We start from the raw sequence: 202,014 nt of genomic DNA, 5'->3' as shown, positions 1-202,014 counted from the left end.
GTTTTTATTTAGCTAACCCCCCCCCCCTCAATACTTCCCGTAAGTTTAACCTCGATACCCTTAGCCTTAGTACCAGCAGTAGTAGTTGTAGTAGTATTAAAAGTAGTCATATTATGCATACATTGCCTTTTGATTAGTTTAACATCCTCCTTGACATGCACTGAAAGTTTCAACTGATACGCCTTTCTGACAACCTTCATGCACATATTGTGTTTAGATTTAGTTTGAGATTCCTCCCGACAGCTTTAAGATCATCTCAACACTCCCTGAAAATTTCAACTAATTATCCCTAGCCTTAGTTGTAGTTATGGTGTTTGTAGTAGTAATAGTGGTAGTAGTTGTAGTAGTAGTTATAGTAGCATGAACATAGTGCTTTTTGGTTAATTCAACATCTGCCTCCAAATGCACTGAACGTTTCGACTTAATACCCTATGGTTTTCCTAAGATATTCCTGGTGCACCCTTTTGACAACCTGCCTGTAGGAAGTGCGTTTTCACTTAGTTGAACTTCCACGTCGATATTACCTGAAAGCTTTGCCTTAATACCTTAAGTGCTTTTGATGTCCAGGATCAAATATACCCTTTTCCCTATTATGTAGAGGTTTTATGAATTTAAATTATCGATCGATGAAGCCATTAATTGCGCCAAAGGCCCGAGAATTTTCATTCTGCATTGGCCCTGTGGCACTTATAGTAACCCACAATATGTTGCTTTGTTTGATTTTTTTTTGCCTTTCTTCATTTTGTTTGATTTGTATACTATGAATTGATTTTTTTAATTTTTTATTTATTGATTGATTATTGATTTTGTATTATGTATTGAATGTGTATTGATTTGCCATTTGTTTATTATGTATTATGTAAATAATGGGCAAATCGCATAATTTGCAGCCCATGCCCCAAGGGCTCTGGAGGCCCGTGTTATCCCCAGATAGTTCCGAACAAAATGGCTATCCAAAATTTTGATGGGATGTTTTTTCTATGTTTTTTTTTTGTGGGGGGGGGGGGTACCTAAAAAGGGTGTGAGAGGGTGACTGGTTACTCTCAGATCACTTTTAATTCTTGAAATGGGTACTAGTCCATACGAAATGGATCCAAGAAAAAAAAATGTAAATAAATAAAACATTAAAAGCTTGCTGCTCTTTACTACAGTCAATGCTAGGGCGTTGGCTAAGCTGATCATGGCGTTGGTCTTCTGAGGCTGTGTAGTAAAAGGTCTGAATTATCATGATATAATCCTTTTACTTGGAGGAGAATACAGATGGTAAAAGTTTCTACTTTTATGCTCATTTTTTCTGATTAACTTCAATTTTTTATTGACATTAATCCCTATTGCTGTCAGCTATATAAGGTAATCTAGACAATTTATTTCAGGGGAAAAAAGTTTGAGTCTATCAACGAAGATAAAATTAGCCATTTTAATAAATTATGGTGAAACCCTAGACAATAAATCAGGTATAGTCTTTTTTTTTGTCATGCTCTCTAAGCTAATCTTTATCGTCTTGCTAAATATATCGTTGTTGTCCAGTGTATCAGTCGACTCAATAGTTAATTTTCTTCCATTAATTGTGACGGAAATCTTGTGAACCATCAGCACATCGTATTCGCTCGTGATATTATGCTGCTTTTTGTTAATAATGATAGCCTACATTTTCTTTGAAACTTCTGTTTATTTTCGAAAATGCAAGTACTTGGTTTCTAATTAATCACTTTCCTCTTACGGTTTATGTTCCCTGTGCAAGATTCGGTATGTTTATTTTGTGTAAGTTTGTTTTTTGGCGTTGCTATTGTTCTAATGTTTCGGCGTTAGGAAAGGATTTTGCTATAATTTGATTGCTGAGATTCAGCTTTATCCATCTACCGAGTTATATTTTTAAAATTGGCTTTCCATTTCCTTGATATTGAACAATACATTGATAATACCTTAAAAACATGGGAAAAAAAGGGAATTGTACTTTTCTCATTGAAATTCAGATCATTCTGTATGAAAAGTTATTAGTAATGTCAGAATTTGGGCTCGGTGAATGGATAGATCTGAAGCTACAGATCAGTGCCATCTACAGCTGTAGGCCTGTCGCAGAATAGCGTGTTTTTAAGGGAACATGATCTGTTACGTGGCCAATTCACACTTCGTGATTATTTTTTTTTCAGAAGTGGATTAAGTTTATCTCATTAAATAGAATTCAAACATCTAATATGGAAAGCTCTAGGACATTGGAAAGGGTATGTAGATTCCTAGGTACTATACTGGATGATAATTCTACTTTCAAAATCTATATTCTAACTTCCTGCTAACAGTGCTGTGGATAAAGCTTTACCTGATACTCTGGGAACTGTGGTTCAAACCCTCCTTTTCCGTCCCCTTCTCTTTCGAACCTTGAGGCAAACATAGCAAAAAAAAACTAAAAGAATTTTGTGGTTTGTTGTCCTTAGTTGGATTTATGTTTTTGTTTATTATATTTTTATTTATCATTTATATTCAGATTATCCGCGCTAATATGTTTCGATATCTCGTAGTTTTAATGAAATTTAAATATTTCCTTCTTCGGTTAATTCAAGACACTTTAAATTTCACACTTATTCCACTTTAAGTCTCACACTTATTCCACTTGTTCTTCTTCTTTTTTTTTGCTCTGAAATTGTTAGGAGGCCGATATTCTTTTCTTTGCTGCAGGTATTGGCAGCAAAATTAAAAGCTAATAAATAAAATATATAATAATATATAATAATAAAAAATATATAATGTATATAAAATATATATATATATATATATATATATATATATATATATATATATATATATATATATATATATATATATATATATATATATATATATATATATATATATATATAATATATAAAATATAAAAATAATAAGCTAATAAAATAAAAGCAAAATTAAAAGCATTTAAAAAGCTGCCAAATTGTAAGAGCAAGCAACTCATTTTCCTTGGAAATGATTCCTTAAGATCCTTTAATGCTGCAACTTGTTCTTTATTTATATTTAAATTGAAAAATGGAAACTCCCTTCTTCTTTTGAGAATATTTAAGCTAATTGCCAAAATCGCGCTAATAAACCAAAGTGCAATCGCTTTGACTGAGTCCGAGCAGCCGTTATGTGGCTAAGCTTAACTTTCCTGGATGCAACCTGTAAAAGAGGAAAATTAATAATTATCCGGCTCCGTGCTAGCTGAAACGGTTAACGACAGTAAGACGAATAAAATCAATGATCAAGTGTACTCCTATGTTAACATAGCGCTTTTAAAGTTTTGTGTGCTTTTTTCACCATTGCTATCCCTTTTTGTTCTCTATCTTTGATTTCTTCTTTTCTATTTTTTAGATTATTGAATTGATTCTTTACCTATGATGTTACTTATCTTCGCTTATCTTGCATTTTGTGGGGTTAGCATTTGTAAATTACTCACAGTTAACCCATACTCTTTCAAGTAACGATCCTCCTAGCCTTTAACGTCATTTATGTCTCGCGAAAGCCAAAAATAAGTAATCGGGCATGTCAGATAGGTAATATTGTTATGCTTGAACGCACCCTTGGAAATCTATTTGCCGAAGACGAAACAGTCCGCTCTGATTTTCAGTGTGCAATTCAGGGTAGTTTAATATAGAATGAACTTCTATCGGGAATTTTTTTGTAAAATAAGTTTTATAGTTAAAGCATTTTTATTGTTTACATCTTATTTTTATTTTATAATGGTCATTTATTTAATGTAATAAATATTATATATGTAGGAATGGTGTGATTTCATTAGTAAGTGGATGATGATTTCATTGTAGAAGGTCTTACAGCTGGTCAACCTGAGATTTATATTTTATGGTTTTGATTTCCGCATAACGGATGACAGAGTCCTACGGGGTGTAATTACTTATTACTTACGTTTATCCGTCAAGTTAAAATTTAAAACTAAAAGAACTCTGAACTTAGAGCTATAGGTAGAAATAAAAATACAAATTTTGTAAATATTGTCTATTTTCACCCCATTTACGACTGTTATCTTTTATTTTTGACATTGGACTGTTATACTGCTTATGACACTAGTGACATAAGTTTTTTATGCCTTTCCATTTGAATTGAGCAAAGCTATGCTGTTCTCGGGGCTAGTAGATTTGATGTCTGTAATGGCGCATTCACAATGAGATCTAGCTAGCACCGAAGTTTGTTTTACTTATACTTTTTTTTTTTAATTTAGCTAAGGCCAGTCGATTCGTAGATGGTTCATTGTTCATCTTTAGTTGCATAGAGAAAGAAAATCAATGGGAAAGAAAATATTGTTATGAATGGGTATGTGAGTTAAATCTCGGCGTCAGCTAAATCACAATGTAATTAGGTCATATAGGTCATAATTTTTGCTTTAGCACCAAACATCCGATTATTATTAAGTTCCAATTTTCTTTGGGTGGTGCAACTAAACCCAATTCTGCAAGTGTAACTATCGTTGGATAAATTTGGCTAAAAAGTAAATCAAATCTATGGATTTCTTTGGCTTAGCTGTTAATTTAAAAGGATCATTGATTAGCTGAAAGCAGTTTCATAGTCAGTAATGATTTGCATTGGGAGATAACTATCTTTTTTTTTCATTTTGCAACAAAAGACATGTCATTTTATTATTTGGTTCTTATTATATTTTTATTTTGCTTTTCTTCTAGAATTGAATTCATCAGCAGCTAAGAAGTTTGTTTTGGATTTGGAATTAAGAAGGCCAGAGGATGTCACTAAATTGTCTCAATCAGTTATTGACTCCCTTAGTAATTTTCTTCTGCCTCCTAAATTTTTGAAAGTTTTAAGTACTCCAGTTCCTGGAATTCTTGTAGGTAAGGCATTTGTTCGCCATGTTTAGTAATACCTGAATCTCTTTGGCATTTTTATTCTTTAATGGCGGGCCATATGGCCTTTTCTCTAGCTATTTTCTCTTTCCTTATTTCCCAGTTTTTCTTTATGTATAACATATTTCCCCAAATGTGGCAATTGAAATCGACATCCTCTTATGATATAATTTTTTTTGTCTTTGATTTATTTACTATCAAAGCCCAAAACAAATGAAAAATTGTTGATGTTACTAATACAAAGACCGTAGTACATACTCCATGATAAATATAGACCCAAAATTTGAAAAATGGGACTCAAGTCCAGCAGCTAAGAGGTTTGTTTTGGATCTGGAATTAAGACGGTCAGAAGATGCCACTAAATTGTCTCAATCAGTTATTGCTTCGCTTGGTAATTTTCTTCTGCCTCCTAAATTAACTTCTCAAGTTTAACTTCTCAAGAATTTCAATGTGCCAAAAGCTGTCTATATTATTGCTCGTTTAATACTATTGAGATGCCGAATCTATAGTTTTGTTGTTTTGAGCAGGCTGTTAAAGGACTATTCGTCTACTAAAACAGCATCCTAATTGTTTTTGCGTGAGTTTTTATGTCTTAAATAAAGTCTTAGTTTTTCAAAATTCTGCAAATATTGGGAAATATTACGAGTCAGTCTTTTTTTAGCCTTGTTTCATAGGTGTATGTTGCATTGGCTGCGATTCAATTATTTTTGTTTGTTTTAGGTATCAAATTCGTCCTAAACATCTATAAAACGAACTTAATTGTTTTAATTAATGATAAACAGCCGCAAAATTTGAAAAAAGGGATTGTTTTTGGCGGTGAAAAATAAATTCAGACAAAACAGTATGATTATTTCAGGACCATCTTTGGAACCCTATGTCAACTGAATCTGATTCAGTTCAAAGATACGTTGTTACTAGCTAAAAACGAGGGAAAATGACAAATAACGTTTCCCCCCATCATTTTTTATTTATAAAGTTTAGTATATAACTTTGGACGGTTGGGCTTTTCCGATTATAGTTCAAATTTTATCTTCACTGTTTGGATAAAACTGTTCTGTTTTCGTATCTTTCATACCTTCCTATAGGGGCTGGTTTGATACCATATTGCACTTGGTGCTATCAATGTCGATTTAGAAAAGGTATACGGGAAATAACCTTCGCTTCATATCAGCCCTATTCATGTCGCTATGACTGTGCGTTCCTTGTTATGACCTTGGGCAAAAAAAAATGAAAAAATAACTAGTTTCGAAGTCCAAATTTATGTCTAAATTTCGAAGTTTCGACAGCATGGAATTTAGTTAGCTTAAAAGTCTGAAACTATGTTTTAGGAACTCAGGTGTAATTCGAATTTAAATCACTCAGTTTATTAGGTTTTGCTTATTGCCTCAGAGAAAAATATATCCAATACCGAAATGTAAATAGAATTGTTAATATCGTGGTAGCCAACTTTCTAAATCGGTAACATGTAAACGAGACTCGCTTAAGCTCCAGGCTAGTAAACTTCTCAATGACATGTTGAGCGTCGGTAAGTTCATGTAATCCATTCAAGAAACTTTTTTATCCCACCAAAATAGTTTGGAATCCATTCTCGATCTAAAACTTTTACTGCTGATGATGAACACTGTATAAGTGTTCGAAATATCCTGTTAAATAATTTTTGTGTATATTCACTGTCAATTAAAAGGTTTCATCCCTATTTTGAACTGTTTTACTTTCGTCATGGAAAGGCAGTGTGGTCTTCGAAGTTATCTGCACCTCATATATTAATGCATATTTCTGAAAGGTTCTATGTGTGTACCAACCTTAGTTTAAGCTGTACATTATACTGCTCATGACTCAACCAACCTAATAAAAGTGAGTGAAAGTGTGTTATTAAATTAGTCGACATTAGATCCTAGTTGAGTAATTGGCTACTGGGAAAAGAAAGAAATGGAGAAAAATTCTTAGTAGAGCTGTATTGATATTTTTTTTTAAATAAAAGCAGCGGCATAGATTTATATTTTCATTTTAGAGAAGGGAGGGGTATCAAAATCTAGGGGAGTGAGCTTGTCGTTTTTAAGTTGTTCAATGAAAATACCAATAAAAACTATTTTTCAAAGGTAACAAGCCCCCCTCCCCTCCCCCCGAAAAAAAAAGAAATATTTTCCAAGATGTAGTTGGAGGCATATGTCCCTCACCTTTAATTGTTATCACTGAATAAGGCAGTAAGTTGCAACCATACACGCACTAATCATTATAGAAAATTATTATTAATAGACTCGGTACTTTAACCTTTGAGCCATAAATCAAAACTAACGGTTTGTTTTATGGTCGTTTTTAGGCAAATTTATTAAGGTCAAATTGGTGAAATAGAGTTGAGGCAATATAGTAGTAGTTAAAGATTATGCGAGAGTTCTTTACAACTATTATCTAGATCTACTTTAGTTGAAAATAACATTAAAACAAAAGGAATTAACAAAAGAAAAATTATAATCAGAAGTCTCTTTTTGGTTGGCTAGAATATCAATTACGGGCTCATTTATTTAAAAGGCGGCGACTAGATATTACGTTTAATGCCCATTCACAGTGATACTTTACTATTAACATTATTTAGCTAGTGCTAATTTGAGCCAATTATATTTCTCATAGATTTTTTTATTGGCTAAGAAAGTTTATGAAAAGTTCTGATTGGCTCAAATTAGCGCTAGCTAAATCCTGATATTAGTAGAAAATCTCATTGTTAATCGGCCTTTTAGTAAACAAAAGAAGTGTTTCAGTGGACGTACAAATTGAAAGTGATACTTCGACAAAAACATCCATAAAAATAGCGGAAATCAACTGACTGGGCGTAGTTTCATGTACTGGAAGGCTTGTGCAAAAATAGGGTTTTACTGAAGGAATGAAAAAATAAGACTATTGTTCTTATGTAGTAGAAACATAAAGTGTTTTACCATGTGTTTTTTTTTTCGCTTAATTCAACAAGATTTCCACAAAATAATACCCACTGAATGATTTTGGTTGTAACCGAGATATTTTATGATTATTTTGTTCAGAAGCAGATAAGTTTATAGAAAGAAATATTTTATTTCTGGAGTTTAATCTTTATTTTGGAGTTCAATTCAATTTTAATGTCTATGAATATTACGGCTGGCGAGAGCAATAAATTATCTCCTAAACAGTCTGTTAATTTATATGTTGTCTAATGACTTTTCAGGTACTAAAACAATAATTTTGCTTGCTTTTTTGGGTTTTTTATTTTTAGTATGATTTAAGAAGGATTTAAGTTTTATGCTAAAATTGTCAAAACCTTGACCAGTGAAAGACCATTGACAGTATTTTAGCTTAATATGTTATTTCTTGAAGAATACTTAATGTCTTTTCGGCTCCCTGAACATTATTCTTATTCTTTTTCGTTTTTTTTTTCAGCCAAATGCTATTTTTCCATTACCCTAGAAACCTAACTTCAAAGGAGTAGCAAAACAGAAAACACATTTTCTTGTTACTTGTTTATTTTTGACATTCCCTCATTTGTATTTTTTTTTTTTTTTTTTTTTTTTTTTTTTTTTTTTTTTTTTTTTTATTTATTTATTCAGAAAACTTACAACTTATAAGAAGGAATCCAAGTGACATTTGCTCTCATTGTAGAAAATAAATTGATTTTATCCAAGTGACTTTTTGAAGCTTGTCGCTCTGTCCTGCACGATAAGAATTGTTGAAGCGTAATATATGTCAATAACTATGAAACTAGCTCTGAGCTTCTATCAGATTAACTAATCAATTTAGGAGATTAATATTAATTTTAAGGTTACTTAAGAGTAAATCAGTTTTATTTTTCCAACTATAGATTTGACAAAACAGGTCATTATTGGAGCTTATCACTACATTTTAAGTACCAAGCTACTGCCTGGCACTTAAACCGCTTGTTTGTTTCGCCACGGCAAAGTGTTTAGCTTTTGAACATTTGGATTGTTCTACCTGTTTGTTGGAATCTATAATAAACTTGTTTCTAAATCGTGTATGACAGAGAATCTGTTTTGAGTGAGTCATGGGATGTAGTACTTGTTTATTTAGAAATGGCAGCAGAACCTTGGAAAGAACGAGCTACAGCTATAAAGATGATGGGAATGGGTAGCAGCGTTTGCCTTAACCTTTCCCCCTTTACTTATCCCTTCTATTACATTCGAATCTGGTTTTTTTTTTCGTTGTAACTTTGCATTTTATCTGTTTATTTTGATATTTGTTTTACTATATGTTGTTTCTTATGAAGGATGTTCTGGTTGTAAAGTGCTATGGGAGCAAAGATCCTTACTTTTTTAACTATTCTATATTAGAAAACACATAAATAGACTTCTAACTACGCTTCACCCCACCCCTCAAGAAAAATTTGGAATTTTTCTTCAACGCGTCATATTTTGTCATTTCCCTCTCCTCAATGTGTTACTGTATACTTGTAAGATTTGAATAATGATTGTTTCTAAGATAATTTTACGACGGAACTTAAAAAGTTAATATAAAGCTATGGTAAAAGAGAGAGGTTTAATGCAAGAATTAATTTTTCCAGGTGATTAGATAATTGCGATAACGTAGATATTGATTTCAGATGCTGAATGTATACTAGATAGAAAATTTCATCCACTCCCATTAGACCGTTATGACCTGTCCAATCTGGAATGTCAACCAATACCCCGTGACGTGTCGAGGTAGGTGTATTTCTGCTTCTATATGTCCTCTATATATTTCTACTTATGTATGTCTTCTCAGTTTCTTTTTAAGTTCAAAAAAATACAGATTCCAATCATTTTAATATTTCTGCTTCCAATGATTCTCTCTCTCTCTCTCTCTCTCTCTCTCTCTCTCTCTCTCTCTCTCTCTCTCTCTCTCTCTCTCTCTCTCTCTCTCTCTCTCTCTCTCTCTCTCTCTCTCCTCTCTCTCTCTCTCTCTTATTACTTCCAGTACAGTTTTATGGAGTTTGTAATTGTTTTTGCGTTGATATGATAGAGGCACATGCCTTGTTACAGGTGGTAACTATATATTGATACATTTTATATTTTCAAAAGCTATTAAATCTTATTATGAACTACTTAATCCTTCAAGTCTTTAGTCGTTTGAAATTCGTTTTAATTAAGTGACGTCGAAATCAAATGAAACGAAAAGCTATTTTAGCTATAAATAGCATTTATTGATTGCATCAATGCAGTTTATTATTTTCAATAAACAACAAAGCTGATAAAGTAAGGAAGTTAAATTGAAAAAAGATAAGTTCATAGAAATGGAATCAGTTGAAATTCCAGATAGAATAATTTATGAATTTGATCTTACCTAAGGAGTAAAATCTTTATATCCTGTATAGTCGCATCACCTAACTAAAATTTGAGGCTTTGATGTGTAAATTTTAACCCAGCATTGGCGCACGAACGGTGATTTGACAACTCTCGTATGCGTACCCCTGTTCATGCAATGTTATCTAATTCAGGGAAAGTCTAATATATTCAAAGTGCTATGTCTGACTATAGTTGGGACCGGTTCTAAAATCGTCCATATTCTAACGTGTATTCAGAAAACCAGATTGTTGAACTTTTTTATAGAGTTCGGGAGTAATTGCTCTCGTGATTTTTCTTCTTTTTTACTGCGAAATATTACTTAACAAAATGCATATAAAAAGACTCAGTATGCTGCTAGTCCTTTTGCCATTTTGTTGTCAAAATTGTTTTAATTTTTTTGTCAAAATATGTCAATATGGGCAGTAAGTTTTTATGGCCCTTGATATTAACCAAGTGACATTTAGCAATCGCAAATTCTGTCGGTCTGTCGGTCGGTCTGTCTGTCGGTCTGTTGGTCCCGGTTTTGCTACTTTAGGCACTTCCAGGTAAGCTAGGACGATGAAATTTGGCAGGCTTATCAGGGACCGGACCAGATTAAATTAGAAATAGTCTTTTTTCCGATTTGACCATCTGTGGGAGGGGGTGGAGTGGGGGCCCATTAATTCGGAAAAAATAGAAAAAATGAAGTATTTTTAACTTACGAATGGTTGATCAGATCTTAATGAAATTTGATGTTTAGATGGATATCGTGTCTCAGAGCTGTTATTTTAAATCCCGACCGGATCCGGTGACATTGGGGGGAGTTGGGAGGGGAAACCTAAAATCTTGGAAAACACTTAGAGTGGAGGGATCGGGATGAAACTTGTTGGGAAAAATAAGCACATGTCCTAGATACATGATTGACATAACCGAAACGGACACGCTCTCTTTGGGGTAGTTTGAGGGGGGGGGGGGTTAATTCTGAAAATCCCGGTTAATTCTGAAAATTCTGAATGAGGTATTTTTAACTTACGAACGGGTGATCAGATCTCAATGAAATTTGATATTTAGAAGGATATCATGTCTTAAAGCTCTTATTTTAAATCCCAACTGGATCTGGTGACATTGGGGGGAGTTTGGGGTGGGGGAACCTAAAATGATGGAAAACGCTTAGATTGGAGGGATCGGGATGAAACTTGGTGGGAAAAATGAGCAGAAGTCTTAGATACGTGATTTACATAATTGGAATGGATTCGCTCTATTGGGGGAGGGGGGTTCATTCTGAAAAATTAGAAAAATGACGTATTTTTAACTTACGAAGGAGTGATCGGATCTTCATGAAACTTCATATTTAGAAGGACCTCGTAACTCAGATCTCTTATTTTAAATCTCAACCGGATCCAGCGTCATTAGGGGGTGGGGGTGGAAATCTTGGAAAATACTTAAAGCGGAGAGATCAAGATGAAACTGGATGGGAAGAATAAAAATCTGTCTAAGATATGTGACTGACATAACCGGACCGGATCTACTTTCTTTGGTGGAGTTGGGGGGGGGGGAATTTTGAAAAATGAGGTATTTGTAACTTACGAAAGGGTGACCAGATCTTAATGAAATTTTATATTTAGAAAGATATTGTGCTTTAAATCTCTAATTTTAAATTCAGACCAGATCCTGTGACATTGTGGGGAGTTGGAGGGGGGAAACCGGAATTCTTGGAAAACGTGAAAATTGGGGTATTTTTATCTTACGAATAGGTGATCGGATCTTAATGATATTTGATATTTAGAAGGAATTCATGTCTCAGAGCTCTTATTTCAAATCCCGACCAGATCTTTTGACATTGGGGGGGATTTGGAGGGGGAAATCTTGGAAAACACTTGGAGTGGAGGAATCGGGATGAAGCTTGGTGGATAGAATAAGCAAATGTCCTTGATACGTGATTGACGTAACCGTACTGGATTCCCTCTCTTTGGGGGAGTTAGGGGGAGGGGTTCAGTGATTTGGCGAGTTTGGTGCTTCTGGACGTGCTAGGATGATGAAAATTGGTAGGCGTGTCAAGGAGCTGCACAAATTGACTTGATAAAGTCGTTTTCTCAGATTCGACCATCTGGTGGGCTAAAGGGAGAGGAAAAATTAGAAAAAATTAGGTATTTATAACTTACGAGTGGGTGATCAGATCTTGATGAATTTTGATATTTAGAAGGACATCATGACTCAGAGCTGTTATTTTAAATCCTGACCGGCATTAAGCCTCTGATTTTCCTTTTAAATCAATCTATTGATTCTTAGAATTTTGTTAGAGCTCATTTCATATGAGCTCTTGGCTCTTAGCTCTTCTTGCCTTGTCACAAGTGCCATATGAGCTCTTAGCTCTTGTTAGTTTAACTCTCGCTTAAAGGCATCAGTAGATATGTCAAAATAAATTATAAACCTAATCAGAACCCTTAAATTTCCCCTTGTCTCCTTTAACAAAATCAGAAGTTTATATAATATATAAGACAATTACCATTTGAAGTTACAAAATGATTCAATAAATTTACAACTAGTTAGGAATAGAAACCTCAGTTACTTCAGTTTGAGCTGTTCTGTCATTTAATTGGAATGTCTAACTATTTGACCCTTAGACCTAACCCTTTTAAATGGGTGGATTAAAAAAAAAAATTATGGATCTTGTTTTCATTTAGTGCTAAATTTTCCAAATTGAAAAAAAAGAAATTGGGGAATAAGACGAAAACGCTGTCAAACACTGAAACTCTACCCTTCCCCCTCCCGTAGTGTGCCTGATTTTCAAGCTCTGGTTCTTATTGATGTGTCCTTCTCCAAATATTGTATTTTCCTTATTTTTGCTTGTAGGCACCACAAATTGGCAGTTGCTTTAGATATTTCAAAATGCAGTATTGGATTTATTTTGTGTGAAATGACTGTTATTATTTCCAGGGTTGCTGTAGTGGTACTAGGTTATAAGGATCTCTGTTTAGGATCAGTTCATCCAATTGGACTGTGTTCCTTGTATAGAAGACTCTTAGAATCTAAAGGTTACAAAGTGGTAACAGTTCCCTCGATTGATTTTCCAGTCCAGTCAACGCTCCAGTCGAAACTGAAGTATCTAGAACAAAGGCTAAAAGAAGCTTGTGATTATAAGCATGGAGATCTTTGAGTGATTTTTAGGTTCAAATAAATTTGTTTCTTTGTCCTTCTGCGGTATTATTGTCTACCTCACTTTTTTTTTGCAAATCTAGATGCATTTGGGAAACGGTGATGTACTCTGTAAAAATAGTTACCTAATTTAGAAAAATATTACTGTTGACCTTTTTAGTCAAGTACATAAAATGGAATTACAGATCTAATTTTAATTTAAAATAATCCGTTGCTATTACGCTAAATTATACTAGACAAATATTCGAGATGAGACGGCTTTCGCTTATGAAAACTGTCATACAACTAAAATAGAAAATTCCTATTTTTAAGCAGTATTTTCACTTCATTTCTCTCTTATTGAATATCCGTCAGTGCAACCCGCCTCCTGTCCAGTCCACTCAGCTAGCCAAATCTTCAGAGCTCTCAAATGGGCTTGGTGGAAGACCTTGAGGGAATCTATACCCTCTCCCACCAGCCCAAAGTCCTATGCCCTGCTTCCCTTAGCATCTCGACAGCATATCAGCATATCCCTAAGCATATCATTCCCCGTCCCTGTGCCTTCACTTCTGTCCTAATCAAATCTTAATCAATACTGGCAAGCTGCACAACTAACAGCCTCCTTTATTCAGAGTTTTACCTAAGTCTCCAGTATTTCAGTAATTGTTGTGACTAAGGATTGGGACAAATGATGAACGCTTAGAAATCACAGGCTATTATGATTTTACAAAGTTACCGCCATGTGGCCATTCTCACGCTCTTATGAAATTTTTAACTATATGAATGTTATGCACTTATGCAATTTTTATTTTCCCTGGCCAAACTCTCAAAGACAGATTTTCTTCTTCTTTTTTTTTAATTTTGGTTGAATATCGTTTTTCTTCTGGAAAGTACCTAACTATTGTTTATTATAATGGGAACGCAAATGAGTTATCATCAATCGTATTTATAAAGGCCCAAATTAGAATCAATTGTAAGAATTCTGACAGCTGGTGGGAATACACAACTTGATGTAATCTTCAAAGATCTTCTTGAATTTTGCCGAGAATCCGCCACGCCTGCTACCCTTGGGGGCCTAGTCACTTTACACTTGATTTATTATCGGAAGAAGATTTAAACATCAAGTCCACGACCACGGTTATTACCCATACGACTTATTACAACCGATGAAATTTTCAGTTTTCTATCCTGGCTAACGCCAAGATCTTCAGCTGATGTATTTGCAATCAAGAAATGTTAGATAAAACAATATTATTTCAAGATAAACTAAAGGAAAAATACTTTCGTGTTTTCTGGTGAAGAAAAGTACAATTCTTTCAAATTTTTCGAATTTTACAGTTTACCACTGATTGAAATAATGAAAGGTATAGTTGCACAAATAGGAGACTTCAGGAAGCTAAAAGAGAAGAATACAAGAGATTAAAAGCAAAATTGTGATGGAGACATGAAAAATGGCTAATGACAATTGTAATCAAACAGTTGGTATTAACGGACTGTAAATAAGGAGTGACTTGGTCCAGAAATAACTGAAACTCTAAAAAACGGAATTTTGATACCAGTGAATACTCCAAAAGAATAGGTTTTATGCTGATTGTAAATATATATAATTTAATAAGTTTTATGTTAACCACCAAAAGCCACGAGCCTGGGAAAATTGGTCGGATTTTTGAAAAAGTGGGAAACATCCCTAAAATTTAAGCAGTCTTAATTAAGATAACACCATCAGATTCAACATATCAGAAAACCATGAAGAAGTTTTAAGCTCCTATCTACAAAAATGTGAAATTTGTATTTTTTGCCAGAAGTAAGATCACGGATGTGTGTTTATTTGTTTGTTTTCCCCAGGGGTAATCGTGTGGAACCATTGATCATAGAAGACCAGGAGCACTTTTGAGTAACCAGAAAGATTGGGGGGTAACTAGCCCGCCTCCCATGCCTTTTTTCCCCAGAGACTACTTATCGAAATTTTGAAATAGCCTTTTTATTCAGCATAGTTGAAATGTCCAATAAGTGTGCCTTTGGGATGGTATGACCCATCATATTTCTTGGGTGAAGTCGTGTAAGTTACGCAATATGCCTATTGTTCACATATAGTCTTTGTTATTTGGAAATATGCGAAAAACTTAGGGTGGGATTTTTTGCTTGGGGGATTTTCTATGGAAGAGAAGTTTCCAGGGGAAATATTCAAGGGGTACTTGTAGCCTATGATATACCCCATGCATCTCAAGCTGTTCATGCATTGTAAAACTTTCTTTTCATTAGTTAGTCAACTCAGCATGAGAAAAGACAAAGAGAATTGACAGAATAGATGGAAAATGCTTGATCCTGAAAACAGAATATGTAAAAAGCCCTTATGCCTCATTAAACTATACTCACACCCCCAAGCTCCTTATTTCTTCAAGACTTTTTCTTAGAAATATGACATGCTTCAGAAATTTGAATAGTTTGCTGCTCAAAACGCACGTAAAGTGCAAGGCTTATATGAGCGGTGAAAACTGTACGGAAACACACTTTGCGAACGACTTTACGAACGCCGTCTGAGTCGTCCTTAAGACATCTGATTTTAGATGTCTTCACTTTGAACTCTCATACCAGATCCTTCTATTTTCGTAACCATGTTCTTCTTAGTACTAGGGTCAATAGAAGGTTCAGCGGTCTTGGACTATGACTAAATAGGAGGCGCAACGATATGCGGTAATCCTGTTTGTTTTTATCGCTTTACACCTGATGATTGCAAATATGAAATAAAACACCAGGGTCAACTAGTAACTTCTGATTCTTTAAAAGCTAATGTTTTGCAAATACATTCATGAAGAAACCTCTTGACATTGTTTTGCCAAATCCACCGGTTTGTGTCCTCCCTTCTGTAGCACAACATAAGAAGTCGTTAATGTTACCTTTTGCGTTACCTGAGTGAGAGACAGCTATTGAAAGATACAACTTAAATTCAGCACCAGGATATGATGAGATGCACATCAAGTGGCTGATTGAAACACCTGACAGCTTTCGAGCTAAACTCCTGGAAGTATGTAATAACGCATAAAGAGAAGGGAAATTTCCTACCACCTGGAAAATTGCACTTATTTATCCAATTCTCAAACCTAGAAAACCACCAGAAGATCCATTATCTTACAGACCAAAACAAGTTCTCCCTACAATGGGCAAAAATATTTGACCGAATGATTTTAAGGAGATTGGAATGGTTTGCACAGGTGAATCAAATAATACCCCAATCTCAGACAGGTTTTAGAAAGAGTCATAGTGCAATGGACGGCATAACCGGAATAGAAACAGACATGACAGATTCTTTACAGGAGGGCAAAGTTGGTATTGCTGTACTGTTAGATTGGACAGATGCATATGGGAATGTAAAACGCAAAAAGTTAGGGGAGATTATGTGTAATAAAAATGTAATAAAAATCCTCAATTATAAGGGATTTATTATATGATCGTTCTTTTCAAGTACAGATTAATGAAATACTGTCCGTAAGAAAACAAGTTGAAGATGGTCTCCCACAAGGAACTGTCCTAAGCCCTCTTTTATTTACATCATATATTTCTAAATTAAAACTTAAAAGCTAGTCAAAACATGGAGAATTTGCTGACGATCTTCTTGTGTGGAATAGACATAAGAATATAACTTTACTCCAAAACATCATTCAGGAAGACCTATATGATGTGTGCCTGTTTTCTAAAGCTTTTGGACTGCCCATTTCTCAACCAAACAAAAGCAATTGTGTTCCATAAACGACAAGCAATCCTTCCTAGACCCTTAAGGATAGAGAAGAGTGAGATAGTCTATGAGCTATCGATTCGACTACTGGGCTTGATTCTTGATTCTCGATTAAAATGGCCACTATATTTAACGATGTTGAGAATAACAATTTTGAAACGGCTAACCATCCTAAAACGACTTGCAAGATCTAAATGGGAATCTTCACCAAAGTTGATTATTGACTTTTACGAAACATATATTCGATCTAAATTGGAATATGGCATTCAATTTCATACAAACATTCCGGTTACTTTGTTCAATACCCTTGAGACACTCCAAAATTCAGCCATTAGAATTGCTTAGGGGTTCCACAAACATACTGCAGTAGTTAAGCTCAAAGATCTTTCTGGACTACCTGCTCTGAAAGACAGCGCTACTGTGCAAAGAAACTGCTGCTTCACTAAAATACAAACATGTGGTAAAATTCATATAGTTTTTACCTCCACTTTTGGAAATTCTGTTAAACCCCAACCCCTACTATTTTCTTTTAGCCATTATCTAAAAGATTACCGAAATTGGAAAAGTGAACATGTAGATAGTTACCCTTTTCCAAAATCTCCACCATGGGAAATGGTAGCTCCTAAATGTCATCTTCAGTCAGTTTCTAAAGACAAGTTATATTATTCAGATGATTATGTCTGTCAACTCTTTGCTAATAAGATATCCTCATTATTTCCTGAACAAATCCTAGCCTTCACGGATGGTTCAGTAAAAGGATCAAGAGCAGGAGCAGGGGTGTGCATTTCTCATGTTTCCTTGAATATATCAGCAACTTCCATCACACACTTCAATTCTGTCAGTAGAGTTATTTGCTATTCATAAAGCACTTGAAACTATGGCCAGACTAAACTTTTCATCAAAGAACGTGTTAATCCTTACAGATTCAATGTCTGCAATCCAATTAATAATACAAAAAAAATTTCGAGGCTGCTGATTCAGATTTAAAATAAATAAGAGATGATCTACAAAAATGAAATAAATGTGGCATTTTTGTTTGCTTCCAGTATATTCCTAGTCATAAAGGACTGATTCATAACGTGACTGCTGTTAGGCTAGCAAATGAAGCAGCAAATATGGGCCCCCATCTAGAATCAAAAGTGGGGAACCTACGAGATATTATAAAACGCCGTGGACAAATAATGTGTCTTTCATTTCTAGATTTCCATTTCGCTCTAGAGAAGACACAGTTTGGTACTATAGACTAAAATCAGGATATCTTTTTCTGAATTCTGTCCAATTTCAATGTAATTTGTATCATTCACCACTGTGCAGGTGGTGTTTAAAAACAGTAGAAATTCCCCAACACATATTTTTTTATTGCAATCTACTTGCACCAAAAACTAAAGATTAAGATAATTTGCAAAAACTAAAGATTGCAGAAATGTTTGACTCCATCATTAGCTTACAATTACCTCCTAATATTGAAAGGCCAATTTCTAGTGTGATGATCCAAATTATTAAAAAGACAATGGAAAATGAGCTGGTTCATTAATGAAGATCTACTGTGCAGAAGAGAGTGAGAGTGAATAGGAAGAGCCGTATTGGTACCAGCCGGCCTCTAGGCCTTAAATTCCTGAGGACAGGCAGCTCAAGTACTCGCACTTCCCTCAAACCAAAAAGAAGGGAGGAGAAGGTGACAAAGAAGGATTGCTAGTGTCATTTTGAAATCAAAGGGGTGAAAGGACTATGCAGTCTTTATACCCTCACACAAATTCTGGAACTGGAATTCTCATGTACCGATTCTTATAATTTTTAGATACTTCTGAAACTCTAAAAGTTTTTCCCTCAAAAATAAGTGTCAAAAATCAAAATGAATAAGCTTCATTGCAAGTCATGCATGGGCTATTGAAATCGGGTTTCATTGAATATAACGGCAGGTATAATGAAAACACGAACAAAATAAAACACTAACGTCTGTTAAAAAGTAAAAGATCAACAAGTCTGAAAAAAGACTCTTGATCCTACAATTTTTTTAAAGATTGTTTCCTATGGTTGTTTCCATGGGGAAGCGGAAGAGTTAAGGGGCTGACCCTCCTTCCCCCCTCCAAAAAATGTCTGACTTGGGAAAACGTAACAAAAATTCATATTAGCAAATGCTTGATATATTTTTAGTTTTTTACACCCTCCCCCCAAAAAATGGCTACGGCCTTAATCGTTACTTGTATCGGGTTTTCCTTGAATTCACATGTCATAAATAGTACGCGCCAACTGAGTTCTAAAGGGCTCTAGCAATCTCGTCTGTTTATTTGAATTTGAATAATACAGCACTCGACTTGTTTGAACAGGTTTGAAATTCCTTCTTGGCAGTCAAAATGGGTGTCAACCGGTGGCATATCAAAATTTTGTTGGCCTCCCTAATCATTAGCTGTTCGCCGCAGACATTAAAACCGGCGCGTTGCTGGAGTAATATGTGTACCACTTTCAAAAGAAAGTAGGCAACTTATAAATTTCGGGATTATTTTTCTTTTCAAGATTTTACTGTTTTATTTATGATTTGAAAACAACGCTGGACCGAATGTTTTAAAAGTCGAAAGCATGGGTCACTGAATCTATCGTAGGCCAATTAATAAAGCAGTTTTTCTAATTTTCTTTTGCTTATTTGTTCAAAGGTTGATATTAAGATACTTAAGCTATTTTTCCTACTCTTCTTTTCATCTTGTGACTGGTAGTGTGGAATTTTTTTTCCTGATTTTTCTGTAGGCTAGTGCTTGAAAAGCCACTAAAAATGTCTGACCCCCAGATTCAGGAGGAACAGTTTCATCTCCTATTTTACAGGTAAGAACAATATCAGAAGAGTCTGATTGACAAAAACTGGATAGCCTGGTCCCCTTAATCCACCACTGGGTGTAATTATGAAATCAATTATGCTGTTAAGAAAGCAAATTAAAGACTGTCCAAAGGCCTCATATTGGCAGGATCATTGGTAAAATTCTAGTTTAGTGACTTCTTGCTATCCCGGAAATGGGTTAGGTTAGGAAAATGAAACTTTCAGGGATGAGTCTACAGGCTAAAGTATGTCATGGGAAGGTATTTTTAAGTACCTACCTGTAAAATTCTAGTTAATTGACTTCTTGCTATCTCAAAAAGGGTTTAAGTTAGGAAAATGAAACTTTTAGGGATGGGTCTACAGGCTAAATTATGTCCTGAGAAGGTATTTTAAAGTACCCACATCTACTCCTTATCCCTTTAGAGAGCCCTGAAATTTGCCTATAAAATGAAATTGAGCTACCTATTGAAATTTTGACAAAACAACATTTTACCTTAATTTTCAGTTACTAGTTGCTTTTCTCTGCCTTTACTTCTGAAAATGCAATTCTTGTTATTTGAGTAGAGTTTTGAGCCTTATCAATGTGTTTTTTTCTCAAAATTAATGAAATGTATTTGCATATCTTTATAACCTTATAAAATGAAATTGAGCAAAGTTATGAAGCTGAAAACAATTTTGTTGTACTTCAATTAAGCAGATTCCCTTTCCCTCTAGAGGATCCTAACCTTTGATGGCCTTTAAAAAAAATGTGTGTTATAAAAGAGAAACCTTGCAAAATAGATCTTCTGCTTAAATGAAATATAACAAAATACTCTTATATATGTATATATATATATATATATATATATATATATATATATATATATATATATATCTATTCTCTATTTCTTCTGCAATAAACTATTTAGAAGAAAATACTCTTATTAGCAATAGACAACATGGATTTTGCAGGGGCAGGTCAATTGACACCAACTTTATTCAGTCATGTGATCATGCAACTAAAATTTTGGATGTTGGTAAGCCAGTTGACATTATCTTACTTGACCCAGCCAAAGCCTTTGACAAAGTTGAACACTCATACCTTATGCTGAAGCTTAAAGCTTACCAGGTGCATGAGGATATGATTGATTGAATTGTAGCATTCCTAACTGGAAGATCTCAACATGTCATGATCTACACTGATAATGGCGATTCAGTTTTCTCCTCCACTTCCCCAGTTATAAGTGGCATCCCAGAGGGAACCATCCTTGGGCCAACATTGTTCAGCATATATATTAACAACTGTACAACCTATCTGCAACCTTTCAACATTATATGCTGATGACTGTAAGCTTATTGGGCCTGCTGAAACTGAAGAAGAAAGAGCCTGCATTCAGTTGGACCTTGACAGGCTATCCTCCTGGTCATCAACTTGGGCCCTACAATTCAATGCAACTAAATGCAAGGTACTGAACTTAGTGCACAAAAACCTCCACCATCCCTACCATATAGGGTATGATCAGTTGGAAGCAGTTGCTGAGGAGAGAGACTTTGGTGTCATTGTGGACAAAGATTTAAAATTCCACAGCCACACTCAGGCTCAGGTTGCAAAAGCTAATTGTGCTCTTGAACTCATTAAGTGCTCTTTTGTAACCAGAAAGTCATGTGTGGTTAAAAAACTTTATAAATCCCTTGTCTGTCCCCACCTTGAGTTTGGCTTGACTTTGGCCTTTCCCCAAAATAAAATAGACACAAGAGCCCTTGAAAGTGTCCAAAGGAGAGCAACCAAACTGGTCTGTGGCTTAAATAATGTCCCTTACCAGGATCGCCTAAGGTCTCTGAGACTTCCAACCCTCATGTATTGAAGATATAGAGGAGATGTGATCATGGTGCATAAAATTTTCAAATCTGTTCACCTGAACCAGATCTTCACCCCCTCCCTGGCTAACAATTCAAGAGGTCACAGTCTAAAGCTTCACCTGCCTGGATGTTGGAGAAGGGAATGACTTGGCTTCTTTTCCTTTCGGGTGGTCCCCCTCTGGAATAGCCTAACCAAGTCTACCATCCAAGCTGAGACTCCCCACTCCTTCAAGGCTGGAGTCAACAGGGACTGGGAAAGGGCTGAGTGGAGGCTGGACTGCAAAGCTAAGCCAACATAATTACATCACTCACCACCAGTGAGAACTACAGGAGGATCTACCACCTTATCTTGCTGGCAAATGCAATTTAAGGTAATAACTGTTTTCAGCTTCACAACTTTGCTCAATCCCAATTTATAAGGTTTTAAAGATATGCAAATAGTTTACATTTCCTAAATTTTGAAAAAAAACATTTATATGGCTCAGAATTCTACTCAAATAGCAGGAATTGCATTTTCAGAAGTAAAGGCAGAGAAAAAGCAACTGGTAGCTGAAAATTAAGGAAAAATGTTTCTTTGTCAAAATTTCAGTAGGTATAGACCTGTCATGTAGGCGAATTTCAGGGCCCTCTAGAGGGAGAAGCAGTAGAGGTGGGTACTTTAAAATACCTTCCCTAGATATACTTTAGTCTATAGACCCATCCCTGAAAGTTTCATTTTCCTGATCTAACCCCTTTCTAAGATAGCAAGAAGTCACTAAACTAGAATTTTACTGGATCATTAGTGCTAACTGCTTTAAGAAAAAAATCAAGCAGTGCTGAACAAGGCTCTAGAGAGAGGGAAGCTGGATTTGGTTGATGATCTATTTTTAACATTTTCATGTGAAAAGGATTCCTCTGTTCAAACTTCACAGGGATTACAGTCAAACCTCCTCAAGGGCTTAATGGCTGAGGGCCTGGTATTCTTTAAGGAGGGTATTTTTACAATAGAGACTTTACTATTGTAACTGACGGACCACGGTTTCACAACAGTACACTGACTCTTTGGTCAACAGACATCTGACAAGATGAATGTTGAGGGTTATATCATTACTCTCTCACTTGTTTTTCCTGAGTTTATTTATATTCTGGGTACAGAAAAAAGGTCAAGACATATGTTCCATATGTCATGATCTGCAACCACTGCCAGAATATGCTACAGTAAACTTAAGATGTGCCAACAGCCACCTAACGTCATCTTGTCCTATTAATAAAGAAAATAATGCCATTATTCACATGCCCTAATTGTCTTGGCAACCATCACAAAGGATGTTGCATAACAAAGAATGTTGAAAAGGTTATTGTTAAGTCAGTACAAGAAAAAATCACCATTGGGTGCTGCAAAAAAAGTATGCAGATATACTTCAATAAAGTATACAACCAGAAGACATGGCTCTAGTTCTTTCTAATGAAGAATTCCCTCCCTTTCCAACTCCAAAACCCTACTCTAAGCCCAATTATGTCAACACAACTGGCCCTTAGAACCCCTAACTAAGAAAATAATTGAAAAAGTCTTAACAGTAAGAATTCCTCAAACAATCAATTCATTTCTGTCTTCAAAATTGGTACTTATCAGTTATATAGTAAACACTTGAAAAGTGAAGTTTGGTTAATGCTAGTAAAATAAAACAAAATATGATGAAAATATAATACTATAGTAGCAAAATTATGAAAACTACCACAAAGAAATATGGAAGGGTGGCTGCCCAGAGTGCAGTATATTAAATATTTAACCAAACCTACCCTAGGTACCTTTTTTGCTCCTTGACCCTGGAAACCTGTTCAGAAAGATTGTTCACAGAGTGAGAAACTCCTGTTTGCCTAGCAAGCCAGAGGAACTGTCTTGTTAAAGAAGTTGCTTGACTAGTTTTTGTCTTAAAGCACATCACAAATTCTTGAGTGTTTATTATATAACCAATAAGTACCTTGAAACAAATTGAAGATTCAATCCCAGGTCATTTGGAAAAAATGTTTCAGGATCTTAGTGCCTCACATGCATCATCAAATTAAACATTTATAGATTCCATCTCAAATCATTCTATTTCTGAGGATGACTTGTAATCTATTGACTTTGTCCTAATCTCAAATTCACCTTCAAAATCAACATCAGAAATCACAAAAAAACTCCCTCAACAAAAAATTAATTCCTCAAAAGAAATGCAAGTGCACAATACAAAAAGCTACTAAAAACAAATGGAAACAACCCTTAGTATCAAAGGTAGTTAACAATTGAGAATGAAAAGAGTTCAGTTTAACATTTCCAGTTTACCCATTGATTATCTGGCTGACTTAAAAAGGTTTTTAGATGTTGAATCCTCAGAAATTGTTTCCATCCAACAATCTCATTTGTCCTCTGGTTGAAAATTTAATATTGAAAATTATACAATAACTGGAAAAGATAGGGTCCTTAATCTATCTTCTCAAAAAGGTGGAAGCCTTTTAACACTTGTGAGAAATGATTTGATTAGCTCTGTGGTTAATATTGAGGTCCTGTCATCTATGGAAGTATTAGTTACAAAGGTTAAGATGGATAATCAGCATCCTCTGTCAACTAAGAGTGTGCTAGGATAGATGCAATTTAAGCCCACTTGCTTATTGTGACCACAGATAGGTATGATCAAGGGGAGTAGACACTACTGCACAATATCAATTTTGGATAGTGTATGCAAGTTGGTTAGGCATGACAAACGGCATCAGCATCCTAGCACAACTCTCTTCCTTCAGTAATCCTAGCTTCAAGAAACTATTAGACCTTTCTTCAAACCAACTAATAGGCAATTTTAATCTTCCCCATCCTCATTGGGGTTCAGCCCACCCTAGAGACCCTTAATCATTGTTGCTATTGGATTTAATCTCTTTCAGTCAGAATTCTCTCACACTAAATACACCTAAGAATTTAGGAACTTATGTGCATTCTTTCAATGGTAAAAAAATTCAACCATTGACCTTTGTTCTGTTAGTAGGAGACTATCAGCAGAAAAAACAAGCTTTTCTTATGAAAACTTGCTGTGCTGTACTTTTTCAACAAGAAGAAGTGCCACCTTAAGCCCCCCTGTTTTTACAGTATGATGGTTAATGCTGAACTTGATGAAACTTATATATTTGGAATTAGCATAGTTAGCCAATTCTTTTCATACAGACACGTGTTTGTTCCTTAATATAATAATGTAGACAAAGTTTTAAGAGAAGAACAGTGCAGTTTTAGGAAGAGTTGAGGATGTGTTGACCAAATTTTCCCTCTTAGGCTAGTAAGGCAGTCAGCAGTATCCAATTATAACAGAACTGTCTAAAAGGCCAGTTCTCTCTAACTTCAATATTGCACCTAGATGTACTTTCAATGAGGATAATTGGAAGCCATGGGTAGTTAAATTGGGAAGTATGGTCCCTGACATCAACAGTAATATGATGATTTAAATGATAATATCACTAAAAGTATAATTGATGCTTCAAATATTTTTTTCAAACTCCAAACACAATCAGTAAAGAATAAAAAAAATGTAAATTTTTGGAATGATAAATTAGAATCACTAAAACAAAATAAGTATTATACCAGAAAAATTCTGGCTTTCAGATAAAAGGAACGTTAAAAAAAAAAATGAAATGAGAAAGGCTTAAGTTATTTTTAAGAAACATGTCCTAGTTGAAAGAAAAGCAGCTTGGGAAGAAATTTGTGTTGGTCAATTAAACAGTCAACTACTACTAAAACCCTCTGGAAAAAAAACAACAAAAAACTGTAGGATATCAGCATAGAAAGTAGTCAAGGGATTAAGTCTAATGGTGATTCACTTCAGTTCTAGACATATGAGGTGGCAGAGACATTGAATAGTCATTTTGCATGTCAATCTTCAAAAATTTTTACATGTAATAACTCTTGGTTTATGAAAGGTCAGTTTCCCCGAGGGTCTGTCCCTAATCTTGATATAGATTTTGATATAAATGAGTTAACTTTTGCAATACAGTCTCTAAATGACTCAGAAATGGGTGAAGGTTTGGTCTACAACAAAATGCTTAGAGCTCATCCATTAACTTTCTTGGTCTGTCTTCTTTAGTTTTTTAATAGATGTTTGGATTCTGGCTCTGTTCCAATAGCTTGGAAGTCTTCAATTTTAGTCCCAATATGTAAAGGTGAAGGAGACCGTTCTGATCCTTCATCATACCATCCAATTGCCTTGTGCCACCTTCTGCCCTGCAATATCACACCTAAAGCATTTTTTACCTTTTCCCCACAAAAACAAGCTTATAAACTAAAATTGATCATTGATTTTTATTTGAACTCTGGGAACTTGCCATTTCATTGTTACATTTTTATGTTCCTTGGCATTTCACGCCCCTTCTCCTTATATCCAGTAATTTTGTAAAAAAATCCCCTTTATTCTTAAAAACGACATTGAGTTTAAAACATTTTCTTGAGTAAGCCTTTTCTTATTCGTAAAACATGTTGAAATCCGGAACAATCCTTACAAATAAAGACCAATACATAAAAATCGAGTAGTGAAAGTGTAATTGATTTGACAACGCCCATGGGGGTAGACTGTTGGAGCTGGTAGCCCTCTAAAGACATTACGTTATTAAGCGCACTTTTGTATTCTATAATAAGTATTTGGGATGTTGTTGTAATCTTTTGTTTTGTAGCAAGTATTTGTGTTCTACACTAAATACTTTTCACTCTGTTAAAACTATTTTAGAATTTTGCAAAGTATTTTTTCATTTCGAAACAATAATTTTTTTGTTTTGTTAGAGTTATTTTGGATCCTTTTTTAACTTTTTCATATTCTATAAGAAGTATTTGGGATGCTGTTAGAATTTTCGTGTCTTATAGTAAATATTTTGTGTTCTGAACCAACTATTTTTAGTTATGTTAGAACTATTTTAGAATTGTACAAAGTATTTTTGTATTTGCAAGAATTATTTCTGTTTTGTAGGAATTATTTGTGTTATGGTTGAACTTTTTGTATTCTAAAAGAAAAATTTGGGGTTCTGTTTGAATTTTCGTGTTCAAGTAATTTGTATTCTGTACCAACTGTTCTTCATTCTGTCAGAACTATTTTAGAATTGTTCAAAGTATTTTTGTATTTTGTAAGAAAATTTTTTGTTTTTAGGAGTTACTTTTGATTATGTTTGAACTTTTTGTATTCTATAAGAAGTATTTGGGATTTTCTTAGAATTTTTGTATTTTGTAGCGGATATTTTATGTTCTCCACCAACTATCTTTCATTCTGTAAGAACTATTTTAAAATTGTGTAAAGTATTTTTGTATTTTGCAAGAATAATTTTTTTGTTTTTATAGGAAGTATTTGGATTATGTTTGAACTTATTTGTATTCCATAAGAAGTATTTGGCATTTTGTTAGAATTTTATTGTTTTTTAGCAAGTATTCTGTTTTCTGCACCAACTATTTTTCATTGTGTTAGAACTATTTCACAATTGTGCAGAATATTTTGTATTTTGTAGGAATAATTTTTTGTTTTGCAGTTGTTTTGGATTATATTTGGACTTTTTGTATTGTATAAGAAGTATTTGGTGTGTTTTTAGAATTTAGAATTAGTATTTGTTACAATTTTGTGTCTTGTAGCAAGTAATTTTGTGTTCTGCATCAACATTATTTCATTCCGTTAGAACTATTTAAGAGTTGTGCAAAATATTTTTCTTATTTTTGAGAATTATTTTTATTCTGTAGGAATTATTTTGGATTATGTTTGAACTTTTTGTATTCCGTAAAAAGTATTTAAAATGTGTTTACAATATTTGTGTTGTGTAGCAAGTATTTTGTGTTCTGAACAAACCATTTTTCTTCTTGTGAACCATTTTAGAATTTTGCATAGTATTTTTGTCTGCTGTAAGAAATAGCTCTGTTTTATAGGAATTATTTGGATTGTGTTTTAACTTTTCTTATTCTATAAGAAGTATTTGGGACGTTGTTGGTATTTTTGTCTTTTGTAGCAAGTATTTTGTGTTCTCCACAACTACTTTTCATTCTGTTAGAACTATTTTAGAATTATGCAAAGTATTTTTGTATTTTGTAAGAGTTCTTTCTGTTTTTTAGAAATTATTTTGGATTATACATGAACTTTTTATATTCTATTAGAAGTATTTGGGGCGTTGTTAGAATTTTTGTGTTTTGTAGCAAGTATTTTGTGTTTTGAACCAACTATTTTTCATTTTGTTAGAACTATTTAAGAATTATGCAGTGTTTTGTATTTTATTAGAATTATCTCTGTTTTTGAAAGAATTATTTGGATTATGTCTGAACTTTTTGTTAGAATTTTAGTGTTTTGTAGCAAGTATTTTGTTGTTCTGCACCAACTATGTATTCTGTTTAAACTATGTCAGAGCTGTGCAATTTATTTTTGTATCTCACAAGACTAATTTTTATGTTTTGTAGGAATTTTCTGGATTATGTTTGAATTGTTTGTATTGTACTATATTATTGCGCAAGACGCAGGTGAGCGTAATGACGTCTTAGGGGAGCTGGTAGCTCCAATAGTATACCTCCTATAAGCGTTGTCAAATGCAAAACCCCCCACTACTGGATTTCTATGTATTGATCTTGATTTCTATGGATTGTTTTAGATCTATACAAGTGTTGTGAAGAAGGAAAAGGCTTATTCAAGAAAATGTTTTAAATTCTATGTCCTTTTTAAGAATTAAAGAGATTTTTTTTATTTACAAAATCACTGGAAATACAGAGAAGGGGGGTGAAATGCCAATAAACATCAAAATCTAACAATGAAATGGCAAGCTCCTGCATTTCAAATAAAAAACAATGGTCAATTCTAGTTTATAAGCTTATTTTTTGGGGAAAAAGGTGGAAAATGGTTTAGTTATCATATTGTAGGCCAGAGGGTGCCACTAGGCAGGCAAATTGTACCACGCTGCCTTCGATTGCGACGAGTCATCAGAAGAAACGCTATTTAGAATTTGCCTTTAAGTTTAAACGAACGATTCTAGTGTAAACAGACTTTTTATTCCGGAAAATGCCTGAAAAATTTCTCGTGTGTGATAATGCACGCCAAAGGGTGCCGCGTGCCATCCATTGAGTGTCAAAGGTTGGCAATTGCCTTGGACTAACATTTGAAAAAAATAATCTTGTATAGTACAAAACTGCAGTAAACGCCCCTCTGTGGCGTTTTGTCAAGATAGGGGGACTTAAAACCTCCTGCTTTAAAGTTTTAGACTATGAAATATTGATTAATCTGATATTTTGATCCTGTTTGGGCAAAAATTGATCTTTTATGGCACAAAATGGCAGTAAACGCCCCTCTGCAGCGGTTTTTCAAGTAAGGGTAGCTTATAACCTCCAGTTTTAATGCTTTACACTATGAAAAATCGATTTCTCTGATATTTTAGTTGTGTTTGGGCAAAAATGGATCTTTTTTGTACAAAATAGTAGTAAATGCCCCTCTGCGATGGTCTGTCAAGATGGGATGGCTCACAACCTCCTGTTTTAAGCTTTAGACTATGAAACTGAATTTCTCTGATATTTTCTGTTTTTGCAAAAATAGGTCTTTTATGGCACAAAATGACAGTAAATGCCCTTCGGCCCTGTTTTGTCAATAAAGGGTGGCTATAAACCTCATGTTATAAGGCTTTAAACTATGAAAAATCGATCCCTCTGATATTTTGATCCTGTTCAGGGAAAAATTGATTTTTATGGCAGAAGAAGACAGTAAACGCCCCTCCATTTTCTGGGGATGGGGGACTGAAGTCTAAGACCCAATAAGCTATAGTAACTAAATAAATTCCATAAAAGAGCTTAAAGTTATGGTGGGGGGGGGTTAAAAGACTCCGGCGGAGGGGGACTGAAATCTAACACCCAATAAGCTATCGCAAATAAATAACTTCCATAGAAGAGCTCAATGTTAAGGTGGTAGGTGTTAAAGGAATTTTTTCAGCAGAGGGGGACTGAAATCTAAGACTCAATAAGTGATCTTAAATAAATAACTTCCATAAAAGAGCTTAAAGTTAAGGTGGGAGGTGTTAACAGAATTTCTTTTTGATAGAGGGGGGGACTGAAATCTAACGCCCAATAAGCTATCGTAAAGAAATAACTTCCATAAAAGAGCTTAACGTTAATGTGGCAGGTGTTAAAGGAGTTTTTTCGGCGGAGGGGAACTGAAATGTAACACCCAATAAGCGATCTTAAACAAATAATTTCCATGAAACATTTTAAAATTAAGGTGGGAGTTGTTACAGGAATTGGTCCGGGGAGGGGACTGAAATCTAACACGTAAATAAACAACTTCCTTGAAACAAAGCATTGTCTAGGTCACGTTAGAACATTAATACAATCTAGCCAACAGGTGTGTCCAATAGAGCAAAAATCAATAGCTTTGCTTGGTAGTTATACGGCTCGACGACAATGGTTGGGAAACGCGCTATCCGTATATTTTTCGAAACGTTTCCATTAGAAAGTATTCCTCAAATTATAATATTAGGAAGGCTATCTTGGTCGTGCTGTCTAGCGCATAGTTAAGTTGCGGGGAAATGTCTTTCGATTCATAAATCTTTGAATAACACAAAAATCTTTGGAATATAAAGGTTCCCCGAGGAAAAAATTTTGAAAATAAAATCTTGAAGAAAAAAAACATTTTGAAGAAAAAAAAAACCTTGAAAAGAAAATGAAATCCTGAAAAAAATCTCTTAAAGTATTACATAACATCCCATTTGTGCATCGTCATTACATAACATTCCACGTATGCACCGTCGTTACGTAACATACCACATGGTCGCCACAATTATATAACACTCAGGTGTTTACCGCCATTACGCAACACTCACATGTGGGCCCTCATTACGTAACATCTACTTGTGTGTTGCCCTCAGTTACAACCAGGACTTTCCCAGGGGCCTGGAAGAAACAGGTCACGTGAGATCACGTCATCTATATATATATAAAAATAAGTTGTTTGTGTACTGACGTCATGTTTGTCGACTGTCGACTGATGTCATGTTTGTCGACTAACGAAATTATAGACCGGGACACAGGGAATATAAATGACGACCAGGACACTCAAAGATAAATCACAGACTGGGACACCGGGACACAAATAACGAACGGGACACAGGGAATATAAATGACGACCGGGACACAGGGACACAACTACAACGAGGACGCGGGGGGGGCACAGGGGGGATATATAAATGACGACCGGGACACAGGGAATGTTCGATTAGCAATCGCCATCAACAAAGCTCAAGGGCAATCATTAGAATAATGAGGTATAGATCTGAATACGGATTATTTTTCCCATGAACAATTATATGTTGCATGTTTAAGAGTCGGTAAACCTGACAATCTATTTATATGCACAGACAATGGGACAGCGAAGGATGTTGTATATTCGCAAGTTTTACGTAGTTAAAAACATATATATATATATATATATATATATATATATATATCTATCTATATTCACAGGTGGGACACAGGCACACAACTACAATGGCGCGTAACTAATATGGCGCGTAACGACTTACGCGCCCGGGGGGCTTGGGGGGCGCGAATCGCTACCCCAACAGCTAGTTATCAATAAAACTAACATGTCACGCAAGATTACGGCATTGTCAGCATAAGTAAACATTCCCTATTACTTAATATACAGGTATACTGTAGTATTGCGTGAAATACAGATGTACAATACCAAAACACACAGGTGCACTATAGTGGTGCGTAAGACCCAGGTGTGCGTAATAACATCTTGAGGGGTTAGTTGATCCCAAAGTATACCTCCTATGGGCCATTTTAAATACGTTATAGCTTTACTACTGGCTGATTTTTTTAAATATGGAGCAGATATTGAAATATTGATGAAAATAGCACCATCAGATTCTGCGTGCCTGACACTCCTACTGTAGAAGTTTCAAGCTCCTATATACAAAAATGTGGAATTTTGCTTTTTATGTCAGAAGATACATCAGGGATGCGTGTTTTATTTTTTTTTTTCCCAGGTGTGATTATATTGAAATAGTGGTCCTACAAGATCGGGAAAGGGCGTAATTGAATGGAAATTCAAAGTTCTAGTACCCTTTTTTGTGAAAAAAGATTTAAGGGAAACTGACCCCCTCTTACGCTCATTTCCCAGAGATATGTGATCAAAATTTTGAGATTGCCATTTTGTTCAGTATAGTTGAAAGATCAAATAGCTATGTCTTTAATGGTAAAATAACCCCCCACAGTCCACGGGAGAGGCCTGTAAGCTATGAAATTTGCCCATTGCTTACGTATGGTATTTATCATTGGGAAGTATACAGAAATTTATCGGGGGGAGGGATTTTGTTCTTGGGGTGGATTTCCATTGGGGGAATCTCCCTCGGGGAGGTTAATTTCCATGGAGGGGGTGAGTTTTCCAGAGAAAATTTTACACTGGGGATTTGACATTATTCATATATGAAATTCTTTTTAATTGTTTTACATTCTCCTTGCCAACTTAATTTTGCATGTGGATATATTCTTGAGGAAATATCGGGCTGCGTGTTTTGATTTCTGAAAAAAATTGCACGAAAGGAGTATTTTTGAAGTGATTGAGATACCAATTAGAGATTAAAGTCTTTTTCAAATGTAAATATGCTAAGGATAGTTTTTAAGGCTGAATCACCCGCAAGAAATTTTATGGGGAGGGGGTATTTTCAGCGAGGATGGAACTGTTTTTGGGAACATCAGGGGGGGGGGTCTACTTTACGTCAGATGAAATTTTCACAGAGGAGTTTCCCCTGTGGGGGGGGGGGGAGGTATACTTAATGGAGGGTGAACCAGATTTACCTGCATTATTTGGAAAAAGAACAGAAATTAAATTAAAGAAAAAACAAGTTTTTTTTAACTGAAAGCAAGGAACACGATTAAAACTCAAAACGGTCATAAATTATCCAGTGTTTGAAGAGTTACCCCCTCCTCAATACTTTGCTCTTTACGCTAAAGCTGTTACACTTTTAAAAAAGCTTCGTATTCGAATTAAACGGCCCCTGTGTTTCAGTAGCCGTTCTTAAAAAATTGGACAATCAGTCAAACTTTCCTCTCACCTCCTCCCCTGTTCTCCGCGTTGAAAGGTTCAGTTAATACTCCTTTGGATTTGCTATGATCAAACAGCTCCAGGGGCAAGGGCCCGAAATTTTGCAAATATTACTTTTTCACAGATAGACTTTACTAGAAAACATTGGCATGATTTTTATCTCAGATTAATAAACCAGATACATTCTTAGCCATTAATATTTTCTGTGACACAATCTAAAATTGCTTTAGATAACCTGTATAAATAAGTAATTACTGTGTTAAAAACTCATTTAATTATAATGAAGATTTGTTTTGGATAAACCAGATTTTCATATTGTATCTAATTTGTATATGAAGTAGGTGTTAGTCTGTAACCTTTGTGTCTCATTGAAAGATTGTAAGTTCAATATTCTGATAAGCAAAAGTCCCTGATAAAAAGAACAGAGATGAATTGTCAAGTGTTTAATTTAGTCAGTTATTTTTGAGAGTGATAAAAAATTTGGCTTGTAACACCAGCGCTATGTAATATTAAGCAAAATAGCCAAACACTTATAAAATGTAACCCTGTTTGTTGTGGAGGTATTGCTAAGATTTTGAATTTTTTTAGAGTATTCCTTCTCTGATTGTCAAACATGGATGCTGTTATGAACTTGGTAAAAAGTCCTAGTGACGAAACTGTTATGAATCTGTTGAAGAAGCTAAAATCACCTGACGGAATTGAATTGCTGAAAATCAGAAAATTTAGGGAATGTCTCATACCGGTACTAAATATGGTGCTCCGAAGCGCTGGTTTCTTACATAATGAGCCGGTCTTATTTAAAAGGTAAGATGCTCCTGTGACATACTATAGGTAATACTTGCGAATTTTTTTAAGACTGTGACTGTGAATTTGCTCCCATTTAAGCAGAGAAGGATAGAATACTAAATTTATGAATTCTACACTAGTCAACAATGTAAGATGAATGTAAGCAACAAAAATTTTATGAGCCACAACATAATATAAAAGGAAGTGTTGTTTTGCGAAAATCTATTGGTTCAGTAATTACAGGACATTGTGACAAGGTTTTGCTAAATAAAATTCACGGAACCAAAAATTTGCGCTTTAGTATTGGGACGCGCTCAAAAGACTGTGTCAAGGCTCAGGCCAATTTTTGTACATAGTTGTTTCAAATACCAAGAAAGATTTTTGTGCTATCCTATGCTACCCCATGTTTTCATTGTACTTGTATTGTATTAGGTGTCTATGTATTCAGTTTGTTTGTATTAACTGGATTTAATCTATTGTGTTCTGATTCTAAGACATACTCCCATTATAATTATTTTTTTTTTTTTTTTTCAGAAGAGAAACGGTTGTTGAAAATCTTGTGCAGATTCTGTCTCTTAGTTTATCGCAAGATTCATTTGAAAATAAAGAAGTTTTTTTGAGCATTTTAAGTCATCTTTCATTGTTTTTGGATCGAAACGCTCAAGGTAAGGATTCAGCCCCAGTCCTAAAAGGTCACTTATCCGGACTATCCTTAGCTGTATTGAGAGTTAAATTCCGGCAGTTTATTTACAGAGTATATAAAATAATTTTTGATTTGAATAGTAGAAATCTTGGCCAGTGTATGAAACAAAACGCCTTAGGAAGACACTTATAGGCATTTTTCCAATGCCCAATTGTTTACTAACAATGTTTACCAACAATTTTCTGTTGCTTCAAGAAAAAAAAAATGTTATATGAGAAAAAAATTGCTTGGATTTTTCAGAAAAGTATTTACTAAGTTGAAAATTAAAAGAAAATGTATACTCTTCATAAAAATTATTTCAGCGTAGCCTATCTCTGAAAATATATTTTGGAAAGAAAGAAAATAATTTGCAAATTGTAAGAAATGCTAAAAGTCATGGATTCTTTCTCAAAGCATATTGCATAGAAACTAGTTATATTGCTTCACGATTTTTTCAGCATTCAAACACTGGGTTTCGGGTTCTCTAACAGTTTACTCAAATAACGCTAAATCTGATAGAGAAATTCACTCAAGATGTTAGCTAACAGTTATTTGCTTGCTTGCAGAAGCGCAATTGGCTGCAAAAAAAATGTTTTTTTGGATAGCAAAGAAATGGCTTAAGCCTAATTTATGATGTAGATTCTTTTAGAGGCAAATTCTGCATAGCCTACTATGCTAGTCTGTCTCCGAAGATATTATTTGAAAGCCGATAGAAGAATTTGCTTTCTGTAAGAAATATTGACAATTGCGATTCTCTATAAGTTTTTGAATATTGTGGTTCAATGTCTCCGACAGTTTTTTTAAACAACAATTCAATTTGTTCCAAAAAATGCTGGCTAATTATTTTATTAGGACGGCGGAAAGACAAAGTTAAAAAAAAATTGTTTGTTTTAATTTGAGGGAACCCACAACTCGGTGGAGAGATTTGAAGAAATATTTGGTTTTATGCTCGAACATGTACATTGCTCCTGAGTCAATGCTAGAATAAACTTTAGGAAATTAACCCCTAAAAATAGTAATCTAATGTTTCATCAAATTTTTCTTAGGAATGATTCTTACGTTGTTGGATATCCATATGATTATCTTTGATTTTAGTATCATAATATGAATCTATCCGTAAATCTTGAAGAAAAAACCTTATTAAAGCCTCATTTTTTTTCTAGGTGCATAATACTTTCTTATGTAAGTAATCCTAGATCTTGGTATTCTAGATCTATTGAGCTGTGTAGTAATATTACTTGCATAATTTTCTTCAGGTTTTATGATACGAATTTGAAATATTTTTCACTGTATAAGGATTGTGAACTAAAACAGAAATATGTTATGTTGTTTCAAAAATTTCTAGTAATTGTTCATTAGAAATAAGTCATTTAATAATAGCCAATTTAATAATATAAACAAGTTTTCGCCTGCCTAAGGACGAGGTAGCGAATGTGGGCTATATGTATTTTAAATAATAAGAATCAATCAAGGTGTACATCTAAGAACTTAAGCTCTGTGGAATAAGGTATGTTCTCGCTTCCATGCAATACAAGGGCAGAAGGGATAGGCTGGGGCATGTGATATGGTCGTTTAAGATACATCATTGTACCGTTTTGGCTGTCTAGCATCATGCCATTGTTACCATAACACACTTTAACTCTGTTGGGTGACTGCTGGGTTATTTTATACGTCATTTGGCCTTTTTTTCAAGGAGAAATTTGCTGGTTTAAAGTCTTTTCAAAAACTCTTGCTTAACGGTTATTGTCTGAAGCCAGTTATGACTGCTAAGACAAAATAAATCTTCAATATTAAAGTTAACATTTCTCTTATTTTAAGATCGAAAACTAAAGCATTAACGTAGTAATTGGTCAATTTAGTGTTGTTCTAGTAACAAATAGTTTTAAAACTTTATTTAAGTGTAAAGAATTAATTACCTTTCTAAGTTTTTACTAGTAAAAGTACTTAAAAATTTTGCTCAATTATTTCTTGAAATAAAAGTATTTGAAAGCAAAAGCCGTCTAATGGCTGGAAGACCACGTGTTATTTTATTCTAGTCTCTAAGCTTATCAGTTTTCACCCAAAATTTTTCTGAGGAAGCTGTCCATCGAGTTGATCTTTCGTGAATTCTCTATCCCCCTTTTGAGTATGAACAAGATAAAATAAATCCTGTGAGTATCAATCCTCAAACAGTATTTAGATTATGAAAATCTTCTGCCCTGCGGTGTATAGATACGATGCCACCTGCACTTCATTTTTGCACGCCGTGTCACTATGTTACACTTGAACTTCATTACGTCTTGTGCCTCAAAGAAATCATATGTCCATTTTTTAATATCGGAGTCGCAGGATCTTTTCTTTATTATTTTCGAATAAATCGTTTGTTGAGTGGAGATATCCCCTATTTTGTCCTTTTTGGGTGTTAAAATGATAATATTGAAATTCCTGGGTTCTCATGTCTTGCACTTTAAAATTTATTATTTCAGGAGTTAACTTTGGCGAGGATGTTAAACTGCAAATCATAAAGTGCTTCAGAATACTGTTGTTTACAACTGTATCGAAGGTTAAAGAAGACCTTTTCTCTAAAGATGGCTCTTTAACTCTTGCAGTTCTCATACATGCACTGCTTTCTTCAGCAAAAGATGAAAAAAGCAAAGAACTTAAGTAAGTTATTTTGCTCATATTTGTGTGTTGGTGTTTTCAGAAGCTGAGAGGCTGAATATATTAATACTAGTTTAAGATGTTAGTGTACTTCCTGCTAAATTAGCAAAGGAAAAAATTTATCGTTTTTCAAAGAAAATGAATCAAAATTCCATTTTAGTTGCATGATAATTTTATGTGTAATACAATTAAATGAAATATGATTTCATTGTTTTTGGAATGTCATGCCGAATGTCATATTCATCCTTACGTGCGTACACATTATTAGATCACAGTTCGATTATATTTGCGTAGCATTTTGTCTCCATATAGGACTTGTTTTAGAACTTTTACTAATTTAAGATATTTTGAGTTTGCCTATTATCAATATAACTTGTGTACTGTAACACTTAAGTCCCCGCCCCAATAAAAAATTGTGCTCCAGGGAAGTTAGTATTGAATAATTTTTGAGCTTCCTTATTGCAAGTTTTAGGCCAATATTTTTTAGTTTAACATAAAAAGATGTTAAGTACATACTTCACAATCAGCCGTTGATTTACACCAGAATTGATATCTACGAGAGTCTGAGCTTGGTGGTAATGGATTTAAGGCTTGGATGAAAAGTTGTTTGTTAATAGTTCATGTGATTTCTATTAAATATCCAAGTCTTATAATACAATGTGGAACCTAAAATGTTACTTGTATATTTAAAAATGACGTAAATGTTAAATATTTTGAGACCTGAATCAATTAATAATTTTGATTTACTTGACTGGAATTGTCATGGGTGTTATTGAGGGTCGTATATGATAATCATTAAAAATCACTAAAGTTGCAGTATTTCTGTCCTAAATTAGACCCACATTATATATTTCGTAAGTGATACTTAGTTTCTGATAAAGCTGGCTTGTAAAGATTTATGAGCTTGCTTATTATGATTCTGAAGCTAGTAATGGAACATAAACGTCAAAATCTAAACATGTTAAGTCATCCGCAATTAGTTACTTTTTTATTCCTTATTGAGATTAGGGTGTGCAAAATTTTTCAGTAAGAATGATTAGAAGGTCCTAATTTGGATTTCAGGGTTTCAAGGCTTGCGATGTAAAAGTTAACCTTCTTGCTAATGTCATAATTTTACTATGGTGGTTTACACGTCGGTAATCACACGCTGCACCATTCTATAATGCCAGTTCACAATTTTAAGGCCAGTTTGTTATGATGAACATTATTACTTTATGCTGCAAAATGAGAAGCAAAATATGACTGTTTGATACCCCCTCCCCTAAGACTGAGCCTGTGTGCCCCTATGACTACTACTATAAAAAACCGTCTCGATTTTAATCCACACGAAGCTCACACATAGTCGAACACTTCTATCCACAGCTCCATATTTGAGATCCACTGTTAAATATTAGGGGCCTATACTTGAAATCTCACGTTGCTAATCAGTGACCTAAGCATAAAGGTCCTTTTACGGTATATATTTTTTTTTTATAATGAAGTTTGCTCTATGTAAATTCCATTAACCTAATTTGTTCCAAATTCCATTAACCTAAGAATCCGGTATTATATTTCCACGGCCCTACTTGTATGTTTGAATTTTTTCAGGCTTGAAGCTGTGAAGATGGTAAACATGCTGTTTGAAGTAGAGACTTCCAGCCCCTTGCAGAAATCAAAAGTTCTTTCTAATGTTTTACCAGGAATATCTAAAACATGCATGGAAATAGCTCTACAAGAAACTGGGCAGAAAGTTATTTCAGTAAGGACGTTCTTTTTCTTAATTCATTTTAACTTGATTCCATTTTGATTTTACATCTTTTGGCAAGGAAAAAGAGTGTATAGTTTATCAAGGATGTTTTCTGATTCGACTGCCAAATTCTAATACATTAAGTGATAGGATCGGTGCTTGCTGTTAAGTTTTGACTGAAAAAAAAAAAATTATTGGTGAAGTTGAACTACATTTTTTTTACCAAATAAAAACGGAAATAGTGTTGATAGTTCCTTCAAAACACTGAATCAGAGTTTAAGTCGAGTAAGTAGAAATAGGGCAATTGCATTCGAATCCCTACTGGCAGTCTCTTTTAGATCTAAAAGAAAATTTCAAAGGATAAGCGTCTTTTTACAGTTTCTTTCCTTCTTTAAAGGTTAAAAGTAACCAAAGGATTCTTTAAGCTTTAATTTTTTAAACGTTCATAAGTAGGACGAATTTTTAATTTGTGTACTATTAACAAAATCAAGGCAAGAAAAAACACGAGTCAGTTTGTATATTTGACTGCAAATTAATGATTGGTTTCCTTTTAGGGGATCGATTTCATCTAATTAGTTGTAATTCTTTTTTTTCAATCTGCAAAAGCTGTAATCAGCAGCAATCAATTATTTCAAAGCCGCAATCAGCTTTGGCTGTTTGCCGTCGCAGCCTCAATTATGTTTTGTTTTGCAAGTTGTCTGTAGCCAGCTGCGTGTCAGTAGCATACTAGCACCATCTCTTTTCCATATTCAGTTGGAAACTGTAAACCTAAAAAAATGTACTGATTACAGATTATATGACAGTTAGCAGTGTGGAAAACTCTGCACGTGCTTTTGGTAATCCTTTCATAAATTCAAGAATAGATAAAATCATTTTTGATTGTGTCAAGCTTTTGAAAGTATCTGTGTTTATTTTTCTATTTTTTTTTTATACATAGTTTCAAAACAATGTGCCAACAACTGTAGACTTTTTGCATAAATTATAGATGCATATATATTTAGATAAAACAATTGTGGCGGACAAGCTACTGGCTGTAATTTAAATGTCTTGTGTAAGGACACGGTAGCATTTGCCATAAACATGCTTGGGCGTTGCAGACATAAAATACATGGCAAAGTGAAAGAAACTTAATTCACGATAGTCCGTAAATCTATTAATCTTTAAAGTACCAAAAACTTTGGCAATGAAGTATGGTTTATTTTTGGTTCAATGGAAGCTTGCATCCTGTACATATCTTAAAATGTTTGGAAAAAATTAGGATTCACCATTTAATGAAAAAGAGTTGTATATGCAGTTTTTGCCTTTATTGAGTGCTAAATTTAAAATAAGAACTGATTAAAATCAGTAGAATTCAAATAAAGCATATGGCAACAAACAGCTAAAGAAGAAATATTTTTTCTTTTACAGCTTAGTCGTTTTGGGGAATGAAAACATTGTTAATGTTTCATTTTTGAGGGCAAAAAGCATTGTCAAATCTAACAAATTAGTCTGACTTGTTAATTCTCACGGTGCAATGTGGCAACAGTATCGAAAATGGATTAGTATCTTAAAAACTTAATGATTTTGAAACAACCCAAAATTTTTTTTTTTATAAAATGGTGTTTTAAAGCGCATTTAAACCTCGGCCCAATAGTAACCAATAGTTGTTGTTATAAATTTGTTAACAATTGATACATCAAAACATTGACTTTTTATGCTGATTCCAAATATATAAAATTGGTTCAGTTTTATGTTACCCATCAAAATCTACGAGCCTGAGAAAAGCCGCATGATTTTTGTAAAGGTGGGAAACACTCCCAAAAAGTCAGCTCTCTTATTGCAAATCACACCATGAGATTCAGCATATCAGAGAAACCGTTAACATATAGGTGTTGAGCTCCTCTCTAAAAATGTGGAATTTTGAATGTTTTGCCAGGGGAAAGCTCACAAATATGTGTAGACTGTTTTTTCTAATGATGATTATATGGAATCAATGGTTCTAGAAGATCGGGAGAGGGGTTATTGAAACGGGTATTAAAAGTTCTAGTACCCTTTTCAAATAACCTAAAAGATCTTATCACGAGGATGGCATTTTGAGCCATTTTGTGCTACCAACCTTAGGTTTTACCTAAAAGACGATCAAGTTGCTATCGATCGAAAATTCGGAGATAGCTAATCTAAGGTTAGAGGGGTTAGATAATTGATATATAATCCCTGTTTGCTCCTGGGAAATTTTTGGTCTATGTCTTTATTATTAGTGATAAGGAGAAGGGGGGGGACGGGTAATAGTGCCTTGTCATTATGACACGATTTTCTATATGTGCACTATCTATTAATATGTACACGCCTATAAGCACAGAGGGGAAAAATTGAGGTAGGACATCATGAGCATAGCCAAAAAACTGTTTGGTTTTTTAGGTGGCCAGGGGTGGGAGGGGATGGAAAGCTCTACCTGGAGCTTCATTTTCAGCAATTTGAAGTGGCAATATTTCTCTTTCCCTATTTATATGAAATGTTTCAATGTAATTAGACATCAGATAGCCGTGTTGCAGAAGTCATGATGGCTTCCGCCGTATAGAAGACCAAATTTCGCGCATAATTTCCATCTATACGAACAATAATACCACTTTCTGTCCGCCTGAAATTCTTTAGTAGAAATATTGTTAAGGACTTATTCAGCAAAACTACTGTTCATCAAGGGTTTTGGCCAATTATTCAAGATTTTGTCAGAAATTTTAATCACAATTCAATATTTTGATTCTTAAACAGAAAAACTGGAACAGTTGGGCGCTATCAATCAACTTAAATTATTGATGTATGAAATTTAACACCTTGAAATTGGGGGTTTTTGGTAACTCACATCATATCTTGGTTAGTCCTATGCATGATTTGAAAAAAAAACAGAAATTAAGAGAAATCTAATCCATTTTGACCTAATGTTATTTTCCTATCTTAAATAATGCTCAATATCTTTCTCACGAATTGGTATTTTTTAGTGATAAATTCTATGTTTATACTACTAAACATGGCCTAAAATATGCACGAAGTATTTGTTCTAAAAATACCATTGGTAATTAAGTAAAAAATAAACCTTCACACGCGCTCTAATTTCTAAAAGCTCTGTTTCAAGATGACAGAAATAAATTCTGTCTATAATAAATGCTCAGGGAGAGTTTAATAGTTTTTATATGTATTTTTAAACAAGATATTGACTTTTTTTACTACATAAGAAAGTGCAATGTGTCTTATTTGTTTTTTCAATGGCTACGTCCAATTTTGTCAAAACCCTTTATCTATCGCCACTTCGACAAACAAGTTGGTTCAATTTGACATGTGCAAGTCAATTCCTAATGGGCTTCATTTTATCACGGCTTGACTTAACTGCTTCGTTGTAAGCTATAAAGAAATATAAGAATGCTAATCTTTATGGAGATCTAATAGATGGGAGCCGACGTTTAACCCCGTTCCCTACGGCTGATTGGTCTCCAATCACATTCGACCTATAAAGAAAGACTAGAACTCTCAATTTCTGATTTAAAAAGCACCCTCTAAAGTTGCTCATAAGGTTGAGGAAGAGGCAATCCCCCTCCTATACGGAATGCTTATTTTAGGGTTAAATGTTACTCTTTATTTTTATAATAACTGCGTAGAATAGAAATATTCCCAGAAATCAAGAGGGATTAAATATGAATTTCATATTTTTGATGTGTTTTTTAAAGTTTTTTTTGTATGTTTTTAAAGTTGTTGATGGTTTATGTGTTGTGTCTTGATGCGTTTTTTATAGTCCCCCCCCACCTATGAAAAAAATGTATTTTGTAGAATCCGGGTTATGGCCCCAGGGATTGTAAATCAATCTCTACCTCCACCCTCCTTTCGTCTCTTCTTTAGAACTAATTCTGTATCAAACAGTTTGTGCTGTCAGAGAGGAGTGACTCAGCTGCAATAGTGAAAAACTCCAAAAACGGAGTTTTGATATCAATAGACGCATCAGAAGAATTGTCTCATCATGCTAACTCTAAATATGTAAAATTTACCTAGAATTTATTATTATTCATAAATCTTAAAATTTATTTTTACTGTTACCCATCAAAAGTTAAGAGCCTGAGAAAATTTGTATAATTTTAAAAAAGGGAGTAAACATATCCTAAAAGTAAAGGAATCTTAATCAAAATCCCACCATCAGATTTAGCGTACCAGAGAACCCTACTATATAAGTTTCAAGCTCACACGTAACAAAATGTAGAATTTTATATTATTTTCTTGCCAGAAGAACTATAACGGATGTGTGTTTATTTTTTTTTCCAGAGTTCATCATATTGAAATAATGGTCATAGAAGATCGGTAAAGAGTGTATTTGAACGTAAATTAAAACTACCGGTGCCCAGTTTAAGTGACCTGAAATATGGAAGGGCAATTACCACTACTCCCCCCCCCCTCGGGGGCTATTTGATAGAAGAATGGCGTTGGGAGGGGGCCTCTCCCACGCCCATCTTCCCCAAAGTCCCCCAATCAAAGTTTTAGATAGTCATTTTATTCAGCATAGCTGAATTATGCCTTTAGGAGTAACATGACCCCCCCTCCCCCACATCCAGTGGAGAGAGGCTTGTAAGTTGTGAAATTTGCCCATTGTTTACACATAGTATTTTTTATAGGGAAGTATACAGACTTTTTTGGGAGGGAGAATTTTATGGTTGGAGGAGTTTCCATGCAGAGAGGTTCTGTGGGAAGGTAAATAAGTGGGGGCTGGCATACAACGGTAAATTTTACAGTGGAAAAATCTGACATAATTTCTATAAAAAATTCTTTATATTTGTTTTACTTTCTCTTTGCCAACTCAATTTTGCATGTGGATATTTTTTCAGGGGAATTGTCCAGGGGCTATTTTCAGCATTTTTGGGTTTCCAGGAAAAAATTGCCACGGAAGGGGGGATTTCTTTAGTGATCAGAAAAATGACTAGTAGTTAAAGTCTCTTTCAAATAATTTTTTCATGCTGAATCGTCCGTAAGCAATTTTTAGAGGGGAAAGGGGGTATATTCGTGGTAGTAAATTTTCACAGAGTTTCTGGTGAAGGGAGGGAGTTTTTCATGGAGAGTGAACCAGATTTATCTGCATTATTTGAAAAACGATCAGAAATTAAATTCAAAAAAGCGATTTTTTTTCGACTGAAAGTAAGGAACAACGTTAAAACTCGAAACGAACAGATATTATTCCGTATACGAGGGGGTTGCTCCTCTCGTAAGTACCTTGCTCTTTTCCCTACAGTTTAAATGTTTGTCCCAATTTCTCAAGAACAGCTTCTGAAAACCAAGGGCATTTCCATTTGAATAGAAAACCCTTTTAAAAATGCTAAGAACTTTAGTGTAAAGAGCAAGGTATAGAGCAGAAGGGCAAACCCTTCATAAAGGGAATAATTTCTGCTCATTTTGAGTTTTATTGTTGGTCCTTACTTTCTGTTGAAAAAGCTTGTTTTTCAAATTTAATTTTGATGAAGGATCAATGAGAACTGGGATTTTTTTGGCATTAAAATGCACCCTTTGAGATATGTTCCTCCCTCCTCAAAGATAAAACAATCAGAGAAATTCATTGTAGAAGTTTAAATGCCTTTAAAAATTTTGCAATCTGTTCACTGCTTTCAGATAGTATTTGTTATTGGGAAACTTACAACTATTTTTTGCAAGGGAGTTTTCTGCGGGGGGGATTATCCGGGAGAATTTTCAGGAGGTGGGGAAATTTTTGGGAAGGATCTTCTGTCAGTGGGGGTGAAATTGTCCTCCAAGATGACAATAGGGAGTAAACATCAACTTTAAATTTTTGATAATTTTTTTAAAGGTTTTTGCCCCCCTCCAAAAAAATAAACCCCCTTGAACAAAAGTCTTGGTTACGGCCCTTACGGGATTTTTACCACCACCCTCCCCTCGTCTCTCCCTTCGAACTAATTATGTATTTATATGAAGCTTCAATGGGAGTTTGGTTGTTTTGGCATTAAAATGCACCTTTTGAGGTGTTTCCCTCCCTCCCTAACTACTAAAGTTTCAGTGATTAACTACTAAGTGATTTGATTCATAATGGAGGGATATAGTAAGATACCAAAGGTAACGTTTGGTAAGATACCAAAAAGAGAATGTTTCAATTGCCGAATTTTCTAGGCCTTTCTGGGCCTTCAAATGAAAACCAAACGAGTTTTTGGGGCTTGTTGTCTAATTCTTCTTAGTTCCCATGTATACATTGAGTCTACGCCTTTATTCGTGGTTCTAAAGCGTGGGGGGGGGGGATTAGCACTGATGAATTAAAACAAATATCAGAAACATTTTGTGCAATAAGAAGGGAGCTTTCACCTAGCAGCATCTTTGTGCACGCTAACTACATTTTTCAAAGGAAAAATTTTCCCAGAAAATTTGATCCCCGCTGACAATTCCTTCGTAACGTTCTCTCCACACATAAAATTGCTCATGTGAAGAGGAAAAAAGACAAATAATTGGAATTTTGTAGAAGAATTCAGGGTAATTCTTCTGGAAAAATTTCTCCACTTGAAAAATTTTTCCTGATAATCCTCCGCACAGAAAAATCTCCTGTGAAAAATGTCCGTATGTTTCCCAATAACAGATAGTTATCTGTAAATAAAAGACAAATTACAAAAATTAAACAGACACTTTTAATATATATATATATATATATATATATATATATATATACATATATATATATATATATATATATATATATATATATATATATATATATATATATATATATATATATATATATATATATATATATATATATATATATATATATATACATATATATATATATATATATATATATATATATATATATATATATATATATATATATATATATATATATATATATATATATATATATATATATTGGGGTGGCGCTTCGCGCCACCCCAACACCTAGTTTAATAATAATTTCTTTTTGACGTTAATTGACGCTTTGACAAATTTTCTTTGATCAGCAAGCATTCTAAACTTCAACAATTTCTACTAAACTTCAAAACTTTTGGTTTTCTGTTTTAAGGTTTTTGAATAGCTTTAATCCATATATTGAAATATTTGTGCAATCACCAGTTTTTACATTTTAAGCAATTGAATTAAATTTCAGAAGGGCCTCAATTTTGTGAGCTCGTTTAACGGTAATAACGGTAATAACATGTAATGGTGTAACGGTAAAGATAGTGTAACGGACAGACATTACATTTTTATATATATATATATAAGACTAAACTTCAAACTTTTGGTTTTCTGTTTTAAGGTTTTCGAATTGCTTTAATCCATTGTCAAAATATATTGAAATATTTGTGCGATCACCAGTTTTTTTTACATTTTAAGCAATGTAATAAAATTTAAAAAGAGCCTCAATTTTTTGGGCTCGTTTAACGGTATTAACGTGTAACGGTAAAGATAGTGTAATAGACAGAATTTAAATATTTATATATAAGTACTGTTTCAGCTGATAATGCTTTTTTTCTATAGGTTGTTCCCATCCGCTAATCTGATTACTATTTGAAACCCTATTAATTTAAAAGGCCTCTGAGCCCTTTTACTTAAACTGGAGCATAACACCAACGTGTTTGCAAGAATTGGCGATTAAAATATTTTTCAGATTACTTTTAGGATTTGCGCGGGAAAAGTTGAGAGATTCCTCTTAAGTTGAAACGAAGAAATAACAAGTTTCAAAATTGAAAGTAAGGGGCAACATTAAATGCTGGGAGGATATGAATCTTTGTAAATATTTCACAATGTAGTCTTGCTTAAGACACCTTAGCATATCATGAGCAGTAAAATTGAGTTATTACATGCTTTATAGGATACTCAATAGTGGTGCTGCTGCTCATATAATCGTGACGGATATAAAATATTTTAAAGAAGAAGAAGGCTTAATCCATTCAAAAAAAGTACGGCTTTGTGCTCAAGTGTCTTTTTTTGTAGCAAATACTTCAAGAAGCAGAGGAGAATAATAATTGTGTTCACTGCTACCATTACAAGAAACTTGCTGCAATCCCAGCTCCCCGAGGCCAACAGAGCTATTCTCCTCATACATTCATACATTCCCCTCATACACATACATTCCCCTCAATCACAATCTATTTAAAGCCTCCCTCTTTACACCATCCAAGGAAGCACTCATTCCCCTTGAATCTTTCCTTACGACATCCTCCCGCCCCATTTGGGGACGACTTGACGTTTCCTAGCCATCTTCGAACTTTTTCTGCTTGCACATATATATATATATATATAACAATTACCAGCAACTTCTCCTCCTTCCTTCCGCTCTCTTTGAATCTGTGCATTAAGACCTTATGTCTTTTGGGATTGTTATTTCTTTTTTTTTTAGTATTGAGACATAACCCTTTTTTCGTCTCATCCATGCGCCAGCCTCTTACTTGTCTATACTTGTTACTGTCATAATACTCACTTTTGACCTTATTGCTACTCTCTAGTTTTCACTTAGAACCCACAGGACCTAACGGCTGATAAATTACAGGAGAGTCTCATTGCTATCAGAAATGTTCTATCGCACACTTTGAGGGACAAATTGTTCTGTTTTCCAGAAAAGGAAGATTTTTCATCTCTCTCTTTGCAAACGGAAGGAAAAGATACAGCAGGGGTAAGTACAAGTATGATAATTTTCAAATGTTTCACAGGTTCATTAGATTAGTATTTTGCTAGGCTGCCTTTTGACTGTTAGCCAAAACTCCCCACCAGCCCATGGACACTTATGAAAAGGTTGAATTAGAAAATTTGAAAGGAAGTTACCACTTTTCCAAGCTTGTATAAAACTTGGCAGTGGTAATAGAAAGCATCTTTTTGAAAAATCCTGTTCCATTGTCCCTTCTCAATGAAACTGTGAGCTGTCGTAATGGGGCCCAAATCAATTCATATGAAACATTTTCAAGTTCATGCACTTCTTTCTAACTAGCACGACTTGAAATACTCTTTAGACATAAAAAAAGGAGAGAAACTTCGCTTAGAGTCTGCCCCTCTGTTGACCGAGGTATTTGGACTTGGGTCATATTTTTGCATCAGCTTGAATAAAGACTTATCTCCATGGAATATTTCAAGGAGGAAAGCAGTCGAGATATGAGGTTAACTTTTTTTTTATGTAAAAATTTGTGTTTGTGGATCCACTTTTTGAAGCTGGAATCCACATTTCAGAATTTCGCTTTCTGAATCTCGTTAGAGACATTGATTTATTTCTAAGAACTTCATTGACTTAAGTTACCCGGAAGGGAGATGGGGGAATTCCTGAGAAGCCACTCTTCCCTACTATTGCCAAAAGTTTCCTTTATTTTTCGCCTGATAAAAAGTCTGGTGAAGTGGGATAAATGAAATTTACTCTTCCATCTATCCGTGACTGTTCTGTGATAAATCAGTTTGACTCTTCATAATTGCCTATTGCTGTTTTAACCATAAAAAACGTGAAGATTTGGTACCCTCATAATTCAGTCCCTGTGATAACAACTGTCCACAATAAGACATCTTCAATTTATTCTAAAGGTATAGAGGGCTGAATGCTTTATTATCCTACCTGACAGCAATGTAATAGTAAATATTAGCAACGAAGGATAGTAATGAAACTCTCTGTCTAGTGATGCCTTAATTGATTTGTGAGTTTAGCGGTTACTGTGTTCTCAGAGACTAAGTTTTACGTTGACACAATATACACAATGAGAACGGTTCTAATTTTGATTCTAAAATGATAAGAGTTGTAAAGTTAAGAGTCTTGGATTAAACACTTAAATGAAATAAAAGCCAGAACAATAAATTGCATAGTCAATTGTCAGCTTAATGTTTTGAGTTAAAGAAGCACTAAATAAGTACTATCTTTCCAATTGTCTTATGCAACAAAAGCTATGTATGAAGCTCTTTCTATAATAGCTAGAGGTCAAATTTGTATTTAACATACTGGGAATAATAACATACCTTAAAATATATTGGTACGAGTATGAAAGTCAACTAAGTCCCATACCCAGGATTCTGATTAGGGGCTCGAGTATGAAGCAAATAAATTTTGTGTCTTGGATTAGCGAAAAGCGCGTATTAGTATGTATTTTTTTTTCAACTTATTCTTAAGAAGATAGGAGGTTGAATTGGAACCGCATATATCCAGATAAAATCCACAAAATATTTACATTTAAGCAAGCACTTTGGTGATCAAACTTTAGACTATTTTCGTCCTTTTTTATTCCCCTAGATAATTCCCCTTCAAGTAAAATTGAGCGGCCACGAAGAAAGTACGAAATATGAACCTTCAACTATCGATCAGATGTCCTAAGGGGCAACAAAAGGACCAAATGTTAAAAACAGTTTAAGGACATGGGTTAGTTGGTCCCCCATCACTTTCAACTTATATAAAAAAGGACTAACTCTCAGTTCCCGATCGAATGATTATCCTCCGAAGTTCCTTCAACCCTGAGGGGAGGTTGGAATGAGGAAAGGGCAGGTCTCCTCCTATTTGATATAAGTACTGCTCATTTCAAGGTTTAATATTGCTCCTTACTTTCATAATTACAGTGTAGACTAGAAACATTTCCAGAAATCAAGAGGGATTAAAACCAATTTCTACCTCCACCCATTTCATAGAACTGTTCTGTATGTATCTGAAGGCCCAATGAGAGCTAGGGTGTTTTGGCCTTAAAATGCATCCTTTGAGACATCTTCCTAACTACAGAACAATCAGAAAGCCCCGCTTTAGAGATTTCCTAATGTAAGTGACCAAAAAGAATAGAGGGTAACTAGCCCTATTCCCATGCCCCATTTTTCCACAAAGACATCCGAATGAAATTCTGAGATAACCATTTCAAAAAATCAAAATAAATGTTGATAGAGAATGGTATCTCCCTTATACATATATATATATATATATATATATATATATATATATATATATATATATATATATATATATATATATATATATATATATATATATATATATATATAAATGAATATATAATCCATGGATTATTCTTTATGGTTGATTGTGTATGGCTATGCTGTTTGACCTATGTGATTGTATGGATGAGTAAGGTTAAGGCCTCATTCAAGTGCTGGTCTATATTAGTCACTAATTTAGGAAAACAGTCTTCCTTTTCTCCTTCTGTCTCTCTCTCTTTTTTTTTCTTTTTTTTTAATGTGTTTGTGCTGTTGCATTGGTGATTTCTCTTTTCGTTATATATATATATATATATATATATATATATATATATATATATATATATATATATATATATATATATATATATATATATATATATATATATATATATCTGGGCCTTGTGTTATTGGGTAGCTACAACAATCCTCAAAAAAATTATCTAAAATCATACATTACACATTCCAGGCGAATCGTATCCCCTCAATTTATAAAATAAATTCCACTAATTCAAATCTGAGACTTCATATCTCAACTCTATTATCTAAGTCTCTTATGCTTCTAATCTAAACTAAATAACCTTTCTAAAATCGTACAAAATCCTATATTATTTCCATGATCCCTAAAATTATATTCAATCATAAACCCATACATTCTAAATATTCTATTACATTTAAAAATTACCTAATATATAAACTTAAAATTACTGAACAAATCTTGAAGCTAACTATTATAATCTAAAAATTCTAATCAAACTCTAAAATCAAACACTTCATTCCAACGATAACTTTTGGCAGAAAAAGCAATAAAAAAAGAGTTCCATCTAAACTACTTTAATGACAAAATGGTCGTATTAATTAATATGCATACCAACACGACAACATGAAGTGAATATTGATAGCAAATTATGGTTCCTCCAATTAACATCATTCTTGAAGAAAATATACACTGTCACCTTGTACTGGCCTAGTGGAAGAGACTGTGCCTCCTAATTGAAGGTGCTAGGTTCAATCCCAGCCGGTGCAAGGAAACTTTCTTCGTAAATCTTCAGTTATTTTTTTTGTTCTTCAACGAGTCTGTCTTGTAGTATTTACTCCGCATATGCCTACTGAAGCTATAATTGAGATCCAGTTTCATCAATAGACATTGCTTCTACCATTTTCAGCGAAATTATTCTACAAGTGGCTGAATAAAGGAGATTTTCGAAGAAATGCATCGTGGGTAAATTCCACTGGTCGGCAAGGAACTTTCAGGCCATGATAACTCTGGCTCTCGCTGTGTTTGAAAACGTGCTTCACTTTTTCAAGTTAAAGTATATATGTGAAGCATCGCCAATTACAAGTCCTTGGCTGTATCTAGAATTCTATTTTTACTTTCTCTTTTTAATTTTTCATTACAGAAAAAAGGTAACTATATAAAATTTAGCAAAGGATACAAATTGTTACCGTTGTTGCAAAAACTTTGGAGTCTTCTATATTTAACATTCAAAGAAAAACTTGAACAAATAAAAAACTTTCAAGCAATCAGATTCACGGAAACAAAATTATGCGTAATAAAGAGTGCTGCAGGGTGAAACCCTTATCATTGCAAAAAAATTTCTGGTGCTAATTTTAATGCTTTATTTAACTGAAGTGATTTGCTTCATAAGACAGTGATATATTATTAAGGAGGGGTTATAGGTCTTTGTTTAGGGGGGGGGGTAATATACCTAAGGGAGTACATTTCAATGGTCTAATATTCTTAGCCTCTTTAAGCCTTCAGATGTAAATTGAATGATTTTTTGGGATTTGTTGTCTTTTCCTTCTTGGCTCCCAAATATATTTTACTCTACACATTTATTGGTGGTGCTGGGGATAGGGAGTAGTACTGTCTAAGTAGAACTTATTAAAAGGGTAAATTGTATAATTTACAATCTTTGCCCCGGGGGCTTGCTACAATCTTTTGGGGGGCATTGCATGCTCGGAGAAATATATATATATATATATATATATATATATATATATATATATATATATATATATATATATATATATATATATATATATATATATATATATATGTCCCACCTGTGAATATAGATATATATATATATATATATATATATATATATATATATATATATATATATATATATATATATATATACTAGCTGTTGGGGTGGCGCTTCGCGCCACCCCAACACCTAGTTGGTGGGGGCGCTTCGCGTCCCCCCCAAGCCCCCCCGCGCGCGTAAGTCGTTACGCGCCATAATAGTTACGCGCCATTGTAGTTGTGTCCCTATGTCCCACCTGTGAAAATAGATATATATATATATATATATATATATATATATATATATATATATATATATATATATATATATATATATATATATATATATATATATATATATATATATATATATGGTTTTAACTACGTAAAACTTGCGAATATACAACATTCTTTGCTGTCCCATTGTCTTTGCATATAAATAGATTGTCAGGTTTACCGACTCTTGAACATGCAACATATAATGGTCCATTGGAAAACAATCTGTATTCAGATCTATACCTCATGATTCTAATGATTGCCCTTGAGCTTTGTTGATGGTGATTGCTAATCGACCATTCCCTGTCCCGGTGTCCCGGTCGTCATTTATATCCCCCTGTTTCCCCCGGTGTCCCCGTTGTAGTCGTGTCCCTGTGTCCCGGTCGTCATTTATATTCCCTGTGTCCCGGTCGTCATTTGTATCCCGGTGTCCCGGTCTGTATATACATTCGTTTTTTAGTTTTGTTTTTCTCCTTTATTTTTTTCCTTTTTTTTCTTTTTTAGTTTATTTAGATTTTTAGATTTTTTAGTTTTTTTATTAGTTTTTAGTTTTTTTTTCTTTTTAGTGTTTTTGTAGTTTTTACCTTCTTTTTAGTTTTGTTAGTTTTTTTTTACTTATGTCCTGGTCGTCATTTATACTCCCTGTGTCCCGGTGGTTTTTTCTTTTTAGTTTTTTATTGGTTTTTACCTTTATTTTAGCTTATTTTTCAGTTTTTTCCTTTTTTTAGTTTTTTTTAATTTTTTATTTTTTTTTAGTTTTTTACCTTTTTTTAGTTATTTTAGTTTTTTTAGTTTTTTAGCTTTTTTACTTTTTTTATTAGTTTTTAGTTTTTTTTGTAGTTTTTGCCTTTTTTTAGTTTTTTCAGTTTTTTTTTAGTTTTTTATTGGTTTTTACCTTTATTTTAGCTTATTTTTCAGTTTTTTCCTTTTTTTTAGTTTTTTTTAGTTTTTACTTTTTAGTTTTTACCTTTTTTTAGTTTTTTTAGTTTTTTTAGTTTTTTAGCTTTTTTATTTTTTTTATTAGTTTTTAGTTTTTTTTTTGTAGTTTTTGCCTTTTTTTAGTTTTTTTAGTTTTTTAGCTTTTTTATTAGTTTTTAGTTTTTTTTGTAGTTTTTGCCTTTTTTTTAGTTTTTTTAGTTTTTTAGCTTTTTTATTTTTTTATTAGTTTTTAGTTTTTTTGGTAGTTTTTGCCTTTTTTTAGTTTTTTCAGTTTTGACGTCACCTGATCCAGTTTTTTCAGGTGACGTCACCTGATCCACAGATCCACACACATACAACTTATTTTTATATATATAGATATATATATATATATATGTATATATATATATATATATATATATATATATATATATATATATATATATATATATATATATATATATATATATATATATATATATATATATATATATATATATTGCTGTCCCATTGTCTGTGCATATAAATAGATTGTCAGGTTTACCAACTCTTGAACATGCAACATATAATGGTCCATGGGAAAACAATATATTCAGATCTATACCTAATGATTCTAATGATTGCCCTTGAGCTTTGTTGATGGTGATTGCTAATCGACCATTCCCTGTGTCGCCATCGCCATTTATATATCCCCCTGTGCCCCCCCGGCGTCCCCTTTGTAGTTGTGTCCCTGTGTCCCGGTCGTCATTCTTATTCCCTGTGTCCCGGTCGTCATTTGTGTCCCGGTGTCCCAGTCTGTGATTTCTCTTTGAGTGTCCCGGGCGTCATTTATATTCCTTGTGTCCCGGTCGTCATTTATATCCCCCTGTGCCCCCCGGCGTCCCCGTTGTAGTTGTGTCCCTGTGTCCCGGTCGTCATTTATATTCCCTGTGTCCCAGTCGTCATTTGTATCCCGGTGTCCCGGTCTGTATATACATTCGTTTTTTTAGTTTTGTTTTTCTCCTTTATTTTTCATTTTTTTCCTTTTTTATTTATTTTCTTTTTTAGTTTTTTAGTTTTTTTATTAGTTTTTAGTTTTTTTTTCTTTTTAGTTTTTTTGTAGTTTTTACCTTTTTTTTAGTTTTTTTTAGTTTTTTTTTTACTTATGTCCTGGTCGTCATTTATACTCCCTGTGTCCCGGTCGTCATTTGTGTCTCGGTGCTTTGTTGATGGTGATAATCGAACATTCCTTTTGTCCCGGTCGCTTTCTCTTTGAGTGTCGTCATTTATATTCCCTATGTGCCGGTGTCCCGGTGGTCATTTGTGTCCCGACGTCCCGGTCTGTAATTTCGTCAGTTGAAAACATGACGTCAGTCGACACACAAACATGACGTCACCCGACAGACAGACCCACACACACACAGACAACTTATTTTATATAAGCCCCCCCCAAGCCGCCCCCCGCGCGCGTAAGTCGTTACGCGCCATATTAGTTACGCGCCATTGTAGTTGTGCCCCTGTGTCCCACCTGTGAATAGAGATAGATATAAATTTATGTTTTTAACTACGTAAAACATGCGAATATACAACATTCTTCGCTGTCCCATTGTCTGTGCATATAAATAGATTGTCAGGTTTACTGACTCTTGAACATGCAACATATAATTGTCCATGGGAAAAACAATCCGTATTTAGATCTATACCTCATGATTCTAATGATGTGTCCCTGTGTCCCGGTCGTCATTTATATTCCTTGTGTCCCGGTCGTCATTTGTGTCCCGGTGTCCCAGTTTGTAATTTCTCTTTGAGTGTCCCGGTCGTCATTTATATTCCCTGTGTCCCTTTGTCCCGGTCGTCATTTGTGTCCCGGTGTCCCGGTCTGTAATTTCTATTCGAACAATCCCTGTGTCCCGGTCGTCATTTATATATCCCGCCTGTGCCCCCGGCGTCCCCGTTGTAGTTGTGTCCCTGTGTCCCGGTCGTCATTTATATTCCCTGTGTCCCGGTCGTGATTTGTGTCTGGTTGTCCCAGTCTGTAATTTCTCTTTGAGGTTCCCGGTCGTCACTTATATTCCCTCTGTCTCGGTCGTCATTTGTGTCCCGGTCTGTAATTTCTCTTTGAGTGTTTTTTCTTTTTAGTTTTTTTTTAGTTTTTTACCTTTTTTCTTTTTTCAGTTTTCTTTTTCTTCTTTATTTTTCAGCGTCACTATGAAGTACATATCGACGAACCTTTGTTTTTTTTAACTTAAATCTGGTAGGCATTGATGACCTTATCCAAGTCAAAATCCCAAACCCAATCATCATCGCTATCATTTTCAGTGTTGATATGTTTTGACTCTCGCTGTCCAGGTGGATTTTCATCTAACTGCGCGGTTTTGCGTTCTTTAGCCGCAAGGCTGTTTTCTTGCTGTTCTTGTGATTCCTCGGCACGCTTTCTTTTCTTACTTTCTCTATCAGCTGCAAGCCTGTTTTCTTGCTGTTCTTGTGATTCCTCGGAACGCTTTCTTTTCTTACTTTCTCTATCAGTAGCAAGTTTTTTGGCATAAACTCTTTGAGCAGCTTCCTCGGCTGTTGCCATTGTAGGTTCTTCAGTCATTTTACAATTAAACATTTTTCCGTGAACAAATGTCTTAAATACCGTTAATGACGTCACCGTCATAGCAAAAATGACGACAACTAACTTCATGACGTCAGTCGATACAGAAACATGACGTCACCTGACAGATAGACACACAGACAGACAACTTATTTTTATATATATAGATATAGAAAATATATAAAAATAAGTTGTCTGTGTGTGCGTGTGTGTTGAGTGACTTCATGTTTGTGTGTCGACTGACGTCATGTTTGTTGATTGACGAAATTACACACCGGGACATCGGGACACAAATGACGACCGGGACACCGGGACATCTATATGTATATATAGAAATAAGTTGTCTGTGTGCCGAGTGACGTCATGTTTGTGTGTCGACTGACGTCATGTTTGTTGATTGACGAAATTACACACCGGGACATCGGGACACAAATGACGACCGGGACACCGGGACGTAGGGTATATAAATGACGACCGGGACACTGAAAGAAAAAGTGACCGGGACACAAGGAATGTTCGATTAGCAATCACCATCAACAAAGCACCGGGACACAAATGACGACCGGGACACAGGGAATATAAATGACGACCAGGACACTCAAAGAGAAATTACAGACCGGGACACCGGAACACAAATGACGACCGGGACAAAAATGACGACCAGGACACCGCGACACAGGGAATATAAATGACGACCGCGACACTCAAAGAGAAATTACAGACAGGGACACCGGGACACAAATGACGACCGGGACACAGGAAAATAACAACAACGGGGACGCCGGGGGCACAGGGGGATATATAAATGACGACAGGGACACAGGGAATGTTCGATTAGCAATCACCATCAACAAAGCTCAAGGGCAATCATTAGAATAATGAGGTATAGATCTGAATACAGATTGTTTTTCCCATGGAGAATTTTATGTTGCATGTTCAAGAGTCGGTAAACCTGACAATCTATTTATATGCACAGACAATGGGACAGCCAAGAATGTTGTACATTCGCAAGTTTTACGTAGTTAAATATATATATATATATATATATCTATATTCATAGGTGGGACACAGGAACACAACTACAATGGCGCGCCCCCAACAGCTAGTATATATAAATAATGACAAAGACCACACTGCCTTTCCATAATATAACAACAAAAGCGAGAATAATGAGGACTTTTTTCCCAAGACAGTGAATCAACAAAACCTATTTGAATATTTCGGCCCTATATCTAAGGGCCGTCTTCAGCAAAGAAAAAATAAAAAACAATAAAACACTTACAATAAAAATTCTCAGTTAAAAATCCATTTTTTTTAAAATAGCCTTGGCATCATTACTTCTTAATGGCAGAATCACTCCACAGTTGTACAATAAATTCCTCCCTCGTGGTGTTTTTTGCTCAAAGTTTTATGGATTACCAAAATTGCACAAACAAGGCATTCCTCTAAGACCCATTGTAGCTAGTACAAAATCACCTGCCTCAAACATTGGAAAATGGTTATGCACTGCATTTAAACCATTGCTTCACTCCCAAAAATCTTATATAAAAAATTCAGTTGATCTTGTAGAAAAATTGAAACAAATAGACATTTCTGAAAATTCCATATTAAGCAGCTTTGACATAGTTTCTATGTATACTAGTATTGATGTTTCAAAATCTGAACAATTATTACAAAATAAACTGGAAAACAATTACCATCTAATTGAAGAGTCAGCAATAGGTCTAGACATTGATGTTCTCATGCATTTGGTTAAATTATGTAACAAATATTCCATGCACTTCCAGTTTCGAGATTCATATTACAAACAGGTACAGGGCCTTCCTATGGGAGCACCTCTATCAGGCCTACTCGCGAATATTCTCGTCGAGAATCTTGAAAATTGGGCCCTAGATTCGTATTTTCTTAATCATGTGTTTTGGGGACGTTTCATGGACGATGTAATTTCAGTTTGGAATTATGGCGAAAGTGAACTTAAAGGTTTTCTAGAACATTTAAATACTTACGATAGAAACCTGCAATTCACTCTAGAGACCGAAAGAGATGGAAAAATACCTTTTTTAGATGTATTGATAATACGCAGGGTGAATAAACTTGAATTTACGGTTTACAGAAAACCTACGCATAATAATAGATACCTTCACTTCAAATCTAACCATCCTCCACAGGTTAAAAGAGGTGTGGTAATATCTCTTGTGGATAGAGTACTTAATATATGTTCAGAGCCGTATGGTAAAAAAGAATTAAATTTTATTACAGACATACTTTTTGGCAACGGGTACCCAATTTCTCTCATAAATACTGTTATTGCTTAAAGATACATTCTTCTGAAGCCTTAAATCCCACACCAGTAAATGATTCAAATAAACCCACAAGCACGATTTACCTACCTTATATTCCGGAAATTACTTCAAAACTGAAAAAAAAGTTTGTTTAAAGAACAATTTACGTGTTGTATTCACAAGCAATTTAAGTATAATGAATCTTGTCAATTCTGGTAAGGATAAAACCCCAATTACTCGTCTACGAGGGGTGTATCAAATACCATGTAGTTTTGGAAATTATTACATTGGTCGAACCCACCAAAATTTAGGAACAAGATTGCAGCAACACAAAGAAAGTATTGAAAAAGCATTAAAATATAAAAATAACTCCATATCTTTCGATTCAGCTCTAAGTAATCATATTTTTGAAAATCCAGACCATTATGTTCTATTTGACGAAACAATTCTAATTGTCAATGACCTAGGAATCAAACAAACTGTCCGTTAGGCAATCGAAATCAAACGAAACTTAAATAATAACACATCCCTAAATAGAGACTTGGGTGAATACACACTCAACCCTATGTACACAAAATTAATTATAGAAAATAATCTAATTCAAAATAAAACAAAAATAGGAACGAACAAAAACAAGCCCAATATCAAAAGAACTATCAGATTAGCTGCAGAGAAGGCAAATATCGCAATAAGAAATCATTCCAATTTTTAATAAATACAGTTAGTGAAATGAATGAACCTTTTTATCTTGCAAAATGTTAGCTTTTATCAGACAGTCTTGGCTGAACTTTTCGTTAAGAAGTAATGATGCCAAGGCTATTTTAAAAAAATGGATTTTTAACTGAGAATTTTTATTGTAAGTGTTTTATTGTTTTTTATTTTTTCTTTGCTGAAGACGGCCCTTAGATATAGGGCCGAAATATTCAAATAGGTTTTGTTGATTCACTGTCTTGGGAAAAAAGTCCTCATTATTCTCGCTTTTGTTGTTATATAGCTAGTATATATATATATATATATATATATATATATATATATATATATATATATATATATATATATATATATATATATATATATATATATATATATATATATATATATATCACATCGAACATAATCCATTGTACAGTGTAAAAATAAGTCGAGTCAAAACTTAGTTAAAAAGTAAAAATAAAAAATAAATAGATAACAATAATATTAATGACTAGTTCTCCTAGCTATCATGCGACTCAACAAAACTCGGAACAAAATTCTTGCGATATCTTTCATGTTTAGTGGGGATGGGAATCAGTTTGAGGACTTTTTGGGATTTTATACGAGACGGTCTGTTGCAGGCGGGAAAGTAGGGTTCGGGGATGACGGAACGTAATCGGAAAACAAACAGGGTCTTGGTACCGAAACGAAGGCACAGAAAGTTCCTTCTATTGGCCAACCTGCTGGTTTTGAACTTAGGATACGGCATTAGACTTTACAGTCCATACCTGCGGTGTTGATCTCTGTTTCTGGGCCGTTCAGCCAGGAAGTGCAATGGGGGGTTGGGTTTTGAACATACCTAGTAGATAATGACGTGGAATCTTCCTCCATGATTTATGATTCAAAGTGCTCTTTTTTGGACATTTTCAATCTTATAAATAAGCTCTGAAGAAAGACGGAAATGCCACACTTGACAAGCAGACTCCAGTATTGGTGGAATAAAAGAACAATTAAGTTGAAAACGATCCTTAGGGGGGCAAGAAAATTTTATGAAAAGCTTTAGAAGGGAAACCGAAGGGGAAGCTTGTTTGAGAATGTTTTGAACATGGGCATCCCGCTTCAAGTCAGCAGTAATTTTCACCCCAAATAATTTAGTGCATGTAGCAGAGATTTTTGGGGGATGGGGTTTGTTAAAGAAGGGGTGATTTAAAAAAAAAATCTAACTGTCATAGCTGACGATTTATTAGCGTTAGATTTCATCTCCGACAAAGAAGCCTCTTTTGTGACATCGTCAAGCAATGTCATAATTGAGCTTTTAACATTTCATCGACAAACCTCAAGTGCCGACAGGTGGTCCACATACTTCTCTCGGTCTGTGTGGTCAGTCATGAGGCTATTAACCATTATAGGGAATAAAATTGAACCCATCAGGGTTCCCTAGGGGACCCCACAAAAGATAAGATGGGTATCGGAATAAACTTTTTTATATTTAAGTACGTGAGAACGATTTGTTAAAAAGGAGGCAACAATTTACATTGAGGGGATTCAATTGAAACTCCATCAGAAGTTTATTTAGAAGGATATTGTGGTCAATTAGGTTGAATGCTTTCTGGAGGTCAATTAATAAAAGATTCAACCAAGTATCAGGGGTTTCAAGGTTTTTAAGAATGGTATCAAGAAGATTAACAAGGTAGCGTGAAATAGATGTCTTTTTCAGGTTTCCAAACTGTTGTAAGTTAATAGGTTCAAAAGTATATGCCTTTAAGCAATTAGTTAAGAAATCATCGTACATTTTGAGAAAATTGGGGTCAAGGCGATTGGTCGTACTCCAGTAAGATTGTTCAGGCCTCCTTTCTTTTGGATTGGAGTAATCTTCCAGCCCGACGGGTAACATCCTCAATTACTAATATCAATAAAAATACTAACAAGGGGTATTGATAGTTCATCAGGGAATGCTTTTATTAGATCAATTGGGATATCAATGGGACAAATACTACTTTTTTTCAGTTTCTGTATTTTTTTTATTATTTGCTTTGCTGAGAATTCTGGGATTTCATCTTTTGGAGTTTCAGAGATTAGATGGCTTTCCGAGAGAGAGAGGAACGTTTGCACAATGCTAGCTTTGTGTTGATTAAGCTCATTAGCTGTCTGGTCAGGCAGTTAGAAGAAAAATTTCATTCAGAAGAAAATCAAGGTTTTTGCACGAGCAACCCTCTATTTCTTGCCCTTTCTAAAAACAGTGGTTTTTAGGGTTCGCTCTGTTTTAAACAATTTAATTTATTCTAACCATACCGAGAAGATCCACGACTTATTTCTTTTTTTATTTGTTTACTGAGGGTTAAGGCATCATCTTTCTTTCCAAGGCGAAATTTTAGTTTCAATTGGATTGATCCTTTTCTTTTTTCATTAATGCAAGGTTAATCTGAGGAACATACCCTCTTGGTAGCCTATGGGACATCATTAATTTGCTTAAGCTTCTGATCTTTGCACAGATAATTAAGACTTAGTTCGTTTGCGTCTCCTGCTATAAAAATGCATTTGGATACTTTGTCGTCTCGAAGTCAAGACTTGTTTGTAGCCTATCATGGAAATTACGACGAGAACAAGTATTCTGTCTGGGTGAATAATAAAATGAGCAAATGATTAAATTAGTGAAAAGCCGAGGAAGGCATTTGGGCTTTGAGATATCCAAATGCCTTCATTGCAATCAAGTTTTCCTGGCACATGGATAAGGGTAGGAGATAGGCAATACTTTTTATCAAACTCTTCAACAACATATTTCTTCGAAAAAGTTTTATTCTGAGGTAACTTTGGCGGGGTGAAGTATTAAAATAATGCTGGGAGTGGAGAGAACATCACCTAAAAGTGAAATACTATCATTTTGGGTATTGTGGGAAGGATGGATTGTCGTAAGGCTCAAGTTCACCACCTTGGACCGAGAGACTACTAAATTGGTTTTAAAGTTGGAGGGGAAGAGGTTTGATTTTAAAAGTCAGGGGTAGATTGGGAGAGCCATGGGAAAAGTTTTCCTCTTTTGTAAAAAAATTCTATTAAAGACGGGTTTGAAATTTTTGAATTAAAAAAAAAGGGAATAGTTGTGGGACACGTCAAAGTCATGGCCAATTGTAGAAAAAAGCCAAGACAGATTGTTCAATTAAGTGGGCAGCCCAGTCAAGGGTTAATTTTATCCCTTTGATTGCCGTTGTTACTGTCTCCCATTTATGCTACACCTTTCCGTGCATGTGTGTCCCTTCACAAATGCCGAACTAGAGTCGTACCTGTTGGAGGTTCTCGCTGGGGAACACACGCAGGTTGACTACGGGTTGACTTTATTGAAAATTTTTCTCTCATGGCTATCACTCGACAATGCTGAACTAGAGTCAACCCTCTCATGCTAATTCACGGTGGGTTGGGTTCAATCTGTTGGAGGTTCTCTCTCAGGTTAATTCACTATATCATTTATCAGAATATTCATGGGTAATCAGTGAAGCTTTAACTGGTCTATGGTTGGACTTTGAAAGTGAAGCTTTAACTGGGGTTTGAGATAGCAGATAATTTTTATGGCGGACAATTTATTACAGGACAGTTTTCGTATGTAGGAACTCTCAAACCAGAGTCATACTGGTAGGGTAGCCAGGGAAGATAAAGTGTAAGGGATGGGGAAAGATATTCTGGTGATTCGGAAAGAAGTCAAATTGGTAGTGTTCTTTATAGGGGGAGGGGATGGTAAGGCAAGTTAGGTCGAATGGAACACGAGCTAGGGGAGGGTGGGTCGTAAATTCTTTCGGCACCCCCCTGAAAAAGGTTGGATTTTAAACCTACCCTCCACCCTCGATGATACATGAGCAAAATTATACGACACGACTTATCAATACAAGGTAAAACAGAACAAAGGTCAATATGATTAAAAATACACTTATCAGACACAAAGATTCCCGAAATAAAATGACGACAAATATCTAAAAAATTGCATTGCCTGTGAAACTTGAAGAAAGCTAACTTGTGAAACCGGTTTGTAGCAATTTCTGCTACAAACCGGAAGTCACTGAACCATTCATGAACTCGAGAGCTTAATCCACAGCCATGCTACAAGTAGATATTTGTAAACTCTCTTGTGGTATTTTGTAGTTAGCGATGGAGTTACCGAACTTTGATAGTCGATGACCTAGTGTAGTAATAATTGCTTCCTTCTTTTAAAATTCCTCTTGTAATTTGGTGATTTTTGATTTTAAGGTCACTTGGATTGTTTTATAGAGTTAAAAGTCTATCTTCCATAACAAGGCAATGGGAATTATGGGAGTTGATGTCTTCACTTAGTTTTTTAGTTTCCAGATCACGTTCATTAAGTATATCGTTGCCTTTTTTTTGATCATTTAAAAATGTTTTTTTTTTTCAAACCTTCTATGGCTACTTCATGGTTTAAATTATTTTCTAACTATGAATTGTATTTAACTGGGAGATCATCAAGTTGTTTGATATATTTAACACAGTCAAAACAAAGGGGGACTTGGGAAGCTTGTTTTTTTTTTTAAACTGATTTTTCGGTTGTTGATTTTGTGATAGACTTGGGTGTACTGCGTGTTTAGAGCCAGGGAGTAGAGAAAGTGGTGTTGAAGGTGGTTCAGGATCATCATTCAGAGAAGAGAGATATTGGCAGTTTAAGACATAACCAATCACCACATTGTTTTCTTTCCTCAATCAGGTACATCCAAAGTACCTGCGCACTTTGGATGAAACCACTGTTGAAACCGACTGCACTGCACCGTTGCACTAGTGGCACGATGTCTGGACTCTGGGCATGTGTTTTTTTTTTACCTTGACATAATGGTGAAACAAACAATCTAGATTATAAAGCTCAAAACTGGATAATGACTGATAGTAAGATGCAGATAGTGTCTTTTCATTTAGTTCAACATATCCTCCAAAATTTCCTGATATTTTACCTCAAAAGCCTCAGTTTTTTCAAACACACCCAGGATTAAGCGTTATCCCTTTTCTCAATGATCAATCCCGCACTGAGAGTGGGTTAATTGGTTGATTTACCATCCTTCGTTAGGGGTTGTGGGGGCATGGTATCCCCAGAGGCATAACTACTAGATCTTGGAATCACTTTGAATAACATGGATTTTTGATTTTTATCAGTATATTGGGAGAGTATCTAAAAGGATAAGAGAAGGGGGGCACCTTCTGCTCCTTTTTCAACTTAGTTCTGAACATGGCCAATCCTTCAATATTGCTATTGTACCCTTTTGACAGCCCTCCTGTATATAGTGTATTTTGATTTTTTTGACACCTTCATTAACATTTTCTAAAGGTTTTACCTTATGCCATGAGCTTTATTGGCGACTCAGGATCAAACATGCCCTCTTGCCCAATTAATCAATTTTATATGTAAACAATCGGCAGCTTATATAACGTGCAATGCTTGCCCTAGAGTCTGTGGTTTTTTTTTTCATCCTGGAATCATAGTTATTTGACTTATTCACTATTTTGAACAAAATGGCTATTCTAAAATTTTAATCAGAAGTCTTTGGGAGACTACTGGTACAAAGGGTGTGGGAGGGGGACTGTTTGCTTTTTTTTAAGTCAAATAATACTCTAAGCATAAAACGACCAGAAATCTACATCAATAAATAATTGAAACCCAAAACAAACAGAAGTTACAATACATAACCGAGTCAAACTAAAAAAAAGAGCACAAATTGACATAAATAGGCTTAACAATCCCCATGCTTCTCAAGACTAGAACATAATTTGCACTTAACTGAACACAAAATACATAAGAAATCTCTTCACGACTCAAGTAAATAAAAATTATTAAGATTATAAGGAATAAATATCAGTATCCAACTGACAATCCACGGCCATTTTTATGGCACTTGGTATTAACCAAGTGACATATAGCAATCACAAATTCTGTCGGTCGGTCTGTCAGTCAGTCCATCGGTTCCGGTTTCGCTACTTTAGGCACATCCAGGTAAGCTAGGACGATGAAATTTGGCAGGCGTATCGGGAACCGGGCCAGATTAAATTAGAAATAGTCGTTTTTCCCGATTTGACCATCTGGGGGGGGGGAAGTGGGGGGCCCGTTAATTTGGAAAAATAGAAAATTGAAGTATTGTTAACTTTCGAACGGTTGATCAGATCTTAATGAAATATGATGTTTGGAAAGATATCGTGTCTCAGAGCTGTTGTTTCAAATCCCGACCGGATCTGGTGATATTGGGGGGGGGAGTTGGGAGGGGAAAACCTAAAATCTTGGAAAACACTTAGAGTGGAGGGATCGGGATGAAACGTGGTGAGAAAATAAGCATAGTTCCTAGATACATGATTGACATAACCGGAACGGATACGCCCTCTTTCGGGTAGTTGGGTGTGGGGGTAATTCTGAAAATTAAAAAAATGAGGTATTTTTAGCTTACGAACGGGTGATCGGATCTCAGTGAAATTTGATATTTAGAAGGACATCGTAACTCAGATTACTTATTTTAAATCTCAACTGGATCCAGCGTAATTCGGGGGGGGGGAAGTTGAGGGGAACGGGAAATCTTAGAAAATACTTAAAGCGGTGAGATCAGGATGAAACTGGATGGGAAGAATAAAAACTTCTGGGAAGAAGTATTTTTAACTTATGAACGGGTGATCGGATCTCAATGAAATTTGACATTTAGAAGGATATCGTGTCTCAAAGCTCTTATTTTAAGTTGCGACCGGATCTGGTGACATTGGGGGGAGTTTGGGGTGGGGGAACCTAAAATGATGGAAAACACTTAGATTGGAGGGATCGGTATGAAACTTGGTGGGAAAAATAAGCAAAAGTCTTAGATACGTGATTTACATAATTGGAACGGATCCGCTCTATTGGGGGAGGGGTTAATTCTGAAAAATTAGAAAAAATGATGTGTTTTAAACTTACGAAGGAGTTATCGGATCTTAATGAAATTTCATATTTAGAAGGACCTCGTAACTCAGATCTCTTATTTTAAATCTCAACCGGATTTAGCGTAATGGAGGGGGGCCAGTTGGGGGTACCGGAAATCTTTGAAAACACTTAAAGCGGTGAGATCAGGATGAAACTGGATGGGAAGAATAAAAACCAGTCTAAGATACGTGACTGACATAACTGGACCGGATCTGCTCTCTTTGGTGGAGTTGGGGGGGGGGGTAATTTGAAAATTGAGGTATTTGTAACTTACGAAAGGTTGACCAGATCTTAATGAAATTTGATATTTAGAAGGATCTTGTGCTTTATAGCTCTAATTTTTAATTTTCGACCAGATCCTGTGACATTGGGGGGATTGGAGGGGGAAACCAGAATTCTTGGAAAACGTGAAAATTGGGGTATTTTTATCTTCGAATAGGTGATAGGATCTTAATGAAATTTGATATTTAGATGGAATTCATGTCTCATAGCTCTTATTTGAAATCCCGACCAGATCTTTTGACATTGGGGGGATTTGGAGTGGCAAATCTTGGAAAATGCTTGGAGTGGAGGAATCGGGATGAAGCTTGGTAGATAGAATAAGCAAATGTCCTTGTTACGTGATTGACGTAACCGTACTGGATTTGCTTTCTTTGGGAGAGTTGGGGGGAGGGGTTAAGTGATTTGGCGAGTTTGGTGCTTCTGGACGTGCTAGGACGATGAAAATTGGTAGGCGTGTCAGGGAGCTGCACAAATTGACTTGATAAAGTCGTTTTTCCAAATTCGACCATCTGGGGGTGGGCTAAAGGGAGAGGAAATTTTACAAAAAAATTAGGTATTTATAACTTACGAGTGGATAATCGAATCTTGCTCTGCTAGGACGATGAAAATTTGTAGGCGTGTCAGGGAGCTCCACAAATCGACTTTATAAAGTCGTTTTCCCAGATTCGACCATCTGGGGGGCTAAAGGGAGAGGAAAAATTAGAAAAAATAGGTATTTACAACATACGAGTGGGTGATCGTATCTTAATGAATTTTGATATTTAGAAGGACATCGTGACTCAGAGCTCTTATTTTAAATCCTGGCCGGCATTAAGCCTCTTATTTTCCTTTTAAATCAATCTATTGATTCATAGAATTTTGTTAAAGCTCATACCATATGATCTCTTGGCTCTTAGCTCTTCATGCCTCGTCACAAGTGCCATATGAGCTCTTAGCTCTTGTTTATTCAGTAAAGTGAAAATTATGTTCTGGTCCTGAGAAGGTATGGAATTGTCAATCCTTTTCATGTTAATTTTTGCTCCTTTTCTTTTTAACTTGGTCATTTACTGTAATCAGTTAATAAGGCATATTAATCAGTCATTAAATCTTAATATTTTAGGGAGACCCCAGGCCTAGAGCCCACTTAGGCTGCTAGTCACCCTCACCCCTAGAATTATCAAATGACCTGTAAACTTTCGGCTTATTTTGCCACTATTAGTAATATTTGGTAGCCAGGCAACAAAATTCAAATAAGGGGCGGATCCATAATTTTTTTTTGGGGGGAGGGCACATAATAGATTGCTCCGATGAACCTGTGAAGAAAGAAATATCAGCAATTTAAAGGGAACCTCAATAATTATACGTCATAGGTAGGTAGTTGACATGGTCGTACATGTAATCTAAAATCTGGTGAGGATTAAAGTTTTGATAATTTTGCAAGTTATAAAGATTTAAAAATATTGTAACAAAAAATAGTAAAAAATAAAAACGAACCTGGAATAAAAATAAAATAAAAAACTGTTTACCATCTACAAAAGAAAAATATGATATTTAATATTTTCTGAATCATTCAATATGACTATTTGTAGAGGTCACACCATTTTGTTGGTCGCCTAACTGTATGACATTGCTTAGTAATTATGATGGTAATGAAGAGTAGGAAACTAAGATCAAGATATAATCGTGTAGTCGTAAAAGATTAAACATTAAGTACTAGCTCGTTTAGGGCTGTAAAATGAGACAAAGAACAAAGAGACAAAAACACAGAGACATTTAAACGAGGGCTTTAAATATAGGCAATAACACATTAACTAATCACTATTTTTTTCAAAAGTAATGTTTTAATAAACAGTGCCAACTTTAACAAAATCTCAAAAATTTACAATTCAAAATTTCAATTTTCATAACAATCGAGTGTATCTTTCCAATTTTTAAAGTTGGTTATATTTTGCTTAAATTACAGAATTCAAAGTTTTATAAGAAAAAGGCTATTTTTCATTTCTACGCCCGCCATATCCATTTATTACACGGTCGATGTCTACCTCGATATTTCGGTGAACGCTTATAATCAAGAGTCCTGTCAGCAAGAGTCGTGTCAGCTTAGAGTTCTTCGTTAGTATTTCTTCTTCTATTCTTCTTAAAATGTTCGAATAAAAACCAAAATCGTCAGAAAATGATGAACTATAATAAGGAAGTATGCAGGTATGCGCTTCAAACTAAGTATATGAGTCGAAATACTCCTTAAAGAAACAAACAATTATGATTTTGTTATTTTTGTACTTGATATATTTTTGTATTCTAGTATAATGGGTGGTTTAAATTCTCAAGGTTTCAAGCTGTGGTAGATTTTTAATTATGTTTTGTTTTTAATCTCGAAATTTTCAGATGTTCAATTCAATAGTTTAAATCTCCATATCGTCAATTAGGTATCAAAAATCGTATCTCTAGAACTGCCAGTTTTCAGAAAAGCAAAGAAAAACCTCATAACTTTTATATTTCTCCTCCGATAACCGGGAAACTAAAGCAGATCGATATGTAAATCAATCCGTTTTTGTTTTACGGTTATTGACGTAGATAACTTCGAAGACTACACTGCCTTTCCATGATCAAAATATAACAGTTCAAAATAGAGATGAAACCTTTTAATCGACAGTGAAACAAATATAAAATTTTTGTTTCGCTGACGATTAAAAGACTTAATCCTTGTGTTCAACTGTTATATTTTCTTTATGGTTATCGGAGGGGAAATAAAAATATTTGGAGGTTTTTCTTTGCTCTTCTGAAAATTTAAAATTATGGAGATACGACCTTTTGATACCCGACTGACGATATGTCTGTTGAGCTCAAAAATAAAAAATTATGTTTGGCCCAGATTTAGCACTAAGCAAGAGAATTGTACTGAAAAAATTTCGAATTTATAGACAATAAATCGTTGAAATATGATAGGATGGCATGTACCAAAATAAGTATGAAAATCTTCAGCAGTATATATAGCTGTATAGACAATTTTATGGACAAATATATGCAGCCCTTACACATAATTAAATAAAAAAAAAATAATTTTTTTAGCTGAAAGTAAGGAGCGACATTAAAACTTAAAACGAACAGAAATTACTCCGTATATGAAATGGGTTGTCCCCTCCGCAATCCATCGCTCTTTACGCTAAAGCTTTTAATTGTTTGAAAAAGTAAAATTGTGGCAGAGTCAAACTTCAGCGTAAAGAGCGAGGGATTGCGGAGGGGACAACCCATTTCATATACGGAGTAATTTCTGTTCGTTTTAAGTTTTAATGTCGCTCCTTACTTTCAGCTAAAAAAATTATTTTTTTTTTTATTTAATTTCTGAACGTTTTTGAATTAATGCATGTTTGGTTTTGGCTCTCCGCACATAAATTATTAAAATGAAACTTGTATATTAATTCTTTTTTTTTGGCTAAATGGCTTTCTCTTAGTTTTGATCAGACGATTTTGAGAAATAAGGGGTGGAGAAGGAGGCCTAGTTGCCCTCCAATTTTTCGGTTACTTAAAAAGGCAACTAGAACTTTTAATTTTTAATGAACGTTTTTATTAGTAAAAAATACACGTAACTTAAGAATTAACTTACGTAACAAACTTTCATACCTTATATTTTTATTATGTATACGAGGGGGTTTGTACCCTCGTTAATACCTCGCTCTTTACACTAAATCGTAAGTTTTGTCCCAATTCTTTAAGAATGACCCCTGAATCAGAAAGGCCGTAGAATAAATAGTTGAAATTATTAAAAATACTTTAGCATAAAGAGCAAGGTATTTATCTCCTCCTAAATACCTCGCTCTTTATGCTAAAGTATTTTTAGAACCCCTCATATGCGTAATTATCTCTGTTCGTTTTAATTTTCAATGCTACTTCTTCCTTTCATTTGAAAAAACGTTTTCATGTTTATTTTTCATTGTTTTCTTATAGTAATGCTAGAGAACCCTGCGCCCTTTTCATTGAATTCTTCTTCCCCCATGACAGATTACTCCAAGGAAAGATCCTCCAACATAGCCCCCTCTTCTCATCCCCACCCCCAAACAAAATAAAATCCCCCTGAAAACGTCCGTACACTTCCCAATAACCATTACTATATGTAAACACTGGTCAAAGTTTGTAACTTGCAGCCCCTCCCCCAGGGATTGTGGGGGAGTAAGTCATCCCCAAAGACATAGTTTTTATGGTTTTCGACTATGCTGAACAAAATGGCTATCTCAAAATTTTGATCCGTTGACTTTGGGAAAAAAATGAGCGTGGGAGGGGGCCTAGATGCCCTCCAATTTTTTTGGCCACTTAAAAAGGGCACTAGAACTTTTCATTTCCGTTAGAATGAGCCCTCTTGCGACATTCTAGGACCACTTGGTCCATACGATGACCCCTGGGGAAAAGAAAAAAAAAAAAAAACAAAAAAAAAAACAAATAAACACGCACCCGTGATTTGTCTTCTGGCAAAAAATACAAAATTCCACATTTTTGTAGATAGAAGCTTGAAACTTCTATAGTAGGGTTCTCTGATACGCTGAATCTGATGGTGTCATTTTCGTTAAGATCCTACGAAATTTAGGGGGTGTTTCTCCCTATTTTCTTAAATAAGGCAAATTTTCTCAGGCTCATAACTTTTGATGGGTAAGACTAAACTTGATGAAACTTATATATTTAAAATCAGCATTAAAATGCGATTCTTTTGATGTAGCTATTGATATCAAAATTCAATTTTTTAGAGTTTTGGTTACTATTGAGCCGGGTCGCTCCTTACTACAGTTCGTTACCACGAACTGTTTGAAAACACGACTATATTTTGTGACTGGTTGGTATTGAAAAGGTGAAAAATTCTAAAGTTACATTGTAGTTGCATTCCGTTCCTGTGGTTAACTGGAGTGGTATGAGTTTCCACTTTTTTTTCAACATTTCATTAGTAAATGTTTGAAAAGAATAATTGATTCCATTTCGCTGATTTAAACTGAGAGTTCAGATACCATCTATAACGGCTAGTCAAATAAAAAAAGAAAACACATAATTGTTTGCCTTTTTATAAGCAATTTTTTGATAATCTAAATGATTACTCCGACCTTTGAAGGAATTTTTCAACTCATCTAGTTAGTTTTAAGTGTATACTTATACTAACCTTTATTAAAGTTCAGATATTTCTAAAAAAGTTTGGCCTTTATTTTAAATTTTTATTATGAACAAAGGCGGTTATGATGAACAAAGGCGGTTACTAGATAAAAATAGGAAGTAAAGTAAAACAACAATGCTGTAGAAACCACCTCGTTCAAACAGTTCGTGATAACGAACTGTAGTAAGGAGCGACCCGGCTCAATAGTAACCGAAATTCTAAAAAATGGAATTTTGATACCAATAGTTACATCAAAAGAATCGCATTTTAATGATTTTAAATATATATGAGTTTCATCAAGATTAGTCTTACCAATCTAAAGTTACGAGCTTGATAAAATTTGCCTTATTTTTGAAAATAGGGGGAAATACCCCCTAAAAGTCATACGATCTTAACAAAAATCACACCATCAGATTCAGCGTATCAGAGAACCCTTCTGTACAAGTTCCAAGCTCCTATCTATAAAAATGTGGAATTTCGCATTTTTTGCCAGAAGACAAATCACGAATGCGTGTTTATTTTTTTCCAGGGTGATCGTATCGCCTCAGTGGTCCTAGAACGTCACGAAAGGGCTCATTCTAACGGAAATTAAAAGTTCCAGTGCCCTTTTAAAGTAACCAAACAAATTGGAGGGCACCTAGGCCCCCTCCCCCGCTCATTTTTTCCCCAAAGTCACCGGATCAAAATTCTGAGATAGCCATTTTATTTACCATAGTCGAAAAACCTAATAACTATGTCTTTGGGGACGACTTACTCCCCCATAGTCCCCGTAGGAGGGGCTGCAAGTTACAAACTTTGACCTGTGTTTACATATAGTAATGGTTACTGGGAAGTGTACAGACGTTTTCAGAGGGATTTTTTTGGTTTGGGGGAGTTGAGGGGAGGGGTTACGTGGGAGGATCTTTCCATGGAGGAATTTCTCATGGGGGAAGAGACTTTAAAAGGAGGGGGCGCAGGATTTTCTAGCACTATTTAAAAAAAAAAAACAATGAAAAAATAAATATGAAAGGTTTTTTCTACTGAAAGTCAGGAGTAGCATTAAAACTGAAAACCAACAGACATTATAAACCATATGAGGGGTTTACCTCCTCGTAATACCTCGCTCTTTACGCTAAAGTATTTTTAGTAATTACAAATAATTGTTCTACGGCTTTTATGATTCAGGGGTCAATCTTAAGGAATTGGGACAAAATCTAAGCTTTGGTGTAAAGAGCGAGGTATCGACGAGGGGTGAGCCCCCTCATACACGCAATAAAAATATACGAATACAGAAGTTCGCTACGTAAGTTAATTCGTAAGTTAAGTATATTTTTTACTTATGAAAACGTTCGTAAAAAATTAAAAGTTATAGTTGCCTTTTTAAGTAATCTAAAAATTGGAGGGCAACTAGGCCTCCTCCCTCGCTCCTTTTTTCTCAAAATCTTCCGATTAAAAGTATGAAAAAGCCTTTTGGTAAAAAAAAATTAATATGCAAATTTCATTTTAATTACTTATGTGCGGAGAGCCAAGATCAAAACATGCATTAATTCAATAACGTCCAGAAATTAAACAAAAAAAAAAGTTTCTTTGAATGAAAGTAAGGAGCGACATTAAAACTTAATACGAACAGAAATTACTCTGTATATGAAAGGAGTTTTTCCTCCTCAACGCCCCGCTCTTTACGCTATATTATTTAATATCCATGCATAAAAGTGAAGCCTTGGACTGAAACGACACCATGAAGTGATTATTGATAGAAAATTATAGTTCGTCCAATTAACATCGTACGTGAAAAAAATATATATTGTTACCTTGTGCTGGCCTAGTGGAAGCGACTGTGCCTACTATTTGAAGGTATAAGGTTCAATCCCGGGCGGTGCAAGGAAATTTACTTCTGGTTCCAAATAGATAATTTTTTTATTTAATAATTTTAATTATTGAAATTTAATTATAATTCTTTTAGTGTGTAATACGGTTATAATTAATAGTTCAAAGAGTGATTTTTTGCCCTTTGTGTAAAAGGACCTTCGTTAATATAAAAAACAATAGTTGTGGCTGGTCGGACTTTTGAATTTTTTGGACTTTTTTCGATATATTTTTCTCATCGAAGGGCTCTCTCCCATTCCTTTTCCCCCAAAGATACCTGAACAAAGGTCTGAGATAGTATTTTTGTTCAAACTAGTCCAAAAGTCAAATAACTATATTTCCGTGGCTGAAATAAACTTCACAACCACCGGGATAAGGGCTGTAAGTTATGCAAGTTGCCCATGCCCATTGTTTACATTTTCTATTGTGGAAAAGGGGGGTATTTTTGATCCTGGAGTTCTAAAAAGTGTAAGATTATTATGATGGAACTTTAAGGAAATGTTTTGAGGGACTTCGAAAGAGATAAAGTGTACTATATGCATGCTGGGAATCAAAAAAGTGTATCAACAACGTTGAAGGAAAGGCTGAAGATATAAAGTTAAAGCTTCCAGGGTATGTTGAGGATTGATTCTACAAGACAGCAGTGTCTTCAAAGAAAGACCAGATCTTCTTAAGCTGTTTGGTGCAATATGTTATTAGCTGATTTTATAACCTTCATCTTTTTTCAAATTGGTCATCTGCTACTACCCATAGCTGCATAACTGCGTATTGATATTTCTCTTATTTAAAATTGAATCTCCGATTTATGGTAATTTTAAGGTCTTTCGCTTAACCAATTCAAGCAATCAGGTTTAGTTTTCGTTTTACTTTAGTACTTGTAAGTTTTTTTTGTACAGAACACCCTTGACGTTGCTAGATTAAACCCTCCCCCTTTCGATTTAGTCAGCTTCGCTGTTCTTGAGTGGTCCTAAATGATTTGGATTGTTTTCAGGGGTTTTATGGTAACTCCACACAATTTTTAATAGATGTCTGCATTACTTAAGGTATTACTTGTCTTTATTCTGCATTACTTAAGATAAGACTTTTGAATGGAGGGGTTCCACTTTTTTCCTCATGGTGTTTCTCAAAATTACCCATCCATTTCAAATTTAATATTCGCTAGTGCATCCCTACCCTCAAAACTGATGCATAAAAATTATCTTCAGTTTTCTTCAACGAGTCTGTCTTTTAGAATTTACGCCGCATATGCGTACTGGAGCTATAGTTGAGATCCAGTTTCATCAATAGACATTGCTTCTACCATTTTCTACGAAATAATTCTATTATTTCATAGTCCTCCCTCGGGTCAGCTGAGGGGATTGGTCAACCCCGAAGGCATAGTTTTCGGCCTTTTGGGGAAAAATAGGCGTGGGGGGATTGTGGTTACCCCCTGATCCATTTTTAGTCTTAAAAGGGTGCTGTAAATTTTGATTTGCAATGAAACGAACCACCTTCAAAGTTTACACGACCAACCCTTCCACATAGTGCTTCTGGAAAAAATAACGCATTAAAAGCTTATGTTTCATTTCTATGCGCGACGCTATCTTGTTATCTCTGACTTAAACAGGTAAATAAAACTTTCAATCCTTTTCCTAATGAACATCCGACATTATCCAATGGGAGGATAGGTGGGGGGGATTTCTGTGGGGTATATCCCTGTTATATTATATTATAATCAGACTATTTTCAATACAATTTTTTTCAGAGTGGATATCCCTCCCTTATTTGGGTCAACTTCACACAGCCCCGTATGAAAATCGTCATTGAAAAGGTTTCAGCTTTGAAGTCTTCAGAATCATTTATTGTTAAAGAGGCGCTTTTAAACGTGGCCGAAGAAGTCTTGCTTAATTGCAGAAGGTAATTGTATTAATTAATGCTTTAATAGAAAATTAAAAACTTATTATTTTTTCTCTTTTTTGTTCCACGCGAAAAACTTTATAGTCCTTATTTGTGTCAATAGAGTTTTCGCTCTCTGAATGAGTTAACTCCACTTTCGAATTTCCTTAGATTATGGATAGCTCTCTGACATAAAGTCAAATAGTATGGCATACTCAAGATTACGATCTTCGGTGTTTTAACGGGGGAAGATACTAATATAGCAGAAGTGTTATTTTACTGCAGCATCTTGTGACTTCATTAAAAAGTAGAAGATATTTTAGTGGATTAAAGCTAAGAAAAATTTTAAAGCAGTAACTTATCAAAATTATTTCGTTTTTAAAAATGTTTAAGCCCAAATTTCAGTTTTGAGAATGTTGACAGGTTAAGTAGGGTAACTGACTTCCTGCTTGTCCTAGTGACAGAATTTGGGATTCTTTATCCTTTATTATGTTTGAAAGTACCTGTTATGATACGTTTGCAACAGTTTAGCGTAAGTAACTGTTTTGGAGAGTCAAACTGAATAAGCTAATAAATTTAGTTTGATGCTTCATTAGTGTCCGTGAGTATAGGAATATAAGTTCTAATGTCTTTGTTTGCTTGTGATTCTGTCATTTTTGTAACCTTTCATATTAGGATGCTATTTCACAAAGTTCAGTTAATGAAGCACAAATATTTTTATACAAAACAAATTTTGAATTCAAAATACGAATTCAATGCTAGGTCTCGAGTAAACTAAATGGAATGTCAAATGAATGACCTCATCCAAAATGAAACCTTCAAGTTGCGGTCTGAAATAATGCCTCATATGTATACACGCTTATCATAGGTATTTAGGTGATTTCGTATGATTCATATCACATTATTTGAATCATATAGTATTTCATATGAAATGATTTCATATATATTTGGGATGGAATGCACCATTAGCAGTCGCAAGTGCTAGAAGAATGGTAGAATGGTAGGAAAGTATCGATACTTTCAAATTGTTTGAGAATTCCAATTATTTCCATCAAAGGCTGGAATCTTGGTGTAGCGCAGTATCTCTTGCTACTTAAAATTAGGGTAGAATTCTAAATTTGATACGATCCTCCTGAAAATAAAAAAAATATACAACCCATAACTATTATCATATTTTTGTATTGATAAATATAAATATTTCTGTACGAGTGTTATTTTGTACGATTTTTTTTAACGTTAACGCAAAGTGCTCATTAAGAAGAATGTGAAATTTTGTCAATTGTTTTCAGAAATTTGGATGGTTTTATTTTCATCAAAATTTTTTCACTTTTTGCCCATGTTTCTTCCCTTTTTTAAAATGATAAAAAAAAGTATTCATATCTTAATAACTTCTGATACTATGGACACCGAGAGACGGTTTTTTTTACGGAAAATCGATAACATATTTGCTTCACCTATAGGTAAAGTCCCGGGGGACTTGTTAACTAGCAGGTGAAAGACAATGCTTGTATCCACTCAGTAATATAGAGAAGACTCAAATTAAGGAAAGGGTAAAAATCACTCATTGAAAAGAAAATAGAAACCAGAAATAACAAGTGGCCTACTTTTTATCGCACTTGGTATTAACCAAGTGACATATAGCAATCGCAAATTCTGTCGGTCTGTCTGTCTGTCGGTCTGTCGGTCCCGGTTTTGCTACTTTAGGCACTTCCAGGTAAGCTAGGTCGATGAAATTTGGCAGGCGTATCAGAAACCGGACCAGATTAAATTAGAAATAGTCGTTTTCCCGATTTGACCATCTGGGGGAGGGAGTGGGGGCCCATTAATTCGGAAGAAATAGAAAAATTGAAGTATTTTTAACTTACGAATGGCTGATCAGATCTTAATAGAATTTGATGTTTGGAAAGATATCGTGTCTCAGAGATGTTATTTTAAATTCTGACCGAATCTGGTGACATTGGGCGGGGGGGAGTTGGGAGGGGAAACTAAAATCTTGGAAAACACTTAGAGTAGAGGGATCGGGATGAAACTTGGTGGGAAAAATAAGCACAATTCCTAGATATATGATTGACATAACCGGAACGGATACGCTCTCTTTGGGGTAGTTGGGGAAGGGGGGGTCAATTCTGAAAAATTAGAAAAAATGAGGTAGTTTTAACTTATGAACGGGTGGTCGGATCTCAATGAAATTTGATATTTAGAAGGATATCGTGTCTCAAAGCTCTCATTTTAAATCCCGACCGGAATTGGTGACATTTGGGGGAGTTTGGGGAGGGGAACCTAAAATCATGGAAAACGCTTAGATTGGAGGGATCGGGATGAAACTTGGTGGGAAAAATAAGAAGATACGTGTCTTAGATACGTGATTTACATAATTGGAACGGATCCGCTCTATTGGGGGGGGGGGGTAATTCTGAAAAATTAGAAAAATGACGTATTTTTAACTTACGAAGGAGTGATTGGATCTTCATGAAACTTCATATTTAGAAGTACCTCGTAAATCAGATCTCTTATTTTAAATCTCAACCGGATTTAGCGTAATTGGGGGGCAGTTGGGGGGGGGGAAATCTTAGAAAATACTTAAAGCGGTGAGATCAGGATGAAACTGGATGAGAAGAATAAAAACCTGTCTAAGATACATGGCTGACATAACTGGACTGGATCTGCTCTCTTTGGTGGAGTTGGGGGGGGGTAATTTTGAAAATTGAGGTATTTGTAACTTACGAAAGGGTCACCAGATCTTAATGAAATTTGATATTTAGAAGGATCTTGTGCTTTAAAGCTCTTATTTTAAATTCCGACCAGATCCTGTGACATTTGGGGGGAGTTGGAGGGGGAAACCGGAATTCTTGAAAAACGTGAAAATATGGGTGTTTTTTTCTTACGAATAGGTGATTGGATCTTAATGAAATTTGATATTTAGAAGGAATTCATGTCTCAGAGTTCTTATTTCAAATCCCGACCAGATCTTTTGACATTGGGCGGAGTTGGAAGGGGAAATCTTGGAAAACACTTGGAGTGGAGGAATCGGGATGGAGCTTGGTGGATAGAATAAGCAAATGTCCTTGTTACGTGATTGACGGAACCGTACTGGATTCGCTCTCTTTGGGAAAGTTGGGGGGAGGGATTCAGCGATTTGGCGAGTTTTGTGCTTCTGGACGTGCTAGGACGATGAAAATTGGTAGGCGTGTCAGGGAGCTGCACAAATTGACTTGATAAAGTCGTTTTTTCAGATTCGACCATCTGGGGGGCTAAAAGGAGAGGAAAAATCAGAAATAATTAGGTATTTATAACCTACGAGTGAGTGATCGGATCTTAATGAATTTTGATATATAGAAGGACATCGTGACTCAGAGCTCTTATTCTAAATCCTGACCGGCATTAAGCTTCTTATTTTCCTCATACCATAGGATCTCTTGGCTCTTAGCTCCTCTTGCCTCGTCACAAGTGCCATATGAGCTCTTAGCTCTTGTTTTTGTGTGGTAGGATAGGATCTTTTCAACCTGCTTTTGAATGTAGCACATGTGTGGCTTTGTAAACATTATCTTGGATTATTGTTCAAGCACTCAGTAGAAAATTGTCAATAAATAAATGATGCTCATGCTGTTGAAGGAGTTTCTGCATAATATCTCCAGAACCTTCTTTTTTCATAACTGTGAATATGATTATTTGTCGAACAAAAAATTATAAATGAAGAAGGCAATATGTTTTTTTTTTTTTTGTTTATAGACAAAGGTGTTTATTTGGTAATCTCATGTTTAACAACACCAAAGAGTTTATTTTGAAAAATAGATTCCGATATTGACTATTTATAACATCCTTATGAAAGATAAGTTTTTGCTACTTTGTTCTGAATGATTTGAATACTTCTAGCGGGGTATAAAGTCCCTTGCAAACAGTGAGCAACTGTAATTTTAAGCCTAGTGAATTGTATATATCGGGAATTTGTTCATTACTGTAGATGATGTAATACGGTCTTTGTCATTGACAACCCTGAGCCAGGAGCCAATTTTGCTGTGGCAACTAGTAATCTTGGTCATAAATTCTACTTCAAGTCCCACTCTAGTTTTTAATAAGCACTAAGCCTCCTAGTTTCCATATTTTTTCTTACCGTGGAACAAGGGCTGCTCTTCACTAATCTATTTTACTATGAACTATGCTCGCTTAATTATTATCAAAAGAGATTATGACGTTGGTTCTTATTCAATAGTTTGTGCTGATTAAATTCTTTCAGCACCTTTTTTCAGCAGTATTTTTTTTTTTAATTTGATTCATTTATTTGCCCCTTATATGAATTATATACTATATCAGTGCTGCTTAATCAGTATTTAATGGCAGAGCCATGAATCGTGAAAGGTTCCAAAAGTGTGAGGGGAAATTTGAAGAGCAGCTATGAAACAAATCGTTACGAGTTTTATTCAGATGCTAATGTCTATAGCTATATAGCAGCGTTTATTATTTTTGTTGCTACATCTATATTTTGTGTTGTTCTAGATTTGTCTAAGTGAATCATTTATCCTTCTATATTTGCTGATATTAACTAGAAAAGTGTTCAGTCAGTGTAGATTATTCAAACAAATACTCCAAAACATGGAAAAAAATGGAAGAAAAAAGTTATTCCTTGTGCGCTTAAGATTTAAGACTTACCCAAAGTTACGTCAAGCTGCGACTTACCTCAAGTTACGTCGTGACTTGCTTTAGGCACTAATGCTATAAAAACGTTCAGGCTTCAGTCGCTTTTTGACGTATGACAAGGCTGATTATAACCTATCTAAGTCGGCAGTTCATATAAGTTTCGCAATGAATATTGAACACAAATTTTAAAATAAATTCAACTTAAATTTGTAGATCAATTAAAATTATAATGAAGCTTCTAAAAAAGTATTTTGGAATTAAATTTGTTTACCTGTTTTGTAATGAAAATATCCAGCAAAGTAATGGGCTAAAGTATTTTTTTAGTATAAGTTGTAAAGAAGGGCTAGATTCATGTCAAGTTTTATGGGCTGTTAGTAGAAAAGCTAATCGAAAGTTTTCCTGTCTCATTCCGGGAAAAATACATCAATAAATTCAATTAAATAACTATAAAAAATTGTATATAAATAACAAGTAGAAAAATATCAAAAATCAATTTCTCTCGTCAAAAAAAGAGAAGTATATTTAGATAAATAAAAACGAACAAATACCATATAAACATTGGTTCTTCATCCTTCCCTCCCAATGAATACTTCTTTAATTTTTTTTCTTAAATTGCTGTAGATGTTCAGCCGCCTTAATACTCGCCGGAAGCACATTCCAAGCACTCGGTCCCAAGTAGCGAATTATAAATCCTGCCGGAGTGCTCTGCCTATGCTCAATCACAAGGTTATCTACATTTTTAGTACTATACTCATATAAGCAACTATTATTTTTATAAAAAATGAGAAAAAACATATGGGCATATATCATTCTGAAATTGATATACGAAAATTGCAGCCTGGTAATCCCTGAGATGTCCAACATTCGTCACTCTTAACTTTCCATAGCATGTCTCTGTATCATTAAAAACTTTCACATATTTCACATATTCTCCAATTATTCAGCACTTTATTTTGTAAAATTTGGATACGTTTATTATTAGAGTAGAAATTACTATACCATAAAACACAGCCATATAAAATATAAGGACTAACTATTGGCTGGTATAAAAGAAGTAAAATTTTATTAAGAAGAAAATTTTTCAAGAAACGAATAGCTCCAACTCCTTTAGCCAGTTTAGTAGCGACTAAATCGCTGCACTGTTGCCAAGATAAATTACAATTAACATAAAAATAAGGTATCGCACATGATTTACCTCACTCAATAGCTCTCCACTCAACAAAATTTTTCGTTCAATATCAATCGGTGTTCCCAATCTACTATATACCGTAAAATTAGTTTTACTCGCATTTACTAATAAAAGGCTAAGACTAGTGAATGTTTAAACTTGAGCCATTACACTATTAACCTTTTCTACTAAAGATTCAACTTAGCGACTAGAAAAAGTGAGAGCAGTATAATCTGCAAACGAAGTAAGACATGCACCCGGCAGGTAGAATCTCATCGTATCAACACAAATAAGATAAATCAGTGGCCCTAGAACAGAACCCTGCGGAACATCACTTTTGATAAAATACTGACCAGAAGTAACATCATTTAGTATAACTCTAACAGATCTTCCAGTTAAAAAGCGTTCAAACCACTTTAGATGTAAATCTCTGACGCCCAAACATTTTAATACTAATACTGATAACTCGCCGCAGCACCAAGCCGCCTGAGGCCAATACAGCTACGCACGCTCCTCCTCCAACCCAATCTATTTAAGGCCTCCCTCTTTAAAGCCTCCCAGGAAGTTCTCATTTCCTTTGAATCTTTATTTTTGACATCCTCCCAGCCCAGACGAGGCCGACCTGCTTTCCGTTTAGCTCCAGACGGTTGGCAAAAAAAAGAACAATCTTCGGCAATCTGTCATCCTTCATCCTCAGAACGTGGCCTAGCCATCTCAACCTTTCTTTCATTATAGCCCTATAAAGGGGGATTGAACCACATTTTTCGTGCAGCATACTGTTTGAAATACGGTCAGTCAGTCGGGTACCCAGAAGAACCCGTAGGCAATTTCTCTGGGAAACATTTAGTAAATTTTTATTCGCTTTTCGGAGCACCCATGCTTCAGAGCCGTATTTGACCGCTGCTATCACTGTAGCTTCCGATATTCCAATCTTGGTTTGCAGACTTATCTTCCTATTCTTCCAAACTCTTTTTAACTATGAAAAAAGACCCTGAGCCTTGGCTACTCTACTTTTAACATCTTCACTGCTCCCACCGTCTTTACTAATAATACTACCAAGGTAAGTGAAGCTGCCCATCTGATCAATCTTTTCGTTACCCAAAGTCACCTTTTCATCTTCACTTATTCCTAGCCTTTGTGACTTAGTCTTCTTAACATTAATTTTCAAACCTATTCTAGCACCCTGAACTCGCTAAACCTCTAAAATTCATTCATTTTGGTCACATTTTCATCTAATATGCTTAATTTATCAGCATAATCTAAGTCTAGGAGAGTTTTTCCTCCCCATTTGATTCCGTGGTCTCCAATTGCCTTTCCTGTGCTCCTTAGGACAAAGTCCATCAAAATGATCCATATAAAAGGGGATAGAACACACCCCTGCTTCACTCCTGATTTAATACAAAACCAGCTGCTAACCTCATTTCTTACCTTAATCGCAGCAGTAATATTCTCGTACATAGCACAAATCACTTTAATGTATTTGTCTGGAATACGATATAAAGATAAGACCTTTGCTAAAGCTCTTCTATCAACAGAATCAAACGCTTGCTCATAATTTATAAAACTTAGGACCAAAGGTGTTTGACAACGAAGGCAATTCTTAATTATTAACTTAAGATTAAAAACTTGGTCGATATATCCTCTACCTTTTCTAAAACCGCACTGTTCTTCTCTTAAAACTTAGTCTACAGCATTTCTCAGTCTAAAAAGTGTCATCATATTACTAAGTAATTTGCTACCTACAGAGATGAAACTAATGTCTACATTAGTCTACGTAATAATGTAAACATTTTAATCTACGTAATAAAATATCAAAATCTTCTGTAACAAAAGCCTTTTTAAAATAAAAATGAATTAAATAATTATAATGGTTGTCATGTCCTAGGAGTCTCCATAGCTCCATCTTTCATCTGCTGGATGTTTGTGTGACATTCCTCTCTGATGATCTACTCGGAAACAGTGCAGAAAACCTTATTGCAAAGTTAAGGCAGTCCTTAGATCTCCAAGTAATTGATATTACCTACGAGAGATTATATTTCGTCTGCTTGGACGCTTTAAGGACAATCCGCCTTGGAAGTAAGTATAAAGGCTTATATAATAAAGTCTGATATTTATTAACACTAAAAACCGATATGGGCCTTAGTTAATGCAAAAATACAGCAAAATAACAATTTTAAGAAAAGATACACCTGAAATCCAAATAACTTTATAAGTAGATCACAGAAAAAAGGTCCCTATGTGCCATATCTATATGGTACGGCGTATAATCGATATGCCTATAATCAGTATGTTTGAAATCCTACATGAACTATAAAAAACTGTATTGGCGCGTTAAAAATGGGTATAAGCAAGACTAGCCAATGGAGGGAGGGTGGTTCCAATTAAAACCTGTGTATATTCAATTCATTTATATTTTCTTTTTCTTAAAGTGCCGAACAAAAAGACTATGGAGGACTTGCCTGTGGCGCAACATTTTCAGCGGTACCGGAAAATTAAAACAATAATGCTTTTTTAAAAGAAATTTTATTACATCCAATATGAATTGCAGTACAAATTCTAGGGTGATTAGATTTTTAGTATAGTAAATTATTACTGCATTCGGTTACAAAAGTTTAAGTTGTATCCCTGAGAGCCCTCCTCGTATTGTTCCAAATATTTTTTTTCCATCTTTTTCTTTGATTGGCTTTTAACAAGTATTAACGAAATGAAAAAACATAATACAGCAAAAAATGAAGCAAATAATACCCAGTTAAAAAAACGAAAAAAAAAAACTGGCGACAAGTTTGCTACTTGTTCCTGTAAAAAAGACCCAGCAACTGAAACATCGTTTCGTTGTCGAAATCGTTTCGTATGTACCAGCTATGGCTCTTGAGGACCTTTATCTTTTTTTTTTTACTTAAAAATCTAGAGAAAGACATAAAAATATTCACGCCGATGCCTTTAATTAGCCGTCATCATCTCTGGCAGTAGGATAAAAATGCAATTGAAAGCCTAAATAACAATATATAGATATAATTCTTAACAACAAAAACTAAAATAGAAGAGGTCCTTTCTCAAGCAGCGGTGAAAGGGAAGCTGACTAAAAAACATCGATGTTGAATCAAAATGTTGGGAGATTCAACTTTCAATAGGAAAGTTGGATCTCCAACTAGAAAAATTGGTTAAGCTCCAACTTAAACAAATCTGCACCTATTCTTCCTTCTGCATCTAGGATGGCTAAGTCGAGGTCTAGGCTAAAGTCATCACATTTGTTTCTCTTTTATCACTAGGCAGGATTTAGGTCTTTATTCTTCATTGTTGTACATTGTCTGGTTTTGTCGAGTTTATTCAATGTCGTTTTAGTGTGGTCTTCATAATTTGTAAATGGACAGATGCAGATAAGAGTTACCTGGCTCATTAAAAGTCAACGTTTTTTCTTATAAACCCGTCTGTTCAACAATATAATATACTAATGGCACCAAGGAAAATTATGGAATGTCGTACCGAGTCATGTTCATCTTTCCTTAACTATAAGTGTCCCTTTATAAGTTACCAAAATTTTTGGCTCCTCTTGTGTTTCTTTGGTTTGGTTTTTGTTGTCGTATAAGTTCCCAAGTGATACTGGTTTGCTGAATAACCATTCTTAAGCTTTGTTTTTTATTGGATCTTACTAATGCCTCAAATTTGTGCCCTCCCTCATCTTGTTTATATTATTGTAAAGTTTCGGTAATATCCGGCCTATCAGTAATCTTAATGCAATCACTACACGCTGTACAGCATATAGCAGTTACTTGGCAGTGCTTTTACAATTGAGAATACATTCAGTTGGTTTTTGTATGCTCACAAGAGTGTACACGTTTTCTGCATGAAGTCTGGAAACAAGCGAGTATAACTAATTGTAGGCATACAGTCAGCAACTTTCATTGAAAGTTGGTAAATTTTATGCGTAGTTTTAAGAATACCTGTTATGTCTTCCGTCGGGGGTCTAGTAGAAACTTCCAGGTTTTTTGCGGAGGGGGGAGAAGGAGGCTAGAAAATTTTTAACGTCATGTTTTGGGAAATGAGACAAACTATTCTTCGATCCTCGTAAAAGAATGTTCATCGCAGTTTTCCCCTCGTGTATGCTTGTCCTTACACAGACTCTGTGACTAGTGGGTGTTATTAAATGGATTGCATTGAACCGACTTTTTAAAAGTATCAAAATAATGAGCTAAATTAATGAAAAGAATTATAACCTTTCTTTTTGTAATGTTGTAAGTCTTCTATTACTGTTACTACTAACAACTCACCGTAGCACCAAGCCGCCTGAGGACAACACAGCGAAGCACGCTCTTCCTCCATCCTAGTCTATTCATACACTCCTTATTTAAACCCTTCTAGGAAGTTTCTGTTTCCTTTAAATATTTCTTTATGGCATCCTCCCACCCCGACCGCGGAAGACCTACGTTCCTTTTAACCCTAGGCGGTTGGCCGAAATCTTCGGTAGTCTGTCATCCTTCATACGCAGACCGTGCCCTAGCCATCTCAAACTTTCTCTTATTACAACCTTAGAAAGCAGGATTTTGTCATAATGAAATTTCACCGACTGATGGGACATATTAGTAAATATAAATATATGGGAAAACTTAATTAAATAAGTGAATTTGAAATTTAGGCACTTGCATCTGAAGATTGTAAGTGGTATGCCAAAATTGTTTTAATACTTTTCTTTCTCCATTGTCTCTATTCTCTCTCCCATTATGTATCTTTCCCACTGGAAACACTTTGCATAAATCATGTAACTCTTTCAATATTTTTGCAATGCGGATCCAGTCCTACTGACGCATAATTTGTTGTTGTGCTCTCGGAATTTAATTATTGAAGGCATAAGAGCGAAACATATAATTCTTTCAGGTACTAGTAAACAGGTGGCAGAACTGAGACTTCTTTACGGCTATCTCCAACTTCTCAAGGAAGAAAAAATAGATATAATGGTTATGAAGCATTTACTTCAAACTTTGGTGAACATGGCTGAATTAGAAAGCACTAGTGTTGTTCAATCCATTACAGGTAATTCAACACTTCAAAAACCGTTTAGGGCACCTCAAATCTTCTTTGACTGAAAAGTGGCAAGTAGTTTTTGTTGTTGGAATTATCGCTTTTTGGGTTATTATAGCATATATATCTTGAGAGAATTCGTAAATTTTAGTGTTAAGGATCGTATTTTACCATTCTTGTCTGAATTAGATCGTAATAAAAAGAAAAAAAAAACATGTACGCGATAAGAGCCATTAAAGAATAGTTTTGGATTTCACCGGTATTTTAGCTAAATTGAAATTAACCATTTCGTGTGCACGGTTTGCGACATTGGTTTACATATTGTCAAGATATTGAGTATATATACAATGACTGTTTCAATAACCTTTTCATAAAGACTGTGAGCGTTTCTTTGTCCACCGCCAAAAATGTTCACTGACGTCCTATTAATCTAACGATTTACATCTGTCTGATATTTTATTGGCAGGTACTCACCAGTGAAATGGTAGACTTGGTATCCATCTTTGATGGTGCTTTTGCTCCTTTTTTGTACTCAGGAGGCTTCAGAAACAATCCCCTATGCTGCTGTTTATTTGCTTCTTCTTTTTTCTGTTAGTTCTCATGGTTTTTTTTCCACAAATGAGGGAAATCGTACCCTTATGAACATCTAAGCTGGAGTTTTAAAATCTTCCTAAACCATTGGCGTCATTTTGTCAAAATCTTGGAGGAGAGGGGCAAATGTTAGAGCCAATTTTCCCAGATCAAGTAAAAATGACAGTGAAAAATGAGCCATATAGTACCATATACTGTCTCTTCAACCTACAACGAAACCTCTTACGGTTGTGGGAGCCCATCAGTTCCAATAGCTGGTTCATGCTCATGTCCAGAAGTTGGTCCAAATCAACAGCTCTGTAGGTAAATTTAAGAAAAATACGCTTCTTGTCAACATGTGTTTCCTGCCAGGATACAAGTGACAATACAATTCCTTTTATAGTTTTGGTATCACAGGCTGTTCAAATATTGATAATTCATCGTCGATAAGTCATATACTAATTAAAACTGACCCGTTTCTCGGGATGCTTGAACTATGCAGGCTTATCTTAATTTTGACAAGATTTTTGAAGAAACTAAATTTCAGCTTGGGGAGAGGGGGGAAACTTGGGCCTGTAGAGGGTAGTTACCCCCCCCCCCGTCTCTTTGGCCGATAGAAAATTACGCCCTACCTTAAACCCCTACAATGAAATGAGATGAATTGAAATCTTCATAATCTCTACTCACATTCTTAAAAGGACTCTTTTTTTTTTAATTTTCTTTCATTTATACTATTCCTATCACGACTGTCAAATAAATTGAAATATCTATCTAGCTTTCTTCTTCCTTTTAAGCAGTGCTTAAATTTTTCTGTGGAAGACCTTTAGTTTTGCTCCATGATCCTTCGGAGGGTAGCGTTTCTCCTTATCCAAATTTGCTGGCCATTTCTTGTGTTCTGTTACCTTCAGTTTATAGATTCTTATTATTTATTTTGGAAGACCACCCTGCATTTCAATGACACACAAATAACAGTTCAATAGGGACAAATCCTTTTATTTGAAAGTTAGATAATAAATATTCTCTGGATATTTTGGTCACGTATACGGTGTCCGTCTTCAGCCTGGGGCGTAGCTCCAGCAGTTTTATTAAGGAGAGTTGGCAAGAGGGGTCTATATAATCGGATAGTCAAGGGGCATGGGCTATGTAATGTTTTTTCTCCAAGTTATTTGGGGGGAGGGGCATTCCCCCCACCCCCTTCTCAAACGCCACCCCAGTCTTCAGCAGATGAACTAAAATGATACAAGTAAAATATCTAAATTTTTGCAAAACAACAAATTAATTACATATTGAACTTATTAAACAATTCAGGGAAAAAGATACACATTAATTCTGGAAAGCTGTACATAGGTCGCTGAAGGGAGAGGCATTCAAGAAATGTTCTTTGGATCCTGAACAGCACATCAGGACACAATCGGTAAACGAAAACCGAATGGAAAGCATAAATCATACTTTTTGAATCCCTGACAGAAGGAGAAACGAAATTGATAGCACCAGTTTCGGAACAGGAGATATGGGAGGCTATGAAATCAACTAAAAAAAGCTACAGGACGAGACGGAATTCCACCACGAGTATGGAAAAAGGCAAAAGAAGTATGCATGCCTGTTTTAACTGTCGGTTTTAGCCACATGTTTTTGTTTTGCTGCGGGTCAATAGAATGGATAACATCTATAGCTGTACCACTATATAAAAAGGAAATAGAAAAAGATTCTCAAATTACCGACTGATCCAGATTTCTCCCATAGTTAAAGTATTTTTTGTTAGATAGTAGATAAGAAAATCACTAGAAGAATTAGGGAAATTAATAGAGGAGTAAGGAGGGCTTAGGAAAGAAGGGGGTACAATAGACCAAGTTTTATTTTGCATAGTATATTTAGAAAAGGAATCATGAAAAGATGGGGTAGGATTTACGTAGCGTTCCTGGACGTAAGAGGGGCTTTTGATAATGCAATAAGAGCTATGCTAGTTAAGCGAATTTTGAAGTGCCTGCAAGTTTTGCTAGATTAATTGTAGAAATATGAAGTTCAGCAGGTCTAGTTGTTAGAATACTAGGTAAGCTGTCCGGGAGAATTTTGACGTGAATAGGTTTAAAACAGGGATGCCCTTGTCACCGATTTTGTTCAACATGTGCATTAATTATATAGTTGATTTCTTCTAGGAGAAAAGTGCTCCGGAAGTACTGAAAAGTGTTTCGAAAATATGCATACTTTTGTTTTCTGAGGATATTGTCTTATAGTACAATCGGCAAAAGACATACAAACATTATTAAATATTAAATAAAAAAAACTAATTTTTTTAGCTGAAAGTAAGGAGCGACATTAAAACTTAAAACGAACAGAAATTACTCCGTATATGAAATGGGTTGTCCCCTCCACAATCCCTCGCTCTTTACGCTAAAGTTTCACTCTTTGCCACAATTCTACTTTTTAAAACAATTAAAAGCTTTAGCGTAAAGAGCGAGGGATTGTGGAGGAGACAACCCGTTTCATATACGGAGTAATTTCTGTTCGTTTTAAGTTTTAATGTCGCTCCTTACTTTCAGCTAAAAAAATTAGTTTTTTTTATTTAATTTCTGAACGTTTTTGAATTAATGCATGTTTGGTTTTGGCTCTCCGCACATAAATTATTAAAATGAAATTTGTATATTAATTATTTTTTTGGCTAAATGGCTTTCTCTTAGTTTTGATCAGACGATTTTGAGAAATAAGGGGTGGAGAAGGAGGCCTAGTTGCCCTCCAATTTTTCGGTTGCTTAAAAAGGCAACTAGAACTTTTAATTTTTAACGAACGTTTTTATTAGTAAAAAATATACGTAACTTATAAATTAGCAACTTACGTAACAAACTTTCATAATCTTATATTTTTATTATGTATACAAGGGGGTTTGTATCCTCGTTAATGCCTCGCTCTTTACACTAAATCTTAAGTTTTGTCCCAATTCTTTAAGAATGACCCCTGAATCAGAAAGGCCGTAGAATAAATAGTTGAAATTACAAAAAAATACTTTAGCATAAAGAGCGAAGTATTTATCTCCTCCTAAATACCTCGCTCTTTATGCTAAAGTATTTTTAGAACCCCTCATATGCGTAATAATCTCTGTTCGTTTTAAGTTTCAATGCTACTCCTTCCTTTCATTTGAAAAAACGTTTTCATGTTTATTTTTCATTGTTTTCTTATAGTAATGCTAGAAAATCATGCGCCCTTTTCCTTGAATTTTTCTTCCCCCATGACAGATTCCTCCAAGGAAAGATCCTCCAACATAGCCCCCTCCCCTCAGCCCCACCCCCCAAACAAAATAAAATCTCCCTGAAAACGTCTATACACTTCCCAATAACCATTACTATATGTAAACACTGGTCAAAGTTTGTAACTTGCAGCCCCTCCCCCAGGGATTGTGGGGGAGTGAATCATCCCCAAATACTTAGTTATTATGGTTTTCGACTATGGTGAACAAAATGGCTATCTCAAAATTTTGATCCGTTGACTTTGGGAAAAAAATGAGCGTGGGAGGGGGCCTAGATGCCCTCCAATTCTTTTGGTCACTTAAAAAGGGCACTAGAATTTTTCATTTCCGTTAGAATGAGCCCTCTTGCGACATTCTAGGACCACTTAGTCGATACGATGACCCCTGGGGAAAAGAAAGAAAAAAAAAAACAAAAAACAAACAAATAAACACGCACCCGTGATTTGTCTTCTGGCAAAAAATACAAAATTCCACATTTTTGTAGATAGGAGCTTGAAACTTCTACAGTAAGGTTCTCTGATACGCTGAATCTGATGGTGTGATTTTCGTTAAGATTCTATGACTTTTAGGGGGTGTTTCCCCCTATTTTCTTAAATAAGGCAAATTTTCTCAGGTTTGTAACTTTTGATGGGTAAGACTAAACTTGATGAAACTTATATATTTAAAATCAGCATTAAAATGCAATTCTTTTGATGTAGCTATTGATATCAAAATTCAATTTTTTAGAGTTTTGGTTACTATTGAGCCGGGTCGCTCCTTACTACAGTTCGTTACCACGAACTGTTTGATAATGGAGGAATATTTGGATATGAAAGGATTAGAATTAAATTGGAAGAAAATGGTAATTGTAGTTTTTAGGAAAGGTGGAAAATTAAGGAAAGATGATGAATTTAGATTTAAAGATGATTTTATAGAAATTAACAAAGAATTCGTGTATTTAGGGGTTAACATTTTTGGAATGGTAAGTATGCACAGGAGGTTAAGCATAGAATATGTGTATAAATTGAATTTTTAAAAGTGAGGTTGGAAAGATTAGGGATTTAGCAATGCATAAAAATTTATTTAGGACTAAACTACTTCCGGTTATGCATTAGGGTGTGAGCTGTGAGGTTTTCGAGGAAGTGAGGAGTTGGAGATAATGCAAAGGAATTATTTTAAGAGAGTTTTTGGATCCATAAATCTGCCCCCAAAGTTTTGTACTGGAGGGGGACTTGGGACTAAGTAGGTTAATAAGAATGGTGAAGTTTTGATTAAAATTTTAAGAAGTAAAAATTGGCTAACGAAAAAGTGTATTTTAGTTTGTCGGAGCATAAGATAGGAATAAGGTAGCCGCAATACTCTAAGAAAATTTTAGATGAAGTAGGATATTCGTGTTTTTGGAATGAAGGTAAGGGATCGATCTCGGAAACAGTGGTTGATAAGGTAAAAGAAAGGTTACACGAGCAAGGAATACAGCAGTGGCAGGCTCGGGAGGAGGCCTCGGGATCTCTGAGTCTAGTAAGATGAAGGACACGGTGAGGAAGAAGTTTATTTTAAAATGGGGTTGAAAGGGGAAGAAATGAAATGGATTTTGAACTCAAGGTGAGGGTCGATTGATTTGGAGAAAGCGAGAGGAAATTTAAAGGTTATAGTGTTAACCCAGTCCCTTGTCCGATGTGTGGGGAAGATGATGGAGTTATTTTTCATTTTTTGGAGAATTGTAAAGAATTGGCGGATTTCAGAAATGACTGTTTTTCGTTAGTGTTGACAGATAGAAGGTGGTTCGAAGGGACTGTAGGATCAAGAGTTAAAATGACATTATAGAATCTGGCTAAGTATGTTGATGAAGGTCTGATACATCGTGAAAAATATATCTCTTTATAAGTAATTTCGTGTAGATTCATATATAAGTACGTTTTCTCTTTTTAATTTATTTGTTTTTTCTTGTTGGTTTTGTTATGTTTATGTTCTGTTTTTTTTTCCTACGAACTGGCGGCTTTTTTTGGTAATACATACATACATATTGTCTGACGCTCTTATCTTTTTTCAGAGCAGCTACCGATGCAAATCTCTTTGATGTCCTAGTTTCGGGCTCATTGACTTATTTAAGCTGCCATATCCAAAATCCAAACAGATATAGCTTTTTATGGCACTTGGTATTAACCAAGTGACATATAGCGATAGCAAATTCTGTCCGTCTGTCTGTCGGTCTGTCGGTCCCAGTTTTGCCACTTTAGGCACTTCCAGGTAAGCTAGGACGATTAAATTAGGCAGGCTTATCAGGGCCACACCAGACTAAATTAGAAATAGTCGTTTCCCTAATCTGACCATCTGGGGGTAGTGGGGGGGCGGTTAATTCGAAAAAATGGAAAAAAATAAAGTATTTTTAACTTACGAACGGGTGATGGGATCTTAATGAAATTTGATGCTTGGAAGGATATCGTATCTCAGAGATCTTATTTTGAATCCTGACCAGATCCGATGACATTGGGGGAGTTGAAGGAGGGGGGACCTAAAATTTTGGAAAACGCTTAGAGTGGAGGGATCGAGATGAAACATGGTGGGGAAAATAAGCAATTGTCCTAGGTACGTGATTGACATAGCCGGAACGGATATGCTCTGTTTGGGAGAGCTGGGGGGAGGGCTAATTCTGAAAAATTAGAAAAAACAAGGTATTTTTAACTTACGAAGGAGTGATCAGATCTTATACGAAGGATTGATCGGACCTCATAATTCAGATCTCTTACTTCAACTCCCAACCGGATCCTGAGTCATTAGGGGTGGGGAGTTGGGGGGGAGCCGGAAATCTTGGAAAACACTTAAAGTGGAGAGATCAGGATGAAACTTGGTGGGAAGAATAAAAACAAGTCCAAGATACGTGACTGACATAACCGAAACGGATCCTCTCTGGATCCGGTGACATATGGGGGAGTTGGGGGTGGGACCTAAAATCTTGGAAAACGCTTAGAGTAGAGGGATCGGGATGAAACTTGGTGGGAAAAATAAGCAGATGTCCTAGATACGTGATTGACATAACCGAAACGGATCCGCTCCATTTGGGAGAGTTGGGGAGGGGGTAATTCTGAAAAATTAGAAAAAATGAGTAATGACGAAGACCACACTGCCTTTCCATAATGCAACAACAAAAGAGAGAATAATGAGGACTTTTTTCCCAAGACAGTGAACCAACAAAACCTATTTGAATATTTAGGCCCTATATATAAGGGCCGTCTTCAGCAAAGAAAAAATTAAAAACAATAAAACACTTACAATAAAAGTTCTCAGTTAAAAATCCATTTTTTATTTTAAAATAGCCTTGGCATCATTACTTCTTAACGAAATGTTCAGCCAAGACAGTCTTTTGTTGTAGTAGAAAAATGAGGTATTTTTACTTACGAAGGAGTGATCTTATCTTAATGAAATTTCATATTTATAAGGAACTCGTTACTCAGATTTCTCATTTTAAATCCCGACCAGATCCAGCGTCATTGGGGGGAGGGGAAATCTTGGAAAACACTTAAAGCGGAGAGATTAGGATGGAACTTGGTGGGAGGAATAAAAACATGCCCAAGATACATGACTGACATACCCGGACTGGATCCGCCCTCTTTGTTGGAGTTGGGGGAGGGAGGGAATAATTCGGTAAAATAATTCGGTAAAATCAATAATTTGGGGGAGTAATTTGGTAAAATTAACAAAATGAGGTATTTGTTACTTACGAACAGGTGATCAGATCTTAATGAAATTTGATATTTAGAAGGATCTTCTGCTTTAGAGCTCTTATTTTAAATTCTGACTAGGTTTGCTGAAATTGGGGGGAGTTGGAGGGGGAAACCGGAATTCTTGGAAAACGTCAAAATTGAGGTATCTTTATCTCACGAACGGGTAATCGGATCTTAGTGAAACTTGATATATAGAAGGATCTTATGTCTCTGATGCTCCATTTACAATTCGAATTGGATCCGGGGACATAGGGGGCTGTTGGGGGGAAATATAAATCCTGGAAAACGCTTAGGGCGGAGAGATCGGGATGAAACTTCATGGGAAAAATAAGCACAAGTTATAGATACGTGATTGACATAATTGGAACGGATTTGCTCACTTTGGAGGAGCTGGGGGGGGGGGATGTTGATTTGGAAAAATTAATAAAATTGAGGAATTTTTAACTTAAGGATGGGTGACCGGATCTTAATGAAATTTGATATTTCGAAGGATCTGATATCTCAGAGCTCTTATTTCAAATTCCGACCAGATCTGTTGACATTGGGGGAGTTGGAGGGGAAAACCGGAAATCTTGGAAAACGCTTAGAGCAGAGAAATCGGGATGAAACTTGGTGGGTAGAATAAGTAAATGTCGTAGATACGTGATTGATGTAACCCTACTGGATCCACTCTCTTTGGGGGAATTAGGGGGCGGGGTTCAGTGCTTTGGTGCTTCTGGACGTGCTAGGATGCTGGAAATCCGTAGGGGTGTCCGGAAGCTGCACAAATTGACTTGATAAAGTCGTTTTCCCCGATAAGACCATCTGGGGGGCTGAAGGGAGAGGAAAAAGTAGAAAAAAGGAAGTATTTATAACTTACGAGTGGGTGATCGGATCTTAATGAATATTGATATTTAGAATTACCTCGTGACTTAGAGCTCTTATTTCAAATCCCGACCGGTATTAAGCCTCCGATTTTCCTTTTAAATCAATCTATTGATTTTTAGAATTTTTCTGGAGCTCATACCGTATGAGCTCTTGGCTCTTGGCTCGTCCGGCCTCGTCACAAGTGCCATATGAGCTTAGCTCTTGTTCTTTAAGTGTTTTAAAAGTGTACTCATGCGGATGGTAAGTTGGTCTTGTCAAAGAAAAGCCAGTGAACTCTTGGTAAATATTTTAAGTTTACAAAACATGGACACTAAAAGCAAAAAAGTTGTTTGACCAAGGCATCAATCATCATATTAAATGAAATAGCAAAGCTTAAACCTCTGTTACGAGTGACTGCCACAAATCCTATACCAAAAACATATGAAATTTTTTTAGACGATCTATTAATATTGAACAAGTCAGTATGAAAAACGCTGAAAATGAGTGTTAATCTAGAAGGAAACCCTAGGTCGAAATTTGGCGCAAAATATGGCTGGCGCTAGCTTGAAAAACGCTGTGTTTCTCAACGTTAAGCCCCAGGTCGAAAGATGGCGCAAAATATGGCTGGCTTTAGCTTGAAAAACGCTGTGTTTCTCAACGTTACGCCCCAGGTCGAAAGTTAGCGCAAAATATGGCTGGCTTTAGCTTGAAAAACGCTGTGTTTCTCAACGTTAAGCCCCAGGTCGAAAGTTGGCGCAAAATATGGCTGGCTTTAGCTTAAAAAACGCTAGGTTTGCTTAAGCCGTGGTTACTACCACTGTCTGTTTCACACAGAATTTTCTTTTGCTGCTAGCAATGTGAAAGTAACAAAACAAAACTAATAAGTATTAGCTACATATTAGATGAGGTTATCGGAACTTGCTGGATGCAACTTTTTAGTTCTCCCGAGGCTGGTTTTGATGTATTTTTGCTCTGACTGTTTAATTCTACTGAAAAATTGTCTGCTCTGCAGAGATCCAAATTTCTGAATATATTATAATGCACATGAATCAATGGCTGGCAATAAAATTCCATGCAATTTTAATGTAGTAATTTGGTTTGTGCATTTCAAGCTTTTTCGTGCTATATGTGCCATATGTTTTTCGTGCTATAAATATAGTTAATGACTTTTATATTATGTCTTGTGTGTTCTACACTGAGATTGTTTCGTTTTTATGCTGTTTTACCCCTTTGTACCGTTTTTGGCGTTGTCTTCCAATTTTATTAGAATGAAACTGAACTTCTACTTTAAAATCCCAAAATTAAGGCTTATTTTTGTTTCTAATCCCAATCTAATCTCGTAATTTGGTTTTTTATTTCAAGCATAAATATGTTTTTCATGCTATAAAATATAGTTAATGACTTTTATAGTATGTCTTGTGTCTTCTACACTGAGATTAGTTGATTTTTATGCTGCTTTATCCCTTTGTGCCGTTTTTAGCGTTGTCTTCCAGTTTTCATAGAATGAAACTAAACTTCTACGTTAAAATTAGAAAATTGAGGCTTATTTTTGTTTCTAATCCCAATCTAATCTCGTAATTTGGTTTGTGCATTTCAAGCACAAATATGTCCTTCGTGCCATAAACATGATTTATATCTTTGAACTGTTTGTATTACAGTTTTAACGCTCAAATTGGCTTGGTGATTTTTTGTTTTGTTTTTCTTTTGATAGAAAAATAGATAAATTGTTTCCATTCAAATAGAATGTAACCAAATTTTAAAGTTCACTAATGTGTAAACAACAGCAGTGCGGTAGATAAATCTTAAACTGATTTTGAAATTTTGTAAATATAAAAATTCTAGGTTAGAATATAGGAAATACATATTTGAGTGTTTTTGGCACACAATTAAGATATCTCTTTTCAAATTTTTTGGGGGAATTTTTCTTTCTTATTCATATTTTATAACAAGAACCGAATGTTTACCTAACAAAAAAAAAAAAATAAAAAAAAAGAAAAAAAAGAAAAAAAAGAAGCATTCCATTATCTTTTACAATTGTTTGCGTTAAAACAGTTTGTCACCCTTAGAAAAATGTCTGTTCGGAGGCTATTCATTACATATTCAGAGTCTAGCCATTTAATATTTGGAGACTAGCCACTACCTGGCAAATCTTCGGAGGGTGCAGGTTTGAGCTGTGAATACGAAGAACTACCTAACCCGAAGCTACCTATAGCTATGCTATTGTCGTAAATTTAAGTTTTTCCCAATTGGTGCATTAGATATCTAAATCAGCTGAGGTAAAAAATCGTAATCTACCCAAAATCACCCTCCCACAATTAAATGACTGATAAAGAATTCTGAATGTAACCTCCATTAACAGTATGTAAAATTCCGAAAATGTAGTAAAAAATATGACATATTCCCATGTGTACTGATGCTTATCTTTTTTCAGACTGGCCAATAGGTTTTCGTTATTTAATAGACACCTCTTCTATTGAAATATTTAAGCAAATATGTGCCCACACTGGTCAAAACGCAAGTCTCTCCTCGATTATAGAAACATTGGATGGATTCCTTTGCGACCCGTTTGTGTCAAAAGAAAGTACGCTCCTTGTTCGACTGTATTGCTTACAAGGTCAGTTACAAATGGTCATATATATATTTTATTATTTCACATTAGTATGAAAGCAGCATCGTGCCCTTAAGAACCTCGGCCTGAGATAACTAGGTTTTAAGATTATTTCGATGTTTCGTTCAACGTTCTCATTCTAGTTGTTTGTACCATCAGACCGAAAAGTTGAACGACAAATATATTGGTGTAGTCAGAGTAGAATAATTTAGTCTGAAAGGAAATATCTTAAATTTGTTTTACATTGTTATGTAATGCTGGATTGAATTTTTTTTTGCATGTTCTTGTGTAAAATAGATTTTTACGCTTTTTGTTTTTTATTATTATTATCGGAAGCGCCACCAATAACAAAAAAACGCTAATTTCTGCAAAGACGAATTCATAATAAAAAAAAATTACAAGAAAAAAACTATTCAACATATTTTACATAAACAAAGAAGATTTTGGCATGAAGAAGCATCTTTTCCACTTCTCACCCAGCCCAAACACTTCCCTACGCCTTCACCAACCCCAATCTCTGCCAGTCGAAATTAAGAAGTAATTTTACACTCATCTGCCCTCGTCCAAAGTTCTGAAATTTTATCTAAATTTTGTCTAGATTGTCGAATTTTCAGGTAGCTGGATTGACTATTTGCTGGCTAAAACTACACCCTGATTTTCATGAGCAAAACACAGTAAACACATATTTCACAAACGGTGTTTGATTTCCACCAAAGGTGGCATTAAATGGCTTTAAATTCATTGCTTTCAAATATGAGGCTGAAGTTGCAGTTCATGCCTCGTAAAACAAATCATGGTATGCTGCTAGCGCTCTGCTCAAGGCTCAATCGTTTCCTGTACCAAGCTGTCGAAGGAACCAAATGTTTGACATACCATGCATCAAGTAAAATTAACTAAAAAATTTTTCAATCAACATTCAATTTTTGCTGCTGATCGTATGGAAACATTTTGGAGTTTGTTAAATATTAATTAAAACGAATTTTGTTTTTGTTTCAAATAATGTTAAAGAATGATGTTGAAACCCGAGACGAACAGAGATTGTTATAAATAGGAAAAGGGCTACCATCCCCTTCGTCTTTACGCCAAAATTTTATCCTTCCCTCTTGACGACATCTTAGAATGTGATAAACCTATGAGTTGACAATTGCAAGTATTTTATTTACCGTATGCCTTTAAAGTTATTTGAACTTATGATAGTATTGGGCCAAGCAACTGCAACTAAATTAAATCTATCGTTTTGAAGCACATTGATAAAAAAAAAAAAGTTTAGCTTCGTATCCAATCTTTCCTGTGGTAGAGTATTCATTCTTCGAGACTAGTCACAAATAAGTCAAATTTAGGTTAAAGGGTGGGGATTTCTGGGGTACTGGAGCCCACCTCATAATTAGACCAATTTATTGTTTTTATTTTAATTTTTAACACCGCTCTTCTTCTTATTTCTATTGTGTTGTTGGAGCTGTCATTCTTGAATCAGTGAAAAAAAATCAGTTGAAAGAGGGGGGAGGGGTCTACTAATCAGTTAAGTGAATTCTCCACCTCATCGACTTTGTTGCAGCCAAAAATTTCTCTTGATCCTTATTTATCTCTAGTTGACGCTACTTTGTCTTGCAAACATAAACGTTCTTATCTTGTCTTATACACTGAATCTTAAAACCTTCAGTAACTTTTTTTTTTTATTTCGCTAGCATTTTTAATTTGGATATTCAAATCAACTTCATAATTTAAGTCTAGAGGAGTCTTACCTGCCTATTTTGTACTATGTCCTCCTTGTAGCATTTGTTGTAGTCTTTAGGACAAGATCCACTTAAATAATTCAAAAAATGGGGACAGAACACAACCCTGTTTAACTCCTGATTCTACACCAACCAATTACTAACCTTATCTCAGAACTCTGCTGTAACAATATTCCTCCCGTACATAGCACAAATCACTTCAATGTACTCATCTGGTACCTCATAAAAGGATAGGAAGGATATGACTTACAAGGATGGCCTTTTCACTTGCAAATTTTTAACGTATCCTCTACTCTTCTAAAAATCAAACTATTGTTCTCTTAAAACTTTACAAGTAGCATCTTTTAGTCTGATAAGTATCACCATGATATATCATTTTCTTCTTAAGAAATTAAACTAATGCCTCTGTAATTACTATACTGTACTTACCATTATTACCTTTCTTATAAAATGGCCTGATTAGGGCTTCTTTGAAACAAGGCTACTCCCCCTTTTTTACAATCAAATTCATGACCTTCAATATCTCAACTCCAATTTCTCATCAAGCATATTACAGAAACTCATTTACCACTCTATCAACACCTGATACCTTATCATTTTTTGTTCTCTTTAGTCACAAAGACTAGTTACAAAGAAATGAGCCTTATGTTAAAGGGCGAGAGTTTGAGGTCTCTAACTCCTCCTCAGAAAATCAATGTTCTAATAAACGTTGGATATCACTAATTGAAGCATTATCCCTATTTTTAACTGGGACAAATTCAGACCGATTACTTCCTCTCAGTTTTTTTTTGCGTGTCGATGTTGTATCTTAATATTTTTGCCGTAAGGCTGCATCGTCCTTATCCTCAACAATTTTATCCATAGTCTCTATTTCATATTTTTTTTAAACCAAGTTTTAATGGCTTTTCTACTTCCCTTAATTTTTTTAATCTTATTCTTACTTTCTTATCCCTCTTCTTTCTTCCTAATGTTATTTTGTAAGATCTATCACTACGAAGCAGTTTATTCAAACCCTTTCTCTGTTCCACTAAACTTAAAGTTTTTCCGTTGGTATTCATTGTAGTTTTTCTAATTTTCATCCCTAAGACATCGTCTGTTACTTTGTCAACTATTTTCTTCATATCATCCCATCCATCTTTTGCATTGTCAAATTCTAAATTCTCCAGTTTCCTATCCAACAGTTCATTCAGCATTATTTCGAAATTTTATGGAGCCTATTGACGTCGTAACTACCCGGAAGCTAGTTACTTGTTCTTGTTTTTAAGTTCTAAATTGACTCTAGACGCTACTAAATAGTGATCTTTACTATGAGTATTCGACAGTATTCTTCATCGTTCTTCTTCAATTTTGAATCGAAGACAGACGATCCGATTCAAGATTGATTTGATTCGATTTTCTTCTTCAGAAATTGAAGGAGAAATCGCTTGCCAGATTTTGATTTATAATCTTCTTCTTCTATAATTATTTGTAAATGCTAATGTATGATCTCTGTCCAAGTCCAAGTCTTGCGGCAGCTGGGATTGAACCTTAAGCCCAGTAATTCCTGTAATCAACTGTGTCACCACACGGTTTTGATTTATAATAAAATAATCAATCCAGTCAGCCGTCTTACCACCCTTTGAGCATCATTTTAACTTCTGTGCTATTTCATCACCAACTATCGTATTGGTTATAAATATATTATTATACTTACTAAATCATAGCAGTCCGCTATCATTGCTATTATCCTTCCTGTTGCCAAAGCCTGAATGCAATCATTCTCTATTTGTACCAGCCTTGGTAATCTCCTTGTAAATTACCATATTTCTATTTGGGATCTTGTCCATTTTTCCTGTAACTATATTTACAGTTCTTTACTGTTACTTCTCTTTTCTTCAGTTTTTTCTGCAGGAGAGTATACCACTATGATAGATAGCTTCTACTTTTTTGTCCTACAGTGAGCAACTAGAATTGTATTATTAATAATTTCCCAACCTAGCCAATACTCTGAAACATCCTTAGCCATCATGAATCCGAATTCCTGCCTATTTATTTCATCCATCTTACCTCAATAAATAAATCCTATTCCGCCTAATTCCATATTTTCTAACCCCGAGGATGATAAAGCGCCAAAACAGTTACTTTATTGAACTGCTAAATTATATCGTCTCTCTTTTTTTCTAGACTCTGGATAATTTAACAAGTTAACTGGTTTTAAATGTGTGCTGGCCACTGAATGGCTTTCTAGCATTTTAGCACTGCGACGAATTTGTAGTATTTATGGTAGTGACAGTAATATATTTTTAGTGTGAACATATCCTATATTTAAACTTGAATACTTTGAATTATATTTCATAGAATATTCTTCAAAGTCTCTAGATTTTATTGTAGCAATGAAATTTAAGGTATTTTAAACTGTTTTATTATCCCGTGTTGTATTTGTTATTCAATTGCACATATAGATAAATTCCACCTTTTCATTTTTTTTTTTTTTTTTACTTCACATCCCCTTAATATTGCTGGTCTTATACCAAGTAGGTTTTTTCAGGTTTGAAACTCACCGAGCTTAGTACAGATGATATCGAAATCAATTACACCCGTAACTTAGTTGAAGAGGTTGTAGCCCATTTGAAGCCAGAATCTTCAAATGAGGTATCTACCCTGCGTGACATTAGTTTCAGTTCACTTAGAGTATGTATCTTTCAAGACTGTTTTTTTTTTATCTTTTGAACCAAGTGATTAGTGTTACCGTGATGAATATTGAAAAGATGATGTAAAAGTAATAGCTGATAATTAGGAATAATAAATTACAATTTGAGGCCCACTTTATGGGTAGATGCATTTGGTCGTCACAAGCAGTTTCGATCCGCATTAAGCGAATCAAATCACCGCCGAAACTTAATATTGGCGTATATCTAATAGTAAAGTTGTTTTAAATAACAACGTATCTTTGTACGTCAAAACTGAAAATATAATTATGAAACCAAGGGTGTATCGAGGTTTTTTTCGAGGGGGTGTGTGTAGAGCCTTACAAAATGCATCCAAACCTTGGGTATATGGATTTGTGTTAATGTTTTACTGGTCGGATAAAAATTTTGTGGTGGGGGAGTTTTCAAACCCGGTAATCCATCCACCCAATGAGTGGCTAAATTCCATTTCTTCGTATAAATCGAAGTAAGCATTTGGGCATCTTACTATGTTTGATATTTCATTCCACAAGTGTGTAAATTTAATTTGGACAGTTTTTTAATGTGTATGAATTTTCAATAATTCAATTTTGTTTGCTTGGCTTTGTTTTTGTTGTGATTATTAATCTGTTTCAGATGTTTTCTTTGTTCCATAGTGGCATTTATATGTTTAATGCTCTGGTTTACAAAACGCAGTGTCTTTTTTAGTATGTTGTACTGAGATATATTTGTTTGAGTTTATCTACCTCTTCTTATGGTTTATATTTTTCACTTACTCTTAGTAAATTCTATGAACCTCATGAGGCTACCATATTTATGGTGGGATCAACAGAAAGCTTTAAAGTAAAGCCAAAAGAAGAAAGGATTTACGTAGTGATACATAAATTACTTAAGTATCATATAGATATTTGTATTATTTTGATTTAGGGTCTCTCTGACTATCTTAGTTCCTTAGTTCTATGACTATCTGCCTTAGTTCTGCCATAGGAATGTCATATGGACGGATGATAGATAGATTTATCTATCAACAAATGAACTGACATCATTTTTATACAATCAAACAGTTCGTCGTAACGAACTGTAGTAAGGAGCGACCCGGCTCAATAGTAAACGAAACTCTAAATAACGGAATTTTGATGCTAAAATATACATCAAAAGAATCGGATTTTCATGCTGATTTTAAATATATAAGTTTCATCAAATTTGGTCTTTGTCATCAAAAGTTACGAGCCTGAGAAAATTTGTCTTATTTTAGAAAATAGGGGAAAACACCCCCTAAAAGTCACAGAATCTTAACAAAAATCACACCATCGCAATCAGCGTATCAGAGAACCCTACAGCACAATTTTCAAGCTCCTATCTACAAAAATGTGGAATTTCGTATTTTTTGCCAGAAGACAAATCACGGGTGTGTGTTTATTTGTTTGTTTGTTTTTTTTTTTTTTTTTTTTTTTCCAGGGGTCATCGTATCGACCAAGTGATCCTAGAATGTTGTAAGAGGACTCATTCTAACGAAAATGAAAAGTTCTAGTGCCCTTTTTAAGTGACCAAAAAAATTGGAGGGCACCTAGGCCCCCTCCCACGCTCATTTTTTCTCCAAAGTCAACAGATCAAAATTTTGAGATAGCCATTTTGTTCCGCATAGTCAAAAACCATAATAACTATGTCTTTGGGAATGACTTACTCCCCCACAGTCCCTGGGGGAGGGACTGCAAGTTACAAACTTCGACCAGTGTTTACATATAATAATGGTTATTGGGAAGTGTACAGTGGTTTTCAGGTTTTTTTTTGGTTTTGGGGGTGGGGTTGAGGGGAGGAGCTATGTGGGAGGATCTTTCCTTGGAGAAATATGTCATGGGGGAACAGAAATTCAATGAAAAGGGCGCAGGATTTTCTAAAATTAATATAAAAAAAAACAATGAAAAAATAAACATGGAAAAATTCTTTCAATTGAAAGTAAGGAGTACCATTGAAACTTAAAACGAACAGAGATTATTACGCATATGAGGGGTTCTAAAAATACTTTATTTTTAGATAAAGTATATTTTTAGATAATTTTTTATTTTTAGATACATACTATGCTATAGTATTTTTAGTAATTTCAACTATTTATTCTACGGCCAAAACTTACACAAAAACTTTTACATTACACAAAACTTACGATTTAGTGTAAAGAGCGGAGTATTAACGAGGGTACAAACCCCCTCATATACATAATAAAAATTTAAGAATATAAAAGTTTGTTACGTAAGTTAATTCTTAAGTTACGTATATTTTTTACTAACAAAAAATTTGTTAAAAATTAAAATCTATAGTTGCCTTTTTGTGTAACCGAAAAATTGCATGGAAACTAGGCCTCCTTCCCCATCCCATATTTCTCAAAATCGTCTGATCAGAACTAAGAGAAAGCCATTTAGCCAAAAAAGGAATTAAAATGTAAATTTCATTTTAATAATTTATGTGTGGAGAGCCAAAATTAAACATGCATTAATTCAAAAACGTTCAGAAATTACATAAAAAAAAAAACTAGTTTTTCTAACTGAAAGTAAGGAGCGACATTAAAACTTAAAACGAACAGAAATTACTCCGTATATGAAATGGGTTGTCCCCTCCGCAATCCTTCGCTCTTTACGCTAAAGTTTGACTCTTTACCACCATTCTGCTTTTTAAAACAATTAAAATCTTTAGCATAAAGAGCGAGGGATTGCGGAGGGGACAACCCATTTCATATACGGAGTAATTTCTGTTCGTTTTAAGTTTTAATGTCGCTCCTTACTTTCAGTTAGAAAAACTAGTTTTTTTTATGTTCCTAAAAAGGGCTTATCCCAGATTTACCTCTCACTCACTAGGACTATTTGTCTTGACTTTTTCTACTATTAGCCATGGCTTGATGCCCACAACTACTCGTGGGCTCTTCTTTCGTTTTTATAAAGCTGTCTTAATTTTTTTTCAAATAAAAATTGAATTCATTTGAATTAAATTAATATAATTTATCGAGTGCCTTCTCATCTCTTAAAATATAATCCTTACAGCATATAAAAATTTCGCTCCCATATTAATTTTCAGATTCATTTTCATTTAGTGTCTATGATTTATTAATTTTGTTTGTTCACTTTTGTTTTTAAATTACCGTCTTTATTTTGCCTTTTTGTTACTTACTTGCTCTGTCTCCTTGTTTGTTTACTTTTTTAATTTTTTTATATTTTTCTTTGTTTTGTTTTTTAGATCACACAAGGTATCCTTTTGAGTCGAAGCTAAGTAACTGATTATGTTTTTTTTAAATAAATAAATTGAATTGAATGTATAACAATTGGATCGTCGTCATTTCAGCAACTTCAACTAAGAGACTTTGAATAATTTCAAAGTACTGTAGTTATGTTCGAAAAACGTTATCTCTTTCCTGCTCAAGAAAGTTGTCTAAAATTGAAAAGTAATACTTGTAAAAATTTTTTTATTGAATTTAAAATTTGTGTTTTTACATTTTGACTTGATAGTATTTCAGCTATTTTCATTTTGAATAATATTGTTGTCAGATAAGTTGAATTTATGAGTTGGTTTTTATTCTCTTTCGATTACAGTCGTGTGTTCTTCTTGAGACTCTTGGTGCCCTATCAAATGCTCTTGGTAAGAAATTTCAACCCTTTTTAATTCGGACCCTCTACCCTGTATTGAGTGCCGCTGGCAGAAAAGATGAGAGAACGTTCAACGCTGAGTATATATCAAAGTCAGCAGTAAAAGTACTGCATATCTTTGCAGAATCCACGGGGCAGTGCAGTTTGCCACAATTTTTGCAGGAAAACTCAGACTATATAGTTTCACAGGTATTTTAATGCACGATTGATTATTAGTATTATCAGTTATTATTTTTACAGTTTATAATCGAATTACTATCTAATCAGTACTGTTGCCTAACCTAAATATTATATAACTAATTACCTAACTATTTGGTGCTTAATATATACCCAATTAGCGTTGGAGCCTATTGAACGACTGGCATAAAACTGGAAAAAGGGTATCGTACGCTATTTGTACAGGCCTGCGGAAAAATGTTTTGCCCCCCTTTCCCAAACAACTGCTATATGCCCTTAACTCCACTTCCTCGAAAACAATCCTAAAAATTTCTCCTTGATCCCCGGCGAATAGACTAAAATGGTAGATTTACTGTTTAATGATACCTGCTGTACCTGTTGATGAATTCAGACATCTGTTTTATAACTGACAAGGTTGTTTTTGAGATGAGGAATAACGACTGTTAGACAGCTACCGAAAAAGACAGTCATATAGGTTGTCTGTCTTTTTCTTTTTAAACACGCTACTAAGATAATAGCAAGCAGAAATTGATGTCACAATTAAGTTAGTGCCAAGATATTCGTTTTTACCAATGACGTCTATTAGAGGGGCAGTGGGGGGGCAGTTACCCCCTCCAGAATTTGTTTCATCCCCTGGTTTTGTAAAATTCTCGTTTTGATGTTTAGATTGAAAATGCTATTTCCTTGGTATTTTCATTGGAAAAAAGAATCCTCATCCCTAGATTTTTGACATTATATTTTCGCTTCCCCCCTCTGATTTCTGAGAATTGAGGCCACTGCTTTAAGCCTGCCTTCTCCCCATCATCATTATGGGTAATATAGCTTTTATTATTAATTATTTTGACAAGAAATAAATGCTGTGTAAAAACTTCAAAATATTTTAGTTCAATGAAAAATTCCCGTTAATCGTTCAATTTTATTCAAATATTTTTTTTTTATTGTTGATGAAGAATAGGAAACGGGGAGACTCGTCGAAGCTAATCTAAAATTAGTGCTTATCTCGAGTAAGGTCGGCACGGATGTGAGCTGGAATTGTCTCACAATCAGAGGTAATTTTAAGCTACATCTCAAGATGTTTTTTTTTTTTGTAAATCATGGAATTTCAACAATACTTTGATTAAACTAAATCTGGATTACAAAATAAAGGAAAAATAGAAGCAAATATATGCATTGTTAGTTTTTCATTAAATTAATTTTTCATCAATTTACATTTTAACGAATAAGTGAATCTGTTTTAATAAGAATTAGTATGCCACAGAAAAACCTAGAACTCTTGTTTGAAAATTAATATTTGTGAGAACCGTGGCCCAGACGCAAGTCAGTATTGCCCTAAATTGCGCTTGTTCTGACTATTCGAACTGGAGAACCATTTTTCGTTATGGTAATTTGTGTCTTTCTGGAAAAATTACCTTAGGTGGTCTTTCAAAGATCAGGCTAGAGGCTGTTCCGCCTTGGTCCGTTCCGAATCGGCAAATTTTTGAACAGTAAGATGTTTAAAAGTTTGTTTTTGGATTATTTTATCGACTACTGATGTGTTTTGTGGGTTTGGAGCTCTGAAATGGGGATTTAGTGGCTTCAAACAACCTCAAGTAACAATTTCCCGGTAATCACGATTATAAAATGAATACTTTTAATTTTTTTTTCATATTTTAAGATGATGTCTGTCTAGTTAACAATGCTAAAAAACCCGTGAATTGGGATTTTGGTGGAAGTCGGAAGTCATTTGTAAATAATTTAGGCTGCATACTGTGTTTTCTTTTTATGACGCTCGTTTTCCAATTTTAAATTATTTTTTGACGTTTGGTTAAAATAAAAAAAATTATTTTTTATTTCGAAAAGAAAAATTGATGTTTGGTGAAAATTCAAAATTATTTGCAATTTTGACTCGTGAGAAATTATGGGCCGGAGAGTTGTGTGCTATGAAGATGTGTGCATGGAGATTTGTGGAATGGGATTCAAATGTATTCAAAAACTTGTTTAATGCTCAATAACAAATATCTTAGGAAAGTAATTAAATATACCAAGTTTTGCACAAATTACATACTTGTGTGTGAAAGCAATGTAAATTTGATAAATCTTTCAGTGGCTCTGTAAATAGTCCAGGACTTTTAGCTCAAAAAAGGGTCGAACCCGGACAAAATTGCAATATAAACGAAAATGGTACCAAAATAATCAGAAAAAAATTCTGTACAACATACTAAAAGTCCCCATAAATCCGAGTGGGGCGAGTACCCGAAAAACAGGGGAAAAGGGGGAAATGCGGGGGAAAATGGGAAAAATGCCGAACATGCCCAGAAAATAGTTTAAAGTGAGTTTTCTGGGGTTTTCACATACGCTGATTACGAAATTGACATCTAAAATTCAGTATAGAAAAAGAGTACTACAGAAAACGGGGGAACAGGGGAAAGAGGGGAGAAAAGAGAAGAATACAGGGTAGGGGTAGAAATCGGTTTGAAAGATATTTTCTGGGGTATTCCTATCTGGTGATTACGAAATTGAGAAATAAAATGATATAAAAAAATCGATTAACATAAAACGGGGAAATGGTGGGGGGGGGGGGAAAGGGAAATATACAGGGTAGGGGTAGAAAGCATGTGGAAATGTGTTTTCTGGGGTTTTTCTATCTGCTGATCACGAAACTGACCCCTAAAATAAAGGAAAGAAAACGAGAACCATCAAAACCGAACAAAACTGGAGGAAACAACGGAAAAGGGGAAGGGAGGCCTGACTCGTCGTGTCACATCCCAAGAGTGCGTGCCCTACCAGAAGCAGCCTGGATACTTCTCCCATTTTTTTTTGCACTTCGTTGAAACTCTGTTTGCTTCGCTGAAACACTTCGTTGAAAGCAGAAAACTCTGAAACAATAGTTCTTGGCAACGACACTGACCTTCTGATTCTACTCTTGTATCACCTCCCGCCTACACTTTACTTCGAATCGTCAACGAACGCAAAAGAAGCGATAACACGGTTCTGGTGCCTCAACGAAGTGCAAAAAAAAAATGGGAGAAGTATCCAGGCTGCTTCTGGTAGGGCACGCACTCTTGGGATGTGACACGACCTCACGAGTTTTCAGACTTGGAAAGCAAGCTGTGCTACCTCTTTTGAAGAAGAGCGAAGTGTTCAGAAAAAAATGCAAAGTGTTTCTGGATGAATCATCGTCCAAAGATGAAATTGTGAAAGCGGGTGAATATCTTCTCCTCAGCTTGTATAAAGCACGACCAAACGAAGATCTCACTAAGCTGCGACATCGAATTTTCTTGGAAAAAGTTTCTTCGTCTAATACTACGGCGTTTGTTAAGCCTGAAAGGCTTCCGCCAACCGAAGCTGCAGCTTCATTCCACTCCCAGCGAGTGCGCCTCCAGGTATCGCGTTGGAAAGGGGAACCAGCTGACCTCGACCCGGCTGACAGGGGTTGGGTCCTCAGAGACCATAAATACTCACCTGTGATGACTCATTTGTTGCCCGCACCTCAGACTCTTTTGAGTGTCGTGAGATGCAACTGTAAGACAGGCTGCGAGAACTCGCGATGCAGCTGCAAGAAAAATGGATTAGCGTGTACGTTCGCGTGCGGAGAATATCAGGGTATCAACTGTTTGAACAGGGACAACGAAATTGTCGAAGACGAGGAGCTCGACTAGTGATATCAATGCTGTGTTTTTCAAGTCAACTATACTGCCTTCGAAAGTGCAAATTTTACATATAATAACCATTTTATATATAACTGCCAAGCGGTTGTTTTCTTTATGTTTAGTAATTCAAATGGTTGTAAGAAATGTCTGTGATTCAAGAAAGTACAAGTTTGATACTTAAGCGAGTTATTTTGTCCATAGGCCTACTTATTAGCCATTAGCAGCTGGCTCAGGAGTCAGGCCTCCCTTCCCCTTTTCCGTTGTTTCCTCCAGTTTTGTTCGGTTTTCATGGTTCTCGTTTTCTTTCCTTAATTTTAGGGGTCAGTTTCGTGATCAGCAGATAGAAAAACCCCAGAAAACACATTTCCACATGCTTTCTACCCCTACCCTGTATATTTCCCTTTTCCCCTCCCCCCCCATTTCCCCGTTTTATGTTAATCGATTTTTTTATATCATTTTATTTCTCAATTTCGTAATCACCAGATAGGAATACCCCAGAAAATATCTTTCAAACCGCTTTCTACCCCTACCCTGTATTCTTCTCTTTTCTCCCCTCTTTCCCCTGTTCCCCCGTTTTCCGTAGTACTCTTTTTCTATACTGAATTTTAGATGTCAATTTCGTAATCAGCGTATGTGAAAACCCCAGAAAACTCACTTTAAACTATTTTCTGGGCATGTTCGGCATTTTTCCCATTTTCTCCCGCATTTCCCCCTTTTCCCCTGTTTTTCGGGTACTCGCCCCACTCGGATTTATGGGGACTTTTAGTATGTTGTACAGAATTTTTTTCTGATCATTTTGGTACCATTTTCGTTTATATTGCAATTTTGTCCGGGTCAAACCCTAAAAGTCCTGGAGTAAAAATACAATCACTGAATAAAACAGCGTATGCAGGCTGGAAACACTTTGTCAGAAAATTTTAAGATCTTTCATGCTGAAATTCTGAGGTCCATATTTTAGATTTATTTTGCACAACATGTTTTTGAAAAATTAAACAACAACCGTTCTCGGAAGGAGATCAATTACTACTATGACGTTGATCCCGTAAAGAATACAAAACGTTAATGAGGATAAAGAAAGAGAAAAAGAGAAGGAGATTATGAGAGAATTATTAAAGCCCTTAATAAGTAAGGGTAAAAACTCTTTTTGGTCGGGAGTTAAGGTAGAAATGAGACCACATCAGGAGTTTTGCTCTTCAATAGATTCTGACCAGATCATTTAAAAATGAAAGAAGGGGAGAAGGAGAAAACTGGAACAATATTCAGATCAATTTTTTTTTTGCAAGATATGTTTTTCTAGATTGGCCCGGCGTATCCAAATGAAGTATGGGCTCCATTGAAAAAGATTAAAGGAGCATCGTATCTGATTTAGGTGGTACGATACCATTAATATAGAACCTTGGAAGAGTAAATTCTATTCAGATTGTGTCACAGTCGTTACAGTTATTCTAGAGAAAGAGATCTGGCCACAGAAATGGATTTTTTGAGTGGTGGTTTTATTACATAAGAAATAAGATAAGAGTGACCATGATGATTATCGAGAAATCTATTGAGGGGATAGTTTAGTAAAATTATTCTCTAAGGTAGAAGATAATAAGTTGAAAAGGTTGCTGTGTAGGAAAGAGGTCCTTAATGAGGTTCAAGCTGGTTCTAGAAAAGGTTATCCTCCTGTAGGTAAGACTTTCACGATACGAACTCTTGTAAGTGCATGCAACCCAGGAAATGTCGGTTGTACGCATCGTTTGTGGACTTGAACGATGCTTTCAATAATGTATATAAAATAATACTCATGGAAGTCTATTAGAGGTGGGTTTTCCTCTAGATTTTACAGTCATTCTGGAAGAAATTTACGGGGCCACGAAATTAGTGGTTAGGGACTTTGTCTAGGGTAGTGCAGAACAGTACAAGAGTGAAACAGGGATGTACCCTATCGTCTACTACTACCGCTACTATTACTAAAAGCCCACCGCAGCACCAAGCCACCTGAGGCCAACATAGCTACGCACGCTCCTCTTCCATCCCAACCTATTCAAGGCACCCTTTTTTACACCCTCCCAGGAAGTTCTTGTTTTCTTTAAGTCTTTCTTTATGACATCCTACCACCCCAGACGATTACGACCTGCTTTCCATTTAGCCCTAGACAGTTGGCTGAAATGGACAATCTTTGGCAATCTGTCATCCTTAATCTGCAGAACGTACCCTATCCATCTCAACATTTCATTAGAGCCTTATAAAGCGGGATTGAACCACATTTTTCAAACTGCCTACTGTTTGAAATACGGTTAGTCTGCCGAGTATCCAGAACAATCTGTAGGCAATTTCTCTGAATAGCATCGAGCAAATCGTCATCTGCTTTTCGGAGTGCCCATGTTTTAGAGCCAGATTTGACCACTGTCATCACAGTACCTTCCAATATTCTAGTCTTGGTTTAAAGAATTATCTTCCTATTCTTCCAAACTTTTTTTTAACTCTGAAAAAAAAACCTTGAGCCATAGCTATTCTACTTTTAACATCTTCACTGCTCCCTTTTTCTGATCAATCTTTTTCGTTACCCAACATCACCTTTTTATCTCCACGTATTCTTAGCCTTGGTGACTTAGTATTCTTGACATAAATTTTCACACCTATTTTAGCACCTTGAACTCACAAAACCTCTAAAATTTCATTTCATTGTCCTCACACTTTCATCTAGGACGCTTAATTCATCAACATAATCTAAGTCCAGGAGAGTTTTTCCTCCTCATTTGATTCCGTGGTCTCCCACTACTTTTCCTGTGCTCCTCAAGACAAAATCCATCAAAATGGACTCACATAAAGGAGGATAGAATATAACCCTGCTTAACTCCTGATTTGATACAGAACCAGCTGCTAACCTCATTTCCTACCTTAACCACAGCAGTGTTATTCTCATATGTAGCACTAATCACTTTCATGTATTTGTCTGACATACCATACAAGGATAAAACCTCTGCTAAAGTTCTACTATCAACATAATCGAAAGCTTGCTCATAATCTATAAAACTGAGGACCAAAGGTGTTTGACAGTTAAGGCACTTCAATTATTAACCCAAGAGTGAAAATTTGGTCGACACATCCTCTACCTTTTCTAAAACCGGACTATTCTACTCTTAAAACTTCGTCTCAGCATCTCCAGCCAGCCTACAGAGACCAGATTAATGTGTCAATAATTACGGCACTCATTATTATCACCTTTCTTATACACTGGTGTATTTAAGGTTTTCCTAAAATCGTTAGGTACTTCCCCTTTTTCAAAAATTATATTCATAATCTTCAGTAATTTATTTCTAACTTCAGAGCCACCATATTTAAGAAACTCATTTATGTCATTATCATCACCTGGAGGCTTTTTTTTTTTTTAATCCTTTTGGTGCTGTTGCCAATTCTTCTTCACAAAACAAATCTTCCTTCACATCCAAGGTATCACGAACTTTTTCATTTTCATCTATATCTTTTCCTGCAATTGTATATCGGTTTAGAACATTCTCAAAATGTTCCGCCCACCCCTCTTTGCTTAGACGTAGATTAGGCTGATGGTTTAAGCATCCTAGACGAAGATTTTATTTAAAAAAAAAATATGAAATTTTGCTACTTCACCAAGCTGCTGAGAATAGGAATAAGTTAAGGTGAAAAAGTGATGTTGGGTAAGGATAAGCTAAATCCTGTGCGAAAAATGCGGGGTGTTTTCACCCACTATAAATAAAATGATATGAGATGCTAAATTCATTCAAACAAAACAGAACAAAAATAATTAAATCCAAGTCTTCGAAGCTTATCTTGCTTTTTTGATAGCTTGCTTCAAAGGCATTTTTGTAACTAGTTTAACACTATTATAAATTGGTTTAGCAAAATATTTTGTTAGATCGGTTTCAATTAAATTTGAGTATAAAGAATTTAGTTAATACTCTACCAAGTCCTTATTTTTAAAGAAATATTATTGTTCATTTTAAGACTAATTTTGATTGATTCCCGAACCACCTGTTCTATCCCCAAATCATTACTTGCTCATATTACGCTTGCTCATATCTTATAAAACTGAGGACTAACAGTGTTTGATGACTCAGGCAGTTCTCAATTATTAATCTAAAAGTGAAAATTTGGTTGATACATCCCTTGCCCTTCCTAAAACCATACTTCATCTAAAGCATCTATAGGTCTATAAATCATCATCATAGTAAGTAATTTGCTTCTTAGAGGAACCAGGCTATGCTTCTATAATTACCACACTCACTCTTATCACTTTTTTTATGGAGGGGTTTATGATACAGAAGGAGATCATGGAGATCATGATGTAGAAAGAAGTTTTTAGAAATAAAGTAATATCTCTGATTCATTTTCGACTGGAAGTTTGGGTATTCCAGAAAAATTACATATTAGTAAGGACACAATTAAAACATGACTTGGTGTAAATAGAAACACTAACAGTTCTGTAGTTAGAGGAGATGTAGGAGTTTTTTTTCGCTAATATTTTGTAGGCTAGTAAATATGATTAAGTTATGGGAACACATTATGAAGATCCCATAACTGTGGCTACTTAAACCTTCTTATTTAGAAGCCCATAGAGATGTCTTCAAGTTAATGGATGTACTAGGTAAATAGAATTTTATAAGATCGTAAAGTTGGGAAAGCATGGAATAATGGATTAGAAATAGATAAAAAGGTGACAAAGGTAATAAAAAATATTTTGCGAGACCATGGGCTACAGGTTTGGTAGTATAAAAGAAGTCTTTTTGATTCCCTGCCCTTCTTTATGATTGTAAAGGAAACGTGGTGTGAAGCGGTATTTTTCAAGGTGCTTACCCTTTGTGCGGAGATATGGATGAGAGTGTCGGTTACATGATGTGTCGATGTGAAGAATTGAGTTAGTTGCGAAAGGAAGCGTCTTGAGAGTGGAAGTTTGATGAAAGATAGTTGGCGATTATAGTGAGTGACGAATCTTTTGCATATATTGGAAGGTTAGGACAAATTCTCAATTTAGCAATGGATTAGAGAAATGAATTTTTTAATTCGTGTAATGTTTTTGTCCATACAGTGTGAATTAATTACAATTAATTTTTCAATTTTGTATTGCCATTTCATAGGATTTTTAGGGCAGTAAAGATTATTGTTATTACTCTTAGGCTGTTAATAATTTTTTTATAATAAGTTATGGTCCCATCTTAAAGCATTGTACAAATAGTATTGATCTGATAACGATTGATCGAAATTGACTAGGTGAATACTTGGTCTGACACGCAGCAGCCTTAAGAATATTGCCTATCCGAAAAAGCAGATCATGGTCAAAATAATTGAAGGTCCGTCTTTTTAACTTTCTTGTAATCGCCATTAGTATATATTCGAGTGATACTTGGCCAATCAAAGCTGATGGTAAACATCGAATCTCTGCATTTGAAACAAAATGCCCACATCGTATTGTGTGGTTCACCTACGTTAACCAAGTATCCAATGGTGACCTCCACAAACTCTTCCGCTACTCAGGCACCAACACGGGCCGAATCAAAAGCCGGCAATTGGTCCAAGAAAGGCTTGGTCTTCAAATCAAAAACACGGGTACATGCTACTCTACCTCGGGGCTGACCTTGCAAGAGATGATCTGTAAACTTTAGTGGTCAGAACCTCACCAACTTCTCCGTTTGGCGCCAGACAGACCTGAATACCTTTGCCATATTCATTGCCTAGTGAGAGGAGAAGAAGCCTCAATACAGACAAAGAGGTCGGATGGGATTTAAGTTGAGTAAGTACCCCAAATTCGCCTATCCCCATTTATCTTGACCAAAAACCTTTCCTAGTAGTTTTGTGTGCTTCTGCGAAATAATAACGAACCTTCCTAGTATTTTCTAGATTGGAAAACAAAATTGTGTTGTTTAAAGTTGCCTTCTGTGACGATTTACGTATGTGGAGTACGCTACGGTAACAAAAAATTACAGCTTTAAGTATAGTAATATTTCAATAAGGAAAAATTTCACTCTTTTACTTTAATAAAGATGTTTGTTTTTTACGTGACACATTATATGGGCATCTATACGGGAAAGTGTGTATTATCCCTCAAGATTAGAAAGAAAATTTAATTCAAGTCAAAAGAGAACATAAGCATTTACATATTGCACCACCTATCATGCTGTTCACTCTGAGTGTATTTTTTTCCTTTTTACGTCACATTTTTGCTTTAATTTTGTTTCTAGTTATGTATCAATATGTCAGATGAATCTGAACTGTCCAATGTTTCACTCGCGGTACGTTCTGTAGCTCATCTAGGAGGAGATGTGGGTATACAGTGTGCAAATGCAGCAGTCAAGACGGCAACAGATCTTCTCAAAACAAAAGGAATCAGATACGCACGACTTCTACTTTTATGCAAGGCTTATGGTGAGGTAAGATATTGGATGGCCATACGGCTACTAGATTCTGAATATTCATTGGATTCTTAATAAATTTCTGACTTTTCTACCTCCCATGAAATCATTAAAGATTAGTATATGTGTAATAATTTGATTTTGAATTAAGCAGGGAACTCACATAACATTGGACAGTGGGTTAAACTATGAAATCATGATTTTTCTATCAGCTATACTTTCTTAGATACGACCTAGTACCTACAGGAGTAACGCAGATTTTGCCAAGATAAAAAGCTATTATGGAAACACTAGAATTAGAAAATATTGTATCTAAGTCTGGTGGAAAATGATGTGGGAAAAGGCAGGAAGAAAACGTTCCTTGGAAAATCTATTGACGAAAACCGCTATCTTCATCCGTTTCTCCTGTTCCAACAATGAAAATAAATCAATATTTTCCGATTTTGCCGAAAACCTGACAAATGTACATACCAGGTTTAGGGAGAAGACGACCAGACTTAGGTCAAATGGTATCATTTCATTTGTAAATGTCTATCCATAGTGATGTGTCACTTCATTATTTTACTGTGAAAATAAACCAAATATAGACACTCTTAATTAAAGAGTGTAACAGTTAAACCTACCACAGAAGAAGGTTTATTCTCCAGAGGTAGAAGCCGTCTATTGTTTATTAGCCTCTGCTGCGGTCTAATTATCTAATAAGGTTTCAGTTGGCTTACGAGCTCTGCTCTTCTCCAAAAGAAAATGTAAAATATTGTGATTTACTGTTATTTATAATAAAGATCCTTGAAGGGAAGAAGCTTGATATTTTGAGAAGTCTTAATAGGGCTATTCAAAGTAACGGGCTGGTTTACAGCATATTAGCTGAAACTGGCAATTTTAGAACTGGCAACATAGGTTATATAAATGTATGGTACGTAAAAAAAGATAAGAACAATAACAACAAAACATTTTAAGCGTCTATAGTCTAGTTTTCCACCTTCTACTTTTACTTTGGATAGCCATCCAACTTTAAGTGTTTGTTTTTGTATATTCCTCATTTTGTCTAATCATGTCTTCAGTATTTCAAACCATGTGTATATTTTTAAATTTTTATTTTATTTATTATTGTGCTCCTTTCTTTTGAAATTGTTTTGAGGAAACTTTTCTTCCGCTGTCTGACTAGTTGTACAACCCTGAGAGAGGACTTAACCAACCGAATTTTTATTTGGTTGGTTATTTTCGATGTTATCCGTCTGATTGTGAGAAATCCTCCCGGCTACATAATAGTATCATTCATTCTCAATCCCGCTATAATGCAATGGGCGAAGCCAAACGGTAGTGTAATGTGTTTTATTTACCTACAACCTTCTAGAACGTTTAAATTAAAAATAAACTGTTTTGTCGTGTTGGAAATTTTGTATAATATAGTAGATGCACTAATTGAGAATACTTGCTCTCGAAGTATTTTAGTAAAAGTAACTATTTTTACCAATGTGTAAGTGAAACTTTTGCGTGAAGAGCAGAGGTTTCAGGCTGGTGGTACCCTCTTGCTCAGGCAGGGTTTCATCTATAGAACATTGTTTTTTCTACCTTGTCTAAGAATTCAGGAGCAGTAAAGATAATTACTGTATATTTGTTTAAAGAAGTAAAAAAAAAAAAAAGAACGTAAAAGATTTTATATTTTTGTAGCCATGTCCATGTGGGGCTTTTTGTGTCAAATATACAAATAAAACCATATAAACGCTTCAATGGCAAATGTTGTATCTCAATTTAAACAAATTATTTATAAGGATCTTAAATCAATCTTTGGGATTTAGGCTTCAATTTAATTTTAAATCTTTGAATTTGATATGAAACACATTAATAATTTCTGACGATTTGTCTGGAAATTCAAACTCTTAATGTCTTGACGCATTATAAGTAACTTCTTTTACTACAAGTGCCCAAGAATACTTGACAATAATCAAACAAATGTCCGACAGATGGGGCTGTGGTCCGACCCCCCTTTCCTTTGAAAGCTTCATTTTAGGGGGTTCCAATAGCATTGTTGAATTTTTTTTATATATATACGATAGAACTGCAGTATCTCCCAACGATGTCTCCCAACCTCTGAAACTTGAAACAATCCTGAAGTAATTATCGTTTGCAAAGTTCTTTTTATTATAGTTAATAGATACAAATCTTTTTCAAAATGTGAAGATTATGTATTTTTTTTACATTTTTACCGGATTTGGAAATTTTCTTGTGAACAAAAGCGAGAGTTTCCTTGAATTTACTAAAATATGTACTGATTTCTATTAGACAAATTAATAAAAATTATAAATTATAAATAAGAAAAGTCTTGGTCATGTACCTCGTCATTGTTTTTCAACATTGGACTAATAATGCAGAAAATATTCTGATTCATTCCGTCTCTAAGAAATTCATCCAATATTTGTAAACTTTTAACAAGTTTTATTTATCTTCAGGGATAGAATCTCTTTTCATACAGCCTAGGGCAAAGCATAGGGACTCGAGCTAGCTTCTGTCTCTTTTGTAATGTAAGAAGAAACGTTGTGAAAGAAAAGTACGCCAAAAAAAAAGTAAGTCTCAGTTGAAATTAATCAAGAATATGACTGGCTTTGGAAATCTTACCGTACTTTCTTAAATAGGTCCCAAAGGACATAAAAAGTCAGAAAAATACAATCCTATCTATTTAATGGCGATTATGTCAATGAACTTTTATTATATATTATACATTGATGCGAGATTGAACCGTATTCTCCTGTTAAATTTAAAGTTTATCCTTTATTTTTCTGTGTATCAAAGATAAGGAATACTGTAACTAGCATTTCTGCAGCAAAGCAGCACTCATTGCAGTATTTGTTCAGAACCGAGATAGACCGCCTGAGGCGAATGCAGCTGCTTATGATATTTCTTCATTCCCGTCTAATCAAAGTTTTGCACTTTATTCCCTTCTCATGAAGTTCCAATTTCCTTTAAATTCCTCCTTATAACCTGTTTTCATCCATTCTGGGACGACCTGCTTGAAGGAGCGATGACGCCACAATCTGAATTTGTCGTATTATGTATAATTGAAGGTGGAATCCTGTGACCTTCTGGGAAATTTTCTAAAAACCAAAGTAACTTCTGCATCTAAAGAGAATATGAATAGTAAGATTTTACATCTGTTTAAATCGAAAACTTTATTTATTTTAAGTGTAGTATTGACGGCTGGAGAGTTCTGATCCAGAACCAAAGTAAATCTAATATTCAACTACACAAAAAATACTTTTTTCATTAGTTAACCTGAAATCCGACTGTCCAAGATTGTGCTTGGTTACTTCTGTCAGAGCCAAGGTTTGATTACTTTAATTTTTTTTTCTAGATAGTCAATGCAAAAAGAAAAAAGAAAGCTGCTGCCTCAGAGACTACAATTGAAATGCCAATGAAATTTGAAAGGGGGAGGGTTACAAAATTTATGGTGGAACATGAGAAGAATTTCAAGATGAGTGAAAACCTCGAAACTAGTTCATTGTCAGAAGAGGAAGAACAACCACGGTGTGAAGAAAAGGAGCTACTATTGTACGCTGAAAATGACGTAAGTATAGCGTATTGCATATTCTTTTTCTTGATCATGGATTATAAAACCTAAGGATTTCTATTTTCTTTCAAAAATTCTCATAAAAAGGTAAAGAATATGGCATTTGGACCTTGCAGTCCCTGTCGGTGGTGCTGATCTCTGTTTCTTGGCCCTTCAGTCAGGAAGTGCAATGGGGGGCAGGGGGCCAGGCATCCTTTGTTTTCGTACACCCTTCCTGCTTACCTTCCTCAAAATTCTCTTTAGTACCCATTTAGAGCTGGGGCGACTCTGGATTATCTGAATAAACCCACGGCGAAAGAAACTAGCTGAAAACCATACGAATAGAACCTCAAGCTGGTCTCTAAGTCAAAATACAAACAGAACCTCAAACATTAAAAATATATGAGCCGTATATTCAGTGTTTTGAAGTACATAACTCATGACATGAGGACCAGAAAAAAAACTCCTTTGCAGGAGAGGAAGGGCTTGTGGACAAATCAAAAAGAAAGGCTAAAGGTTTGAAGAAAAATGTGTGAAAACTGTAATATTCTTTACTAATTTAAAGCAATTCTAAGATGATCACTTCTTCTTTTTGCTTTTAATTTATCGCTGTCGAGGGATATCGTCGGAGGATATCACAAATCCTGAATTCTAATGTCCTTACACTAGGCTTAAACCTACACGGGTCAAACTATCACCCCTTTTATGTCCCCTGTATCTCCACAACCTTACATGACATTGGATAAGAAATTTATATTAACCATTTTAAGTAGAGTGATCGAAACGTTCGACAAAATATGTCTCTTCGGGTGATACGATAAGTATAAGTACAGTCTTTTTGGTGAGGGTTTCAACTTTTGTAAATAGTGCATTTAAAACACAGGCTTCATAAATCCAACTTAATAGATAAACGAGCGTTTTATATCTTGTTTAAATTGGAGCTATATAAGGATTTTTAATATTTATAGTTGAAGGGTGTAAAGCGAAGCCTTGTGGATTGAGCTTTTTTCAACTGCCCATCCTAAATCCCGAGTTAAACTATTCGTACCTATGGCTCGCGGATCAGAAACGAGTTGGTTAATAATCGTCACCTCTGTTACCAACTGAGGTGATAACGGAGGTCGTCACCTCCCTTTTCGTCATATGCTTCATCTCTTACCCTATTTGGTCAACATTTTGTTTCCTCTGTCTTTTGACCTCGTTTGGTCAACAGTGTATTAAGATGCAACTCCTGTCCTCTTTGGTCAGCAGTTTAACCTAAGCCTCTTGGTCAACGTTTTGTACGCTCCCTCTCCAACCCACTTTGATCAACAGTATATAAGCTCCAACCCTTTTTCTCAAGAGTGAATACGCAGCTTATCATAGGTTTCGTCTTCAATCTACTCTGGTCAGTATTGCTTAAGCTACTTCTCCGACCGCCTTTTTGCAAGAGGTACGTGTGTTCGCATTTCCAGCACTTTGGTAAATAGTTTTCTCTTCGCTCCCAATGCCTGTAGTAAAGGGTACACGTGTCCCATCTCTGACCCCTTTGAATAACATTACGCGCCATCTCTGGAACCCCTTTCGGTCATTAATGCGTATGCTCTACCTCTGATCCTATTTGTCCGACAATACGTATCCTCTTTCTCTGACCTCCTTGATCTCTACCTGGAATGCTCCTTTAGACTACCTTTTATCGGGGTTGTAGTAAAACTCTCCTAAATTAAAATTGACTCAAAATGTAATTCCCAACTGGTCTTTGATTTGCCCCAAGTTGTTATTTAAGGTTTCCTTGGATTATCGATTACAAATCTTGGCTACTATTGCAACATATAGTTAAAGTTCAAAGCGAATCAAGTATTTATTTCATAAATAGTAATTCACCTTCCATGTAGCTTTCATTTAAGGATTTTTGAGGTTGTTAATTGCAAATACGAGCTTAAACTGCAATATAGATGTCCATTAGCAAATTACTTAAAGTGTATATTTCTCAAATAGGGGCTGCTGTTCACCGAGGCTGGTATTTAAAGATTTATAAGGCTGTTGATTACAAATTTTCTGCTATTGTTGTAGTATACAATTCAAAACCAAAACATATTAAGTATATGGTTCACAAATAGTGTTTTATTTTCATCAATACTGGCGTTATATGATTTCTGAGGCTGTTGATTATAACTCTGAGGCTAATGTGCTAATTTAAGAGTCAAATCAAAGCATACTTGTTATATAACGGTGTAATAATGTTTTATTTCTGCTAAAGTAATTATATTGACCCTAATCTAATAGTTTTAAACCAAAGAAAAATCAACGCAAGCATCTTAATCTACAGTCTTATTTTGTGAACAGTTGTTTGTTTTCTGCCTTTGTTATTTCATCGATGATATAATTTTTTATTTAGAGATTTTTACAAAAATAGTGGTTACTTTTTACCTAACTTTTTGAAAAAAAAAGTGATTTATAATTTTATTATTTTAGAGATAATTTTATAGAAGAGTCTAAAAAACCTTGATTTTGTGAGAGGTTTACTTAAAAGTTCTTAGCAAAAACAAGTAAATAGTCATATAACAAGTATAATTAAAATCAAATCAATTTAATTGCGGTTGAACAAATGAAACCTGAGACAAACAGAAAACGAAAATAATACATAAAGTCGACTTTACTGAATAGAAATCACCATACAGTAGAGTAAAGGCTAAAGTTTTATTTGCGCTTTACTGAAAACTGAGCAGATTGCTTCAATATTGCTAACTAACGTTTTAGTTCGATATCAGTTCTCTATAATTTATCTGAAATAGAGTTGAAATAAAAAATTGTGACGAAAATAAATTTTGTTTTTAAATAGTAGAATTAAACTGATTGAAATGCAACTAAAAAAAAAAAAATGTGACAAAAATATGTTCTTTTAATGAACAACAAGTAAATTGATAGTCTCAAATTTCGTGTACGTGCTTTTTTTCTGGGAAACTTGATTATTATCTAGACTATTTTGTTCAGTGTCGAAAATATATATCGTTTTAAGTAAACTGCTGATCAAATGTGGAGTTTAAAGGAAAAAAGGAAAAATAGAACCGTATGATTGATATAAAAATCAGAACCGTATTGGTTCAAAAAAAAGAATTTCTGGATACTGGATATTTATTTCCTATTTGAATGTTTAAATGTTTACTGTTCAAAATATAAATACGTATATCTTAGTAAAGTATACTTTCTCGTTTTGAGTTAGAAAATGAAGAACAGTTTTCTATCTAGTATGTTGTAAGGATGCGTCAAGTGTCTTGTATCAATGCTAAGAGAAAACTTGTGGTGCCGTGGCGATCTACTGGTGGTCTATAGAGCTTGTTTGCCAGTGTTGCATAAAGGTGTTTTAGTACATACAACGACTTAGCTGTGAAAATTCAATGTTATATTTTTATATAACTGAACATAAAATTTACCCTTGGCTTAACTAGTTTTTATAAGAAAATGGCTTGAGCCTATATTTTCATGAAAATATTTTCTTTATTTGTTGGATAGTTTTCCTAATCGACTTCCAATTTCTAAAGCTTTGCTTTGGCCTCAGTAACCTCTACCATGTTTTCGGATTTTTCAAATTTGTAAAATTTTAAATGGATTGTAAAATTTAGCTACAATAGGGCAAAAGTTATTTTTGACAAAATAATACAATAAAGGATAGATCACTTCATTGTTGACCAGTGTTGACAGTTGAATCTTTTTATTGTCTTTTAAAACCCACTTTACTATTATACATATTAGCACTGAAAAGTGATGCTAAATGGCACAATGCAGTAATTTTTTTCTTATGTTTTAATTCGCCAACAATTGGAAGCGGAAATATCACTTCTAAAAGAATAAATGACCAAAATTAGGGATAAAGAAATGGTTGCAACCCTGCGTGCAGCTTCTAGTGATATACTTAGTACAGTAGCCAAAAAGCGCTGACTTCCGAAAAGGAAATTTTAAAATACCCATATATTTGACATTTACTTGCACCCGCTTAATTGATTCCAACTGAAGTTGGAGTGACTGAATGCAGGGAGTAAAAACTATTTGAGTCAATAAGACTCAATAACGCTCTTTAGTTTCTTTAAGCAAACCCATGATTTTATATAAATACATTATATAGTTGTGTTTGATCTTAAATTGGAGAATTTGCTGCTAAAACTCAACAGGGGTTTGAAATCGCTTCTTGTGTTTACGAGTTAACACAAGTGTTTACGAGTTTACGTTTTAATACAAGCAAAGACAGTTGAATTTTTCTTTTAGCTCAACTGTCTTAGTTTATAATTGTAAGTTTCCCTTGTATAACATTCCAGGTAGATAGGAGGCTCTTTTAGGCTTTGGATTGGACTCTTATTCTCCTTTGCAATTCCAGTCTAACTTGGTCTTCAACTAACATTAAAATAACTTTTTTATTAGTCTAGTAAATGTTTTAGTTTATAAATTGAATCAACTGCCTTGGCCTGATTGACGCTCATTGTAGAATGGTCCATATTTTGACTTTAGATGCTTGTTTGCCTCTGATTCTAGGCGAAAATATTGCTCTCATGTGTCAATTATGGGTCTCATGAAAATTTTCCATTTTAATTGAAATTTCCAATTATAATGAACAGATTGACTCTAGTTCGGCATTGTGGAGTGACATGAGAGTCTTTGTAAAATATGAGAGACAAATTTTATATTCAGTTAAATAAAAATATAACATTGAATTTGCACAGCAAAAATCTTGTCAGTTAACGTGAAGAAAGCAAATTTTATAAGTCCGGAACATGTTGATAGAAAGGTGTTTTAAATGGTGAAGTTTTAATAAGTTACGTTACCTAGGTTTTTTCCTCGATTTGATTTTTTTGGGGCGTCACAGCGATCTAGTTGCAGTCAAAGTTGCAAGAGGTCTGGGATTTTTTGGAGATCGAAGTATGTTTTTCTTTTCCGTCCCTTCTAACAATATACCATGTAATAGCGGGTCCTGGTTCTTAAATTTCTTGTTGCTGCTTTCGGTGGTCGAGTAATTTCTATATAAATTTTAGAAGAGTTCAAATTTTGCAGATTAAAGTTGTTCCATTGTAGCGACATTATTTTGAAGGAGTTAATGATACAGTATCTTGTTTCAAACGTTTAAGAGGGCTTTAGATTAAAGAAATATTTTTTTAATGAAGAAATATAGTTATTTAGATTTTTTATAAGAAAAAAGGTATGATAAGAGAGAGCATTTTAATTTTTTTTTAATATTTGTTTTGTTAATAAGTGATTATATCGGCTAAGTGTCGATGGATTGCAGCTAGTTTATATTAGGTGCTTTGTTTTTTTTTCTCTTTGTGGCTAGAATTTCTCGTGAAAATTTCTACGGATCAGGTAATTCTATGAAAAATCTGATTGGTTCAAACTAGTGCTAGCGAAATCTCCACATTAGGTAAATCTTATTGTGAATTGGCCTTTAAGCTATAAATATAAGGTATAGTTAACTCACAGAAGCAAGACGCCTTGACACGGTTTTTTAATAGTGTTACTTGGTGTCTACGATGCTCTAAGATATTCTGTTACACTTGGCACGTTGTAGTTTTTGCAAGATAAATCTGAAAGTGTCAAATGTTCATTCTCTTGTTTTGTGTTGTCTTTCGGATAGAGCTTTTGCGCTGCCATTAAGATATTTGTCATCACTATTGTAATGATGGCTATGATCCTTATTTGAGTTTAATGCGAAAGAGCCGTGACCAGTATGGGATTTTCGAGTGTCAGGAACGATCGAATTATTGGGAAAGAATCGAACTATTAGCAAAGAGATATGACACCAGGTTCTGGTCATTTGTATCACCGAAACTTTCGACAATGGCATCTTCACCCTCTGAGCAATTCGACGGGAGTAATGTCAATGGACGTCTGTTAAAAGGAATCGAGAGCTTTTTTTTCTAATTGTTCAATGTGGGTTGACTTTGACAACTTCACGGTTTTCTACGAATATCCAGAAAGGTACTATACCCCTAGTCAGTATCTTAGGCCGTGCGTTTATCCTTGTGTACTTAAGCCATCAGTGACATCCTCTATAACGTTGCCGACGACATTGCGACACAAACAACCACCCCAAAAAAGGTAGACCAAATTAAAGTCTCCATGTCTTAATAGATGGATCTTTCGGAAATAGAAAAAAAGTTTTATGTAAGTATGACCTTCTTCGCTGTGTCAAAACAAAGGACAAGTCAATCTCAAGTTGATCGAAACGCTCACCTTAACCACATCTAGAAGAGTTAAGTTATAACGGTAGTCGACGAGCTTTGTCTTTTAGAAATTCATTTCTTTTCAGACCTGGGTTTAAGCACCTGCTTCTATTGGATGAGAACCTTCTTTACAAAAAAGCTAGGAATCAGTTTTCTCTTCTAAGTCCTCCTTCCACTTTACTTGAGAGTCCCACATTAGAAGTTCTGCTTCAGACCTATAGCCAAATTGGGATTCGCGCTGCATCAAAGACCACTATTGGTGCCACTTTTAAAATCCAAAATAGGGTGAGCTCTGCCGTTAACCATGATTAGTTCCAACCTTTGAGCAAAAGGTTTGGTAGTTTTGCTAAGGATTCTTTTCTACAAGAACGTCTGCTTCAGCCTAGCCCTCACCAGAAAGAAAGTGACAAAGGCAAACATCTTTGGGTGAATTCAAGACCTGAGTGTCTGAAAAACAGCTTTGTTTGGTGCTGCATTTACTTTTGGAATCATCTTGCTGTGAATTGCTGTTGTACACCCCTCTGTTGTCTGCTTCAAAAGAATTTACAACAAACGCTGTCTTGAAGTAAAACAAGGTAAAATATTGTGTTATATGAGGTGTTGTTGAGCAGGGCTACCTCGTTCCTTGAACCTAGACACTCGAAAAAGAAACACAGATGATTTAGTGAAACGAATAAATTCATAAACGTCTATGCCATCAAGATATCAACTAATCCAAAGGTTCGATCTAAATTTTAATTATGTTATCAGTTATGATTTGGCCCAAAAGCTGTGGGCCAAAATCATTTTAACATAAAGAAAAAAAGTAGCTCTAGAATACCCATATAAGCTCTCGAGAACCTTGAATATGGGTCAGGATGTTCTTAAGGATGCTACATTCCAAATATTTTTTATTTATTTATATTATTTATCAATCATTAACAAGAAACTTAAAATAAACACATCCGCTCTAAATGCCACAACAATGTGTGGAGAAGGGATAATCAAAAAAAATAAAAAAATAATAAGAACACTAACCTCGGATGGGTTTTTAAAAATAAAACATAACTGCAACTGCATCATGCACCTGCTACCACTAACTTAAAACTCAAATCCTTCCTGAATATACATAAGTCAAAATAGAATACTGATTTTTATGGTGTAATACCCTTTTCTTCTATCAATTATGTATCCTATTAAATCAATTATTATAATCATGTTTAGAAAACAATCCATTTCTCAACAACTTTTAAAGTCACTTAAATCACTACTTTCAATATCCTCATTTAACGAATTCCATAACTTAAGTCCTCCAAAAACAAGAGAAAACCCTGTCTTGGACGTAATTAAACTATTAGCATAAATTTTGTTCATTGAACTTGTGCCATGGGAATGAACCCCATTAACTTGCGTGAACACACTTAGAAAAGAAGTGGACCTACCATTAACGCAATTAACCAACGAACCAAATTTTTTTGTGTTTGTGTTTTGTCATGGGATAAACCTGTATGTAATCAATTTTTTATAATTTTTATTGACAGACAAGAATATTCAGTCTAATAAAATTGAATGTGTCTGTTATTTCGGCAGCTTTCAAAAATAACGAAAGTCTCTGCTATTATTAAAGTGTAATTTGAAATTATAAAATAATTATTAGAATTTATCGACTTTCAGGAAGAAAAGAAGTTAGTTCCTGAGAATGTAGAGATAGCTGCTGAAATTGTAAGGGTATCAGGGAACTATATTAATAATCCTGATGCTGAACTTGTTTGTATGTCTTTAAATGCAATAAGGTAAGATTTTTTTTCCCTTACGTCTATATGTGTTTTTCTTTTTTTTGGGGGGGGGGGAGTGGCCACTGGGGGTAGTTTGATGGTCTTCTCTCTCCTTTCAAGAAGTAGTAAGAAACTGCTGAAACAGGGCTATTTTATTTATATAATGAATAATCTTTTTCTTACTTTATTTAAATAATCTCAAAAGCCGTATGAATGAGGGTCAAGTTCATTTAAGAAAAATATTCCACCTCTAAAAATCTGCAGATAGTAAATTTTTTCGCTAAGCCCAAGCGGAACTTCAGTGAAAATAGCAAGAAATAGAGGGGAGTGGTGGCCTTATTTGGTTTGTATGCTTTATTGGTTCAATTTTTTTTTAATCTAATTTTAAGAAAATCTATAAGAACAGAATATAATCAAGAATTTAGTTAAAAGTATGTAACAAATTTTATATATAGTACAAATGGGTAAAACTCGGTTTAATTTTTTTTTCGTTAGTATAATATAAATGACGTTTGTGATGTTTTCTTTGATAATACAAACCTTAAGCCATGTTGAATAGCATGACTTTCAATTTGTCTCCATTTTTCATTTTCATTACTTGACCAGTATTTTTGGTGAAAATGTATGTTATGGAATTATTGTTGTCTTTTTTTCTAGGGAGTAATATGTCCCTTCTACTTTTGAGTGTATTTCCAATTAATAGATTTAGTTTGTGACCTGTGCACTTGGAATTGTAATGTCTGAATGAATTGGAATGATTCAACCATGTTGAATGGTATAACCAGAATTTCCTTCCAGTTTTTAATTTTTTTTTGGTTATTCATTTTTTTAATCAAAGCTCAGGTTTAAACTCAGGTGAAGATTGTTTTGATTTTTTCTAGTTCTTCTTGTTGAACGCACCATTGTTAGGGGAACTGGTACTTTTAAAACTGATATTTTGCTTTTCAATTATCAAAATTTCTAATACTGAAAATAAAATTCAAATGCTAAAATAGTTAAACTTTTAACTAAGGCAGTGAAATTTTGAAAAAGCAAAACTTTTTTGTACAAATGCTATTAAACATCCAATTTTTCGGCTTCATACACAGAAGAATTTTTCGGCTTCATACACATGAAAAAATAAAATAAAAATAGATTAAAGAAATTAAGTAATACTTGAAAATAATATCAAAAGATGAGAAAGACGCAAGTGCTATACGAAAAAAAACGAAGGAAACACACATGATGAATTGTAGTATATTATAGATTTTTTTAACTGTTGAAAAGAATAAACTATCATTATTATTCTTTTTTCCTTATTAATATTTTTGTATATGTAGCTTTTCATTTCTAGCTTAAAATCCTAATTTTGATGGATATCACAGTCCAATTATGAAATAAGTCTTCACTATGTGTTGGTTTTGAATTTCTACATTGCTAAAGTAATCTTGTACTTAATCAGGTTGCAAATACTTGAAGACATACTGCAGTGGAATCTGGAAGCCTTTTGTGAATAAATAAAGGTTATATATCTTGCTGTGTTGCAAGCGCACCGGCAGGAAATTTTCGGGGGGGGGGCAAACGCCAAAACATCAGGGGTGGATGGATGACAGGGAATATATTTTAGGATTTTTTTTATAGGAATAAGTTTATTTTTAAATACTTTTAGGGAAAAATTCTCAAATAAAACCGTCAATGAAATTGCATGTAAATGAAACAAAATACAGTAAATTTTAAACGACAAGGATTCCTGGTAAGGGGATCAATGTACTTCATCAATAATATATTTAACTATTATGCATTTAATCTTAAAAGAAATTCAAACCAAAATTATAGAGAAGATTTATTACTTTCGTAGATTATAGCAGATGTAGACTTGTCTTTATGCAATTATTTACGCCTTAAAATAGTTTACATAAGAAGTAGAGATACTCAAAAATAATCCTATCTGTATAGATGCCACGTTTTGATTTTATAACTGCCATGTAAAACTAAATAAAATGAACAGGTTCAGAAAAATCTCTTCATAAGAAAATCTTATCAAATAGGTTTTGATTAAAAAAAATGGAAGTAAAAAATCACTTGGGCCAATATTCACAGAAACTAAAAATGGAATTCTCATGGCAATTGCTACACCGGTGGTATTGGCTTTTTATGCTGATTTTGAATATATATAATTCTTTCTGTTTATTCTTACACACCCCAAACCAACAATCCGAGAAAATTTGCCTGGTTTTTCAAAAAAAGAGAAAAGATCCCCAAAAAGCAAGCGATCTTATTGAAAATCCCTTTATTAGATACATTATATCAGAGAACCATACCATAGAGCTTTCGAGCCCCAATTTTCAAAATATGGAATTCGGCTTTTTTTTCAGAAGGAACATCGTCGATGCATGTGTATTTGTTAGTTTTTTTCCCATGGGTGATTGTATCAAACCGAAGGTCCAAGATAATTTGGAGGGAGCTCATTCAAACGTAAATTTAAAGGTCTTTTTTAATTGACCATACAGTTCAGGGGAAAGTCTTGTTTTCTGCCATTTTAGGGAACAAAACTCCGACTTTATTCCAAAGAGGACTAATTTGTAATCAATTTAAAATTCTGAGAAGCTAATTGGTTTAAAAGTATCAATAACTATATTTTAGGCTTTTTTGTAATGAAATTAGGTTACGTTTGGTGATTGTAATTGTGTATCAGGTATAATGAGAAGGGGTGAGTAATTGTTTAGGTTGATGGTAGGGTAGATTCCTAAAAAGAACATTTTAATTGACAAACTGCTGACTCTTCATGAGTTTTCAGTCAAATGTTGGAAGAGGTAGGGCGGGAGTAGGAATGAATTAAATTGTTTATCTATACAGCTAAAATGTTACCTTCCGATATCTACTAGCACAGAGGCGGAAAAGCCAAGGCGGGTCATCATCAGCTCCACCAGGAAACTTCCTTGGGATGGCAAATACTGCTAGTAAATTAGTTTTCAACAATTTTAAATGCTGTTATTTTCTTTTTTCTATTTGTATGAAGTACTTTAATGTATTTAAAGAAATATATGTAATGTATTTATCGATAAGAAAATAAAAGCAATTAATCGGGGATTTAAGGGACGGGTACTTTAAATTACATCTTGGTTAAGCCTTGGTATGATCTGAAAAATAATCAGAAATTAGATAATAAAAAAAAATTCAAATGAAAGCAAGAAACAGATTTGAAACATGTTTGAACAGATTTTTCTTTATATGAAGGAGGCTGTCTCCTGCTTAGCTCCTAAGTCTTTACTGTGAAATTTGGCTTTTTTCAAATTTTTAAGGAAAATTTGCAATTGGAAAGATAAGATTTTCAAAGCACTATAAAACTTTTGTTTAATGAGCAAGGTGTTGAGAAGGGGGATAGTCCCCCTCATATACAGAGTAATTTATATTTGTTTTAAGTTCTAAACTGGCTCCTTACTTTATTTAAAAACCTTTTCTATATGTTTAATTACCTACATATCATGAAACTGTAAAGTTTTATGAATACAATACTTTTGGTAACGCAGAAAAAAAATCAAACAGTTCGTAGTAACGAACTGTAAGGAGCGACCCGGCTCAAAAGTAACCAAAACTTTGAAAGACGGAATTTTGATACCAATAGATATATCAAAAGAATTGGTTTAATATGCAGATTCCAAATATACAAGTTCCATTAAAATTAGTCTTACCCATCAAAAGCTACGAGTCAGAAAAAATTTGCCTGATTTCCAAGGAAAGGGGAAAGACCCTTCGAAGTCATATAATTTTAATGAAAATCATACTATCGGATTCAGCGTATCGAAGACCCCTACTGTAGAGGTTTTAAGCTAGTATCTGCAAGAATGTGGAATGTTGTAATTTTTGCCAGACGAAAGATCACGTATGTGTGTTTAATTGTTTCTTTGTTTTTTTGTTGTTTTTTTTTGCTTTTTTTCAGGGGTGATTGTATCGTTCCAGTGGGCCTAAAAAGTTGAGAGAGGGCTCATTTCCAACAGAAATGAAAAGTACTAGTGCCCTTTTCAAGTGACAAGAAAATTTTGAAGGCAACTAGCCCCCCTCCCACGCCGCTTTTTTCCCAAATTTCGTCCGATCAAAATTTTGAGATAGATTTTTTCTTCAGCATGGTTGAAAAGCCCAATAAATATGTCTTTAGAGATAAAATATTCCCCTACAGCCCCTGGGAAAAGGTTTTTAAGTTATAAAATTTGGCCATCGTTTTATTTGTTATTGGGAAGTATGTATGCATATTTCGAATGTGGAGCAGAGGGCGAATTTTTCGCTGGGAGGATTTTGCACGGGGAGAATTTTCCATGGAGAGGGAAATTCCCAGGGGATGAACTTTTCAAGGGAAGTTTTACACTGGGTGAATTTGCGAGAATTCCTATACGAAATTTCTTTATATGTCTTGCTTTCTCTTTACCGATCAGTGTTAGGCGTGGATATTGTTAAGGGTAATTTTCACCTGGATTGAATTGCCCAGAGGATATTTCTTTAGGACGAAGGATTTTTCCGTGGAGGTGGAGCCAGGGGTCCTGGCGTTGTTTAAAAAAAGATCAGAAATTAAATATAAAAAAATATGTTTTTCAGCTAAAAGTAAGGAGCAACATAAAAACTCAAAACAAACAAAATTATTATGTATATGAGGCGGGTTGCTCCCTCCTCAACATCTCGCTATTTACGCTAAAGTTTAAATTTTGTCCCAGTTCTTTACAATCAAATCCTGAAACACAAGGGTCGTTTAATTAGAACAATAAGTCACTTTTTTTTAAGTGCCGAAAAATCGTAGCATTAAGATTGAGATGTTGAGGAGGGGGCAACCGCTTTCATGTACGTAGTAATTTCTGTTCGTTTTAAGTTTTAATATTGGTAGTTAAAAAAACTTTTTTATTTTTATTTAATGAAGATTAGAGACAAACATTTTTCTAGTAATGGAAAAAGTATGTTAACTAAAGTGAAAGTATATAAAAATGAAAAACTTAATTAATTCAAAAAACACAAAATAATAACCTACTTACAGAAACTAAGATATAACTCCCAGCATTCAGTTCTGTTGAGCAATGCCGAAGCGTTGGACGGATATTTTTAATCAATATCGACAGTTTCGAACTTGGTTATCAAACACCAAACATTTAAGGCCTTTAGGCTCGGTTGCTTATAAAAAGTAACACATTATCGAAGTCGTTTGTTAAAAGTAAAACACTAAAACCAAAATCGAGAAAATCACGTAAAATTTTTTGATTCAATATTTTAATCTAATTTTGAATACCAAAAACGAAAATATTCGACGCTTTATACTTCATAACTGTAAAAAATCAAATCTTTTTCAGAATGACCACTTGATAAATACAATCACTAATGGAAAAAAAATGATAATTAAAAAAAATGTATCCGTTCAGAGGGAAAATAAAAAATTCCCAGCATTCCATTTCCAAATCATATGACCAATACGCATAGAAAAATAACTGGAAAGCGGTCACTCAGTCACAAATTAGAACTTATATTTTCCTTAATAAGGATAAAATCTATTGACAGGCAGCCAGCAATGGGGCAGGACACATTTTTTCCATGGCTTTTCCCTATTTAGCTATTTTTCCTTTGGTTTCCTTATATAATTACTTTATAGTCCCAAATTTCCAGTGGGTCATGGCCCTCTGCCCTCCTCCCTGCCGGCGCCCTTGCTGTGTTGTATGATGCTTCTTCTTGAGTTTCAGCTTCATAAATTTCAAAAACCAACAATTTTGACTTTGATTCAAAAAAATAATTGTACATAATTTTGATTAGTGGCGAATCGGAGCTGTAAGGTGAGGAGTTTTCTTAGCTAGGGGGCCCTGGGATGGGGCTTGCAAGAGTCGAGACTGTTTAAGTTGGAAATTGTGGGTGGGAAGCTGTGTGGGAGGTTGTATATTGGGAATCTATGTGGGTTAGAAGTTGTGGTAACAGGACTGTGAAGATTGGGGATAGTGGGAAAGAAGAATGGGCTGGGTATAGTGGTCAGTTGTTTGGGTCGAGAGTTGAATTGGCTTCCCGTAAAATTTTTAAAGTTGTTTTGATTCTAATTTCCAGCAAGTTTGTTGAGCCCGTTAATGGATTATTATGTGTTTTAAGGAAGGATATTTTCTTAATGTTTTCACAAAGGTTAAAATAGTACCACTATTTAAGCAAGTATATACAGATTTTTATTTTCCATAGCTACTGTGAACTAATTTTATGCTTGCCAGTGCTATCTAGAGTAACTGAATGTAAGTTAAAGAGTGGAATTCGTTTTTAGTAGATGTTCGTTTTTCGCTGTTAAACAGTTTGGCCTAAGGAAAGCAAGAATTAAGAAAGTAATGATTTTTTTTTGAGTAGAGTAGACACAAGAATTATGGAAGATGAAGTGGCTTCCCAGTGGGAAGGTCGACCTTTGCTTAAAAGGAAAAACATATGAGACGAACATGTTAAAATGTATGAGATCCGAATATTTTGGCCAAAAAATGACGTTTTTTTTTAGGCGAGTACGAGTCCCTGGAAAAACCTTCTAAAACTTTTGTAAATACTTTTTCGCTGATTATACTATATAATTCATGGTAATTCGTAATAATGAAGGACTGGACACTAACCCTTAAGATTTTGCCTGTTTTGTTTTTCTTCTAGTTTTTAATGTATTAAGATGAGAGCCATTTCTTATCCATGCATTACGTTTTTTCCCGGTGGCTTCGCATTTACAGGGTGGTTGCATGAACTTGGGAAAGAGCTCCCTTGATTGTATATTGAAAGCCTGACCTCTACTAGAAGCTGAGTCTAGATTCTGTATGGAAGTAAGAAAAGTCCTTATTAGGGGCCTCCCTCCAAAAAAGAATCCATGTTTGATTATGTTCCAAAGCTAGCCAGAACTATTTTATGGGCTGATCTTGTGCACAAAAAAAGTTTACACCCTGACTCTGTGCAGTAAGGAACAAAATAGACTCGGTCCAAAAACCAGCGATATTCAAAATGAGGACTGATTTAATACAAATACAAGGTAAACTTTAACTGGGCTCAAACCGAACTAAGTCCCACCTGCAAAATTTTACGATGTGATGGAAAACTGAACTGATTGACTTGATGGAAAAAGAAGCCAAGTAAATTGATTCCAGACTCAGTGCTCTCTGGGCTCACTATCTTAGCTGGTGACTTATTCATTAATGGAAGTATGTGAAAAACGTAAGAATGAAGATTGGAAAAGGGGTATCCGCCTCTATAAATCATTGCTCTCATGTCCTTGTATAGGAAACTATGGAAAAATTAACTTGTCCATCTTTCTGTTGAGTTGTTGACAGTTGAGGATGTATTGAGGAGCCACAGGCCTACTTTGTGCTCCGATCATTCAGTTCGCAAATCCTTATATAATTCCAGCTCAAGGCACAACATGCATACTTTTTGAGAATTCTGTCTTGAGGGGGGTGGGTGGATGAGACACTTGACTCACTTTCTCTCTTGATCACGGATATTTGAGATTATTGCTTGATTCCAGTTTAAATAGCATTGTATTGAGGCTCAAAAAAATGTTAGCCTCTATAGAGGCTCACATTCTGGATCGAATATAGAACTTGTTACGCCCTCTCGGCACTATCCCTAACTCCCGTCGCTGTATAGGATTGTTGCTCTGTCTAAAACGTTTTTTGATGAAAGAAGTTTTTTCTTTAAAAAAGAATATTGAGATAACAGAATTATTTAAACTTTTTCTTTTTTTTATTTGCTGCCTATGGCTCAATTAGTTTTTTTTTGTAATATTACTTTACATTTGTTTTATTTAAATGTGAGCGTATATTTTTCTTTCTACTGCTTGATAAGAGCTATGGTAAAAACAAATCTTATTTCATATGAATATACGCCAATAATATCATTCGTTTCAAAGCTTGTGCCTAGAATTGTGGCCTTCAGACTATCATAAACCTATGGTGACCTAACGCACTCATTGTGTTTTTTAGCCTTTGTTAGCAGTTTGCAAATTTGTTTTGAGAGCCAAATTCAATGTTTTATTAATTACTTATGCACAAGCTTTGCAAAACTTTTTATAAGATAATAAAAAGAAGTTTTTTTTTTTACTGGAACAATTTTATGAAAAAGTTTTAGTGATTTCTCTGTTTATTTTCTATTTTTTTAGCTCCTCATTAATGGTATTAGAAGAAGATGAAGATGCACTTTTGCCAGCAATCCATAAATTATGGGGTCCTTTATTAGGCAAGCTCAAACAGAAGAATATTCGAACCATGATCCCTACAGTACAACTTCTTGGTCAAATGGTATGGTATTTATCTTCTTAATATTTTTTTTTATATCTAGTCCCATAACTATTTTTTTGGAAGGGGGGGGGGGGATCTTGGATAATTTTATGAAAAAGAAGACGTTAGAAATACAATATAACGACTTGGAGGCTATCACCAACACTTGTAAATCCCGGTGTTTCAATTCACATGTTTTATGGGTATTTTTTTCAAGTCAAGCATATTCATAAGAATTTTATGCTATATGGAGATAAAAAAAGAAATCTTTTCACTGGCATCGTGTGTAACATCCGTTCCCCATGGGTAGGGGCAAAGGGGGAGGGGGCCTTGGCATGGCTGCGTTTCCTCGATATTTCAACATTAAAATACTTTTTTCTATAATTTTAGATGTTGTTTAAATTGTTTGCTAATTTTCGGGGATATTTTGGATTTAGTGTCGTACCCTAAATAAGGTTTTGTCTGTGGACCTGCGTGTGGCACAAGTTTTGTAGGATCTAAGTATTTCAAGCGTTTATTTAACGCAAATAAAACTTGATTCAAGGTGGAGATCCTTCATCTGGGGAGGAATCTGTTTTCCTAAATTCCCCTCAGTTGTGTCATTACCTAGTGAAAGAGCCGATTTAACCGGTTCTTTTGTTTATAAAATGCCTGCTTTATAACCTTTTTGTTCCCTTTCACTGTTCGTCTCACTCGTTCCCGTCAGTGGCTGGTTGCTCTTGCCTTCGCCTAAAACCCTTGCTTCGTCGGTAGCCATGTTCCAAGGTCTTGGCATGAGGTCAATGTATCTGTTTGTTTTCTTTCTCAGGGACTATTTTGAATCGTCAATGTTTGCTGCTAAACAATCCATGAAGAAACGAATTAATTGCGTTTTGATCATTAAGCCTTTTTTTATAAATAAATATTAATAAATTTTCTATTGAGCGTTTTCAAGGATGTAAGGCAGCAATGTCCTTTGAAAGAGCTATTTTTGAGCGGGTAAACCTCCAATGCAGTGCAATGTTATGACATACCAAGCCAATATATCGTTTATGTCTAATAATTCATGTACTTTGAAATATTCTGATGCGCAAAAGTTGCATTTTGAATGTACGAAACTTTGTGTTAATACTAGCAATCGTTACATTTTTTTAAAAGAAAATTTTATCATTAAAAATGCGGTAGAAGTTTCAATATAACTCTTCACTCACAGGAAAATTTAAGGTATTATGTCAAAAATTCACTGGCGGTGGTAATACATTTCCAATCATAGTAGCCTTTACGTTGAGGCCGTTTTTAAATATTTCTATTAAGTGTCACGTTGTACAATATAAATCTTACAGAAGAGCTAAAAAAAAACGTAATTGATCGGTTAGTCGTATTCAAAGCCAGGCCTTTCACATATACTGTAAGATCCTAACCTTGATTTATCTAATTGGAAAGGTATTTACTGCAAACTTCGTAGTAGTCTGAACAAAGACGAATACCCCCTTCCCTCTCTAAGAATGAAAGTATTCGTTCCATAACAAATCACTGATGAATTTTTATTTCCCAGCCTTAGCTGCTTTGTCTGCCAAATTGTTTCCTGTGATTTCCAATCCCCCAGAATGTCATGAGGCTGACATCATTATAATACGGTTACCATTGAATGCTAGTCTGCATAAGGCTTTATAGGACTTCAGCTCGCTTTTCTCGGCTCAAGAGCCAAAAAGCATACTTTGTTGTCCAATATAATACAGGTGTTCCCAGCTGTACTTTTAACTGCTCCAGCCTATTAGTTTCTTGTTCTAGTTTCTTGTTCTAGTTTCTTGTTCTATGGCACGTCACTACTCCTGTCCCCGATTTATCACGAGCTCGAGATTTGTTTGTATAACAAGTTATTGCGTATTTTGGTGAACCAGGGTAATTTTCCGCTCCATTTCACTTCTTGCTTTTATAACATTCTAAAGTTACCTGACTAATTTTATCGCCGGAAAAATATTATCCTTGGGCACCTGCAGCTTCCTTGACTTTTGCTGTAGTGAATTGCATGTGTGCGTGTGGCCTTTTATCAGCCTGACTTCACTTTTCATACTTCTTCCTTTAGAAAATTCTTTATAGAGTGAAGTCGTACGTGTAGTTCCATGGATGCCTTGGCACTTCTATAGTACGCTTATGTGAGGCAACTCTCTTTACTGTTATTAAAAGGGTCACCTGTGCCTGGATTTGAGTCGAGTTGAACCAGACCACTACACCGGATGACAATATTGGATTACTACCTTAAACAGATACTTGATCTCATTTAGTGTTACGCCCTAGCTTTTCCTTGCCATTCCCGGGCATTAGACTAAGAAAAATGTAGCTATCCGCTCTTTTTCTTAATCAATGCTCCAACTTCTTCCAAATATATTATCTTATGAAAAAGAGCAACATAAAAGGAAAACTTACTGGACGGAGAGGGGGCTAAACACCACTGTTTATTGACTAAGTGGTGTGATATTATTTAGTATTTGTAGCATAAGGATTAACTAGGTTACCTAGACTTGTCTGAGGAATAGTTGTGCCAAGTAATCTAGAAGAGTTGAGAAAAAGATAGGGAGGCCTAAATTAGAGACAAATTAAACATATTCCCTTCGGCTATTTCTTGAGGGATTGTGAAAGCAAAGGTTTTTAACACAGAGTGGGATCAATCTATCGTACCTTAATTTGGATCTAATTTTTTTGAATGTTTTATATTTTCAGGTGGTAGTTTCTGGTCGTTTTCTTCGCGCTCGTATTGTCAAAGAAGCTCTGCCTATACTGATATCTTTTGCAGAGACTGAGTCAAACAAAAAGTTGGAGCCCTTTTCTATGGTAGGTTTAGCATGAATCAGGGAAATTAATTATACCTCTTAGCCAACTGTTAAGTTTTAACTCTTCAATTTTTAGACTATTTCCTATTATATGAAATTTCGTAGGTAAAAGGACATGTTTGGTGATATTAACTGTTAGTTATAAAAACTGGTTCTGGCACAAAAGAAACAACACTTCAAAATTGGATTGGACTTTTGGATTGGGCATTGGATTGGATTGGGCTTAAATCCTGGGATTCAATAGCGATAAACTTTAGCGTAAAATGAGAGCTTCATTTGACCATATTCGAAGATATTGTTTACGATTTGTTTAACCAAAAATTTTATTTAACCACATTCCAACTGTCTTTTTCTTCTTATCCTGTCAGGTGGAGAAGGATGGGGGAGAGGGAGACATTAGAGCTTGAGAAGATATATTGGAGCTCAAATTGAGACACTATATTTATTCTGGTAAGTTGCATTCACGCTGCATAGACACTGTCTGGATTGGCTAAATTTAATTTTTGCTGATAGCGTGTCAAGATATTTTTTAATTAAATTACCACAAAGACATGCTCCCTGCTAGCTGGAAAATCGGTTTTAGTAATGGGTAATGTATGAGAAATGATTTTGACTTCTACATTTTCTAAGAATTATAAAGAACTGTTTTGCGAAAGGCTACAAGTAACCTAAAGAGAAATTCGACAGAACACTTCCTTAATGCAACTCTACCTGAAATGACAGTAACTATAATAAAACTTGGTGGGATAAGTATATCTAGTAGTCTTAAGTTACAAATTCGTGTTTCTAATATCGTTAAGCAAATCAGCATCCCCAGCTCCCTCACTCAGCTCTTAGACAAATTCAGTCCAAAACCATAACCTGAAAATCATCGAAAAGGAGGATTATTTGTCCCTCTCTTCTATTAAAAAAGGCTCTGATAAATTATCTTTTCTAAAGAAAGAAGCATCTTATTTAAATTTTGCAAAAGTATGCGTAAGCTGATTGCCGAGCTCAAGATATTTTTCCTGAATCTGATTTCCTGTCAAACTTACACTTTACAATTTATGGTTAAATTTTATTGGCATAAAAGGGTCATTTCTCCCTCTCTTCTATTAAAAAAGGCTCTGTTCTTTTCAGAACTGTTCTTTTCAAAAATTATCTTTTCAGAGGAACGAAACACAAATCTTGCGCTAATTTTGCGAAGTATGTGTTTGCTGATTGCCGAGTTCAAGATATTTTTCCTTAATCTTATTTCCTGTTAAACTTAGAGATTTAGTACCCTTTGCTACTGAGTTTTTCACACTTAATCTTCCTCCTATCTATTCAAAGTTTTATTTTAAGTCGCATTTTCCTATATTAAAACGTTTCCCTTTTTAATAATATGTTTATTTGTTCTACCCTTTTTTGTTCATTACTACTTTTTATGTTTGGTTTGTTTAGTTTCCATTCATTTTCTCCCCTCCTCTATTTCTATTCCGTTTCAAGCCTCATTGTAGGGTGATGAGCTTTTGTTAGCTCCTTATTTGTTTTATCGTTTAGACTACTTTTTATCTCTGAATTTTTGTAATTAATATTACGACAGCTTTTTCCTTCTGACTCCATTGGCGCAATGATTGTCCAGACGCTTACTTTTTTTCTTGTTTTTTCATTAGTTTTTTAGCGTGAGCAGCCGAGCAGTAATATTTTGAGAAACATTATATTAAATTGAATGTTAAATGATGGGGACGATCAATGGTTTTTATTTATTTTTTTTTACTAGCGATTTCATTGACACATTTCCTTCTTCCCGACTGGAAACCATTTTGGATACAAATGAACCCGAAGATGAAGTCATACAGGCCCCGTCGAAACTGTTGCTTGTGGACCATATTTTGAACCATGAATATGCAAGGTTAGGGTAATGTCAGACGCGATTTTCATAATGGTGAATAAATCAGGCTGGCATAAGATATTACATAACCTTTTTTTCTTTTTTTTAGGAAAGAAAGTTGTTGAAGCAGATATTAGAAGTGTTTGCGATATTTCTTAGAGGCTTGGAATTAAGTGTTAAAGAAAATCTCTTGATTTTTGCTGTCTTGGAAAAATTTTTAAATATAAAAGCTGATGAAGAAATACGGGTAAATATATTGCAATCTTTTTTTTATTATTTTATTTTTATAAACATTCACAGTTTTTACAATCACATATACGTAGCTGATATTCGTCTTTTAGGCTTATTTAATGTTTAGAATTTATAACCCATCATTATGTATCGAATAGAATAGTACTTTATTATCAAGCAAACTTTCACAACATAAAAACTGCCGAAGTTATTGCCTTCAGTCAGCTAGCCTAAATTGTATACAAAAAAAAAACAAAAAATATAGGTATACAAGTGAAATATTAAAACATTGCCTACAGCGATTAACCAAACTGGCTTGGCAAACAAAATGAGTACAATGAGTAAAATGAATAAAAATGAGTACTTAAGTACACAAACATGAGTAAATAAGTAAAATGTGAGCAAAATAAGTAAAGAGAAAGTAATATAAGTAAAATGAATAAAAATGGGGGCATAAGTAAAAACATAGGTACATTATAAAAAACATACAGCGATGAATCCAGCTGGCCCGTCAAATAAAAATTAAACAAAAAAAAAACTAATAAAATAGCTTTGCTTGCTTTTGTTTGTCAACTATTTTGCTTTTCGTTTTATACTTGTGCTTTTTCTTTTCTTCTGTCTTTGTGCTTGATAACCATGCTTTCTAGAACGCACATAGTCTACTTGGTCTGTACTTGAATATTATTTTGTATGCCTGTTAGGCTTTTATCTGTTTGACAATAGTAACACAGTTCTCTTCTTCGATTATTAATAACTTTGTGCATAGTCTTTCTTTTTATTTTGGGTTGACAGGCAGTGAAGTCTTTTTGTTTTAGCTAAAATGAATATTCAGGCGGCATATGTTGACAATTGTTGACAAGCAATCAGAAAATGTGGAACACCGGCGCATTCACCTTAATTCTAGTGTTTGCATTCAACATGTTTCATTATTAAGATTAATGTTTCAAGAATACACATGTTTTGCTGTTCAAAGGCTCATATACTACTTCTAAGAGCTTACCGCGGAACCAAGCCGCCTGAGGCCAACACAGTTACGTAAGCTCCTTCTCAATCCCAATCTTTTCAAAGCCTCCCATTTCAACCGAGGACGACCTGCTTTCCGTTTAGCCTTAGAAGGTTGCCAAGAAAGGACAATCTTTGGTAATCTGTCATCCTCCATCCGCAGAACTTGTCCTAGCTATCTCAACCTTTCTTTCATTATAGCCCTAGAAAGTGGGTTTGAACCACGCTTTTCGTGCAGCCTACTGTTTGAAATAAATTCGGTCAGTTGGGTACCCTAACAATCCGTTGGCAATTTCTCTGGAGAAACCACGCTTGCCCACAGTCCAGTGGCATAACTACAGTATTTTTAATTGGGGGGGGAGAGAGATGCAAGAGGGGTTTCCATTGACGAAGGTGTTATGTCGTGTACATTTGACTATTTCAGCCAGACTCACCACTAATTCTGCAGTGCATATCCCCCTTCCTTTTTCCCAACCCCCCACACAAAACACAGGATGCTCAATCTCATAATTTAACCCAGCTCAATTCTAATAGCCCCGGGTATTCATTCATTTGCTATTCATTTGCTCGTAATTTTGAATTGGATCTCAACTCTGTAAGATTTAATTTGTTGTACTAAACATTTAATATATGTGACTTATTGAGATATTATTTATGATTTTTATTAAATTTGTGAATTTATGGACTCTTCAATTTATATTAATAAAAAGCTTTCGTTTCAGCGGGCCACATAAAGCCGAAACAAAATCATAGGCAGCGCAATAGCGCTGTCTAAGAAAAGATACAGGAAAAGCCAAAGTATTACCACAGATTCTGCCACATTATATTATGACATATCCCCCACGTTTAAATAGCGACCATATTTCAACTTTGAAATTATTCGAAAAATAAAGTTAGAATTATTAACTTACCTGTTGGGCATTGTTTGACGAAGAACATCCAGAAAATTTGAACAATTCTTGCCATCATTGTGGAAGAAACCTTTAATCAATTAAAAATTGCCAGGGATGCCGATCGGAAGGAAAAAATCGGCTTTTAGAGTTTAAAAATTACCTTCCCCTTTTTATCTTTGTTCAAAAAAACGAATTCTGTAAAAATTACACAAAAGTTATTCTTGTGTAAATCAGGGCATGGGGGGCACACATTTCCAGAGGGGGGTTAGGCTGAATACATCTATAATTCCTTTCACAAGCAAAGCTCGGTCTTCTAGTGATGTATGATAGAACTAATAACAATAGAAAAAGAGAATGGGTTGATACCGCTTATACATGCTCACAAAATCTCTAAATTATGACAAAAATATCACTTCTGTTTAAATTCAGTTTAATCTATTCTTAGCAGAAATTTCATGTAGCATGAGGGTGCAGAGATAAGTTTCACACAAGTAGCGCTGTTGTTATGTGAAATGCAACTAATATCAGTCATAATTCTTAGCAAATTTATGTCAATTCTTTTTTGGAGCTAGTTAAAAAAAAATGTTTAGAAAAGCCAAAATAGCAAGAAGTCAGCATGGTATTATATATAGAAACAGTTCTACATTTAAGGTTTAGTATATGAGTTAGGAACGAAAGGAATTGGACGTTATCAGCACTTTTTTGGTATTTCAATGATAAATAAGAGAATCAGGGTTTCAATTAAATACTGAAAATAAAAATTAAAATAAATAAATCATTCCTGGAGCGGATATCCCTTTACCAAGTTTCAAGGTCAAACGACAACCGATTTTACCTATCTAGTTAAAGTCTATTATCATTATATAAAGTACTAAGTCTTATTTTCTTTTTCAATGATTTGTTGTTCATTCAGGAAATTATATTCACTGTATATATGCCTTCTTATTCTTTAATGATTCCATTTCTCTTCTATTTGCATAGTGTATTCATTTCCACTTTTGAAAGTTTTAAAACAAGAGAACCTATTCTTGAACTGATAGATTTTAGAAAGTAAAACATTTTAGATATCAGGGAAAAAATTAACCTAAGAAAATGTGGCGAAACAGAAAGCATAGAACATTTTTGCAATTTTGCCATTAACTAGGCTCACATTTTACTTGATGATAAGGTTTCAAAGGGAGTATATTTGGAAAGATATAAATGTGAAATGTATTATGAAATCTAATGGACCCCAATTTTTCTCGTTTTCCTTAAGTCAAAAATGAGCATGGATTAATTAAAAAATATGTCTGCTCAAAGTAAAGAGCAAATTTGACACTTAAAACGAGCATTGAAAAACCTCTAAAAGCTCATTCATTTTGCTGATTCTTTTATCTAGGATCTGTCATACATCAGCATAATCTAAGTCCCGTTCTATTTCTCCATTTGATTTAAAGTTCTTCTGTCAGCTGAATCAAACGCTTGCTCATAGTCTATAAAACTGAGGACTAATGTGCTTGGTGACTCAGGCATTTCTCAATTATTAACCTAAAAGGGAAAGTTTGGTCGACACGTTATCTATCCTTCATAAAACTGTACTGTTCTTCTCTTAAAACTTTGTCTGCAGCATCTCTAACTCTAAAAAGTAGCATTATAGTGAGAAATTTGCTACCTACGGAAACCAGGCTAATGTCTATTTTTACCACACTCATTCTTGTCATCTTTCTGATACAGGGGTTTAATTTGGGTTTTTTTCTAAAATCGCTAGGTTCTTCTTTTTTTTCAACAATCATATTCATCATCTTCAGTAACTTATTTCTAACTTCAAAACCACCATATATAGGAAATTCATTTACCACACTACCAGCGCCTGGGGCCTTATTATTTTTTAATCTTTTGAATACTGTCACTAATTATTCCTCACAAAATAAATCTTCCTTCACATGCAAGGTTACACAAACTATTTCATTTTACTCTGTATCTTTTTCTGTAACTCTGTCCCGATTTAGCCCATTCTCAAAATGTTCTTCCCATCTCTCTTTAACTCTTTCCTTATCATTAATGGTCACGTTCCTATCTTTAACTGCGACGAATCTAGATCGACTATTTCCTCTCAATTTATTAACATGCCAGTGCAATGTTTTACTATTATGCCGTCTAGCTGCATCTTCCAGATCCCCGGCAATTTTAATCATTGCTCAATTCACTACTCCTGAACTCCTATTTTCATATTATCTATCACTCAAATAATTCTTGTAAAAGCTCTTTCTCCTCTCTATTAAGCATAAGCATTTTCACTGATACTCTTAGCTACCTTTCTAACCTTCTTTCCTAATATACCATCAGCAACTTCGCCAAATATCTTCCTAAAATTATTTCATCCATCTTTTACATTGTCAGATTTTAAACTCTCTTGTTTAGTATTTAACTTTTCCTGAAAATTTTCTCTCAAATTCGCATCCTGGGGTCTGCTAACGTCAAAGCTTCCTGGAACGTAGTTACCCCTCGGAAATGTCAACTTTAAAAGTAACCGTAGAAGCTACTAAATGGTAATTCTCATAAAACGAAGATGATTCGTCATAAAACGAGTGATTAACATTCTATTATTAGCACATTCCTAACCTAAAGAGGATTTAGCAGCTTCCTTATTTATCATCAGCCCCGCTCCCTTTCTTTGTACCCCATCCTTCCTGCCTGAGTAAATAAATTCCAAATCACCTAATTTTAGGTTTCCTATCCCTGGGATGAGTTTATGAAACTCCTAATAAGCTCCAGTTTAAAGCGTCTGAATTAGTCAGTCAAATTTTCGATACGCTAGTTGTTTTTAAACGTCATAACATTCCAAGTTGCAATTTTTGTATTTTCTAAATCATTGAAATTGTTTTGGCCTCAGGAAAAGCAATGGTCCCAGTAGTGCAGGATGGGGACAATACATGAACTTCTCAAATCTGCACAGAACTACTTAAGCTGGCTTGGAATTGGAAAGCAAGAAGTCCCTGGGACCTCTATTTGAATGGAGGCTTTGTACAATGCTGGGCCCATCTTGGTTACAACATGGTTTTCAGCACTTGGTGATGCTCTTCTATCAGCAAGAGTCAACATCATGCACAGACAGTTCTCAAGCCTATTATCTCCAACTCATTATATCATGCCTGCTACTATAGGGATTTATCTTATGCTCTGCAATTTTGAACTAATGCTACATTGTTTTGTTTTTGTTTTTTTTGTTTTTTTTTTGGTAAATATTGCAAAGTCAAAATCAAAACCTTGAACGTTAAGTGCACTGAAATCTGATTCCATGAATGACTGGAAAATACTACCCATGGTGGACTAAATAACGTTCTTCTTAATTGTATCTTTCGCCTATTCCTGTGACCCTATGGTATTCTATAGAAAGTCTTGTCTTGAATCAAGTTCCGTCTAGCCTGGCCATTGTGGTTATATTGTGATTTCTTTTCTGAAAATTCGAGGAGTATAGTGGCTTTACTCCAGTAGTTTCCAAACTTTATTTTACCAGGGCTACCTTAAGTATGTTCGATTACATGGTGCCTCCTTTCCATTTTACATAATGATGCAGACACAAAACTTTTAATGTTACAAAATTTATTAAGACACGTACTTACAAACAATAAAATACGATTAACAATTTTATATTATTGTATTTTAATCAGAAAGATATGCTTGCATATAATTCGCACAAAGTTTGTTAAATCAGCACAAAGTTTGTCAATGCCGAGATGACTGCATGAAACTTTTTTTTCTACAACCCAACGTACAATGTTAGATTGAATTTCTGCAACCCTGTGATATTTTAGTTTCGTTTAAGCTAATGCAGAAAATTATGTTTAATATAAATAAGATTTTGCAAACGGTATTAGTATTTTAGAGGTTTTGCGAGTTCAGGGTGCTAAAATAGGCTTGAAAATTAATGTTAAGAAGACTAAGTCACTAAGGCTATGAATAAGTGAAGATGATCAGGTGACATTAGGTAACGAAAAGATTCATCAGGTTGGGAGCTTCAGTTACCTTGGTAGTATTATTAGTAAAGATGGTGGGAACAGTTAAGATGTTAAAAGTAGAATAGCTAAGGCTCAGGGTGTTTTTTCACAGTTAAAAAAAGTTTGGAAGAATAGAAAGATAAGTCTGCAAACCAAGATTAGAATATTGGAAGCTACAGTGATGACAGTGGTCAAATATGGTTCTGAAACATGGGTGCTCCGAAAAGCAGATGAAAATTTACTAGATGTTTTCCAGAGAAATTGCCTATGGATTGTTCTGGGTACCCGGCTGACTGACCGTATTTCAAACAGTAGGCTGTACGAAAAATGTGGTTCAATCCCGCTTTCTAGGTTTATAATGAAAGAAAGGTTGAGATGGCTAGGCCACGTTCTACGGATGAAGGATGACAGTCTACCGAAGATTGTCCTTTTTGGCCAACCGTCTGGGGCTACACGGAAAGCAGGTCGTCCTTGTCTGGGTTGGGAGGATGTCATAAATAAAAATTTAAAGGAAACGGGAACTTCCTGGGAGGGTGTAAAGAGGGAGGCTTTAAATAGATTAGGTTGGAGGAGGAGCGTGCGTAGCTACGTTGGCTTCAGGTGGCTTGGTGCTGCAGTGAGTTATTAGTAGTAGTAGTAGTAGTAGTAGTAGTTAGTGCTTTTTAAGGTTTATTTAACAAAATATTTTATTCCCTCTTAATATATAGCCAAAGTTGAACTGGAGATACATTCTGAACATTTTGTTTTAAAGAATTATCACAAGCCAATTCAGTCAAGTTTTCTTTTTCATGACTCTTCAATTCAAATTCCTCATCTTCTTATTTGATAACTGGATTCTGCATCCACGCATATTTTGTAAAATTGAGATCTTCAAAATAATTCGAGAAATGGCTGTTCGCTTCTGTGTTATCTTGGGTGCATAAATTAAAGTAGAAATATGTCAAACTTATTCTTTTCCAAATTTTCAAATACGGCTCCATTTTTTTATGAATCCTTTAACATTATCTTTCGAAATCAAAAGATTCAATTTTGGCCCTTGCATCAATTTACTCGAAAAGCTTAATTTCCTAAAACATCCACCAAACAGGTCAGTTTAATAATTCAGTTACCATCCCTAAAGATATTTGCGACCTCATTTTCATTTTCTTCAATAAAAATTGGAATTTCTACTTTGAGTTAATGTATCCACTTAATCACTTAGGCACAAGATAGCCAGCGTTCTTCACAATAGTACAAAAGGAAGGTGTAAGTAGTTCCCATATCGTCACACAGCTTTATAAATAATCTGGACTGCTTTTTTATGTAGTTTGTAGCTTTTGTTACTTTTGTAAAAACTTAAGTTTTTTTTCAGTCATCTTTTTGATACGGGAGCTGCTCTGTAGAGCATGCAGTGCGTCCTGGGAATATTGGATGCTTTCATTTTGAGTCGTGCAAGAAGACAATTTTTGTGTCCTGATATTGACTTTGCACCGTCTCTACAAATCCAAAATTATTTTTAACAGAATATGCCTTTCACATGATACAACTGCCAGTTATATTAAAAATTTTCTGGATGTGGCTTTGCCAGGAATGAGTTTGCAAAGCGATATATATTCAGTTATATTATTGTCTTCAATACATTAAAAATATCCAATTAGGTATGTAGTCTTAGCTACATCAATTCTTTTTTCTACTTGTAAGGCTTATTTCGTTGTGCGTATCTGAGAAATTAATTGATCGCAAAAATCATCACTAAGGATCGTCTAATTGATGGTCACGGTACTGAGAATCCGACAGCATCTAAAAAATTTCATATGTTTTACCTTGAGGTGACAAACCTAGCTTTTGTTCAGCCTGGGTCTCTAAATCCTGTCAATCACGAAACGCTTACGGTATTTTGCTTAACTGGGTACTTTAATTTCCTTTGATTTTTCGTCAATTCAGGATAATATTCATGCCTCCCTTTAGACTAGTCCGTGCCTCCCTAGGGAGGCGCCCCTCCCAGCTTGGAAAACGCTGATGTAATCCATTTGATTTATTGCTGGCGAAGTAACTGGTGCATGTTAATACTCTAGAAGTTTTCCGTCTATTGCATTTGAAGTTGGCCTTGGAGGCACGTGCTGTATACTTTTCTTTAGAAATTATTTCTGGTAGCTTGTCCGCTCATATTTGTTGAATGTGACCCAGATAGTGCATCTGTTTACTCGTAGTTTGGTTCAAGATTGTTTATAAGGAGCAGAAGTGTTTACGGAGCTCTTCATTCGATGTTTGGTAAACGTAAAGAATCCCTGCTATGTTGTGGACGCGTTTAGTTCCAATTATGGAATTTTTTCGTTCATCATCTAGTATTCATTTATGATAAATCTTATTCATGTCAGTCTAATTATCTATTATTGTATGATATTTCAATCTGAATATGATTGAAATATATATGATGCATATTGAAGAATCGGAAGAATCAATATTATGCATATTGAAAAATTGGGTTCGGAATCCCTAATGCACAACGCGACATGTTTGTTGATGCATATACATACATTAGGGGAGGGGGAGTTGCGACTGCCAAACGAAAAATACTGAAAACTATGAGGGAAAAACAATCATGGCATGGGAAGGGTCTGTTGTTTTTTGAAGTGTCCTCTCTTTATATGCGTTCAATTGCGTCACTAGTTATAAAGAATAATGGGTAAAATTGAAAATATAGTAAAAATGGTTTGGCATTACGATAGACGTATTTTAAATCACTATTACTTTTTTTCTTTTTTCTTCTTTTTTGTTCATATTTTCATAAGGACCATTGAACCACACTTAGATGCAGCTTTGCAGAAAAAAAGTGTAAGAATTGAATTGCTATTTCGATACTTTTTAGTCTCGTAATTTTAACAACCCTATTGCTAGAAGCAGTTCCTTTTTTAATTTTCTTCGTCAGTGAAATCGGTTTAATTCTTTTTTTTTTTAGATTATCGCTGCAAATATTTTTAAAGAATGTGCCTTTGAACCTGATCTTTGTGACCAAGTTTGGCTAGTCCTACAAGAAACTGATGGATCACTTTTGGATATAAACAAAGAAGATAATTTGATTGTAAGAAATTTGCAAGAGATTTCAGAGTAACCGTATGATATGCTTGGTTGTTTTACCTTCCACGATTCAGAAAAAGTTGTTTTTACCTTGTGTTTACAAGAAACGTAAAGAGGTGACTTGGATAGAACTTAAAGACTTGGACAAAGGACTGGGAGGTTAGATTTGAGGCGGGGATCGCGAAAAAAGAACACTTCATAGCATAAAGTAGAAGAAAAGAAAAAACGAACAGATACCAGAGAAAGTACAAAGTAAAGAGAAAGAAAAATCGGAATTAAATGAAGCATAATAATAATTAAGTGACACGAAGACACCAATGGAACGAAAAAGAATAACTGCAGGAAATTAAATTTCCTGCAGTTATTTACGGGCACAGTGCCAGTGGTGGATATAGCTCAGGGATGGCATCAACCATACATTTAGGTACTCTACCCCAGTCTGCCACAAATCCCAGATTTTTGGATACTCTTTGCAAAACGTTGGATATGCCCAGCATTTGGCATAGATACCATATGCCAAACGCTGGCCTATTCCTAACGCTGGATACCCTATGCCAAACAGTGGATGTCTGTTGCCAATAAAGTATTGATGATGTGACTGAAGCTCAAAAATGAACCAATCAGATTTCACCCATAGTGAGATAGGTCAGGTTTAGAGTGCCAACAGGTATCCAACGTTTTGCATAGGGTATCCAAAAATCAGGGTTTGTGGTTGACTGATCTACCTAGGAATGAGCTGACGTGACTGGCCAGAGTCGCCAGAGGGGACCTGAAGAAATCCACAATATCTAAGGAAAGCACAATACCTAAATGGTCTACTGTCTAATGTTATAGTAACATTGAAAAGGCAAAAAAAGGGACAAGAATAAGAATCAGGCAATTTTCTCTTACCTTTCCTGGCCTTCTCTCTAGCTACTTCCATTAGCATTCTTCCTCTATTCATTTTGTAACTTCACCCTTCCTTCATAATTGCAAATTTTTACTATAAATATTGATGATGGTGAAGGCAAACGTTGCCATCAAACTATCCCATGTCCAAAAAGACGTATCGATACTTTAGAATGGCAATATCCTAAGTCCAAACAAACTATCCTATGTCCTGCAACTCATCAAAATTTACTGCTTGAAACTAGCCCAAGTCCAAATAAGGACATAGAATAGTTTCAAGGTGTGAGAAAAGCAAATTTGCAACATAAGATAAGAAAGAAAAAGCATTTCTAGTGGCGTAGGGCCAATTCTGACTGCAAATTTGGATTCAGCACACAATTTAGCACTACTGAAAATCGATTTTTTCCATTTTTGGACATAGGATAGTTTGATTCGTAGCACATTTGGAGGTAGGATAGTTTCATTCCAATGTAGCGATTTTTACCCTTAGGGACAAGGTATTGTGTGCCGTTACTCACAAACTTTCATGTACTTCTACGGTTTCATCCCATTATTTAAAACATAATGACTGCTTTTTGAAAAACTTAGTTCTTATTTTACATTATTGAGCGGCTCTATTAAGCCTTACTATGGAACCACTTTGGAATTTAGCTTTGGTGAACAAATTAAAATTGGTTAGAAAATTAATGGTAAGAAATTTTATCTGTAAAATTTGTGCTGCTGCTTCTAAAAAAAAGAATGTGGAACAAAAGATATAAAAATTTGAAAATTCTAAATAATTTACCTAAAACACAATGAAACTTTGACAAACTAAAAGCGAGTGTATAAGAATATTTAATTATGTTGTACTGATAAGAAAGAAGTAAGAATTATGATTTTTATCTGTTTTTTTTTTAAGAATTAAACGAAACTGTATGACTATTATCTTTTTTAAGTACATCTTCTTCCCTCCTGCCAAGGAGCTTTTTCTCCTTATAGCATCCCTTGTCAAGGTAGCACGACGAACCTATAAGAGGTGCATAGCTCGCTCTGATCATTGAAAGGAGTAAACATATTCAAGGCGTTCGAAACAGAGACTTCTCTGATGCTGCGCAATGATCTGAAACCAACTCACTGAACAGTGTTTTCATTTCGATTGAAGTCTTCTGTTGATTAAACTGATTATTACAACATAAAATTTAGTGGATAAAGGACTAGCATCATACCGGGCACTTAGTCCACCTAAAACTACGAAGCATGCTACTATATGGTAAGATATTTATTTCAAAAAGATCACTATCACAAGCCCTTAAGGGTCGAGTTCGGACTTCGGAGTCGACTAACAAAGCAATCTAAGCAAAAAAAACACTAATAATAATGAATAATCAAGCTGGGATAGGCTCAGAAACAGCTCTAGTGGACGGTGAGTGACGTTTGGGGAAAATACTTGCCGTCTGAGGGTTCGTTATTGTATTTTTTGAAAAACGGAGGCACAACGACGACCTCCTTCGCTCAAGGGTTTCCAAACTAGCTTTTTTAGGAGCAGAGAGTAAGGCACCTTGCCTTCTTTGAAAATTATTCGCAAGGCTCTTTTTTAGATTGACTCGATTTTGTCTGATTCTTCACGGGAGATGCCAGGGTGCCAAACTGGACAAGCATATTCAAGATTCTGGCGGACTAAAGACGTTTACAACCTTAAGGAGTGAGAAGGGGGAACACTATATTTATTTAGGAGCTTAAAGAGGGCGATAGACGCATTAGCTTTATGGATGATATCTTTAACGTGGATGTCCCACTTTAAATTTGAAGAAATTGTGACTCCAGGTAATTTAACCGAGGACGCATAAATTTCAGGAGGGATAGGATTACGAAAACGGGGCGAGGATTTGAGGAAACAAATCGGCATTATCATGGACTTAGAGGGGTTTACCGTCATGTCCAAGTCCAAAGCCTCACTTCCAATTTCATTGAGAATACTCATAGGGTCGCTTATTAAATTTAAGGAGAGTTCCTTGGGGTATGCCATTGTAGATAGGGAGAAGATTTGGGTAATGGTTCTGGTATTTAACCACCTGCGATCTATTTGTTAAAAAGGAGCCAACCAATTTTACCAGTAAGGGATCGATATTGAACTCGCTTTCTAGTTTCTCAATTAAAATATTGTGGTTAACAAGGTCAAAGGCTTTCTGAAGGTCAATGGAAATTAAGTTTAGCCAGAAATTAGGCTTTTCGAGGATTTTCCCGATGTGGTCAATAAGAGAAACGAGGTAGTGGGAAGTAGAAGTTGATCTTAGGTTTCCGAATTGCTTCAGGTCAGTAAGAGGTAGGATTTTTTCAGCAAATCTGCAAGGAATCCTTCATTCAGTTTTGAAAAAATAGGAGTAAGCGTAATAGGTCGAATGCCTTCAAAGCCAGTATTTCCTTTTTTTCGAAGGGGTAATGAAACCATGTTTCCAAATTGTTGGAATTTGCCCAGACTTAGTAATTTCGTTAAACAGGACAGACAAGGGCTTAGACAGGAAGTCAACGAAGGCTCTAATAAGAGGAAACGGGATATCCAAAGGACAAACACTTGTCTTTCTTAGTTTATCAATTCTTCTTTCAATCTCAGACGGGGAAACAGTCGGTAAAAAGGGGGATGGGGCTCCTGTTGATAATTGGATTGGCAATGCTGGAAGGTTCTGGACAATGGAAGCGAGAAATTTATTTAGACTATTTGCACTAACATCAGGGGGCTCTGGTAAGTTGAAATTAAGCTGGTCAAGACTCCTGCCACATAGCTTTTTAACCTCGGAATACCAGTTTTTTGGCTTATTAGTGAACAATTCTTCGATCTCATTTTTTAGTACGATCGTGCCAATTTACGAATTTCTCTTTTAATTGATTTTCTTAGTATATTGGCTTTATCGAGTTTACCATTTTTAAACAGCTTCAATTTGGTTCTAATTAGTGTTTTTATTGTTTGATTAATAAAGGGTTTATCACTTGAGCACCTTTTAAACCTTTTTTCTGGGAAACAAATTTGATATTTATCAATTAGCTTTTTATGAAACGTGGCTGTTTTCTCATCAAGGTTTTGTAAATTATAAATGTCGGACCAATCTTCAGTACTCAACCACATACCGAAAGAAAGAAGACCAGAATTTTGAAGTGGGCGGTAAGTGCTGTAAGCTATTGGGAAATTATGCTTAAAATTTGAGGAGGGGGACAAAAGAATGGAAAGATGATAACTCCCACCTAATGGGGGCAAAGTTGAGGGAGGGCTGTAAAAATTGTACATATTAGTTAAAATAACATCAAGAGAGGTACTACCCCGAGTCGTCGGTGTTTTAACAATTTGCTTTACTTTAAGTGAAGCACAAAACAAAATCCATTTTAAGGTCGTTGGTATCGCCAACTAAAAAAAGGCCAGCATTGGGGTACTTAGAAATAACAAAATCAGCACTTGCCTGTAATTGCTGGATAAAATTACGTTTTGACTCGATATTTTGATTTGGGGAGTAATAGAAAACAGCTATTGCAATAATACTAAATGGACGAGGGAGTACTTTTGGTCTAACATTTTGCCAGAGGATTTCATCATACTCGGAAAAGTTAGGTACTTGAATAACCTTTGGGTAAAGGTGACTCTTAGTAAGAAACAAAACTCCGCCATCTTTTTTCCCGAGTGGGTGGTCTGAAGGACGGAGTTTAATAAACTCTGGATAATTTGTCAGACGTAGGGACCCTGGGTCATGGGATTGAACTTCAGTAACAGCTATAATATCTATCAAATTTGATTCTGAAACCACCTCGAGTACAGTAAGCTTTTTAAAATTAAGACTTTCAGCATTAGTAACTAAATGTTTAGGAAAAACAAACCGATTGGGGAATCGTGACAGGGAGACTTGATGGTTTTGAGAATTTCCTGGGTAGGGTTTTAATTTAATTTTATTATGCTTTGGAGAAAAAGGGTAAGAGAAGGATTTGCTTTGGTGATTCGGACGTGGGGGGACGGGCAAGGATATGGACGAAGCATGAGGACTTATTATATGACAATTATTGAATGCAAAAAGTCTCAGACCTGAGTCACGTTTACAGGGTAGGCACGAGGGATAAAACGAATGGGCTGGGGGTGAGATTTCGTAAGGTGCTGGGAAAGGGAGGCTGGGTGGGAATAGTGATTCGTGTCCGTCAAAAAATTGCTGGTTTGCGGCAGAGTAGGGAGAGTATGGGGCAGCATACTGTAAGGGCGAAGGAAATAGGACTTCTGTATATGGAGAGGAGAGGGAGATAACAAGGGGTAAGGGGGGAGTATGCAATCGGGAAGGGTTTATTAATTGTTCAGCTGAAAATGCAGGGGGATAAGAATGGAAGTCGACAGGAACTTGACCAAGGGGAGGAGGGGGTCGTGAGTGCTTTCGACGCTGCCCTAAAAAAGGCTGGGTTTTAAACCTACCCCCCGCGTCTGATGATACATGAGCAAAATTACACGACTTAAAATGCTTAGTAAATTTAGCAGGATTAAGATGGCTTCTGGGCAGCCCAGTTTTGTGGAACCTACTACGATCTTTAATGAGCGATTCAATATGAGCTTTTGTACAGCCAAAGCACCTTCCACTTGAAATTTTGGGGGTATTTACACAGATTATTTGTACAACGGCTAATAACATAAAATTTACAAATGTGTTATTTACAATTACTAGAAATACATCTACTATCTAAGAAGTTAAAACACACATTAGGTTTATTACGCGTAAAATCATTAAGCTCATTTTTTTGAACATTTGATTGTATTGTGTAAGAATTTCCGCTTGTCAGTTCAACTGCATTGTTACTTTTCAAGATGTGTCGTTAACACTGGATTTCAACAATAAATTATCTTCGGTTGAAGCGAGGTCAGTATGATTAGGTTGCGTAACCTTTTTAATCCCTTGAGAAAATTCTGACGAAGGAAGTACACTAGCACTTGCTTGATGAACCGAAGAATTTTGGTAATGAATATTTGGAGCGGAAGTATCAGCTAAATGAGGAATTCTGGCCGGTGTAGAGGAATTTAAAGTATGTATAGCTTCAACAATTGCGAGCTGAAAACAGACTTTTAACATTTTGATTTCTTTGTCCTTGAAGAGATCACTATTCTGGCGCTCGTAAAGATCAGACAAGCTATCATAAAGAAATTCGAGATTAATAATCCGTTTATTGAGATTTGTCATTTCTGCATCTTTTTTTTTAGGCAATCTTCACAGGTATGGGGCTCAAACACTCTAGCCTTTTTTGCATTGCAAGTAAATTCATCTTTACTGGAGCAAGAAATTTGTGGGGTAATTTGGGGTTGATGGTAGGTGGTAATTTTTGCAGAATCAATCGATCCAGAAGAACTATTTTTATCATTATTCGAAACATGAGGTATGGATGGGGAATTAACAATACCAATTGGAACGATCACTTCCAGTTGATTATCATTGGAACTAGTTGAATTTTCTTCAATAGAAATGAGGTGGGGGTTTTCAACCTCCGGTGGCTTGGATCACTTCAGGCTGGTTATCGTTGGTAATAATCTCGTCATTTACGACCATTGTTGATCGGCACCGTACGCATAACCGTTTAGGGTTTTTTTAGGCGACTACTTTTTGTGATGCCAGCACAAGCTGGGTGCAACCATGCATTGCACTTGGAACACTGGAATGACCCAGTTCCACTTTTTCTGTAGCAATCATTACAAGGATGGGACATTATAGGCTAAGGAACAAAAACGAGACGCAGACCTTGAATTAGAAACTATATCTTCAACTGGAACCTGGTTGCCTTAGCCAGGATTAGCACTGGTACTTGCTAGAGAAAAGTTCAACAAGGCTGATCTCGCGTCTTCACTTAAAAATCACAGGTGTCATTTATTAAAAAAAGAGACGTCTTGACAGGTTCAAATACTATAAGAAACACTTTAAGAACAAAAAGAAAAAAAAAGAAAGTCCAACACTATTGAAGTGACGGACAAGTAAGTGCTTACTGTTGTATCTTTCTGTCATTGATTCTACAGTTTTGTGTCAGTGACATACTATGCTGAGTCTTATGATGCCCACTATACATTTGAATTTAGTCGAAACTTGAAGATCTTGCCTTTGCTGCTCTTATCGATGGGGGACTCTGAGTAACATATCGCTATATGTCACCCGAATCTTTTGACTTTTGCCTTCTAAAACCCACCAAGGACTCTTTTTGCTGTCATGGTAAAAAAAAATAATATTAGGTTTGTTATTGGGTCAATTTGTGCTGTGTAACCCATGTGACTATAAGGTACAATCAGTGTGGCCCTTACTTTAATAGTGTCGGACTTGATTCCATGAAATAGTTCAGTTTTATGCCAGGTATTGTAGCTAAGTTATTATTCGCAGTATGCTATTCGTAGTTGAACGTAGTGCAACTCTACGGTTGCTCTAAATCAAAATATAGTGTCTGCAAAAATAGATTTTGAGTGTTTTAAATTTTTAGTTAGTGCATTGAGTGGAAAATGACATCTAATGTTGTTTTTGACAGGGGCGAATAGAGAAATATGATTTACTGATTCTTCAGAAATGTAAGCCATCGCCTCAGCAGATCCAATAGTCAGATATGGCCGATATTTCCATAAGTGTGCAAACGATAAAACGATAAAAGGAATTTTTCTTGTGGAGGTGGGAGTTGTTCAAAACACGAGAAAATAGCCATTAGAGGCCAAACTCTTGCAACTTCCGTGGGAGTTGGGACATCCTTTTCCTTCTGCGATTTTGTTAAATTATTCACGTAGCTAAAAACTTTTTTTTAAAGGAATGTGTGGTTTTGTTTTAGATTGCAATTCAGCTAAAGCTGATTGTTCTATAAACTCGGTGTCTTGAATCCCAAAATGCCAGAAGTCAATGATATCTTGACATCACCTCCCTCTGCGCGTTACGGTGGGTAGCTCGGGCCTTTGACCCTCGTAAATATAGTCTGATATCACTTTACTCCGATTGCTGAGATTTGCTGCTCGAGGCTTCAGTCCTCGGGATTGCTATCATGACTTCAGATTTGCGTGTTTTTATTTTTTTTTTTTTTTTGTTAATATTTTTTTTTATTTTTGTAAGCCACGTGCCTCTTTTGAATGGATTTTGAATGGATTGAATGGATTAAGTGTCACTTGACAATAAAACGGCACTTTCGGTGGCATTTCTTGAGTGGAAATGCTGTGAAGCATAACAAAGGTTTCATTATAATCTCAATTGGCGATATCCTTTTCACCCAAACTTACAACCTTGTGCACTCTGCCTCCAAGACCCATTAGTATGTGGAGAATAAAAACGATGTTTTCAACAAATCAATATCTAATGAAAAAAGGACGCTTATTTGTGTCCATTTTTAACAGCATTTATGATCAAACTCCTTGGGCTCATTAACTACGTGACAAAATTACCCATATCTTGTGGGAAAATTTAAGGAAGTTAGAAAGTAAAAGCTGTATTGAATTTCCAATTTTTAGCAAAAAGTCATATTGACTTCTTTAGTTTTATCGCCTAACTTAAACAGATATCCTTTTGTAAGGTTTATTCGTTATATTTCACGAAAAATAAATTCGAACAAATTAATTTTCAAAATACGACGGATTTTAATTGTTTACTAAAGGTTGGCTATATCATGGATGGTGAAAGACTATTAAGAGCCTTATATGTTAGTTGTTATTTTTTTTGGCAGGCTAAAAACGAAATTTATGGAATGGGTTTGCAGGCTAAACCTGGGGTCTTTTGTCTGTAAGTACAGGGGTTCGAGTCCTGGTTTTACTGGTTATTTGGGATGGAGCGGGAGTCAGTGGCATGACTCTATACGCTCAGCCAGAGACGACCCAGCTCTAAATGGGTACTTGGAGAGTTCTGGAGGAAGGTAAACAGGAAGGATGTGTGACAGTACATGATGGCTGACCCCCCAATCCCCCATTTTATTTCCTAACTGAAGGGTGATGAAACGGAAATCAGCACATCCAGAAAAGACTGCAAAGTCCGATGGTTGGCGATTCCCCCTCTTCAGAAAAAAACCCGGAAACACCCCCCCGGTAAATGCCTCCAGAAAAAACCCCTTCGTGAAAAATAAGGCTTTCCATATTTGAGAATTTTACTTGAGTTTTGTTTTTAAATTTCCACAGGGGGAAGGAATTTTGGTACTTGTGTAACGATAAGAAAAAAAAACTTCGTTGTCAACATACCCCCCCCCCCAACAAAACCAGGGAAGGGGTGTAACTTATGCCGCGGGGGGGGGACATGATGTTTTAGTGGAAGATGTGGTCGTATAAACTTTTTAGGGGACTCAAATAATTAGTTATTGAAAGTTCTTATTCACTTTTTAAGCGTCAAAAGTGATTTGATGGTGACTATCCTCCTCCCTCCCAACCTTCTTTTCCCAAAATGCGACCAATTGTGTATTTTATATAGCAATTTTGTTCATAATAGACAAAAGATAATAGAAACAAACTCGAGAGATAAAAGTTGAAAACTCGAGGGCTCGAGAGATCGAGCTCTCCTAGAATCTGGGTTCAAGTGTTGTAAAATGCGCCCTGGGGGTGCATAAGGATTTTATGGAATGCATGGTCGTAAAAACTTTGGAGGGGGCTTATTCTACTGTAAATCAGAATTTCTAGTGCCCCTCTCAAGAGTCAAAAGTGAACGAAGGGAATCTTCCCCTCCCCCCAAAAGCCCTGTTTCTCCAAATACATCGAATCAAAAGTTTAACATAGATATTTTGTTCAAAATAATTTAAAGATCAAATAGCAATAAAGCTGAACAAAATACTATCTCAAAATTCTGATCCGGTGACTTTTGGAAAAAGTCACCGTAATGTTAATATACGAAAATATTTATTTATAGCGTTTCAAGTAACACGTGGCTAGCTAAGTATTTGTTTTATCTTTTATGGATTACACCCATGATTAAGGAAGTGAATCATAAAGGTGGCAGTAGTACGCAAAGAGTGCGGAATACACGACAGTTGCCTCGTTGGCCGCCCAGACACAAATTCATAGTGTGTAACATTAATTTAATCGAATGTTTCTACTTCTTTCATGACGTCACAAAAAGGTCATGATCCCAAGATAATAGGATAAGGTTAAGTTTACTCCTTTACCCCTGCCTTTACGCTAAACTTTGACTCTTTGTCACAACTCTACTTTTTCAAACAATAAAAAAACTTTAGTGTAAAGAGCGAGGCGTTGCAGAGGGGAGAACCCCTTTCATATACAGAATGATTTCTGTTCGTTTTAAGTTTTAATGTCGCTTCTTACTTGCAGTTAAAAAAAACTTGTTTTTTTATTTAATTTCTGAAAGTTTTTGATTTAATGCATGTTTTGATTTTGGCTCACCGCACATGAATGATTAAAACAAAATTTGTATTTTTTTTTTTGCTAAATGGCTTCCTCATAGTTTCAATCGAACAATTATGATTAAAAAAAGGGGTGGAGAAGGAGGCCTAGTTGCCCTTCAATTTTCGGCTACTAGCCGAAAATGCAACTAGTTTTTTTTTTGTACGAACGTTTTTGTTGGTAATAAACAAGCGTACCTTACGAATTAACTTACGTATAGAAAATCTATATTTGTGTATTTTTATTACGTATATGAGGGGGTTCCCCCTCGTCAATACCTCGCTCGTTACACTAAAGCTTTAATTTTATCCCAAATTTTTAGAATGACCCCTAAATTTTGATTTAAAAAGGGGTGGAGGAGGAGGCCTAGTTGCCCTCCAATTTTCGGCTACTTAAAAATGTAACTAGATTTTTTTTATTTTTGTACGAACGTTTTTATTAGTAATAAACATACGTACCTTACGAATTAACTTACGTAACGAACTTCTATATTTGTGTATTTTTATTACATATATGAGGGGGTTTTCACCTCGTCAATACCTCGCTCTTTAAGCTAAAGCTTGAATTTTATCCCAAATCCTTAAGAATGACCCCTGAATCAGAAAAGCCTTAGAACTAATAGTTGAAATTACTAAAAATACTTTAGCGTAAAGAGCAAGGTATTTTGGAGGAGACTAACCCCCTTGTATACGTAATATTTTGTGTTCATTTTAAATTTTAATGCTACTCATTATTTCCAGGTGATATTTTTTTTTTTTTATTTAATTTCTCATTGTTTTTTTTTAATAATGAAAGAAAATCCTGCACCCCCTTCATGGAAATTCTCCTCCCTCATGATAAATTCCTCCATGGAAAGATAATCCTACGTAACCCCCTCCCCCTAACTTTCAAGGGGAATTGCTAAAATCGGAGGATTTGAAAGAATTACTATACGAAATTATTATTAAACTTCTTATATTCTCTTTTCTAAATTTTTCATGCGGAGTTGTTATTTGTCAATTATTTGGGGGGCTATTTTTCCCATTTTTTGATTTCCAGAAAAAAATTTCCACGTAAGGGGCCATTTCTGGAGTGATCGAGAAAGCGATTAGAGAGATTAAAGCCGCTTTTAAATGAAATAACGCTAAGGAGAATTTTTCTGGCTGAATTGTCCTAAAGCAATTTTGCGGGCACTGTCTGGAGGGATTTAGACAAGGGAAGGTGAAATTAGCTTTCTTTTTAATTGTCTTACATTCTCTTTGCCAAATTGTACATATGGAGATGTTCCGGGGTCATTATTCGAGGGCTATTTTCCACGCGGCTTGATTTCCAGGAAATAATTTTCGTAGAAGGGGGCATTTCATAAGTGATTGAAAATGCAATTACAGATTAAAGTCGCATTAAAATGAAAAAACACTAAAGAAAATTTTTCTGGCTGAATCGTCTACAAGCAATTTTACGGGGTGGGGGATGTCAAGCGAGGGTGGAGCTGTTCTTAGGGAATTTGTCGAAGGGATGATGCACTTTACGTCGGATAAAACTTCCACGGCGGAGTGTTTCAAAAGAGGTGGGGTATATTTCATAAAGGGAGAGCCAAATTTGTCGGTATTGTTTTTGAAAAACGATCAGCAATCAAGGAGGCACACTCGTGCCTCTATAAAGAGGCGACACACGACAATGTTAAGCGATCTTCGGTTCCAGTGGTCGCAGACGGATGGGGAGGGATGCATTTCGTAGCCCGAGCTCCAACTAAGAAACCTGCAAAATTTCATCCCCCTCCAACTTTTTCTTCATGGGGAAAATCTGGCCGAAAGTTTCGACCTGTCAACCCAAGCCCCCCTTTAACGTTGTCCGATCGGGCTGAAATTCACAAGTTAAGGTCCCCTAGGGCCCAGGAGCTTATCCGCGAAATTTCAGCTTGATCCGATAACTCCTTCCCTGTTTTCCAGAAACCACGCATAGCCACTTAAAATTCATTCACTTTTTTTTTCTAGACGCCTACAGGTCACATCCGACATCGGATCTGGGTGTACGAAGACTCATTCGATGCGGAATTCTCCGAGTAAGTGCCCATGAAAGTTTCGTTGGAAAATCTTAACCCCCCGAAAGTTTCGACCCTCGAACCCCCCCCCCCCCCCCACCCCTTTTAACGTTGTCTGATCGGGCTGAAATTCACAAGTTAAGGTCCCCTACGGCCCAGGAGCTTATCCGCGAAATTTCAGCTTGATCCGATAACTCCTTCCCTGTTTTCCAGAAACCACCCATTAGCTATTTAAATTAACGGATTTCTCTCCATAAGAGCCCATGTTAATTTGAAATTTTTAAAAGCTATTGAGAAGTTATATTTACACACATGTAAGTTATTAGCTCAGCTGGTAGAGAGTGAGACTTTTAATCCTCTGGTCAAGGGTTCAAGTCCCTTACGGGCGATTTTTTTTCACAACATCAAAAAAATTTTGATAACACCTGGACAGCTTATCATTTGAGAGATAACAGAATATTAGCTTCTTATGAGCAAAAGAAACATTTCGGTCATTCTATCTATTTTTTTTTCTATTTTATACAATGATTTAAAAGCGGGGGTGGGTTCCTCTCTTAATTCCTGTACGAGGAGTACAGGAACTATTAAATTACATCCACCATGGATTGTAGAAAAACGTACAGAATTAATATGAAAAAAAATTAAACCTGTACAAAAGAGTCTTTAAAAGCGGGGGGTTTGCCTCTCCTAATAGTCTTCTTATAGTCCTAATAGTCTAATAGTCCCATGTTAATTTTTGAAATTCTTAAAAGTTACGAATATCAACATTCAAGTACATCAAAATAATCAGCTCGGCACGGCGAGAATGACTGCAAGCATCATAAAAATCCAGCTCCATTCCAGAAAAATTTTTGATAACACCTGGACAGCTTATCATTTGAGAGATAACAGAATATTAGCTTCTTATGAGCAAAAGAAACATTTCGGTCATTCTATCTATTTTTTTTCTATTTTATACAATGATTTAAAAGCGGGGAGGGCGGCAGCCACCCAAGTTCCTCTCCTAATTCCTGTACGAGGAGTACAGGAATTATTAAATTACATCCACCATGGATTGTAGAAAAACGTACAGAAATAATATGAAAAAAACTTCGTTTTCTTAAAGAGTTAAAGAGGCTGCGTCCCAAAGTCGAACCTTAAAACGTACAGGAATTAGAAGAGGCAGTTGGGGGGCTGCCGCCCCCCAAACCCCCAGCTTTTAAAGACTCTTTTGTACAGGTTTTTGGTTTTTTTTGCTAACCCCCCGCTCTTGGCTTGGGAAAGGCCCTCTTTTAATTAACAAAACATTGAAATGAATGAATGATGGAATAACTTCGAAAAATGTTAAACACAAGAGGACAGGAGAACCATTGCGCCGAAACTAGTAATTAGTAACAATGAAGTCCCCCCACAAAAAAAACCTGTACAAAAGAGTCTTTAAAAGCTGGGGGTTTGGGGGGCGGCAGCCCCCCAACTGCCTCTTCTAATTCCTGTACGTTTTAAGGTTCGACTTTGGGACGCAGCCTCTTTAACTCTTTAAGAAAACGAAGTTTTTTTCATATTATTGATTTTAAAAAGCAAGTTTTATATAAGTGAAAGTAAGGAGCAACACTAAAACTGAAAATGAACAGAAATTATACCACATATGAAGGGTTGTCCCCTCCTCAATACCTTACTCTTGCTCGGGATTATACGAAGATGCTCCCGGGGGATTATTTTGGGGGCTATTTTTCACATGCTTTGATTTTCAGGAAATAATTTTCGCAGAAGGGGGCATTTCTGGAATGATCAAGAAACCAATTATAGCTTAAGGTCGCATTCGAATGAAACAATACTTTCCTGGCATAATGGTCTGACAGCAATTTTACGGGGATTGGGGATTTTCAGCAAGGATGGCACTGTCTGAAGGGAATTAGGCGGGGGGAATGTAATTTACTTTTTTTTAATTGTCTTACATTCTCTATGCCAAATTGTACATGTGGAGATGTTCTGGGGTCATTATTAGGGGCCTATTTTCCTCGTGGTTTGATTTCCAGGAAACAATCTCCATGGAAAGTGGCATTTCATGAGTGATCGAAAATCCGATTACATATTAAAGTCACATTCAAATAAAAGAACTCAAAAAAAAAAAATTCAAGCAAGGGTGGAATTGTTTTGAGGAAATTTAACGTTGGGGATGCACTTTACGTTGGATATAATTTCACGTTCGAGTGTTTCATAATGGGTGGGGTATATTTCAAAAAGGGTGAGCCAGATTTGTCGGCATTATTTTTGAAAAACAATCAGAAGTTGATTGTAAAAAGCAAGTTTTTTGTAACTGAAAGTAAGGAGCAACACTAAAACTCAAAACGAACAAAAATCATTCAATATATGAAGGGTTGTCCCCTCCTCAATACGTTGTGAGGGGCTATTTTCCACATGTTTTGATTTCCAGGAAATAATTCCCAAGGAAGGGGACATTTCTGGAGTGATCAAGAAAATGATTAGAGATTAAAGTCGCATTCGAATGAAATAAAGCTAAGGAGAATTTTTCTGTCTGAATCATCTGAAAGGAATTTTACGGGAAGGGGGGATTTCAAGCGAGGGTGGAATTGTCTTGAGGGAATTTGAAGGGGGATACACTTTACCCTGGATAAATATTCCACGACTGAGTGTTTCATAAAGGGGGGGGGGTATATTTCATAAAGGGTGAGACAGATTACAAATATTCAATATATGAAGGGTTGTCAAATATTCAATATATGAAGTGTTGTCCCCTCCTCAATACCTTGCTCCTTACGCTAAAGTTTGACTGTTTGTCCCAATTTTTTTATACTGGCTACTGAAACATGGGGGCTGTTTAATTAGAATAGGAATAAATTTAAAAGTGCTAACAGTTTTAGCGTTAAGAGCAAGGTATTGAGGGTGAAGCAACCTTTCATATACGAAATAAATCTGTCAAATTAATATGCAAATTTTGTTTTTATATGTCATATACGGCGATCCAAATTAGAACCTGCATTAGTTGAAAAAAGTTCAGTAATTATATACGATTTTTTCATTGAAAGTAAGGAGTGACATTAAAACTTAAGAGAAGAAGAAAATATTTCCTACATGAAAGGGGCTGTACCCTCCTTAACGCCTCGCTCTTTATGGTAAACTTTGAAAATGTCAAAACTCTACTTTTTAAAACAATAAAGAAAACCTTAGAGTAAATTCTTCGTTCTTCGTTCAGTAACTCGTCGTTTCAGCTTTAATTTTTCGAATATTTGTTAATCAATGACTTAAATATATTTTGAAGTTATTTATCTTATGTAATTATCCAATGAAAAACAATTTACATACATTAATAAAATTACTTGATATTTAATTACTACTCTGCAGTTTTTATTTTTAAATAAAATACATGGTATATATCTAAAGGAAATTTTAAATTACAGTGAATATAGGCTTGCTTCATTGTACTAGATTTGGTATTGATATTAATCTTACAGTTATTAACCAATTTTTGAAATGCTGATTTATCTGAGGATCGTATCTGTGAGTCGGATGCCCAGCATAAAAAATTTGACCTTCTCCACTCGACTCATATCTCTGGGAATCAGGGTTGCCAAAGGGACACTTTTAGTGCCTTTTTGACACTTTTTCACTCTGGGTGACACCGTGCCACTTTTAGGTGAAAAAAGGCCACTTTTTGGCATTTTTTCAAAATCAACAGCATATGTATTTATTTTCAGCTTTTTCTTAACTGCTTTTAATTTGTGCTTTTCAGGTTCGTTTCCGTCTTAGGGATTTTTTTTATCGTGGTGGAACATGTGACTTGCTCAAGAGAGTTTAGAAAGTTTTTTTGATAAAAAAAACTGAAGCAAGCGTATAACTGCTGGTAAGTAAAAACTTAAGGTGTTTTATGACTTGTAGTCTACAGGAGTATGCAGAGGTGCGGCCTGGATAGAAATTAGTAGCAAACTATCTGATCCTGATCTGATTTGCTGCTGCTTGATCATTTTTTTTTTTTTTTTTTGACGAGGATGAACCTCAGTTGATTTCCTGAATTAAGACATTAGGCTTTTAGTAAATATGCATTTTAGGTTCATATGCATTTGAGAGGGTTGACCCTGTCCCATACGGGTACAGTTTAACCCACTAGAAAATTCTCTGGTAACTGTCAAGAACATGTAATACTGTCAGAGACTGAACATCACATCCAGTGTACCAAGTGCTAACTAACGAAATGTGCTTTTTGCCAAAGGTGACGAAAGGATTCAAGAACGGCAGTTAAAAATATTTCGCTTTACATGCTGTAACCTGGTGGACTGTTTAAAGAAGAAACAGAAGACTATTATTGAAACCAACCAAGCATTCCAAGATTATGCACACAAAACAAGTTATACAGCGTCTAAAATCGCCACAGATATGTAAACAAGCAGGTTGGCCGAAGGCAATGCTAACTTGACTAACTTGGGTTTTTTCCTCATTTCCCAGTTTGATGCATCTCTACATGAGGGTATAGGCCAGACTTTCATTCTATGAGTATTGCAGATTCTATACCTATAAACCTAGTAGTTAACAAAGATGTGGTCACCCTTTTTTATAGCATAATGTTTACACAGTTATTTCAGTTAGGATAGTTTTTCAGATTGAGGTAGTTGTGTAACCACTCAGTGTCTCAGTTGTGATTCTCTGAAACCCCTAAACATAAGAAGTTCAAATGTGAATGGACTCTGTATTGACCTCTTTATACCATTGTCATGAAGATGTGAAAAAGTAAGGTTTCTATTTTACTGAGGAAGGTCTGCTAGTTCGGCTATAAAATCTGACATATCAACAGTATTCTTTTTTTTCGTGGTTATTGCTGACCTAATGAAACATTGGTTTTCTCGTCTTTCTGACAATGGTTATCTTATGACAAGTTCTGACTCTTGTGAACTCCTGGGGAAAGCCAGAGAGAGATAGTCTGCTAGAGACACTTCAATGTTTTATTATCATTTTAAACACAAAATAAAACCAGTGTGAGCCAGGAACAGTTAGCTAAGACTAAACAAGACTTGCTTACTTCAGGCCTCTTCTTGCTTAATACCGTTTTTCGTGCAAGTGCTATGACTAAGGTACTTCTAACTTCTCCATTTCAATTCAATGGACTGTCCTGAGCTCTATCATGAAATCCCATATTTCAAAAAACAAACAAATACATAGATTTCTAACAAGAGCACTCCTAAGCCTTGAGATGGATTTAAATTTTTAAAAATTAAATCCTAGCTCATTTTTATGCTAAGCTCCTACCCCTTTACCGTCCATGGTCTGTAATTAAGAGCTGAAGGTAGGCTAATAAGTAAAACCAAAATGACTAACTCATTCAGGAATTAAATTGAAAAAAAAAACACTAAATTTTCAATTAAGAAAGATTGAATATAAAGTTGCACCTTATTTTCTTTACTTTACTTAAATTAGACTTTATTTTCTACTTTCCTTTGTTTTTTCTTCTTTTTTTAATGCAGAATTTTTGCTCTTTTATTTTTTTTATTCACTATTTTTATATGTCACTCTATATATTTTCCATGAAAAAAATAATAATAAAGCAATATCAAACAATTCGTGGTAACGAACTGTTAGTAAGGAGCGACCCGGCTCAATAGTAACTGAAACTCTGAAAAACGAATTTTTAGATTTTTAGATGCATCAAAAGAATCAGATTTGTATGCTGATTTCAAATATTTACGTTTTATCAAGTTTAATCTTACCCATCAAAAGTTACGAGCTTGATAAAATTGGCCTTACTTGATAAAATTAGGGAAACATAAAATATTAATGAATATCGCACCACCAGATTCAGTGTATCAGAGGGTCTTAGTATAGAAGTTTCAAACTCCTATTTGCAAAAATGTGGAATTTTGTATTTTTTGCCAGAAGAAAGATCACGGGTATGTGTTTATTTGTTGTTGTTTTTTTCAGAGTGATCGTATCGACCCAGTCGTCCTAGAATATCGCGAGAGGGTTCATTGAAACGAATATTAACAGTTCTGGTGCCCTTTTTAAGTGAAAAGAAACATTGAGGGCACTTAGGCCTTCTCTCACGCTCTTTTTTTCCAAAGTCGCCCGATCAAAATGTTGAGATAGCCATTTTGTTCAGCATAGTCGAGAAACCAAACAACTATGTCTTTAAGGATGACTTAATCCCTCACAGTCCCCGAGGAAAGGATTTCAAGTTGTAAACTTCGCCCATTGTTTACATATAATATAGGTTGCTGCGAAGTATACAGAAATTTTATGGGGGAATTTTTTCTAGTTGGGTGGGGTAGGTGGGAGGATCTTTCCATGGAGGAAGAAAATTTTTCATGAAGTAAGCACCGAATTTCCAAGCATTTCTGAGAAACTTTTAACGTTTCTAAAGGGCTAATAATTGAGCACATGAAACTTCAGCTAGATCACAAATTCAATACTGTACAAACTTGCAAATTTATTTAACTTAATATAAAAGAAATAACATCACCAATAGAAACCAAAAATCTAAAACAAGTCTAACCTCAAAACATTACAGCTTACCCCGAAGTCAACCATTGAAGTATATATAGAACAGCAGAGACACCTGACCAAGGGCTTTTACAAATGCAGAGAGCGGGAAGGAGACCTTGGAAGGTCTATAAGGGCTGTGATACTTTGGGGACATTACAAACAAAACAATTTTGAAGGTAAATGAATATTGTGTTTTTCACGGAAAAGGACTGAAGCAACATTCCATTCCGCCAAGAGCACCAGTAAACTATGAAGTCAAATCAAACATTGCAGTAACTTCTTTGGTAAGCTGAGGATTAGGCGAAGGCTATCTTGGCAGCATATAAACGATAGAATAAGTAACAAACTTTGGCTAAGAAACCTGACACAAGAATCTGCTGTTCCAGGTTAAAACACGTCAAAACATTTTTTTTAAGTTCATCAACTTAATTGACACTTCACAGAATCGAAAACAGTGATACAAGTTCTAAGCAACTTAGAATTTGCAGTCTAATTTTCGTGATATCGTTCATTCTTTTAAAATGCAACACAAACCTTTGCCTTCCCTGAGCGTTTTTTTTGTAATGTCTAATTTGTAAACAATTTAAAATGACAAAAAATAACAGAACCAGACAGTCATACTTCGTACTAGACAATCGTTTAATCGAGGCAATCACACCTGAAAATATAATAAAATTATGAGAAACAAAAAAAATCACCTTCTAGTAGGGATATTAAATGACTTATTCTTCTTTAAGTCCGAAATACCACCCAAAGATGTAAACATACTCAGATCTAGTTTAGGAGCTTGTTCCCTCCCAAAACTTCTTTTTCGTGGTAATTGCTATTTCTGAAACTTTATTTTTAGATATAGTAAAAAACGTACATTCTTTCAAGGTACGTCAAGAGACCTATAGGATACATGGTTAGAACATAATACTGATAAATAAAAATATGATTTCTGTACACCCAGAAAAACAAATCTAACTACTCAACTAAGCGAGGTTGTTCTTGCGCAGAAACCTTTTCCATTGAAACTGAATTTTCAAGCTACCTATGTTATAATGTAAGATTCCAAAATTTTGTAAATATTTATAAAATGGATCTTCGGAAAAGATGGGGGGGGGGTGGCAAAAACCAGTTCACACCAATGGATGATGGGCTATTACTGCCTTCCAACCTTTTGGTCTCCATAAACACATAACCAACGTTTTCCTGAAAATCACTGGTTCGAACTTGTTATAAATTTTCTCTGATTTCGTGATATAGCGGACGAAAAATATTTTCGTTTAAAGCTGCTTTAGTTGATAAAGGAAACTTTTTAATTTCTATTACACAGATCGTCGGAAATAATTGGAGAGTGTCGAATATTACGAGTATCAGAAATAAGATTTAAATGTTGAACATCGAATTGGAATTAGCTGCTAACACCACTGACAACGCAGCGATTTAAAACAGGATTACCATATTAATGATGTTTCAAAACGCGCAAATGCCACATGTTCTCACCTTAAATTCTTTGAAAAATAAAAATTCTAAATTATACTTGTTTGGAATTGTCCTGTCATTCGAAAGTCCAATCCCCAAGAAAACCTGTTTAGCAATCTGGCATCTCCGAGGAGCTGTTGGACAGAAAAGAGGCAGTCCAAAACAGGTGCCTAAGAATTATATTAAATAGGAGTAAACTTCCTTGAGGTAAAACATTTTCTGGCGTTTTGTCAACACTACCATGCATAACCAGCGGCCAAATTCACTTTTCTCAAATCAGTTCCCCAATCTCCCTCCCAGCCCCCAAAGACACCACTCCTTTCTTTCTGTTTCATCAGAACACCCAGTTTAGCCCCAGTGAAACTTGTAGCGGAAAGATATAGAAGAATTTTTCTCCCTAGAAAATTGATATGTTAAATAAGTTAATTTCCTCTCTCTTTTTCCTTTCCCCTTCTTACCTCTCGCTAATCAAAATTTATCTGTCAATATTAAATTTTCTTTTTAAGTCTTTCTTTTTTTGTGTAGTCACAAAAACTAATTTTTTTTTAAACTCATTTTTGTCACAAAAACTAAATTGTATTTGTATTTTAATTAACTGGTTTAATTCATTTACAGCTACTGGTAGTTTTAATGTTTTCGACATATTAAATTGTTTCCTGATAAATCTTACTGTATCTTTTTTCTATTCTATATTGAAGGTTTGACTCAATAGGAAGAATTCGGCCCATCTACGCTAGTGATGCCATCTACGCAGGCTATTTTTCAGAAAAAATATTATTTTCTCTTACTACGTTATAAAAAAAAAAAATTACTAACACATTTTTTTTTACTTCGGACCAATGTTAAAGACCTAAGTTGATTCGAAGTCAACCAAAAACTTGAAGACAAAGGATTCTTTTGCTTTAAAATTATTTCTTATTGTTAAAAAGATAATTACGGCTAGGATTTAGGCTAGTTAAAAGTTAAGGAAAGAGATAAACCAACATAGCTATTCTCAACTTTTGCAAAACTTGATTCTTCGATGTTTAGCCGAATATAAATTAAAAAAAGAATTAATACTGTTATTTAGGTTTCAAAGAGGTGGTGGTAGCGAACTGTAAGTAAGAACCGACCTGGCTCCGTAGTGACCGAAACTCTAAAAAACAGAATTTCGATACCAATAGACATATCAAAAGAATTGGATTTTTATGCTGATTTCAAATATATACATTTCATTAAGTTTAGCATTACCTATAAGAGGTTACGTGCCTGAGCGAATTTTCCTGATTTTCGAAAAAAGGGGAAAATATACCCTAAAGTCAAGTGATCTAATGAAAATCACACCATTGGATTCAGCGTATCAGGAAACCCTACTGTATTGATTTCAAGTTCCTATCTACAAAAATGTGGAATTTCGCATTTTTAGACAGAAGAAACATAACAGATGGTTTTTTTTTCCAGGGGTGATCGTATCGACCCAGTGGTTCTACGATATAAGAAGAGGGCTCATTTGAACGAAAATCAAAAGTTTACAGTGCCCTTTTTAAGTTACCGAAGAACTTGAGGGCAACTAAGCCCCCTTCCCGCCCCCCTGTTCCCAAAATCGTCCGATCAAAATTGGGAGAGAACCGTTTTGTTCGTCATAGCTGGAAGACCCAATAACTATGCCTTTGGGTATAACATGACACCCCCCCCCCCCCACCACAGACCCAGGGGAAAGGTCTTTAAGTTATAAAATTTGCCCATTATTTACGCATAATGTTTGTCATTAGGATGCATGCATACATTTTCGGGTGGGGCAGGGAGCAAATTTTCTACTGGGGGCTTTTCCACGGGAGAATTTTTCATGGGGAAGGACGTTTCCAAGGAGTGAACTTGTAAGGGGAAATTATACACTGCGAGAATTTGCCAGAATTCTTATACAATTTTTTTTTTATATGTCTTGCTTTCTCTTTTCCGTCTCAATTTTACGCAATGAATGGTTAAGAGAAATTGTCCAGGGTTAAATTTCACCTATATTGAGTTGTCTAAAAGATATTTCCGTGGGGAGAGGGTTTCTCCGTGGAGGTGGGGCATTTCCAGCTACTATTTAAAAAATGATCAAAAATTAAATTAAAAAAAATGTTTTTTCAACTGAAAGTAAGGAGCAATATTAAAACTTAAAACGAACAGAAATTATTACGTATATGAAGAGGGTTGCCCTCTCCTCAACAACTCGCTCTTTACGCTAAAGTTTGAATTTTGTCCTAATTCTTTAAGAATGACTCCTGAAACACAAGGGTCGTTTAACTAGAACAAGAAGACGCTTTTTAAAATTACTAAAAAACTTTAGCGTAAAGAGTCAGGTGTTGAGCAGGGGCCACCCCCTTTATATACGTAATAATTTCTCTTCGTTTTAAGTTTAAATGTTGCTCCTAGAACTTGTTTTTTATTTAATTCAAAATCAACATTAGGATGCTACTGGGCATCCCGACATGGCGCTGATTTTGTTTTGGTTCGTTTTGTTTTTTTCTCAGAGACGAGCTTGCCTTTTGTTTCTTATTAGTTATTTATTCCCACGGTTGGTGTATGAGCTAAAAGCTATAAAATTTAATTAACTAGTCAAAGCCTAGGTTGTTCTCTCAGAAAGTTACATAAAAAAAAAAAAAAAAAAAAAAAAAAAAAACCTAAGATCAGTTCTAAGGATAATTCAGAATGGACTGTCATGCTCAACATTTACAACAGGTTACTTCTTAAGCTCTAAAGCTTTGGTTCTTAAACCAAATTTTTCGTGCCACTTTATTGTGTCATGAATATTACGCTACCCTAGGACATATCTTGAAAATGAATTAGGAGTAGCTCACAAATCAATTAAATTTTACTCCAACTTTCCATTTCGTACTTACACACAAGATTACATTTTCTCGTTTTTCATAGGTTAAAAGCAAACAGAAAGGTCACGTAACACTCAGGGCCGTGTTGATGGTTTGAACCCCCTCCCCCCAAAAAAAATATCTGACGCGTAAAAACGCAACAAAAACACTTTAAAACAATTATTTGATTTGTTTTATTTTGTATTAACCGCCCAAAAAATTTTTGGACGTGTGTGAACCACTGCTTTTAAGTATTAATCAATTCTTCTTCAGAGTGCTTATACCGTCTACGTCAAGCTAAAAAGGAATTTTCCCAAAATCCTGTGTAAGATCCTCTTATGGTACGAAGAAAACCTTTTGATATTGTGTGTTAATCGCAATAGATGCAACTCCTTTAGCAAAATAACATACCAAATACCAAAACATAATATACATAATACCAAAATAATAATACCAAACATGCATAATACCAAAATAACATAAGACAATCGCAAACAAAAGCTCCTGCAAGTTACATAGCATTGGAATTGAAGTGAGGGCTTTTAGAGTTTATAAGTCACATATATAATTTTGAAAATAAATTTTGAAGTAAAAATCTTACAATAACCTTCACTCTGTTGTGAGTTCTAGGAACATAGCCGTACAGGAAAACAGAGCCAATGACTAGCGACGTGCCAAAGGCAAACTGCAGAGTCAGGTGGAAGTCAAAAATATATACAGACGCTATACACGATAAAATGATTGCCAGCGAAGTTGCAAATCCCTAAAAAAAAATGAAAATAGTCAATGACTTAATCAGTATTCCTTTATATTGGGTTACTAGCAACAACAGCGCTAATTTTGACACCAGGTCACCATTAAAATATCCAAAAGCTAAAATTTTTCAATTTTAGAGCTAAGAGTGGCAACCACCAGAGGGGGGGGGGGTGTCTGGGTATCAAAAACTTTGTTAATTTTTGTGTGATTTATCCAGTAGAAAAAAAAATACGATTGCAGGGAAAGCACCCTGATCAACAAATCTAAGCGTTTGATCGCTAAATTGAATTTGCATTTGTATTGCATGGTAAATGGCAGGTTTAAAAGCTGAAACTCAAATAATCTAATAGATAAGTTAGACACAACACTATTTGATGACAAATTTGATGCAAGATTAGTCAAATTTGTTACCTTATTTGTGTGTCGCACAGGATATACAAAAGCTTTCAGGGGAGTCACATGAGGGGAAGAGGGATTGTAGCTTCAAAATTTTACTGGCAGCCTAATGTACGTTAAACGCTTTTAGAACCCTATAGGGGGGAAAAAGAAGGTCTTGCCTGGAAAGGTTTTTGGAAGCTGCTCATCTTGTGCTCTAAAATACTTCCACGTCCTTCCCCAAATGCCTTAATTTTTTTTATAACATTCCAAAAAAAAGGCAAGTTCTTCTTACTCGTAAATGTTAATGATGTAAAAGCATATGGGAGTACCATTTGAAATTTTGTACCTACGCCTTAAAGGACTCTAAAGGGGAATTTGATCCCACTCTGTGTAGAAGAAATAGACAATTTTTGTTATATGTATTAAAACAATTTATTCTCAAATCCTAAAACACTTATAAGAGCATAGTTTGAGAAAAAATTAAGCAAATTCAAATAACAAATCCAAAACCTATTTCGCTTTCCTTATGCAGTTCAGATCTGCAGCACATGAGGGATATCATTTAACATGTTAATCTATCTTGGCCCTTGGTGGCGGCAATGCAACAACTAAAAAGGCATTTCTTTTTTAAACAATTATTGATTTGACCAACGTCTAATAATATTATTACATTTGATGACAAAAATTTAAAAACAAAAATAAAACGTCAAACAGAAAAGGTTTCTAAAATTTTTAATTAGAAAAACATGGCTACTTTCCAAGTCGATCCTTCGATATGCCAAATTTAGCATCAAACTAAACATTGTTTTTAACGATGCTTAAATGCAGTATTTTAGCCATCAAGCGGTTTTTAAGGGGCGACGATGCCTTTGCCTGGAAATGGGTTAGATTAATTTCCTCAGAAGACGACAAAACATAAAATTTTCAAATTTATGAGGGGGTCACTGTCCCCCTATGACCCCCTTATCAGTTTTCGCCGCGATGTCATGTTCCTTCCAACAGGTTCCAAGGGCAAAAAAGGCGAGGGAGGGGAACTAGGTGTTTTTCGACCACTACCTACCGCTAAAAAAAGAAAAATAGACTTATGGCGCGACAAACACGATATTACGTAGTTTTCATAGTTAGGTGCATAAGATCTTATAAGGAGGTTCTCGGGCATCCATAATTTGAAGTTCTTGGGCATCCAGGATTTTCCCTCTTTTTTGAAATTATGCAAGTTTTTTTTATGCGATATGTTTAAACTTAATAGACTTCCATATTTATATATGGCTTGAAATTAGAAAAAAAAAGAAAAAGATCTAAACACAATGCTTTCAAAGATAGCAGCCCATCCAAAATTAATGAGGAGACTGATCATATGTCCTCCAATTAGCTATTTTAGTTAATCTCAGATCAGGATTTAAGCTGTAAGAGCTGGCTCCATTTTGCTGGAACCAGACACCCCCCCTCCCCTAAAAAGACGTTAATAAGCACCTTCCTATAAGTTTCGCAATATATTCCGATAATTCCACTTGCATTTAAAACACCTTGCACAATACTGAATTGAATCTTTCTGAATCTTACAGAACTGAACGTTCTCGACCGATTCAGCTCCACGCTTTCCAGAGCATCCTAAGGAGCTTTGAATGTTACAGTTGGCTGCACTGTGGTTCCCTCTCTGAAAGAAAACCAGGATTTTGGAAAGGGGGATGGTACAGATGGTTGGAATTTTAAAGCTAGATTATCGATGATTGTTCTTTGTTCCATAAATATAGATAAATGTAAGGACTTCCCTCATTGATCCGTTACTGGTTCCCCTGAATCGATACTGTCTCTAAGTGTCCCATCCGTTTCCGAATTCTGCTCTTAGAAAGTCTTCAAATACAAAACAAGGCACAAAATTATCCTTGTATTCCTTGGACGAGCTTATCTTGCAATAGTCTTTGACACATAAAGTTTTTTTATGTTTCCCCATCGATTAAAATCTATGAAGAAGAATCTAGAATCCATCTAATGACTGAAGAGAAGAGATATTATGAAAAATGCATGAAGGACCTGCATTTCTTTACCATTTATAGGCATTGGATTACCTTCTTGCCACCTTTTACAATTATTTTTCCGCCTTAATAGGCTCTTTAAAGGGACTCAATTAAGTCCCTTTAAATGTTAAAAACTCGTCCATCTTCCATTTCGATGATTTAAGTTTTTCTACAACATTGAACGAATGATTCTGTAGCAGAATATAAACTTAATTCATTTCCGTAAAAAAACACTTTTCAGAACATTTTTTCTTCTTTGGTAATACCTATAATGTGTCAGGGTATTTCCTCTTTAGGGTTTTTTAAATCACATTTTTAAACTTTTTATTACTAATGACCAGGGTTCACTCTTTACTAGGTTGCAGTCATTGCTATAACCATGATGAATATGACTAACCTTTAAAATGTTATCAGCATATTTTACTACAGCAGCAACAATTAGACCTCCAGTAGCTTGAAGTACTACTAAATACCAAACGAATCCATCATACCCATAAAAGAACCCCTTTTCTTTTAACTGGGTATAGTCGTTGATTACACATGTGACGAGTCCAAATGGTAAAGATAGGAAGCTCAGCTGTATATTTCGCATCCAAACTGAAACATTGGATCCCTGAAAAGCATAGAGTAAATTGAGTTTTTCTAATGATGAGGGTAATTTACCTTGAGAAGGTATTAGTAAGAGATTTTTTTTGATAGTCGGAAAATAAGACCCACTCTATTTAAATATGACTTTTTAAGTCTAGGCACACTTTAAACCTTTACAAAATTGTTTAAAACAAACATGTAGAACTTCATTATTATTATTTTCTTACACCATCTCACTTAATGCAATTCAAAAATTCAAGTCACTAATCTAGCAACTATATGCTATGCTATAAAACGTGTAACAATTTACCCAGAGACTTACAATTAGATCAGTCGGTTGGTTTTCACATGCTCACAATAGAGCAAGATTTTTTTTTATGCCTGAAGCCTAAAGACCAGCGACTATATTTCATTATAGATTTTGCATGGAGTCAATAGGTTTCCTTAAAAGCTGACGAATTTTTAGCCTGGTTTAATACATATCCTCTGTCTTGTTCCACAGCAGCTCAGGGATTGAGCAGGAACTTTAATAGATTTTTTTTCTTTTTTTGAGGTGGGGGGAAGGAGCGATCCAGTTTTCCTCAAGTACTCAGAAAACAGCATGCGCAGCGTCTTTTCTTTTTTATGTGTGTCACCCGACAGGCTCTTCAAACATGGCTTGTCAAACATAGTAGATAAGTCTACAAGAAAAACTAAATGTATCGTCATTCCTAAAACTGAAGGCTGTATCTCACACTTGTTTAATAAAGGTTTAAAAAGTAAAAAAAAAAATATCCACGTATGTTTTTGTCCACTGGTCAAATTTACAAAGGCGTATTTATTTCACGGGGAGCAGGGGAATCAACGAGAACATGGCATTGTAAAGGTTAATTTCTTTGGACTTTGATTATGCACATGACTTGAGCGAACTAGATATAAATATTAGCAACATGAATGATTTTTTTTTTATGTTTGGATAACAGCCTACAGAGTGCGAAAAGAGGCAAAAGAGGGCGGCAATTTGTTAAAAAGACTAAGTCGCTAAAAAAAAGGAATACATGAGGCAATGTTTGGCAACGAGGAAATTAGCCAAGTGGATAGATTCAATTACTACAGCATCATTAGTAAGGATAGAGGATGCAAAAAATATGTAAAAATAAGGAAAGCCAAGGTACAGGGTATGTTTTAGGAATTGAATAAAGTTTAGAAAAATAGGGAGACAAGACTGGGAACTAAGATAAATAGAAAATAAATAGGTCTATCCAATAGAAGTAAAGAGCGACATTAGAATTTAAAACGATTACAAATTATTCTATATAAAAGTGGACTGCCTCCACCTTCAACCTTTTACTTTTTATGCTAAAGTTTGGCTGGTACTCTCCCGGAAGCTAATGTTCTTACTTAGCAATAATTATTTTACTAGTTGGTAATTGCACGTGTATTTACTGATTGCCTTTCAAAACAAGTGAATTAAGAATATTATTGTTTCAAACAACTGTAAATAAATATACCCTATAGTTCTCGAATCCTTGTTTTTTGTCACATTGATCTATGTCAAACTAAACTTTTTATCATATCACTGTGAGTTAGAGCATTCACTGATAAAACAGAGAAAAATGAAGCCTCTTTAGCACAAATCAGCAGCCTCACTCATATATAAGAAAATTTGGGTTATCATAAACGTAGGGAAAGTTACTAACCCTTCAACTTTTCTGCTCTTAATGCTAACATTCAACTCTTACATAAACAATGTTCTTCAGGAATAAAGGCCTGTTTAACTTAGCACAATAGAACGGGACTAAATAGACACGGTGGAAGCAGTCCCCCAATAAAATTTCCACTCTTTACGCTTAAGTCAACTTATGACCACAGTGATTTGATCACTTTGCTTTAATAAAAAGTAAAGTCTCAACAATAAGAGGGGAGCAGTTACAGACTCCCAACGTATATTGCACGCTAAGTCCATATATTTCTCCAAATGAAGGAAGGTTATGAATGAACCCTCCCTCCACAATATTTAGTTGAACCTTCTTCCATCAAGTTTCAAAAATGGAAATGAACTTTCCAAGGCTCTATCACAAAAATAATCCACTTACCACCAGAAAGCAAAATAGCTCGAGCGGCTCAACGAAACCCTCTAGCTCAAACTGTAAACTCTTTCGCGATTACATAACGTCATACATCTGCAGAATATAAAATTATCTTTCAGAAAATCTAACATCGAGTGTTTTTTTTTTTTTGTGATATCATCGACGTTGATAATTTTCTAAAATTCTGACAGCGACCAAACGCATAGTTTGGAAGAGATCCCTAGATAATAGTTATCGACACTACTTTTAGAACGAACTGTTCCGATTTCGACCAAATTTGGTGAGAAGTAAGAGCAAGTATCCTAATAGTTCCTTCGGGGTATCCAGACACTATCCAATCTAAGTAGGCAAAAGGGATCTTAAACTCTTATTATAAGGACGTGTACCAGAAAGAATTGTCAGGTCTTTATCAAACTTAGTGGGAGGTAATATCTAGTTCTTTAGTCATAGCTTTTGGTGTTCCATGCTAAATTCAAGAATCGAACTCAGTGAAAAGTATCAGTTAGTGTCCAATTGATGAATTTTTGGGATTTAAGTCGCTCTTATATCTGTGAAAAATGAGAAATGGGTGGACATCCCTGTAATCAGGACATCTACCAGAGCAGTATGTCAGATTTTAACAAAAGCTGGTCCAGGGTGAGAGACAACTTCCTAGTTTTGCGTTTTGGGGTTCGAACCCGATACTTCAGCAGTAATGGTGGTTCCTAAATACCTACCATCAGGAGATCTTTCAAAAGGGACAGTCGGATCGTCAACGAACTTCACTAGTGGAACCTTCTAGAATTTTGTGGAGTTCAACCTCTATTGAGTGGTGTGGGGCCTGAATTCTTGGTATTACGACATCAACCAAATCATTTCGATGAGTTTCAGTCAAATTTATTAGAAAACTGTAGACTGTCAGGGACACTTCAAGGTTCAGGCGCGACCATACCTCTGAAGAAAATGGCTAAAGCGAAAATAAATTCTTGAAGATTTTCGTTTCGGTTTACTTTATTTTACTCATATATACAAAAATTTTGCAGCATCTATCAAGAAAGCCCTGGGAATGGACAGCAGTTTTCCTTGCTCTACATATAGTGGTAATGCTACTTTTAGACTGTCCTTCCTACCATTCCTACGTGATTCTCTTCATTACATATCCCATTATTATTCTTTTGCAAGAATAAATCTCCTCGCAGCAACCTTGAAGGATGCCAAACGAATCAAATTTGTAATTTTAATTAGAATTGCATACCAAACAAAGGGGACAAAATTTGCAATTCAGTAGAAACTCTAGTCGCATTTCTAAATCTGAAATCTAAATATTCTATTAAATAAGTAGCTATCGGGATAGCAACAGTTCCCTTTTCTACCAAATGACCACAGGAGTATCCAACAGTGTTTTAACGTGAATGTTATATTATTTTTCAAATGTTCTTACTTTTTAAAAATTTAATGAAGAATACAATCGTGGTCATTTCGAGCTAGGATACACCAATTTCTATGATACGTAGAAAATAGATAGCAGTAAATTTTTCCCGTGTTATCGCTAAGCATTTTAATGCCCGTGTTCTTTTAACAATATGTATATGCATTTCAGTTAGAAAAAATGTTGGCGTCAGTAGTCCTTCTCTAGTCTAAGACATTCTGCTCATTCTGCCTGCCCTAGAAACAATTCAAGGTGCATAATTTCCCTTGAAGAAAATTGCGCTTAGATCCCGTCACACAACCCTTTTTTTGTACAATAAGAACGTTTTTTGTTTCATCGTCAAATTTCAGTAGTTTTTGGTTTTTGTTCAGCAAATTCATGGGCAACGATGGTTCACCAGTTGTGTTAAAACATTAAAACTGATTCTTTGGAAAGTACATTTTTCTCAAATTTGAAAAAAATTATATATTGCTCCTTTTGCTAGGTATGCACATAAATTTATTAAATGATTAGATACCAGATAATATAGAAAAAAACCTTCGCAATAGACAAGCAGCTGCACAACCACAACGCATACAACAAATGGTGGCAACGCTGGCAATAAACCCGTTTAGATAGACCGACCTAAATATAGTGAATTCGTTACTGCTTACACTGCTTGCAAACACCCGGAACGAAAGCTAAAGAAATCTTTGCCGGTGGCATGGAACAAAAAGGAAAAGGAGGTAATAAAAAAAAATACTGTCTATGGTACATTATGAATTTACACATGTGGGGGTAAATACAAAATATATATTCACGAAATTACAATCATAACTGCACAAGGGAACGTGGAAATTCTTGAATCCAGAGTCAAAGTCCTCTTCGCGTAAAGCAAATAATTGTTGCTGTCTTTCAGACAGAAAATCGCGAACAATAGCTAGCGTTTAGCGTTTAGCACCCAGTCGTTTCAGGTTTCGGCAGGCCACTAGGTGTGATAGATCAAAAGCTTTGCGAAAGTCGATGGCTGCTAGGTCGACAAAACAGCCTTGCTTTTCAAGCCACTTCAGGATCTGATCGTACAGTTTGACTAGGTATATAGACACCCCACATTTTGGGAGTGCGCCATATTGGTGTCACTTTTGCTAGGCATGGCGCTAGGGAGATTGGTCTTAAATCATCACAAGACTTGGGGGGGGGCATCACTTTGGGAATTGCACGGATGTGGGCCTTTTTCCACGATCTAGGGACTGGTTTACAAGAACCGAGAGTGACAGGGCTAGGAACAAAGCAAATTCACGTATGAGCTTTGCAGGGATTTCGCCTGGGAAAGGAGAGACGTTTGTCTTTACTTTTCTGATGTCACTATAACCTCAAATTGACTGAGTGCTATTGTGCCTTGGTTGGGGCAATCATCAAGAAGCGAGGCTTTCTCCTGGGAAGTAACGGCTGGAAAACTGATACAAATGGAGGTGAGAAATGCATTTACGTCACTGGATAGCAGTATTCGCCCGTTATCGTCAGATATCTTGACACTGGTTTTGCGAAAAATTTCCACTCATGTTCAGTGTAGAGCAGGGGGTCGACTTTTTCACGACCATACTTGCGTTTTGCATTTCTGATCATGTTAATTATTAAGTTTCTTTTGGTCGCTCCTTGATTTCCCTCGCCGCTCGAGTAAAGGCGGCTGCGTTCACGGGCTTTAATAGTGGGCGTAATCCATGGCTTGTCGTATTCACTTTTAATCACAGTCTTTGTTGGAAACATTTTACAATTTTTCACTGAAAGTGCATACCCTTTGCTCAATAGAAGCGTTCGTTGAACCTCTTGAAAGTCATATTCTGCAATCCAACGACCATATTCACCGATTACAGTCAGTTATTGGTCTAACAATAATCCTTGAAAGCTTCGGTTTTCTCACAGAGCTCTTGGCTTTCAGGACGTAGTGATCAGACAAGCCGACTGGTCCAAGTGATGCCGGGGGGTGGTATAGGTCCTCAGTGTTTGTAAGGATCAGATCGTGGGCACTGCCAGACGAATGAGTGGGAACGTTCACAATCTGATTAAGAGAAAGACTGGAGGCTAGCCAAGCTTTCTTTGTCTGGTAAAAATCACCAGCAATTATAAAAGCAGGACTGCTATATCGGTTTCTAAGTGTATCAACCGTTGTTTGGAGGTAGAAAGCTAGTTCACACCTGTTTTGTGCGTTTTCAGGATAATATACAGATGAGAGAGAGAGATACTTTTATTTTTAAAAACGACTTTCACAGGGCGTGGCAGCGAATTAGCGCTTTGCGTCAGGTATTACAGTCAGATAAAACTTGTTAAATAAAAAGGAAAAGAAAAACACAGACAAACAGTGTCAGACAGACACAAAGTGTCAGGTAGACACTTGCCAGATTAAACAAGAATTAGAGCTCATATGGGACTTGTGACGAGGTCGAAAGAGCCAAGAGCTCGTATGGTATGAGCTCTAGCAAAATTCTAAGAATCAATAGATTGCTTTACAAGGAAAATCAGAGGCTTAATGCCGGTCAGGATTTAAAATAAGAGCTCTGAGTCACGAAGTCTTTCTAAATATCAAAATTCATTAAGATCCGATCATCCACTCGTAAGTTAAAAATACCTATATTTTTCTAATTTTTCCTCTCCCTTCAGCCCCCCAGATGGTCGAATCGGGGAAAACGACTTTATCAAGTCAATTTGTGCAGCTCCCTGACATGCCTACCGATTTTCATCGACCTAGCACGTCCAGAAGTACCAAATTCGCCAAGCACTGAACCCCACCACCTAACTCCACCAAAGAAAGCGGATCCATTCCGGTTACGTCAATCACGTATCTACGACATTTATAAGCGTTTTTGCCCGTCCAACTCCCCCCAATGTCAAAAGATCTGGTCAGAATTTGAAATAAGAGCTATGAGACATGAGTTCCTTCTAAATATCAAATTTCATTAAGATCCGGTCACCCGTACTTAAGTTAAAAATACCTTAATTTTTCTGATTTTTCCAAATTAACAACCCCCAAATCCCTCAAAGAGAACGGATCCGTACCAATTATGTCAATCACCTATCTTAGACTTGTGCTAATTATTCCCATCAAGTTTCATCCCGATCTCTCCACTCTAAGGGTTTTCCAAGATTTCCGGTTTCTAAGATTTCTGTTTCCCCCCTCCAGCCCTCTCTGTCCCCGGATCTGATTCGAATTGAAAATAGAGCATCTGAGACATAAGATTCTTCTATATATCAAGTTTCATTAAAATCCGATCACTCATTCGTAAGATACCTCGATTTTCACGTTTTCCAAGAATTTCTGTTTCCCCCTACAACTCCCTTCAATGTCACCAGATCTGGTCGAGATTTAAAATGAGAGTTCTAAACATAAGATCCTTCTAGATACCAAAATTTCATTAAGATACGATCAACCGGTCGTAAGTTACAAACACCTATATTTTTCTAATTTTCTGAATTACTCTCCCCCCCAACTCCACCAAAGAAAGCAGATCCTGTCCGGTTATGCCAGTCACCTATCTTAGACTTGTGCTTATTCTTTCCACCAAGTTTCCTCCCGATCTCCACTCTAAGAGTTTTCCAAGATTTCCGGTTTCTAAGATTTCTGTTTCCCCCCTCCAACCCTCTATGTCCCCGGATCTGATTCGAATTGAAAATGGAGCATCTGAGACATAAGATTCTTCTATATATCAAGTTTCATTAAGATCCGATCACTCATTCGTAAGATACCTCGATTTTCACGTTTTCCAAGATTTTCTGTTTCCCCCTACAACTCCCTTCACTGTCACCAGATCTGGTCGAGATTTAAAATGAGAGTTCTAAACATAAGATCCTTCTAGATACCAAAATTTCATTAAGATCTGATCTCCCGTTCGTAAGTTACAAATACCTAATTTTTTCTATTTTTTCTGAATTACTCCCCCCCCCCCAACTCCACCAAAGAGAGCAGATCCGGTCCGGTTATGTCAGTCACCTATCTTAGACTTGTGCTTATTCTTTCCACCAAGTTTCATCCTGATCTCTCCGCTTTAAGCGTTTTCCAAGATTTCTGCCCCCCCCCCCTAATGATACTGGATTCGGTCGGGATTTAAAATAAGAGATCTGCGTTTCGATGTCCTTCTAAATATGAAATTTCATTAAGGTACGATCACTCCTTCGTAAGTTAAAAATACCTCTTTTTTTAATTTTTCAGAATTAACTCTCCTCCCCCAACTGTCTCAAAGAGATTGGATCCGTTACGGTTATTTCAATCACGTATCTAGGACTTATGATTATTTTCACCACCAAGTTTCACCCCGATCCCTCCACTCTAAGCGTTTTCCAAGATTTTAGGCCCCCAAACTCCCCCCAATGTCACCGGATCCGGTCGGGATTTGAAAGAAGAGCTCTGAGACACGATATCTTTCCAAAAATCAAATTTCATTAAGATCCGATCACTCCTTCGTAAGTTAAAAATACCTCATTTTTTCTATTTTTTTAGAATTCACCCTCCCCCCCCCCCAACTCCTTCAAAGAGAGCAGATCCGCTCCGGTTATGTCAATTACGTATCTAGTACTTGTGCTTATTTTTCCAAACAGGTTTCATCCCGATCCTTCAACTCTAAGCGTTTTCCGAAATTTAGGGTCCCCCCTTAATTCCCCCAATGTCACCGGATCCAGTCAGGATTTAAGATAAGAGCTCTGAGACACGATATTCTTCCAAAATTCAAATTTCATTAAGATCCCATCACCCGTCCGTAAGTTAAAAATACTTCATTCTTTTTATTTTTTCCGGATTAACCGACTACCGAATTGCGAATTGTGATTGCTATATGTCACTTGGTTAATACCAGGTGCCGTAAAAACCAATCATCAACTAAAAAAATGAGTCAATACAACAAATTTACTGATTAATAATGTTTACAAATGCAGTAATGAAAATCTTCCTGTATCTCTCGTGAATTGGTGGGAGAGGTTGAAGGGTGGGGACTTTCTGGGAGTTGGGTCTTTGAGGTCAGGATTAAAGGCTGAACAGAAGGGGGAATAAATTATGGAAACGGGTGTTTGTCATGGCTTTATTGCCGTTATCACGCATGAAAAACGACAAAACAAACCCACGACTTTGCACATTACCCATATAACCTCATGATCTGGATTTGTGAGTTGAAGTAGGATTTTACACGAAATGTCTTTCCTCATAGATTCCTACATCACTGCCGAGCCTGTTGTCACCTCAGCTATTTCGAGTACTTAGAAATGAGTTGTATCCAGCAATCCGTCCTGTAGCCTCATCGAGGTTCCAAATTTACGTTGCAATAGCAACAGCTATGTTGCTGCTACGGAACAAGATATCCAGAACAGGTTCTGGATATCTTGATTTTAACCAGGTTTCGCTCACACACTTGTTTTGGCGAAGGACAGTTGTCACAGTTTGTCACTAGTACCGAAATAGCACATTAAAAAAGGAGACATAACTTCTCCTTTCATTTTTTCCTATCCAGCATCCACGTCTCCTTCGTGTCGGTTTGTTTCTACTGGTGGACAATGCGCCATCTGTGACTTCTCACAGTAAGTGAGATGCACTTAGCATAGTCCAGATAGATGGCGCCAAAACAGTGGAAAACAACTTTATTAAGTCAGTATTTGGCACAGCGACGGCTTCGACAGGAGGAATTCTGGCACTCGAAAATAGAGCGAAAAAAAAACTGCATAAGTCAATCCCATTTTCATTATGAAGAACCAACTTTCGCACACAAATATAAAGCTAAACAGTGGTAAGATGTTTTGCTAGCCAGACGGCGCAAGTGACATCTACCATCTTAATACATTGTGCTTATATAACTCTTTACTTGGGCAGCGCTATTACGCTGCATATGATACCTTATATGCCCTTGCACTGAGGATGGTGGGAGGTGGGGGGGGGTATGGGTTGCATCCTGTGTGGGGGGGGATCACCAGGCCAATGAGCCCCCTCCGAATTTTACACGATCACCCTTTCTATATATACCTTATATGCCCCCAGGGCATAACTTAAAGACATAATTACAGTCACTCTTGAAGACATAATTTCCGTTCCTTTCAATTACGTGGGGGGGGGTATCCACCCTCCGATCACCCAGTGTATCTTGTAGTTTAATAAAACGTTCACCTAACTGAACATTTGTCGGGAAATCTGAACGATGATTCAACAAAAGGGACTCAGTCTTACTCTCATTAAATCGAAGTCAATACATTTATACTCCTTATCGACAATTCGAAAATTTTCCTTAATTCCAAAGGCTGTTCTACTAAGATCAAGGATGTCATCTGCACAGTTACCATGCAAAATATCAATACTTTAAATTATACATGTGGTTAGAACGTTCTGTTATGGCACAATGACAGTATTATTAAAAGGGGGCGAAAAAGTAACACCGCCCTGTCTAAAACCCTTCTTACTGGAATTGAAGGAGTGAGTTCCACTGTACCAGGTGAGATGGTGATCTTAACTCTGGCATTTAGCTTTTTATACATATCACGTATCGATTTGATAACAGAAACATTAACTCCACGCTTATAAGCAGCCATTAAGATATGTAAATGTATACCCGTGTCGAGAGCCCTAGATACGTCTAACCTAGCAAAATATAATATCTCATTATTTTCATGAGCATGTAGAAGTAAATTAGCAATCAAATGGTGAGCATGGTTGCGACCTACTCCTTTCTTGAAGCCGAATTGGTTATCCGGTGTATAACACTAATCAGATATCTCGTCAATAATTAGTAACTCAAAAACTTTGCACAAAATCGGTGACACTGTAATTGGACTAAAAGAAGAACACTGGTCCGAGGGTTTTCCCCTTTTTAATACCGGGGCTGTTAATCCAGTACCAAACAAATCAGGTACTATACCACAACAGAATATCATCTGAAAGAGTAAGGTCAGATACTCAATCAGGAGAGGGGACTCACATCTTAAATACTTTGCACTGAGGCCATCAACACCTCTAGGTTTTCTTTTGTAGTTTGGAAATGCACTCAGTAACCGCGGATAGAGTAACAATAAAACTGATCTCATCAATCGATTGGCCTAAGCAACCATCAAGCTCCCTTTCATATTGATTTGACAATGATGGATCAGGATAAGAAAATTCACTTTTAAAGTAACCATACCACTGGTCACAGGTAATTTTGACAGAATTATAGGTTTTTGAATTATCTCTTTCAAGCACTTCCCATTCGAGATTAGCTTTGCTTGATAGTTCAGCTACTGATTTAGCCTGGTGTTGCCTAGGCACTTTTTCAAAACGTCGCTTTGTTTTCAGACGAATTTTATTTACCAGACATTGCCGTGGCATACCACACTCGTTCCAGACACGAAACCAGAATTTCAATTCAGCAAAAGAATCAGCAAGGTCAGGGTTACCTCACCAACCATACTTTTGAGTTCCAAGACGTACTCCTCGTATGAGCGCACTAGCTCACTCAGCAGCACGTAAAATGTGAACGATATCTGCACAGTAAATATTCAGTAAAGTATGCTTCTCTGCAAAGGTTAATAGTTTTTTGGGGGAAAGTAAATGAAACGGCACTTTGTTATTTTTCTAAATAGAATCACTAACAGCCCGGAACGTAAATATATCTACACGAGCCTAGTCTATGGTTTTATACTATTTACTATCATTGTCTCGACTTGGATCACTCAGTGCAAAAAGTAGAACAGCGAATATATTACTGATAGGCATATATGAAAATATAATATATGCCTATCTATGATAGACATATAAGGATATAACTTATACACTTCCATGTTGTTTTGTTCCATGGGTGTTCATCCTCAAAGAAATAATTTTCGGACATTTCAACTATGTTGAACGAAATGGCTATCTCAAAATTTTGATTGGATATGTGGGCCTGTGGATGTGTGGATCTGTGGGATATGGGAGAAATGGTGGACCTGGAGGGGTATTAGTTGCCCTCGAATCATTTTCAACTATTAAAAAGGGCACAAGTCATTCGAATTTCCAATCAAATGAGCCCTTTTCGAAGTTTCTATGACAAATCCTTCGATACGAAGTGTCCTGTTCTTAAAGAAAAAAAAATAATACATTGTGCCCACATCGCTCTTTACTTAGGCAGCACTATTGCGCTGCCTATGAAAGGTAGGCAAATGTCACCTTACTCGAACTAGAATAACGTTTGCATCTTAAATATGTGTGGTTGGGGGGGGGATACGGCCGTAATCTCTCCAGGCTTTTTTCCACCAATCAGCTTGAAAGTTATGGGGACGAAAAGGATGACTTCTGACACTTGTTTTCCTTCTCCAACCTTTGCACGAAAGTGCCAAAAACTGCATGAAACTCATAGGACATGGATAGAAAAGATATGTGGACCTTAGGGAGCCCTCAAAGATTGATCCGAATGTCCCTCTAAAGTACCTGAGCCAGTCTTCATTATCTGAGCAGTTTGCAAAAAAAAAAAGTCAATGGATTATCACAAAAAATCAAGGTTAGATTTAGGTACCTTCAATATTTTCTCAAAATAAATTCCAGCAAATCCTGATAAAAAGCAGGCTGCAATAGCAGCAGAGAATCCAATGACTTTACTTTGATTCGCATTAGCTTCACCTGGCTTGGTAGGTTGATCAGCAAGCTGAACTAATGCCACACCTAAAATAAAAATATTAATAGGTACACTTGAGTGTTGCCCATGCAAGTGATTCTCAACTTTCTGAAAGATGAAACCCTAATCTACTCCAAACTTCCCCAGGTATTATTAACAGTTCATACAGCTTTCTATAATAATTTCAAACATCAACTGTCTAATAAGAAACAAAATTCAATAAATACCCCTTTATATTCAGAGCCACACAGAACAATCGATTTTTTTAGGCAAAAGATGAAAGCATGGTGCGGGCACGTACGCTAAAAAAATTTGGACGGAGGGGCCGAAACACTAAAAACAAACTAATTTTATATTTTGAATAAGAAGGGTCCTACAATTTCCTTCGCCCTATCCAAGCGCCAAGTTCTTGAAGTTCTTCCCGAAGGCTCAACGCGCGTATCATGCCAAACCACTGAATTCAGTATGGATAAATCTGTTCAAAAAGACAGCGCCACGGCGGCCCCCTTCTTACAACCAGATTTTACGAAAATATTGACTTTAAAAGAAACGTTAACGGATGTGTTAATGCTTATAACAGATTTTTGTCAACTTATAAAAGTGATCCAAGAAGTCAACTATAAATATTTCCGTCCCAAACGAGGTAAATAATAGTTTAGATTCTCAAAAAAGTGAATTGTCCTCAAGCTCAATGAATATCAATGAAGGAAGCAGAGAATTAAGTTCATCAAGTTTAGCCACGATTCGAGATTCGATATAAGTGACTTAAATCGAAGTTTAGAAATAGTACTTGGCCTCAGTCTCACCTCTATTCAACCTAATTATAATCCTGACCTTGAGAACTCAATCACAGATGCACAAATTTGTTTTTAAAGTACGTTAGTGAATCTGCCTAATAATCATGACTTCCCCGCCAATATTCGCAAATGTGCTAATATAATTTTGGCAGGTTTTTGCAAATTAGGAGATAAATGTGATCTGGGACATGATCGAGATCCAAGCAAGCTGCAGGAGAAAAGTATTTCTGATAATAGTGTTAAAAAAATGCAAGTTTTTAAGCAAGGAGATTACAAATTAGATCCAAAGTGCCCCTATAATCATGGATCTATTACCCATAATCCCAAATTCGAAATGAAGCTAGTCCAAGAGTTTGTTCCCATTTTTATATAACAAGTGCAACCGAAGGAAGTGCTCGTTATTTCACTTATTTCGTTTTTACCTCACTGGCAAGTGTACTAAAGCAAAGTGTAATTTTTACCGTGTTTCTTTATGTAAGTTAGCATCAAGTGGGCGTTGTTTCGGGTGTGATAAGCTAAAGATTTATGTCCTCTTCTTCCTTTTTTCAAAAAAATCAATCTGCAAACAAAATTCAACTGCACAAACTTGGGCAGTCCCAGCTGTTACCAGTCAAAGATTCAACGCTGGAAAGCCCCTTTTTTTAGGCAGCATTACGGATCCCATTTCTCCCTTCATTACCTATCTCCCTATCTGATACAAAGCAAAATACCTCAGGTATCCTCTCCCCAAAACAACACTAAAACCCAGAAATCTACTCACGGCCAGTCAAATCAACATCACTGACATTACAGCACCCAAACCCTCCCATAATCTCTCTTATTCATATCCCTCCCAGTCACAAACCCCCTTGCATATCCTATCCACTCCGTGTGCCCAAGATGTTGTTGAATGGTTCAGGCTTCCAACCGCCATTTGCCAAAGTAAATCCAACCTCCCTCCTCCCAGAAAGTTCTCACCCCACTTCCCTTTCCCAGCACTTTCTTGCCTTCCCATTTCCCCCTTTCCTCTCTATCAAAAATCCTCCCAATTCGACTCCTTCTTACCCTATCTCCAAAAAAAACCCACCTTCAGACCATTTGTTTTATCCCTCGTGCCTACCCTGTCAACGTGACTCAGGTCTGAGACGTTTTGCATTTAATAATTGTCTTGTAATAAATCCTAATTGTTCTCACTTCCCGTCAACTGGAAACAAGTCGTACTTCCTCATCATGCTTAGTCTATATCCTTGCACGTCACCCCACTCCCAAATCCCCAAGGCAAATCCTTCCCATACCCATCTTCTCCAAAGCATCAAAATATTGAATTAAAACCCACCCAGGAAATTATCAAACTCGTCAAATCTCCCTATCGAGATTCCCCAATCGGTTTGTTTTTCCTAAACTTTATTTTTGTCTTAATTTTGAAAAGCTTGCCGAACTCGGAGTGCTTTCAGAATTGAACCTAATAGATATTATACCTATTACTGAAGTACAGTCACATGACCCAGAGTCCCCACGCCTGACAAATTATTCAGAGTTTATAAAACTCTGTCCTATAGACCACCCACTCGGAGGAGGAAAAGGTGGCGGTGTTTGTTCTTTACTAAGAGTAGCCTTTACTCAAAGAATATTCGAGTCCATAGTTTATCCGAAGTAAAATAAAATCCTCTGGCTAAGTATTAGACCAAACGTACTCCCTCATCCATTTAATTTTATTGCAATAGCTGTTTTATATTACTCTCCAAATCAAAATATTGATTAGAAACATAAATTCATATAGCAATTGCGGACAAGTGCTGATTTTGTTATTTCTTAAGTACCCTGATGCTAGCAATTTTTTAGTTGGTGATCCCAGCGATCTTAAAAAGTAAATTGTTAAAATACCAACGACTCGGGGAAATACCTCTCTTGGTGTTATTTTAACTAATATGTATTATTTTTACAACCCTTCCTCTACTTAGCCCCCATTAGGTGGGAGTTATCATCTTTCGATTCTTTTATCCTCTCACCAAATTTTAAGCATTCTTTCTCAATAGCTTATGGCACTTATCGCCCCCTTCAAAGTTCTGGTCTTCTTTCTTTTGTGGCTGAATACTGAAAATTGGTCTGATATTTATATTATAAGAAATCTTGATGAGAAAATGGCTATGTTCCACAAAAAGCTAATTGATAAATATCAAATTTGTTTCCCAGAAAAAAGATCTAAAAGGTGCGACAGTGCCTTTATTAATCACACTATAAAAACGCCAATTAGAACCAAATTGAAGCTTTTCAAAAATGATAAACCGGACGAAGCCAATAAACTAAGAAAATCAATTAAAAGAGAAATTTGTAAATTGGCATGATCGTACTGCAAAAATAAGGTCGAAGAATTGTTCACAAATAAATCAGAAAATTGGTATCCCGAGGTTAAAAGCCGTGTGGCAGGAGGCTTGAGCAACTTAACTTCAATTTACCTGAGTCCCCTGATGTTACAGCCAATAATCTAAAGAAATTCCTCGCTTCCATTGTCCAGAACTTTCCAGCAATGTCCGACCAATTACCAACAGGAGCCCTTTCCCCTTCTTTTCCCACTATTTCCCCGTCTGAGATAGATAGAAGAATTGAAACACTAAGAAAAACAAGTGTTTGTCCTTTGGATACCCCGTTTACTCTTATTAGTACCTTCAGTGACTTTTTTTAAGCCCGTGTATTTCCTATTTGACGAGATTACCGAGTCTGGGCGAATTCAAATAATTTGGAAACAGGGTTTCAAAACCCCTTAAACAGAAAGCCTGGTTTTGAAGGCGTTCGTCCAATTACTCTTACTCCTATTTTCTCAAAACTTTGTGAAGGATTCCTTGCAGGTTGGCCAAAGGAAAAAATCCTACCTCTTACTGACTTGAGGCGATTTGGGAGCCTAAAATCTACTTCTACTTCCGACTACCTCGCTTCTCTTATTGACCACACCGGGAAAATCCTCAAAAAGCCTATTTCCTGGCTAAGTTTAATTTCCATTGACCTTCAAGAAGCATTTGACCTTGTTAACCGCAGTATTTTGATTAAGAAACTTGTCAGCGAGTTAAATTTTGATCCTTTACTGATGAAATTGGTTGCCTCCTTCTTAACAAATAGATCGCAGGTTGTCAAATACCAAAGCCATTATTCAAATCCCCTTCCTGTCCATAATGGCATACGCCGAGGTACTCTCTTAGGCTCCCTCCTTTTTTAGTCATGATAAACAGCCTCACGAAGGAATTTCCTGACCGATGAAAAGCTGTTGATTAACGTTGTTGAAACTTGTTTTAGAGATTTAATAGGCGACCCTATGAGTATTTTCTATAAAATTGGAAATGAGGCCTTGGACATGAGACATGATAGTAAGCCCCTCTAATTCCATGATTATGCCGATTTGTTTTCTCAAATCCTTGCCCTGTTTTCTTAATTTTATCCTCCTGAAATTTCGTTGTCCTCATTTAAACTACTTGGCGTCACAATTTCTTCAAATTTAAAGTGGGATATCCATTTTAAAGACATTATCCATAGAGCTATTGTGTCTATTACCCTCCTTAAGCTCCAAAATATATTTAGCGTCTCCCTCCCCACTCCTTAAGGATTTACAAGTCCTTTGTCCAGCCGCATCTTGAATATGCTTGTCCTGTTTGGCACCCTGGTATCTCTCGCGAAGAATCGGAAAACAATTGAATCAATCCAAAAAAGAGACTAGCGAATAATTAACAAAGAAGGCAAGGTATCATGTTCCAAAAAAGCTTGTTTGGAAACCCTCGAGTAAAGGAGAGTTTCGTTGTGCCTCCGTTTTGCAAAAAAAAAAAAAAAAATGCAATAACAAACCCTCGGACGGAAAGCATTTTCCCCAAATATCCCTCCCCATCCAGATTACGACCGCCTCGAGCTGTTTCTGGGTCCTTCCCTATTTTGTCCCCCGTTCGCTCCGTTACTTCCATATATGAAAACACTTTTGTACCCCTCATCACGGAAAAAATGAATAAAATATCCCATTAGTTTCTCTCCTTTTTTATTAGCTGATGGTGTTCCCCAGGTTCTTGCACTTATTTGCTTGTCCCCCCCTCTTTTTTAGTTCCCCTTGAAATTTTTATATATTTTATATTTCGTTCTCTGTTTTGTGTTTTTTCATTTAATTTTGTCCCCTCTTCCTTTTTATTTTACAGTTTAATTATTGACTCATAAATGTTTGTGCATTATGATTTTTCTTTTTCGTTGTTGTTTTTTGCATTTTTGCCAGTTTTAGTGCAACCATATGATCTCTCGACTTCAAAGTCCAAATTCGGTCCTTCGTGAGCTTGTGATAATATTTTTTAAAATAAATATCTTATCTTATAAGATAAATTTAGCACTTCGGGAGGTGGGGGTTGGCCCCAATACCACCCCACCCCCTACTTACGTATCTGGCCTATATGGGATATGGCTTATCTTACAAATATTGAAGGGGCATTTATGACACCGTGCCTTATGACACTTTAAGACTCCCTCAACGTGAGCACAAACGCGATATCACTATGATTATCAGGAATTGATGCTTAGTTCTATGTACCTACCACCCAACACTTACTTGTTATATGTTCGAAGAAAAATTAACACTAAGATAATATAGACAAAAATAGGATAATAGAGACAACTCTTCAGTTATGAGATACTGAATCATTCCCAGCGGCTAGGAACACAGCAGTTGAGTGAGACGAATTACTCAAGAGGCTAATAAGCCGACTTTTTGATAGTTTCTGAGAAAGACAGTGTTCTGATGGGTATGACTTATTATTCTTTTTTTTAACAGGGAGAAGATTTTTTCAATATTAATTTGAGGATTTAATAAAGTGTCTTTCTTCTGGTCGCAGAATCCATTAGGCTTATTGGCAAATTGCCATTTTGTATTTTTTACTTTTTACCAATAAAAATTTTCTTGCACAGATAAAATTGAGAAACCAAGCCATCGAATACAATTTACAAGAAGCTAAGACAGTAGCAAAGTTATAGGAAAGAAAGTCGAATTTTTAATCACAATCCCAATATAATAAATGCAGCAGAACCGACAGAAACTATTTGGAAGAGACTCATTTTAGAACGGCTAATCGTAAGCAAACAGTCTGCGCATGCAATGTAAGAAACATCAGCAAAAGCAGACAAGCATTTGGTCGGAATCTGAGCCAAAACGTTAAAAACACAAATCTTAAAAAGGGTAGGAGATAAGACCTCACCCCTGCTCACTCGTCGTTGTACCTTTATAATAGTGTCTCGCGCAAAAACCTGTTCAAGAAAAAAAAATGAATATCAGAATCTAAGAAGCATTATAACAGAAAAAGTATCAGATACTTAGAAAATTTCAGTGTAAATAGTACGTTCAAAAAGCTTACTGAAATGACAAAAAATAGTAACAGATCCATACAAAGACCCCTCAAGGGTTGATTATTCTGTTCTTAAACTGTCGGAACTATGCCACATTCTACTATAATTTCCCACCAAATTACACGCTTTTACGAGCAAAATTCAATGGAAACACAAACATGGTAATCTTTCGTCTTCTTTAAAATTTTCCCTGATATATTTACTAGCTGAATTTAATGAACAGGTCGCCCTAAAAACGAAAATTGAAGCATAGGAGCCATGTCCCCCTCCCCTGGCAAAGACTAAAGGAAACTACAAGTCTGAATACCAGTCTACCACAACCCTAGGCAATTAGTACGAATATTCAATTTAAAGAACAAAAACACTTGCCCGTAACAAGAACAACGAGCGAAAGCCATTGCGTACTAATTAATTTTCTTCGTAAAATTGTCACAGTGAACAAAGCTGCTGTCAAGATTTTCAACTGATATGTAACCTAAAACAGAAAATACGGTTTAAAACTTGACTAGAATGTTTAAGTGAGCCATGGGAAAAGCATAAAACATACAAATGCAGAAAAATTATAAGATCAACAAAGTATTTAAAGAGAAGGCTTTCAAGACAGTCAGGGAGAACTTTTTACGAATTACAGATATTCATTTTCTGTTTTCACAATATACTACATTATAAAATCTTTAATTTTTCAACGGTGAGGGGGTTCGTCTAAAGCACAGAGATATAAGTCGAACAAGGAAAGAAGAAATAGTGACTTCTTTTAGCTATATTGGGATTTACTTGGGAACTTTTTTTTTGTTATTTGTGGCAACTTTTTTTTAAGGAAAAAAAATATAAATTTATTCATGAAATCTCACAAAGCATATCCCTCGATGTAAAAGATTTCAAGAGCTCATATGGCACTTGTGACGAGGTCGGAACCTAAAATTAGAATCGGTACTAGAGTTATCGGTTTTGCTGTTCTTTGTTCAGGAGTAGGGTCGAGTTCGTAGATGGGTTTTGTACTCTACATTTTGAAGTGAGGGAGGAGGTTTACATTAACGGAAAAACAAAACATTTTTAAACAGCTAATGTGATAGTCGTCCGATCCGAATTTAAAATGGGGCATCTAATACACGAGATCTTTCTATATATCAGGTTCATTAGCATCCGATGACCCATTCATAAGATAAATATACCTCAGTTTTCACGATTTTCTCCCCCTACAGCCCCCAGATGGTCGAATCGGGCAAACGACTGTTCTTAAGTCAATTTGTGCAGATCCCTGACACACCTGCCAATTTTCATCGTCCTAGAACGTCAAGAAACCCCGAACTCGCCAAAGCACTAGAAATCCCTCCAACTCCCCCAATAAGATCGGATCCGGTCCGGTTATGTCAATCACGTATGTTGGACTTGTGCTTATTCTTCTCATCAAGCTTCATCTCGATCTCTTCACTCTAAGCGTTTTCCAAGATTTCCGGTTTCCCCTTCAGCCCCCCACTGTCACCAGATCCGGTCGGGATTTAAAATAAGAGCTCCGAAACACGAGGTCCTTCTAAATATTTCTAATATTAATGTCCCCCCCAACCCCCCAATGTCCCTGGATCCAATCCGAATTGAAAATGGAGCATCTGAGACATGAGAGCTTTCTATATATCAAGTTTCATTACGATCCGATCACCCATTCGCAAGATGGGTTTCATCCCGATCAGGAGAGATCGGGATGAAGCTTGGTGGGAAGAATAAGCACAAGTCCTAGATACGTGATTGACATAATTGGACCGGATCTGCTATCTCTGGGAGAGTTGGGGGATTTCAGTACTTTGGCGAGTTCGGTGCTTCTGGACGTACTAGGACGATGAAAATTGGTAGGCGTGTCAGGGACCTGCAGAAATTCACTTGATAACAGTCATTTCTCAGATTCAGTTGTTTCAGGGAGATCATGAAAATTGAGGTATGACCGACTGGCAAGTGCCATGAAAATTGAAAGAAACAATGATTCCGGTAGATTGAAACATTAAGTGAAACTACGTCCAAAACAACACTAAGTTTTCTGAAGATTTGTTTGAGCTTTTCAAGTCATTTTTTGTTCCCTACTTCAAAAGGGTAGCTTGTCAAACAGGCAAAGTACACAATTCAATTCATTTTAAACTGACAACTTTTCCTCAAAATCCTAAAAGTTATTTCTCCTGGGCCACACTTTATATTTAAAAGCCAAAAACAAGCTTTATTTTGCTCCTCATTGTAATCATTTAACAGCCAAACTGCGGTATGAGTGAATGTTGGTGACATCACACTTGTAGAATGTTTATTCGCTTCATGCCAGTATTAATATTGGATAAAAAATAATGAAATAATGCAAGGATCTGAAAAAAAAACAAAAAAAACAATCACAATAATCCAAAGCAATACCTAATATTTCATGGTCCAAAAAATATATATATATACCGAAAACTGCAAGCAATGAAAGTAATGCTTGCAGTTTTTCAGTTAATCTTTCTGTTGCCGAAGTGAAATTTGGATTGAAAGCCCATTGGTATTCTTTCAGGATAGTCTCCTATGATATTTGGTTTCGCTTGCGGCTCACTGGTTCTTGGCCAAATGATAGGAAAAGAGTGTTTTAGTCAGAGGGAACAATCCAGAAAAAATTAAGAAGGGGCATTTTTTCAGTAAAATACAAAAAGAAGCAGTTTCAATACAAAAAATATCTCCCCCCCCCCACCCAAAAAAAGAAACATTTTTTCGAAAACTATCCGGGAACCAAAAAAAGGAGGCAGAAATAAAAATCCCCCCCCCTTCGATTGACGCTACTAAATTTGGTACACAATCCATGATAAACTTGCACCGTATTATGTCCAAAGAATTCAGACAAAGCTGATTTAGATCATTTCCATTAATAGTAAAAGAAAAACTAATAATTATAATTTTAAAGGCCTTTGATTGGTTTATTAGAGCCTTAATGAATAAATGACAATACAAAATGAATAAAAACAAATATAAAAAAAATCAAACCTGATATGTGGCAGCATCTAAGTTGGAAGCAGCTAAATAAAGCAGGTTATTCTGAACAACGTATATCAATGAGGGGATACACACTTTCAACGTGTCCATTGGCTGCCTAATAATTTGCTCATGAATTGCAATTTTCACTTTTCCTAAACTAGAATCTTCTTCTTTAAATACTATTAGCAGACATGTAAACAGTTTCACTAATTCAGACATCACAACGGCTAGAAAAGGAAAGGCATCATTAATGACCCATTGACAAGGTTGCCAAGCATAACCAAGCCACATTATCAACAGTCTGCACAGTCTTGACTTGGTTGCAGGGGATGTAGCACGATGACATTGTGTACTGGATAGCCTAAGATCATCCCTTATTTAAGAGCTATGCCCAAGCGCTCTTGAAAGTTTTCAAAATGCCCCAACTGGCATCAGCCAATTAGAAGACTATGAAAAAATCAAATTTGCACAAATAATATGACTTTAATAATTTTCAACAATTAAAACTTAATCATTAGAACTATTCCCTAAATACTTCCTTATTGATCATGTGTCAGAAGTGGTACTTGTCTATCAGTGCAAAGTTTGGACAGAGGAGGATAGTTGGAGGAGAAAATGAACTGTGGGAACCAACTTTTGGCTCTTCAGCCATACAGATTAAAATATTAGGTTATGAACAAATATCTTCAGCAAATTTAGCATAGAATAACTTATATGCTAACCCAACCACACTTTCAAAGATAGGACATTGTTATATCCTAATATTAATGCACTTATAACCTAATGTAATCATCAACGATCGGTTAATAGGTTACTTTTTGTGTTTAGCAGTTTTTCTGCAGTTTTCGCGTCTTGGACTGACAATTGACTCATCTCCATTGATGTTTGCAGAGAAGATACTTTTTATAATTTTTTTTAATTGACATTTTCAGGAAAGCAATGTCTTTACTTTTACAAGATTAATTTTAGTAGATGTTAGGAGACTTGAGGTTTAACAAATGTTAAGAGCAGAAAAATCAATTTTGATTAATGAATTTTTTTTTCTCCTGGAAACCAGATTCTGTGATATGCAGTTTGGGTAAAGTCAACTCCAATCATAATATTCTCTAATAAAATTCGTTCATCAGGGGTAGAAGTATTTGATTATCCAGGAACAGAATCTTAACCATAGAGTGGGGGTATAAGAGATCACATATGCGTCAAGGTTAAAATTGTTGTAATAAGCCCGTGGGGGAGAAGGAGAAGGATGTTGGTGCAAGCTCCTGATCCTTTGTAGGGATATCCTTAGTCCAAATCCACATCAAACCCAGTATCACTCAGAAAACGTAACTTGATTACTCATCACGATGAACAGTTTTATACAAGGTGCATTTCTCGCAGATGCCAGTCCCATTAGAACCGTCTACTGCTTAGTTCGCGTCGTATATTCCCACCGGAGATTTCCGGTTATATCAACGGGGAGCCCAGCTCCCAGCCAGGAAAAGTGTGCCAAATTCTTGATAGCGTTGTTATCACATCTAGTAATAATAAGGAACTTGAAATTATATAGGTCCTTTATTTTGCTTGTGTATGTACAATCTTTTTTATCGTTTTTATATGGTTTTGTTTACTTTGCTTCTTTTTGATATTTATTTCTGAAGTCATTCCATTCCTGGAAATACCTTCATCCCCCTCAAAACTTTGCACACCTTCGTTCGCGCATCCTTCAAACATTGAAATCTTGAACTGAATTTGGTAATATTTTTTACACTAACTGGGATTTATTTTGGATTATTGTGATACCCCAAACCTTTGCTATACTTGCCTGTTTGTCATAAAGCTCGCCAGCCAGTCTACGATTGTATTGCAAAAATACCAAAAGATTCTCTTTGTTAAGTCTTTATTGAATAATTGTGGCCTAATATCATACCTTTTCATGTTTTCACCTCCTCCCTCCTCTAAGGATTGGACCCATGGGTAAAGGTTCAATCTTTCAACGTGTGCATTTATTAATTTCCTATATTCCACTTACTTTTAGTGGTTCTCTCTTGTTGCTTTACCACACACTGATTAGAAAAGTTGAAAAGGCAGAACCACATATCTCAGATACTATATTGGAACTGAATCATAACAAAAATGCTAAACTGCTCTCCATCAGCGTCAAAGTTTGCATCTCCTCAGCATGTGATTGAATATTCAGCCTTCGAGTGGTTTAATTTACTTTCCTCTTCTTTAATCATTTGAGTAGTGGCTTGTGAATGTTGAATTCTCCGATTTTCTGTATTTAGACCAATCCAGACAGGATATTAATTTCTTTCTGCAAATATGCAATTAAATCCTTCTTTTTCACTTCGGAAATGATAATCTCGGAAGTGTAAGCATTTCTAATCGTTGGTATCTCCTTAGAGAAGCCTCTGGATTTTTCTTTAGCTCGGACGATGTTGGACGTTATAGGAGCCTTTCTAGGCCCATAACAGAATATCGTAACAAAGTTTGCTCCATGGAACCTTCTGGTGGGTCTCAAATCTCACAAAGGTAGGTTCCTTCACAAGTTTCCGGTCCTGGAAGGCGAGTACCAAAGGACAACAATCTCAAAACGGAAAGGATCGCGACCCGGCTACTTGGAATATTGTGTACTATTGACTTGAAGCAAAAACTATGATGTTTTTTTTTGCATTTCGTTCAATTACAGCATGCATCAAACCGACAGCCCATGAAAGAATTTCTAGTTAAGAGATAGGTAACTTAAAACGACAAAGCATTTTCGTATCTTCCAAGCGAGTAGCAAAGCATTGCAATAATCTGATGATTTTGCCCCCCCCCCTCACTCACACACGCGCACACACAGCAATCACACGACAGGGTTATAGATTTGCTGTCAACTTTATCAATCCAATTGCTCAGGAAATTTGCAATCTTGAGAGAAAATAACACTGAAAAATAATCTCAAAATTGAAATCTATAATAAATTGTTGGAAAAGAAAAACAAAGAAAGACTAACGGTTATTGTTGCTTATTTATGTTGTTAAACGCCTATCATAGAAGAATATCGCGCACGAATTTGCCAAAAAACGAATCCCTGTGGCCTTTTTTGGTCAAATTACAACTGAAATGCAAGAAATTAAGAAGGATGCGACTCTGGCTATACCAATCTAAAGCTTACCTCATTTTTATAAAATGACGACTGCCTCAGAATTTTTTTTATTTTTAATGGATCAAAGCATTAGTATGGGTGTTGCAGTGAGGGGAGCAGGGAAAAGATAAATACCTGATACCAGAGCGTATTTGTTTAAAAACTTAACTGTCAAAATGGACTTCAGGAAAAAAAAATATTGGTTTAACTCTTGTTTACAAGGCAATGAAGTTTGTGCTTCCAGAGCTGTGGTATGTGAAGTGGGCTTTCAGGTACTTTTGTGCATGATAAATCTTATTTAAAAGCATGCATTTTCCTATGCAGCAACTCAATTTTCAATAGAAAAGACAATAGTTGAATCCCACATGGTTAGACATAATTGTGTTCTGTCTACTTTATCTAATGTTAATGGAAAGAAAGATAATCTTTAAAAGCCTTACAAACTAGAATAAAATTAAACAAGCAGTTTATATCCATTTCTGAGAAAATTTGGACCTGCTCTTTTCAGTGGTAAAGCGCGATTGCAGCCTCTTCTTCTAGTTTCAATGCTTTAAATTAGAACACAGCTTTTTGCTTGATAGTTATTTTTTAAAACAATCTACATTTGTCAGCCACTATCATGTTCACCTTATGGACAAAACAAGCAATACACTTTTAAAACACAATAACTAGCTCAGCATTATAGAGGTGCGAGTTTACAGAAAGCTTTTGATTTATTTAACCACAATAAACTGGTAGAGAAACTATTCAATAAATTTCAAGTTGACCCCTTTTCTATCAGAATAATTCCATCTTTCCTTTCTAATAGAAAAAAAGTTGTCTAAAACCTTAATATACATTCTGATATCCTCCCAATTTATAATGCTGTGCCCCAGGAACCCTCTTAGACCTAATTTTATTTCTCACAGTGATAAATTAGTGTCAATCTATTGGATAGATAGAAACTTATTGATGAGCTAACTGTCTTAGAAACGTGTTTAAAAAATGCGTATAGTAGCCCAATGGATATCCTGGAAACAATATCAGATGAAGCTGTTACTAACAATATGACAATTAACCCTTAAAAGTCAACCATTTTCTTTTGCTTCCCCAATAACCCTGATATGTCAGTTGGTCAGTTGGAACTACAGATATCCTGGAACCAATATCAGATGAAACCGTTACTAATAATATGACGATTAAACCTTTAAAGTCAACCATCTTCTTTTGCTTCCCCAATCCCCTGATATGTCAGTTGGTACTATGTAAGTTGGTCAGTTGGAACTATGGATATCCTGGAACCAATATCAGATGAAGCCGTTACTAATACTATGACGATTAACCCTTTAAAGTCAACCATTTTCTTTTGCTGTCCCAATCCCCCTGATATGTCAGTTGGTACTATGTAAGTTGGTCAGTTGGAACTATGGATATCCTGGAACCAATATCAGATGAAGCCGTTACTAATAATATGACGATTAACCCTTTAAAGTCAACCATTTTAACAATTAATTTCCTTAAGACTCCCCTTCTTTTTGCTTCCCCAATCCCCCTGATATATCAGTTGGTATTATGAATTACTGGGCGTGACTGTCTCAAGCAACTCAAACTTGAATTATCATATTAATATTTTAAAATGCGCAAACACCACATTTTCCCTTCCTAAACTCCTTAAAAAATATATATGTTCTAAATCACATTCTTTGAGAATCTTCTTTTCCTTTGTACACCTATTCCTTGAGTGCACCTATCCTGTTTGACATCCTGGTATCTCCAATCAATTGCCATAAAGAATAGAGGCAGTCAAAAGTGCCTAAGAACTTTTTCAATGATGGTAAAGTCCCTTAAATTTCCCTTCTTCAAAGAGCCAATCTGTTGCACTCAAGGAGAGGAGAAAAAATTCCTTGCGTTTTTGCCAACAGCAAAAATTTCCTTACGTTTTGCCAACAATGACCTCCACAACCCCTGGAAAAATTCTCTTTTCCCTAGTCGGTTTTCCCCCCTTTGACCTCGCCTTGCTAGTTCTGGTTCAGCAAAGATTCCTCTTCTTGCCCCAATAAAACCATTGAAAGATATAGACGAACTTTTGTCCTGTACATAGTGAATATGCTGAATAAGTAACCCCCCCCCCATTTTTTCCTTACAATGATTTAATGATTATTTTGCAAATTTTTAGCTTTCTTTTTACTTTTAAATAATTGTGTTTTGTAAGGTTTTAGTCACAAGACTAAATCTGTCCTTGCAGAAAATTCTTTGATTGCTTTATTTTGCTATTTTTTACCCCCTACATTTGTTATGGTTGTTCTGTATGGGCTAGCAATTTTGTGTCTTGTTATAGACAAATCCAAAAAATCCAACATAAAGCTGTTAAACTTCTGTCACTCTTTTGTTTACTCTTAATATTAATGAACTTTACACTAAGAATCAACTTTTTGATATTTCAAAAACAAGAGATTACAAAGTTAGTATTTTCACACATAAATTTATCAATAATATTCTTCCCTGTTCTTTCGAAAAATTTTTCTATATTAATAGTGATCTCCATAGCCTAGCCATGATACACCAGGGGCATCAAATCTGGTACACCCATTCAGAAATAGGGTTATAGCTTCTTTTGTAATTCAAGGTTGCAGTTAAGAGATTTTTCCTTGCAAAAGAGTAGTATGTTTGTATGTATATGTATGTAGTTTATATGTTTGTATGTAGTACTATGTAGAGTAGAAGACTGCCACCTGCTGCTCACAAACCCTGTGGGGCTTTCTTAGAAGGTGCTGAAAGAGTTTTGTATAAATTTTTAAAATAAAATTTATCTTATCTTGTTTTTCATTTAGTTTATTCTGTTTTAATTCTGTGAGTTTCAATTGTTCCTGGCATTTTTAGCAACCCTTTTAATATTTTGATAACTTTTTCTGAGTTATATTTGTGTATTAATTTGTGTGTGCTTTCTGACGCTAAAGCGCAAATTTGGCCCACCAGGACTTGTGATAGCCATTTTTTAGAAATGAAAATCTTGTCTGATCTAGTAACTTTTGTAAGCTCCAACGAAGATGATATAACATAGCTGACATGTAAGATAATTTATGATTTGTAATATCAGATCACCCAAACCGGAGTAATCTACCTATTATTGACCAAATTTTGGGTTTGCAAAATTCATCAATAAATTCAAAGAATTAGCATCATAACAAAAGTTTATACAATTGAACAATACCCAAAATAGTTTTATGTCCTTGGCCTTCCTGGGAATATCTTGATGTTTTTATTTGTAGTCTTATTTTGAATAAATGTTGATGTTTCT

General features: G+C 35.3%; 3 protein-coding genes across 10 annotated transcripts in view; 2 read left to right on the top strand and 1 right to left on the bottom strand.

Moving 5' to 3' along the window:
* Positions 1 to 13,314, top strand: part of LOC136037997 (FAST kinase domain-containing protein 4-like) — a gene marked incomplete in the record, with an annotated part of 31,258 nt that extends 17,944 nt beyond the window's left edge. The window contains 4 exon segments of the mRNA XM_065720911.1: positions 1,374 to 1,454; positions 4,665 to 4,829; positions 9,421 to 9,520; positions 13,058 to 13,314. Of these exon segments, the coding sequence (XP_065576983.1) occupies positions 1,374 to 1,454; positions 4,665 to 4,829; positions 9,421 to 9,520; positions 13,058 to 13,277 (566 nt within the window).
* Positions 13,315 to 19,477: 6,163 nt separating this feature from the next.
* On the top strand, positions 19,478 to 147,776 carry LOC136037996 (TELO2-interacting protein 1 homolog). 5 transcript variants are annotated; one of them, XM_065720905.1, is made up of 19 exons: positions 19,478 to 19,584; positions 33,267 to 33,482; positions 33,999 to 34,129; positions 36,612 to 36,789; positions 38,374 to 38,524; positions 47,004 to 47,126; positions 74,073 to 74,224; positions 81,892 to 82,082; positions 84,879 to 85,034; positions 95,812 to 95,994; positions 100,249 to 100,391; positions 103,966 to 104,208; positions 114,023 to 114,211; positions 117,543 to 117,755; positions 125,579 to 125,697; positions 133,787 to 133,925; positions 136,605 to 136,715; positions 138,676 to 138,813; positions 147,608 to 147,776. In XM_065720905.1, exons 2-19 carry the CDS (start codon positions 33,292 to 33,294, stop codon positions 147,758 to 147,760), a joined length of 2,904 nt encoding a protein of 967 aa, XP_065576977.1. In that variant the 5' UTR covers positions 19,478 to 19,584; positions 33,267 to 33,291; the 3' UTR covers positions 147,761 to 147,776. The 5 variants fall into 5 exon arrangements, with proteins under 5 accessions (XP_065576977.1, XP_065576979.1, XP_065576978.1 ...); XM_065720907.1 differs by having other exon boundaries at positions 19,533 to 19,805; XM_065720906.1 differs by having other exon boundaries at positions 19,540 to 19,639.
* An 18,569-nt stretch (positions 147,777 to 166,345) lies between these two features.
* The window catches only part of LOC136037995 (UDP-N-acetylglucosamine transporter-like), a 446,903-nt gene continuing 411,234 nt past the window's right edge, over positions 166,346 to 202,014 (bottom strand). For 2 of the 4 annotated variants that reach the window (XM_065720901.1, XM_065720904.1), the window contains 6 exons: positions 195,635 to 195,852; positions 193,016 to 193,121; positions 186,411 to 186,556; positions 174,269 to 174,484; positions 171,321 to 171,482; positions 166,346 to 167,079 (listed from right to left, as the gene is read on the bottom strand). In XM_065720901.1, coding sequence (XP_065576973.1) covers positions 167,074 to 167,079; positions 171,321 to 171,482; positions 174,269 to 174,484; positions 186,411 to 186,556; positions 193,016 to 193,121; positions 195,635 to 195,852 — 854 coding nt within the window. In that variant the 3' untranslated portion in view covers positions 166,346 to 167,073. Of the gene's footprint in view, positions 167,080 to 171,320; positions 171,483 to 174,268; positions 174,485 to 186,410; positions 186,557 to 193,015; positions 193,122 to 195,634; positions 195,853 to 197,636; positions 197,718 to 202,014 lie in introns of those variants that run through there. The other 2 variants (XM_065720903.1, XM_065720902.1) reach the window with 2 other exon arrangements.

The sequence above is a fragment of the Artemia franciscana genome, chromosome 17 (genome assembly GCF_032884065.1).
Source record: "Artemia franciscana chromosome 17, ASM3288406v1, whole genome shotgun sequence".
Taxonomy (NCBI): Eukaryota; Metazoa; Arthropoda; class Branchiopoda; order Anostraca; family Artemiidae; genus Artemia; species Artemia franciscana.
Note: the sequence above shows the minus strand (reverse complement) of the source record. Positions and strands in the feature narration are given on the sequence as shown.

Coding starts and splice junctions, on each gene's coding strand:
- LOC136037996 (XM_065720905.1), top strand. CDS start 33,292: ATGGATGCTGTTATGAACTTGGTAAAAAGTCCTAGTGACGAAACTGTT. Junction 85,035..95,811: donor TGTTGTTCAATCCATTACAG/GTAATTCAACAC, acceptor ATCTTTTTTCAG/ACTGGCCAATAGGTTTTCGT. Junction 125,698..133,786: donor ATGTCTTTAAATGCAATAAG/GTAAGATTTTTT, acceptor CTATTTTTTTAG/CTCCTCATTAATGGTATTAG.